Genomic DNA, 288,358 nt, shown 5'->3' with positions numbered 1-288,358 from the left:
CACCTTCTCTCAAAAGTAGCTGTCAATTTACTCCTTCAGGCCACCCGGGTATGGGATTGAGCAATAGCAAGGCTGCCAGGACTTGTGAACTGCTTTTGGAGCGGCTGTCACCTGCTGTGACTTGTCAAGATAATAGACACAATTGCCCTTGAAATCCAAGTTGGTTCTGCAGCTAAAGCTTTTCACAAGTGTCAACACTGAAAACACAAGCACAGGTTTCTGGTCTTTGCCTCCAGGACACTGGTCAAGACATGTGGATAGGCTTGCTCAGAAATAAAAAACAAGCTTGAACTTGAATTGTAGTGAATCCCTGCACCTCCAGTTAAAGTTTCTGTTCTCAAGAGAGAGAAGCAATCACAGCACATGCTGGCGAATAGTTAGAGTTGAACTGAGCTTTGCAGAAGTGTACCCTCGCTCAGGACATTGTGATCCAAGAGGCTCACTGGTATTCTTAGAACAGAAAAATCTTGCAATTGTGTGCATGGCCAGGTTCCCCAGAGATATCCTGCAGTTAACACAGAATAGAGACCCTGCAAGGAAAATCTTGCTTACCAAAAATTAAGGATGCAGAGCCCACCTACAGGATGATGAGCTGTAGCAGCACTGAGCAGTTAATGCAGATCGTGGAAAGTCATCAAAGGGCTCTGATGAGATAAAACTCAACAGAAAGGATAAATTATTCATCTTGAGTCTTTTGGGAAGTTGGAAATAAAGACTGTCTGATCAGCTAGGAGATTATATGTCCAGGAAATAAAAAATCTTGACTTGATGGAAGAAACAGAATAAATGAGGTCAGGTGTTCTGGAAATGGCTCCTGGAGCTTATGCATTCTTCCTAGACAAGGCAGCCCGTCAGCTTTTTCCAGACTCCATGTCCCCATTAATAGAAAGGGAATGATTCTGCCACACAGAATTGTTGGAAGAGCAAAAGCAATCATTTGTAAGGAAGTGCCTGGATAAGGGATTCATTTGTGTGTGGAGAATTAAATCTCTGAATCCTTAGAATTATTTTTGGATGGGAAATAAATCAAAAATAACTACTACCAATCTCCAGCAAACGAGGCTGTGAGGCACACAATTTATTATTGTTGCTTTCAGAACAGCCAGCTGTGCTCCCCAGGTTTGTGCATTATTGGTTTCTGGAATCTTTTATGAGATTTTAAAATGCTTTCATTTTTGTTGATTTGCTATTACTTAACTATTTCCAAGAGAACCATAGAGCTGACTGTTAAAATCTGTCATGTTCTAACCCAAGGAGGATTTTTATAGAGAAGTGGATTACTCTCCACACCATTCAGTAGTTTCTATTTCTAAAGAGTTTGCTATCAAGGTGCTTCAAGTCTAAGGCTCAAGAAAGCCAAGACTCTTGGCCAGTAGCTGTTGATATTGATCTCTAATGTTTTTGTTAAAGTAAAACCATTAGCTGGTGTTGACAGTTTTAGGTGCTACTCTTCCTTTTGCTCCTCCTGGGTCTGGACCTATGAAGCAAATACACAAGAATACTCCAAGGAGTATTTATCAAGCAACCACATGCTAGGTAAAGAGATGGTTCACCATGGAAGATCTAGGCAGGCTTAGAAGCCTTGGTTTAGACCCGTTTTCTTTTGCTTGTTCTCCTTTGACCTTGGGCAGCTTTCTGTCCCTCTCTGAGCTTCCACTTCCCTGTTTGCATGATGTGGTGCACAAACCTGATAGTGAGAGTAACATCCTGTTTGCTTTTGAAACTACTCACTCGAGTCCCACCCACCTTTCAAGCAAGAAATCCAGTGTGTGTCTTATCTCCCTCATTGTCCAAAAATCAGGATTTCCTCAGCCCACATGTGGGGCAGGCCTGACTCCAGTCTCAGGGTGCTTTTACTTCTCATGGCCACACGGTGTCACCATTGGAACTTCATCCTGCCCAGCCACCCTTCACAGAAGGCCTTGCTATTTTCTAGTAGTGCCTTGGGTAAAGGGGTGAAGGGGTGGCTTGAACCTCAGAATTAAATCCCTCTTGGTTCACACTCATATCCTCTGCAATGGCTCATAAAAGCACAGCATGTCATGGTTGGTTTTTGACCACACAGTGTGCCAGAACTAACTCAACTAATTGGTACTATGTGGCAGGTACTACTTTAGAGTTTTGGGATATATCATTGAACAAAAAGACCTCTTATCCCCTCAAGGAGCTTAAGGTGATGGCACTTACCACATGCCTGAGCCCAGGTCACCAACAAAGACATCCCCTTCTCTCTTGATGAGTTTTGCTTTGGTAGGTTACCCGTTCCATCATGGCTTGGACCAAATCTCCTTCTCCTCATGCACCATCAGTGTACATGTCTGATAGGATGGCTGATTTTACTAACCCTAACCCTATACACACACACACACATACACATTCACACAATATGACGGAATGAACCCAACCCGCACAGTGTCATTGCAGTAAACATCAGGGCTGAAATTCTCATTCAGCTGGTCAAGGGCAGGCCCGAGATCACATTTTAACAGGTTGAGATTTCTGCTTGGGAGAATGCTTAAAGGGCCAGGCAGCAAGGCACTTTCTTGCTCCCTGAAAGCAAATTGGTGACCTTTCCTTTCTACTGTGCTTATGAGAAAGAGGGGGAGGTAGAATGTTGGGATGCTGTACTTCATAGGATCCCAGATGCCTCTGATAGTAAGACAGTCTGAGTTCAGAAATTTTAAAATGTGGGGGACAAAAAAGAGACCCACATTTTAGAATTGATGAAATCAGGCATTCTGGGTGGCAGTTGAATGTAATGGTTATGAGCACTTGGTGTGGAATCCAACAGACTCAACCCCACTACTCCACTTCTGTGGCCATGAGTGGGTTACTGCACATGTATAAAATTGAATTTACTCACCTATAATATGACCAGAACTATGAATGCTGCTTGGTGAATAGTACTGACCTGGGCAGCATGAGTGTTTACTTCTCTGCCCAGAAAAATAAAACCCATAACCTGAGCACTTTTGTATTCCCTTAAGTAGTCCATTTCTCTCTGAAGTAGAAGAATGGGGATTAAACTGCCATAAAAGTTTCAGACCCTACATTTTGCCCTGTATAATGCTTAACTTTTTATGATTTTATGAGAATGTATCATGCATTCATTGTATAAGCACAAATGAATGCATACATATATTCATTTTTGTTATTTTTATGGCAAAAAAAAGTAAGCTAAATCATTGAAGTGTGCAGTCTGTGTGTGGGGCATTTGGTGAATCTTGATAAAGCCTGTGGCCCCTTTACAGCATTAAAGAAGCCGAGAATACCAGTGTCCAGCACCAGGGGGCTCAGTGACAGCTGCACATTTGAGTGTTTGCCTTCTGAAAGTGGGCTCTCCTTTCTCATTTACTGCTGTTTCTGGAACCCAGAGCTGTGCTTAGAATATAATAGAGACTCCGTAAACATTAGATGGCTATAGAAATGGCTTTTTCTTTAACTTCAGACTACTTCTTTCAGGTGGTCAGATGGAGGGGTGGGAATGAGCTGGCAGTAACTGGCTTTCAGTACACAGAAAGTCAATGAGGCCTGCAGCATAGAAACATGATGCCTGAAGTTCCTAGTTCAATCTCTAGGCAAGTCCTAGAGCAAGGTGTATGTTTTAGGAATGTTTTCATATCTTTTCAATGGAGTTTTGTTGAGGCAGGCATTGTGACACAACAGGTTAAGCTACAGCAGGCTATCCCTGGAACTAGTGCTTGGGTAGCTGGTATTCCATGTTGGAGTGCCTGGGATCAAGTACCACCTTCATTTCCCATCCAGCTTCCTGGTAATGTGACTAGAAAGCAGCAGGTGATAGCCCAAGTGCTCAGGTTCCTGTCACTCATATGGGAGACCTAGATGGATGGAATTCCTGGCTCTCCTTCTTCTGTCTGGGCCAGTCCCAGCTTGCTGTGGGCATTTGGCAGGGTGAACCAATGGATGGAAGCACTCTCTCCCCTTTCTCTCCCTCTCTCTTCTGCCTTTCAAATAAATAAAATAAATAATTAAAAACTTTTAGAAACCAGTGTTTTGTTGCTGGTACTGATGGAGTACCATAGCAAATAAAATTATGGACTTCATGGAACTTTCTCAAACGAAGAGTATACCCTGAGCAGTGGTGTTAGCACAGCACACTCCCTAGGGAGGGAGAGGAGGAAGGAAAGGCCTTTGGCTTATTCCCCATTATCTCAGCAGCCCTTGGGTGCTCCTCATACCAGGCAGGGGTTTACTCTAGGAAAACACTAGAAGCTAACCTCCCCTGGGGAAATCCCCTGTGTATACTTGACAGCAGAAGGAAAAAGGAGAGGGAAGGAGGGAGAAAGGGTGAGCCCTCAGTTTTCCTTCTCACTGGTCAGTTCTGGATGGGACTTTACAAATTCCAAGAATGTTCTTAGAGTGTTGGGGCGGGGGGGGGGGGGGGTTGCAGAGTTGGGGGAAGGGGTTGCCTACTGCTTATCTTACCAATCCTTTGTGTTACTCAAGTTAGTTTGAAAATACTGTGCATCAAGAAGTTTCAGAAGTGAACGTCTCCAGCCCAGCTAAATTTTCCTTTCCTATTTCCTCACTTTCCAGGTAACCTTGTATAAGGACTCTGACATGGAGGACTTTGGGTTCAGTGTAGCAGATGGCTTGCTGGAGAAAGGAGTATATGTTAAAAATATTCGCCCAGCTGGGCCAGGCGATCTTGGCGGCTTAAAGCCCTATGACAGGCTCTTACAGGTAAGATGTCAGGTGGAATTTTAATTCCTTGCAGCTAATGATAATTGGAATTTCTTCCAAATCTTCCTGAACATTTGGGGTCCTGTGCTCCTTTTCCCCCTCAAACATTGTCATCTAGACTTTGGAACTGGCAATGGTGAGCAGCCAAGTATGAATGTTCAGCTATGTAAATTCTATCTCAGTCCAAAAAGTTCTCTACATCCTTATCAGCTTTGGGCATTGAGTTCAAAGCCATATTTCCCACTTTAATGCTTATTGATTTCCAGAGGTGTGTTGACTGAACCAGATTCTTCATCAATTAGGTTTTTTCTTTTAGTTTAAGTCATTTGTATTTTATTTCTACATTTACATTAATTCTCTGAGGAAAAGAGCTGGTTTTTTTTTTCCTTTTAAATCACACAACTTATCTGGATTAATGCTGTAAGTACTTGGCAACCCTGATGTTATTACTTAAAATTTTGTTCATTTTTCTTTTTTATCCCAAAGGAACCTTTTATTTAATGAGTATAAATTTCATAAGTATGACTTTAGTAATATAATGATTCTTCCCATCATACCTACCTTCCCACCCCACCACCTTCTCCCTCCCCTAGTCCCACTCCTATTCTCCATTAAGGAAAAAAAAAAAAAAAAAACCCTGTCCCTTGACAGTCATAACAAGGGCTGTTCAAGTCACTGCTTCTCAAAGTGTCAATTTCACTTCTACAGATTTCCTTTTAGGTGTTGTAGTAGTTATCACAGATCAGGGAGAGCATATCGTATTTGTCCCTTTAGGACTGACTTATTTTACTAAGTATGATGTTTTCCAGATTCAACCATTTTGTTGCAAATGACTGGATTTCATTTTTTTTATACTGCTGTGTAGTATCCCATAGTGTACATATCCCATAATTTCTTTATACAGTCTTCAGTTGATGGGTATTTAGATTGATTCTATGTCTTAGCTACTGTGAATTGAGCTGCAATAAACATTGAGGTGCAGATAGCTCATTTGTTTACTGATTGCATTTCCCTAGGGGTAATTCCCAGGAATGGAATGCTTGAGTCATATGGTAGGACTATATTCAGATTTTTGAAGTATCTCCATACTGTCTTCCCCAGTGGCTTTACCAGTTTATATTCCCACCAAGAGTGGATTAGTGTACCTTTTCCCCCACATCCTTACCAGCATCTGTTTGTTGATTTATGTATGAAAGCCATTCTAACTGAGGTGAGGTGAAACCTCATTGTGGTTTTGATTTGCATTTCCCTGACAGCTAGTGATCCTGAATATTTTTTCATGTGTCTTTGGTCATTGGATTTCCTCTTTTAAAAAATGTCTGTTTAAGTCCTTTGCACATCTCTTAACTGGGTTGTTTTGTTCTTGTGGAGTTTCTTGATCTCTTTACAGATTCTAATTATTAATCCTTTATAAGTTGCGCAGTTTGCAAATAATCTCTTCCATTCCATCAGTTGTCTCTTCACTTTTCTGTTTCTTTTGCAGTACAGAAACTTCTCAATTTGAAGTAATCCCATTTGTTAATTTTGGCTTTCACTGCCTATGTTTTTGGGGTCTTTTCCAAGAACTCTTTGCTTGTGCCAATACCTTGCAGGGTTTCCCCAATCTTCTCTAATAATTTGAGATTTAGATCTTTATCCATTTTGAGTGGATTTTTGTGTAAGGTGTAAGGTAGGAATCTTGCTCCATACTCCTGCAAGTAGAAATCCAGTTTTCCTGGCACCAGTTGTTGAAGAGACTATCCTTGCTCCAGGGATTGGATTTCGCTTCTTGGTCAAATGTCAGTTGGTTGTAGATGTTTGGATTGGTTTTTGGTGTTTCTGTTCTGTTCCATTGGTCTATCCATCTTTTTTGTGCCAGTACCAGGCTGTTTTGGTTATAACTGCCTTGTAGTATATCTTGAAATCTGGTATTGTGATGCCTCTGGCTTTGTTTTCATTGTATAAGATTGCTTTAGCTATTTGAGGTCTCTTGTGCCTCCATATGAATTTCAGCATCATTTTTTTTTTCTAGATCTGAGAAGAATGTCTTTGGTATTTGATTGCTATCGCATTGAATCTGTATTGCTTTCAGAAGAATGGACATTTTGATGATATTGATTCTTCCAACCCATGAACATGGAAGATTTTTCCATTTTTTTGTATCTTCTATTATTTTCTTTAATATAATCTCATCATAGAGATCTTTGATATACTTGGTTAAGTTTATTCCAAGGTATCTGATATTTTTTGTACCTATTGTGAATGGGATTGATCTTAGAAGTTTTTCTCAGCCATGGAATTGCCTGTGTATACAAAAGCTGTTGAGTTTTGTGCACTGACTTTATATCCTGCTGCTTTACCAAACTCTTCTATGAGTTCCAGTAGTCTCCTAGTGGAGTGTTTTGGATCCCCCTACATATAGATTCATGTCATCTGCAAATAGGAAAAGTTTAACTTCCTCTTTCCCAATTTCTATCTCATTGATTTCTTTTTCTTGCCTAAGGGTTCTGGAAAAAACATCCAGGACTATACTGAATAGCAGTGGTGAGAGTGAACATCCCCGTCTGGTTCTGGTTCTCAGTGGGAATGCTTCCAGCTTTTTCCCATTCAACAGGACACTGGCCATGGGTTTGTCATAAATTGCCTTGATTGTGTTTATGAATGTTCCTTCTAAACCCAATTTGCTTAGTTTTATCATAAAAGGGTGTTGTATTTTATCAAATGCTTTCCCTGAATCAATTGATATCATATTTTTTCCAGCAGTTTGTTAATGTGATGTATCAAATTGATTGATTTGCAAATGTTGAACCATCCCTGCATACCAAGGATAAATACCACTTGGTCTGGGTGGATGATCTCTCTGATATGTTTTTGGATTTTATTGGCTAGATTTTGTTGAGGATGTTTGCACATATGTTCATTAGGGAAATTGGTCTGTGATTCTCGCTGTTACATCTTTTTCAGGTTTAGGAATTAATGTGATGCTGGCTTCATAGAAAGAAGTTGGGAGGATTCCCTCCCTTGCAGTTGTTTTGAAGAGCTTGAGAACTGGATTTAGTTTTTTGTCTGGTAGAATTCAGCAGGGAAGACATCTGGTCACGAGATTTTCTTTGGTGGGAGGGTCTTTATTACTGATTCAATTTCCATCTTATTAATGGGTATGTTTAGGTTTATTGTATCTTCATGACTTAATATAAGTAGGTTGTATGTGTTTAGGAATCTATCCATTTCTTCTAGGTTTCCGAGTTTGTTGGCATGCAGCTCTTTTGGGTAATTTCTGATGATCCTTTAAATTTCCGTGATTCTGTTGTTACATTTCCTTTTTCATCTCTAATTTTATTGATTTGGGTCTTCTCTCTCCTTCTTTTGGTTAGTTGGGCCAATGGTGTGTCAATTTTATCTTTTTCAAAAAACCAGCTCATAATTTTGCTGATCTTTTGTATTTTTTTTGTTATGTATTGTTCATTTTCAATTTTGTTGATTTCTTCTCTAATTTTAATTCTTTCTTTTCTCCTACTAGTTTTGATTTGGATTGTTGCTGTTTTTCTAGATCCTTGAAATGCATAGCTAGCTCATTTATTTGATGCCTTTCCAATTTCTTTATGTAGGCATCTATTGTTATAAACCTTCCTCTTAACACTGCTTTTGCTGTATCCTTTAAGTTTTGATATGTTATGTTGTCATCTTCATGTTTCCAGAAATAATTTTATTTCTATGACACATTGTTCATTCAGGAGCATGTTGTTCAGTCTCCCTGTGTTTGCATATGTTTTAGAGATTCCTGGGTTGCTGATTTCCAACTTCATTCCGCTGTGGTCTGAGAAGATGCGTAGTTATGAACTTGATTTTTTTTTATTGTGCTGAGACTTGCTTTATGGCCTAGTATGTGGTCAATCCTAGAGAATGTTCCATGCACTTGTGAGAAGAATGTGTATTTTACACCTTTAAGATGAAAAGTTGTGTAGATATCTGTTATGTCTATTTGGTCTATAATGTTGATTAAATCTACTGTTTCCTCGCTGATTTTCTGTCTTGTTGATCTGTTTGTTGATGAAAAGTGAAGTATTGAAATCCCCCATTAAATCCTTTAATATTTGTTTCAAATGTCCAGGTGCCCTGTATTAGGTGTATATATGTTTTCATAGTTATATCTTACTGTCGAATTGATCACTTTTCCCCCCATAACCTCCCTCCCACCCACAACCATCCCATTTCCTGCTCCCTCTCTCATCGCATTCATATCAAGATTCACTTTCAATTATCTTTATATACAGAAGATCAATTTAGTATATACTAAGTAAAGATTTCAACAGTTTGCACCCACACAGAAACACAAAGTATAAAGTACTGTTTGAGTAGTAGTTATACCGTTAATTCACATAGTACAACAACACATTAAGGACAGAGATCCTACATGGGAAGTAAGTGCACAGTAACTCCTGTTTTTGATTTAACAATTGACACTTTTATTTATGGTGTCAGTAATCACCCGAGGCTCTTGTCATGAGTTGCTAAGGCTATGGAAGCCTCTTGAGTTCGCCAACTCCAATCTTATTTAGACAAGGCCATAGTCAAAATTGAAGTTCTCTCCTCCCTTCAGAGAAAGGTACCTCCTTCTTTGATGGCCCATTCTTTCCACTGGGATCTCACTCACAGAGATCTTTCATTTAGGTCATTTTTTTTTTGCCAGAGTGTCTTGGCTTTCCATGCCTGAAATACTCTCATGGGTAGAGTATTTACCCTGTTAAATATAAGTGTGGGAATAATTGAGGGAGGAGATGTACAGTTCCGCACATGCTCTATTGGACTTACCTCTAACGGTAGAGTTAGAAACGTGCCAGGGGATTCCAATTCAATCCCATCAAGGTGGCATGTACCAATGCCATCTCAATAGTCAAAGTGATCAGTTACAGTTCATAATTGATCATAATGATAGGATTAAGAGCCAAAGGGGAAAAAAAAGAGCCAAAGGGATCACATAAACGAGACTGGTGTCTGCTAATACTAACTGATATAATTAAAAAGGAGAGAACGATCCAACATGGGAAGCCAGATACACAGCAGGCTCATAGAATGACAGATGTCCTACACAGCACTCTGGCCTCGAAATCAGCCCTTAAGGCATTCAGATCTGGCTGAATTGATCCCTTAATCATTATATACTGTCCTTTTCTCTTTTAATAGTTTTTGTGTTAATGTCTGTTTTATCTGATATTAGGATAGCTCTTTTTTCATTTGTGTTGGCATGGAACATCTTTTTCCATCCTTTCACTTTCAGTTTGCGTGCATCTTTTTTGGTGAGATGTGTTTCTTGTAGGCAGCAAATAGATGGGTTTTGTCTTTTAATCCATTCAGCCAGTTCATAGTGATGACCATGTTTCTGTGTTTTTGTGTGCAACACATCTTTAGCATCTTTTGTAGGGCTGAACTGGTGGTAACAAATCTTTCAATTTTTGTTTGTTATTGATGGTCTTTATTTCACTTTCATTCATAAATGAGGACTTTGCAGGGTATACTATTCTAGGTTGAAAGTTTTTTTCTCTTAAGACTTGAACTATATCTCACTACTTTCTCCTAGCCTGAAGGGTTTCTGATGAGAAGTGTGCTGTGAGTCTCATTCTAAATCCTTTGAAGGTAATCTAGCTTTTTTCTCGTTTACATTTTAGAATCTTCTCTTTGTTTTACTGTGGGGACTATGATTACAATGGGTATGGTGAAGATCTTTTCTGGTCATGTCTATGAGGAGTTCTGTGTGCTTCCTGTACTTGACATCCCTTTCTTTCTACAAATTAGGGAAGTTTTCTGTTATTATTTCACTAAAAGGGCCCTCTAATCCTTTCTCTTTTTCCATGCCTTTAGGAACTCCTAGAACCGTTATGTTGGTTCATTTTATAGTATCCTATAGATTTCCAACCATGTTTATTTGTTTTCTAATTTCCTTTTCTTGTCTTTGGTTTGAATGTATAATTTCCTGTGATTTGTTTTCTGATATTCTTTCTTTCATTTGCTTCACCAAATCTGTTGGTAAGGCTCTGCACTGCATTTTGATTTGTTCTATTGAATTCTTCATTTTGATTTCTCTTTAAGATCATCTCATTTTTGGGAGAAATTTTCTTTCATGTCCTGTATGAATTTCAGTAGTTCATGCATTTGCTTCTGATTACTTCTCTGATCAACTTTTTGAATTCCATTTCTTGCATTTCTTCAATCTCTTCATCTTCACAATCTAGTATTGAATTGTAGTGTTCTTTTGGGGGTGTCATTTTGTCTTCTTATTCTTTTTAATTGTATTGGTGTGTTTGTTGTTTGGCATTTGTGGAGATAGTTGGTTTCTTTTGTGTGTGTGTGTGCTGTGGTGACTTTTATTTGTACTATGATTCCATAGATAAGTGGACTGTCTGCTTCCAGTGAATATCTACAGACTTGTAGTAGGTGTGGCCAGAGAGCTCTGTTCAGGTCTCCAGGGTTAAGAGTGTGCCTAAGGTGACACCCAGGATTTGGAATGGTAAATCTTGTCTTTTTTAAAATCAGAAATGAAATTTATTCTGCTCATCTGAGCTCCTCTCCTCAAAGGAGACCAGCCCCAGTGGGTATAATATTCACCCTCTCTTTCCCAAGGACAACACAAAGGATCTGTGCAGTCCTCAGTGTAATCTCAGATTCCCCAACAATGTCTCTCACCAGGTAACCAGTAAGCCCTGAGCTTGTGGAGTCTTCCACTGTGACTGCCCAAAGTCACAGCCACACCTTGAGTCTTCCCACACACCCTCAATTTTTTTTTCACAGTCTCAGTACAGAAGCCTCACAGAATCACAAGCTCCTAGCCCCTGTTAGTTCTCCCCACCACAGCCAGGAGTCTCCACTCAGCTGGTTGTTGAGCATGGACATGAGCTGGCACAGCTGTTATATATGTCCAAAATGGTGCCCGCTCTATTGGCTTGTTACAGGATGCTGTTGTAAAGTAATCAGAGAGAGAGAAATATGTCCATCCCATCCTTTTTTTTTTCTCCTCTGGTTTGGCAGATACACTATCCCCAGTGGGGCTCCAAGCCGGGATCCCTCTAGGCTCTTCCTGCAGCTTTTTTGCCAGTTACTTGGGCTGCTGCAGTCTGGTCTCTCCTCATTTTCTTTCTTTTTTTTTTTTTTTATTTTTGACAGGCAGAGTTAGAGAGAGAGAGAGAGAGAGAGAGAGAGAGAAAGGTCTTCCTTTGTTGGTTCACCCCCCCAAATGGCCGCTACGGCCTGCATGCTGCGGCTGGTGCACTGCACCAATCCAAAGCCAGGAGCCAGGCACTTCCTCCTGATCTCCCATGCGGGTGCAGGGCCCAAGCACTTGGGCCATCCTCCACTGCCTTCCTGGGCTACAGCAGAGAGCTGGACTGGAAAAGGAGCAACCAGGACAGAATCCAGCGCCCCAACCGGGACTAAAACCCAGGGTGCCGGCGCTGCAGGCAAACAATTAGCCAATCGAGCTGCAGCGCCAGCCCTCGACTGTTGGAGTCCCAAGTTGTGGGACTATCTATCCCTTTCTCCTAGGTTTCCCCATGTTTTGGCACACAGCTCTTTGCAGTAAATGCTAATGTTTTTTGTTTGTTTGTTTATGTGCTATCTGGTGTTACATTTCTTTTTCATCTCTGATTTTATTGATTTGGGTCTTCTCCATCTTTTTAACCTAGAAACCTTTTATTTAAGATGTACAATCCATGCAATTCATATACACAATATTAGGAACACTGATTTTTCTTTTTTTTTTTTTATTTTAACTTTTTTTGACAGTGAGAGAGAGACAGAGAGAAAGGTCTTCCTTTGCTGTTGGTTCACCCTCCAATGGCCGCCACGGCTGGCGCGCTGCGGCCGGTGCACCGTGCTGATCCGATGGCAGGAGCCAGGTACTTATCCTGGTCTCCCATGGGGTGCAGGGCCCAAGCACTTGGGCCATCCTCCACTGCACTCCCTGGCCACAGCAGAGAGCTGGACTGGAAGAGGGGCAACCGGGACAGAATCAGGTGCCCTGACTGGGACTAGAACCCAGTGTGCTGGCGCCGCAAGGCGGAGGATTAGCCTAGTGAGCCGTGGCACCGGCCAAGGAACACTGATTTTTCAAATCAGGCCTCCCTCTTCCCTCTCCTATTCCCATTCTTATTTTTCACTAAGGTCTATTTTCAGTTAATTTTCTATACAAAAGTATAACCCTACACTAAGTAAAGAGTTCAACAACATGAAAAAAGCCTGTTTCTCAACAGTAAAGATGAGGGCTGTCAAAATCATTGGAAAGCAAAGTGTCAGTTTCACTTCTATAGATTGCCTTTCAGGTACTCTATTATTACTACAGATCAGGGAGAACATATGATGTTTGTCTTATGGGGATGGCTTCTTTCACTAAGTACAGTGTTTTCCTGTTGTATCCATTTTGTTGCAAATGACGTGCTTTCATTTTTTTAACTTCTGTGTAGTATTCCATAGTGTACATATACCATAATTTCTATAACCAGTCTTCAGTGGGCAGAAATATGGATTCCATGTTTTAGCTATTGTGAGTTGAGGTACAATAAATATGGGGGTACAGATCGCTCTTTCATATTCTGATTTCATTTCCTTTGGGTAAATTTCCAGTAGTGGGATTGCTAGATCATATGGACGGTCTATATTCTGATATCTGACATAACTCCATCTTGTCTTCCACAATGGCTGTACCAGTTTACATTCTCACCAACAGTGGATTAGGTTACCTTTCCCCCATATCCTCACCAGCATTTGTTGTTTGTTGATTTCTGTAGGAAAGCCATTTTACACAGAGTGGAATGAAACCTGAATGTGGTTTTGTGTTTTTTAATTAAAGATTTATTTTATTTGAAAGTCAGAGTTACAAAGAGGCAGAGACTTAGAGAAAGAGAGGGGGCCTTCTATCCACTGGTTCACTCCCCAGATGGGCACAACAGCTGGAACTGTACTGATCCAAAGCTTCTTCTGGGCTTCCCATACAGGTGCAGGGTCACAAGGATTTGGGCAACCTTCCACTGCTTTTCTAGGCCATAACAGAGAGCTGAATCAAAAGTGGAGGAGCTGGGACTTGAACTGGTGACACTATGGGATGCTGGTACAGCAGGCAGCAGCTTTACCTGCTGTGCCACAGCACCAGCCCCCCTCAATGTCATTTTGATTTGTATTTCTCTGCTGGACAGTGATGCTGAGCATTTTTTCATTTGGCTCTTGTTCATTTGGAATTCTTTTGAAAAATTCCTGTTCAAGACCTTTGCCCATTTTTAACTGGATTGTTTGGTTTTCTATTGAGTTGCTTGATCTTTTTATGTATTCTAGTTATTAATCCTTTATCAGTAGCATTGTTGCAAATAATTTCTCACATTCTGTCTGTTGCCTCTTCACTTTCCTGAGCATTTCCCTTGCAGTACAGAAGCTTCTCAATTTGATGTAATCTCATTTGTGAGTTTTGTCTTTGATTGCTTGTGCCTCTGGGGTCTTTTCTAAGAACTCTTTGCCTTTACCAATATTTTTCGGGGTTTCCCCAATGTTCTCTAATAATTTGATGGTATCAGGTCATAGATTTAGATCTTCAATCCATTTTGAATGGATTTTTGTCTAAGGTATAATGTAGGGGTCCTGCTTCATAGTTCTTCATGTGAAAATCCAGTTTTCCCAACACCATTTGAGGAGACTGTCCTTGCTCCAGGGATTGGTTTTAGCTCCTTGGTCAAATATAAATTGTTTGTAGATGCTTGGATTGATTTCTGGTGTTTCTATTCTGTTCCATTGCTCTAACTACCTGTTCTTATACCAGTACTGGCTGTTTTGATTATAACTGCCTTCTAGTATGTCTTGAAATCTGGTATTGTGATGCCACTGGCTTTGTTTTTGTAGTATAAAATTGCTTTAGCTATTCGAGTCTCCTGTGCCTCCATATGAATTCCAGCATCATTTTTTTTTCTAGATCTGAGAAGAATGTCTCTGGTATTTGATTGGTATCACATTGAATCTGTAAATTGCTTTCAGAAAAATGGACATTTTCATGATATTGATTCTTCCAATCCATGAGCATGGAAGATTTTTCCATTTTTCTTTCTTTAATGTTTGTAATTCTCATCATAAGAGGTCTTTGATATCCTTGGTTAAATTTATTCCAAGGAATTTGATTTTTTGGTAGCTATTGTGAATGGAATTGATCTTAGAATTTCTTTTTCAGTCATGGGATTGTGTACACAAATGTGTGTTGATTTTATATTCTGCTACTTTACCAAACTTCTCTATGAGTTCCAACAGCCTCTTGTTAGAATCTTTTGTTTCCCGTATATATAGAATCATGTCATCTGCAAATAGGGGTAGTTTGACTTCCTCCTTCACAATTTATTTTCCTTTGATTTCTTTTCCTTGCCTAATGGCTCTGGCTAAAACTTCGTGGACTTTATTGAAATAGTAATCATAAGGGTGAGCATTGTTGTCTGGGTCTGGATCTTAGTGGGGATGCTTTCAACTTTTCCTCATTCAGTAAGATTGTGGCCATAGGTTTCTTATAAATTGTCTTGTCTTGAGGAACTATCCTTCTATATGCAGTTTGCTTAAGGTTTTCATCATGAAAGGATGTTGTAATTTATCAAATGATTACCTCAACAGATGCAGAGACAGCATGTTTTTTGTTCTTCAGTTCCTTAATGTGATGTATCTAACTTCAGTAAATCAATTTTGCAAATGCATATGAGGAATAAATCCCACTTGGTCCGGGTGAATGATCTGATTTATCTTCAGATTTGATTGGCAAGTGTTTTGCTGAGGATGTCTGCATCTGTATTCATCAGGGAAATTAGTCTATAGTTCTCTTTCTCTGGTGTAATTTTTTCTGGCTTAGGAATTAAGGTGATGCTGGCTTCCTAGATGGAGTTAGGAAGGATTCCCTTCCTTGCAATTGCTTTGAATAGCTTGAGAACTGTATTTAGTTCTTCGTCTGGTAGAATTCAGCAGTGAAGCCATCTAGTCCTGGGCTTTTCTTTGTTGAGATGGTCTTTATTACTAATTTAATCTCCGTCTTGGTTATTGGTCTGTGTAGGTTTTCTGGTTCCTCATGGCTTAGTTTTGGTAGGTTTTATGTGTCCAGGAATCTATCCATGTCTCTTAGGTTTCCCCATGTCTTGGCATGCAGCTCTCTGTAGTAATTCCTGATGATTCTTTTTGTTTCTGTGGTTTCTGTTTTTACATTTCCTTTTTCATCTCTGATTCTATTGATATGGTCTACTCCCTCTTTTTTTGTAACCTAGAAACCTTTAGTTTAAGTATACAAGCCATGCATTTTACATATACAAATTTAGGAACATAGTGATTCTTCTCATCCAGGCTTCCCTCCCATCTGTAATCCCCCCTTTCTTCCTCCCTCTCCTATTCTAATTCTTATTTTTTACTAAGATCTGTTTTCAGGTAACTTTATATACATGAGAGTAACCCAACACTAAGTACAGAGTTCAACAAATATTAAAAAAAAAAAAAAACTGTTCATCAAGACAAGGGCTATTCAAAGTCAATCATTGCATCACAAAGTGTCAATTTGATTTCTGTAGATTACCTTTCAGGTACTTTATTAGTTACCACAGATCAGGGGGGATATGATATTTGCCATTTGGGACTGGCTTCTTTCACTAAGTACAATGTTTTCCTCTTGCATCCATGTTGTTACAACAACATGATTTCATTTTTTAAACCTCTGTTCAGTATTCCATAGTGTACCTATACAATAATTTCTCTAGACAGTCTTTAGTGGATGGACATGTGGATTAATTCCATATCTTATCTGTTCATTGGGGTACAGATCACTCATATTCTGATTTCATTTCCTTTGGGTAAATTTCCAGAAGTGGGATAGCTGGATCATATGGAAGGTGTATATTCTGATATCTGACATAACTCCATCTTGTCTTCCACAGTGGCTGTACCCATTTACATTCTCACCAACAGTGGATTAGGTTACCTTTTCCTCCACAACTTCCCAGAATATATTGATCGTTGATTTCTGTAGGAAAGTCGTTCTGCCTGAGATGAGGTGAAAACTCATTGTGGTGTTGATTTGCATTTTCCTGATGGCTACTGATGCCAAGCATCATCTGGATTTCTTCTATTGAAAAAAGTCTATTCAAGTTCTTTGTCTATTGACTCAATTGAATCAACCATGATTCAATCTCCATTTTGGTTATTGGTCTGTTTTGGTTTTCTAGTTCTTCATGGCTCAATTTTGGTAGGTTGTATGGGTCCAGGAATCTATACATTTCTTCTAGGCTTCTCCATGCATTAACATATAGCTCTTTGTAATAATTCCTGATTATTCTTTTTGGTTCTGTGGTATCTTTTGCTACATTTCCCTTTTCATGTCTGATTTTATTGATTGGTGTCTTGTTCCTCTTTTTTTGTTGGGCAAATGGTGCATCCATTGTTTTTTTTTTTTTCAATTTTATTTCTTCTCTATTTTTAATTATTTCTTTCCTCTTACTAATTTTGGGTTCCTTGTTGTTTTTCTAGGTCCTTGAGATGCATTGATAGTTCATTTATTATGTGGCTTTCCAATTTCTTAATGTAGACCCCCAATTGCTATAAATGTCCCTCTTAGCAATGCTTTTGCTGTGTACATAAGTTTTGTATTGTTATATTGTCATCTTTATTTGCTTTCAGAAATTTTTTAATTTCACTTTTGGTTTCTACTATGCTCCACCGTTCATTCAGGTGAAATTTGTTCAGTATCCCTGTATTTGCATATGTCCTAGAGATTCTTGAAAATGGAATGAAACTAGAAATCAACAGCTCATCAGAGAAGCATGGAATGGTTTCAATTTTTTTGAATTTGCTGAGACTTGCTTTATGGCCTAGCATGTGGTCTATCCTAGAGAAAGTTCAATGCACTGGTCAGAGAATGTGTATTCTGCCACTCTGGGATAAAAAGTTCTGTAGATTTCTGTTAGTCTCTAAGGTTAATTAACCCTGTTGTTTTCTTGCTGATTTTCTGTGTTGTTGATCTGTGCATTGCTGAAAATGGAGTTTTGTCTCTTTTTAGATCCATTAATATTTCTTTTAAATAACCACATGCCATATAATTGGGTGCACTCCAGTTTATGATAGTCGTATCTTCTTGTTGAATTGATCGCTTACTCATTGCATTTTCTCTTTTAACAGTTTTGAGTTAAAGTCTCTTTTGTCTGATACTAGTTTGGCTACACCAGCTCTTTTTTGGATTCTGTTAGAATGGAATATCTTTGCCCATCCTTTCACTTTCAAGTGGCAGTATCTGTTGGTGAATTAATTGTACTTCTTGTAGGCAGAAAATAGATGTGTCTTGTTTTTTAGTCCATTTGGCCAGTCTGTATCCTTTAACTAGAGTGTTCAGGTCATTTACACTCAACATGACTATTGATAAGTAACAACTTAGCCTTGCCATTTTTCCATAAATATTTGTATTGTTCACTTTGGGTTTCCTTTGTACTTTTACTGGGAGATTCCTGCCTTCACATTTTTTCATAATGATGACCATGTTTCCATGTGTACCACATCCTTAAGCATCTTTTGTAAGACCGGATGAGTAGTGCCAAATTCTTTCAATTTCTTTTTGTTATGGAAAGTCTTTATTTCATTTTCATTCACAAATGAGAGCTTTGCTGGATATGGTATTCTGGGTTGAGAGTTTTCTCTTAGGACTTAGATTATGTTGCTATTCTCTTTAGCCTGTAGGGTTCTGATGAGAAGTCAGCTGTGAGTCTAATTGGAGATCTTCCAAATGTAATCTAGTGTTTCTCTCATGCATATTTTAGAATCTTTTACAGTGGAAAGTTTGACTACAATGTGTCGTGGTGAAGATCTTTTCTGGTCATGTCTTTTAGGAGTTCTGTGTGTTTCTTGTACTTGGACATCCCTTTCTTTCTCTAAATTAGGGAAGTTTTCTGTAGTTATTTCACTAAAGAGGTCTTCTAATCCATTCTCTTTCCATGCTTTCAGGAACTCCTAAGTCTTGTATATTGGGTAATTTGATAATATCCCATAAATATCCAACACTTTATTTTTCTGGTATGATTGTAAAATTTCCAGAAATTTGTGTATTCTCAGATTTTCTTTGGCTTTATTCAGTCTATCGTTAATGCTTTCCATTGTATTTCTTATTTATCAAATTCTTCATTTCTAATATTTTCTTGGTTTCTCTTTAAAGTCTCAATTTCATGGGAAATATTTTCATTCAAGTAATATGAAATTAATTTGTGGATTTGCTTCTGATTACTTCTGAGTAATTCTATGATTAACTTATTGATTTCTGTTTCCACCATTTTATCAATCTATTCTTCACATTCTAGTATTCAAGTGTTGTGTTCCTTTGGGGGTGTCATGTTGTCTTCATTACTCTTGTTTCTTGAATTTCTGTGATTATTTTAAGGCATTTTTGTGGATACTTGTTGGTTTTTTTTCCTCCTCTGATGGTTTTTATCTTTCAGTGAATACGCAGAGATATGTGCTAGGTGTGGCCAGGGAGCTCTGTTCAGAGCTCCAGGGTGAGGGGAGTATCCACGGTGACACTGAAATTAGGTGTGGTAAATCTTTTTATCAGCTCTGTTGACATAGTTTCATCCTCACCTGCACTCCCTAAGGTGACCTAAGCCTGGGAGCTAGCCCCAGTGGGTACAATATTCATTCACATTGCCACAAGAATGACACAAAGGATCCATGCAGGCCTTAGTGTGAACATGGATCCCACAGCAATGAACCACCCCAGTGAATCAGGGAATCCCAAGTGTGTGGAGCAACTACCCAGAGACCCAGCCACACGCTCCCATGCAGCCAGTGTTTCCATACAAGGCCCCCACAGTCACAGGGTGCTGAGAATCTACTCTGCCCTGCCATTCTATCCTGTCCACAGAGAGGTGGAGATGCTCCCAGAGCTAGCCTAAACCCCATAGCCTGTGACTTGCTGCAAGGCTGGGGAACCTCACAGGCCAAAATAGGCACCCAGCCCCCTATCAATCCCCTCTACCAGACCTGGGCATTTCCTTTCAGTTGGTTTCTGGGCACACAGACTCAAGCTGGGGCAGCTGTTATGTATGTCCAAAATTGTGCCTGCCCTGTCTCAGGTATTTGCAGGGCACTGTTCTCAGGGGTTGGGGAGAAAGAAACATGCCCCTTTTCCCCTCTAGGTTGGTAGGTACACTGTCACCCACAGAGCTCCAGTCTGGTCCCACTTCACTCTCCAAAGCTTGTGCTAAAGCTTTCAGCTGCTGCGGTCCTGTGTTGTGTGCATGTCCATACCTTTCATGTGGACCCACAGTGTTCCTCTAACTGCTCTGGTATTTCCACTGGAGTTTTCTTCCTAAGTGCAACCTCAGGGGTTGCACTCTTCCATTTTTTTTAAACTATCTTCCTTTAGACTAGAGCAGTAAGCTCCCTCCGTAGTCTGCCATCTTGGAATCTCTTCTAGAATCAGACTTTATTCTGAAGACATCAGTTTCTTAAGCAGAATAATTACCTAAAGAAAGACAATTCATTATTGTGGGCAGACAAGGGTAAGGTGGGAAAGAGGATGATCATAAGCAAGGAGACAGGATAGGTAGATGTGTGCAAGGTACTCTGTCTCAGACCTAATGAGTTTTAATGCCTTCTACGTATCATGGTAGAGCAGTCTGGGTAGTAGCTGGCACCTTGGATCTGTTGCATAGGAGAAATGTTAGAGGTATACATAAAGATTTAGGATACTGAAGGCATGAGTTTGGATAAAGTTGCCTGTGGTGGGCTTATAGAAAGAAAAAGGGAACAACAACAACAACAAAAAGAACCACTAAGGCTAGAATTCTAATATTAAAATTTAAAGGACAGGAAGCAAGTAAGGCAAGAAAGAACTGAAAGCAACTAATTAAACTGGTTACAGGGTCAAAACAAAGTGATGTCACAGAAACCAAGTGTTTTGAGAGCCCCCAACTTCACTGAGATTCCAGCACCATCTGGCCAGCACCCCTGCTCTTGAAGGAAATGAAGGGGAGCTGGGTATGGCTGTTCACAGTGTGCCTTTCACAGATTTTTTTTAAACCAGGAAGATGGCTTAAAGTCAGTTCTCCAATCTCAACCAGCAGGTCCTTCACATAAGAAACCTGTAACTGGCAGACAACTTTGTGGCTGTTGTCTGACCATTGCTCTGTGCTGGCAGCCTGTTCTTGTGTTTTTCCTGGCTCCCAGGGAAAATGGGCCTTGGGGTAGCCCCTGGTTCTTCAGATGGAAAATGCTTATTCAGCACACTATAATAAAAAAAAAAAAAACACAATTTCAAAGGAAATGGGATGTGGGTCACTTTAACTTCAAGCACAAATGTCTGCATGGAGCATCTGCTTGTTCCCTGCTGTGGAGGACCTTACCATTTAGTAGTAGCTAATAAGTGAGCCACTAGCTGCATTTTATTATTGTCAGAGCAGGGGTAGATTTCTCTGTACAGGCTGTGTGTTTAAGCACTTTCAAGGCTCCAAACAGCTTGTTACACATGAAGTGTTACTCTGGGCTTTGGGAATTAGGACTACAACAATAATACAACCTGATTCTTCTTGACTTTTCAGGTTAACCATGTCCGAACGAGAGATTTTGACTGCTGCCTTGTTGTGCCCCTCATAGCAGAATCTGGTAATAAGCTGGACCTGGTAATCAGTAGAAATCCACTGGCTTCCCAGAAGTCCATGGACCAACAGACTCTTCCAGGAGACTGGTGTGACCAGAACACTGCTTTTTCCCAGCAGCTGAGCCATGGTGGTAATCTGGAGACACGAGAACCCACTAATACATTATAGCAGCACTTTTTATAAAGCAGGACAAAAGACGTTATCTACATGGTGCTAAAAATCCCTTTAAGATTTCTGTGACATTTGAAGCACAGATAATCATGTGGCATTAACTGCAAGCACAGGGGTTTTTTAAATCTCTCTCATGGCTCATGTTCACGTCCCTTTTCAGGTTGAAGAGGTTTCTTTTTTTGGTGACCACTATGGTATAGGGCAGGTAATTCCCTGCCAAGCCCAATGGTAGAGAAAAATAGGCAGGCTGCCCCTCCCCATGATTAACATCAGAGGAAAATTTTTTACTACAAGTTCATTTCACTATCACTTTTTAAAAACAGAAATGTCTATTTGAAAAAATTCTCTATGATAATTTCCTTACTTCACTTTCAAATCAGTTTCTTACTATAAAGTCATATAATGTGAGAACTTGACCAACAATATGGCTTTTCACAAAGCTGGCTCTACTTGGGGAACTGGTATTTGGTAAACTGTTGGGCCTGCACAATGGGAGGGGTACAGGTATAAAATTAAGTTATCTTGAAATGTTTCAGCAATGATGCACGTAGAAGACCATAATAGGTGGTGGTAAATGTTTTGCCCAAATATAGGAATGATTTTAACTAAGATGTATGCTATTCCCTATGCAACAAATGATCAAACAGGATATGTCTTGTGACCTGTTTTTTTTTTAAGGACACATTTTTAATAGCTGAAAAGCACTGATAATGAATTAAAGTATGTAGTAACACTAATTAGTTACCGTATTTTTAAAATTCAGGACTAAGAACTTAAGAGGGAATGAAAAGTCCATTAAAATGAAGTTCACATTAATGATAGGCAAATCAAACTCATAATGCTTGACATGTTTTGCAAACTGGTAATATTGAGGGGTGCACAGCACATATACTTAAAAATGACACTGGACTATCTTTTGTTCTGAGCCATGCCACTTACTGAAATTGTAAATACATTTTTCACAAAATGCATTGCCAATTATTATCATCCCTCAAAGCAATAAATTGTGACAGTTGCTTTAAATGTTTGGTGGCAACTGTTTTCATTTGTTCAGATATTTTGAATAGCTACACTAATAACTGTTATTTGGTAAATATAAAAAATAGATCTGTATATTGATGGTAGAATCTCCATACTAAAATGATTACTTTGCAAACATTTTCATTTTGGTAAGTAATTCAAACAATCACTTAGGCAAAGCATTCAAACACTGTCCTTCATTTAAGGAAAAAACTCACCTTTCTTTTTGTGCAAAGAAACAGATTACTTCAGTCACATTTCAGAACCACCAGGGCAAGAAAGTATAAAACAGAATCATGTTAAGAAAAAAATAAAAGATCATGAGTCACTTAAATATGTATTTTTATTTGTAACAAACAAGTATTAAGCTGTAAAGTATTTTTGTACAAATTTAATACTTTAATAGCATGGTATTTATCGTCTATGTATGGTTTTGGGGAATTCAAAATTGTTGCAAATATTTGTATGGAAAAAACCCTCTACTAAATGGAATAAACAGTGATTTTAAAAAGCAAAAAAATGTGATATTTGTTTTAGTTCTTTGAATACAACTATTTTTCAATGTTTGGACCTGGGTCCTACATGATGATCATGTTTGCATAATTTTCTAAAGGGGGGCAGCTTCACCACAGCTGGAAACACATACGAAAGCACATTTTTTTCCACAGGAAAGTGGGAAGAGCCTAAGTTTGAAATCAGATCTGGGGGGCAGTGGATAAAACAGCCACCCGTGGTACCAGCATCCCCTATGGGTTCTGGTTCAAGTCCTGGCTGCTCTACTTCTGATCCAGCTCCCTGCTAATGCACCTAGGAAAGCAACAGAAAATGGCCCAAGTGTTTGGGCCCCTGCACCCACATAGGAGACCTGGAAGAAGTTCCTGGCTCCTGGCTTTGGACCAGCACAGCCCCTACCATTGTGGCCTTTTGGGGAATGAACCAATAGATGGAAGACCTCTCTCTCTCTCTCTCTCTCCCCCCCTCCCTCCCTCCCTTCCTCTCCCCCTCTCCCCCTCCCTCCCCCCTCCCCCTCCCTCCCTTCCTACCCCTCTCTCTGTTACTCTGCCTTTCAAATAAATCTTTCAGAGAAATCCAACCTAGGCTTGAACAATGGTATGAAATTCACTCACCCTAACTGTGATAGGGAAGGTCTTGTCTGCACCACAGGATGTGAGGAGCAGGGGTGACATCTATAGGCAAGGGCTAAAAACGCCTGCCATGCAGGGATTGCTCCAAGACCAACAGTACACTTGCCTTAGGTGACCAAGTCAGATCTGAAGGAGTACAACATCTGCCTTTGGAGAACACTACATGTATTCTGTGAAACACAGTTACACCAAGTGTTACAATATATACTTTTAGTAGGTTATCTTTAAGAGAGAAAGTGAACACATCTACATACCTATAACCCCAACATAGGCCTTGTGAGTTTACATTCATTTTTACACAATTGCATTCACTGTGTCCAGGGTTATATTCCAAAAAAAAAAAAAAAGTATTTTCTAGCATGCGGGAATCACATGGTTCCAACTGAAGGATCTATTATCAGAAAAAAGGCAACTGTGCACATTCTAATTTTCATTTTCACTTTAAAATTTTTGATTATTTTCATCTACTTGAAAGGCAGAACGACAGAGATGATATATCTATCTGATCTATCAACTCTATCAAGGTAGAGGGATCTTTCATCTGCTGGTTCCTCCCCAAATGCCTGCAACATCCAGGACTGGGCCAGGCCAAATACAGGAATCAGGAACTCTATCCAGGACTCCCAAGTGAGTAGTAGGGGCCCAAGCACTTGAACCATCATTCACTGCCTCCCAGGATGCATCAGCAAGAAAGTGGATCAGAAGCAGAGTAGCCGACACCAACTGGCACTTCAATATGGGATATGGGTTTCCCAAGAAGTGGCATAAAGCATTCCTCCTCAATACACACCCCATTTGTTCACATTTTTATTGCATTGTATAGTTAATATATTGTGGCATAATTTCTGCATTAAGAATCAAGCTGAAGCTGTAGCAAATAAAATGAAGCATGGTTAGAACTGATTATGTGAAAAAAGGCAAACGAGAAGCTGTATCTCTTATGAAAGGTTCAGCTGTAACCAAAACTAAAATCAACAGGAGAGATAAAGGGGCTACAAGATGGTGGAATAGGGAGGGAGCTCACTGATAGTCTGGGAAAAGATAGTTTAATAAAAGTGGAGATAGTGAAGTCTCAGGGAAGAGTTAGGGCAAAAACTACAGAGGAAACTCTTCCGGAATTAGAGGGACATGGTGGATCTACGTGGAGGACACAGGTGCCCACAGCTTGGGAAACCAGCTGCCGAGAGTCTTCTCCTCCTCACCAGCGCTGGAAAGAGAGGTGAGATGAAACCGCAGTAGCCTGAGACACTGGCAGAAAGTGGCAGGAAGAGCCTAGAGGGTACAAGGCTTGAAGCCCCGTGGGGGAAAGTACACCAGCCTAACTAGAGGAGAGAAAAAAAATAAAAGGGATGGAACAGACACAATTCTCTCTCTCCACACACCTTACAAAGGCATGTAGGACAATGGAGCAGGCGCCATTTTGGACATACGTTGACAGCTGCACTAGCTTGGGGCTGCACCTGTCCTCAGCCAAGCAGAAAAACCTGACTCTGGTTGGGAGTAATAACAGGAAACTAAGACCTAGTGAAAGTGTGGAGCTTATGAACTGAGACTGTGGAAAAAAAAAAAAAAACTGAGGGTGTGTAGAACTCATGGTGTGGCTGAAACGTGAGTAGTCTAGATGGGGGACGCCACAAACTTGGGCGGCCTTGGTTACTTGGTGAGAGACATTGCAGGGGAAGCTGAACTTATACTGAGGGCTGCACAGATTCTTTGTGTGGTCCTTGGGAGAGCAAATATTATACCCAATGTGGATAGGGCTCAGGCACTGATTGCCATCAAGGAGAAGAACTCAGCTAAGCAGAATTACTACCCTTCTGAATAAAAAAAAAGAGAGAGAAAATATACTATGCCAAACCCAGGTGTGTCACCTTTGGCACACCCTTAACCCTGAAAAACTGAACAAAGCTCTCTGGCCACACCCACCACAAGCCTCTAAAGATTCACCAAAAGCAGACAGTCCACTTAATCTACAATCATAGTATAACGAGAAAAGCCACCACAGCAAAAAAAAAAGAAGACAAACCAAAGAATATCTCCACAATGACAAACAACAAACACAAAAACCGAGGAAACAAGAACAAAGACAACATCACGATGCTCCCACATGAACATGACACTCCAAGGTTATGAATGTGATGAGACAGAAGAAAAGCAAGATACAGATTTCAAAAATTATTGATAACATTTAGAAGTTATCAAAAACAAATGCATGAACTACAGAAATCCATACAGCACAGGACAGAAAATCTCTGTCCTAAAAATGAAATCTTAAGGAGCAATCAAAATGAAATGAGGAATTTAGTAGAACATGAAATTGAGATATTGAAGAGAAATGAAATGAAATGAAGAATTCAAAAGAACAAATGACAAACACATTTGAGAGCCTTAAAAACAATAAACAATCAGTGAGGCAGAAGAGAGAATATCGGACTTAGAAGACAGAGCACAGGAAAGTATACAGTCAAACCAAAGAAGAGGAAATTAGAAATCTAAAAAATATTGTTGGGAATCTACAGGCTATTATTAAAAAAAAAAAAACATTTGGGTTGTAGGAGTTCCTGAAGGCATGCAGAGAGAGAAAGGATTAGAAGGCCTTTTTAGTGAGATACTAGCAGAAAACTTTCTGGGTTTGGAGAAGGACAGAGACATCCAAGTACAGGAAGCACAAAGAACCCCCAATAAACATGACCAAAAGAGATCTTCACCATGACACGCTGTAATCAAACTCACCACAGTGAAACATAAAGAAAAGATTCTAAAATCTGCAAGAGACAAAAGTCAGATTACTCTCAGAGGATCTCCAATTAGACTCACAGCAGACTTCTCATCAGAAACCCTACAGGCTAGGAGGGAAAGTTGAGATATAGCCCAGGTACTAAGAGAAAAACTGCCAGCCCAGAATATTATACCGTGCAAAGCTCTCATTTGTGAATGAAGGTGAATAAAGACCTTTCATAGCAAACAGAAATTGAAAGAATTTGTCACCACTCATCGAGCCCTGCAAAAGATACTTAAGAATGTGTTAAACACAGAAACATGGCCATCAATATGAAAGAAGGTAAAGGAAGAAAACCTCCCAGTAAAAGATCACAGGAGGTTCCAAGCATATATTAGAAATATCTTTTGAAAAATGGCAAGGCAAAGTCACTGCTTATCAATATAAATGGCCTCAACTCTCCAGTTAAAAGACACAGACTGGCTGAATGGATTAAAAAATAAAATCCATCTATTTGCTGCTTACAAGAAACATATCTTTACAACAAAGATGCATGCAGACTGAAAGTGAAAGGTTGGAAAAAGGTATTCCATGGCAACAGATACCAAAAAAGTGCTGGTGTAGCCACCTTAATATCAGACAAAATAAACTATAACACAAAAACTGTTTAGAGAGACAAAGAGGGGCACTATATAATGATTAAGGGATCAATTCAACAGGAAATTATAACTATTATAAACATATATGCACCTAAATACAGGGCACCAGTTTATTTAAAAGATATGTTAAGGGACTTAAAGGGAGAATTAGACTCCAATGCAATAGTATGTGGGACTTCAATACTCCACTTTCAGCAACAGACAGATCAACCAGACAGAAGATCAACAGGAAACAGCAGATTTAATCGACACTATAGACCAAATGGATCTAACAGATTTCTACAGAACTTTCATCCTACACTTAAAGAATACACATTATTCTCAGCAGTACATGCAACCTACTCTAGGATTAACCACATACTAGGCCATAAAGCAAGTCTCAGCAAATTCAAAAGAATCAAAATCATATGTATCTTCTCAGACCACCAATGAATGAAGCTGGAAATTAGCAACTCAGGAATCCCTAGAACATATGCAAACACATGGAAACTGAACAACATGCTACTGAATGAACAGTGGATCATAGAAGAAATCAAAAACTTTCTGGAAGTAAATGAGGATAACAACACATCAAAACTTATGGGATACAGCAAAAACAGTGTTAAGAAGAAAGTTTATAGCAACAGGTGCCTACATCAAGAAATTGGAAAGGCACCAAATAAATGAGCTACCAATACATCTCAAGAATCTAGAAAAGCTGCAGCAAACCAGACCCAAAACTAGTAAGAGAAGAGGAATAATTAAAATTAGAGAAGAAATCAATAGAATTGAATCCAAAAAAACATTACAAAGTATCAGCAAAATGAAGAGATGCATTTTTGACACCATTGACCCAACTAACAAAAAAAAGACCCAAATCAATAAAATCAGAGATGAAAAAGGGAATGTAAAACAGACACAACAGAAATAAAAAGAGTCATCAGAAATTAGTACAAAGAGTTGTATTCCAGCAAACAAGGAAACCTAGCAGATGTGGATAGATTCCTGGAAACAAAAACCTACCTAAATTGAATCACGAAGACATAGAAAACTTAAACAGACCCACAACCAGGTCAGAAATTGAATCAATAATAAAGGCCCTCTCAACAAAGAAAAGCGCAGGACCAGATGGATTCACTGCTGAATTCTACCAGACATTTAAAGCAGAACTAACTTCAATTCTTCTCAAACTATTCAGAACAATCGAAGAAGAGGGAATCCTCCCAAATTCTTTCTATGAAGCCAGCATCACTTTAATTCCTAAACCTGAAAAAGATGCAGCATTAAAAGAGAGTTACAGACCAATTTCCCTGATGAACATAGGTGCAAAAATACTCGATAAAATTCTGGCTAGTAGAATTCAACAACACATCGGAAAGATCATCCACCCACACCAAGTGGGATTTATCCCAGGTATTCAGGGATGGTTCAGCCTTCACAAATCAATCAAGGTGATACACCACATTAACAAACTGCAGTATGATTATCTCAATAAATGCAGATAAAGCATTTGATAAAATATAACACCCGTTCATGATGAAAACTCTAAGCAAACTGGGTTTGGAAGGAACATTCCTCAATACAATCAAAGCAATTTATGAAAAACCCACAGCCAGCATCCTATTGAATGGGGAAAAGTTGGAAGCATTTCCACTGAGATCTGGTACCAGACAGGGATGCCCACTCTTCACCACTGCTATTCAACATAGTTCTGGAAGTTTTAGCCAGAGCCATTAGGCAAGAAAAAGAAATTAAAGGGATACAAATTGGGAAGGAAGAAGTCAAACTATCTCTCTCTGCAGATGATATATTTCTTTATTAAGGGGATCCAAAGAACTCTACTAAGAAACTATTGGAACTCATAGAAGAGTTTGGTAAAGTAGAAGAATATAAAATTAGTGCACAAAAATCAATAGCATTTGTATACACAGACAATGCCAAGTTGAGAAAGAACTGCTAAAATCAATCCCATTTACAATAGCTACAAAAACAATCAAATACCTTGGAACAAACTTAACCAAGGACATTAAAGATCTCTACAATCAGAATTACAAAATCTTAAAGAAAGAAATAGAAGAGGATACCAAAAAATGGAAAAATCTTCCATGCTCATGGATTGGAAGAATCAATATCATCAAAATGCTCATTCTCAGAAAAGCAATTTATAGATTCAATGCAATACCAATCAAGATACCAAAGACATCCTTCTCAGGTCTGGAAAAAAAGATGCTGAAATTCATATGGAGGCACAGGAGACCTCAAATAGCAAAAGCAATCTTGTACAACAAAAACAAAGCCAGAGACATCACAATACCAGATTTCAGGACATACTACAAAGCACTTATAATAAAAACAGCATAGTACTGGTACAGAAACAGATGGACAGACATATGGAATAGAATAGAAACACCAGAAATCAATCCAAACATCTACAGCCAACTCATATTTGATCAAGGGTCCAAAACCAATCCCTGGAGTAAGGACAGTCTATTCAATAAATGGTGCTGGAAAAATTGGATTTCCACATGCAGAAGCATGAAGCAAGACCCCTGCCTTAAACCTCACACAAAAATATGCTCAACATGGATTAAAGATCTAAATATATGATCCGACACCATCAAATTATCAGGGCACATCGGAGAAACCCTACAAGATATAGGCACAGGCAAAGACTTCTTGGAAAAGACTCCAGAGGCACAGGCAGTCAAAGCCAAAATTAACAATTGGTATTACCTCAAATTGAGAAGTTTCTGTACTGCAAAAGAAACAGGAGAGTGAAGAGACAACCGACAGAATGGGAAAAAATATTTGCAATTTATGCAACAGACATAGGATTAATAACCAGAATCCATAAAAAGATCAAGAAATCCACAAGATCAAAACAAACAACCCACTTAAGAGATGGGCCAAGGACCTAAGTAGACATTTTTCAAAAGAGGAAATCCAAATATCCAACAGATACATGAAAAAATGTTCAGGATAACTAGTTATCTGGGAAATGCAAATCAAAAACACAATGAGGTTTCACCTCACCCCAGTTAGAATGATTACATACAGAAATCAACCTGGCCAGCACCACAGCTCATTAGGCTAAATCTCCGCCTGTGGCACCAGCACCCACATGGGAGACCAGGAGGAAGCACCCGGCTCCTGGCTTCGGATTGGCACAGCGCACCAGCTGCAATGCGCCACCATAGTGGCCACTTGGGGGGGTGAACCAACGGAAAAAGGAAGACCTTTCTCTCTAACTCTGCCTGTCAAAAATAAATAGGAATAAAATAAAAAATAAAAAAAGAAATCAACTAACAACAGATGCTGGTGAGGATGTGGGGGAAAAGGGACACTAACCCATTGTTGGTGGGAATGCAAACTGGTCAAGCCACTATGGAAGTCAGTCTGGAGATTCCTCAAAAACCTGAATATAACCCTACCATTCAACCCAGCCATCCTACTCCTTGGAATTTACCCAGAGGAAATTAAATTGGCAAATAAAAGAGCTGTCTGCACCTCAATGTTTATTGTGGCTCAATTCACAATAGTTAAGACATGGAATCAACCTAAATGCCCATCAACAGGAGACTGGATAAAGAAATTATGCAATATGTACTATATAGAATACTACACAGCAGTAAAAAAAATAATGAAATCCAGTCATTTGCAACAAAATGGAGGAAACTGGAAAACATCATGCTGGTGAAATAAGCCAGTCCCAAAGGGATATGTTCTCCCTGATCAGTGACAACTAACTGAACACCTAAAAGGAAACCTGTTGAAGTGAAATGGACACTGTGAGAAACAGTGACTTGATCAGCCCTTGTCCTGTCAAAGAATAATTTGCTATTTTATTCCTTTTAGTAGTTTTTTGTTCTACTTAATACTATTGGTTGAACTCTTTCATTAACACACAATTATTCTTAGGCATTTAAATTTAATTGAAAAGTGATCTCTGTTAAATGTAAGTGGGTGAATAAGAGAGGGAGAAGTACAGTTCGGCACATGCTCACTCAGACTTACCCATAATGGTGAGTTAGAAACGTGCCAGGGGATTCCAATTCAATGCTATCTCACTAGTCAAAGTGATCAGTTTCAGTTCACAATTATCATAAATGATATGATTAAATGTCAAAGGGATCACAAAAACAAGACCAGTGTCTGCTAATTTTTTTAACTTTTATTTAATGAATATAAATTTCCAAAGTATGACTTATGGATTACAATGGCTTCCCCCCCATACCATCCCTCCCACCAGTGTCTGCTAATACTAACTGATAGAATTAAAAAGGAGAGAACGATCCAACATGGGAAGCATGATACACAGCAGACTCATAGAATGGCAGATGTCCTAAATAGCACTCTGGCCTCAGAACCAGCCCTTAAGGCATTCAAATCTGGCTAAAAAGCCCATGAGAGTATTTCGGGCATGGAAAGCCAAGACATTGTAGAGAAAAGAGAAGAGAAGAGAAGAGAAGAGAAGAGAAGAGAAGAGGAGAGGAGAGGAGAGGAGAGGAGAGGAGAGGAGAGGAGAGGAGAGGAGAGGAGAGGAGAGGAGAGGAGAGGAGAGGAGGGGAGGGGAGGGGAGGGGAGGGGAGGGGAGGGGAGGGGAGGGGAGGGGAGGGGGAGAGGAGAGGAGGGAGGGGGAGAGGAGAGGAGGGAGGGGGAGAGGAGAGGAGAGGAGGGAGGGGAGGGGAGGAGAGGGGAGGGGAGAAGAGGAGAGGGGAGGGGAGGAGAGGGGAGGAGAGGGGAGGGGAGGAGAGGGGAGGGGAGGAGAGGAGAGGAGAGGGAGGAGAGGAGAGGAGAGGAGAGGAGAGGAGAGGAGAGGAGAGGGAGGAGAGGAGAGGAGGGGAGAGGGGAGGGGAGGGGAGGAGAGGGGAGGGGAGGGGAGGGGAGGGGAGGAGAGGGGAGGGGAGGGGAGGGGAGGGGAGGAGAGGGGAGGAGAGGAGAGGAGAGGAGAGGAGGGGAGAGGGGAGGGGAGGGGAGGAGAGGAGAGGGGAGGGGAGGGGAGGGGAGGGGAGGAGAGGGGAGGAGAGGAGAGGAGAGGGAGGAGAGGAGAGGAGAGGAGAGGAGAGGAGAGGAGGGGAGAGGGGAGGGGAGGGGAGGAGAGGAGAGGGGAGGGGAGGGGAGGAGAGGGGAGGGGAGGAGAGGGGAGGGGAGGGGAGGGGAGGGGAGGAGAGGAGAGGAGAGGGGAGGGGAGGGGAGGAGAGGAGAGGAGAGGGGAGGGGAGGGGAGGAGAGGGAGGAGGGGAGAGGAGAGGGGAGGGGAGGAGAGGAGGAGAGGAGAGGGGAGGTGAGGGGAGGGGAGGGGAGGAGAGGAGAGGGGAGGGGAGGAGAGGGGAGGGGAGGGGAGGGGAGGAGAGGGAGGAGAGGGGAGGGGAGGGGAGGGGAGGGGAGGGGGGAGGAGAGGAGAGGAGAGGAGAGGGGAGGGGAGGAGAGGAGGGGGGAGGAGAGGAGAGGGGAGGGGAGGAGAGGGGAGGGGAGGGGAGGAGAGGAGAGGGGAGGGGAGAAGAGAAGAAAAAGAGAAAAGAAGGGGAAAGAAAAGAAGGGGAAAGGGAGAGGGAGAGGGAGAGGGAGAGGGAGAGGGAGAGGGAAGGAAGACCTAAATGAAAGATCTCTGTGAGTGAGATCCCAGTAGAAAGAATGGGCCATCAAAGAAGGAGGTACCTTTCTCTGAAGGGAGGAGAGAACTTCAACTATGACTATGGCCTTGTCTAAATAAGATAGGAGTTGGTGAACTCAAGAGGCTTCCATAGCCTTGGCAGCTCATGACAAGAGCCTTGGGTGATTACTGATATCATAAATATAGAGTGTCAATTGTTAAATCAACAATAGGAGTCACTGTGCACTTACTCCCCATTTAGGATCTCTGTCCTTAATGTGTTGTACTATGTGAATTAATGGTAAAACTACTACTAAAACAGTACTTTATACTTTGTGTGTCTGTGTGGGTACAAACTGTTTAAATCTTTACTTAGTAAATACTAAGTAGATCTTCTGTATATAAAGATAATTGAAAATGAATCTTGATGGAGAATGGGATGGGAGAGGGAGTGGGAGATGGGATGGTTGTGGGTGGAAGGGAGGTTATGGGGGAAAAAGCCACAATAATCCAAAAGTTGTACTTTGAAAATTTATATTTATTAAATAAAAGTTAAAAAAGAACAAATCAACAGCAGAAAATGGCTGTTAAAAGCCTACAGGTAGCACTTTTCAAATACAGTGACTGGGAACAAGGATGAGTCCCTCTCTGCGATGGTTAGCCCACAAGTTTTGAACACTTTATTGCTCTAGAAAGGGCTTGGGGCTACACCACTGAATGACTGGCAAAGGAAACAGGATAAATGGCAAGTAGGGTCCAAGGGCAAGTTCTGCTTTTATAATACTGGGTCAGAATCAGGACCTATAGATAGAGGGTCCAATGAGGCAGATTTCGGCTTAAAATAAGGAAGTAATTTCTTTTTTTTTTATCTTTTAATTAATGAATATAAATTTCCAAAGTACGACTCATGGGTTACAATGGCTTTCCCCCCCATACCGTCCCTCCCACCCACAACCCTCCCCTTTCCCACTCCCTCTCCCCTTCCATTCACATCAAGATTCATTTTCGATTATCTTAATATACAGAAGATCAGCTTAGTATACCTTAAGTAAGGATTTCAACAGTTTGTTCCCACACAGAAACATAAAGTGAAAAATAATAGATGATTTTTTTTAAATGATGATGAAATCAGATCAGACCTATTGTCATGTTTAATCCCAGTGAGAGTCAAGTTGGGAATTGATAATTTCTTTTTTTTTTTTTTTTTACAGAAGATCAGTTTAGTGTACATTAAGTAAAGATTTCAATCGTTTGCACCCCCATAGAAACACTAAGTGAAATATACTGTTTGAGTACTCGTTATAGCATTAAGCCTCAGTGTACAGCACATTAAGGACAGAGATCCTACATGAGGAGTAAGTGCACAGTGACTCCTGTTGTTGACTTTACAAATTGACACTCCTGTTTATGGCATCAGTAATCTCCCTATGCACCAGTCATGAGTTTCCAAGGCTATGGAAGCCCCTTGAGTTCTCCGACTCTTATCTTGTTTAGACAAGGTCATAGTCAAAGTGGAGGTTCTCTCCTCCCTTCAGAGAAAGGCACCTCCCTCTTTGAAGACCTGTTCTAGGAAGTAATTTCTAACACTAGTGTTTTGTGATAGTTCTGCCCATCAAAACCTTTTAACACTGGTGGCTGATACCATCTGGCAAAGCAGTAAACTGGATAGAGGACCCTTGTAATTTTAATATGCTATGATTGGGCAGTGTTTAAGTCCAAATCATAGGCCCACTGAAGTGTCATCTTTTAATTAAACCTGATAGAATGTGAGTAGGGTAAGTTATTTGTATTTTGACCACCAGTATATCCATACAATAAGGACTAGTGCTTTAGAATATTCAGTTACTGTTGATGGGCATTTGGGTTGGTTCCAGGTCTTAGCTATTGTGAATTGAGCTGCAATAAACATTAGGGTGCAGACCGCTTTTTTGTTTGCCAATTTAAATTCCTTTGGGTAAATTCCAAGGAGTGGGATGGCTGGGTCGAACGGTAGGGTTATCTTCAGGTTTCTGAGGAATCTCCAGACTGACTTCCATAGTGGCTTGACCAGTTTGCATTCCCACCAACAGTGGGTTAGTGTCCCTTATTCTCCACATCCTCTCCAGCATCTATTGTTGGTAGATTTCTGAATGTGAGCCATTCTAACCAGGGTGAGGTGGAACCTCATTGTGGTTTTGATTTGCATTTCCCTGATTGCTAGTGATCTTGAACATTTTTTCATGTGTCTGTTGGCCATTTGGATTTCCTCTTTTGAAAAATGTCTATTGAGGTCCTTGGCCCATCTCTTAAGTGGGTTGTTTGTTTTGATCTTGTGGAGTTTCTTGATTTCTTTGTAGATTCTGGTTATCAACCCTTTATCAGTTGCATAGTTTGCAAATATATTTTCCCATTCTGTCTGTTGTCTCTTCACTCTCCTGACTGTTTCTTTTGCAGTACAGAAACTTCTCAATTTGATGCAATCCCAAATGTTAATTTTGGCTTTGACTGCCTGTGCTTCTGGGGTGTTTTCCAAGAAGTCATTGCCGGTACCTATATCTTGCAGGGTTTTTTCCAATGCTCTCTAATAATTTGATGGTGTAAGGTTGTAGATTTACGTCTTTAATCCATGTTGAGTGGATTTTTGTGTAAGGTGTAAGGTAGGGGTCTTGCTTCATGCTTCTGCATGTGGAAATCCAATTTTCCCAGCACCATTTATTGAATAGACTGTCCTTACTCCAGGGATTGGTTTTGGACCCTTGATCAAATATGAGTTGGCTGTAGATGTTTGGATTGATTTCTGGTGTTTCAATTCTGTTCCATTGGTCTGTCCATCTGTTTCTGTACCAGTACCATGCCGTTTTGATTACAACTGTCCTGTAGTATGTCCTGAAATCTGGTATTGTGATGCCTCCGGCTTTGTTTTTGTTGTACAAGAATGCTTTAGCTATTCGAGGTCTCCTGTGTCTCCATATAAATTTCAGCATCATTTTTTCCAGATCTGAGAGGAAGGTCTTCGGTATCTTGATTGGTATTGCATTGAATCTATAAATTGCTTTTGGGAGAATGGACATTTTGATGATATTGATTCTTCCAATCCATTAGCATGGAAGATTTTTCCATTTCTTGGTATCCTTTTCTATTTCTTTCTTTAAGGTTTTGTAATTTTCATCGTAGAGATCTTTAACGTCCTTGGTTAAGTTTATTCCAAGGTATTTGATTGTTTTTGTAGCTATTGTGAATGGGATTGGTCTTAGAAGTTCTTCCTCAGCCATGGCATTGTCTGTGTATACAAAGGCTGTTGATTTTTGTGCATTGATTTTATACCCTGCTACTTTACCAAAATCTTCTATGAGTTCCAGTAGTCTCTTAGTAGAGTTCTTTGGGTCCCCTAAATAAAGAATCATATCATCTGCAAAGAGGGATAGTTTGACTTCTTCCTTCCCAATTTGTATCCCTTTAATTTCTTTTTCTTGCCTAACAGCTCTGGCTAGAACCTCCAGAACTATATTGAATAGCAGTGGTGAGAGTGGGCATCCCTGTCTGGTACCAGATCTCAGTGGAAATGCTTCCAACTTTTCCCCATTCAATAGGTTGTTGGCTGTGGGTTTTTCATAGATTGCTTTGATTGTATTGAGGAATGTTCCTTCCAAACCCAGTTTGCTTAGAGTTTTCATCATGAATGGGTGTTGCATTTTATCAAATGCTTTCTCGGCATCTATTGAGATAATCATATGGGTTTTCTTCTGCAGTCTGTTAATGTGGTGTATCACATTGATTGTCTTGTGCACATTAAACCATCCCTGCATACCAGGGATAAATCCCACTTGGTCTGGGTGGATGATCTTTCTGATGTGTTGTTGCATTCTATTGGCCAGAATTTTATTGAGGATTTTTGCATCTATGTTCATCAGGGATATTGGTCTGTAATTCTCTTTCAATGCTGCATCTTTTTCTGGCTTAGGAATTAAGGTGATGCTGGCTTCATAGAAAGAATTTGGGAGGATTCCCTCTTCTTCGATTGTTCTGAATAGTTTGAGAAGAATTGAAGTTAGTTCTTCTTTAAATGTCTGGTAGAATTCAGCAGTGAATCCATCTGGTCCTGGGCTTTTCTTTGTTGGGAGGGCCTTTATTACTGTTTCAATTTCTGTCTCAGTTATGGGTCTGTTTAGGTTTTCGATGTCTTCCTGGTTCAATTTAGGTAGGTTGCATGTGTCCAGGAATCTATCCATTTCTGATAGGTTTCCCTGTTTGCTGGCATACAAGTCCTTGTAGTAATTTCTGATGATTCTTTTTATTTCTGTGGTGTCTGTTGTTATGTTTCCTTTTTCATCTCTGATTTTATTGATTTGGGTCTTTTCTTTAGTTAGTTGGGCCAATGGGGTGTCAATTTTGTTTATTTTTTCAAAAAACCAGCTCCTCATTTGGCTGATTTTTTGTAATTTTTTTTTTGATTCAATCCTGTTGATTTCTTCTCTGATTTTAATTATTTCTCTTCTCCTACTAGATTTGGGTCTGGTTTGCTGCAGTTTTTCTAGATCCTTGAGATGCATTGAAAGCTCATCTATTTGGTGCCTTTCCAATTTCTTGATGTAGGCACCTATTGATATAAATTTTCCTCTTAACACTGCTTTTGCTGTGTCCCATAAGTCTTGGTATGTTGTGCTGTTATCCTCATTTACTTCCAGAAAGTTTTTGATTTCTCTTTTAATTTCTTCTATGACCCATTGTTCATTCAGGAGCATGTTGTTCAATCTCCATGTGTTTGCGTATGCTCTAGGGATTCCTGAGTTGCTAATTTCCAACTTCATTCCTTTATGGTCTGAGAAGCTGCATGGTATGATTCTAATTCTTTTGAATTTGCTGAGACTTGCTTTATGGTCTAGTATGTGGTCAATCCTGGAGAAGGTTCCATGTACTGCTGAGAAGAATGTAAAATCTTTAGCTGTAGGATTGAAAGTTCTGTATATATCTGTTAGATCCATTTGGGCTATAGTGTCGTTTAAATCTACTGTATCCTTGTTGATCTTCTGTCCTGTTGATCTATTTCTGAGAGTGGAGTATTGAATTCCCCCAGTACTATTGTATTGGGGTCTAAGTCTCCCTTTAAGTCCGTTAACAAATCTTTTAGATAAACCGGTGCCCTGTAGTTAGGTGCATATACATTGATAATTGTTATATCTTCTTGTTGTATTGATCCCTTAATCATTATATAGTGTCCCTCTTTGTCTCTTTTAACAGTTTTTGTGGTAAAGTTTATGTTGTCCGATATTAAGATGGCTACGCCTGCTCTTTTTTCATTTCTGTTGGCATGGTATATCTTTTTCCAGCCTTTCACTTTCATTCCATATGGATCTTTGTTGGAAAGATGTGTTTCTTGTAAGCAGCAAATAGATGGGTTTTGTTCCTTAACCCAATCAGCCAATCTGTGTCTTTTAACTGGACAGTTCAGGCCATTAACGTTCAATGTGACTAATGATAAGTTAGGTAACTTTGCCCTGCCATTTGCCAAAGATAAGTTCTAATATATGCTTTAAATTCCCTGTGATCTTTTGCTGTGAGGTTTCCTTCCTTTACCTTCTTTCATATTGATGCCCGTGTTTCTGTGTTTCTGTGTGTAACACATTTTTAAGCATCTTTTGCAGGGCTGGACGAGTGGCGACAAATTCTTTCAATTTCTGTTTGCTATGAAAAGTCTTTATTTCACCTTCATTCACAAATGAGAGCTTTGCACGGTATAATATTCTGGGCTGGCAGTTGTTCTCTCTTAGTACCTGGGCTATATCTTGCCATTCCCTCCTAGCTTGTAGGGTTTCTGATGAGAAGTCAGCTGTGAGTCTGATTGGAGATCCTCTGAGAGTAATCTGACGTTTCTCTCTTGCACATTTTAGGATCTTTTCTTTATGTTTCACTGTGGAGATTTTAATTACAACGTGTCGTGGTGAGGATCTCTTTTGGTCATGTTTATTAGGGGTTCTGTGAGCTTCCTGTACTAGGATGTCTCTGTCCTTCTCCAAACCTGGGAAATTTTCTGCTAATGTCTCACTAAAAAGGCCTTCTAATCCTTTCTCCCTCTCCATGCCTTCAGGAACTCCTAGAACCCGAATGTTGGTTTTTTTAATAGTATCCTGCAGATTCTTGACAATATGTTTTAGATTTCTAATTTCCTCTTCTTTTCTTTGGTCTGACTGTATCCTTTCCTGTTCTCTGTCTTTTAAGTCCAATATTCTCTCTTCTGCTTCACCCATTCTGTTTGTAAGGCTCTCTATTGTGTTTTTCATTTGATCTATTGAATTCTTCACTTCATTATGATTTCTCGTCACTATCACAGTTTCCTGTTGTACTAGTTGTTTCGTTTCATTTTGATTCCTCCTTAATATTTCATTTTCACGAGAGAGATTTTCTATCTTGTCCATTAAGGATTTCTGTAGTTCAAGAATTTGTTTTTGAGAACTTCTTAATGTTCTTATCAATTTTTTGAGATTTGCTTCTTGCATTTCTTCTAACTCATCATCTTCATAATCTTGAATTGGGGTGTCTTTTTCATTTGGGGGCGTCATGGTGACTTCCTTGTTTTTGCGTTTGTTATTTGGCATATTGGAGATATTTGGTTTCTTCACTGTGGTGCTTTTTCTTGTTTTACTATGACTCTAGATTAAGTGGACTGTTTTTGATGGAGCCTTAGAGGCTTGAGATGGGTGTGACCTGAGAGCTCTGTTTGGCGTGCCAAAGGTGACACTCCCAGGTTAGGTGTGGTAGATCTCTTTCTTTCATTCAAAAGGGAAGTAATTCCGCACAGCTGAACAAAGTTGGAGGTAGTTAGCAGGCAAATGATATACCCACAGGAGCCAGAGATCAGAAGCTCTTTCCCAAGGACCACACAGGGAATCTGTTCTGCCCTCAGGGTGGGCTCAGATTCTCCTTCTGGAACCAACCTGTGGGGAGCAATTCGGACTAGACTAAGTTACTGGAATTAAGACTTATTCTATGCATCTGCTCTCCCACAATATGGCGCTGGGAGAGAAGAAAACAGCTTCTACACAGCTGCCTCCAGTTCAGCCAATAAACAGCAGGACCTGCTCCTGATTGGAGGAGAGCAGCGTGCTCGGCGTGTGGGCAGCCGAGTTAGGATTGGCGGAGGAGGACTATAAAGGAGGAGAGAGACGGCATGCACCAGGAACATCTAAGGGGAACATCTAAGGGGAACACCTGTGCAGCCCCCGAGAGAGCCGGCCAGCGGTGTGCCGCTCCCCCGCGGAAGTGGGGAATGTGGCCAGGGGGAACTGCCCTTCCACGGAGGTGGAAGGGATAGTAGCCAACCCGGGAAGAACCAGCAGCAAACCCGGGGAGGGCCGAGCAGATGAAAGAACAGCGCAGGGTCCTGTGTCGTTCCTCCACGAAGAGGGGGAGCGACATAATGGTGCCGTGACTCGGATATTGTGGGGAGCAAACCGGACTAGACTGAGTTACTGGAATTAAGACTTATTCTATGCATCTGCTCTCCCACAATATGGCGCTGGGAGAGAAGAAAACAGCTTCTACACAGCTGCCTCCAGTTCAGCCAATAAACAGCAGGACCTGCTCCTGATTGGAGGAGAGCAGCGTGCTCGGCGTGTGGGCAGCCGAGTTAGGATTGGCGGAGGAGGACTATAAAGGAGGAGAGAGACGGCATGCACCAGGAACATCTATGGGGAACATCTAAGGGGAACATGTAGCTGAAGGAACACCTGTGCAGCCCCCGAGAAGAGCCGGCCGGCGGTGTGCCGCTCCCCTGCGGAAGTGGGGAATGTGGCCAGGGGGAACTGCCCTTCCACGGAGGTGGAAGGGATAGTAGCCAACCCGGGAAGAACCAGCAGCAAACCCGGGGAGGGCCGAGCAGACGAAAGAACAGCGCAGGGTCCTGTGTCGTTCCTCCACGAAGAGGGGGAGCGACATAATGGTGCCGTGACTCGGATAGGAAACCTAGGACGGATAGCAAACTTAGGAGGGAAGAAACGGGAAGAACTGGGAAAATATCGGAAAGAGAGACTAGCAAACAGCCTAGGGAAAAGCCGGACGAAAAGGGTGCCGGAAGAAGCTATTGAAAGCCTAGGCATAGACTCAGATACGGACTACGGGGGGAAGCTGGGAGAAATCTCTAAGGTCGAAAGCGAAAGTGAACGCTAGAACAAACAGACTCGGACGCGGACTGTGGGGAGAGGCCAGGAGAAATGAGGGAGGAATATTGTTGGAGGAAAGCTTGGGGAAACATACCGGGTAGAGAAAAATGTTAGGGAAATTGAAGCCGTGGGGGGCAGGCCAAGGCGGACACGAAAGCCACTTTGGGATTCTCAAGTTAGCCCGGGAATAGGGGGCAAAAAGTTGAAACCAGAAGCTGAAACGTAAGCCAGATTGGGATCCGTCTGATTAGCCCGGGGAGCAAAGGACGGGAAGCCAAACCGTGGGGCGGAGACGTATGCTGGGTTGAATTCGCCAGGCTAGCCCGGGGAACTTAGATTGAATGCTAGTGGCGGACACGTAAGCTACGCTGTGTGACTCGCAGAGGCTGCCGTGCGCAGAGAGAGCGTGCGGGGCACAAGTAGATAGGGAACGGGGCTGGCGCGAGGCCGTGGTGCAGACGCGAAGGGCGTGGAGACCGCGGAGTGCGCGAAGCCAAGCCGCGCAAAGCCGGGAAGCAGCGCAGATGAGAGGGGCGCGGGCTGAAGCGGCTCAGAGCCGGCGGGGCGCCGAGAAGCAGCCTCGGGGCGGAGCTGCCAGCAGGGCGAGGCGCCGGGAAGCTGCAGGGATAAGAGAAATAGAAGTTTAGAAATAAAATGAGAGAAATAAGAATGCTGGGAGATAGAAGTAAAATGGGAGAAATAGGAATGCCCGGAGATAGAGAAATAGAGAAATAGAAAGGCCTCCCCTCAACATGGCAACGAGAAAGTTTGGATTCGGTCTGCCTGATTAAGTGAGGCGATGAGCGCCTGCGGCGGCTAGCAGCTTATGCGCCGCAGGTCACCGAAGACAGGCACGAATTAACATCAATAAGGCCTCCCCACAATAGGCACGAACCAACACTAATAAGTCTCCCCCACAATACGGCGATGAGAGGACCCGGATTCGGTTTGCCTGATTGATAGGACTTGTAAGAGCCTGTGGCAACTCTAGCAAGTAGAGCAGAGTGTGTGCTGCGGGACACCGAAGACAGGCGTGTATCAACGCCAAAAATAAAAAGAAAGGGGGATCTGTGGGGAGCAAACCGGACTAGACTGAGTTACTGGAATTAAGACTTATTCTATGCATCTGCTCTCCCACAATATGGCGCTGGGAGAGAAGTAAACAGCTTCCGCACAGCTGCCTCCAGTTCAACTAATAAACTGTAGGACTTGCTCCTGATTGGAGGAGAGCAGCGTACTCGGCGTGTGGGCAGCCGAGTTAGGATTGGCGGAGGAGGACTATAAAGGAGGAGAGAGACGGCATGCACCAGGAACATCTATGGGGAACATCTAAGGGGAACATGTAGCTGAAGGAACACCTGTGCAGCCCCCGAGAAGAGCCGGCTGGCGGTGTGCCGCTCCCCTGCGGAAGTGGGGAATGTGGCCAGGGGGAACTGCCCTTCCACGGAGGTGGAAGGGATAGTAGCCAACCCGGGAAGAACCAGCAGCAAACCCGGGGAGGGCCGAGCAGACGAAAGAACAGCGCAGGGTCCTGTGTCGTTCCTCCACGAAGAGGGGGAGCGACAGGATATGAAGCCTAGGCAGGGTTTGGTGTCGTTCCTCCATGAAGAGGGGGAGCGACACCAACCCAAATGCCCATCAACAGTAGACTGGATAAAGAAATTATGGGACATGTACTCTATGGAATACTATACAGCAGTCAAAAACAATGAAACCCAGTCATTTGCAACAAGATGGAGGAATCTGGAAAACATTATGCTGAGTGAATTAAGCCAGTCCCAAAGGGACAGATATCATATGTTCTCCCTGATTGGCGACAACTAACTGAGCACCAAAGGGGAAACTTGTTGAAGTGAAATGGACACTATGAGAAACAGTGACTTGATCAGCTCTTGTCCTGATGGTTGATGTACAATGTACTACTTTATCCATTTTAGTATTTTTTTTTTTGTTCTAGTACCATTGGTTGAACTCTGTAATTAACACACAATTATTCTTAGGTGTTTAAATTTTAATGGAAAAGTGATCCCTGTTAGGAATTTGGAAAACATTATGTTGAGTGAAATAAGCCAATCCCAAAGGGACAAATACCACTTGTTCTCCTTGATAGGTGACAACTGAGCACCAAAAAGGAAACCTGTTAAAGTGAAATGAACACTAGGAGAAACGGTGACTTGATCAGCCCTCACCCTGACTGTTGATGAGCAGCTTAATATGTTATCCCTCTTAGTATTTTTTTTTGTTTGTTCTACTTAATACTTTTGGTTGAATACTGTAATCAATACACAATTCTTCTTAAGTGCTGAAACTTAACTGAAAAGTGATCACTGTTAAATATAAGAGTGGGAATAAGAGAGGGAAGAGATGTGCAATTCGGGACATGCTCAAGCTGACTTACCTCAAACAGTAGAGTTAGAAACATACCAGGGGATTCAAATTCAATCCCATCGAGGTGGCATGTACCAATGCCATCTCACTAGTCCCAGTGATCAATTTCTGTTCACAATTGATCGTAATGATAGGACTAAGAACCAAAGGGATCACATAAACAAGAATAGTGTCTGCAAATACTAGCTGATAGAATCAAAAAGGGAGAGAATGATCCAACATGGGAAGTGAGATACACAGCAGACCCATAGAATGGCAAATGTCCTAACAGCACTCTGGCCTCATAATCAGCCCTTAAGGCATGCGGATCCAGCTGAAATGCCCATGAGAGTATTTCAGGCATGGAAAGCCAAGACACTCTGGGGGGGGGGGGGGGAACCTAAATGAAAGATCTCCACGAGTGAGATCCCAGTGGAAAGAATGGGTCATCAAAGAAGGAGGTACCTTTCTCTGAAGGGAGAACTTCCACTTTGACCATGGCCTTGTCTAAAAATGATCAGAGTCAGTGAACTCAGGGGGCTTCCATAGCCTTGGCAGCTCATGACAAGAGCCTAGGGTGATTACTGATGCCATAAACAAGAGTGTCAAATTGTTAAGCCAACAACGGGAGTCACTGTGCACTTACTCCTCATGTAGGATCTCTGTCCTTAGTGTGCTGTACATTGAGATTTAATGCTATAACTAGTACTCAAACAGTATTTTTTACTTTATGTTTCTGTGTGGGAGCAAACTGCTGAAATCTTTACTTAATGTATGCTAAACTGATCTTCTGTATATAAAGAGAATCAAAAATGAATCTTGATGTGAATGGAAGGGGAGAGGGAGTGGATAAGGGGAGGGTTGCCGGTGGGAGGGACGTTATGGGGGGGAAGCCATTGTAATCAATATTCTGTACTTTGGAAATTTATATTCATTAAATAAAAGTTAAAAATGAATAAATAAAAAAGAATATTCAGTTACATCATTCTAGTTTCATTGTGTTTTAAGTGAAAAAAAGGGGCTATTTTCAAGTTCATCTTGATAATGTTGAACTCTACCTGAGCTCATTGCTCTAAAACACCACTATAATTAAAGCAATTTTATTTCTGTAAAGTCCTCTCCCTGCCCACCAGAACAGAAAACCTTCTTTCCTCAGACTCAGACAAGATTCTTGGGTGCTCCCACCCCCATTCAGCAATAACAAAATCAGATACAGACTGCCCCCAAGTTCCCATTCTTTGCTTCCTAAATGATTACATAAATGGCTGAAAAAATCTACAGAAAATATTAAGCGTCCTTTCCCAAGGCCCTGAACTGTGACCAACCTTCAACCTGAACCACATACAGCTCCTCCTCAGTAGCTTCTTATGAGAGTAATAATGATGAGTTAAAATTAATGAAATATAAAACAGAAAGACAATACAGAAGTCAAAGAAACAAAGTCCTTTAAAAACATTAACAAGGCCGGAGCCGCAGCTCACTTGGCTAATCCTCCGCCTGCAGTGCTGGCACCCTGGGTTCTAGTCCCAGTCGGGGCACCGGATTCTTTCTCGGTTGCTCCTCTTCCAGTCCAGCTAGCTCTCTGCTGTGGCCCGGAAGGCAGTGGAGAATGGACCAAGTGCGTGGGCCCCTGCACCTGCAGAGGAGACCAGGAGGAAGCACCTGGCTCCTGGCTTTGGATCGGTGCAGCACACCGGCTGCAGTGCACCAGCCGTAGCGGCCATTTGGGGGGTGAACCAACAGAAAAGGAAGACCTTTCTGACTCTCTCGCTCACTAACTCTGTCCAAAAAAAGAAAAAAAAAAAGGATTAACAAAATACATAAACTTTTAGGTAAAGAATGAAAGGAATAAGGTTCAGATTATTAAATTAGGAATGAACACAGCAGGGGGTGGAGGAAGGCTTTACTACAACCATTACAAAATAAAAAGAACTGTAGAGAAATACTGTGATCATCTGTAGGGCCAACAAATTAAATAGCATATGAAATGACCAAATTCCTAGAGAAACACAAACTATCAAAACTGACTCAGAAAGAGAGTCTAGACAGACCTGTAACAAGTAAACAGATTTAATTAGTAATTTTAAAAGTTTTCATGAAAATTTCAGACCCACATGACTTCACCAGTGAATTCTACCAAGTGTTTAAAGAATTAGCAACAACTATTCAAAACCTTTATGAAAACAGAGGAAGAGGGGACACTTTTCAACTCATCCTATGTGCTAGGTATTACCCTCATACTTAAACCAGACAAAAACAACCTAAGAAAAGCAAACTACACACTGGCATCTCTTATGAATACCTATATAAAAATTCAACAGAAGACTAGCAAACAAAATCCAGGAGCACATAAAAAGGCTTATATATTATGACTAGGTGGGATTTACTCCAGGGTTGTAAGGTTGGTTTAATATCTAAAAATCAGCATAATATGTATAGTAAAGCACAAAATTACATGATCATTTCAATAAATATAGAAACGGCATCTGACAAAGTTCAATGTCCCATCATGATTAGAGTGTACAAGCTAGGAACAACAGGGGATTTCCTCATGTCCTTCAAAGAAAAACTCATGGATAACATCACAGTTACTGGTGAAAGGTTTAACGCTGTTCAGCAAATATCAGGAACAACATATGGATGCTCCCTCTTGCCACTCTGTTCAACAGTGTAGCAGGGGTTCCAACAAGGTCATTAGAGCAAAAAGATGAAATTAAAGGCATACACATTGGAAAGGACTAATTAAAATCATCTCTGTTTGCAGATGATATGATTTCTTCTATAGAAAATCCTAAGGGAAGGAGAGAAGGGAAGGAGAGGAGGGGAGGGGAGGGGAAGGAGAGGGGAAGGGGAAAGGGGAGGGGAAGGGAAGGGGAAAGGGAAAGGGAGGAGAAGGGGAGGGGAAGGGGAGGGGAAGGGGAAAGGGAAGGGGAGGGAAGGGGGGAGGGGAGGGAAGGGGAAGGGAAGGGAAGGAGGGAGGGAAGGGGGGAGGGGAGGGAAGGGGAAGGGAAGGGAAGGAGGGAGGGAAGGGAAGGGAAGGGGGGAAGGGAAGGGGGGAAGGGAGGGGAGAGGAGGGGAGGAAATGTAGCCAGAAAACTGGATACCCACAAGCAAATGAATGAAGCAGGGCCCATCCCAAAATAATATATAAAAATTAACTCAAGGGCCGGCGCCGCGGCTCAATAGGCTAATCCTCCGCCTAGCGGCGCCGGCACACCGGGTTCTAGTCCCGGTCGGGGCGCCGGATTCTGTCCCGGTTGCCCCTCTTCCAGGCCAGCCCTCTGCTGTGGCCAGGGAGTGCAGTGGAGGATGGCCCAGGTGCTTGGGCCCTGCACCCCATGGGAGACCAGGAAAAGCACCTGGCTCCTGGCTCCTGCCATCGGATCAGCGTGGTGCGCCGGCCGCAGCGCGCCAGCCGCGGCGGCCATTGGAGGGTGAACCAACGGCAAAGGAAGACCTTTCTCTCTGTCTCTCTCTCTCACTGTCCACTCTGCCTGTAAAAAAAAAAAAAAAAAAAATTAACTCAAAATGAATCGAAGCTCTAAATTGTAGGAAATAAACTATGAAACTCCAAGAAGGAAAAATATTCATGATTTCTTTGATTTAACACCAAAAGACACAAGCAAAACCAGTAACAAAAATAGATCTACTGGACATCAGAATTCAAAACTTGTGCTTCAAAGGACACTATATTACTAGCTTGTTGTTACCAACTTAAAATGGGTTTCTTTTGTCACAGTTTTGGCAGTTAAGTCCACAATCAGTTGGCCCCACTGGTTCAGTCCTCGGGGGAAGATGGCAGATGGCAGGCAAAGCACATGCAGAGGAAGGCTTACACAGCAAGCCAGGAAGCAGGGAGAGAGCTGGCTCAGCGCAGGCTTTTAGAAAAACCCTCTCACCAGGAGAAGCACCTGGCTCCTGGCTTTGGATCAGTGCAATGCGCCGGCCACAGTGCACCGGCCACGGCGGCCATTGGAGGGTGAACCAACGGCAAAGGAAGACCTTTCTCTCTGTCTCTCTCTCACTGTCCACTCTGCCTGTCAAAAATTAAAAAAACAAAAACAAACAAACAAACAAACAAAAACCCTCTCATGCAAACTGCCTCCTGAGGGCAGACCCGCAGCCACCTAAGGAGCTTCGCTAGGCTCTCCTCCTAAAGGCAGTGCCTCCTCCCAAAACTCTGCCCTGGGGATCAAGCTTTCAGTACATGGGCCTCTGGAGGACGGATACCATCAAGAAAGCAAAAATAAAATGCGCAGAATGGGAAACAGATTTTGCAGATCACATTTCTGACAAAGGACATATCTGTAGGATATATAAAGAATGCCCACATTTTGATAATGAAATGAAAAATAATCCAACTTAAAAGTCGGGGAAAAGATCTACAAAAGCATATGTCTGAACAGGACATACAAATGACCAATAACTACATGAAAGATGTTCAACATCATCAGCCATAGCAAATAAAAGCAAATCAAAACCACAATTAAATATTATTTCACACCAACAAAAAGCAGGCATTTAGCCTAGCAGTTCAAAGGTCAGTTTCCCATATCAGAGTACCTGAGTTGGATTCCTGGTGTTGGATTCTGACTACAAATTCCTGCTAATGCCGACTCTGAGGCAGCAGTGATGGCTCAAGTAATTGGGTCCCTGTCACCCATGAGTGACCTGGATAGCATTTCCAGCTCCCAGTTTCAGCCCTGGCTCAGCCCTGACCCCTGCAGGTACTTGGGGGAATGACCAGCAGATGGGAGCTCTGTTAGTGTCTCTCTGCCTCTCAGACAGATAAACAACAAAAATAATAGTATTAATTTTTAAAGAGGTCAGTAATAATTACTGAGGAGAATATGGAGAAGCTGGAGCTGTCATACAATACCAGTGAGAACATAAAATGGTACAGCGGATTTGGAAAATCATCTGGCAATTCCTCAAAAGGTTAAACATATGACACAGCAATTCCACTCCTAGTTATACACCCAAAATAAAGCATATGTCTACACAAAAACTTAAACATGGATGTTCAGAGCAGCATTCCGTAGTCATAATAGCCAAAAAGTAGAAACAACCCAAATGTCCATCCATTAATGAGCACGTAAATTCTATGTGTGAGATTCATACAATGGAATACTATTAGGCAAAAAAGAAAAAAAAATAGAAGCACTGAAATATTACCGATATAATATGAATGAACTCTGGAAACATTATACTACTCAAATCAGTAACAAAGAACCACAAGTTGTGGATTCCATTTACAGGAATGTCCAGAACAGTTTAACCTATGCAAAAAAAATTAGCTTGTCTACAGTTGGTGGGCATCAGGGGGTTATGGTTAAAGGATGCAGGTTTCTTGGGGATATGAAAATATTCTAAAATTGATTATGATGAAGGTTGCACAGCTCTGAATATACTAAAAAGCCATTGGGTTAAACATTTTGAATAAATTATATGTGAATTATATCTCAATAAAGCTATTACAAAACACTAGGGTAACAGGTCCATTTTTTCTGTTTCTTTTTAAAATATGTATTTATTTATTCAAAAGGCAGAGTGAAAGAGAGAGACAGAGAGACAGACACACACACCAAGAGATTCCATCTCAGAGTTTACATCCCAAATGCCTGTTACAGCCAGGGTTGGGCCAGGCGGAAGCCAGGAGTCAAGAACTCCATCCAGGTCTTCCATGGAAGGGACAGGAACCTGAGGACATGGGCCATGACCTACTGCCTTACAGGCACCACAGCAGGAAGTTGGGTTGGACTTGAACTAGGCACTACTAGATGGCATGTGGGTATCCCAAATGGTGTCTTAACTCACTGCATCCCAATGCTCACTCCTCTAAATTTTTCTCATTTTTTGTGTTGTCATAATGGATTATCACATTCTAGGTAAATTAAAAGCAAATAAATTTGTGTCTCAGACTTCTGGAGGCTGGAAGTCCAGTGTCAGGGTGCTGACACTGACAAGGGCCTTCTTGCTGCTTCATCACATGGCAGAAAGGGGAAGGTTCAAGGTTTGTGAGTTGGCAAGAGGCACCAAAGCTGCTTGTCTCTGTCAGGAACCGACTCCACAATAACCACCCTAATTGTGCAATAACAGCGTTAACCCTCTCTTGAGAGCAAAGCCCTCGTGACCTAATTTACCTCCTGTTAGGCCCCACCACCCAACAGGACTGTAATGGGGATTAAGTTTTCAACCTGTGAACTCTGGGAGACACATTCAAGCCATAACACCAATTAACAATAAATACAAATTTAAAAATCAAATCACTCCTAGAGAAATCTTCTCAAAGTGGGATATATTGAAAACAACTCAATTCAGAGTGCATTTTCAGAGATGAAGCCCCGGGAGTGCTGGGCCTGGGCAGCAGTGATGGACTTGAGCGGCAGCCTTGCAAAATGACTACTTTACATATGTACTGGAAGGTGCCCCAACACTGTCAACAGAGGCAATTACAGTTCATCTTTGCCCTTGCTTCCACTCACTGGCAAAGACAACCCACAGTGATCACTGAAGTTAAAAGGCATTAGTAACTCTAAAAAATCAATACTTTAAAAAATACAGTTATAACATCTCTTTCTCTAACTTGTGTCAGGTCTCATGATAACAGATGTTAAAATCATTAAGGTTTTCTTTGATCAAATGCATTTAAAATATCTAATACAAATGCCTTAAGACAAAACTCCAGCATAGGCATCCTCTTTTATCTTGAAACTTTGAAATCATAATGTTCACTTTTGTCTTGAATGGAAAATTATTTTGAGCAATCTGAAGTAGAAATTATGTTTCTTGATTATCTCTGGGTTTGAAAAGTTGCCTGGGGTTTAAATTATTTAGTTTCAAATTCTGAAGTCTGGAAGACACTTGTGGAGATGATTGATCCACCTGTTGGGACAAAATAAAAATAAAGTTAATTATCTAACCATGAAGTCAGTTTATCCTGTGTACTTCTGTTCCTGCTGACTGCTTCTAAAGCAGTAACACATTTTTCACAACCCCGGGAAGAGCTGAGGAACCGGAGCCAGCGACTGTCAGCCCCTTGTAGGACTATGTCCTCTTCTGCTCACCATGGTATTCCCGGCATCCAACCATGGGCATAGTATGCAGAATGAGCTATTAACCGAGTAAGTGCCTCCACAACCCCTAAAAGAACAAAAAGGGCCCACTACAAAATTCTGTTGTGTGTCCTCTGACCAAAAATTAGGAATTTCAAGATGGTAACTATAGAGTAAGTGAGGCTTTAAGCACAGAGCCCTGTATGAATGCCCAGTTGTCTGCCTGTGGAAATGCACTGCATACAGTAAGAGAAACCCTGCCATGCCACCATCCTACCTTTCATACTATTAGTGATTCCCAAGTACCAATCCATGGGCCAGTATGATCATGAAGTTTCTTCACCATTAGGAAATGGGAAAAATAAACTTAACTCATCTTTCAGTTTAAATTCTGTTCACTTTAGAGGATTAAAATGGTTAATCTTATGTGTCCACTTGGCCAAAGCCACAGAACACAATTTAGTCAAATATTATTCTAGATGTTTCTGTGAAGATATGTTTTAGGTAAGACAAACATTTAAATCAGATGCTGAGTGAAGCAGATGACCCTCTGCAACACAGAACACAGTACCTGCAGGAGACCCTTTGTCCTCCTCGACTACTCCTGTGTCCTCAGCCCCAGCTCTGATCTGGCCCCTGTGCTCTAAGCCATTCTTGTAGTTCCTTCAGATGCCAACGCTTCATACCATACCCTGAGCCCTCTCTCAAGCAAACTCCTGGAGATCCTTCTAATGGCTCCCTAACCATTCAAGGACAGAGGATGTAAGTATTTCCATCCTAGAACCCAGCCTGGTATAGGCAGCTAACATCAGCACTTTCTCATCTGGGCTTCTACCAAAGCCTCTTATATTTACCACAGCCTTTGGAGCCTAAAGACTCAGCCTAACAAGTCTGTTGCATGCACATACAGCCAGTTTCAAGCATCTGGTGGAAATGCATTTTGAAATAACTTATAATCCCATCTGCGTTTTAGACACAAAATGGTATTACTCGAATTGGATCATCCAATTCATTAAACCAGAAATCAAATGACTGGATTATTTCTAAAAATCAAAATATGGCTCAGTAAATGTTTGTTTCTCATACAAAGATTCAAAAGGATCATTTATTGTCTCTGAAAACGATTTCAAAAGGAATCCTCAGAGCAATAGGGGCAGTGCAAGAATAAGCATGATTTTGAGCATGGCCTGAAAAAACAATACTCTGGGGCTGGCACTGTGGCGTAGCGGGTAAAGCCACTTTCTGCAGTGCCAGCATCCCATACGGGTGCCAGTTCAAGTCCTGGCTGCTTCACTTCTGATCCAGCTCTCTGCTGTGGTCTGGGAAAGCAGTGGGAAGATCACCCAAGTCCTTGGGTCACTGCACCTGTGTGGGAGACCTGGAGGAATCTCCTGGCTCTTGGCTTTGAATCAGCCCAGCTCTAGCCTTTGCGGCCATTTGAGGAGTGAACCAGCGGATGGAAGATCTCTCTGTCTCTCTCTCTCTCTCTCTGTGCCTCTGCCTCTTACTCTGCCTTTCAAATAAATAAATAAATCTTAAAAAAAAAGAAAAAAAAGAAAAAAGAAAACTCCAGGGGCCGGCACCATGGCTCACTTGGCTAATCCTCTGCCTGGGGTGCCAGCATCCCAAATGGGAGCCAGGTTCTAGTCCCAGTTGCTCCTTCCAGTCCAGCTCTCTGCTGTGGCCCGGGAGGGCAGTGGAGGATGGCCCAAGTGTTTGGGCCCCTACACCCGCATGGGAGACCAGGAAGAAGCACCTGGCACCTGGCTTCAGATGGGTGCAGTGCCTGCCGTGGCGGCCATTTGGGGAGTGAACCAACGGAAGGAAGACCTTTCTCTCTGTCTCTCTCTCTCTCTCTCACTGTCTGTAACTCTACCTGTCAAATTAAAAAAAAAAAATACTCCGAAGGTCTGATTTTTTTAAAAGCTCCACTGCTTTATATTCATAACTCGTATTTTAATGACTATTTTTGAAATAGTGCCAGCTGTTCCAGCAGATCAACAATGATACAACACTGTCCTCAAGAGGTTTTATTTACAGAGTTAAACAAGATAGTTCCTGCTTGTGCAGTAGAGGCAAGGTATGCTGCCTTCCCACAGGAGTTCAGAGAAAGGGAAGACTTCCTGCACAAAACAAAAACTGAGCTGGACTTGAAATGGAAGAGACGCAATGGGAGGAGGGATACTAAAATAGACTGCATCAATCCCTTCTGACCAGAGGGGAAGAAAGGTCCTCTGTCCCACTCACACTCTTGATTTCTTGGGCCCCTGCATCTGTGTGGGAGACCCAGAAGAAGATCCTGACGTTGGATCAGTGCAGCTCTGGCCGTTGTGGCCAAATGGGGAGTGAACCAACGGATAGATGACCTCTCTCTCTCTCTCTCTCTCTGTAACTCTTTCAAATAAATAATAAATCTTAAAAAAAAAAAAAGAAAATGTGAATCATGTTAGTGAATGAAGACACTGGATTGACTAAAACAGAAAGAAGCAGCATGGGAGATGAAATGATGTTGGGAAAGCTGGAATCAAACTAAGACGTCTCAAATACCAAGCTGAACACACTAGAATTTATGTGTAGGCAAAAGGGAGCAACTGAAGGTTTTTGAATACAGGAATATACTGAGCACCCAAGGAAGGGTGCTCTCATAACAACATGAATTATAAATCAGGAGAATGGGGACTAGAGAGAGGAAGGGAACCAGGTCATCAACTGTCTGCAATGAGATAAGGACCTAAACTGGGCAGACTAGATGGAATGGAAGCGATCTGTGAGAGAGACATTGTGCAATAAAGCTAACAACTAACTGGAGGTGGAAAGTGAAAGCCGCGGCTCACTAGGCTAATCCTCCGCCTGTGGTGCCAGCACACCGGGTTCTAGTCCTGGTTGGGGTGCCAGATTCTGTCCCGGTTGCCCCTCTTCCAGGCCAGCTCTCTGCTGTGGCCCGGGAGTGCAGAGGAGGATGGCCCAAGTGCTTGGGCCCTGCACCCGCATGGGAGACCAGGAAGAAGCACCTGGCTCCTGGCTTCAGATCGCCACAGCGGGCCGGCCGTAGCAGCCATTTGGGGGGTGAAGCAACAAAAGGAAGACCTTTCTCCCTCTCTCTAACTCTGCCTGTCAAAAAAAAAAAAAAAAAGTGAAAGCAAGGTCAGTCTAAGATGACTCTGAGATGTTAGGTTGTGTAAACAGGAGAAAGGTGACTTAAATGGGGAAATCATAAGACAGAGTAAGATGTTGGTCCATGAGTCCAGAAAGTCAATCCCTAGGGAAAAAGTCACAGATTGGGGAGTTGGTTAACTGACCCCTCTCCAGTGTAGGAGCACGCAGAGAATCACCACATCACTTGCACTCTGTCTCCATCATGAGTGCAAGAGTGAGAACTGTCACTTACCTCTGAATTCCCAGAACCTGAAATGTAACAGACAGTTGACACTTAGTTGAAAAAAGGACCTGTGCTAATGGGATGGCTGAAACGATGAAAAGAGAGCCATATCTCCAAGAAAGAAAAGGAGTAAGCCTTTGGGAAATATCCTCAGAGAGAATGTAGGAGAAAAGGAGTGAGGAGTTGGAAGGGAGATGGCAGAGGGAGACAGGAAGTGTTAGAGAGGGTCACACTGAATCCCAGGGAAAGAAACGCTGACACCGCAGCAGCACTTAAAACTGTCACACGTCAGGGGTTCATCAAGAAGAGCAAGACGCGAAAAAAGGCCCTTGAATTTGGCAAGAAAAAGAATGGAATAAAAGGGGACCAGCACTATGGCATAGCCTGTAAAACTGCCACCTGCAGCACCAGCATCTCATATAGGTGCCAGTTTGAGTCCTGAATGTTCCACTTCCATTCCAGCTCCCTCTAATGCACCTGGGAAAACAGAGGAAGATGGCCCACCTTGCACCCACGTTGGAGACCCCGATGAAGCTCCTGGCTACTGCCTGGCCCAGCCCTGGCAGATGCAGCCATTTGGGGAGTGAACCAGTGGGTGGAAGTTATCTCTCTCTCTCTTTCTGCCTTTGCCTCTGCCTCTGTAATTTTGCCTTTCAAATAAATAAAAACAATACATATATAAAAAAAGAAAGAACAAAAGGTTTAAATGGAGCTGTGGGCATAAAGGTGAAATTATAGTCTGTAAAGCAGGGGGAAGGAGTACTGACAAGGAAGATATCCAGAAAGAAGGTGTAGGATGACAAAGAGGTTTTATGATTTATTTTATTTTATTTTATTTGAAAGACAAGGAGAGCTCCCATTTGCTGGTTCACTCCCCAAACGCCTGTGAGGGCTGGAGCCAGGAACTCAATCCAGGTCTCCCATGTGGGGTCTCCCCATTAATTGAGTCATCACCTATTACCTGCTGGGGGTCTACATTAGCAGGAAGCTGGAGTCAGGAGCCAGATCTGGATACTGAACCCAGGCACTGTACTGCAGGACGTGAGCATCTTAACCTCTTAATCTCAAGACCAAGTTCCTATCCCAACAAAGAGATATCTTCTGGCACATCGCTTGCCAACAACCAGCTGAGGGTGCCTAGAGTGGCAGCCTCAGCCAGAGTGAGAAAGAATGCTGGGATCAACTGGGCAAAGGAGAGGAGAAATTTGACAGAAATGACAAACCAGCTGCTTTTAAGTCCTATGGCACAAGGCAACAGTAACAGTACATAGTCACTCATAGTCATGCTACAGTTAACAATCTTTAAGGAAAACTTGAGCATGCCTACCATAAGAACTTTGCTTGGGCTTTCGTCACCATTTACACCACAGCTTCTTTTGGATCCCCGTGACTGTAATAAATGCTCATCTGTATCTGCTTCCTCAAATGAAGGTAATTCTCTTCTTCCATCAAAGGCAAACATCCTGTAGTCAGCCAAAGAGGCCCTGCTCCTGGTGATATCACTTGTCTCCCCATTGGCCCTGTGCAGAGGGAGGCGAGATGCTGCCGGCTGTGTCTTGCAACCTCCATGACCTCCAGAGCTCTTCCAATGGGGTGGAGAACCTGCTGGAGTCTCAGGGCTACTGGAGAGCTCATTTTGCAAGAAATGTTTCAAACGTGTTTTCCTGACAACGTTGTTTCTCCTGATGGCACCCTGGAGCTGTGACTCTTCTGCGATGACGTACACTCGGCAACGGCCCCTCGTCACCGCAGTGTAGACATGCTGCCAGTGCTGACGGCCCGCCTTCCCCACTACATACACAACCGTGTGCTCCTCAGACCCCTGCGAGGCAAGAACATGGTGTGAAGGCTTGGAACTGCGGAAGGGGTTCAGGACAGAAACAAGGCACACTCACATGGCACTCCCAATACCTTCTGCCAGGTAGAGTAGTCACACAAACCCCAAATCCCTATTACAGATTCCATTTTATTCATTTTGTAAGACCTCAAGTTTGTTAAGTATGATGCCATGTTCAGGCTGTATATGTCCCCACTGCCTTGGAGAAAAACAGTCACAAAAAAAGACTGCATACAGTGCTGAATCTTCCCTAAGAAAAGATTTCAAGAGGTGGGCATTTAGCCTAGTGATTAAGAGGCCGGTTAAGACACCCATGTCCCATACTGGACTACCTGGGTTTGATGCCCAGCTCTGACTCCTGACTCCAGCTTCCTGTGAATGCAGACACTGGGAGGAAGTGGTGATGGCTCAAAATTGGGTTCTGTCTCTCACTTGGGAGACTTGGATTGAGTTCCAGCTCCTAACTCTGGCCCCAAGCAGGGGCCATCACATCTGGAGAGTGAATCAGTGATGGTACCTTGTTTCCTTTTTCTCTCATGCATATATAGATACATAGAATTTTACATCATGATTTAATTCTATAACTAGTACTCAAACAGTATTTTTCACTTTGTGTTTCTGTGTGGGTGCAAATTGTTGAAAGCTTTACTTAATATATGCTAAATTGATCTTCTGTATATAAAGATCATTGAAAATGAATCTTGATGTGAATGGAAGGGGAGAGGGAGTGGGAGAGGGGAGGGTTGCAGGTGGGAGGGAAGTTATGGGGGGGAAAAAGCCACTGTAATACATAAGCTATACTTTGGAAATTTATATTCATTAAATAAAAGTTAAAAAAAGAATTTTAAAAAGAAAATTCTGAAATGATTGTACAGGCTTACCTTGTAAATATGCTATCATACTGCTACTGATGATGGCAAAAAAGGGTACTTTAAACATTCAATAGGAGGAATCCAAATATTTGAGCCATCACCTGCTTTCCTATGAAGTACATTAGCAGCTAGAATCTGAAAGCTGTACCAACTCACATCCATGCACCCAGCAATAAGCCAAGAGGAGACCCTGAGTCTGGCTGGGAGAAGTGACAGGGAGCTAGGTGCTCATGACTGTGAGAACCTTGTGTGCTGGGACTGTGAAAACACTGTGGCTGTGTGGGAGGGTGCAGGGCGTGGATGGGTTTTTGGCTGTTACTGTGTGCAGTTCCACATGCTCAAGGCTCCCTGATCCTGGGTGAGGGTCATTGCTGCGGGATCCGTGCTCACAGTGAAGATTGCATGGATCCTTTGTGTGGTTCTTGTGGCAACACGGGCGAATATTGTACCCACTGGGACTTGTACCCAGGCATTAGTCTACTTGAAGGAGGGGAGGTGAGTGTGAGACTACATGAACAGGGCTGAACAAACCTCCTCTTTGATTAAAAAAAAAGGAGTTTTATCACATCCAAAGTGGTTGTCACCTTGGACACTCCCCTCACCCTGGAACACTGAACAGAGCACCCTGACCACATCGAACACACGCTTCTGGGGACTCAGTGAAATAGCAGACACTCAACTAAGCCATAGGGGCATAGTCCAAATGTAAGAGTCATCACAGGGAAAGAAAAAAAACAAAAAGTAGCTCCACAAATGCCTAATAATAAACACAGTAATTCAAGAAACAAGAATAAGGAAGACAACATGATGCCCACAAAAGAACACATTAACACTACATGCTAGAACATGAAGATAAAAACACTGAAAAAATACCAGGAAACCAGGAACGGAATTTAAAAATTGATCATAGGATTAGTAGAAGTAATCAGAAGCAAATCCATAAACTAAATAAATCCATACATGACATGAATGAAAACTTTTCCCATAAAATTGAGATTTTAGAGATAAAACAAAGCAAAATATTGGAAATGAATAATTCAATAGACCAAACAAAAAATGTGGTGGAAAGCCTAAATAGGAGACTGGGTGAGGCAGAAGAAAGAATATCTGAGTTAGAAGATAAATCTCTGGAAATTTTACAGTAAGATCAAAAAAAAAAAAAAAAAAGAAAAAGAAGAAATTACAAAACTAAAAAACACTGTGGAGATTTGTGGTCTACTACCAAACAACACAACATTCAGGCCTTATGAGTTCCTGAAGATGTGGAAAAGAGAGTGGTTTAGAAGACCTATTTAGTGAAATAATTACAGAAAACATCCCTAAAATTGAGAAAGAAAGGGACATCCAAGTACAGGAAGCACACAGAATGCCTAACAGACATGACCAAGAAAACTTTTCACCCTGACACAGTAGACAAAAACTCTACAGTAAAACATAAAGAAAATATTCACTAATGGGCACGAGAGAAATTCCAGATTACATTCAGAGGATCTCCAATTAGCATTACAGCTGAATTCTCATCATAAATACTATAGGCTAGGAAAGAATGGCAAGATATATTCAAAGTCTTAAGGCAAAAAATAAATAAATAAATAAATAAATAAAACCAAACCTGTCAACCCAGAATACTGTATCCTGCAAAGCTCTTATTTATGAATGAAGGTGAAATAAAGACCTTCCATAACAAAGAGAAATTGAAAGAATTTGTCACTACTCAATCGGCATTATAAAAGATACTTAAGGAAGTGCTATGTACAGAAACACAAACATGGTCATCAATATGAAAGAAGATGAGGGCAGAAAATCTCCCAGTAGAAGTACAAAATAAACAATAAGAATATTAATGAAAAATGGGAAGGTCAAGTTGTTACTTATTAATAGTCACCTTGAATGTAAATGGCCTCAACTCTCCAGTTAAAATACACAGATTGGCTCAATGGGAAAAAAAATCTATTTGCTGCCTACAAGAAACACATCTTACCAATAAAGATACATGCAGACTGGAAGTAAAAGGTTGGAAAACGATATTTCATGCTAACAGAAACCAAAAAAGAGCTGGTGTAGCCATCCTAATATCAGACAAAATAGGCTTTAATATAAAAGCTTTTAAAAGAGACAAAGATGAGCACTAAGTAATGATTAAGGGATCAATTCAACAGGAATATATAACTATTTTTTTTTTTGACAGGCAGAGTTAGACAGTGAGAGAGACAGAGAGAAAGGTCTTCCTTCTGTTGGTTCACCCCCCAAATGGCCGCTACAGCCGACGCGATGGCTGGAAGAGGAGCAACCAGGACAGAATCAGCAGCCCAACCAGGACTAAAACCCGGAATACCGGCGCCGCAGGCGGAGGATTAGCCTAGTGAGCCACGGCGCTAGCCAGGAATATGTAACTATTATAAACATAAATGTACATAATTACAGGGAACCTGTAACCAGAAATGTTAATGGATCTAAAAGGAGACATAGACTCCAATACAACAGTAATGGGAGACATCAATACCCTACATTCATCAGTGGACAGATCTACAACAGATATCAGCAAGGAAACAAGAGGTAATCAATACTGAAGACCAAAAGGACCTAAGGGATATTTACAAAACTTTTCATTCTCGGGCCAGCACTGTGGCTCAGGTTAACGCCCTGGCCTGAAGCACCGGCATCCCATATGGGCGCCAGTTCAAGACCCAGCTGCTCCTCTTCCAATCCAGCTCTCTGCTATGGCCTGGGAAAGCAGTAGAAGATGGCCCTGCACTCACATGGGAGACCTAGAAGAAGCTCCTGGCTCCTGGCTTTGGAATGGCCCAGCTCTGGCCGTTGCAGCCAACTTGGGAGTGAACCATCGGACGGAAGACCTCTCTATCTCTCTCTGCCTCTCCTCTCTGTGTAACTCTGACTTTCAAATAAACAAATAAATCTTTATTAAAAAAAAAAAAACTTTTCATCCTACAGATACAGAATACACATTCTCACCAGTGCATAGACCTTTCTCTAGGATAGAATGCATGCTAGGCCATAAAGCAAATCTCAGCAAATTCAAAGAAAATTGAAGTATTACCACACATCCTCTCAGATCACAATAGAATGAAGCTGGAAACCAACAACTCAAGAATCTATAGAACATATGCAATCACATGGAGACTGAATAACATGTTCATGAATAAACAGTGGGACATAGAAGAAATAAAATTACTGGAAACAAATGAAAATGAAAATACAACATATCAAAACTTACAGTATTCAGCAAAAGCAGTGTTAAGTGGAAAGTTTATAGCAGTTGGTGCCTACATCAAGAAATTAGAAAGTCACCAAATAAATGAGCTATCAGTGCATCTCAAGAACTTAGAAAACGACAGCGAACCAAACCCAAAACTAGTAGGAGAAAAGAAATAATTAAAATTAGAGAATAAACAAAATTGAATCAACCACCAAAAAAAATACAAAAGATCAGCAAAACAAAAAGCAGGTTTAAAAAAAAAAAAAAAAAAAGAAATTGATCATAGGATTAGTAGAAGTAATCAGAAGCAAATCCATGAACAAAATCCATACATGATATGAATGAAAACATCATAGTTAATGAAATAATCTAGTCCCAAAATGAGAAATACCATATATTTTCTCTGATCTGTGAAAACTAATAGAGAATTTAAAACGTTATCTCTACAGGAGCCAGCGCTGTGGTGAGTAGGTTAATCTTCTGTCTGCGTTGCCATCCCATATGGGCACCAGTTCAAGTCCTGGCTGCTCCATTTCCGATCCAGCTCTCTGCTGTGGCCTGGGAAAGCAGTAAAAGATGGCCTAAGTCCTTGGGCCACTGCCCCAACGTGGGAGACCCAGAGGAGGCTCCTGGTTCCTGGCTTTGGATCTGCTCAGCTCTGGCCATTGCGACCAACTGGGGAGTGAACCAGTGGACGGAAGACCTTTCTCTCTCTCTCTCTCTTTCTGTCTGTAACTCTACCTCTAAAATAAACAAAATCTTTAAAAAAAAAAAAAAAAAAAGGTTATCTATACGAGTGAAAGTGACACTTTGAAATGTGATAGCTTTGAATAGCCCTTGTCTCAACTGCTTAGGAATAGTTTTTTTTTTTTTTTTTCCATACTATTTGTTGAACTCTTAGTGTAGAGTTAATCTTATGTGTAAAAATTAGTTGAAAATAGATCTTAGTACAAAATAAGAATGGGAATAGGAGTGGGTGGAGGAAGAAGTGTGGGAGGGCAGGTAGAGTAGCAAGAATCACTATGTTTCTAAAGTTGTGTTTATGAAATGCATGAAGTTTGTCTTCCTTAAATAAAAGTTTTCTGGGGAAAAAAATAGCAGTAACAAAAAGTGAAAACACTGCAAAGTGCTATGTAGTTTGGCAAGATATTTAAATCACTTTACAAAAATTCATTCTTACCTGAAAAGTGTGAATAGTTCTTGCCCATGCATGTTTTATGTGACAATATTTCATTAATTTTTTAAAATCCACAGTTACTTCCAAGCCAGCCATATTATTAATGGTTAAAAATCTCCTCTTCACCATAGTCACATCAGTTACATCCTGTCACCAAAACAAAACAAACTATGTTTTCAAATATGCACACAAGGAAGATATTCCATCTTGGGGTTGAACATAAAACATACGCACACACTTATTTTATAAGTAAAATAAAGTGTGTATTCCTACAAAGTTAAAAGTTCAAAAGGTGGAAGAGCCATGCTATATGCACATTCAAATGTTTTAATGTATACAAGGAGGAGAAGTTTTTAGTACTTGACATTTATCTTTCATTTGATTCCCTGAAGAATAGTCTGTGCTGTCCTATTGAGAAGTCTAGGCATTTCATTTTTTCCTTGGAACACATACATTTGCATAGACTCTGTAAAGTTCATTTTTCCACACAGCTTTTCAATTAGCTAATAAAATTTAGGAGAGTATCTACACAGTAAGAAGGAACACAAAGCATCACTTCCGTAGTTTCCATACTTAAGTCACAATCAAGGAAATGATGCTGTGTAAAATATAAGTGTCTCATCTGCACCTTGTTATTTGTTACTCAAACATTTCAAACTAATTAACGATGTTTGTAAATAAAGTGTACTAGAAAATAAAAGGGCAATTCCCAACTCATTTTAGGGAGCCAGCATTAATTTGATACCAAAACTAAATGAGATGATCCTAGAAATTCACAAACCAGTATAATCATGGATGTAAAAATCCTTGACAATAAATTATGAATAAGAATGTCAACTCAAATAACAGAAATAAGCAAATGGGGTAAGCATTTGGCTAGCAGTCAAATGTCAGTTGGGAAACCTGCATCACTTATTAGAGTCCCAGCTCCACTCTCGATTCTGCTTTGCTGAAGCACAACCTGGGAGGTGGCAGGTGAGAGCTCAGTAGAAGAGTCCCTGCCATCTGAGAGATGCAGAGCTCCAGCTTCAGCCTGGCCCACCCCCAGCTGTTGTGAGCACTTGGGGGTGAACCAGTGGATAGGAGGCTTGTCTTTGTTTCTCTGCCCTTCAAGTAAACAATAAAACATTTTAAAAAAAGAAATCTAAAATAAATAAATACACTTGCAACTGGTAAAACAGTATTATTTTCTGTTGTCACTTACATTTGTTATGAAAAATATTTCTCCATTACAGAGCCGAATACCACTGTCAAAGTCATTCTTATTTTTAGCACCATCATGAGGAGTACCACAAAATTCTTCATCCTTGGGCTCCAAATCACTATTTTTTTGACTTTTAGAGGTATTTTCTGGGAGTAAGTCTGAGAGATATGCATTCCTGGTACAACAAATTTTATCACCAACTCCAAATATGAGTCTATTCTGATGGTCTCTGGATTAGAAAGTGATAATACATTATCAAAAGTTTAGAAAATTTTAATTTCATTTCATTTAAACATTATTCCCACTGAGACCCAATCCAATTACCAAAATAATTTCCACACTCCCTATACATCACTTTTATTCTCCAAAGGTCAACAAGAAATCAGGCTCCCTCAGTTATTTTCTGATTATTTACATTTTCTGTGCACCACCTCAAAAACAATGACATTTCCTAAGCACATTTTTTTTGGTCAAGCTAGAAAATGTTGTAATAAATGTTACTGTATATCATTCTGATGTTCTGTTACCAAAAAAAACCTTTACTTTTTAAAATATTTATTTATTCATTCATTCACTCATTCATTTATTTGAAAGGCAGAGTTATAGAGAGATCTTCCATCTACTGATTCACTCCCCAAATGTCCACAACGGCCAGTGGTGAGCCAGGCTAAAGCCAGGATCCAGGAACTCTATCCAGGTCTCTCATGTGGGTGACAGGGGCCCAAGTAACTGGACTGAACTTTGCTGCTTGCCTAGGCACATTAGCAGGGAGCTGGATTGGAAGCAGAATAGCCAGAAATTGAACCAGCACTGACCAGATGCCAGCATCGCAAGTGGCTACTTAATCCGCCATACCACAATGCCAGCTCACCAAAACTCTTATCAATTTTTCCTTTAAAATCCATCCTCTCCTGTCACTGCCCTATTTCAGGGCTTATAACACTTATTCTTATTTCTTTAATAATAATTACAACACCGTATCAGGCAAATAAATGGTAGTGATATACGAGTTTCTGTGGAAGATGTTTTTGGTATATTATTCATTCTTACTACAACTCTGAGGGCAATTCTGTATGAACATCTTTTTCAAATGTGGAAAGGTGAAATTATCTCCCAAGATTCCACTGGGACCCTGAAAGGCCCTAACCCTGTACTTTTTAACTCTTTCTCAGCCTACCAAATACAGTTTCGTGTGTAACTTCCCTCAGCAGACAGGACCTCTTCCTGCATCTCGGAGATCTTCACAAGCAGTAAAGAGCGGGTGTTGGCAAATACAAGAGAAATAAATTAATTTTCCCTAAGTGTAAGACAGTGGCTTTTCTACACTCGCTTTTCTCTGATGGAATTCATGGAGCAACTCTCTGCAGACAACCTGTTGCTCAGGTTCTTGGAAGCATCACATACACATTATAATTTTAGACCCTCTCCTGAACTCCCCACACTCATCTTGGAGAAGCTCGAAGTTGCCAACCTGGGAACCAGCAGGAAAATTTCGTTTTCTTCTTATTACACTAATTAAAAGTCAATTCCTAAGATGTATATAAAATTTAATTGAAGAGCTCATTATACTTCACCAATGAGATTTAAAAAAAATGTGGCAAAGGGGAAACAACCAAAAGAACAAGAGAATCCAAGAAGAACTGGGCTCAAAAGGGTCAGTTTTTCAAGATGCTCACTTGGTCAGGTGGCCAGTGTAGTGCTTGCAGCAGCAATCGTTGACAAGGTCACAGTCTTGCCTGGAACAGATGGAAATACAAGGGTCATCTTAATGATATCTGTTGTGTGCTTATTTATAGTAGCAGTAATCATGGTATACTGGACTCCATAAAATATTTCCAGGACTGACTCCAAGAAAAAGTATTTTGTAACTTTTACATTGTTCCATTCAGATTCTTTGAGTTTCTGAACATAATAGTTGGCAGAAAGAACATTATTTAGAAGTGGCCCTTCGCCATGTCTAATAAAAAGGTACTGCAAGATAAGAGAATTAATCATGATCAACCACAAGTCTTTATCTAAGCAGAATCTGCAGGAATATGTTCAGAAATTTTAAAACTAAAGTAAAAAAGTTAAAAATATTATAAATCTTTTACCTTCTAAATGCAATAAATTGTGATGTCTGTGCACTTTTAAAGTCACTTTCTTGCAATAAGGTTCTAACTGCAGAATATAAATCTGAAAATTCAAGAGGAAAACATCAACATAGAAAAATCACCAAATAATAATCATTTTCAATAGAAAAATTAATTCTCCCAAAGAAACATCTCACCAAATGGAATACAAGTTCATTCCTTCCATCAGTTACAGCAGTCAGATGAGGAATGGCCAGATGGGTTCAGATATCCCATCCTCAACGAAGAGGTCAACCTTGGCCCGGACAGCTCCTAATTTGTAACTCCACTGTATATTCACTGATGAATTATGAGTGCTGAATTTAGGAATGAGCAAGAGTGTGATATGCATAACACAACTGCTGATGTACAACTCCTGTTTCTAGCCCTTGAGATAATCGTAGTGGTAATGAGTTTGAATCTCAGCATCCAGTCTTTACGTTTTCTCACTTAACAGAATACTCCCAACACCCACAGGAGGCAGGGATCCAGAGGTGCTACTTAGCTGGTATCCTCAGCCTAAAATATTAAGATACTCTGTATTAGCTGGAAAATGGCCACTTCCTTATCACCACAAAGTCTCCCCTCTTACCCAAACCCTCACTTTCCCTCCCCTAGACTTCCCTGTGACCTGACTAAATGGCTGGCTCTGGCACAGCAGGAGCACTCATTCCACCACTGCTCATGCCTTCTTGGCTGTGCATAGTTTCACCACGTATTACAAATCCTCACTATGAACATGAAAATGAAGGCTCACAGCACTAAAATGCCCTTTCTCTCTGTTGCGGAGCCCAGATGATGGACAACAATAACCATTTATAACTTCTTTCATATAAGAACACTGAGAAGCAGGATTCTGCTAACCTTTCTTGCAGCAATTAAACAAAGCAAACATTGCTCATAAGAGAGAGAAGATAGAAAAGTTGGGTAGGAATAGTCTAGGCTTTGAAGCATTTCCCTAAGAGCAGATGAATCCTGGCGGAATGAAAACTTCAGTCCTTGTGAAGCTCTCCTCTAGGAAGACCGTTAGTTGTGCTCTAAGCTCTTCATTTTTCAGATTGAGAACTATCTTGAAAAAAACGGGTAAAATCTCAGCTCACTTCCAGGCAACACCTGGCCAGCCAAGAACAGGAATTTCCAAAGGTCTTCCAGCATGTCTTCTTTTATGTGCACTGGATCACACTGTTTTACACCTGGTTTTTTTCACTGTCTATAGCTTGCAAATCAACAAGCACATTGTATTTCACTATTCTAAGATACATATTTTAGCATCTCTTAAATCACCGTGCATCTATGAATCCTATTTCAATTCTTCATATTTAGCAATAATGTGTATAATATACTCAATACCATGCTTCATTTTTATTGAAAAGATATAATATGCCTCTCTAATAAATATCTGCTAAATCTTCTTAGAGACTGCTTTTTAATTAAGATAGAAAAATTGTATCAGCTAAGCTCTGCTATCATTCTGAAATGAGTATCTTTTTTGTTCTTTTTAAAGTACGCTCTCATTAATGTAAAGAATGGGTACCAGAGGGATCAGTGGTCAAGTGGTAGATTAGGGAATGACATATTGCACCCACCGAGGGATAAACATTAAAAAAAAAAAAAAAAAAAAAAAAAAAAAAACCTGTAGGAAGTGCATTCTTGGGTAAAACTGGAAAGAAAACAGCAGTGGAAATCCTACAAGAGGAAGAGACCATGGCCCAGTGTGGGGGGTATGGATGCGCACAATTGCAGCAGCTGAGAGCCGGAGTGGGAGGCAGCTTGGAGACAGAGGTGATATAGGCTGAGGAAGAGCATGGCATGAGCCAGACTGGAGCCTTGCAGGATAGTGGTTGCTAGTGGTTGACCACGGAACCAATGGAAGTAGAAGGGGTATGTTTATCTCACCCCAACTTCCAGACAACAGCATCCACTACACAACTGGGAAACTGCGAGCACCATTTTGGGTTTGAGCAGGAGCTGTGGAAGCCTTTGTGCTCACGCACAACAACTGGCTAAGACAAGACGCCATGTTTCCGGCAGTACCAGTGGGGAGAGAGCAACATTTGGTCAGTGGCTTTGATGTATGCATGTGATCACAAGATTCTAGCATAGGGAAGAATCTGTAGTCCCCACTGACTTTGAGCCTGGCTTGGGAGGTAGCCAAGCAACTACAAAGGATAGTGAGGTACCCACAGCCTCCCAGGAACAAGACACCTAGGCAGAACTGTCTCAGGGACCATCTGCCTCTCTGTTGATGGACAGGCTGGAAGGGCAGAACAAAATCTCTACACCCAGTGACTCTGGGAGCCTTGTGTGCTGAAAACCTGAAGACCCGATGGTTACACAGGAGAGTGCAGGGTATAGCTGGGATCCACTATATAAAGAGTCATGTATATCATATTGGGCAATCACAAGCTCCACACGCCCAGACCTTCGTGGTTGCCATGGCAACCGTGCTCACAGTGAGGACTGCACAGACCGTTTGTACAGTTCATATGGTGGCACAGATGAGTGTTGAGCACACTAGGGGCTAACACCTGAGCACTGAGATCTACCATGCCCAATGTGGGTATTGCCCTGAATACTTGCCCTACTCTGGAGCACTGATCACAGCTCCCTGGCCACACCTGCCACACACCTCTTAATATTCACTGAAACTGAAGACATTCCACTAAATCACAGAGGCATAAATCAAAGACAAAAGCTATCAAGGGAAAAAAACAAAAGTCAACTACACAGATGCCTAAAAACTAACACAGAAATTCAAGAAACAAGAATAAAGACGACACCATGAACCCAGAGAGAAACACCAAAACGTTTCAATGTTAGAATATGAAGATGAAGAGATTCAGGAAATGCCAGAATTGGAATTCAAAAAATAATAGGATTATTCAAAGGCAGTCAGAAGCAAATCCATGAACTAAAGAAAACCATACATGACATGAATATTTTTCCATGAAATTGAGATTTTAAAGAGAAATCAAAATGAAATAATAGAAATGAAGACTTCAACGTATCATAAAATATGGTAGAAACTCTTACGAGCAGACTTAGCAAGACAAAAGAAAGACTATCTGAACTAGAAGACAAATCTTTGGATATCTTGCAGTCACAACAAAAAATAAAGAGGAGAAAAATATAAAACTTAAAAACAGAGTTGGCCCTTTTGTTGCCCTTGTTGCCTCAGCCTTCAGGGAACACGGCCTTCGGGCCACCCGCTCTCTGCTTCCTGCCAGCATGCCTGCTGCATGTGCCTCTTGGGCTGCTCTCTGCTTGGTATGGACCCCAACTTAGCCTCTAGACTTTTCTTTCTCCCCTGGATAAAGCCCTCACTCTCCTACTCATTTCTTTCAGTGAATAAAACCCTTAAAACTTAACAATGGTGTCTGGTCTATTTAAGCCAGTATTCACAATTCTCTGAATGCATGGCAAGAGCCCACGAGCTTATTGGTATTGAAAAAATATTAATAAGCAAGATGGTGTCAAAATGGCAACCCAGATGGGACCCTTAATAATGGAGGGTCTTCCCAAAATTCATTAGCAAAGGAAAAAACCGGCAATATGGTAAGAACTGGCTTCCCACGGTTTCTAAACTTAATTATCTTCTTGTATTCCACACCTTCCCCCATCTGCGCTCTGTACTCACACTGCATGCCCTGCCTGGGCCTTGGCTGGCTATGCTTTCTCTGCCAGTCCATCTCCAGTAGCACCTGGCTTAGGCACCATGCTGGGTACATTCCTGGAGGAGGGGCAGGAGCCAAAACAGCTGAGAAGGGATTGGAAGCCACTGATCCCTCCTGCCACCAGTATGTGGGATGTGGACTAAACTGCCCAAGTGCCTGGGGGCTGGGCCACTCCCAGAACACCCACCAACCAGCTGAGCTGCAGCCACCAGGAATGTCCAACGGCTACCCAACGGCTCAAAACTCCATGGGAGAGGGGGGCCTTGCTCACGGGAGCAGCACTGTACTGCTGCTGCTGCTGCTCGGGGCTCTAGCCAGCCTGGCCCTGCCAGAAAAACCACAGCACTGCCATGGCTCTAACCAGCATGTTTGTTCAAAACAGGCAAACAGTGATTAACTTAGATGTTTTTTCTTTGAGTCTTAGTGCTGGTAGCTTTCGGAAAAAGCACAGATTGATTTCTTTCACTGTTTCTTGCTTTAAAAATGTGGTGTTAGTGCTAATGGATGAGGATTTTCACCAAGGGCTAGTTTCAAGTTTCCAAGTTGTTAGTAATGTGTTTTAAAAACACATTGTTGTAACGTGTTTTAAAAACAACTTATGTATTTTAGAACACCTTTTCATTTTATGGACTGGTTAAAGGGGTATTAAAAATTCTGTTTTGCCTCAGGGTCTTTGATTTTCAAATCAAGCATGCTTTCAATTGTTTAATTTTGAGCTGGGGAACTGGTTGGTTGCCTAGGAACATGTTAGCATCAGGGAGGTGGAGCATTAAACATCGCAAATGCTCCATTTTCTGTCACAGAGGGCAGGACTTCCATTCCAAAGATGGAAGACCCCTCTATGGGAACTTTCGCCCTTATCAGAGGATGGGCAACAGACTCCACCCCAAGACAGCAGCCCCCATGGCCTGACACTTGCCTGATTAATAGAGTAACTTTATTATTGTTATTTTTTTGATTGTACGTTGTTGTTTGGGTTTCCACGCGGGTATTTTTTTTGTTTCAGCTTAAGCTGGCAGCTTTCACACTGGTCTTTCTTGGCTTCACGCTGGTCTTTTTTTACTTTAATTATTTATTTTGCTTTACTAAGTGGTGTTAAAAAAAAATAATAAAAAGGAAAAAAAAATTTAAAACTCTTACCAGGCTTGAGACTCTAAGGTGTCAAAATTATAACTAATGCAATGTACCCATGTCACATGCTTAAGGATAATTAAGCTCCCAAAGAGCTGAGTCTGTTTTGATCTTCTCAGGTCCTAAAAAGAAACTGTAAAGCTGTATAGTTCTGCTTGCATTCCTATGGACTTACTTCTAAGGGTACAGGGTAAAAACTTTCCATGGAATCCCAAATCTTCTTGGGCTAGATAATAACATCTTAATTGTTAAAGTGATCATATAAGATTAAGTTTTAAAGTGATCATATACATGAGGCTAATTGTTAAAGTGATCATATCAAAAGGATTAAGTGTTTACTACTAATAATAAATAGAACTAAAGAGGAGTGAATGCTCCAACATGAGAAGCAGTCCATACAGCAAACTCATAAAATGGCAATTGCTGTAAGTAATGCTCAGTGACCTCAGAGTCAGCCCTAAAAGGATTCTGGTCTGGCTGAAATGCCCATGAGAGCATTTCAGGCATGAAAAGCAAAGATACTCATACAAAAAGAGTCCCTACATGGAAAACCTTCCTGCATGAGACCCCAGTGGAAAGAAGTGGTCATCAAAAAAGGATGCACTTTTCTCCGAAGGGGGGAGAGAACTTCCAATTTGCTGATGGCCTTGTCTAAATACTGACAGAGTTTGTGGCTTCAAAAGGCTTCCATAGTCTAGGCAGCTCATGTCAAGAGCCTCAGGTGACCACTGATGTCATACTTAAGAGTGTTAATTGTTAAATTAACAACAAAAGTCACTGTGCACTAACTTCCCATACAGGAACTCTGTCCTCAATGAGTTATAATATTAAAATTAATTGTAATATTTGATCCCAAAGATTTGCCTTGTTCTATCATGATATATTCTTATGTATCATAAGTTTTAGTGATGTCTAAATGTCAAACTCCACTGCCTGTGTTCTCAGGTGTTTCTTTATTCAGTGTCTTAAACATGAACTCCTGGATCCATGTGTCTCTCTGTGATATTTCTATCTCATATGTTTTAACTTAAGGTCAAATAGAGAGTACAAAATGGTTAAAGGCCTCAGGACTACTAATGAAAGTTGTTTCAATATATCTTATTGTGTGCTAAACTTCTGCCTAAGGGATAACTTCTTCTGCATCCCACTAAACCCAGAATCCAGGAAAGCTCAGGTTTCTAAATGATAGGTAGATTATCTAGGATACATCCTAACCCCAAGAGGAAACTATTCTATATAAAAAAGCAGCTAAGGATATTTCTGGGAATGGCAAGATTCTGTGGAATATAGATTCCAAGATCTGGATTCTAGGCTTTTGTATAAAGCTTTAAATGGCTTTGACAGACACACTGTGCAGGACAAGGTAGCTACAAAAGTTGTTCCAAAGAATTAAAGAGCTTTTAACAGAAGCTCCAACATTAGGAATCACTGACAGCAGGATTCTATGGAATATGGATTCCAGGACTCGGATTGTAAGCCTTTGAATGTGCTTTAAAAGGCCCTGACACAGATACACTGCGCTGGACAGGGGAGCCACAATAGGTGTTCCAAGGAATTAAAGAGCTTTTAACAAAAGCTCCAACATTAGGAATTGCTGAACAAGCCATTCACAGAAAGATCCTCTTTAGATCAGTTGCAGCTTAAATGGAAGGGACCTTACCAGGCACTACTGAGCACCACTACCTCAGTAAAATTAGGATTAAGCTTCTACCTATTAAGTCTCCACAAGTGAACTCAGAAGACATGCCTGATTCCTGTAAGCCAATGAGAGATCTTAAGTACCTCTTCAAAAGGCAAAACGATAAGCAAAGCTTTTGCTTTCATCATGTCAAGACTGCTGCACCTTAAGGCAGACATGCTGTGCCTGCTTCCCCCTATGATTCTCTCTGGAAACTGTTACTGACATTAAAACTCTTAATGGATTCTATTATAATTCTCTATGCCCAAGCTAAATGAGTTTATAATCTACATAATGGTAGCCTATCACCACCCACTATCTAGGAGATGTGATATATGTTCTTCCCATCTTGAAGGGCACACACCACTCACAAATGGTTTCGTTCCAGTTTTGTTTATGCTAATTAACAAACTTACATGTTTCAGAACTCAACAAGTTCTAGGAATAGCTGATCACGCAAGGGACACAGCCATTGACAGTGAATTAAAGTGCTCCAACTCATAAAGCAAATTTGTTAGATAAGATAGGTAGACACTTCCAGACCCACAACAGGCGGGGCCTGCACTATGTCCCTCGTAAGCAGGAAGCAGCTATAGATGATATGATGATTCTAGGCCCTTCATCAGTCCTTAGGATTAAGGGGTGGAATCTCTCTGAGGGGGAAATGATGTAGGCAGGCAGATACAATAAAACTGATAGATTTGTGAGCTAGAAGACCTTCCCCTCCATCAAGTCCCCCATGTGATCTCATGCGCCTACCGACCCCACCTGTATGCCCATCTGCCCATCAGGCTACGTAACCACTCCCCTTTGAAAGTGGATAAAAGGCGTGGAACACGGTAGGTACCTACATTTGGTTGCCCTTGTATTCAGGGCGCAAGGCCTTTGGGCCACCCACTCCATGCTTTCCTGCCTGCATGCTTGCTGCACATTGCTCCTGGCCTGCTCTCTGCTTGGTATGGACCCTAACTTAGCCTCTAGACTTTTCTTTCTCCCCTGAATAAAGCTCTCACTCTCCTACTCATTTCTCACACTGAATAAAATCCTTAAGACTTAAAAAAAAAAACTCCTAATAGACATGACCTGAAAAGATCTTCACCACAACACATTGTACTCAAACTCTCCACAGTAAAACATAGAAGTCTAACATGTGCATGAGAGAAACACTAGATTACTTTCAGAGGATCTCCAATTAGACTCACAGCTGACTTCTCAACAGAAAACCTATAGGCTCAGAAAGAATGCCAAGATATATTCAAAGTCTTGGGAGCCAACACTGTGGTATAGTGGGTAAAGCCGCCGCCTGCAGTGCCAGCATGCCATATGGGTGCCTGTTTAAGTCCCTGCTGCTACACTTCAGATCCAGCTCTCTGCTATGGCCTGGGAAAGCAGTAGAAGATGGCCCAAGTCCTTGGGCCCCTGCACCTGAGTGGGAGACCCGGAAGAACCTCCTGGCTCCTGGCTTCAGATTGGCACAGCCCTGGCTGTTGCAGCCAGTTGAGGAGTGAACCAGCAGAAGGAAGCCCTTTCTCTCTGTCTGCCTCTCCTCTCTCTGTGTAACTCTGAGTTTCAAATAAATAAATGAATTTAAAAAAAAAAAAAGTCTTAAAAGAAAAAAACTGTCAACTGAGAATACTGTACCCTGCAAAGCTCTCATTTATGAATGAAGGTGAAATAAAGACCTTCCATAACAAAGAGAATTTGTCACCACTCATCCAGCCTAACAAAAGATCCTTAAGGATGTGCTACACACAGAAACATGATAACTATGAAAGAAGGCAGAAAATCTCCCAGTAAAAGTACAAAGGAAATCCAAAGTAAAAAATAGGAATATTTATGGAAAAGTTCCAGGGCTAAGCCATTACTTATCAATAGTCACCTTGAATGTAAATGGCCTCAACTCTCCAATTAAAAATTACAGACAGCCTACATGGAATAAAAAACAAGACACATCTATTTGCTGCCTACAAGAAAAACATCTCCCCATAGACACATGCAGACTGAAAGTGAAAGGATTGAAAAATATATGCCATGCTAACAGAAAGCAAAAATGGCAGCATTTGCCATTTTAATATCAGACAAAATAGACTAACACAAAAACTGTTAAAAGAGGCAAAGAAGGGCACTATGTAATGATTAATGGATCAATTCAACAGGAAGATGTGACTATAATAAATGGATATGCACCCAATTACAGGGCACCTGGGTATTTAAAAGAAATGTTAATGGATTTGAAGGGAGACAAGACTCTAACAGTAACAGGGGACTTCATCACCCCAGTTTCATCAATGGACAGATCAACTAGCAGAAAGTCAATAAAGAAACAACAGAGCTAATTGACAATATGGACCAAATGCACCTAATTGATATCTATAGAACTTTTCACCCCACAGTTGCAGAATACACATTCTTCTCATCGGCATTTGGAACTTTCTCAAGGATAGACCATATGCTAGACCATAAAGCAAGTCTCAGCAAATTCAAAAAAATCAAAATCATATACATCCTTTCTGACCACAATGGAAGGAAGTTGGAAATGAACAACTCAGGAATCTCTAGAACATATGCAAACACATGGAGACTGAACAACATGCTTCTGAATGAACAGAGGGCCAAAGAAGAAATCAGAAGAGAAATCAAAACATATCTGTAAACAAATGAAGACAACAATACATCATATCAAAACTTACAGGATACAGAAAGGCAGTATTAAGAGGAAAGTTTATAGCAACAGGGGCTACATGAAGAAATAGGAAAGGTACCAAATAAATGAGCTATCAATGCATCTCAAGGACGAGGAAAAACAACAAAAATCCAAACCCCAAATTAGTAAGAGGAAAGAAATAATTAGAGAAAAAACAAAACTGAAACAAATACAAAAGATCAGTTCTGAAATTGTTTGAACAAAATAAACCAAATTGATACACCATTGGCTCAACTAAACAAAAAAAAAAAAAAAAGAGGGAGAAGATTCAAATCAATAAAATCAGAAATGAAAAAGGAAATGCAACAACAGATACCACAGAAATAAAAGAATCATCAGAAATTACCTCAGGCTGGTGCCGTGGCTCACTTGGTTAATCCTCCGCCTGCGGCACTGGCAACCCATATGGGCACCAGGTTCTAGTCCCAATTGCTCCTCTTCCAGTCCAGCTCTCTGCTATGGCCCAGGAAGGCAGTGGAGGATGGCCCAAGTCCTTGGGCCCTGCACTCACATGGAGGACCAGGAGGAAGCACCTGGCTCCTGGCTTCGGATCGGCACAGCATGCCGGCCGTAGCAGCCATTTGGGGAGTGAACCAACGGAAGGAAGACCTTTCTCTCTGTCTCTCTCACTGTCAAACTCTATCTGTCAAATAAATTTAAAAAAAAAAAAAAAAAGAAAGAAATTACCTCAAGGAGCTATATGGCAACAAATTGGGAAACCTAGAAGAAATGGATAGATTCCTGGACACATACAACCTACCAAAATTGAGTCATAAAGACAGAAAAAACTTAAACAGAGCAATACTTAAGAGGAAATTGAATCAGTAATAAAGACCCTCCCAGCAAAGAAAAGCCTAGGACCGGATGGCTTCACTGCTGAATTTACAACACATTTAAATTCTTCTCAAGCTAATCAAAATAACATACAAGGAGGAAATCCTCCAAAACTCCTTCTATGAAGCATCATCATAATTCCTAACCAGAAAAAGATACAACACAGAAAGGGAACTATAGACCAGTTTCCCTGATGAGCATAGATGCAACGATCCTCAACAAAACACTCATCAATCAAATCCATCGACAGATCAGGAAGATCATTCACATGGACCAAGTGGGGTTTATCCCTGGTATGCAGGGATGGTTCAACATTCACAATCAGTAAATGTAATACAGCACATTAACAAATTAGATAACAAAAACCATATGGTTATCTCAATAAATAAAGAGAAAGCACTGGATAAAATACAACATTCTTTGGTAATGAAAACCTTTACCAAATTAAGTAAAGAAGGAACATTCTTCAACATAATCAAGGCAATTTATGGCAAACCCATGGCCAGTACACTACTGAATGAGGAAAAGCTGGAAGCATTCTGCCTATGATCTGGAACCAGATAAGAATGCCCACTCTCACTACTGCTATTTCATATAGTCCTGAAAGTTTTCAAATGAGCCATTAGGCAAGAAAAATAAATCAGCAAGATACAAATTGGAAAGGATGAAATAAAACTATCTCTATTTGCAGATGACATGACTCTATATAGTGGATCTAAGAGACTCCACTGAGAGAATCTTGGAACTCATAAGAGTTTGGTAAAGTGGCAGAATATACAATCAACATGAAAAATCAATAGCCTTTGTAGGCAGACAATATCATGGCTGAGGAAGGATTTTTTTTTTTTTTTGACAGAGTTAGACAGTGAGAGAGAGAGAAAGAGACAGAGCAAAAGGTCTTCCTTCCATTGGTTCACTCCCCAAATGGCCGCTAAGACCAGTGTGCTGTGGCCAGCGCACTGCGCCAATCCAAAGCCAGAAGCCAAGTGCTTCCTCCTGGTCTCCCATGCGGGTGCAGGGCCCAAGCACTTGGGCCATCCTCCACTGCCTTCCCTGGCCACAAAAGAGACCTGGACTGGAAGAGGAGCAACCGGTTCAGAATCCGGCGCCCCAACCGGGACTAGAACCCCGGGTGCTGGCGCCACAGGCTGAGGACTAGCCAAGTGAGCCATGCTGCTGGCCAAGGAAGGATTTTTAAGTCAATCCCATTCACAACGGTTCCAAAAAGGATTAAATACCTTGGAAAGGACATCAAAGATCTCTAGGATGAAAATTACAAAACACTAAAGAAATAGAAGACAATACCAAAGGCCGGCGCTGCAGCTCAATAGGCTAATCCTCCGCCTTGCGATGCCGGCACACAGGGTTCTAGTCCCGGTGGGGGCGCCGGATTCTGTCCTGGTTGCCCCTCTTCCAGGCCAGCTCTCTGCTGTGGCCAGGGAGTGCAGTGGAGGATGGCCCAAGTGCTTGGGCCCTGCATCCCATGGGAGACCAGGAGAAGCACCTGGCTCCTGGCTTCGGATCAGCGCGATGCACCGGCCACGGCAGCCACTGGAGGGTGAACCAATGGCAAAGGAAGACCTTTCTCTCTGTCTCTCTCTCTCACTGTCCACCCTGCCTGTCAAAAATAAAAAAAATTAAATAAATAAATTAATAAAAATAAAAAAAAGAAGACAACACCAAAAAAAGAAAAAATTTTCCATGTTCATGGAATAATCAACATCATCAATATTTCCATATTACCAAAAGCAATTTACAGATTCAATGCAATATCAATCAAAATACCAATGACATTCTTCCCAGATCTAGAAAAAATGATGCTAAAATTCACATGGAAACACAAGAGACCACAAACAGCTATGGTAATCTTATACAATAAGAACAAAGCTAGAGGCATCAACAGATGTATAGGCCAATGGAATGGAATAGAAACTCCAGAAATCAATCCATGAATCTATAATCAACTAATCCTTCAAAAAGGAGCCAAAATCAATTCCAGGAGCAAGGACAGTCTCTTCAACAAATGGTCCCGGGGAAACTGGATCTCCTCATGCAGAAGTATGAAACTAGACCCATAGCTTAACCCTTATACAAAAGTTCACTCAAAATGGGTCAAAGACCTATATCTAGGACCCAAAACCATCAAACTACTAGAGAACACTGGGGAAACTCTGCAAGACATTGGCATAGGCAAATACTTTTGTAAAAGACTCCAGAAGCACAGGCAATCAAAACCAAAATTGACAAATGGGATTACATTAAGCTGAGAAACTTCTGCACTATAAAAAAACACTCAGCAAAGCGAAGAGGCAACCGACAGAATGGGAGAAGGTATTTGCAAACTATACAACTGATAAAGGATTAACATGCAGAATCTAGAAAGAGGTCAAGAAATCTGACATCAACAAAACAAATAATCAAGTTAAGAAATAGGTGAAGGACTTGGACAGGCATTTTTCAAGAGAGGAAATTCAAATGGACAAGACACTTGAGAAAATGCTGAGGATCACTAGCCATCAGTGAAATGCAAATCAAAATCACAATGAGGTTTCTCACCTCATTGCAGTTAGAATGGCTCCTATACAGAAATCAACAAATGACAAATGCTGGTGAGGATGTGAGGAAAGGTACCCTAGTCCACTACTGGTGGGAACATAAACTGGTGCATCCACTGTGGAAGACACTGTGGAGATACCTCAGAAATCTTTATATAGACCTTCCATATGATCCAGCCATCCCACACCTGGAATTCACCCAAACCAAAAGAAACCTGTATATGAAAAAGTTGTACCCCCATATTCATTGCAGCACAATTCACAAAAGCTAACTATAGAATCAACCCAGGGCCGGCACCGCGGCTCACTAGGCTAATCCTCTGCCTTGCAGCACCGGCACACCGGGTTCTAGTCCCGGTCGGGGCGCCGGATTCTGTCCCGGTTGCCTCTCTTCCGGGCCAGCTCTCTGCTGTGGCCAGGGAGTGCAGTGGAGGATGGCCCAGGTGCTTGGGCCCTGCACCCCATGGGAGACCAGGAGAAGCACCTGGCTCCTGCCTTTGGATCAGCGCAGCGCGCCGGCCGTACCGGCCATTGGAGGGTGAACCAACGGCAAAGGAAGACCTTTCTCTCTGTCTCTCTCTCTCACTATCCACTCTGCCTGTCAAAAAAAAAAAAAAAAACTGTGGTAACTACAACAAATCCCCAGTAATAATCATCTAAATCTTTACTAATTAAATTCTAAGTCATTACACTCATTTTAAAGGTTTGCTCCGTTTATAATACAAATAAAGATTAAAGGAGTTTACTCTATTTCAATAAATTCAGCAGTAATAGCTATTTTAATAATATCAATTGTTCATAAAAAATTAATATTTACATAATGGCTCACAGTTAACGAATGGCCTCAAACTTCACAAAGCAATGTCACCATGATTCCCATTTTACAACTGAGTTAAGTGGTGTGACATGGGTCATGTACATGAGAGATTTCCTATTCCATTCCCTTCTTCTCAACCCTGCCATGTTGCCATCATAACACCCATAACTGGAAGCAATACTTGTCCATTTTATAAAACAGAACTGTTAGGAACGCTGCTTGGCAACAGTTTGACAAGCCATAATTTTTGTTTCACAGACACACTCAAAACAAAAGTACTTGGTTTTCAAACTACTCAGGAATACTTCATTAAGACTCACTTTCTTCTGAATAAATCTAGATTATTGGGGTTTTCCATTTATTCACTCAACAGATACAGAATCCTTATTATGTATATGCATTTTTTAAAAGATTTATTTTATTTATTTGAAAGAGTTAGAGAGAGAGGTAGAGACAGAGAGAGGTCCTCCACCCACCAGTTCACTCCCCAGAAGGCCACAATGGCCAGAGCTGTGCCGAGAAGCCAGGAGCTTCTTCCGGGTCTCCCACGCAGGTGCAGGGGTCCAGGGGGTTGGGCCATCTTACACTGCTATCCCAGGCCATAGCAGAGAGCTGGACTGGAAGAGGAGCAGCCGGGACTAGAACTGGCACCCATATGGGATGTCGGCGCTTCAGGCTACGGCTTTAACCCACTGCACCACAGTGCCAGCTCTGTTATGCCTGCAGCTCCAGCATCCCATATGAGCACCGGTTAGAAACCTGCCTGCTTGTCTTCTGATCCAGCTCTCTGCTTACAGCCTGGGAGATCAGTGGAGGTTGGCTCAAGTGCCTGCACTTACGTGGGAGACCTGAAAGAAGCACCTGGCTCCTGGCTTCAGATCACCCCAGCTCTGGGCACTGCAGTCATTTGGGGAGTGAACTAGATGATGAAGACCTCTCTCTGTCTTTCCCTCTCTGTCTATAACGCCACCTCTCAAATAAACAATTAAAATCTTAAAAAAAAATTCTAGGGTGATCTACTTTTGACAAAAAGTTAGTTTATTTTAGTGCCTAATTTTCACTAGCAATATTTGTCTTTGCCATCAAATAAAGTCACAACTAATCACTTAATTACTATATCACAAACCTGAAACACACCTAAGCCTACACTCACAGAGGTTTATACTTACGAGAATGATGATTATTTTTAGATAACTGAGAACTGCCATCTTCTTCTGGGAGTTTGACAAAAATAAATGTCTTGTCTTGAATTGAGATGGGGACTGCTGGATTATCAGTAATATTTACTTCTGCATCAAAATTTGGAAATTGGCGCCTTGAGATCCTTTAATAAAGATAAAAATACATACACAAAGAACATTACAATCCAAAAATTTGTCTTCATAGATGATCAGAGCTAAAGTTCTTACAATAATTAACATGTTAATAGATAATAAATAGTAGGAAAAGGCTACCCAGGCATGCATTATAATTAGTGAGTTTTATAATAGAATTAAATACCATAAAAATTGTGGCATTATATTTAATAACCAGTCCCATACACCTAGGCAATTAAAAATGTCAGGGAAAAAAATGATCAGAGGATTTACAGAGTACCCCTCTGACAACCTGCCCTACTTATCTCCAAACCACAAAAGAACCATACAAGGCGTGTATCATCCTCCTTTCACAGATGAGAAAGAGGCTTAGTGAGTCCAGGGGGTTGCCAAAGGTCACAGAGGAGGAAAACAAGGAAGGCAGGAAGCAAACGGAACCCATTTGGCTCAATATCCCTTACTACTATTAATTTTAACTAGTTGGGGCCTTTGCCATACATTGACACCGTACTCTTTTCTTTAATATACATCATACATATGCTCCAATTTTCCAAAATGGAGTCAACTAAACACATCTACTTCTATTTATTTCTATTCCCTTTTCATCCTTCTTTTGTGCTTGTATTTTCCAAGACTAGCAAATCATATTGAAAACAGATAACAGAGCCTCTCCTTGGTTATTTGGAAGAAGACTAATGCCCCCAAACAGACCTAAGACATGCCTGGTTACCAGAGGTGGTGGTACCCTACTGTGTCACCTCCAATATTTCCCAAGCAAGAGTTAAAAGAAGAATTAGAACAGGGAATAAAACTGCCCTTGCTATAAATATCTTAGATTTAATTTTTGAGTTTAAGGTTTATCACATTAAGCTTTATCTTAGGATTCATTCAATTCCTGTTTTGCTTCTGACCGCAGATATTAGCATATTCTCTAGAAATCTTCCATGGTGGATCACAGGGAATCTGCACAGTCAGCAACTAAATATTACTCCTGTACTCCCACTATCCAGTCTTGGGTAGACAGGGGCATAAAAAAAAGTAGGTTTTGAATGTTCTAGTTTCTGCTGACATCCAATCAAGGGGATGTTCAAGCAATAAAAACATTTGTTTAAAAAGAGTTAAAAACAAAGGTAAATTTTGGCCCAATGAATGAAACAGTCTCTTAGTATTACAATGTCCCATTACATCCAGATTTTAATATTAGAATAAATGTCACAAAATAGAATTGCAGTTTGCCGATACATGGATTATGGAGAAGGCAAATGCCTGTATACATCAAGGATCACTCCAAAAGCTGACCCTCCAAAAGGACTAAGGAATGACGATTCTTTTGCATTTTAAGGGAAATAAACTTGCCAAGTATACCACCACCTAGAAGTGAAATACCACATTTAGCTTTTGTGCATTAGGCTTTTTCTCAGAAATATTAGGGGGAATTTCTTACCAAATTCTCCCTTGAACTCAAACTCATGTCTATATTCTGCTTATGAATGCTACTGCAGTTTCTAAATTTAATGCACCATTAATCCATGCCCTGTCCCTCAGTATTTGCTGGGGTGTAGGCCCAGGACCAACCCCCCAACTACCAAAATTCATGGATGTTCAAGTCTCTTATGTAAAATGACAGTCTTTGCCTATAATGCATGCACATCCTCCTTACACCTGAAATCATCTCTAGGTTACATAGAATTCCTAATACAATATATAAGCTTAGTGAATAGTTGTTATACTATATTGCTTAGGGAATGATGGCAAGAAAAAAATGTCTACAATGTTCAACACAGACATAATTTTTTTTTAAATATTTTCAACCTGAGGTTGATGCAGAACCTGTTGATACAAAAGGCTGATTGCATGAGCTTTTTAAGTTAGGAAAATGCATCCATTCTTAACTTTCAATAATACTATATGCTTAGCCAGGCATAAAAATATTAATTTTGTTCTTCTAGCCATGGGCAAAGGTATATACTTTAAGGACAGAATGTGTTTAATAAAAGATATAATAAAAATTCTAATTTAAAAGCTAATACAATATTTTCTTACTTTTATTTCTAATACAATAGAGAGGAATGTAAATTTTAGTTACAATTTACCTTGTAGCATTATCCACAATTAGCTGAGATTCTGCTCTGTGGTTTGTTTTTAGCTCAATAGCACAATGTCTTGACTTAAGAGTCTCAAAAAGATCTTTCAGCAAGTTACCAGGTTCAATACTGGGTAATTGTCTAATATCACCTGAAAGGAAAAAGATAGGAATGGGGGTGGAAGCGTGGGTACAGTGGAAGAATCACTATCACTATGTTGCTAAAGTTGTATTTATAAAGTGCATGAAGTTTGCATACCTTAAATAAAAGGTTTCCGGAGGGGGGTGGATAGCAATAGCACAATGAAGTAACAAAATCTGAACTGAACTGTTTTTATACCCTTCTCCACAGGCATACTATGCAGGGGGATATATTTTAGACAATATATTTTAAAAAAGGTCTTAGCTAACATTTGGCCACATATTCAATCTGGTTCAATACTTATTGAACATGGAAGAATTTATAGCATCAAATACATAAAATAAATTTTTCAAATATAAAACTAATTAAATGTATTTGGTAACAAATTCTGGTAATCTAATCACAATGCTTTGCTCCATTAAAATTTTTTTCTTCAGATATCATTTAGCAGTTGTTAATTTTCTACTTTGGACATACTCATCCCATATCAGAGTGCCTGGGTACAAGTTCTAGTTCTGCTTTCAACGTGTACTCTGAGAGGCAGCAGGAGATGGCTCCATGCCATGCACATGGGAAACTGAGACTGACGTCCTAGCTCCTGACTTCAGCATAGGCTGGCCCTGGCTGCTGCAGAAATTTGGGGAGTGAACCAGCAGATGAATGATCTTTGTCTCTCTTGTTCAAATAAAATGAAAACCAATTTTTTTTTAAATTTTGCTTGAAATAAACAAAAATGCAAACAGAGATAAGATAAATCCGTGGGGGTAAAAACGAGGAGAATGTTTAAGCCATTAATATAATCAACTGCTTATAAAATGTCCTCTCAAAGATGTAGAAAGTAATATATATGTATATATATAAATATAAAATTTCACTCAATTTTATTTTTTCTCTATTACATCTAATCATCTATAGACTACAACCCAATAGAACCTACCTGAATCTCAACAAAATTTGAAGGACTTCAGAGGCAGGTAACAACTAATTTGAGTTACTGGTTTAGAATCACAAAATTATTTCTAAGTGGTCCATAATTTAGACATTTTACTATTCCTAAATGATCTACATCCTGATTTACTCTGTCTCTGACAGTAACACTCTTTGAATAGCCTTTTGCTGATTAGCACTGACCTTTCCAAGATGATACTACCCACATCCTAGCATGCTGAAATCCTGTTGCAAACCAAGAACCATCCACAAGGATTAGGAAAGTGACTGTACTCAAGTTACTGTAGCCTCCACAAAGTCTCTTAGAAATGGTTTTCCACCTTTAGAAATGATACCGTGAAATGGAATAAACAATCTATTATCCGCAGTGCTGTGAACTAAACATCAGAATTACAACAATATTTTCACTTACCAAGGATTATAAGCTTAGCAAGTTTGGAGTGCTCACACAATAATTTCAAAACTGATTTGAAGATTCCTACAGATACCAAACTCCCTTCATCCACAACAAGAACTCTAACAGAAGAAAATTTCCAAGGCTCATTCTTGGACACAATCTTTTTGTCCCATAAATAGAAGCTATAATTGACCTATAAGCAAGGTATGACATTTATAAAGTCAGGTTAAAAAATTTCAACAACAAATTTTAATACAAAACTTGTAAATGGGGGATCAAGGGGAGGAGAGAGAAAAAAATAGGGGGAAAAAAGCTAAAGAAACAGAGAACAAAGATGAATACAGAGAAGAGACAGATTAAATAAACAGTTCAAAACACTGCTTTCCAATGGAAATGTGCTTAATTTAATAAGCTTCATGCACAACACTGTTCCACTACAAAAATCTCAACACTTCTCTTATTTTTTTTTAAAGATTTATTTATTTGAAAGGCAGAGCCAGAGAGAAAAGGCTTCCATTTCCTGGTTCATTCCCCCAAATGACAGCAACAGCTAGGGCTGGTCCAGACCAAAGCCAGGAGACAGGAGCTTGATCGGAGACTCCCATGTGGGTACAAGTACTTGGGCCATCTTTCATTGCTTTCCTAGGGACATTAGCAGGGAGCTGGATGGGAAATGGAGCAACCAGGACTCAAACTGGCACCCAGATGGGAAGCCAGCACTGCAGACAGGGGCTTAACTGGCTATGCCACAGCACCAGTTCCTCTCAACATTCTTGACCAGAGAAAGCTCCCTATGCTTTACCGTTTCCAAACAAACATTCTCTTGGCCTTCTGACATATTCCAAACCCTTTTCCCAGCTATGTGGCTCCATTTAGGAAATAAAAGTTTCCTCAACCTAACTGGGAAAAATACTACTTTTCTTTCAAATGTTCTAAACTTCCTTGCCTCCTCAACATCTGAAAAATCACCACCAGAAGTGGTTGTGCCTGCATCTAATATCAGTGTGCTAGAGTTCAAGTCCTGAAAGCTCCCAATTCCAGCATACTGCTAATGTGCACCCTGAAGACAACAGGGGATGGCTCAAGTTGTTGGGTTGCTCTCACTCACATGGAAGACCCAGACTGAGTCCTAGTTCTCGCTTTGGCCTGGCCCAGCCTTACCTTTTGTAGGCATTTGGGGAGTGAACCAGCAAATGGGAGCTCTCTGTGTTTGTGTATATATCTTTCTTCCTCTGTCTCTGTCTCTCTCAAACAAAATTTTAAAACAAATAAAAATCACACCAAAATAACAACACAACTCTTCATTACGGAGATAATACAATTTGTTATTTTTTAAATTTAGATGAAGAAAAGAATTAGTTGTAAAACTTCAACTAGAGAATAGTAAACATTTGCATGTGCATCACTGCAGAAATGCTTCTATGTCATAGTGGGGACATATATATATATACAGATTTTTTAAATGGTTGGTATTACTTTATCTTACTTTTTTCTACTAAAACTAGTTGAAAAACCCAAATAAGTAAAGCTAATTAAGTAAAGCCATCATATTTCCCACCCAAATGTATCAATTCCCTTCAACAAAACCTCCCATTCTCTCAGTGGTCTTGTCTTAAATAGAACATTTGGAATTACCCGATCCTTTTGTTTATATAATACATTTAATCAGTTATCTTAGAAATGCCTGATTGAAAATTTCCAGTTTTTCTAGTGCTACCAGCTTAATAAAGGCCCCATCTATGAGCACCTCAATCACTCCAATAGCCTTTTAGTCAGGTTCTCCTACACATTAACTCAAGATGGGAATGCATACAGGCTCTTCAATCACATTTGAACTTCAGATGCACATTAAATTACTTAATATGGACTGCAATATCTGGTGCATAACTAAGCTAAAATAGTATTTATATTTGTATCTGCTACATCTTGCAACCCTAGTCCAAGTAAGAGAAGCAAGTAGCAAAAATCTCTCTCCAATGCTCTTCTTGAACTCTTAAATTCTCTCCTGAACCAAATTGGGCTTCAGAAATGTTCTTTGAACATTTATACCCCAGTATCCCAGCAGATACTAAGATATAACCAAATGGTCAGTATTGACATGTTAGAGGAAACTTAGTGATGGCCCCTCCATACCCCTCCCCTTGTGGTTTCCCCCTTCAGACTAACCAGACATGAAGGGACAGGGTAAAAAGGCATTAAACTGATCAGAAGACTCTCTCACCCATGAGCTACACTGAACTTCTCTAGGTTCCCATTCATTCATGGATAAATAAAGGTAACAAGCAAAATAAATTTTGAGATAGTCAGTGGCTCTACAGCTCTATGTAATCTTCCTTGAAATGGTTTTTACTTCATTCTTTTGTTTAGAAACCTAGAAGGCTCCCTACTAAACCAAAATCAAGTTTCCCTGTTAGGTGCCAAAAAATCCACAACAAATGATGAAAGTGCAGCAAGCACTGTGGCAAGAGCAACAAGCTGGGGGTCAGGATCTCAATTCAAATCCTAGTTGGAGGCCAGGGTTGTGACACAGTGGATTATGTTGCAGCTTGAGACTCCCATGTCAGAGCATCAGTTCAAGTTGAGACTGCTCTGCTTTTGAACCAGCTTCCTGCTAGTGTGCCTTGGAAAGCAGAGGAAGACAACCAAAGTACTTGGGCTCCTGCCACCCATGTGTGTGACCCAGATGGAGTTCCAGAATCATGGTTTCCACCTGGCCCAGCCCCAGCCATTATGGCCATTGGGCAGTGAACCAGTGGATGGTAGATTCTCTCTCTCTCTCTCTCTTTCCCCCTCTCAGTCATTCTACTTTTCAATTAAATAAAATCTTTAAAAACTAAATCCTAGGTCTAGCCCTTAGGTCAGTTGTTTAAAGAGCTCAAATTTCAAATGTTTCTCCTGTAAAAGTGTCGATAATCCCACTTCACTTAATCAAAGATTTAATGACACAATATCAAAACACTAACTTTGAAGTTCAAAATCCCTGTATAAACCAAGTTAATTCTGCAATGCCAATCATCCCTAAACCCTCTCCACACAGCTATGATCATTTTATTCAATGCCTTTGGAGAGGCCTTTCCCCTAAATCAAATGTCCTTCTCCTAACCTGAGCCTCCACATTCTTTAGAGTCCAATTCAATTACTATCTTCCTAGAAATTTTCTGACAGTTCTCTATGTCCAAAATGGTAGGCCAGGGATAGATAGTTTAAATTTACAAATTTAAACTCCACAACTGTTAATTATAGCCAAGACTATTTTTTCAAGGATATTAACTGATCTGAAATTTTCACCATATAATTATAATTTGCCAGTCACTATTGTAGATGGAGGACATGAAGAACTACACCAGATGACCCAAGTCCTCACTCTCATGGAGTTTCATTCTAAAAAGAATAAAAAACATGGGGCTGGCTCTGTGGCATGGCAGTAAAGCTGCTGCCTCTGACACTAGCATCCCATGTGGACACAGGTTTGAGTCCCAGCTATTCTACTTCCAATTCAGCTCCCTACTAATGGCCTGAGAAAAGCAGCAGAGCATGGCCCAAGTGTAAGGAAAAGGCAAGCAAAACAGAGAGGAGACAGGATACAAACTCATAACCAAAATTAATTTATTCAAGGGAAAATAAATCCACAACAATGACCCAACTGCTGGCATGTACACAGAGTGAACATGTGGCAGACAGCACAGCCTTCCAGCAGGCTGGGTCTTTTATACCTTAGGGTGGCCTAAGGGTCTGGTGGGGAGGGCAGTGTGGGGAGCTGGGCTAGGTTGTATAGGGTTTTTGCAGGCTTTCAAACTTGGAAAACAATGCAGAGGATGGGGTGGGGAAGAGTACAGGCCATGGGACTAAACTTGTCTCTTGAAAGAATGCAGGAATAAAAGAATCCATAGGGGAATTTGATTTAGTTTCAGGCAAGGAACTAAAATGGCTGAGGCCTATGTCCTTATTCCACCACCAAGTGCTTGGGCCTCTGTAACTCAAATGGGAGACCTAGAAGAAGGTCCTGGCTCCTGGCTTCAGCCTGGCCATTGAGACCATCTGGAGATGAACCAGAGAATGGAAGATCTCTCTCTCTTTCAAGTAAATAAATCTTTAAAAAAGTTTTTAAAAAAACTTCTTCCTCCATCTCCAGTGCTATGCAAAATATGGTCTATGGACTACGGTACATGCGCCACCAGTTTCCACGGAAAATATCTACTGTGTGAGGATCTTGGCGAGGCCAAGGCAACTTCAGCTGGCTGACAAGGTCTCAGAAGAAGGACAGCTGCAGTCCTCTTGGTGGTTTTAGGTTTTTTGGGAACTACACTCTGCAAAAGAAAGCCAGAGCTTCCTGGCGGACCCGCTAATGATTGCTGTATTCCTAATTTTAGGGAAGAGCGCTTAGTTTCAAAATCCTCAAAATGTCCATTGCCTTGTAGAATTTTAATCAAGCAGAATGTTAGTGTAGGAGAAGGTGTTAATGCTTTACGCAAGGTTGAGCTATTTGTGGAAAAGAATTAATAGGCTCCTTGGTATATACTTCCCACTAAACAAAGATAAATGTTATTAAAGCTTTTATTCAATATATGCTACAAATACAACAATAGTTAGGATATCAAAACTGTAGAATAGATCTAAGTGAACCTTTAAAAAGTACAATAAAGAAATTAAAGTTACAGAAAGAACTGCAAAGAGGGGATACATTTTTAAAAGGGCCTGCTTTGAACTTGGGGCTTCTAGTAAAGATTGGATTAGGAAGGTACTATTCTAGCTTGGGTAGCCAATTTCTCCATAGCTCAACAGCACTCCAAGCCTTGGCTTGTGTGGGCAGCCCATTATCTCACACCTGTCTTTGATAGTAACCCATGCTCAGAACATGCCTTTGAAAATCATTGTCTCACACCTGTGACTGTAACCCATGCTCTGAATACGCCCTTGAAAATCAAAGAAATTGTAACTAGATGAAAGTGGACAAAAAACTTGTTATCGTGAGAAAAAAGAATCATTATGTGACTTATGATATAAAAATAAAGTCTGGTGCTCGAGAGCCAGAGCCATACCATCAGCCTTGCTGTGAGTGTGTCTCTCATCTCTTTGAGCGCCAACACCCCTCACTCCTTGGGGCCTCTGGACTGGCTGGAGCTGGTCTCTGGCAGGATCTAAACTAACTATATCATTAAACACACACTTTAGTACACTTGACATTCCTTTTGCAGTAAGATTTTCTCAGGGCTGGCACTGTGGTTCACTAGGTTAATCCTCTGCCTGCGGCGCCGGCATCCCATATGGGCACTGGGTTCTAGTCCCAGTCGCTCCTCTTCCACTCCAGCTCTCTGCTGTGGCCTGGGAGGGCAGTGGAGGGTGGCCCAAGTGCTTGGGTGCCTGCACCCGCATGGGAGACCAGGAAGAAGCACCTGGCTCCTGGCTTCGGATCGGTGTAGTTTCAGCCGTAGCGGCCATTTAGGGGGTGAACCAACGGAAGGAAGATCTTTCTGTCTCTCTCTCTCTCTCTCTGACTCTGTCAAATAAAAAAAATAACAAAAATTAAAATTTTTTTTTTCAGTGAAGGAAGCAATGCACTGATTTGATTGCTGGCACTAATTCATTTCTCACTGCAAACCAAGAACAGATTACAGATGGGCAGTTTTGAATAGTGCTGGTCTAAATGATCAGCTACCACAGGCAATAGCCCAGGAGCTATTCAATGGATACCATCATCTTCCCTTTTCCTTGAGGAATACATTCCACGATCCCTAGTGGATGCTGAAGTCACAGATGGTGATTTCTCTGGCCCTCTATACTGGCACTGCATGACAGCCAATCTAACAACCCCGATGGCTATAAATGACCAACAGGTGGTAAGCATATACTGCATGAACATATAGGGAAAAGGGATAATTTCTTATCCTGGGCAGGATGGGACAGCACAAGATTTCATAATGCTACTCAGAACAGCAGGCAATTTAAAACTTATGAAATGCTTGTTTCTAGAATTTTCCATGTAAAATTTTCAGACCTCAGTTAACTGCAACAACTGAAACCTCAGAAAACAAAACTGGACAAGGAGGATACTGATTATGCAAGTAAGAGGTAAGTTTGTTTTCAAGAGAAGTGTTTTATCTACAGACAAAACGTCAAAGGTTTTTACCTGATACAGGGTATAAGCAGGAAGACCAGTTTTCTGTCTGAGTAAGCCAGTTGCTTTTCCTGTAGGTGCTGTGAGCAAAACTTCTATAGCCTTGTCTGCCTCTCGCTGACTTTCCTTAGTAAACGTAATCCACTCTTCTGGGACATCCTGATCTTGCTCAAAATCTTCACAAGCATTTTTTATTTCTCTTTCTTCCAACTGCTCTATATACTTAAAAAGACGGCTGACAATTGTGGTCTTCCCACAGCCACCTTTCCCACTTATGACTGTCACAGCTTTGGAGCAAATCATTTCCAAAGCAGCCACCTGATCCTGATCCAGACGCATGTCCCTTATGTCTGCATTAGTTTCATCTTCACCATTATTCCCAATACGGTCCTCACTGTCCTGTGTATCGAGCACATCCACAGAACTTTCTAGTCTTGTGTCATCAGGTTTGCTTTCGTTCACTGCATCTTCACTGCCTGAATCCTCAGACTTCGTGTTCTGAATAGACGCAAGCACCTTCTTGACATCAACACGTAAATGCCACGGGGGTCTCTCCATCAGGTCACACACTGAAGAGGCAATGCCCCTTTCGGCCTGGTAAAGGTCATAAAGAAAGACACAGCCCTTCTCATAGGTCACCACATGAATATCCTTCAAAAACTTCAGAGACTGCCAAACATCATGGAAAGACATGTGCTCTGACAATTCCAAAGTCAAGTCAGCTTCTTCAACACATGTGTGCCCATGTTCTCGACATATCTGCTTCAGCTTAGAATATATTATCAATGCATTCTTCTCCAAATCAGTCATCAACTGGAGAAGAGGCTTACACTGACAAAACGCCGTCCAACTTGCCTCACATTGCAGAAGTCTCAATTCTCTGTAGGTTACCTTTAAAAAAATTAAATTCAAGTTGATTTACAAAACTTATAAATGTTGATGGATATTAGAACAGTTAAAGCTACCTTATTTGATGACAATCTTAAGTTCCACAAGATAAGTATTCCAACTAAAGGAGGGGGGAGGCAACTATATACTTAACACATTTCTAAATTTTTAACTGATGGCACTGTGATGCCAAAGTGACATACAGAGAGAGGGAGACATACAGAAAAAAAGATGCTCCATTTACTCATACACTCCTCAAATATCCACAACTGCCAAGGATGGAACAAGCCGAAGCCAGGAGCAAAGAACTCCATTTTGGTCTCCAACATTGGTGGCAGGTGCCCAAGTACTTGGGCCATCTTCTACTGCTTTCCACTGCTTTCTCAGGTACATTAGCAGGGAGCTGGATTAGAAGTGAAGCAGTTGAGGACTAGAAACAAACTGAGGCCGGTGCCGCGGTCCACTAGGCTAATCCTCCGCCTTGCGGCGCCAGCACACCGGGTTCTAGTCCTGGTCGGGGCGCCAGATTCTGTCTCGGTTGCCCCTCTTCTAGGCCAGCTCTCTGCTGTGGCCAGGGAGTGCAGTGGAGGATGGCCCAAGTACCTGGGCCCTGCACCCCAAGGGAGACCAGGAGAAGTACCTGGCTCCTGCCATCGGATCAGCGCGGTGCGCCCGCCGCAGTGCACCGGCCGCGGCGGCCATTGGAGGCTGCACCAACAGCAAAGGAACAAAGGAAGACCTTTCTCTCTGTCTCTCTCTCTCACTGTCCACTCTGCCTGTCAAAAAAAAAAAAAAAAAAAGAATCAAACTGGTGCTCTAATACAGGATGCCGTCATCCCAAGTATCACATGACACTGCTGTCACAATTAGTGTTAATGGTCAAATAACAGGTGGGCATTTGGCCTAGCAGTTAAGACACTAGTTGGGAAGACCACATCCTGCACTGAAGTACCTGGATTTGAATACCAACTCCACTCCAGATTCTAGCTTCCTGCTAATGCAGACCCTGAGATGAGATAGGTGATGACTTCAGTGGTTGGGTCCCTACCACTCACATATGACATGTGGATTGGGTTCCTAGCTCACGGCATTAGCCTAGCCCAGCGCCAGCTGCTGTTGGCATTCAAGGGATGGGAGTCTTGCTCTGTTTGTCTCTGTCTGCCTCTCTCTCAAAAAAAATAAATAAATAAAAAGGGAGATAGCAGATAATGCTATAAGGCTTACCACAAAAAATAGAAATTCCATGCTTTATCCTTTTCTAGCTTTTCTAAAGGCACCATCTCCAACACTTCAGTTACATCTTTCACAATTCATCTCATATCAAAATATTATTTACGCTTCAATTTTTTTTTTTTTTTTTTGACAGGCAGAGTGGACGGTGAGAGAGAGACAGAGAGAAAGGTCTTCCTTTGCCGTTGGTTTACCCTCCAATGGCTGACGCGGCCAGTGCACTGCGGCCAGCGCACTACGCTGATCCGATGGCAGGAGCCAGGCACTTATCCTGGTCTCCCATGGGGTGCAGGGCCCAAGGACTTGGGCCATCCTCCACTGCACTCCCTGGCCACAGCAGAGAGCTGGCCTGGAAGAGGAGCGACCAGGACAGAATCCGGCACCCCAACCGGGACTAGAACCCGGGGTGCCGGCGCCGCAAGGTGGAGGATTAGCCTAGTGAGCCGCGGCACCGGCCTACACTTCAATTTTTTTAATTTAAATCTTTAGTATCTTCTGAACTATGGAAAAGTCTCTCCCTATGGAAGATCTTTACTTATCACGTCCACACATTTCTCTTCCACCCATCTTTTAAAAAAAGATATAGTATATATTTTGCTATTCAATTGTGGCTAGACAGGTGCTTATTATGCTTATATAAACAGGATACATAGCCAAGTGACATAATGAACAATGTGATTTTTTTTGTGCAGAACTTGGTATGCACTACGAAGTTAATGTCTGCCTGTCTTCCTGGCTTGTTTAGCTTTTTAGTGTCCAAATGCTACAGAACAGACACAGAACTCCCCCAGCCATGATCCTCTCAGAGGTCATTTACCAGTTCCATTTTTACTTCATGGAGACATATTTCTGAGCCCTCTATACCATGTACGTCTGAATTGAATCCCCTCAAAATTTGTATGTTGAAATGCTAAACATCAGTACCTCGAATATGACAATATTTGTTAACTACAGTTTCTAAAGAGGTAATTAAGGTTAGATGAGATCATAACCTTACTAACAAGGTCCCTAGAGTGGGCCTTTATCCAATACAACTAGCATCCTCATAAGAAGAGGTTAGGACATAGTGAAGTACAAAAGGAAGACCACCTGAAGACACAGAGAGAAGACAATCATTTACAGTCAAGGAGAGAAGCCTCAACAGAAGCCAGCCCTACCCACACATTGGTCTCAGATTTGTAGCCTGCAGAAACATGAGGCAATAAATTTCTGTTTTGGAAGGCATTTAGCATGTGGTATTTATTACAGCCACCCAGACAAATTAATATAATACCTGGAGAGTGGTTCACCTGCTAAATAGGGAGACCTGAAGCCCCCTTTTCTTATTTTAGGCCAGAACATTGCAACCAGGTTGAAACTCCCCCGTAGTCAGGCACCACTTAATGACAGGGATATATTCTGAAAAGTGTACTATTAAGATGAGCCCATCACTGTACAAACATTAGAATACACTTACACAGTTTTGCTGTCAACAAGCAGTATCATCACATGGGGCCACCACGGTATATGCAGTCCACTTCTGAATAAAATTCATTATACAGTGCATAACTAATTTTTCCCTCAGAATAGTGACTATATAGAAGACAAGACTTCCACACACTGACATGCGGGTAAGGAGGAGCCTATTCCCTAGCAAAAACTCTTTGAGCCACAAGACAATCCCTACCTTATGCTCACCCAGTGTCCCTAAGTTTGGAACCTCTCAGTTGAATGTCATCAGAGTGAACCTCTATTTTCTTGCTAGCATGGGAAGCAGTATCACTTAATGATCACACTAGGAGGAGAATATGGGACTCCTCCATCTTCAGACACAAGTTCACAGGTTCTCACTCAAGTACTTGCATTCATGCCACCAACATAGAAGACCTGAATTGTATTCCCTGCTCCCACTTTCATCCCTGGCTCAGCCTGGCCATTGCAGGCATTTGGGGAATGAACCAGGAAACAGGACCTCTGTCTGCTTCTCAAATAAACAAAGACATGAAAAATACACAGAAATTTTAAAAACAGGAGACAGACAAGAAGGGAGAGAAAGAGGAAGGGAAGAAGGCTGGCTCTAGGATCTTTATTGACATGATCTCAAATTCAACTAACCAGAAAGAAAAATGTGAGGTCCACTCCTCACCTGGAAGATGCTGAGCTCAGCGAGCCCATGAGAGGGCCTGATCACATCCTGCTCTACACCAGTAGGGCCTCAAGATGCTTGCTGAAATGCATGGGTCTCACACAATGCATATTTTTAATAACAATTGATATAATGAATTCCTGAAATGTGGACAGGCTAACTTTTTTAGCTCTCTAAAGTTCTCTTAGTATCTTCTAGTTAGAAAGAACATTAGATTTTAAAATATTTTTAAAAGAAAATGAGGGAGTATTATTATCTGCCCCCTACAGCTCATTGCTCCACCTCCCTTCTCTATTAGGCATATTAATTTTCTACTGAATAAGTATTTATACTAATCTGATATTCTAGTATGATATCTTTCAAAGCACACTGAATTTATAGTCACTTTACAGAAGGAACAAATTAATTATTACAATAATTCTCAAACCGGGGAGGAGGGGTCAGCAAACATTCTTGAATGTCTAAGAATTAACTCAGAATTTCTTAAATGCATTCTCATTTGGAAAATCACCTTATAACAAAGTATTATCAAGATTTAAGTACCATATTTGATTTCAGCATTGGAATCTCAGAGTTGTATTTCTGTACTCTTAGACACATAATAAACAAAAAAGTAAATTCATTTATAAATGCTATTATTATACAAATAAAAATCAGATGATTCTATGACTATATCATATAAATAATGAAAGCTTTCAACAGTTCATACTGGAAAATAGAAAAGTGCATTGCAGAGAAGGGAGGGACTGGCCAAACATAACTTAATATCTATAATCTTGTTACAAATGAAGATTTCATTACAGAAAAATACTTGTCAAATTATATAATTAAATTAATAGTGATAATTTGTCATCCATTTTGTTGTTTCAGTTCTTACTTATAAATTTATTGACTTCATACTTGCATAAGAACTATAAGCACAGAAGTTTGTATTTAATTGTAACACACAAAGAAAAATAAAACACTGAAGTCTACATAATAATTTTTCCTCTAAAGGAAATGAAAAATTGTCTAATTTCAAAAGTTTGCTTTATGCAAGGTTACTAGATGTTGAGCATTTACTTACTTACTTTACTAAATCCAAGCTTCCACGGATGTGTACCTAAAATACCTTCTATCTTAGCCAACACTTCGTCAGAACGTGAGCTTATGAGCTGTTTAAAATGACGAGGCAGGAGAACTGGAAGGAATTCCATTATTTTTGGAAACTGCAAAGCTGTCGTTACATATATAAAGTGATCTACAAAATATTAGAAAAGAACAAATTAAAACATACAAATGAGCACACAGACTGAATGATTATAAGATTTTCCCACTTAGGACAACCATTTCAAGAAATCCAAAGAGAAACAAATCTATTAGAACCAGCAAAAAAGCTGATCATGGGAGGGAACCCAAGATGGCAGTTTAGGAAATGACATACTGCACTAGGCTATGGATAAACAGTTAAAAAAAAAGTAGGAAGTTCACTCCCCGGAGAATTGGAGAGAAAACTGCACTAGAAATCCTACAAGAGGAAGATGAATGCCGTGGACCTCTGTGGAGGGTGTGGACATGCAACACAAACACAAGCACAACTGCAGGAGCTGAGCGCCAGAGCAGGCAGCAGCTTGGAGATGGAGGCAAGATCGGACTTCCGCGACCCATGGTGATGCAGCGGGAGGGAGAGTGTGGAGCACTGGGGGCTAGCAGTTGCTAGTGGTTGCCAGCAGATGCAGTGGATACAGAGGAGGCATGCTTATCTCACCCTAACTTCCCCACAACCGGGCCTGCTGCCCAGCCAAGAATGGACAGGAGCCATTTTGGGTTTGGGTGGGAGCTGTGGAAGACTTTGTGCATGCACACAGAAACTGGTTGAAACAGGACACCATATTTTCGGCAGTATTGGTGGCAATGGCAGGAAGAGGGAAACATTCAGCCAGTAGCTCTTGCCTATGTGTGTGATCCAGCAGAGGGAAAAATCTGCAGTCCCGACTGACTTGGAGCTTGGCTGCAAGGTGGCTAGGGAACCACTTAGGATGAAGAGGCACCCACAGCCTCCCAGGATCAAGACATCTAGGAGCAGCTGTCTAGGGAACATCTGTCTCTCTGTTGATGGAGAGGAGGGTAGGGCAGAGAGAAATCTCTGACCCCAGTGATGTGGGAGCCTCATGTGCTAAGACCATGGGGACTCAGTGGTTACATGAGAAGATGTAGGATATAGCTAGATCTCTGTGCAATCACCAGGTGTGGCTCCAACACTCAGAGCTCTTTGGTTGCCTAGAGCAAGTCACTGCAGGGGGAACACTGCACAGATCATTTGTGTGGTTCATATGGTGGCACAGAACACAGGGGAGGCTAACACCCAGGCACTAAGATCCACCATGCCCAACCTGGGTGCTACCCTGGATACTCGCCCCACCTTGGAGGACTGACCAGAGTTCCCCAGTCACACCCACTATGTACCGCTTGGTATTCACTGAAAGAGAAGACATTCTACTAAGCCACAGAGGGATAGCTCAAAGACAAAAGTCATCATCGGTGAAAAACAAAAATCAACTCCACAAATGCCTAAAAACAAATGCAAAAACTCAAGAACTAGGAATAAGGAAAACACCATGAAGCCACTAAATGAACACATTTCAATACTATAATGCAAAGATAAAGAGACGGAAGAAATGCTGGAAGCAGAATTCAAAAAATTAATCATGGGTCTAGTGAAAAGCAATCAGAAGCAAATTCACAAATGAAAGAAAACCATACATGGCATGAATGAAAATTTTCCCATGAAATTGAGATTTAAAGAGAAATCAAAATAAAATATTAGAAATGAAAAATAAATCAAATAAAAAATGCATTAGAAAACCTTAACAGCAGACTTGGCGAGGCAGAAGAAAGAATATCTGAACTAGAAGACAAATATTTGGAAATCTTACAGCCAGGCCAGGAAAAAAAAAAAAAAAAGAATAGAAAACTGACTTTACACACAGTGTTGGAAATTTAAAGGATACTATCAAATGACCCAAGATACAGGTCTCAGAGTTCCTGAAAGTGTGGGAAGAGAGAACAGACTAGAACAACTATTTAGTGAAACAATTACAGAAAACTTCCCCAATTTGGAAAAAGAAAGGGATATTCAAGTAGAGATTTTGGAAATCTTACAGTCAGACCAAAAAAAAAAAAAAAAAAAAAGAAGAAGAAGAACAAAATAGAAAAAAACAGTGTTGTAAATCTATGGGATACTACCAAATGGCCCAACATATGGGCCTTAGGAATTCCTGCAGGAACGAAAAGAATGAAGGGAATAGGAAGCCTATTTAGTGAAATAATTACAGAAAACATCCCCAATTTGCAGAAAGAAAGGGATGTTCAAGTAGAAGAAGCACATAGAACTCCTAACAGATATGACCAGAAAAGATCTTCACCATGATACATTGTAGTCAGTAAAATATAAAGAAAAGATTCTAATATGTGCATGAGAGAAATGCCAGATTACTTTCAGAGGACCTCCAATTAGTCTCACAGCTGACTTCTCATTAGAAACCCTACAGAGGTCAGGAGGGAATGGCAAGATATAGTCCAAGTCTTAAAAGAAAAAAACTGTCAACCCAGAATACTGTACCCTGCAAAGATCTCATTTATGAATGAAGGTGAAACAAAGATCTTCCATAACAAACAGAAATAATTTGTCAACACTCATCCAGCCCCGCAGAAAATGCTTAAGGATGTGCTACACACAGAAAGACAGCCATCGTTACAAAAGAATGAGAAGGCAGAAAATCCACCAGTAGAAATACAAAAGAAATCCAATGTAAACAACAGGTATATTTATGGAAAAATGGCAGGGCCAAGTCATCAATAATCAAGTCACCTTGAATGTAAATGGTATTAATTCTCCAGTTAAAAGATACAGACTGCCTGAATGCGTTAAAAAAGAAAACCCATCTATTTGCTGCCTACAATAAGCACATCTCACTAACAAAGATGCACACAAAACTGACAGTGAAAGAATAGAAAAAGATAGTCCATGCTAACAGAAACCAAAAAAGAGCTAATGTAGCCATCATAACATCAGACAAAATAGACTAACATAACAACTGTTAAAAGAGACAGAGAAGGGCACTATGTAATGATTAAGGGATCAACCCAACAGGAAGATGTGACCATAATAAATGTACACGCACCTATACAGGGTACCTGGATACTTAAAAAAAATGTTAATAGGCAGACTCCAACACAATACTAATGGAGGACCTCAATACCCTACATTCAGCAATGGACAGAGCAACCAGACAGAAAAATCAGCAAGGAAACAACAGAGTTAATCAATACCATAGAGCAAACAGACCTCATGGATATCTACAGAACCTTTCTCCCTAGAGTGGCAGAATACACATTCTTCTCATCAGTGCATGGAACACTCTCTAGGATGGACCATATGCTAGACCACAAAACAAGTCTCAGCAATTAAAAAAAAAATCAAAATCATTACAAAATGTGTGTCTTCTCAGACCACAATGGAATAAAGTTAGAAATCAACAATTTAGCTGGTGCTGCGGCTCACTAGGCTAATCCTCTGCCTGCGGCACTGGCACCCCGAGTTCTAGTCCCAGTTGGGGTGCCGGATTCTGTCCCAGTTGCTCCTCTTCTAGTCCAGCTCTCTGCTGTGGCCCGGGAAGGCAGTGGAGGAAGGCCCAAATGCTTGGGCCCTGCACCCACATGGGAGACCAGGAGGAAGCACCTGGCTCCTGGATTTGGATCAGTGCAGTGTGCCGGCCATAGCACCCATTTGGGGAGTGAACCAATGGAAGGAAGACCTTTCTTTCTGTCTCTCTTTCACTGTCTAACTCTGCCTGTCCAAAAAAAAAAAAAAAGAAATCAACAACTCAATCTCTAGAACATATGTAAACATGTGCAGACTGAACAACATGCTACTGAATGAGAAATCAAAAAATCTCTGGAAACAAATGAAGATAACAATACATTTTATCAAGACTTTGTGGATAAAGCAAGAAAGCAAGAGCAGTGTTAAGAGGGACATTTATCACAATTGGTGCCTACATGATGAAATTGGAAAGGTACCAAATAAGGATTTCAAGGACCTAGAATATCAACGACAAACCAAACCCAAAACTAGTAGGAAGAAACAATTAAAATTAGAGAAGAAATAAATGAAACAAACAAAAAAAATACAAAAAAATAAGTGAAATGAAAAGTTGTATTTTTGAACAAATAAACAAAATTCATACACCATCAGTGCAACTAACCAAAAAGGAAAACACCCTAATCAATAAAATCAGAGATGAAAAAGGGAATGTTACAACAGAAATAAACAGAATCAGAAATTATTACAAAGAGCTGTATGCCAACAAACTAGGAAACCTATATTACTAGAAAGATACACTCTACCAAAATTAGGTCATGAAAATATAGAAAGTCTAAGCAGACCAATAATCAAGACAGAGACTGAATCAGTAATAAAGACACCCCCAATAAAGAAAACCCCAGGACCAGATGGTTTCACTGCTGAATTCTATCAGACATTTAAAAAAGAACTAATTCCAATTCTTCCCAAGCTGCTCAAAACAATTGAAAAGGAAAGACTCTTCCCAAACTCCTTCTACTAAGCCTGCATCACCTTAATACCCAAACCTAGAAAAGATGAAACAGAGAAAGGGAATCATAGACCAATATCCCTGATGAACACAGATGCAAAAATCCTCCATAAAATATTAGCTAATTGAATCCAACAACACATCAGAAAGATCATCCACCCTCACCAAATGGAATTTATCCCTGGAATGCAGGGACGGTTCTGTTAGGAAGAGAGTTGCAGATAGGTGCCTCCTCACAAGGGGCACCAAAAATGTTAGAAAAAGAGGTGCAGAATAGAGAAGAGACAATGTAAGAATTTACAGCCAGAATAAATTTATTCAGAGAAAATAAGTTCATAGAGGTGGGTGACCAATGGCCAGTGTGCACACTGATGGAACATGTGGCAGATGGCCCCGATCCCAGGGGCCTTTTTATATTTTAGGAGGGCTCAAGATGGGTGTGGGAGTAGGTGGAGGTGAATTCCTGGAACTGGTCTTTCAGGTGGCTGTGTTGGGCCTTGGAAACCTGGGAAAGAATGTGCGGGTGGGGTATGAAGACAATAGGGTATGAGACTCAACTGAGATCCAAGGACAAGGAATAAATTCCATTGTTCATCTATCTTTGGGGCAATGAGCAAGAATGACTGAGGCTTATGTCTTTGTTCCATCAATGCTGACTCTGCGTACAGATAAGGAGAAGGGGTGCCAATTTCTCTCTGGCTACTCCCTGCTGATGTGGGAATGAGTATGTTAGCTCAGAGGGGGTGGTCTATAATAGGTTTTAGACCTCTATGGCCTTCTGGGCTTAAAAGATATTGGGGAACAGCAATAGTTTTTGAAGGGTCTTTTAGAGAGATGCGAATAGGGGTATAGTGGGTGGCGATTACCGTGTGGGAGGTATCCCACACTACAGGATTAACCAAGGGAAGGGAGGAAGGCTGGGTGGATAGGTGGAGAGAGGAAAGTCCATCATATGAAGTATAAAGGTTTATGTTTTATCCCTGGTGGAAATGGAGATAGATGCCCCCGAGCAGTGGAGAAGGTCCCTGCCTAAGAGGGGGGTGGGGCAGTTAGGAAGGACAAGAAAGAAATGCAGGAGAGTAACATCTCCAAAGGAGCCATGTAAAGGAGGGGTCTTATCAGGCATTTTGATTAGGCTGTTCATGCCAACAACAGGGACTGAGGAAGGAAGGAGTGGACTGCAATATTCATTTAAAACAGATAAACTAGCCCCAGTGTCCACCAAGAAAGAAACTCGCTTGCCAAACACTGTCCAAATCACCCTCGTGTCCCTGGACTCATCTGCAACACAGGCTACAGCACCTGGGCTTCCTTATTCTGTTAGATTTAACAGAGACGAGATGTCCAGTGCTGGAGGGGTTTGAGCAGAAGGCTGTTCCATAAAGAAGGGTCTCCCAACCTGGGGGCAGCCCATCTTCCAGTGACCCCACTGTCTGCACTTGGGATACAAGGCAGGGGGAGGCCTCAGGTTAGGGCAGCTCCTGGCCCAATGTCCAGTACTGTCACACTTAATACAGCTCCTAGGGGGGCTAGAGCCTTGAATTAAGGTGGGCTTTGAGTTGGAGCAGGCCTTGGACTAGTGCCCAGCATTGCCACGGCCCGTGAGGGGTGGGACTTGGCTTGTGATTAGGGTTTTGGTGGATTACCAAGGCAAGCATCTGAGACTTTAGTTTTCTATCTATTTCCTTCTGAATCATTAATTCCTCATCTTCATTGTTAAAAACATGAAAAGCTGCATCTATGAGGTCTTTCTGGAGGGGTTTGTGGACCATCTTGTAATTTTTGGAGTTTGTGATGGATATCTGGAGTTCACTGGGACATAAAATGGGAATCTAAAAATAGCTGTCCTTCTAGGGAATTGAGGCCAATTGCCCAGAAGTGTTAATATATTTTGTCATTGCCTCTGTAAGGTGGGAAATAAGCAGAGCAGGGTTTTCACTGGGTTCCTGAGAAACCTCTTGGATCTTCTCATAATTAACCGGTTTGTTGCTATTCTTATCTAGAGCCACCAGCAGGCATGAGATCATGTGGTCTTGGACCTAAAGTCCGGGGTCCCCAGGTTGGTAAACCCAATCTGGGTTAGGATTGGCTCTGGGGACGGCTCGAGCTGGGTGTCTGTCTGGGGCCTGGTGCTGCATCTCATCTGCATGCCGCTCAGCAGCATGCCAGATATGTTCCAATTCCTATGGAGTTAGGGTAGAGGACAGAACTATACAGATCATTCCAAATTAAGCTATAGGACTGAGTCAGGTGGAGTGATCCCTTACAATATTTGGAGGGATTATCTGAGAATGAGCCTAGACATTCCTCAATCTGGCTAAGGTCTGATAGAGAGAAGGGCAGAGACCCTAACCAGATCTTCCACCCCAGCCACCTCTTTCCAGGAAAGGAAGGGTTTGGGTTGCAGGGTTTGATATTGCATGTGGGGAGGAGATAGGGTCGGGGAAGAGGCGAGGAGGGAGGGGGTAGGGTAGTGGGAGGAGACAGGGTGGGAGGGTTAGGGTGGTGGGAGGAGGCAGGGTGGGATCTGATGGAGGATTAGGGTCAGAGAGGAGTCTGGAAGTTGAGGCTCCAGAACTCCTTGGAATGGGGGATAGGACAGGGGATCACTGGCAGGATCAGGGTTACAGAACTGATGAGATGAGGGAGGGAATGGGGAAGGGAATAGTGATGGGGCAGAAGGCATATAGTGGGTTTTTTCCTACTTGGGGAAAACTAGGTGAAGAGAATGTGGGGAAGAAGAGGGCAGAATGGTGGTAACTGACCCTGCTGCCACTGATGGGGTGGAAGAGGAGGAGGGGGGAGAAAGAGATAAGGGCGAGTGAGCAACTAGACTAGGCCTGCACCCGAGATACCGGCTTCTCAGGTGAAGGGAGGGTGGGGTGGGGAGGTAGAAAGTTTGAGAGAAGGATCCAAGCCTTCTTCCTCTATGAGAACTTGGAGTGAGGAAAACTGACTCCGATTGAGGAAGAAAGCTTGAACATAAGAGATCTCTGACCATTTGCCATTTCTCTGTGAAAAAAATATTAGGGTTGCAGAGAATTTGGAGATCAAAAGCGCTGAATTCTTGTCATTTTGAGCCATTGTCTAATTCATATTGAGGCCAAATTTGTACAGAGCTTAAATAATTGCTTCCATTTTTTCTCTCTCTTTAGGCCTAGTTTGCGCAAGCTTTTTAAGAGGCAAGCCAGGGGCCAGTGCCGTGGCTCACTTGGTTAATCCTCCACCTGTAGGGCTGGCATCCCATATGGGCACCAGTTCTAGTCCCGGCTGCTCCTCTTCCAGTCCAGCTCTCTGCTGTGGCCCGGGAGTGCAGTGGAGGATGGCCCAAGTCCTTGGGCCACTGCACCCATGTGGGAGACCAGGAGGAAGCATCTGGCTCCTGGCTTTAGATCAGCAGAGTTCCAGCCGTAGCACCCATTTGGGGGGTGAACCAACGGAAGGAAGACCTTTGTGTCTCTCTCACTGTAACTCTGTCAATAAAAAAAAAAAAAAATTAAAAAAAAAAAAGAGGCAGCAAAGGGGAGTTGGATGAAATGCAAGAAACTGGAACTCGTGGATTAGGCAAAATATGGGCTGAGGGAAGGGGGTCCTTTCACATGGCATTCCCTGGGAATTCTCACTGAGAATGAAAGTTCTGAGTCCTCCTAAGAGGAGAGAGGGTGAACTGCCAAGCTTAGATTAATGTCCCGGTTCTAAACAAGGGAAACCAACCAAACACCCCAGGCGCTACAAAGGGGGGATGAACTGTCCTTATCAAATGTCCCAGGCCCTCAAAGGGGGGATGAATCCATCATAAGCATTGCTCTAGCACACCTGAGGTGACAGAGACCTCTCTTACCAATCCGATGAGTTGAGAACGAGATATGATGTTGTGTGCAGCAATGAGATCTAGCAAAGGGCCCTGGCCAAAAGTTGGATTCTTCACTCCCTTCCTCATGCAGTGCACCAAAAATGTTAGGAAAAGAGGCACAGAATAGAGAGGAGGCAGAGTGCGAATTAACAGACACACTGAATTTAATCAGAGAAAGTAAATTCATAGAAGTGGGTGACCAACTGCTGTTGTGCACATTGATGGAACACATGCAGAAGGACCCAATCCTATGGGCTGGGCCTTTTTATATTTTAGGAAGGCTTCAGAGATTGGGGGGGGGGGGGTAGGGGGCAGCAGGGGGAGGTGAATTCCTGGGACCAGTCTTTCAGGTGGCTGTGTTAGACCTTGGAAACCTGGGAAAGAATGCAGGAGTGGGGGGAATTCCAAGATGGTGGAGTAGGGAGGGAGCTTACTGCTGTAGTCTAGGAGAAGATAGTTTAAAAAAAGGAGAGAGACTGCAATCTCAGGGAAGAGTTAGGGAGAAAATGGCAGAGGGACATGGTGTACCTACGAGGAGGGCGTGGACACCCACAACTCAGGACTCCAGCAGCCAATACCCTAAGTACTGGTGTTGGAAAGTGAGGTGAGACCAGACCGCAGCCGCCCAAGCCACTGATGATAAAATGATAAAGCTGCAGGAATGGCCTAGAGGGAACCTGGCTTGGAGCCCCATGAGGGATATTGTAAATGCCAAAGTAGAGGGGAAAAAAAAAAGATGGAACAGACATGTTTCTTTTTCTCCAATCACTTTACAATGGCGTTCTGTAACAAGTCAATACAGCGTGCACTATTTTGGACATGTGTAACAATTGTGCCAGCTTATGTCCATGCCCAGCCACCAGCCACTCTGGTATGGAGAACTAATAGGAGCTAGGTGTTCGTGACAGTGAAAAAAACAGACTGCGTGGGAGTACTCACAATGTGGCTGAGACTTTGGGTACTCACTGTGGGAGACTCCACATGCTCAAAGCTTGCTGGTTACCTGGTGAGGGACACAACTGGGGAATCTGAGCTTACACTGAGGACTGAACAGATTCTTTGTGTGGTCCTTAGGGCAGAGCGGATGAATATTATACACACTGGGGCTAGCGCTCAGGCACTGGTCTACTTTGAGGAGAGCTCAGCTGAGCAGAATAAACTTCCCTTCTGATTAAAAAAATTTACCACGATAGATAAACTTGGGTGTTATCACCTTAGACACACCATTCACTCTGGAGAACTGAACAGAGCTCCCTGGCCACACCCACTACAAGTCTCAAGATATTCACTGAATGCAGACACACCACTTATCCACAGAGGCAGAGTACAAAGATAAAAGCCACCACAGAGAGAAAAAACAAAAACAAAAACAAAAACAAAAACAAAAACAAACAACAAAGAAGAAATAGACAAGTGTCTCAACATATAGAGAATACTAAATGTACCAACTCAAGAAACAGAATAAAGAAGACAACATGATGCCCCTCAAAGAATACAACCCTTCAATACTAGATTGTGAAGATGATGAGATTAAAGAAATGCAAGAAATGGAATTCAAAAAATTGATCATAAGACTACAGAGAAGTAATCAGAAGCAAATGCAAGGCTGGCGCGGCTCACTAGGCCAATCCTCCGCCTGCGGCACCAGTACCCCGGGTTCTAGTCCCGGTTGAGGCGCCGGTTCTGTCCCAGTTGCTCTTCCTCCAGTCCAGCTCTCTGCTGTGGCCCTGGAAGGCAGTGGAGGGTGGCCCAAGTGCTTGGGCCCTGCACCTGCATGGGAGACCAGGAGAAGCACCTGGCTCCTGGCTTCGGATCGGCGCAGCGCGTCAGCCATAGCAGCCATTAGGGGTGAACCAACGGCAAAGGAAGACTTTTCTCTCTGTCTCTCTCTAACTCTGCCTACAAAAAAAAAAAAAAGGAGCAGCAAATGCATGAACTACTAAAATCTGTACAGGACATGAAAGAAAATTTCTCCCTTGAAATTGAGATCTTAAAGAGAAATCAAAATGAAATGAAGAATATAATAGAAGAAAAAATGCAGTGGAAAGCTCTAACAGAACCGGTGAAGCAGAAGAATCTGCATCTTAGAAGACCAAGCACAGAAAATAATATAGTTAAACCAAAAACAAGAGGAAATTAGAAAACTAAAAAACACTGTTGGGAATCTAGAGGACACTATCAAAAGGCCCAACATACGGGTTCTAAGAGTTCCTGAAGGCAAGGAAAGAAACAAAGGATTAAAAGGCCTTTTTAGTGAAATAAGAACAGAAAACTTCCCTAATTTGGAGAAAGAAAGAAAGTACAGGAAGCACACAGAACTCCTATTTAGACATGAACACAGAAGATCTTCACCACAACACATTGTAATCAAACTGAAAAAGATGCATGGACTGAAAGTGAAAGAATGCAAACAATATTCCATGGCAACAGAAACCAAAAAAGAGCCGGTGCAGTCATCCTAATATTAGAAAAAATACACTTTAACACAAAAACTGTTAAAAGAGACAAAGAAGGGCACTATTTAATGATTAAGGCATCAATTCAACCGGAAGATATAACTACTATAAATGTATATGCAGCTAATTACAGGGCACCTAGCTATTTAAAAGAAATATTGAGGGACCTAAAAGGAGACAAATTCCAAAACAATAGTAATGGGGGACTTCAATATCCCACTTTTAGCAATGAACAGATCAACCAGACAGAAAATCAGCAAGGAAACAGAAGAGTTAATTAACACTATAGACCAAATGGACCTAACAGATATCTACAGAACTTTCCATTGTACAGCTACAGAATACACATTCTTACCACAAGTGCATTGAGCTTTTTCTAGAACTGACCACATACAAATTGGGAAGGAGGAAGTCAAACTATCCCTATTTGCAGATGACATTATTTTATATATAGGAGATGCAAAAGACCACTAAGACCTACTGCAAATCATAGAATAATTTGGTAAAGTAGCAGGATATAAAGTCAATATATAAAACAAAACAGCCTTTGTATACACAGACCATGCCAAGGCTGAGATTGAGCTTCTAAGGTAAATCCCATTCATAATGGCTACCAAAAAAAAAAAAAAAAATCAAATATCTCAGAATAAATTTAACCAAGGAGGTCAAAGATCTCTACAATGATAATTACAAAATATTAAAGATAATTACAAAATATTAAAGAAGGAAATAGAAGATACCAAAAAAATGGAAAACTCTTCCATGTTCATGGATTGAAAGAATCAATATCATCAAAATGTCCATTCTTTTTTTAAAGCAACCTACAGATTTAATGCGATAACCAATCAAAATACCAAAGACATTCTGAGATATAGGAAAAAACAATGCTGAAATTCATATGGAGACACAGGAGACTGTGGTAAAAATACTATTTTAAGTGTTAAAGTGATCATATGGATAGGAATGAATGTCTCATAATAATAATAAATAGAATTAAAAAGGAGTGAATGCTCCAACAAAGGAAGCAGTCCACACAGCAGACTCATAGAATGACAATCACTTTAAATAGCACTTTGACCTCAGAATCAGCCCTTAAGACATTCTGGTCTGGCTGGAAAGCCCACAGGGGCATTTCATGCATGGAAAGCCAAGACACTGTGGCAAAAAATGTCCTACATTAAGGCCCTAGGTGGGTGAGACCCCAGTGGAAAGAAGTGGTCATCAAAGGAGATACTTTTCCCTGAAAGGAAGAGAGAACTTCCACTTTGCTTATGGCGCTATCTAAATCCTGATGGAGTTTTTGGATTCAAAAGGCTCCGCAGCCTAGGCAGCTCATGTCAAGAGCCTCAGGTGGTCACTGACATCATACATAAGAGTGTTAATTGTTAAATTAACAACAGGAGTCACTGCACTAATTCCCCATGCAGGACCACTGTCCTCAGTGAGTTGTAAAATGACAGTTAATTGTAAAACAACCTTTCAGGTTTTTTTTTTTTTTTTTGGGGGGGGGGGATATGCGAATTGTTGAAATCTTTACTTAGTATAAAGTTGTCTTCTGTGTACAAAGTTAATTGACAATGAATCTTAATGGAGAATGGGGCTGGGAAGGGGAGAAGGAGGAGGAGGAGTGGTGGGTGCGTGGGTGGGAGGGTGGGTACAGTGAGAAGAATAACTAATTGTAAAGTTATACTTACAAAATTTGTATTCCTTAAAAAATAAAAAAAATTAAACTAAATAATATTAAAAGAATGTGGGAGTTAGGTATGAAGGCAAGAAATAAATTCCAATGTTTATCTTTTGGGCAATGTTCAAGAATGGCTGTATGTCTTTGTTCCACCAGGTTCAACATTTGCAAATCAATCAATGTGATACACCACATTAACAAACTGAAGAACAAAAATCATATGAATACCTCAATAGATGCAGAGAAAGCATTTGATAAAATACAACATCCTTTCATGATGAAAACCTTAAGGATAATGAGTATAGAAGGAACATTCTTGTACACAACCGAGGCAATATAAGACAAATCCACAGCAAGCATCCTATTGAATGGGCAAAAGCTGGCAGCATTGCCCCCAAGATCCAGAACCAGACAAGGATGCCTACTCTCACCACTGCTATTTAATACAGTCCTGGAAGTTTTATCTAGAGCCATTAGGCAAGAAAAAAACCAAAGGGGTACAAATTAGAAAAGAGGAACTCAAACTATCCTTACTGAAAATGACATGATCCTATCCGGCACCGCGGCTCAATAGGCTAATCCTCCACCTTGCGGCGCCGGCACACCAGGTTCTAGTCCCGGTCGGGACACCAGATTCTGTCCTGGTTGCCCCTCTTCCAGGCCAGCTCTCTGCTGTGGCCCGGGAAGGCAGTGGAGGATGGCCCAAGTGCTTGGGCCCTGCACCCCACGGGAGACCAGGATAAGTACCTGGCTCCCACCATCAGATCAGCGCGGTGCGCCGGCCACAGCAGCCATTGGAGGGTGAACCAACGGCAAAGGAAGACCTTTTTCTCTGTCTCTCTCTCTCTCACTGTCCACTCTGCCTGTCAAAAAATAAAAAAATTAAAAAAAAAAAGAACATGGGGAAAACTCTATAAGACATTGGCATAGGCAAAGACTTCTTGGAAAAGACCCCAGAAGCACAGGCAATCAAAGCCAAAATCAACAAATGGGATTACATCAACCTGAGCTTTTGTACTGCAAAAAAACCTCATCAAAACAAAGAGGCAACCAACAGAATGGGAGAAAATATTTGCAAACTGCACAACTGATAAATGGTTAATATTCAAAACAAACAAAGAGCTCAAAAAAATTCAGCAACAAAACAAAAAAATCCAGTAAAGAAATGGGCTAACGATTTAAACAGGCATTTCCCAAGAAAGGATATTCAAATGGCCAATAACACTTGCGAAAATGCCAGGGTTCACTAGCCATCGGGGAAATGCAAATCAAAACCACAACAAGATTCCACATCACTCCAGTTAGAATGGCTAGCATACAGAATTCAACAAACAAGAAATGCTGGCAAGGAAGTAGGAGAAAAGGTACCCTAATACACTGCTGGTGGGAATGTAAACTGGTACAACCACTGTGGAAGACAGGATGAAGATATCTCAGAAACCTTAATACAGACCTGCCATATGATCCAGTCATCCCACTCCTGGGAATTTACCCAAACTAAAAGAGGTAAGTACATGAAAGAGATATACTCCCATGTTTATTGCAGCTCAATTCACAATAGCAAAGATATGCAATTAACCCAGATGTCCATTAACCAGTGACTGGATAAAGAAATTATGGTATATCTACACTACGTAGTACTACTCAGCTAACAACAACAACAAAAAAATCCTATCTTTTGCAACAAGATAGTCACAACTGGAAACCATTATACTTAGTGAAATAAACCAGCCTCACAAAGACAAACATCATATGTTTTCCATGATCCAATGCAATTAATACCTGAAACGTAATGTATTTGAGCAAAATAGTCATTTGCAGAATGGATGATTGTTTATAGCCCTTCTGTCTTCCACTGAGGAACAATCTTTTGTTTTGTTTTATTTTCTTTCTCTTCATACTATTTGCTGAACTCCTCTACTTAGAGTAATGCTAACTATAAGATCACTAAGTAAACTGATAAAAGCTCATCACAGGGCCAGTGCCATGGCTCACTTGGTTAATCCTCCGCCTGCGGCACCAGCATCCCATATGGGCACTGGTTCTAGTCCCGGTTGCTCCTCTTCCAGTCTAGCTCTCTACTGTGGCCCGGGAGGGCAGTGGAAGATGGCCCAAGTCCTTGGGCCCTGTACCCTCATGGGAAGAAGCACCTGGCTCCTGGCTTCAGATTGACACAGGCCATAGCGGCCACTTGGGGAGTGAACCAATGGAAGAACTTTGTCTCTCTCTGTGTCTATAACTCTGTCAATTAAAAAAAAAAAAAAAAAGCCCATCATAAAAATTAAGAATGGAATCAAAGGGGTGGAGGGTTGGAAGGTGGGTGGGTGGGTGGGAGGGAGGGGAAGCCCTTCTTTGTTCCTAAATCTATATATATGAAATACATGAAGCTTGAATAACTTAAATTTAAAAAATTAGAGAATAAATAAAATTGAAACCAAAAAATATACTAAAGGTCAGTGAAATAAAAAGCTGGTTTTTGGGCCGGCACCGCGGCTCACTAGGCTAATCCTCCGCCTTGCGGCGCCAGCACACCGGGTTCTAGTCCTGGTCGGGGCGCCGGATTCTGTCCCAGTTGCCCCTCTTCCAGGCCAGCTCTCTGCTGTGGCCAGGGAGTGCAGTGGAGGATGGCCCAAGTGCTTGGGCCCTGCACCCCATGGGAGACCAGGAGAAGCACTTGGCTCCTGGCTTCAGATCAGCACAGCGCGCCAGCCATAGCAGCCATTTGGAGGGTAAACCAACGGCAAAGGAAGATCTTTCTCTCTCTCTAACTCTGCCTGTCCAAAAAAAAAAAAATGAAAAAATAAACAAAATTGATATACCATTGGCCCAACTAACCTCCCCCTAAAAAAGGGGAGAGAAGACTCAAATCAATAAAATCAAAGAAAATATATAATATATACCAGATAAACAAAAAGAAATCATCAGAAACTACTACAAAGAGCTGTATGCCAACAAATTGGGAAACCTAGAAGAAATGGATAGATTCCTGGACACATACAACCTACCAAAACTGAGTCAGTCATGAAGACACAGAAAACCTAAACAGACCAATAATGAAGATGGAAACTGAATCAGAAATAAAGACCACTCCAATAAAGAAAAGCTCAGGACCATAGAGCATCATTGCTGAATTATACCAGACACTTAAAGAACAAATTCCAATTCTTCTCAAGGTATTCAAAACAACTGAAAAGGAGGGAATCCTTCCAAATTCCTTCTATGAAGCCTGAATCATTCTAATCTCTAAGCCAGAAAAAGATACAACAGAGAAAGAGAACTATAGACCACTTTCTCTGATGAATATAGATACAAAAATTCTAACAAAATATTTGCTAACTGAATCCAATAATCAGAAATATCATCCTACTGGACCAAGTGGGAATTGTCCCTGGTATGCAGGGACAACATTTGCAAATCAATATGATCCATCATATTAACAAACTGATGAAAGCATTTGGTTAAATATATCATCCTTCCATGATAAAAACCTTAAGCAAATTGGGCATAAAGGGAGCATTCCTCAACATAATCAATGCAATTTATGACAACCAATGGCCAGCATCCTACTAAATGTGCAAAAGCTGGAAGCATTCCATCTAAGAGTTGGAATCTGACAAGGATGCCCACTCATCATTGCTATTTAAGATAGTCCTAGAAGTTTTAGCCAAAGTCACTAAGCAAGAAAAAAAAAATCAAAGGAAAGGAGGAACTCAAACAATCCCTCTTAGCAGATGACATGATTATATACATGGGATCCAAAAGACTCCACTGAGAACTCTACGAACTCAAAAAAGAGTTTGTTAAAGTGGCAGGATATTAAAATCAACAAAGAAAAGTCAATAACCTTTGTATAAACAGACAATGCCATGGCTGAGAAAAAACACTTTTAAGGTCAATACCATTCACAATAGCTACAGAAAGAATTAAATACCTTGGAATAAATTTAGCAAGGACATCAAAGATCTCTATGATGAAAATTACAAAACATTAAAGAAAGAAGGAAAAGAAGACATTAAAGATGGAAAATCTTCCATGTTCATGGATTGGAAGAATCAGTATCATCAAAATGTCCACACTATGGAAAGCAATTTACAGATTTAATACAATACCCATCAAAATACCAATGACATTCTTCCCAGATCTAGAAAAATGTTAAACTTCATACAGAAACACAAGAGACCCGAAATAGCTAAAGCAATCTTATACAGCAAAAACAAAGCTTGACGCATCACAACACCTAAATTCAAGACATACTACAGGGCAGTTATAATCAAAGCAGCCTGGTACTAGCACAAAAACAGATAGGTAGACCAAAGGAAGGAATAGCAATTCCAGAAATCAATCCACACATCCACAACCAACTTATTTGTCACAAAGGAGCTAAATCAATCCCTGGAGCAAGGACAGTCTTCTCAATAAGTGTTGCAGGGATAAGAGGATCCACATGCAGAACTATGAAAGTAGACCCCTACCTTACACCAAAATCCACCTGATGGCCCAGGTGCTTGCATTCCTGCCAACCACATGGGAGACCTGGATTGAGTTCCAGGCTCCTAGCTTTGGCCTGGCCCTGTACCAGCTGTTGCACGTATTTGGGGAGTAAACTGACAGAAGAAAGATCCATGTCTGTCTCTTTGCCTTCAAAATCAACAAAAAATAGCAATTTTGTAAAAAAAATTCATACATGTACTGCCAGATATAATTAAGACATGAACTATTCTATACATTTAAATGACTAAATAACAAACCACACTGAAAATTTAAGAGAGTGGAAGGGAGGGAGAGGGGAGGAAGGGAATATCAGTATAATTTTAGAATTATATCCACGGGGCTGGTGCTGTGGCGCAACAGGTTAACACCCTGGCCTGAAGTGCCAGTATCCCATCTGGGCTCCGGTTCTAGTCCCGGCTGCTCCACTTCCGATCCAGCTCACTACTATGGCCTGGGATAGCACTAGAAGATGGCCCAGGTCCTTGGGCCCCTGCACCCGCATGGGATACCCAGAGAAAGCTCCTGGCTCCTGACTTTGGCTCGGTGCATCTCTGGCTGTTGCAGCTAGTTGGGGAGTGAACCATCAGATGAAGACCTCTCTCTCTCTCTCTCTCTCTCTCTCTCCCTGCCTCTCCTCTCTCTCTGTGTAATTCTGACTTTCAAATAAATAAATCTTTAAAAAAATTATATCTGCAAACTATATTGAACCTGTTAAAACCTAATTAAAAATTATATATTAAAAAAAACAAAAGTTCAGAGGAAGAAAAGAGAAAAAAAGAAGTAAGTCCTATCACCGTTTTCTCATGATTTAGACCTTCCTTAGAGAGGACGGTATTGAAAAAAGAAACCCATTTTGTATTTAAATCTTTCCAAAATAGACTATGAACATCCTTGCCTTTCTCTTCTGTGTTCTTTTTTAAGATTTATTCCTTTATTTGAACAGCAGAGCATCAGAGAGTGAGCTCTCCCACCCACTCGTTCACTCCCCTAAATGCCCACAACAGCCAGGAACTCCATCCAGGTCTCCCACATGATGGCAGTGTGCCCAGGTGCATTAGCAGGAAGTTGACTGGAAAGTGGGGCAGCCAGGACTCAAACTGGCACTTTGATAAGGGATCTTGGTGTTGGAAGTGGCAGCTTAATCCATGTGCCAAAACACCAGCCCCCTTCTCTGCCTTCCTAACCATAATATTTAACAGCTGAACTTCTTAATGACTCAAGGAAATACCTGTGAATATTAAAGTTAGAGAAACAGAATCACATTTCAGAGCTGGGAAGGAATCAAAGGACCTTACCCAATCTTTTTGTGTTACAGATAAGGAACCTAAAATTTCTGTGACATACTCCAAAAGTATCATATTTTCATCACACTGATTTTTTTAAAAATAAAATGCATGCCAAGATACAATAGCAGTAATAGTTTAAACATTCCAGCCACTAAGTATCTCAGTGATGTTCAAATGCAATGTCAAAGAACACACTTACCTGCATTTTCCACAGGAAGACTCATCTCACAACCTGGCAATGCCTCTTCTTGTTCATTCTGTACAGACTGTTTTTTATCTTTCCTTACAGTTTCCCTTTGGAAAGTTCTTAGTTTTTCCCTAAGATTTTTGAAGTTTAGGTGTTCATAATTTGATTCTTCATTTACCCAGTTCAGAAACTTATCTATCTCATCCCTGGAGGCGTCACACTCTTTAAGAAAGAGGGAACAGATGTGTTTTTGATTTGGTGGTGACATGTCAGTCTGTAAAAAATAAGATGGGAATCCCTGAGCATGATAGTTCCTTGATTTAACAGGCTTCACCTGCACCTTCACTCGCCACCACGGGCCCGTAATCGGAAAGCGTCCAAACACTTTACATTTCTCTTGAGTGTTTTCATCAGGAATTACAACTAAAAAAATAAAAAAAGAAAAAAAGAAAGAAAGAAACAAGATAGTTTAAGAGATTTCAAAACATCTTCTTCAATGTTTTCTCAAACCCCTAATCACACTCACTTCTCTTAATCTCCCCCACAGCACCCTACGACAGTGTCTATAATACTTCATTCTGCCTGTGTTTATCTGTCGTCTTCTACCACACCATAAGCTCTCTGCAACAGGACAGCTTTTTCATTTGTCTTTAGAGTCCAAAAAGTAAGCCCAGTACACAGTAATTATCTGCTATTCCTCTACCAAAACCAGTTTTCTCTCAACCAATCTCTCTGCTACTCTGACCTCAACTAATACTTTCCTTCATGCAGGTTTTTAAAAATGCCTCGTATCTCCCAACATATGGCCTTTATACAATTTATTCCACCTGTCTTAAATGTTCTCCTCGTTTTCTACATTTTACTGTAGATCTCAGCTTAATTTTCCACTATTCAGGAGCTTCTCGTCACATACCTCTACACACTATTTACTCTTTCTTCTAAGCACCAAGTAACATTATAGCTACTTCTGATTATTTTTTAAAAATAGTTAGCACCGGCGCCGCGGCTCAATAGGCTAATCCTCCGCCTTGCGGCGCCGGCACACCGGGTTCTAGTCCCGGTTGGGGCGCCGGATTCTGTCCTGGTTGCCCCTCTTCCAGGCCAGCTCTCTGCTGTGGCCAGGGAGTGCAGTGGAGGATGGCCCAAGTGCTTGGGCCCTGCACCCATGAGAGACCAGGAGAAGCACCTGGCTCCCAGCTTCGGATCAGTGCAGTGCGCCGGCCGCAGCGGCCATTGGAGGGTGAACCAACGGCAAAAGGAAGACCTTTCTCTCTCTCACTGTCCACTCTGCCTGTTAAAAAAAAAAATGTATCAACTATAAAAATAGTTAGCTCCCCTAAGTCACCCCACAAATACTTGAAAATACTCTGTATAAACCTACACAGTTCACCTACATGTAGCTAGTTGAATTAAAATTAAACAGAACTTAAAATTCAGCTCCTCAGTTGCACCAGCTTTATTTCAAGTTCTAAACAGCCACATATAGCTAATGGCTATTGCACTGGACAGAACAGAAATACAATATTACCATCATTACAAAAACATATCCTTGACAGCACCAGTCTGCATATTATTCATAAACATCACTCACAATGTATACATAACAAGTATAGTGTATGGCACAAGCAACTATACAAGGTCAACACGAACCACGAGGTTGTTAACACAAGGTTAACGAATCAACCAAGCATTGACATCGAAGAAAAGCGCTCAATTATGAATTTTTTTGATGGCCCCGTGTATGTAAAGGGCAAGTTTAGCACACAGCATGTGTAAAGTCATGGCTATCGTTAACATTTTATGCTAAGTAGAATGAAACGGCAAGGCCAGCCCCCAGGTAAGTCCGCTAACAGCGAGGAGGCGCCGGCTCAGGAACGGAAAGTCCTCCAAACCCATCTCTCTGGGGCAGGGTGCTTCCTCACCATGGAGGCGCCCAGGCAGGCTGCCAGCCTTCAGGCCCCCGCTGCAGAGCTCCTCGGCGTCCACAAACCCTGCGTCTTCATCTTCCTGCGCGTCCTCCTGTAGAAAGTCATCGTCTTCCTCCTCCAGGTCCTTGGACGGGAGCAGAGGTCCCTGCAGTTCCCGCAGGTGCTCATCAGATCTGGCCATACTCACCTGTGCGCTCTCAACCCAAACTCCGGAACACCCCATGGAGCATGCCCAGGACCAGCCAATCAGCCCCGCCACTGTAAGATCGACAGCTTCCGGGAACGCCCAAGAGGCCGGCGCCGGGCGCGGAGAGGCGGGGAGACGCCGAAGCTCCGCCCCAAGTGTTTCCGGCAGGGCGGGGCCAGCGGTGGCGAGGGAAGCGGTAGGACAGAGCCGTGCGTGTGGGCGGTGAGTGGGACAGACGCTGGTCACTTACCAGCTCCTGGCGCTAAGAATCTGAAACTTGTGTCTGGCGAGCCACTGTGCGGCAGCTACAGAACCGCTGGCTCACGGGGTGCTCTATGAAGGCCATGTCGGCCGAATCTAAAGAACTCGTCCGCAGCTCCCGCAAAACGAAAGCGTGGCAGGTTCCCTTCGGGACCGTCGGTCACTGCCGCAAACACAGAGCAGTGAATTTCCAGTCGGAAGGCTCCCATCCTGACTGCTCTGGGCCTCCGTTTTCTTAAGGAAAAAAGAGCCTCAGAAGAACTGCATTTATGTTGTCTAAGACACTCACTCAAGGTACAGATGTCTAGGTCCTAATTCAGACCCTGCCAAATCGGATCTAGGACTGGGACCCAGGCTATAGCCAGGAGATAGGGATTCAATCAGATCTCCGTCACTTGCTGCCTCACCAGATGCATTGCCAGGAACCCATGTGGAATGCAGGCATCCCAAGCGGTGGCTTTACCTGCTATGTCACACCTATCCCAGGATTCTAACACAGGTGTCAGGTTGTCAGTTTTGATGCTCAGCCAGGGATGGAAATCACAGGGTTAGATGGCATTCAAAGTCCTTGTGTTCCTTTCCTCTGTGAGGACACATTGGTCTCCGAGACACCTTTAAATTTTTTTTTTAATTTTATTTATTTCAAAGGCAGAGTGTACCATTCATAATAGCTACAGCGATTTAATATAATATCTTGGAATAAATTTAACCAGGGAAATCAAAGATATCTACAATGAAAATTATAAAACATTAGAGAAAGAAAAAAGACACAAAAAAAATGGAAGAATCTTCCATGTTCAAAGACTGGAAGAATTTATATCATCAAAATGCAATTTTGATGGATTCAATGGCAATTTATGGATTCAATGCAATACCAATCAAAATATCAATGACATTCTTCTCAGGTCTAGAAAAATTCAAATGGAAACACAAGAGACCCCCAAATAGGTAAAGCAAACTTAAACAGCAAAAACAAAGCCAGAGACCACAATACCAGACTTCAAGACATACTACAGGGCAGTTATAATCAAAACAGCCTGGTACTGGCACAAAAATAGACATGTAGACCAGTGGAACAGAATAGAAACTCCAGAAATTAATCCATGCATCTACAACCAATTGATGTTTGACAAAGGAGCTAAAATCTACCCCTAGAGAAAGGATAGTCTCTTCAACAGAGGTGCTGGGAAAATTGGATGTCTGCATCCAGACGCATGAAACAAGACCCCTACCTTACACCTTATACAAAAGTCAACTGAAAATGGATCAAGGATCTAAACCTCCAACCTGGTACCATCAAATCACTATAGAAGAGCACTGGGGAACTCTGCAAGACACAGGCTTAGGGAAAGACTTCTTGGGAAGGACCCCAGAAGCACAATCAAAGCTAAAATAGACAAATGGGATTGCATCAAGCTGAGAAGCTTCTGCTCTGCAAAGGAAACACTCAGCAAAATGAAGAGGCAATTGACTTGTTGAATTCTTTATTTAGTGGAACATTAAGGTTGTGATTATAAAGTAAATTGAAAGTACATTATTATAAAAATTAAAAGAAAAGAAAGGAAGGGAGAGAGAGAGTGGGAAGTATTGTTACTTTCTTAAAACTTTGTATATGAGATACATAAAATCTGTAATTCACATACAGATTTAAAGTTAAGTAAATAACTTTATTTAAAACATACTTCTGAATTGGAGTGAGCATGTTGTTTATCGTTGTTTCTAGGATGATTAATGACTCATAAAATAAAAAATACAATAAAATATTATTAAAAAATAAAAAATTTTAGTGGCCATATAAAAAGAAACAAGTGACATATTAATGACACATTTTATGTAATTCAACCTATCCAAAATATTATCATTTAAATATAGTAACTACTATGAAATTATTAATGAACTATTTTACATTCTTTTTTCATCATAAGTCTTTGAAATTTAGTGAGTACTTTGCCCTTACAGCAACCCTTAATCTGAGCTAGTCACATTCCAGTGAACAGTAGCCACAGTGCCTAGTGACAGCACAGTTGTAGACCCAATTTCCAATTTGACCAAAATGAAGGAACTTAGGAACCAACTGCATTATAACATAATGAAACAGAAGCATCTGGAACAAAGTGAGAAAACCATTTGTGCAAGGAGCCAGATAGTAAATATTTTATGCTTTGCAAGATACATATGGTTTCCATTACCTACTCCTTCTCTTCCTCCTTCCTTCCTTTTCCTCTTCTTTTTTACAACACCTTAGAAAGACAAAAACTAATCTTAGTTCTACAAAAACAAGCCATAGTCTGTCTCTCCCTGATCTATAATATGGGGCATTCTATGAAACAACTGACCTGGATTTCTCAAAAAGTAAATGTTCTGGAGAATAAAAACCAGAAAGAACCAGAACCATTCCAGGGTTGCCAGAGTCCAGTCACTGGAGTCAAGAGTATAAAGAATGGGGATGAGATGAAGTGAGAAAGGAGTGAGCTAGAGCCAGAACATTGTTTGGTTCATCAGGCCATGGCAAGATCAGTGAGAAGCCACTGAAGGTTTTTTTTTAAGGTTTTAAACAAAAGTTTAACCATTCAACCATGTTTGGCACAGGGGTAGGGCACCACTGGGGGTGCCGACATCCGATATTGGAGTGCCTCAGTTCAAGTGCTGGCTCTGCTTCCAGTTCCAGCTTCCTGATAATGTGCACTCTGGGAGACAGCAGATGGTAGCTCAAGTACTTGGGTCCCTCCCACTCATGTGGGAGACCTGGATTGGGTTCAAGGCTCCTGACTTCAACCTGGCCCAGCCCAAGATAGTGAGAGCATTTGGGATAGATATTTACGTGTGTGTGTGTGTACCTTTCAAATAAGATGAAAATAAATAATAACTACTAAATCCCAGGCTGGCGCTGTGGCTCACTTGGCTAATCCTCTGCCTGCAGTGCCGACAACCCATATAGGTGCCGGGTTCTAGTCCCGGCTGTTCCTCTTCCAGTCCAGCTCTCTGCTGTGGCCCGGGAAGGCAGTGCAGAATGGCCCAAGTGCTTGGGCGCCTGCACCCACGTGGGAGACCAGGAGGAAGCACCTGGCTCCTGGCTTCGGATCGGCGTAGCTACGGCCGTAGCGGCCATTTGGGGGTTGAACCAATGGAAGGAAGCCCTTTCTCTCTGTCTCTCTCTCTCTCTCTCATTATCTAACTTTACCTGTCAAATAAATAAAATTAAAAAAAAACTAAATTCCATTTAAATCTATCCCAGGCATTAATTATTAAATAAATCAGTGAGCCTGAATCATGATGCAAAATTGTTTACTAAAGCATTTCATTTATAATACTTTCTACTTAGAAGATTTTTTTCCTGTGTTGTTACATAATGCATTTTCTGGCTATGTTTGAAATATAATTGTTTTAGGGTACCTGGATGGGAAATATGTAACACACTGATGAGATATCATTAGAAAAACCTAAACATGTTATTGGGGCAGCAAGGAAGGAATAATGTTAATAGTATACTTAGGAGGTAAAGGATGCAATTAAGATGTAGTTATGAAAATGGTGGTTTCACAGTAATGTGAAAAACACTTATTAACTTATCATAATGAATGGGTAAACTAGCATTTCATATGTTTTGTCTATTAAAGTAGGGTCCAAAGGGGAATGGTAAAGTTAAGACAAAATTGAATCAATAAGGCATTACCATATAGAATAGCAATTGTATACAGAGCAGAAATGCTTAAAAAAAAAAAACACATAGATTCCATTCAGTAAATAGATTTGCATATGTCTGGCATGCAGTAGTACTGCCTATTAATAGCTGGTTCTATTTCTATGCACTCAATAGGACTGTATGTCCCCATTGATTTGAAGTTCATCGTGGCCTTCTGCCCTGCTTTGGCCAGTGAAATGAAAGCAAAACATCACTTGAGAGAGAAGGCCCTTAGTTCCGAGTACTCAATCCACTCCAGACTATTCCGTATGTGCAATCATGAGACACTGAGTAATGGACAATTGCCCTGGAGGGTTATGTGAAACTGTAGTAACTTTTGAATAAATGAGAATAAATCTTTGCTGTGTTAGTCCTCTCAGGTTGTGGAGTTGTTTCTTATATCATCAAAACTAGCCCCATCCTTCCTGAAACAATGCTAGTCATGTACTAAATGGCTGTGTTTGGTGACCACAATTAGAGACAAAAGGAACTAGTTAAGGGCCTTGCCATAAAGTTTCTTTTTTATTTATTTATTTATTTATTTATTTATTTATTTTTTGACAGGCAGAGTGGACAGTGAGAGAGAGAGACAGAGAGAAAGGTCTTCCTTTGCCATTGGTTCACCCTCCAATGGCCGCCGCGGCCAGCACGCTGCGGCCAGTGCACCACGCTGATCCGATGGCATGAGCCAGGTACTTATCCTGGTCTCCCATGGGGTCAGGGCCCAAGCACCTGGGCCATCCTCCACTGCACTCCCTGGCCACAGCAGAGAGCTGACCTGGAAGAGGGGCAACCGGGACAGAATCCGGTGCCCCGACCGGGACTAGAACCCGTTGTGCTGGCGCCGCAAGCCTAGTGAGCCGCGGTGCCGGCTGCCATAAAGTTTCTATAATAAGTAATAACATGTGGATATTGGAAGTTAATGGAACAAGACTCAAAAAATGCACTGGTGGTGGGCCACTGCTCCAGAGGATCTTAGAATTCTGAAACACTATGATGGAATAATGAAGAGCCAAAATGGACATGCAGAGGCATAAAATCCCCACTTACAAAGAGTTGACATCCTTCTAGCTCCATAATTCTCTCTGGGAATTCAGACCCCTAGTCACTGGTGATATATGAAAAGGGAGGAAAAGATACAAGACAAAAGGTTTTCTGGTCTGTTCAGTTGATTCACATTATTTTATCCAACGCATTGTCTTTATATTAAAAATGAGGTTAAGTATAATGTACAACTGACATGAGCATTTAAGATAAAAGATAAATCTTAAAAGTAATTCTGCTTTTGAGTAGACAGCCTAGGCAATACCTCTAGTGCCCATGGGAACCGTTGACCTTTCTTGGCCACATATGGATGACTCAGAGGAAATTTTTAACTAATTAATTAATACTGACATTAATTAAGGCTTTGCCTATAAATGTTTCATGCAAAGTAAAGGCCCAATCTTCTCCATTCATAATGCATTATTACATAAGTTTTCACTCAAGCTAAATACAGTAGAGTTGAATGCAGACTCTTACATATCATTTTTGGCATGAGTCTGTAGGTTGTGAGAGAGTGTGTTGATTAAAAATTAATGCCTCATTAAAAATATTTTCTAGGAACTCCTTTCCAAGCAAATAGGCCACAATCAAGGTGAAGCACTAAAGTGAAAATATAGACTGTGCTGTCACACAGAAAGAGTACTGGAATCAATCCCTAGGTGACCTGATGATTTTCATGCATAAGGCAATTGATGGAAATTTTTCATCTCTTCTTACATGGTAAGTCAAAAAATAATAAAACATTGCAGTATTAGAAGAAGAAACAGATGATTATAATTCATTTTTTCAGTTAATCAAGTATCTCAGTTAAAGAAGTATCTCAGGACAGCCACTGTCCCATGTCATGGAGAATAGCTAAACAAAACAGCCCAAATCACTGCATCCTCGCAAGAGGAGAGATTCAAGGAACAGACAAATAGAAATATCAGGTGATGATGGGTATCAGGGTGAAAATAGAAGAGAGTAAGGGGATAGAGACTGATTAGAGTGAAGGCTTGATATTGCAGATAGACTGATCCATGGAAACAGAGACAGATATAACTTGAACTTGATGAGACAATATGTGACTACAGCTATGGAATGAATGATTGTATCGGGAGTATGTGAAAAGTTCTGTGCTATATAAAACATAAACAACATTAAGTAAAGAAGACTGATTTTGGGAAAAACAAATATACTTGAGCATTGCATAAGGTCAGTCTTTTTGTAGAAGAGAAACTCTATTTAAGGCCGCCGCCACGGCTCACTAGGCTAATCCTCCGCCTTGCAGCACCGGCACACCGGGTTCTAGTCCCGGTCGGGGCGCCGGATTCTGTCCCGGTTGCCCCTCTTCCAGGCCAGCTCTCTGCTGTGGTCCGGGGGTTCAGTGGAGGATGGCCCAAGTGCTTGGGCCCTGCACCCCATGGGAGACCAGGAGAAGCACCTGGCTCCTGCCATCGGATCAGCACGGTGTGCCGGCCACAGCGCGCTGGCCGCGGTGGCCATTGGAGGGTGAACCAAAGGCAAAGGAAGACCTTTCTCTCTGTCTCTCTCTCTCACTGTCCACTCTGCCTGTAAAAAAAAAAAAAAAGAAAAAAGAAACTGTATTTGGATGAGCAGGTGTGTTTTCTTGAGTTTATTGTAAGCAACTGGAAAAGTTCCTACATTTGTGAGAAGATTCCATAGACAACATCCACTTCTAGCCAAGAAGGAAAAAAATCATTCAGCCTAGGATGTGTTGTAGAAAAGGAAGTGATGAAGAACAAGTTTAGAATGATGAGAAGCAAAAGGGGAGGAATTATCAAAAGGGGAACACAGAAACAGTGCACTGAAGAGAAAGGAAGTGGATGCAGGGCAATTTCAAACAGAAGCAGTTGCAGGGAAATTTGAAAAGAATTTGGAAATTCTTCTTTAAAAAAAGCCTAATGTTATAGTAGGTTGTTTCTCTCAAGGACAGATTTCATTGAGAAATACAAAAATCTCTGAAATTCAGTTTTTGATGAAAGAAAACACAGAGCATTTGAAGAATGTAAAGAAAATGCTTTCACACTCAGAAAATAGAACACTTGTGTATATTTTCTTCTTCCCTTAATTATAAACAGTAATAATAAGGACTATTACTGAGTTCTCACAATGTGCTTTTATAACTCATTAACAAGGGCCTTATAAAGCAGGTGCTATTAAAATGTCAATTTTACCTATTGAGGAAACTGCTCTTGAGAAGTTATATAACTTTCTTACTACTGGAAGTAGTTCAGGCAGGATTTGAACCTAGTAAGTCTGGCTCCAGTGTCCACGTAATTTGCTATTTGCTACATTTTCAGGCACAGCTCTGGGTTCTAAGCATCTGTGCATGCACCTAGGACACTCTTGGAATGTGTAAGAAGGCATATATAGGGGTCAGCGCTGTGGCTCGCTAGGTTAATCCTCTGCTTGCGGTGCCAGCATCCTGTATGGGCACCAGTTCTAGTCCCAGTGGCTTCTCTTCCAGCCCAGCTCTCTGCTGTGGCCTGGAAAAGCAGTGGAGGACGGCCCAAGTGCTTGGGCCCCTACACCCACATGGGAGACCAGAGGAAAGCACCTGGCTGCTGGCTTTGGATCAGCGCAGTTCCAGCCATTATGGCCACTTGGGGAGTGAACCAATGGAAGGAAGACCTTTATCTCTGTCTCTCTCTCTCTCTCACTGTCTGTAACTCTGCCTGTCAAATAAATAAATAAAATCTTTTTTTAAAAAAGGCATGTATAAGGGAATGTCAAAAATCTGTAGGAAATGGAATTAAAAGCATGAATTTATTTTGTTAAAAAAGATTCATACTACGTGGCAATGTGTATTATGCAAAAACCCATACATTTCCAAAATATGTTGGCACCAAAATAAACTCTTAATTTAATTTTTATTTTCACTAACTTTGCATTGTGCTAAAAATAAACTGTCTTGAGAGACTGGTATTGTGCAGTGGGCTAAGTTGCCGCTTGTCACACTAGTATCCAATATCAGAGTGCCAGTTTGAGTCCTGGTTGCTCTGCTTCTGATCTCATTTCCTGCTAATGTACCTGGGAAAGTAGGGAACATGTGGGAGACCAGGATAGGGTACATGACTCCTGGTTTCAAACTGGCCCAGACTTAGGGAGTGAACCACTTCTCTTTCTCTCTCCCTTTCTCTCTCTCTTTCTCTCTCTCTCTCTCCCTCTCTCTCTCTCTTCCTCTCTTGTCTCTCCAACTCTGTTATTCTGACTTTCAAATAAATAAATAAATCATTTCAAAAATCTTTTTGATTTCTTGCTTTTATTTTGTTTGAGATCTATAAAACAGACACACACTTCTGTGGAACCTCAGGGTAAATTTAAAACAATTATGAAGCTACCACATCATTGGGTCAGCAATAAAGGATAAGTAACTAACTGCAAGGAGGTTACTCGATTTTCTCCCTACTGCTGAATCAGTGTACTCAGCAGTCTGTGTGTAGGAGAAGTGAATGCTGTGTCTCTCTTTCTTGCCTGACTCTGTTTTATTGAGATTATTTTTGATTGACACATTTTCCATAACCTTTGACCACGCCTTAATATTTTGAGTAAAACAACTTCCTTACAGCTCTTACATCACTCTTCAGAAAAACTGAAGAGTAACATCTATTATCCCTTTGCTAAATGATATCAGTGTCAACTGGTAGGAATAAACAGTTTTCAGGGCATTTCTGTAGTAGAGAGATTCACCTTAATAAGATATCAATATATTTAACTAATCCCTAACATATGTATGTTCTTCCTCTTCCTCTGAAATAGCTCTATGAATTGTCTCCTCATTATTACATCACATCCAGCTCCATCCCCATGGTGTGTGAGATTCCACACAATTATTACTTATAGAGTCTCTGTGTGGATAAAGAATTTAAGCCACTCCAAATCATCATATCAAAAAATGAAAAAAAAAAGACAAACAGAGAAGAAAAGCAAACTAAACCAGCATGTCAGTGCCGTTTTCAAACAACACTTAACTAAGAAACCTGCATTGCCCAGTGGGAGTGACTGGCTTGCTACTTCACATTCCCAAATTCTGAGCCTGACCCCAAGTCCCCAGGATGACTGCATGAGTCATGGAACTCCTTAGGGCATCTAGTCGACCCTGTCCATGGACCAGAATGCCAGGGAGCACCATAAAACGGAAAAACAGATACTGGAACTCATGCAGGATTCCAGTCCGAGTTTGAAACACAATACCCAGAAGACATTGCCAATCACAGCTGGTCCCAAGTGTCAAAAGAGGTCTTAGTGGCCGGTGCTGCAGCTCACTAGGCTAATCCTCCGCCTTGCGGTGCCAGCACACTGGGTTCTAGTCCCGGTCGAGGCACTGGATTCTGTCCCGGTTGCCCCTCTTCCAGGCCAGCTCTCTGCTGTGGCCTGGGAGTGCAGTGGAGGATGGCCCAAGTCCTTGGGCCCTGCACCCCGTGGGAGACCAGGATAAGTACCTGGCTCATGGCATCGGATCAGCGTGGTGCACCGACCGCAGCGCTCTGGCCGCGGCGGCCATTGGAGGGTGAACCAACGGCAAAAGGAAGACCTCTCTCTCTCTCACTGTCCGCTCTGCCTGTCAAAAAATTAAAAAAAATAAAATAAAAATAAAAAAAGAGGTCTTAGAAGGCTTGAGGATGGCACTTCATAGAATGAGGTGCCTTAAGGCCTAGTGCTAAGGTTAGGAGTTCTGCTTGCTCAAGTCTAAGAGTCACACTGATACCATAACTATACCTTTCTCATCTAACTTACCATGACTTTCTCATAGCTGAACTCACACCTTCCACCTTGTTTCCTTTTGGGTCTATCATCCTCACAGTACAAACACATGATTAATATTTTACTGTCTAAAATTGTGCCATCTTCCCTTTTATTGATTTTACTGAATAATAACTCCTCTGTATTATTCCTCATTTAGATATGGTCTAGATCCATACCTTCTCATCTACTGAGGAACGTAACCACTTCAGCAATTCTCCCCTCTCTCTGCTGACTTATTGCTATCAGCACAGCAGCGTGTCTTCAAGCACACCGTTTCTCTCTCCTAACCTTCCACACCAGCCACCTTCGCAAGTCCTTGCTCCCCTGCAGCAAAAACCACTCAAAGAGTTGCCTGCACTTACCTCCTGTTCCTCTTTTCCAGTGCTCACTTGGGCTTTACTTGGGTATGCTCTGCATAAAGGCATTTCATGGGGGGGCACAGGGAAAGGCTGTAATGTGGTCGGTTCTCTGCTTGCCAAACAGTATGCCTGACACCAGATGTGATCATTCTTAGGGAAGGAATATTTCCAAATTGGTCTATCCAGGGGTACCACTAATGCCAATGGTCAGACTGAAATGGGCACCTCTTTATAATTCTAGATAATTCTAGAAAAATCCTGTATGTGTTTAGGAGAGACTCATTCTCCTGGCGTGGTTTATTTATTTATATTTATTTATTTGAAAAGCACAGCAGCAGTAGCAGCTGGAGAGAGAGAGAGAAAGAAAGATTTCCCATCTCCCATCCAGTGATGCACTTCTCAAATGCCCACTAGGCTGGGGCTGGGCCAGACCAAAGTCAGGAGCCCAGAACTACGTCCAATTCTCCCATGTGGTTGGCAAAGACCCAAATTCTTGAGCCACCACTTTGCCTCCCAGGGCATTAGCAGGAAGCCAGATTGGAAATGAAGAACCTGGGACTCAAACCAGATACTTTGATACAGGATGTGAGAGTCCAGCTGGCATCTTAACTGCTGTGCCACACCCCACCCTCTCCTGGTTTTTAATTTACCCATCCCAGTCAGGCTTACCATTAGCTCCATGATACTCCTCTGATTCAAGGACTGCAATAACCTCCACATGTGTAAATCCAATGGTTAGTGTATTAGTTTTTATGTCTGCTATAACAAATTACCACTAACCTAATGGTTTTAAACAAGACAATTTTTATTGCATAGTTTTAGAGGTCATAAGTTGAAAATGGGTCAGCATGACTATTTTCCTTCTCTATGCTTTCAGGGACAAACCACTCCTTACTACATTGCTCTCACATCTGCTTCCATGACCACACCTCATTGTTTGACCCTGACTCTGCGCCTCTTACAAGGACACTGCTGATTATACTGACCTCAGATGGAAAATCCAAGGTCGCCTCTCCATCTTAAGATCCTTAACATAATCACAGCTCCAAAGTTCCTTTTTTTTTTTTTTTGAGATTTATTTATTTATTTGAAAGACCAAGTTACACAGAGAAAGAAAGAGAGGCGGGGCGGGGGGGGAGGGAAAGAGAGAGAGAGAGAGAGAGGTCTTCCGTCTGCTGGTTCACTCCCCAATCGGTCGCAATGGTCGGAGCTGCACCAATTCGAAGCCAGGAGCCAGGAGCTTCTTCTGGCTCTCCCACATGGGTACAGAGCCCCAAGCACTTGGGCCATCCTCCACTGCCTTCCCAGGCCATAGCAGAGAGCTGGATTAGAAGTGGAGCAGCCAGGACTAGAACCGGCATCCATATGGTATGCCAGTGCCACAGGCAGAGGATTGACCTACTGCACCATAATGCTGGCCTTGATAAATTTTTAAAAATTAACATGGTCTACCCTTTAGAAAAACAAACCAGGGACCAGCGCTGTGGCACAGTAAGATAATCCTCCATATGGGCACCATTTCTAGTCCTGGCTGCTTCTCTTCCAATCCAGCTCTCTACTATGGCCTTGGAAAGAAGCAGAAGATAGCCCAAGCGCTTGGGCCCCTTCACCCATGTGGGAGACCCAGAAGAAGCTCCTGGTTCCTAGCTTTGGATCAGCCCAGCTCTGGCCATTGCAGCCATTTGAGGAGTGAACCAATGGATGGAAGACTTTTCTCTCTGTCTCTCTTCTCACTGTCTGTAACTCTACCTCTCAAATAAAAAAATAAAATATTAAAAAAAGAATGTTATACTACTATAGTTAAAAAAGTAACCCGATTTGGGTAATCTCATCTATAGAAGTAAGAACTGCTACATAAGAATAATTATGGCACTACTTTTCAAAAAGCAAGTGAAAATGATCTGATTGTTTATCAACAGGAAATGGATGAATGTTTAATACCAAACCATATTAAAGAACATTATGCAACCATTAGAAAGAATGAAGTAATAAGCACAAGGATGTCAATGCTGTAAAATTAACTGAAACTGACACATTGTAAATTTATGTATAAATGTGTATTATTACATTTTTAAAAAGCAAAAATCCAAACAATGGTTTCAAAACCATGGGAAAAAAGTACATCCATATATACAGTTAGCAGTCAACATGTTACCAGAAGGTATGGGACCAGAGTCAGACCATAATTGACCTTTTCTTGAAATTTTTTGTATTGTTTTACTCATTAAAATCTGAACATATTTCAGTATTTGCAGTTAATTTTTAGTACATGCCAACAGCAAGACAGTAATGATTTTTTATGCATTTAAATGGTCTAGTAGTGGACTCTTTCTTCTTTTTGACATCTCAGCAGTAGCTGTGTGCAACCAAAGAAACCTACCTGATGCCAGAGGCATCATAATACCAGATTTCAAGGCATATTACAGGGCAGTTATCATCAAAATAGCCTGGTACTGGTATAAAAACACTTGGAACAGAATAGAAACTCCAAAATCCATCCATGAATCTACAATGAACTTATCTTTGACAACGGAGCTAAAATCAATACCTGGAACAAGGACAGTCTCCTCAAGAAATGGTGCTGGGAAAACTGGACCTCCACATACAGAAGTATGAAGCAAGACCCCTATCTTACAGTTTATACAAAAATCCACTCAAAATGGATCAAAGACCTAAATCTGCACCTGATATCATAAAATTATTAGAGGAAATTGAGAACACCCTGCAAGACGTGACATACGCAGAGTTCTTAGAAAAGAACCCAGAGGCACATGCCATCAAAACCAAAATTGAAAAATGGGTTTCATCAAATTGCGAAGCTTCTGCATTGCAAAAGAAAAACTCAGCATAATGAAGAGGCAACCAAGAGAATGGGAGAAATTATTTGCTAACTAGAAAACTGATAAAGAATTAATAACAGAATATATAAAGAGATCAATAGACTCAACAATAACAAAACAAACAACCCAGTCATGAAACAGCTGAGGACTTAAACAGACATTTTTCAAAGAGGAAATCCAAATGGTCCATAGACACATGAAAAAATGCTCAAGATCACTAGCCCTCAGGGAAATGCAAATCAAGACCACAATGAGATTTCACCTCACCCCAGCTAGAATAGCTTTCCTACAGAAATCAGCAAACAATAAATGCTGGCAAGGATGTGAGGAAAAAGGTACCCTAATCCACTCTTAGTGGAATGTAAACTGGTACAGCCACTGTGGAAGACAGGATGGAGAGATCTCAGAAATTTGAATATAGACCTACCTTATGACCCAGCCAACCCACTCCTGGGAATTTACTCAAGGGGCATAAAATCAGCATATGAGTTATTTGCATTCCCATGTTTATTGCAGCTCAATTCACAATAGCTAAGACATGGAATCAACCTAGATGTCCGTCAACTGAAGACTGGATAAAGAAATTATGGGGTATGTACACAATGGAATACTACACAGTGGTATAAAAAAATGAAATCCTGTCTTTTTGCAACAAAATGGATGAAACTGGAAAATATCGTACTTAGTGAAATAAGCCAGTCTCAAAGGGACAAATACCATATGTTCTCCCTGATCTGTGATAACTAATAGAGTACCTAAAAGTAATCTACAGAAGTGAAACTGATATTTTGAGATGCAATGACTTTGAACAGCACTTATCTCAACTGTTGAGGAACACTTTTTTTTTTCTATACTATTTTTTTTGAACTCTTTACTCAGTAGAGAGTTAATTGTATGTGTATAAGGTTAATTGATAATAGATAAGAAATAACAATTGGAATTCTAGGGGGAGGAGGAAGAATGGTGAGAGTGTGGGTGGAGGGCAGGTACAGTAGGAAGAATCACTATGTTCCTAAAGTTGCATTAATGAAAGGCTTGAAGTTTTATACTTTAAATAAAAAGTTTCTGCAGGAGAGAAATAGGGCATTTATACACACTCATGACTTCCCTCACTCTGAGCTTGTTTAATGTTTTAAAATTTTTACTAATATAAAGAACAGATTTCAGGGCTGGTGCCATGGCTCACTTTGTTAATCCTCCACCTGTGGGGCTGGCATCCCATTTGGGTGCCTGGTTCTATTCCCAGTTGCTCCTCTTCCAGTCCAGTTCTCTGCTGTGGCCTGGGAGTGCAGTGGAGGATGGCCCAAGTGCTTGGGCCTTGCACCCACATGGGAGACCAGGAAGAAGCAACCAGCTCCTGGCTTCTGATCGGTGTAGCGCCAGCCGTGGCAGCCATTTAGGGGGTGAACCAACAGCAGGAAGACCTTTCTCTCTGTCTCTCTCTCTCTCACTGTCTATAACTCTACCTGTCAAAATAAAATATAATAAGGAACAGATTTCATGAATTTCATAGATACAATTCTGAGAAGATAACCATATTTCCCTCCCTTCGTTTCTCTCTCCCTCCAGCTCCCTCCTTTTTTTATTTTTCTTTAATTTTTACCAAAACATAATTTCAATTTACTTTGTATCATAAGCCTAATGCATCACTAACCATATTCAACAAGCAAAAAGTAGAAAGACTGTTATTCCACAGGAGTATAGACATGGGCTAAAAACAATAATCAAATCATAAGATGTCTGTTAAAATTTATGGGAATATGATTTAGGAAAGGACCAATTGTCCTCTGGCTACTGCTCTGCTTCTTAGGCAGAGTACCTCCCCTTTGGTTTCTAATGTTTTATTTTTAACACCAATTATAAATTTTCTTAATTGAAAAACCTTTTAAATATTTAAAATTTTTAAAATTTATTTGAGAGAGACAGAGCTCCCATCCACTGGTTCACTCCCCAAATGCCCACAACAGCTGTGTTGGTCAGGCCAAAATGAGAAGCCAGGAACTCAATATATGCCCCTCATATGGGTTTCAGGAACTCAAGTACTTGAGCTATTACCACTGCCTCCCAGGGTGCAGGAATCAGAAGCAAAGCTAGGACTAGATCCATAGTACTTCATGATATAAGATGCGGGTATGCCAAGCAGCATCTTAACCAGTGTGCTAATCACCTTACCCAAGTGTATGAGTTTCTTAGTGGTAAAGCCTTTCTTCTGTAGTGTAAATATGCATTTAAATGAATGCACGTCTCAATTGTCCATGTTTATTGCTTGAATTAAAATTGGATGTGAGGGCCGGCACCGCGGCTCAGTAGGCTAATCCTCCGCCTTGCGGCGCCGGCACACCGGGTTCTAGTCCCAGTCGGGGCACTGGATTCTGTCCCAGTTACCCCTCTTCCAGTCCAGCTCTCTGCTGTGGCCAGGGAGTGCAGTGGAGGATGGCCCAAGTGTTTGGGCCCTGCACCCCATGGGAGACCAGGAGAAGCACCTGGCTCCTGCCCTCGGATCAGCGCGGTGCGCAGGTCACAGCACGCTGGCTGTGGCGGCCATTGGAGGGTGAACCAACGGCAAAGACCTTTCTCTCTGTCTCTCTCTCTCACTGTCCACTCTGTCAAAAAAAAAAAAAATGGATGTGACCTTTCAATTATAGAAAGATGTATTTGGGGAATGGAATTATAGGAGTTGTCTAAAAAGAAAATGAAACTCAGGGAACAGGAAATGCGGTAGGAAAAATTATGTAGAAGATGGAAGTTTCTGGAACATGGTAATGGGATTGTTATGCAAGTTGAAAGACCCCATGATCAAGGAAAGAGAGCTGATACAAGTTAGAACTGTTAGTGTGTTCAGTCTATGATACACCATTGAGATGTTGCATACCTTCTTTAAAGTTTTACCATCTGTTGTGTTGTATGTATGCATTGTGGACCATACCTCATAGAGGATGTAATAGAGAACAGATCTGTCACCCTGATCACTACAGATTCTATGGCAGAGTTCTTACCCTCAGGGCAGACTTTGACATCGGCTGACCTTGAGTCAGCCCATCCCCTGTGAGATGAGCACTAACATTCAATTTTGCTAAGTTTACCATACACCTCCCCCTCTCAAATGCCTTCCAATATGTTTCTGTTAAGGACCAATGCCATTTCCTGGGAGTAAGGCTTGTGTGTGATGACACTTGCTAGAACTGCAGGTAAAATATAGGATACTCAGATTATTTAAGGTAACAACAAATAATTTTTAATATAAGAATGTCCCAGAGTATCATGTATTTTTATTTCCTAACTCCGGCAACCCCACACTTTGTATCCCATGATGTTCCTGGCTTTGACTTGGCAACAATACTTCAACTATGCCCTCCAGAGCCAATGCTTTTGTATCTCTGCTGCCCTCTACCGGACATAGCTGGCCAGTGGCATGCAGGAAAAGGCCTGGTAACCTGGCCTTAAAAGGTTAAGGAATGTGAATGAAGCATCCCGGTTCAGCAAATATTCATAGGGCATAATCTTACAATGTTCCAGGCACTAGAGTGCACTAGCTGACAATTCCATATCTTCAAGGAGTTCCCTCGTTAGAAGAAGAAGAGTTTTATACAGAAAATATGCTGGACTAGAAGTGAGAAGTCTCAGAAAATCATGTTCTAATAAAATCTACACTGACAAGCTACATAACTTTTCTGCCACTTGGGTTTGGGAGCCTTCTGTGTTTTTTCCCCACAAATAGAGCATATAGAGCAGGGAGGAAAAAGCACTATTTGGAGCATGTAGAATAACTCATCTTGGAGAGATAAGAACATTTGGGAACCTCTTGGTTGTGCAAAGGCAAGACCCATAGCCCAATAAGGAAGAGGAAAAATTAAATGCAGGTAAATAAAACTGTTGCAGAACAAATGGGAAAAGGGCATTCTGCTGGGAGGACTGCTTTGAATAATAGCTGGTTTGGGAAGGAGCTGGGGACATAAGTTTGGAGTCTCAGGGAAGGAGGAAGAGAGGAGCCAGATGAAGAGCACTTTTTGCAACATAGTAGCTGGTGGGGAGGAGAAGGCTGGACAATGTTAAGTGGCATGAAGGGAAAGTCTGTCATCTGGTTCTGAAGTTTCCTATTTTCAACTTCATTTTTTAAAGTTTTATTTATTTGGGGCCGGCGCCGTGGCTCACTAGGCTAATCCTCCGCCTTGAGGTGCCAGCACACCGGGTTCTAGTCCCGGTCGGAGCGCCAGATTCTGTCCCGGTTGCCCCTCTTCCAGGCCAGCTCTCTGCTATGGCCCGGGAGTGCAGTGGAGGATGGCCCAAGTGCTTGGGCCCTGCACCCCATGGGAGACCAGGAGAAGCACCTGGCTCCTGGCTTTGGATCAACGCGGTGCGCTGGCCGCAGCATGCTGGCCGCAGCGGCCATTGGGGAATGAACCAACGACAAAAGGAAGACCTTTCTCTCTGTCTCTCTCTCTCTCACTGTCCACTCTGCCTGTCAAAAAAAAAGATTTATTTATTTGTAAGGCAGAGTTACAGAGAGGCAGAGAGAGAGAGAGAGAGAGAGAGAGAGAGATCTTCCATCTGCTGGCTCACTCCCCCGTGGCTGCAACAGCCACAGCAATGCTGATCTGAAGCCAGGAGCCAGGAGTTTCTTTCAGGTCTCCCACGCAGGTGCAGGGGCCCAAACACTTGGGCCATCTTCTGCTTTCCCAAGCCATAGCAGAGAGCTGGATTAGAAGTGGAGCAGCTGGGACTAGAACCAGCATCCATATGGGATGCCAGTGCTGCAGGCGGTTGCTTTACCTGCTATGCCACAGTGACAGCCCCTCAACTTCATTTAAAAAAAAAAAGGTTATTTATTTTCATCTACTGGAAAGGCCAAGCAAGAGAGAGAGAGAGAAACATCTTTCACCCTTTCACCTACTGGTTTACTGGTTCACCCCTCAAAGGAGCACAACAACGGGGAGTGGGCCATGCTGAAGCCAGAAGCCTGGAACTCCATCTAGGGTCCTGACAGGACCCAAGCACTTGAGCCATCAACTATTGCCTCACAGGGTGCATTAGCAGGAAGCTGTATCAGAAGCAGAGGTTCCAGGATTTGAACTGGCTCTCCAATTTGGGATGTGAGCAACTCAAGCCAGGGCTTAACCCTCTGTGCCACAACTCCTATTGCATCTTTCCAGCCTTTTTCATAATGAAAATTACAGGCAGCAGTTCTGAGTTCATAGGGTCTTAGAAGCAGAAGGTTGGGGCCGGTGCTGTGAAAGCCACCACCTGAAGTGCCAGCATCCCATATGGGCACCGGTTTGAGGCCCAGTTGCTCCACTTCCAATCCAGCTCTCTACTATGGCCTGAGAAAACAGTGGAAGATGGCCCAAGCCCTTGGGCCCCTGCACCCATGTGGGAGACCCAGAGGAAACTCCTGGCTCCTGGCTTCAGATCAGTGCAGCTCAGGCTATTGTGGCCAGTTGGGGTGTGAACCAGCAGATGGAAGACCTCTCTCTCTCTCTCTCTCTCTCTCTGCCTCTCCTTTTCTCTCTGTGTAACTCGAACCTTCAAATAAATAAGTATTTTAAAAAAGAAGTATAAGGTTGTGTCTGTGTGGCCAAATTAGAATAGTGTGGTCCCGTGAGTGCAGAAGCATTATGGAGTGGTAAGGAAGCAATGGACAGAGGGCTGAGTAGAAGACAGGAGCACCAGTGGTGACAGGTGCCAATAGGTGATGGAAGCAGCATCCTCAGCTGGAAACAGCTGGGATAAACTATCTTTCCTGCAATTAAATGTTACAGGGAGTTGAGATAAGTTACCTGTACTGAGGGACCACAGAAGGATGGAGAAGTTTGTAATTTTTGAAGGTCATATACAGTGAAGAGGAGTTGCTAATCTCTGCAATCCCAGACAGTTCCAACAGTCTAGGGTCCTAACATGGTTGAACAGAAAGGGAAATGAAATAGTAAATGAGCCAAGACAAAAGGGAGGGTTCATGACAGATATATGACACTTATCCCTCCAACTGAGTTCCCTAGCTTGTTGAACAGTAATGCCCCCAGCCAGATCACTCAAGTCAGAAACTCACAGGCATCCTCAACTCTTGCCCTTTCTCCCCACCTGCTTGCTCTGCCTACTTCTTCTAACCTCCTCTGAATCATCCCATCTGTTATCTTCTCCTGAAAGATATTGCTATCCATCCCACCCCCCTTTCTGTACTGCTCTTGTCTGTTCTCCGCAGTGAAGCCAGAGTAATTCTAAAGATGAATCCCATCAATACTCTCTCATTACCCACACCATAAACAAAATTAAAAGGTTCTTTCTGAGATCAGCATTTGGTGTAGCAAATAAGATACTGATTGGTATGTGCACATCCCACATCAGAATGCCTGGGTTCAAGGCCCAGCTCTACACCCCATTCTAAATTTCTGCCAATGCATCCTGGGAGACAGCAATGCTGGCTCCAGGACATGATCCTTGCCACCCACATGGGAGACATGAATTGAAGCTCCTATCTTTGGCCCAACCCAGCACCAGCTGTTGCAGGCATTGGAGAGTGAATGAGTGGATGGGAGCTCTCTGGCTGCCTCTGCCTCTTTCTGTACCTAAATTTATTAGTTAATTAATTAATTTTAAATTAATTTTAAAAAATACTTTTGCTGAGCTGGCTTGAGTTCAACTTCTGAGTTTATCTTTTCTCCTGCCACTTTCCCTTTCCACATCACCCTGAACTTGAGCCATATACGGTCAACTTTCTCTTACCTACAGGACTTTGGTTATAAACTCCTCTGGATAGTCTTCCTCAAGCCCCTGAAGGAAAGTCTTCCAATTCTGTGCATACATCTCTAATAAAAATGACAATGATGAAAATTACAGTGCCCATGACAAATACAGCATTTTTCTGCACTCTTTATATACAATAAAACATACATGTTCCTGTACTGTAGTTTGCCTACCTAAATATTTAAAACACTTCATTTAAATTTTTTCATAATTATCTAGTTATTTTATTAGTATGTGGATTCCAAGATGACAGAAACTTTCTATCTTGTTTTGATTTGACGTCTCAAAACCTAGTACAGATATATATCATTGAAACTGAACCTTAAAAAATGGATGACATTCGCTGGCGCCGCGGCTCACTAGGCTAATCCTCCACCTTGCGGCGCCGGCACACCGGGTTCTAGTCCTGGTCAGGGCACTGGATTCTGTCCTGGTTGCCCCTCTTACAGGCCAGCTCTCTGCTGTGGCCAGGGAGTGCAGTGGAGGATGGCCCAAGTATTTGGGCCCTGCACCCCATGGGAGACCAGGATCAGTACCTGGCTCCTGCCATCGGATCAGCGCGGTGCGCCGGCCGCAGCATGCTGGGCACGGCAGCCATTGGAGGGTGAACCAACAGCAAAAAGGAAGACCTTTCTCTCTGTCTCTCTCACTATCCACTCTGCCTGTCAAAAAAAAAAAAAAAAAAAAGATGACATTAATATGTAAAAAAAAAAAAAGTAAAGTCGTATTATAAATGGAGTCAGAATTAAAGAGTAAGATACGTGTTGAGAATGGAGACTAATTTCCAGAAATGAAACATAGCATGATTAGAGGATAGCCTAGAAAATTACATAGAAGAGATTTCAAGATGGTGGATTACGGAATGATGTGATGTGATATGCTAGACTAAGGATAAACAGTGAAATAAAGGGGTGCAGGAAACACAATTCCACAGGGGAATTGGAAAGAAAGCTGCCCTGGAAGAGTGCAGGCTCCCCTAGAAGGGAAGGAGTAACCCAATGGACCTGTTTAGAAGGTGTGGACGTTCAGCACGAACCTGAGCACAGCACATAACTACAGTGGCTGAGAGCAGGGCTGGGGGCAGCACTGAGAAAGGGTGGGCACTATTATGGGTCTGGGCAGCAGCTGTACAAGCCCTTGTGTGTGTGCACAACAGGCTGAGACAGAACACCACCTTCACAGCAGTACTGGTGCAGTGTTGGAACTACATTTGCCAGTGGCTCTTGTGTACCTTTGTGATCTAGAGATTCTAGAGGAAGGAACAATCTGCAGTCCCCACTGACTCTGAGTCTAGCTGGGAGGTGGCTGGGCAACCACAAGGGACCGTGAGGCACTGACAGCCTCCCAGGATCATGACACCTAGGCGGAGCTGTCCCAGGGAATATCTGCCTCTTTGTATACTGGGTAGGCTGGCAGGGCAAACAGAAACCTCTGCACCCAGTGATTGTGGCAGCCTTATGTGCTGAGGCTGTGGGGACTCTGTGGCTACAGGAGAAGCTGCAGGGAGTAACTGGGTCTCTGGGCAATCACATGGGGTGGCTCCACACACTCACTATGCTAATAATGAGGACTGTGTAGATCATTTGTACAGTTCATACAATGGCATGGAACACTAAGACCCCACGAACTGAGATCTACCATGCCCAACTTGGGTGTTACCCTGAATACTCTTCCCACCCTGGAGCACCTGTCAGAGCTCCTTGGCCACACCCACCACACACCTGTTGATATTCACTAAAAGTGCAGACACTCCACTAAGCCACAAAGGCATACTCAAATATAAGATCCCTCAGAGGGAAAAACCAAAAATCAACCACAAAATGCCAGAAAAAAAGTGGAAATTCAAGAAACAAGATTAAGGAAGATGCCATGACCCTCCAAAAGAAACACAACCACATTTCAACATTAGTAGGTGAAGATGAAGAGATTGAGGAAATCCCTGATATGGAACTCAAAAAAATTAATCATGTGACTACTGAAAAGCAACTAGAAGCATATCCACAAATGAAAGAAAACCATGCGTGATATGAATGAAAATTTTTTTCATAAAATTGAGATTTTAAAGAGAAATCAAATGTAGAATTCAGCGGATCAAATAAAAAAAGCAATGGAAAGCCTTAACAGTAGACTTGGCAAGGCAGAAGAAAGAATATCTGAACTAGAAGACAAATCTTTAGAAATCTTAGTCAAACCAAAAAAATTAAAAAAAAAAAACAAGAAGAAAATAGAAAACTTAAAAAACACTGTTGGAGATACAAGATACATGGATAATATGAAGTGACCCAACACACAGGTCTTAAGAGTTCCTGAAGATGTACAGAGAATGGATTACAAGGCCTATTCAATGAAATAATTATAGAACGTTCACAATTTGGAGAAAGAAAGGAACATCCAAGTACAGGAAGCACATAGAACTCCTAACACACATAACCAGAAAAGGTCTTCACCACGACAAATTGTAGTGAAACTTTCCATAGTAAAACACAAAGAAAACATTCTAATATGTGCAAAAGAAAAAAGATTACTTTCAGAGGATCTCCAATTAGACTCACAGCTGACTTCTCATTAGAAATTCTACAGGCTAGAAGGGAATGGTGAGATATAGCTCAGGTCTTGATACAAAAAACTGCCAACTCAGAATACTGTACCCTGAAAAACTCCCATTGATGAATGAAGGTGAAATAAAGACCTTCACAACATTGAAATTAAAAGACTTGTCACCACTCATCCAGCCTTACAAAATATGCTTAAAGATGTGCAACACACAAAAACACAGAAAGACAGCCATCATTATGAAAGAATGTGAAGGCAGAAAATCCCCCAGAAAAAGTACAAAAAAAAATCCAAAGTAAACAATAGGAATATTTATGGAAAAATGACAGGGCAAAGTTGCTATTTATCAATAGTCACCTAAAATGTAAATGGCTTCAGTGCTCCAGTTAAGAAATACAGAGAGGCTAAATGGATTAAAACAAGACTCATCTATTTGCTGTCTACAGGAAATACACCTCACCAACAAAAATACACATAGGCTGAAAGTGAAATGATGGAACAAGATGTTTAATGCTAATGGAAAGCAAAAAAGAGCAGGTGTTGCCATTCTAATATCTGATAAAATAGACTTTAACATAAAAACTGTTAAAACAGACAAAGAAGGGCACTTTGTAGTAACTAAGGGATCAATTCAACAGGAAGATATGACTACAATAAATATATACACATCCAATTACAGGGAGCCTGGCCTTTTAAAAGAAAATTTAATGGATCTAAAGGAAAACATACACTCCAATAAAATAGAAATGTGGCACTCCCCCATCATTTCATCAATGGACAGATTAACTAGACAGAAAATCAATAAAGAAACAACAGAGCTAATTGACACTATGAACCAAATGGACCTAACTGACATCTGCAGAACTTTTCACTCCACAATAGCAGAATATGCATTCTTCATATCAGTGCATGGGACTATCTCTAGGATATACCATATGTTAGGCCATAAAGCAAGTCTCAGTAAATTAAAAAAAATCTAAATCATACCATGCAACTTCTCTGACCACAATGGAATGAAGCTGGAAATTAACAACTCAAGAATCTCTAGAACATATATAAACAAATGAAGATTGAACAACACATTCTTGAATGAACAGTGGTTCATAGAAGAAATCAAAAGAGAAATCAAAAAGTTCTGGAAACAAACGAAGATGACAATACATCATATAAAAACTTAGTGGATACAGCAAAAGCAGTGGTAAGAGGAAAGTTTATCACAACTGGTGCCTACATGATGAAATTGGAAAGGTTCCAAATAAATGAGCTAATAATGCATCTCATGATCCTAGAAAAACACAACAAACCAAATGTCAAATTAGTAGGTAGACCTGGAATCCAGCTGAAAAGCCCATGAGAGTATTACAGGCATGGAAAGCCAAGACACTCTGGCAAAAAAAAAAAAAAACAAAAAAAAAAAACAAAAAAAAAAAACCAACAACAACAAAAAAAACAAAAACACCTAAATGAAAGATCTCCGCGAGTGAGATCCCAGTGGAAAGAACAGGTCATCAAAGAAGGAGGTACGTTTCTCTGAAGGGAGGAATAAACTTCCACTTTGACTATGACCTTCTCTAAATATGATCAGAGTCGGTGAACTCAAAAGGCTTCCATAGCCTTGGCAACTCATGACAAGAGCCTAGGGAGATTACTGATGCCATAAACAAGAGTGTCAATTTGTTAAGTCAACAACAGGAGTCACTGTGCACTTACTCCTCATGTAGGATCTCTATCCTTAATGTGCTGTACGTTGTGATTTAATGCTATAACGAGTACTCAAACAGTATTTTTCACTCTATGTTTCTGTGTGGGTGCAAACTGTTGAAATCTTTACTTAATATATGCTAAACTGATCTTCTGTATATAAAGAGAATCGAAAATGAATCTTGATGTGAATGGAAGGGGAGAGGGAACAGGAGAAGGGAGGGTTGCGGGTGGGAGGGAAGTTATGGAGGGGGGGCCATTGTAATCCATAAGCTGTACTTTGGAAATTTATATTTGCTAAATAAAAGTGAAAAAAAATAGGTCTTTGTAAAAATCAAGAGTGGTAATGTGAGAGGGAGGAGGAGGATGGGTTGAAGCATGGGTGGGAGGGAGGGTAGGGGGGACATGTCACTATATTCCTAGATTTGTATATATGAAATATATGAAACTTGTATAACTTAAATAATATTTTTTAAAAAACTAAAATTATATAGAAGACAGATAATGAAGGGTCTTTATCCAGATTTTTTGAAGTGCTATTTATTCAGTTTAATCTATTTGAAAGGTAGAGTGACAGAAATATAAATAGAGAGATCCACAACTTCCACATGTGTGGCAAGGATCCGAGTATGTTAGCCTTCACCACTGCCTCCATGGTGTGCATTAGCAGGAGGCTGGGTGGGAAGAAGAGCAGGGACTCACACCCAGGCACATCAATACGGAATTTGAGCAAATCAAGTGATCTCTTAACTGTTGTACCAAACACCCCCCTCAGAAATTCTCAACTTTAATGCACTTAAATTCATCATCTTATGACAAACAAAAGAGTGTAAAACAAGCCACAAAATAGAAGGGCATTTGCAATATATAAAACCAACATAGGCCTGTAACTAGAATAAATAAAGCATTTCTGCAACTAGATATTGATGTGGAAAAGAATGAAGTTGAACACTTCTCTCAAAACATGGATAAAAATTATCTCAAAATACATCATATACCTAGAAATAGGAGATTAGAAAAATAAAACTCTTAGAAGAAAAAAAGAGTAAATCTTCAAGACTTTGGATAGGATATTTGTTTGTTGGATATAATACAAAATACAATTATCAAAGGAAAAGTAAGAGAACTTGAACTTCATCAGAATTAAAAACTTTTGTATTTCAATGGATGTCACCAAGAAAGTGAAAAGACAACTCAGAATGGGAAACCATTTTTGTAAATAATTAACAAGGTAAGAGAGAATCCAAAGTATATAAATAATTATTTTAGCCCAACAATAGAAATACAAATAACTCAATTTAAAATTGAGCAAACGATTTGAATAGACCTTTCTCCAAAGAAAATATGCAAATAGTTAGCAAGCACATCTAAAGACACTCAACATCATTAGTTAGGGAAATATAAATCAAAACCATAATAAGATACCACTTCATGCTCATAACAGAAAAAAAATCTATTCCAAGGATATGTATAAGTTGGAACCCTCTTACACTGCCAATGGTTGGCAAAATTGTGCAACCACTTTGGAAACAGCTTGGCAGCTATTCACAATGTTGAAAAAATAGTTACCAAATGACACAGCAATTCCATTCCTAGTTGAATGAGTCTGAGGAACAGTTATTAATCAAAAATTAGCAGAAAAGCAACACAAAATGCAACCGTGCTAATTGTTGCAAAGGAGTGTTTAGAGTTATAAGAGCACTTAATACAGAGTTGTGGGGAGCAACCCGGACTAGACTAAGTTACTGGAATTAAGACTTATTCTATGCATCTGCTCTCCCACAATATGGCGCTGAGAAGGGAGAAACAGCTTCTACGCAGCTGCCTCCAGTTTAACCAATAAACTGTAGGACCTGCTCCTGATTGGAGGAGAGCAGCGTACTCGGCGTGTGGGCAGCCGAGTTGGGATTGGCGGAGGAGGACTATAAAGGAGGAGAGAGACGGCATGCACGAGGAACATCTAAGGGGAACATCTATCTGAAGGAACACCTGTGCAGCCCCCGAGAGAGCCGGCCGGCGGTGTGCCGCTCCCCTGCGGAAGTGGGGAAAGTGGCCAGGGGGAACTGCCCTTCCACAGAGGTGGAAGGGACGGCAGCCAACCCGGGAAGAACCAGCAGCAAACCCGGGGAGGGCCGAGCAGACAAAAGAACAGCGCAGGATCCTGTGTCGTTCCTCCACGAAGAGGGGGAGCGACAAGAGTCTGAGTGGTCAGAGATTTTCCCTGAGACAAGAATGGAGACCAAGCCTTTCTGTTCAGGTCCCAGGGAGAGGCTATCTTTACTCCATTGTGGGCAGGTGGACCACTCCAGGAAGAGCACACAGTCCCATATGTGAAAAAAACACATGTTTGGGGATTCAGAGTAGAGCTTAAGCATGCCAGGAGTGCTCTACAAATTCTTCCAGGAATTGATACAGGATAGGCAAGAAAAAAAAAATGAAGAAGCAAGCCCCTCCTGCAGGTCAGTGACTGTTGAGGGCTTTCCAAAATGGTGAGAACATCCCTAATACCAAAATCCCTAGGCAAAATGCTCATACACACACACATACACACACACACATTTATTTCATGTGCATACAGTTTTCCTGACATACTATGGAGAAATGGCCCACAAATATAGTCAGGAGTGAGAGGCTTCTGTTATAGAGGGAGACATTTCACGGGCTTTCCCAAAGCTTACAGGAAATACTTTCAACAGCCCATCCATCTAATAACCATATTCTAGGCACTTCTCCCATTGCTTCCACAGCACTGATTGTATGTTCTGTCAATGCACTTACTTTGGGGTCCTGACTCATTTGGGGATGTCTCCATATTTTCTAAAAGGTTTTCAGTGAGTGTGAGCTCAGTGTTTATATACTAGCTGTGTCATATATACATGCTCAATGCTGCTGAAAACAATATTTTCCTACAAAACCAGAATGCTGGTACCATGGTTAATTTGAAGGCCAGTCATGAATATTGCATTTGAAGATGTAAGGAAATTATTAAAGCTTTACATCTGTACTTTGTGTATTTGTATTACACTTAAGTGTCTATCAATTGCTAATAAAATTCAGTTTCTCAATGTTCGAGAGCTCCCCTTATTAAAATCTCTGGTATTAAGCAGATCAAGATTATCAGTGAAGACACACCATTAATTTTTCAACTGAGGTTAAATGAGAATAAATGTAGAAGAGAAATAAAGCTTAGAAGAATGGATCTTTGGGATAATCCTATACATAATCTTAAATGAGCTAATTAAATATTAGCTTTATCAAAGGATATTAACCTAGAATGAATTATATGAATTCAGTGATCTGAAATCTTAATATGCAAAATTAAATGCCATGTTCACTTTTTGTTTCACATACATAAATATTGATGCTACCTATAAAACCAGAAAGAGCTGGCAGTCTTACAGTGCCTCAAGGCTTGTACAGTATGACACAATTTGTTTCCATTAAATAAACAGAAATGACTTTAAAAATTAAACACAAAACTGAATTTTTCAGAGTTGATTTACCAAGTGCCTGCAGTTTCTGCCTAAAAATGTAGAGAAGGTGACCCCTAGTGGTATTCCGATGAAACATTTCTCCAGCGATTGTTACCTATCATAGAGATAGATGGCAAAGGTCTGCTATGTACCAGGCATTGTGCTGGATTCTGCGGACAGAAACGTCACTGAAAATGAAGCTCAGGATTATAAAGAACAACTTATTGCAGAAAAGATTGATCAGAGACATAGGAATGAAAGGGTGGAAGTAGCTAATTTGGGAATGAGATGAGAGAAGCAGTTGGAGAGGCAGCAGGGAGGGGAGCAGCAGTAGAGAAAGGACATCCACACAGAGAAGAATGATAGCTTCTGAGAATTTTCAGTAGTTTCATCTGATGGGGCATGAGCATGTACTTTAGAGTGGATATAGTTGGAAAAATAGGCAGGGACCAGGGCATAACATGCTGCAGGGCATGGACTTTATCATATTAGATCATGTCCCCAAACTGTGTTCTTGTAACCATTTATTGCATCATTCATGTGTTCAGGAGCTGTGCTTTTTCTACACCACTTTAAGCTGAACCATAAGCCCACCAGGAGTGTACTATTAGTCCCATTGCACAGGTGAGGAAACTGAACTTACAGAGTTCACTCAGCTGGAAAGTTTTGTGGATGATCAATGCTGAATCCACCATGCTCTTCTCACTGGGCCAGAGACCCAGCATTTTTGGGATCATCAGAAAATGTAAGGTGATTAAAGTCAGAAGAGTGAATGAACTAATTAAGGGAGGCCATGAGAGTAAGAATAGAGAGAAGTACAAGCTCAAAATAGAGCCATCTAATGGGGCAGCAGAGGAAAAGGTTAAGAAGGAAGCAGAGGGGAAGGGGCCAAACTGGTAGAATTTAACAAAGAGAGGGCAATGTCCTGGAGGGGTAATGGAAGGTGGGGTGGAGTGGGGTGGGGTGGGGAAAGGAGGAGAGAGAGAAAGGGAAAGAGAGAGAGAGAGAGAGAGAGAGAGAGAGAGAGAGAGACTCCAGAAGAAAATATTAAACAATGTCAAATGCAGTTAAAAGATCATTGATGGTCTGAGAGAGAAAAATTATAGGGGAGCTGGAGGAGGGCAAACCATTTATAAAAGGAGGTGAGGAACAAAGAGGATGTGAAAGAAGGATTGAACAGTACAGTTTGCTTTACTAAAGAGCCTCACTGAGTGAGAAAGAAGTTAGATGAAGATGTATGACTAAAGAATATACTAAAGAATATGGTTTTCCTCCTAAATACTGAAAAAATTAGGTTTGCAAATTGAGGAGCAGCAGCCATAGGAAGTAAGAAGTTGAAGGTAAAGCAGAAAAGATCGTTATGAAAACAAAGGATTCGGAGTGTAGAATAAAAGGTTTGGGCTGGTCAAGAAGATAGATGCAGGAAGGGAGGAAGGAAGGAGGAATGCTTGATATGTGGTTTGGTCTGAAAGCAAAGGAAAGAATAAAGAGTCAAACACAGTGTCTGCTTTTTTCCCTCTGATATTGAAAGCAAGGATCGTGACTTGGAGTCAGGAGGATGAAAAAGGCAAGCAGACTTGAAGAGAAGCCTTTCAACAACTGCTGGGTGGTGAGGGGGTGACAGATGACCTAAGATGGGCAAAGAATTCTAAATAGCATGGAGAGGGACTCATCAAAATGGAGACCGTAACTGCATGGTCTGAGCCAGCATTGGAGCTGTGGGTGACTTCACAGTGCTCAGGGCCAGGAACAAGGCCAGTAGATCATAAGGCTGGAATTTTGCTAATCAGATAAGGCAAAAAAGAAACTGAGGACATTGCCAAGATTTTTAAAAAAGATTTATGTATTAATTTATTTGAAAGTCAGAGATCCAGAGAAAGAGGGATAGAGAGATCTTCCATCTGGTTCACTTCCCAGATGGCCGCAATGGCCAGAGCTGGACCAGGCCAAAGCCAGAAGCCAGGAGCTTTATCTGGGTCTCCCGTGTAGCTGGCAGGGGCACAAACCCTTAGAGTCTTCTGATGCTATTTCTTTGCTGAATTTCTCCTAATTTTGTTGAATAGTCAGTCTATCTGTGTTATTTAAATATTAATAACTTTTCTTAAAATCATTATTTTGAATTATTTTTCAGGCAATTCAGATTTTCTTTCCTTTGGAAACCATAGTTAGAGTTCTGTTTCCTTGGAAACAAGGTGCTATCTTCTTTTTCCATGCTTCTTACATCCCTGCATTGACATTTGTGCCTCTGATGGTTCAGTGTCTTTATCTATTTTATAAAACATTGTTCATAGTAAAAGACTTTTTCCTGATGATATATTCTAGGGTATTGGAGGGATAGATTGTGTTAGCTTTTGGTACTAAGTGGTCACTTTCATGTGGGTAGTGTCAGTATATTTTCTATCCTTCTTTTATTTTTCTATTTCCTCCAACACATGCTCTTTATTCTGTATTTCCTAAATCCATTTAAAGAAATAATCTCCATTTCCTTTTTTATTTGTATGGAAGGGTTTCTTAATTTAAAGAGAACAGATTTAATGTAGTTGTGTCAGTGTATTTTCTTTATATCTAGTCATCTCTGATAATGTCCTTGGGTGTCTCAGAATGGGTTTGCAGGTACCTCGTGGCATGGTGAACCTGGCTGCAGCTATGGATCATTCATTGGTTGATGTGGGTTGTGCAGAGGTTCTCACAGTAAGCACTGGGCAGAGCATATGTGTGGGTGGTATAGTGTGAATGAGTGTTGAATACACTTGGGGCTAACACCTGGGCATTGCTCAGCTTGAAGGAGAGGAGGTGATGGGGTGATCACACCAAAGAAGTGACCATTCCTCCCTTTCTCTTAACAAGACAAGATCTACTATGATCAACTTGGGTGATACCCTAGATACTTGCCACACATTGGAGCACTGACCAGAGCTCCTTGGACAAACCCACCACACATCTATTGGTATTCACTGAATGGGTAGACATTCCACTAAGCCACAGAGGTACAGCTCAAAGATAAAAGCCATCAGAGGCAAAAACAAAATTAATTACTCATAAGACAAAAATGGTAGAAACTTAAGAAAAAGAATAAAGAAGACACCATGACCCCTTCAAAGAACACAACAATATTTTAATATTAGAATGTGAAGATGAAGAGATTGATGAAATACTGGAAACAGAATTCAAAAATTCATCATAGGATTACTCAAAAGGCATCAGAATCAAATCCAAAAAATGAAAGAAAACCATGCATGAAGTGAATGAGAAATTTTCCCATGAAATTGAGATTTTAAAGAGAAAACAAAATGAAATATTTGAAATGAAGAATTCAATATCAAATAAAAAATTTGGTGTAAAGCCTTAACAACACACTTGGCAAAACAGAAGAAAGAATATCTGAATTAGAAGACAAATCTTTGGAAATCTTATAGTCAAACCATAAAAAAAAATAGAAAACTTAAAAACACTGTTGGAGATCCATGGGACACTATCATATCATATGGGTCTTGGAGTTCCTGAAGGTAGGGAAAGAGAATTGACTAGAAGGCCTGTTTAGTGAAATAATTACAGAAAAGTTCCCAAATTTGGAGAAAGAAAGGGACATCCAAGTACAGGAAGCAATTAGAATGCCTAATAGACATGACCAGATAAGATCTTAACCATGACACATTTTAGTAAAACTCTCCACAGTAAAACATAAAAAAGATTCTAAAATGTGCATGAGAGAAATGCAAGATTACTTTCAGAGGATCTCCAATTAGACTCACAGCTGACTTCTCATTAGAATCCCTACATGTTAGAAGAGAATGGCTAGATAGTCCAAGTCTTAAGAGAAAAAAAAATTGTCAACCCAGGATACTATATCTGGAAGATTCTCATTTATGGATGGAAGTGAAACAAAACCTTCTATAACAGAGATTCAAATAATTTGTCATGGACTCATCCAGCCTTACAGAAGATGTTTAAGGATGTGCTACACAGAGAAACACAGAAAAATGGCCATCACTATGAAAGAAAGTGAATGCAGAAAAATCTCCCAGTAAAAGTACAAAGGAAATCCAAAGTAAACAATAGGAATATGTATGGAAAAATGAGAGAACCAAGTCATTACTTATCAATAGTCACCTTTAATGTAAATGGCGTCAACTGTCCAATTAAAAGACACAGACTGGCCAAGTGGATTAAAAAACATGACCCAGCTATTTGCTGCCTATAAAAACACATCACACCAATAAAGTTAGACGCAGACTGAAAGTGAAAGAATGGCCAGTGCCATGGCTCACTAGGCTAATCCTCCGCCTGTGGCACCGGCACCCCAGGTTCTAGTCTTGGTTGGGGTTCTGGATTCTGTCCCAGTTTCTCTTCTACCAGTCCAGCTCTCTGCTGTGGCCCAGAAAGGCAGTGGAGGACGGCCCGAGTGCTTGGGCCCTGCACCTGCACGGGAGACCAGGAAGAAGCACCTGGCTCCTGGCTTCAGATCAGCACAGCATGCCAGCCATAGCGGCTATTTGGGAGGTGAACCAATGGAAAAGGAAGGCCTTTGTCTCTCACTGTCTAACTCTGCCTGTCAAAAAAAAAAAAAAAAAAAAGAAAGAAAGAAAGAAAGAAAGAAAGTGAAAGTGAAAGGATGGAAACAGATACACCATGCAAATGGAAAGCAAAAAAGTGCAGTTGTTGCCATTCTAATGTCAGACAAAATCGACTTTAACACAAAAACTGTTAAGAGACAAAGAAGAGCACTAAGTAATGACTAAGGGGCAGATGTGACTATAATAAATGTATACACAACCAATTACCGGGTGCCTAGCTATTTAAAATATGTTAATGGTTCTAAAGGGAGACATAGACACCAACAAAACAGTAATGGTGGACTTCAACACCCAACATTCATCAATGGACAGATCAACTTGACAGAAAATCAACAAAGAAAAAACAGAGCTAATCGACACTATAGAGTAAATGGACCTAACAGATAGCTAGAGAACTTTTCACCCCACAGTTGCAAAATATACATTCTTAGTGCATGGAACTTACTCTAGGATAGACCGCATGCTAGGCCATAAAGCAAGTCTCAGAAAATTCAAAGCAATCAAAATCTTACAACCCATCTTCTCTGACCACAATGGAATTAAGCTTTAAAAAACAACTCAATAATCTCTAGATGATATTTAAACACATGGAAACTGAACAACATGTTCCTGAATGAACAGTGAATCATAAAAGAAATCAAGAGAGAAATTGGCAGTTCCAAGATGGCAGAGTAGGGAGGGAATTTATTGCTCTAGCTCAGGAGAAGATAATTCAAAAACAGTGGAGAGAGTGTAGTCTTAGGGAATAGTTAGGGAGAAAATGGCAGAGGAAACTCTACCAAAATTAGAAGGACACAGAGGACCTATGTGGAGCATGTGGGCGCCCACGGTTTGGGACTCCAGCATCTGAGAGCCTACACACAAACATATGAAAGTGAGGTGAGACCAGACCAAAGCAGCCCAAAACACTGATGAAAAAGCCACAGGAAGAGCCTAGAGGGAACCCAGCTTGGAGCCTTGTGGGGGATACTGTACCAGTCAAATTAGAGGAGAAAAAAATGGACATATGGACACATTTCTCTCTTCCTGATCATTTTACAAGGGCATCCAGTAACAAGCCAATAGAGTGGCCTCCATTTCGGACATATGTAACAGCTGTGCCAGCTCATGTCTGTGTCCAGCATCCAGCTGGGTGGAGACTCCAGATTCTGGTGAGGAGAACTAACAGGGACTAGGAGTTTGAGACTGTGTGAGGCTTCTGTACCAGGACTGTGAAAAAAACTGAAGGTGTGTGGGAAGACTCACCATGTGGCTGTACTTTGAGCAGTCACAGTGGGAACACATGTTCAGGATTTCCTGGTTACTTGGTGAGGGACATTGCTGGGGAAACTGAGCTTACATTGAGGATTGCAGAGATGCTTTGTGTGGTCCTTGGGACAGAGTGGATGAATATTATACCCAGTGGGGCTAGCGCTCAGGCACTGGTCTCCTTTGAGGAGAGGAGCTCAGCTGAGCAGAATAAATTTCCCTTCTGTTTAAAAAAAAAGAGAGAGACGATTTATCATGCCAAACCTGGGTGCATCACCTTAGGTATGCCCTTTATAATGGAGATTTGAACAGAGCTCTCTGGCCACATCCACTACAAGCCTCTAGATATTCACTGAAAGCAGACATTCCACTTATCTACAGAGTCATAGTACAAAGATAATATCAACCACAGCAAAAAAAAAAAAAAAAAAAAGAAAAAAAAGAAAAAAGAAAGAAAAAACCGACAAGTAATTCCACAAATGCCAAACAACAAATGCACAAGTTCAAGAAAAAAGAATAAGGAAGACAACATGAAGCCACCAAAAGAACACGACATTTCAATACTAGATTGTGAAGATGATGAAATGGAAGAAGTACAAGAAATGGAATTCAAAAAATTTATCATAACATTACATAGAAGTTATCAGAAGCAAATGCATGAATTACTGAAATTTGTACAGGACATGAAAGAAAATTTCTCCCATGAAATTGAGATCTTAAAGAGAAATCAAAATAAAATGAAGAATTCAACAGAACAAATTTAAAATGTAGTAGAGAGCCTTAATGGCAGAATCAGTGAAACAGAAAAAAGAACATCAGACTTAGAAGACAGAGCACAGGAAAGTATACAGTCAAACCAAAGACAAAAAGAGGAAATTGAAAAACTAAAAAACACAGTTGGGAATCTACAGGATACTTTAAAAAAAAAAAAAACCCAATATACAGGTTCTAGGAGTTCCTGAAGGCATGGAAAGAGAGAATGGATTAGTAGGACTTTTTAGCAAAATAATGACAGAAAGCTTCCCTAGTTTGGAGAAAAAAAGGGACATCCAAGTACAGGAAGCATATAGAACTCCTAATAGACATGACCAGAAAGATCTTCGCTGTGACACATTCTAATCAAATTCACCACAATAAAACATAAATAAAAGATTCTAAAATATGCACAAGAGAAATGCCAGATTACTTTCAGAGGATCTCCAATTAGATTCATAGCAGACTTCTCATCAGAAACTATTCAGTATTTTCTTTTTCTACCTAATACCATTGGTTGAATTATTTAATTAACACAGAATTATTCTTAGTTGTTTAAATCCAATTAAAAATTGATCCTTGTTAAAAATAAGAGTGGGAATAAGAGAGAGAGGAGATGTACAGATTGGCACATGCTCCCTTGGACTTACCCCTAAGGGTGAAGCTAAAAACTTGCGATGGGACTCCAAATCCCATTAAGTTGGCAGGGACCAATGCCACCTTACTAGTTAAAGTGATCAGTTTAAGTTCATAACTGATCATAAAGATAGGATTAAGTGTCAAAGGGATCATATAAATAAGACAGTGTCTGCTAATAGTAATTGATAGAATTAAAAAGGACAGAATGATCCAACATGGGAAGCGGGATACACATCAGACTCATAGAATGGCAGATGCCCTAAACAGCACTCTGGCCTCAGAATCAGCCATTAATGCATTCGGATCTAGCTAAATAGCCCAGGAGAGTATTTCATGCATGGGAAGCCAATACACTATGGCAAAAAAATGACCTAAATGAAAGATCTCTGTGAGTGAGATGCCGGTGGAAAGAAGGGACTGTCAAAGAAGGAGGTACCTTTCTCTGAAGGGAGGAGAGAACTTCTACTTTGGTTATGGCCTTGTCTAAATAAGGACAGAGTCTGTGAACTCAGGGGGCTTCCATAGCCTTGGCAGCTCATGACAAGAGCCTCAGATGATCACTGATGTCATAAATAAGAGTGTCAATTGTTAAATCAACAACAGGAATCACTGTGCACTTGCTTCCCAAGTAGGACTTCTGTCCTTAATGTGGTGTACTATGCTAAATAATGGTAAAACTAGTCTTCAAACAATACTTTATACTTTGTGTGTCTGTGTGCGTACAAACTGTGGAGATCTTTACTTAGTATAGAGTTGATCTTCTGTATATAAAGATAATTAAAAATGAATCTTAATGAAGAATGGGATGGGAGAGGGAGTAGGAGATGTGATGGTTTGTGTGTGGGAGGGTGGTTGTTGGGAGGAAAGCACTATAATCCAAAAGTTGTACTTTTGAAATTTATATTTATTGAATAAAAGTTTTCCATATATATAAAAAAGACTACTGGAACTCATAGAAGAGTTTGGTAAAGTAGCAGGATATAAAGTCAATACACAAAAATTAACAGATTTTGTATATATAAACAATGTCATGATTGAGAAAGAACTTCTAAGATCAATCCCATTCACACTAACTAAAAAAGTCAAATACCTTGGAATAAACTTAACCAAGGATATCAAAGATCTCTACGATGAGAATTATAAAACATTAAAGAAAGAAATAGAAGAAGATACAAAAAATGGAAAATTCTTCCATGTTTATGGACTGGAAGAATCAATATCATCAAAATGTCCATTCTTCCAAAATAATTTATAAATTCAATGCAATACCAAGAAAAATACCAAAGACATTATTCTCAGATTGAGAAAAATTTATGCTGAAATTCATATGGAAACACAGAAGACCTCAGATAGCTAAAGCAATTTTATACAACAAAAACAAAGCCGGAGGCATCACAATAGCAGATTTCAAGACATACTACAAGGCAGTTATAAACCAAACAGCCTGATAGTGGTACAAAAATAGATAGAACAATGGAACAGAATAGAAACACCAGAAATCAATCCATATATCTACAAATAACTTATATTTGATCAAGGAGTTATAAGCAATCCCTGGAGTAGGGACAGTCTCTTCAAGAAATGGTGCTGGGAAAACTGGATTTCCACATGCAGAAGTATAACACAAGACCTCTACCTTACACCTTACACACACACACACACAAAACACTCAACATGGGTTAAAGATATAATCTATGACTCAACACCATCAAATTATTAGAGAACATTGGGGAAACCCTGCAAGACATTGGCATAGAAAAAGAGTTCTTGGAAAAGACCCCAGAGGTACAGGCAGCTAAAGCCAAAATTCACAAATGGGATTACTTCAAACTGAGAAGTTTCTGTATAGCAAAAGAAATAGTCAGGAAAGTGAAGAGGCAACTGACAGAATAGGAGCAATTATTTGCAAACTACACAACTGATACAGTATTAATAACCAGAATCTACAATACACTAGGCAGTACTACTCAACTATGACAAACAATGAAATCCTGTCTTTTGCAAAAAGATGGACACAACTGGAAACCATTACTCTTAGTGAAATAATGCAGTCCAAAAAGACAGATATCGTATGTTTTCCCTGATCTGGAGTACCTAAAATGTAATGTATTGGAGTGAAATAGACATTTTGAGATTTGATGATTGTTTATAGCCCTTGTCTCTTCCATTGAGTAACAGTGGGGTTTTTTCTTCATATTATTTGTTGAGTTCTTTTACTTAGTGTAGGGTTAACTTTATGGTCATTAAGTAAACTGAAAATAGATCTTTGTAAAAATTAAAAGTGGGAATGGAGGAGGGAGGAGGGAGAAGGGTTGAAGCCTGGGAGGGAGGGAGGGAGGGTAAGGTGGGAAGTATCACTGTGTACCTAAATCTATATATATGAAATACATGAAACTTGTATAACTTAAGTAAAATTTAAAAACATCTTAGATGCTCTATTTTCTTCTCATTTTTTTTCTATTATGTATCCATATGATTCTTCTTGGCAAAATGTAGGATCTTATTTTATGTAGTGTTTAGCAGTATGCTTTGGCTACTTCTCTCAAGTGAGAAATGATTCCATGTGAACAAAACAGTGGTTTCACAGCCTGGAGGTTAATAGAATGTAATTTTGAGGTATGATTGCCACTAAACTAAGGGAGAACAATGCTATTATGTGCTCTTGGTATTGATCACAATTATTGAGGTGGAATCAGACTCATGAGCACAGTGCAGGCGTGGAAGTATAAGCTTATAATCTATAGGGAATTCTGAGTACTATCAGTTCCATACCCAGTAGTGAAAGTTAATGCAAAAATAATAGCCATTCAAGAAAAACAGGACCACTATGGATTCAGACCCTTCAGAATGAGGGTTTGGTGCCCACCAAGAGGGGAAGGAGCCCTAACAACTGTGATGATTAACTCTGTGTTGGTTTTCCTGGGGTTTCTTATGAAACATTGTATCTAAGTGTGTCTCTGAGGATATCTCTGGAAGAAGCTAGTATTCAGGTTGGTATACTGAGTGGAGATTGCCCTCGGCAATACTCGAGTGCCATCCAGCCATTGAGGTCCCAGACAGAACAAAAAGGTGAAGAAAGGGTGAATTTGCTCTCTCTTCTTGGGCTGTAACATTCATATTCCCCTGCCTTCAGCCATCAGAGGTCCTGGTTCTCTGGTCTTTGGACTTGGACTCTAGGGGCACTGGCCCCACCTCCCTGCTCAGGCTTTCAGCCACAGACTGGACTACACCTGAGTGGTGTGATTTCTCAACCTCTAGCTTTGTGGACTTGATTCCCATGATAAACATCCCCTTACATAACAACAATATCCCATTGTTTCTGTTTCTCTGGAGAACTCTGACTAATACCAATGTGCCAAACTAAGGCATAGAAAACATCAAAGGGTAGTGGAAAAAACATGGTATAAATACAAATTTAAGCCTTACAACAAATCATAGAAACAAATCTATAGCAGTCATGCATGTATCCTCTTTTTTGGTATTCATTTGTAAATATTAACTACCTATTTTTATCTCTCCTTACCTCTATATTATATAAGAAATGTTGGTGATGATTACTGTGTTCTTAGGAGATTCAGTTGTAATGTAATTAAACTGGGAAAAAATATTAAGGTGACCTAGAGATAGAAATGATGATTGATGAGAAATTGTATCAACTCTTAAAAATTGATTAATTAATTTATTTGAAAAGTAGGTTGATAGAGAGAGAAAGAAACACAGAGAGTGATCTTCCTACTGCAGGTCATTCCCCAAATAGCTACTATGGCCAGGGCTGGTCCAGGCCAAAGCCAAGAACGAGGAACTCCATCTGGGTTTCCCAGGTGGTGGCAGGAGACAAGTACTTAGGCCATCTTCTACTGCTTTCCCAGGCACATTAGCAGGGAACTGGATTGGAAGTGGAACAGCAAGGACTTCAACTGGTGCTCCAATACAAGATGCCAGCATTGCAGTTGGCAGCTTAACCTACTGCACCACAATGGCAGCCCTTCTGTTCCCTCTTTCAGGAACATGACAGCATCTTCCATTATTTGAAGGATATTTGTATAATACTGGTAGTGTTACGGGAAGTTTATATAGATGGTGGAAGAGGATGGTCATTGTGGTACAGTAGTTTAAGTCACTGTTTGGGACGTCTACAACCTATATCAGAGTGCCTTTGAATCTCAACTCCTCTGCTTTCAATCAAGCTTCATGTTTCCGAGTCTGGGAAGGAAGTGGATTATAGTTCAAGTACTAGAGTCCCTGCCATTCACAGAGGAGACCCCGATGGAGTTCCAGACTCTTGGAGAAGATCAGGCCAAACCCTAACTGTTGCAGGCATTTGGAGAGTGAATCAGCATATGGAAATTCTCTCTATCCTGTTACTCTGCCTTTCAAACAAATACTTTAAAAGACAGGTGGTAGAAGGGTGAGGATAAATTCAGAATAGCCAAAGGATAGGACTTGTCTGTTGGCTCTTAGCCTCATTCTTGCCCCGCCCCCTGTACTTTGCTCTGTGATTCAGACAAAGTGGTATTTCATTTTTCTCGTTATGGAACACGGAAGGGCTGGAAAAGTTTATCCCCTCTCTGTTTCTTCCTGGGTCTCTGGCAGTGACAGTGGCAAAGCCCTGGTGGTCAGTTCTTGCCTTCCCGTTTGGCTCCCCTTTCTCAGGAGCCGTAGCAGCAAGCACAGTGGTCATGAGCTCTTAGTTACACAGGTTTCCCTTTCTCCTCTTTATCTGTAAGAGTGAGAATGGCTTCCTGTGATTACCTTTCTCTACATATTCATATTTTCCTTTTTGTCTTCCCCTCTACTTTTTCAATAGATTGATCATCAATTCCCAATATTAAATTCATTCTGTTAGAAATACTTATTAGGGAATCTGTTTCCCCCTTAGGACAATTATTGATACAGACAAACTAATGGCCTAACCTAGGCAAAGAAAAACATGGAGTAGAAAGGTAAAGAAGAGGATGGTTGTTCAGAGTCCGGGGAAAAAATTGAAAGATCAAATTACAGCATGTCTTTTTAAGGTCAATGTTTTCTGTTGTGTAGCAATTGCAAGTGGTGGTAGGATCTAGAATGTGAACTCAGGATAGGGGTCAATGTGAAATGGAAGTGTAGTTTCACTATCATGGAGGAAGTTTACTAATTATGAATCAATGCTGCTACTTGGTTCATTCAAATTACTATTGAAATCAGAAATGATAATATCAGGAAGTGAAATAAGGAGAAAGATAGGGACATGTTAGAGTAGTCTTCAAAAATAAGGTTATAATTTTTATTAGGTCAATACATTTTAATGGCCAAGTTAGGGTAGTACATAATTTTACCCTCTTCAAACTATTAGACTAATGCATAATGAAAATGTCACAGATGCTTTGCCTGCTGTCTCAAGCAATAGCTTTGGAGCTGCCAGCAGTGAGATAATATAAACATGAGTACCAGAATCTCAAAACTCCCTCCAGGGTATACAAAATAAAAACAATAAAAGGTCATGGATTAATATTTACCATTGGCTGATCATTGCAGCTCTTTTTAAAAAATCCTGTGTTATGATTGTAAAATAGAATTATCACAAAATTCAGTTTTTAATGGTCCAGCAATTACACTATAATCAGCTTATACACTTCAACAATGGAATAAAATTATTAGTGAATGATGGTATTAAGAAGATTAACAATACCATCAGAGGTTACTTATACCTCATTTCAATGTGCTGTTTAGCAATGGTTCCATTTTATATTGTATTATCAGGTTCCCTACTATCTTTCTTGTTGAAATCTTTGCAGTGATAGTACCATTGGCATTACCTGGCATTTCCCTTCCAGGAAGTAGAAAACAGTTCCAACACATTAATCTGTTATCAAAAGAATAAAATCTCTGGCTCTGTTATGCTCTTTTTATTATTTTTTATTTTTTTAAATTTTTTGACAGGCAGAGTGGACAGTGAGAGAGAGAGACAGAGAAAGGTCTTCCTTTGCCGTTGGTTCACCCTCCAATGGCCGCCACGGCTGGCGTGCTGCGGCCAGTGCACCGCGCTGATCCAATGGCAGGAGCCAGGTACTTATCCTGGTCTCCCATGGGGTGCAGGGCCCAAATACTTGGGCCATCCTCCACTGCACTCCCTGGCCACAGCAGAGAGCTGGCCTGGAAGAGGGGCAACCGGGACAGAATCTGGCGCCCCGACCGGGACTAGAACCCGTTGTGCTGGTGCCGCAAGGTGGAGGATTAGCCTAGTGAGCTGCGGCGCCGGCCTCTGTTATGCTCTTAAAAACATCTTTCAGTTGAATTTTCCTAGAAGGCATTTTTATCATTTTTTAAAAGATTTATTTATGTACTTGAGAGGCAGAGTTACAGAAAGAGGGAGAGACAGAGAGAAAGGTCTTCTGTCTACTAATTTACTCTTCAAATGGCCACAAGAGCCATACATAGCTGGGCCAATCTGAAGCCAAGAGCAAGGAGCATTCTCTGGGTCTCCCATGTGGGTGCAAGAGGCCCAAACACTTGGGCCATCTTCCACTGCTTTCCCGGGTCATTAGCAGGGAGCTGGATGGGAAGTGGAGCAGCCGGGACCTGAACAAGTGCCAATATAGAATGTTGGTGCTGCAGGTGGAGGTTTAACCTACTATGTCAAAGCACTGACCCCCATTTGTATATGTACACATTGTTACTTAGTTATATCCACAAAACAGTCCCTCCAGATAGAACTCACTAGTATTGGTATTTTACTCTGGAGTATACTTTGATATTTCCCTTCATAATTAATGCATTATTGTGGCTCCCATTAACATGGTTACATAGGTTCCAACTCTATGTGCTGTGTTTAGTCACTATGTTCAGTCACACCTTCCCTGAACCATTGCAATTTTTATTTTCAACTGATAACTACAGCCTATAGTCTACTAAATTCATAAACTTAAAAAATTATACATGGGCTAAAAATGGAGAGTGGGGAATCAATACCTGATGGTGAAAATTTATCTCCCCAAAGTCTTTTCACTTAGCTGTAGGTAACTCCTTGAAGCACTGATTTGAAAGTATCAAAGGGTAATTTTTTAAAGACTTTACCAAAATCAACTACTATTTAGTTATAGAACACTCTGTTTTGTAATGTGATCTGTTCTCTACTATTCTATATTCAGCTTATCTGGCTTTTGCTTCTTAATTGCTTTTTGCACATGGGCTCTCAAAGCTTATGACTCAGAGGATACTAGAAACATTCATTTTGTAGCTTCTGTCACTAATGCAGGAAGATGAAGATAATAAAAGGCAATGCAACAGAAGTATTTTTATTAGTTGTCAGTTGTTGCCATGGGCACATCTAAGCAAAGAGCCAAGCAAATGTAGAAATGTAAGGAATTTTTTTTCCAAACTATACGTTTTTTTTCTTTTCTGATAATAAAAATGACACAGGCTCATTATAAATTGTTCATATACATAAAAGTCTAAAGAAAGTAAAGAGCATCCAAATATCATAGCTCAGAAAAAAAGCCCACATAATTAATATTTGGCAAAGATCTCTAAGCAAACCATACTATTTTGAAATATTCAATGTTATAAATGAGTTCTCATTAAACTTGCTATACTGCAGTCTGCTTTTTTGCTCAAGAATATTTCAGAGACAAATATACATAGCAATAAAAACAGGTCCAAATTCTTAATGACAGTTGCATAAAACTCGATTGTATATACATACTACAATTTAACCCATATTCTACTAAAGGTTTTTCAGTTATTCCCAACGTTTTAATGTTGTGAAATGTCACAAAGTGTATCTTTAAGCTCCTCCTTAAAAATATATGCAATTTTTATTCATTAGGATAAATTCCTAAATAAACTGCTGGGTGAAAGTACATCCACTTAAATTTTTTATACATACTACCAAATTGCCTTCCAGAAAGGTTGTATCAATTTTCATCCCTGCCAGCAGTAAGCAAAATGCTCATGTGCCCATATATATTCTTACCAATTACTTTAAAATTGCCAACCCTGGAAGACAAAATTAATAGCAATAATAAATAATAAATACAGATAAATTTATTAGCTGTTTTCATTTCCAAATAGTAGATATATCTAAGTTTCATGTTATCCCTTTTCAGAAAAGATATCTGCTGGACATGGTTTTTAGTTTATATTTTTACTCCATGCTGGACATGACTCAGGGCAAGAGTCACCTCCTTTGAGCTTTATTTTTTTTCAACTTATGGTAACACAACCCAGCTCAATAGGTTGTCTAAAGCTTAAATCATGTGTGGATGTATCTAGCACACTGTAAGACGCAACAGTGGTGAGCGAGTCTGTATCTCCTACAAGTAAGCTCATTCTACTTTCTTACTTGTCATTTCAGTGAAATTTGGTCTATGATACTAGTTTAAAATTAAGGAGCCAATGACAGACTCTGTAAATATTCTCTTTCTATTTTTTTTTTTTCGAGAAAAGCACAAAAATTGCAAGGAAGAAAATGACATCTATAAGAAGGTTCTTAAGTTTGGTAGGCAGCATAGATCTTGGGAATAAAAATGCCTCCCAGGAAAATATTGCAACTCAATTCCATGAATCATAAAAAATATGTAACTAACTTGGGATAAGAAGACAGGAACAAAGTATAACAAACATCAGCTTATTCTCTACCAAAACATCATTGCTTTACACATGGTTATGGATAATCTTCTACCATAGTACAGATTTATAAACAACTTATATCATATCTAATTTCTCTTTCTAAAGACATCTCAGATATTAATATTTGAAATTAATAACTTCTACCCACGAATGGCCAAATGTGACCATTTAAGCAAATGATTGATGATATTCTGGATAATAGAAAAACAAATTTTATTTGCAATCCAGATGACAGTCTTTTTTTTTTTTTTTAGTTTTAGTTTTAATTATTTAAAAGGTAGAGTTCCACAGAGAAAGAGGAAGGGAGATATTCTATCCACTGACTCACCCCCCAAAAAAGGCCAAAGCCAAGAACCGGAACTCCATCCAGGTCCTCCACATGGAAAGCAGAGGTGGCGGGAGTCCAAGCACTTGGGCCATCTTCCATTGCTTTTACAGATACGTTAGCATGCAATTGGATCAGTAGTGGAGCAGCTGGGATGCAAACTGGTGCTCTTATGGGATGCCAGTGCTGCAGGCAGCAGCTTAACCTGCTGTACCACAATTCTGGCCCCTACATGGGCCAGCGTTGTGGCTCATTTGGTTAATCCTCCACTTGTGGTGCCAGCATCCCATATGGGCACCAGGTTCTAGTCCCGGTTGCTCCTCTTCCAGTCCAGCTCTCTGCTGTGGTCCCGGAGGGCAGTGGAGGATGGCCCAAGTGCTTGGGTCCCTGCACCCGCTTGGGAGACCAGGAAGAAGCACCTGGCTCCTGGCTTCGGATCGGCGCAGCGTGACAGCCGCAGCATGCCAGCCGTAGCAGGCATTTGGGGGATGAACCAACGGAAGGAAGACCTTTCTCTCTGTCTCTCTCTCCCACTGTCTATAACTCTGTCAAATAAAAAAAAGAAAGTCTTGATACAATAGATACTAATGATTTTGAAGATGTTTTGAAGGAATATTTGTTCATTATTTTTACAAATATTTGTTGGGCCATACTGTGTGTTAGATACTGTGATATCAATTAGGCATACAAAAATGAGCGGACACAGCCCCTTCCTCCAGGAGCTTCAGTTTGGTGGAGAAGGAAAGACAACTCCACAGGAAATTGTGCTGTTGCATGTGATAGTAAAGTGAGGTTTGTATATGCACTTTCAATGAATGAATGATGGATAATTGAATTAATTTAATTCACATGTAATGACTACTGAGGTGTTTGGATGCCTATAGCACAAAAACAGGTTAGTGTAGAGAGCAGAAGATATGGTGAGCCTACTAAACTTTGTGGAATCAATTCATGATGTTCACACACATCTCTTATTATAGGAACTTGAACTTGCAGTGGCTCCTTTGTTGAACGTGGAGTAGAAGAAAGATCACAGGTTTTGAAATCAGACAGGTATGTGTTCAAATCCTGGCTATTCCAAATCTGGGAGGACCCTATGCAAATTATGTAACTTCCCTGAGCGAGTTTCCTCTCCTGCGTGATGGGATTCATACCCTCAGGGTGGCTGTGAGGACTAAAAAAGAAAAAATCAAGCAAAGCTCCAGACTCAGTTCCCTTTACCCTCACCCCAGCTTTCAGGCCCTAGAGATCTAGCAGAACTGTGGGCCACAATTCCTTGGATAATTCTCCTGGAGTAGTGCTTCAGTTATCTTTTCTGCTTCTTTTAATCCATTCCACAAGAAGTTTCTCCAATAAGCCTTCTTCACCTGTTCAAAAGACACCAGTAATCTCTTCTCTCTCAACTTTCAGCATTTTCTTACAGTTCCATTAGTGTGTGGTTCAAATAACAGATGTCATGGAACTTAAATTGGGTTTCTTTCTTACTAAACTGTTTGTTCATTACTTAGAACCCTAGTGGCTAACACAGTGCCTTGATTTAACAAGTGACTACTAAATGTGAGTCTTGATGGAGTGGGCATCTGGTATAGAGGTTACAACAACTTTGTCCCATATTGGAGTACCTGGATTCGATTTTCAGCTCCAGCTCCTGACTCCAGCTTCCTGCTAATGTGAACCCAGGGAGGCAGCAGTGATGATTCTAATGGTTAGATTTATGGGGCCCATGTGGGAGATCTGGATTGAAATTATTGCTCCCAGCTTTGGCCTGATCTCAAGTCCTGGCTGTTGCTGATATTTGAGGACTAAACCAGTGCTTGGGAACAATCTCTTCCCCACACTCTTTTTCTGCCTCTCAATAAGTTGAAAGAGTATGTTACTGATGATAACCTCACTCCTTTACCCAGCAGACCTCAGGTCATAAGAGTTGCTCTGGGCCAGCGCCGCGGCTCACTTGGCTAATCCTCTGCCTGTGGTGCCGGCACCCCGGGTTCTAGTCCCAGTTGGGGCACCGGATTCTGTCCCAGTTGCTCCTCTTCCAGTCCAGCTCTCTGCTGTGGCCCAGAAAGGCAGTGGAGGATGGCCCAAGTGCTTGGGCCCTGCACCTGCTTGGGAGACCAGGAGGAAGCACCTGGCTCCTGGCTTCGGATCGGCACAGTGTGACAGCCGCAGCGCGCCGGCCGTAGCGGCCATTTGGGGGATGAACCAATGGAAAAGGAAGACCTTTCTCTCTTTCTGTCTCTCTCACTGTCTAACTCTGCCTGTCAAAAAAAAAAAAAAAAAAAAAAAAAAAAAGAGTTGCTCTGCAGAGGCTCATGGGCCCACCCCAGACTATTATACAGTGAGTCACAGGTCCTTGCTACTCTCAAAAATTCAACAGAATTTATTGTAAGAAATCCTTATATATATTTAAAACAACATAATATTTTCTTCATGTTTTGAGATATTGTAAGATGGGACAAAACCCTAAGGGGCACAATAAATAGAATTTTCCTCGAGGATTGCTCCATGGTACCTCATAGGATGGAGATAAGTGAGATAAGTGAAATTCTTTACTAATTCATGTTTGCTGACTAAGGGGAACACTTGGAGGCTCATTTATGGTTTCTTTGTGAAGCTTAGTCTCCATTTAATGAAACCATGAATGTATTCTCTTAGCACCCATTGAGAGATGTGATACTCCATTCCTACCAATTAACATTGATTAGCGAACCCACTTAGAAGGCAAATCAAGTCAAGAGAACTGAATCATTCAATAGAAGATTTTAGTACCTTCCAGCTATGATGGACTCTGAACCACATCATTAACCAGGTCACTTTCAGTTAATCAGACTTGGGCTTTGAGATTTCTAAAATAGCCACACCCTAGGAAGCATGTATATACAAGAGTTGCCAAACTAGGACAGGTCACAAGACTGGAAATAGATAAAGTCTAGTCCAACCCTTGCCTCAGCTAGCCTTACCACATGGCAGACTGTCAACATGGTTAACACAGATGTGATATGATGATCAGATGGGATGGCAGCACTGGCAGTCAGGTGCCACACAAACTTACCTGCTTTTGAGCATTGATGTGCCCATCTACTGATGGAAGCCTGTGTTAGGCTTGTCAACCAGACTAGGGCTTATTTTTAAACTCACTTCATGCCTTTTCAGAGAATTATACCTCTGAGGTTGGCACTGTGGTATAGTGGATAAAGTCACCACTTCAAGTCCTGGCTGCTCCACTTCTAACCCAGCTCCCTGCTAATGCACCTGGGAAAGCAGCTGAGGATAGACCAAGTCCTTGGACCCCTGCACCCATAACGTGGCCCCTGGCTTTGGACTGGCCCAGCCCAGATGTTGTGGCCATTTGTGGAGTAAACCAGAGGATGGAAGATACCTCTCTCCCTCTCTCTCTCCGTCTCCTCTCTCTTTGCTCTCTGCCTTTCAAATAAATAAATATTTTTTTTTAAATTATATCTCTATGTTCCTGACCTTGGTCTGTTAACCTGACCCTAATTCCTGAAGATTCCCTTCTTTGATTAGTTGTTCTTGATCCAGGACTCCTTCGCAAGTGCACCTATTTACTCCCCACTCCCATTCCAGAAAGCATGAGCCTAGTCCTCTGACCTTCAAAAAACTAGAGGTCTATCCCTTCATTATTCACTTCCTGGTGAAGGAAAGTCTTTCTATCCTCTAGAAATGGTTTTCTTCTAATATTTCTATCCATCACCACAAGGAGAGTCACTATCTCTACTTCATTAATTTACTGAGCAATATTTATCATAACAGTTTTTTATTATATAGGCTCACAGATAATTTAATTCAATTTAATTTTCAGGGAAACACCTGCTCCAGGTAGGATAAAATGGTAGGCCCTGAAGAAATGCTCCCTACACACTCAGGGATTGTGATAGACAGAGTAAGCCCCTCAAAATGCTTATGTCCTAATCTCAGAAGCCTGTGAACATGTTATTTTATAAGAGAAAGGGGACTCTGCTAATGTGATTAAATTAAGAATCGTGAGATGGGAATGTTTTCCTGGATTATATGAGTGGACCCAATGCAATTACAAGATGCCATTATAAAAGACAGACAAGAGGGTCAGAGTAAAAGAAAGGTATGAAGAAGAGAGGAGAGGGAGAAGGAGAGGGAGAGGGAGAGAGATTGAGATTTCAGGATGTAACATTGCTGGCTTTGCAGATGGAGGAAGAGGCAGTGAGCCAAGGTTGCAGATGGCCTGTAAAAGCTGGAAAAAGCAAGGCAGCAAATTCCCCCCACCTAGAGCCTCCAGAGGCAACAGCAAAGATTTTTTACCTCAAGACATGTAAAATCATTCATCTGTGCTACTTTAAACCATAAATGTGTGACAATCTGTTAGAGCAACAATACAACACTAATATAGGGAGGAGTTTATAATCTAGTAAAATAACATAAACAACTTCAATGGAGTTCAGAAAGTGACAGGTATGAAACAGAAATACAAAGACATTGCTATGGAAATGCTAGCAAAGTGAGGACTTCTGGGCTGGACAGATATGGGAAGCTTCCTGGAGGACATCAATTTTGCAGAGCACTAGTGATGGGGTAGGATTCCCTGAGGAGGAGATCCAGGAAACTGCAGGAGTAAAGCATAGAGGAGAGAGTGTAAAACCAAAAACAGCTTCCAAAATGGCAGATTAGAGGATGACATACTGCACTAGGCTAGGGATAAATAGTTAATAAAACAAAGTGTAGGAATTGCACTTTCAGGGGAGATTGGAGAGAAAGGAGATAAAACCACACTGGAAATCCTACAAGAGGAAGAGGAATGACGTGGACCTGTGTGGAAGGTATGGACGCGCAGCATAAACATGGACACAACACACGACTGCAGTAGCTGAGAGCCGGAGCAGGTGGCAGTTTGGGGACGGAGGTAAGACCAACTGCAGCAACCTGCAGTGATATAGCCAGAAGGAGTGTGTGGCATGAGTCTGGACCAGAGCCCTGAGTGCTAGCATTTGCTAGCAGTTGCCCATGGGCCTAGTGGAAGTAGATGGGTTCTAGGAGTTCCTGAAGGCATGGAGACAAAGAAAGGATTAGAAGGCCTTTTTAGTGAAATACTAGCAGAAAACTTCCCAGGTTTGGAGAAAGAAAGAGATGTCCAAATACAGGAAGCACACAGAACTCCCAATAGACATGACCACAAAAGATCCTAGCCAGGACACATTGTAATCAAACTCACCACGGTGAAATATAAAGAAAAGATTCTAAAATGTGCAAGAGAGAAACGCCAGATTACTCTCAGAGGATCTCCAATTAGACTCACAGCAGACTTCTCATCAGAAGTCCTACAGGCTAGAAGGGAATGGCAAGATATAGTCCAGGTACTAAGAGAAAAAAACTGCCAGCCCACAATATTATATCCTGCAAAGCTCTCCTTTGTGAATGACAGTGAAATAAAGACCTTTCATAGCAAACAGAAATTGAAAGAATTTGTCACCACTCATCCATCCCTTCAAAAGATGTTTAAAGATGTGTTACACACAGAAACATGGTCATCAGTATGAAAGAAGGTAAAGGAAGAAAATCTTTCCGAAAAGATCACAGGAAGTTCAAAGTATAAATTAGAAATATCTTTGGAAAAATGGCAGGGCAAAGTCACTACTTATCCATAGTCACATTGAATGTTAATGGCCTCAACTCTCCAGATAAAAGACACAGACTGGCTGAATGGATTAAAAAACAAAACACATCTATTTGCTGCTTACAAGAAACACACCTTTCCAACAAAGATGCATGCAGACTGAAAGTGAAAGGTTGGAAAAAGATATTCCATTTCAACAGATACCAAAAAAGAGCTCCCATAGCCATCTTAATATCAGACAAATTAGGGGCCAGTGCTGTGGCACATTGGGTTAACACCCTAGCCTGAAACACCAGCATCCCATGTGGGCACCCGTTTGAGACCCGGCTGCTCCACTTCCCACTCAGCTCTCTGTGATGGCATGGGAAAGCAGAAGATGGCCCAAGTACTGGGGCCCCTGTCCCCATGTGGGAGACCCAGAGGAAGCCCCTGGTTCCTGGCTTTGGATCGGTGCAGCTCCAGTCGTTGCAGCCATTTGAGGAATGAACTATCACGTGTAAGACCTCTCTCTCTCCCTCTCCCTCTCTCGTGGCCTCTCCTCGTTCTGTGTTAACTCTTTCAAATAAATAAAAAATATTTTTTTAAAAATCAGACAAATTAGACTTTAACAAAAACTGTTGAAAGAGACAAAGAAGGGCACTATATAATTATTATGGGGTCAATTCAACAGGAAGATGTAACTATTATAAACATATATGCACCTAATTACAGGGCACTAGGCTATTGAAAAGAAATGTTAAGGGATTTAAAGAGAGACATAGACTGCAATACAATATCGAGGTCTCAATACTCCACTTTCAGCATTGGACAGATCAACCAGACAGAAAATCAACAAGGAAACAGCAGATTAAATCGACACTACAGACCAAAAGGAACTAATAGATATTGACAGAACATTTCATCCTACAGTTGCAGAATACACATTCTTCTTAGCAGTGCATGGAACTTTCTTTAGGATTGACCACATACTAGTCCATAAAGCAAATCTCAGCAAATTAAAAAAAATCAAAACCATACCATGCATCTTCAAAGACTATAATGGAATGCAGCTGGAAATCAGCAACTCAGAAATCTCTAGAGCATATGCAAACACATGGAGATTGAACAAGATGCTCCTGAATGAACAGTAGGTCATAGAAGAAATCAAAAGAGAAATCAAAAACTTTCTGAAAGCTAACGTAGATAACAACACAACATATCAAAGCTTAAGGGATACAGCAAAAGCAGTGTTAAGAGGAAAGTTTGTAGCAATAGATGCATATATCAAGAAATTGGAGGCTGGCATCATGGCTCACTAGGCTAATCCTCTGCCTGCAGCTACAGAACCCTGGGTTCTAGTCCTGGTTGGGGTGCTGGATTCTGTCCCAGTTCCCCTCTTCCATTCCAGCTCTCTGCTGTGGCCTGGGAAGGCAGTGGAGGATGGCCCAAGTTCTTGGGCCCTGCACCCACATGGGAGACCAGGAGGAAGCACCTGGCTCCTGGCTTCGGATTGGTGCAGTGCGCCGGCCGCAGTGCGCTGGCCGTAGCGGCCATTTTGGGGTTGAGCCAACGGAAAAGGAAGACCTTTCTCTCTCTAACTCTGCCTGTCAAAAAAAAAAAAAAGAAAAAAAAGAAAAGAAATTGGAAAGGTGGAAGGGCTCCAAGATGGCGCAATAGGGAGGGAGTGCACTGATAGTCCAGGAAAAGATAGTATAATAAAAGTGGAGCTACTGTAGTTTCAGGGAAGAGTTAGGGGAAAAACTGCAGAGGAAACTCTTCTAGAACTAGTGGGATATGGTGGACCTACATAGAAGGCACGGGTGCCCATGGCTTGGGACCTCAGCTGCCGAGTCTATGCACCAGCGCTGGGAAGGAAGGTGAGGTGAAACTACAGTAGCCTGAGACACTGGTGGAAAAGCAGCAGGAAGAGCCTAGAGGGAATGAGGCTTGAAGCCCCATCAGGGAAAGTTCACCAGGCTAACTAGAGGAGAGAAAAAAAAATAAAAGGGACCAGTACGGACACGATTCTCTCTCTCCACTCACCTTACAAAGGCAAGCAAGACAGAGCAGGTGCCATTTTGGACATACGTAACAGATACGACAGCTCAGGGCTGCGCCCACCCTCAGCCAAACAAAAAAAACCTAACTCTGGTGGGGAGAAATAACAGGGGGTTAAGACCTAGTGAATGTGTGGAGTTTATGAACTGGGACTGTAAAAAAAAATGAGGGTGTGTGGGAGAACTCACGGAGTGCCTGAGACATACTCTCGGTGGGAGATGCCACAAATTTGGTAACCTTGGCAACCTGGTGGGAGATTGCAGGGGAATCTGAGCTTACATGAGGACTGCACAGATCCTTTGTGTGGTCCTTGGGACAGGGCAGACGAATATTATACCAACAGGCACTGATTGCCTTCAAGGAGAATAGCTCAGCTGTGTAGAATTACTTCCCTTCTGAATAAAAAAGAGAGAGAGAGAGAGATTTACCATGCCAAACCTGGTGTGTCAACTTTGGCATACTCTAAACCTGGAAGAACTGAACAGAGCTCTCTGGCCACACCCACCACAAGCCTCTAAAGATCCACCAAAAGCAGACAGTCCACTTAATCTAGAGTCACAGTATAACAAGAAAAGCCACTACAGCAAGGAAAAAATAAAAAAGAAACCAAAGAATATCTCCACAATGCCAAGCAATGAGTGCAGAAACCGAGGAAACAAGAACAAGAAAGACACTACGACACCCCCAAATGAACATGACACTCCAATACAAGATTATGAACATGATGAGATAGAAGAAATGCAAGATACGGATCTCAAAAAATTTATGTTAAGAACATTTAGAAGTTCTCAAAAACAAATTCACAAACTACAGAAATCCTTACTGGACAGGATAGAAAATCTCTCTCATGAAAATGAAATCTTAAGGAGGAATCAAAATGAAATGAAGAATATAGTAGAACATGAAATTGTGATATTGAAGTCAAAATGAAATGAAGAATTCAATAGACCAAATGACAAATGCATTTGAGAGCCTTAAAAACAGAATCAGTGGAGCAGAAGAGAGACTATCAGACTTAGAAGATAGAGCACATGAAAGTATACAGTCAAACCAAAGAAAAGAAGAGGAAATTAGAAATCTAAAAAACATTGTTCAGAATCTACAGGATATTACTAAAACACCCGACATTTGGTTTCTAGGAGTTCCTGAAGGCATGCAGAGAGAGAAAGGATTAGAAGGCCTTTTTAGTGAGATACTAGCAGAAAACTTTCTGGGTTTGGAGAAGGACAGAGACATCCAAGTAGAGGAAACACATAAGACCCCCAATAAACATGACCAAAAGAGATCCTCACCATGCCATGCTGAAATAAAACTCACCAGAGCGAAACATAAAGAAAAGATTCTAAAATATGCCAGAGAGAAACGCCAGATTACTCTCAGAGGATCTCAAATTAGACTCAAAGTACACTTCTCATCAGAAACCATACAGGCTAGGAAGGAATGGTGAGATATAGTCCAGGTATTGAGAGAAAAAAACTGCCAGTCCACAATATTATATCCTGCTAAGCTCTCCTTTGTGAATGATGGTGAAATGAAGACCTTTCATAGCAAACAGAAATTGAAAGAATTTGTCACCACTTGTCCAGCCCTACAAAAGATGCTTAAAGATGTGTTACACAGAAACATGGCCATCAATATGAAAGAAGATAAAGGAAGAAAACCTCCCAGTAAAAGATCACAGGAAGTTCAAAGCATATATTAGAAATCTTTAGAAAAATGGCAGGGCAAAGTCACTACTTATCAATAGTCACATTGAGTATATATGGCCTCAACTCTCCAGTTAAAAGACACAGACTGGCTGAATGGATTAAAATACAAAACACATCTATTTGCTGCTTACAAGAAACACATCTTTCCAACAAATATGCATGCAGATTGAAAGTGAAATGCTGGAAAAAGATATTCCATGCTAACAGAAACCAAAAAAGAGCTGGTGTAGCCATATTAATATCAGACAAAATAAATTTTAACACAAAAACTGTTAAGAGAAACAAAGAGGGGCACTATGTAATAATTAAGGGATCAATTCAACAGAAAGATGTAACTATTATAAATGTTTATGCACCTAATTACAGGGCACCGGTTTATTTAAAAGATATGTTAAGGGACTTAAAGGGAGAAATAGACTCCAATACAATAGTATTGGGGGACTTCAATACTCCACTCTCAATAGACAGATCAACCAGAAAGAAGATCAACAAGGAAACAGATTTAATCGACACTATAGCACAAATGGATCTAACGGATATCTATAGAAGTTTTAATCCTACACTTAAAGAATTTACATTCTTCTCAGCAGTTCATGGGACCTACTCTAGGATTGACCACATATTAGGCCATAAAGCAAGTCTCAGCAACTTCAAAAGAATCGAAATCATATCATGCATCTTCTCAGACCACAGTGGAATGAAGCTGGAAATTAGCAACTCAGGAAGCCCTAGAGCATATGCAAACACATGGAGATTGAACAACATGCTCCTGAGTGAACACTGGGTCACAGAAGAAAGCAAAAGAGAAATCAAAAACTTTCTGGAAGTAAATGAGGATAACACCACAACATATCAAAACTTACAGGATACAGCAAAAGCAGTGTTAAGGGAAAGTTTATAGCAATAGGTGCCTACATCAAGAAATTGGAAAGGCACCAAATAGATGAGCTACCAATGCAGAAATGTAGAAAATGTAGAAAAACTACAGCAAACCAGACCCAAAACTACTAGGAGAAGAGAAATAATTAAAATCCGAGAAGAAATCAACAGGATTTAATAAAAAAAAATATTAGAAAAGATCAGTCAAATGAAGAGCTGATTTTTTGAAAAAATAAACAAAATTGACACAATTGGCCCTACTAACTAAAAAAAAAGACCCAAATAAATAAAATCAGAGATGAAAAAGGGAATGTAACAACAGACACCACAGAAATAAAAAGAATCATCAGAAATTACTACAAAGAGTTGTATGCCAGCAAACAGAAATCTATCAGAAATGGATAGATTCCTGAACACATGCAACCTACCTAAATTGAAACATGAAGACACAGAAAACCTAAACAGACCCATAACTGAGACAGAAATTGAATCAGTAATAAAGGCCCTCCCAACAAAGAAAAGCTCAGGACCAGATGGATTCACTGCTGAATTCTACCAGACATTTAAAGAAGAACTAACTCCAATTCTTCTCAAACTATTCAGAAGTATTCTATGAAGCCAGCATCGCCTTAATCCCTAAGCCAGAGAAAGATGCAGCATTGAAAGAAAATTGGCCTGCGCCGCGGCTCACTAGGCTAATCCTCCGCCTTGCGGCACCGGCACACCAGGTTCTAGTCCCGGTCAGGGCACCGGATTCTGTCCCGGTTGCCCCTCTTCCAGGCCAGCTCTCTGCTGTGGCCAGGGAGTGCAGTGGAGGATGGCCCAAGTGCTTGAGCCCTGCACCCCATGGGAGACAAGGATAAGTACCTGGCTCCTGCCATCGGATCAGCGCAGTGTGCCGGCCGCAGCGCACCAGCCGTGGCGGCCATTGGAGGGTGAACCAAAGGCAAAGGAAGACCTTTCTCTCTGTCTCTCTCTCACTGTCCACTCTGCCTGTCAAAAAATAAAAAATAAATAAATAAAATTAAAAAAAGAAAGAAAATTACAGACCAATTTCCCTGATGAACATAGATGTAAAAATCCTCAATAAAATTCTGGCTAATAGAATGCAACAACACATCAAAGATCATCCACCCAGACTAAGTGGAATTTATCCAGGGTATGTAGGGAAGGTTCAATGTTCACAAATCAATCAATGTGATACACCACATTAACAGACTGCAGAAGAAAAACCATCTGATTGGCCTGCGCCGCGGCTCACTAGGCTAATCCTCCGCCTAGTGGCGCCGGCACTCCGGGTTCTAGTCCCAGTTGGGGCGCCGGATTCTGTCCCGGTTGCCCCTCTTCCAGGCCAGCTCTCTGCTGTGGCCAGGGAGTGCAGTGGAGGATGGCCCAGGTGCTTGGGCCCTGCACCCCATGGGAGACCAGGAAAAGCACCTGGCTCCTGGCTCCTGCCATCGGATCAGCGCGGTGCGCCGGCCACAGCGTGCCGGCCGCGTCGGCCATTGGAGAGTGAACCAACGGCAAAGGAAGACCTTTCTCTCTGTCTCTCTCTCTCACTGTCCACTCTGCCTGTCCAAAAAAAAAAAAAAAAAAAACCATCTGATTATCTCAATAGATGCAGAGAAAGCATTTGATAAAATACAACACCCTTTCATGATGAAAACCCTAAGCAAACTGGGTATAGAAGGAACATTCCTCAATACAATCAAAGCAATTTATGAAAAACCCACGGCCAACATCCTATTGAATGGGGAAAAGTTGGAAGCATTTCCACTGAGATCTGGTACCAGACAGGGATGCCCACTCTCACCAGTACTATTCAATATAGTTCTGGAAGTTTTAGCCAGAGCTATTAGGCAAGAAAAAGAAATTAAAGGGATACAAATTGGAAAAGAGGAAGTCAAACTATCCCTCTTTGCAGATAATATGATTCTCTACTTAGGGGATCCAAAGAACTCTACTAAGAGACTATTGGAACTCACAGAAGAGTTTGGCAAAGTAGCAGGATATAAAATCAATGCACAAAAATCAACAGCCTTTGTATACACAGGCAATGCCACGGCTGAGGAAGAACTTCTAAGATCAATCCCATTCACAATAGCCACAAAAAAAAAAAAGCAATGCACAAAAATCAACAGCCTTTGTATACACAGGCAAAGCCACTGTAATCCATAAACTGTACTTTGGAAATTTATATTTATTAAATAAAAGTTAAAAAAAGCAATGAAAAAAAACCACAATGAGGTTTCACCTCACCCTTGTTAGAATGGCTTACATACAGAAATCAACAAACAACAAATATTGACAAGGATGTGGGGGAAAAGGCACTCTAATTCGCTGTTGGTGGGAATGTAAACTGGTAAATCACTATGGAAGACAGTTTGGACAAACCTCAAAAATCTGAATATAGTCCTACCATATGACCCAACCATACCATTCCTTGGAATTTACCCAAGGGAAATGAAATCAGCAAATAAAAAAAAAGAGTTTGCACCCCCATTTTTAGCTAAAACATGGAATCTACCTAAATACCCATCAACTGAAGACTGAATAAACAAACTACGGGATATGTACTGCATGGAATACTACACAGCTGTTAAAAAATCTGAAAATCCAGTCATTTGCAACAAATGGAATATTCTAAAAAACATAATACTTAGTCAAATAAGTCAGTCCCAAAGGCACAAATACCATATGTTCTCCGATTGGTGAGAACTAATAGAGCACCTAAAAGGAAACCTGAAAAAGTGAAACTGACACTTTGAATACTTTGAAAATCAATGACCTGAACAGCCCTTATCATGACTATTGAGGAACAGCTCTAGTTTTTTTTTTCTTTCTGAATACCATTGGTTAGAGTCTTTACCTAACACAGAATTAATCATATGTGTATAAAGTCAATTAAAAAATAAATCTCAGGAAATAACAATGGGAATAAGAGAGGGAAGCTCTATAGATCTGCATACACGCCTGCAGACTTACTTTTAAGTGTACAGTTTAAACTTCCTTTGGTACCCCAAATCCCATTAACTTGAGTGGTAAAAATGCCAACTCAAGTATTAAAGTGACCAAATTATGTGTTAAAGTGATTATATAAATATGATCTAGTGTCAAGTAATAAGAATAGATAGAAATAAAAAGGAGAGAATGCTCCAACATGGGAAGTAGGCCACACAGTATACTCATAGAATGACAATCACTTTAAATAGCACTCTGATCTCAGAATTAGCTCTTAAGGCATTCTGGTCATGCTGAAAAGCCCATGAGAGCATTTCAGGCATGAAAAGCCAAGACACTGTGGCAAAGAAAATTTTTTTAAATATCCTACAGTGGGACCGGCGCTGTGGCGCAGTGGGTTACCACCCTAGCTTAAAGTGCAGGGATACCATATGGGCGCCTGTTCAAGACCTGGCTGCTCCATTTCCTGTCCAGCTCTCTGTTATGGCCTTGGAGGGCAGTAGAGGATGGCCCAAGTCCTTGGGACCCTGCACCCACGTGGGAGACCCGGAGGAAGGTTCTGGCTCCTGGCTTCGGGTTTGCGCAGCTCCAGCCATTGCTGCCAATTGGGGAGTGAACCATTGGATGGAAGATCTCTCTTTCTCTCTGCCTCTCCTCTTTCTGTGTAACACTGACTTTCAAATAATAAATAAAATAAATCTTAAAAAATATCCTACAGAAAGCATCTTCATGAGACCCCAGTGGAAAAGAAGGGGACATCAAAGAAAGACATACTTTTCTCTGAAGGGAGGAGAGAACCTCCACTTTGCTCCCGGTCTTGCCTAAATACTGACAGAGACTGTGATCTCAAAATGTTTCCATAGTTGGGCAACTCACGGCAAGAGCCTCGGGTGATCACTGACATAATACATAAGAGTGTTAATTATTAAATTAACAGCAAGAGTCACTGTGCACTTACTCCTCATGCAAGCCTCTTTCTTAAATGAGCTGTACTATGAAATTCAACTGTAAAACTTTTTCTCAGTTTTTTATATTTAGTGTGTGTGTATATGCAAATAGTTGAAATATTTACTTAGTACAGAGTTGGTCTTCTGTGTATAAAGTTAAGTAAAAATTAATCTTAATGGAGAATGAGACTGGGAATGGGAGAGGGAGGAAGAGTAGGGGAGGGAGTGGGAGTGGGAGGGTGGGTATGGTAGGAAGAATCACTGTATTCCTAAAGATATACTCATGAAATTTATATTCATTAAATAAAAGGTTTCTAAAAAAATAGTTATCTGTACTCCCATGTTCATTGTAGCACAATTCACACTAGCAAAGATACGGAATCAACCCAGATGTTCATCAACTGTTGACTGGATAAAGAAATTATGGCATATATACATTATGGAGTACTACTCAGCTGTAAACCAAAAGTGAAATTCTGTCTTTTGCAACAAGATGGATACAACTGGAAACCATTATACTTAGTGAAATAAGCCAGTCTCAAAAAGACAGATATCATATGTTCTTCCTGATCCAAGGTAACAGAGTACCTAAAATGTAATGTATTGGAGTGAAATGGGCACTTTGAGATTCAATGATTGTTTACAGCCCTTTTCTCTTTTGTTGAAGAACAGTGTTTTTTTCTTCACACTATTTGTTGAACTCTTTTACTTAGTATAGGGTTAACTTTTTGGTCATTAAATAAACCTAAAATAGATCTTTATAAAAATTATGAGTAGGAATGGGAAAGGGAGGTGGGAGAAGCATTGGAGAATGGGTGGGGAGTATCACTATGTTCCTAAATCCATATACATGAAATACATGAAACTTTACAACTTAATCATTTTTTTTTTTAAAAGAGCTGAGTTCAGCCCTTGTGATCAACTGTTCTCTCAGGAACAAAAATACTTGAATAAAATTTCATACATTCTATTCAATATGTAATTATTGGTCTCCAAGTTTGCAAAAAGAAGGCAACAATACAACTATAATAGGAATCCATAGTTTCATTGTATGTGATAAGTCATGCTAAGTGTTTTAACACAGAAATACAGATCTTAGGCAGAAATCCCCTCTCTACACAGAATATGTCATTGCCAATGTGAATCTGGCTCATCTCCAGAGAAGCAGGCTCAACAGGGATGAATGGAAATATACTAAGGGCCAATCAAAATACAAAGGTAATTCTTTCAAAAAGGATCTATTAACATTTACAAATTAAATACTTCCTATATCCCAGACAGGAGACCTAAACCAAACAATGGATTCCAACGGAATGTACTCAGCAGACGGAGGCTCTCAGAAGTCACTGATGATGATGGAGAATCCAGTCCCTTTCTAGTAGTTTTTGATCTGTTTGGCTGACGTCAGAACTGATGATCTCGAACAATTTTGAATGGTTCATATTTAGCCTGGGTTTGACCATGAGGCAATTATCCTGATAGAAGGGTTTTTTTAAGCCACTCTGTTGTTGGAGTGGGAAAGAAGAAATGGAATTTTTCCCAGTGTTCATTTGCATTACTCAAATTCACTGTTGATCACTCTCAGCATTATTTACAGGAGGGAGCATCTTCCCAAGCCAAAACCTATCCTTAGCTTAGGCAACGCTTGCTTTTTCTTTATCTTCTGTTGACATTTACTCATTTTTGTACTGTTCATGTTTGGTCAAGAAGACCTGAGAGGAACAGCTGGCCCCCACTGGCCTGCTCCTACAAGAATGGTCTGGAGCATCTGAAGAGGAGCTCGTGTGTATCTCAGAGGCCCCTAAGTCCTGGGAGGGAACTGCATGCTCTGGGAGCCATCTTTCTTCACAGGAAATGGGCGTGTTGAAAGTATCTTTTGCAATCTTGCTCCCTGTGTTCCTGTCCAGGCCCAAAAATGTAACCTCAGACTGGCTGCACTCAAAAGGAGTCTTCTCAGTCATTCGATCTTCCTGCAAACTTTTATCATGAGGTGGTGAATGATGATTCTGGTTTTCATCATCTTCCATGGGAATACTTGGTACATTATCCAAGAACAGAGGAGAAGGACATCTGAAGGACTTCAGGGACATGGGCGGATCTTCGGCAAAATACAAGCTGGCTTGGGCACTTTCCAGGGCATTCAGGACCTAAAGAGCAAAGAAGCAAACCAACACTGAGTTAAGCTTGAATAACCTTCCCTCTATCTGCCTATTAAAGAATCTTCTCTCATTTTCATTAAATTTTAAAGTATAAAATTTTGAATTAGAAAGGATTTTAAAGATCTGCTAAACCTCTTTATTTCTGATATGTAAATTAAGTGACTGGAGGCAAAATGTAAAAGAAATGGCAATGTATTATATATAAAATGTCCCAATTTTAGCCCTTGATTTGCCATCCAATGGCTTTGTGGCCTTAAGAAACTCTCTTTACATTTTTTACTTCAATCGCAGTATGTGGGGAATTGGAATGGTGGACCTAATTTGTAGTTCTTAAATGCCAGAACCCAGAGGACCTTTCTTCTTTCTTTTTTTTTTTTACAGGCAGAGTGGACAGTGAGAGAGAGAGACAGAGAGAAAGGTCTTCCTTTGCCTTTGGTTCACCCTCCAATGGCCGCCGCGGCTGGTGCGCTGCGGCCGGCGCACTGCACTGATCCGATGGCAGGAGCCAGGTACTTATCCTGGTCTCCCATGGGGTGCAGGGCCCAAGCACTTGGGCCATCCTCCACTGCACTCCCTGGCCACAGCAGAGAGCTGGCCTGGAAGAGGGGCAACCGGGACAGAATCCGGCGCCCCGACCGGGACTAGAACCTGGTGTGCCGGTGCCGCAAGGCGGAGGATTAGTCTAGTGAGCCGTGGTGCTGGACAAGGACCTTTCTTAAAACACAAATCCTTTGGCCCCCACCTAAAGACTGTCATTCAAAAAACAAGGAAACAAGGACTCAGGCATCAGTATTTAAAAAACTTTCCAGATATTTGGATGTGCAGCCAGATTTGGGAACCCTGCACTTAATATAATAAAACATACAATATACCATCACACACACATTACTTGAAAAATTCACGAAGGGAGCTTTACAATTTACAAAGCATGTTCATGTGTTTTATCTTCCTTAAGCTGCCCAAACGACATTATTACAGGTTGAGTATTCCTTATCCAAAATGATTAGGCCCAGCAGTGTTTCAGGTTTTGGAAGATTTGCACAGATTTTACTGGTTGAGCATGCCTAATCTAAGAATCTGAAATCCAAAATCCTCCAAATTCTTAACTTTCTGAGCACCATGCGCAGAGCCTGTGGAGACGCTGATCGGATAAGAATTACTGCTACCTAAATCCAGCTGCCTTTCAGACCAGACCTAAGCCGTCACTTCCATCCAGAAGCTTCCACAGGCTGGCATGTATTCTGACACTATGCTCCCACATAAGCTTGAGCTACATCCATCATGATGCTTATCCTACTAGACTAAAATTGCAGTTACTGGCCTGACTCCTTCTGACTGAATTTGAGAGTCACTGAGTCTTGGTCACTGTTGGGACATACTTTAAATTTTTGTTTATTCATGTAAATAAATAAATGGAACCATGATTAAATTCTGGGACAAATAAATTTTAAAAAAATAAAAGAAATTGACACACACAAAAAAAGATATTTATACTGCATTTTGAATGGGCCATATCTCTTAATAAAGACTCAGTAAAATATTCTCTATAAACTACTAATTTATAACATCATTGAATTGTTTTACAGTGCTCTGGTTCCATCCAATAGTGACCTCTCACATAGTTTCAAATTATGTGAATTTTTAAAATAGAAAAGCTAGTAAGTTTGAATTCTCCGTTGGAGAATTTGTCACATCAATAAACAATTCACTTAAATAGGGCCAGCATTGTGGCACAGTGCATCAAGCCACCACTTGCAAAGCTGGCATCTTATATTGAAATGTCACCTGCTTTACTTTTGAGCCATTTTCCTGCTAATTTTCATAAAAAAGCAGCAGTGCTTGGGCCCCTACTACCTATGTAAGAGATTTAGGTGGTGTTCCTCACTTCTGGCTTCAGCCTGGTCCAGCCTTGGTTGTTATGGCCTTTTGGGGGAGTGAACCAGTGAATGGAAGATCTCTTTTTTTTCTCTGTCTCTCCCTCTCCTTCTCTGCCTTCCAAATAAATAAATAAATCTTCAGAAACATCACTGATGTATACAACTCACTCAATTTGCATTTTTATGAGTTCTGAATAAAGCCATGCATACACGCACCTCATCCATTGACGGTCTTAACTTTGCTCGCGTCGCAGCACACTGGACTGCCAGAGAGAACAGCTTGGCAGAGAAATTCCGAGGACAGGGAGATACTTTCTTATCTAGAAGTGAGAAACATGAATCGAGGCCTCTCTTCTCCATCAATTCCATAAGGAGATCCCTCTAAGAAGAGGAGACAACCCAATCATTTAGAACCCCATCAGAAAAGTGACCAAAAGATAGATGCCAGTATGAAGGCAGCTCTTACCAGCTGAATATGTTTGGGATCATCTAACACCACTCTACAGCCTGTCAAGATTTCCATTATTACCTACAAGAAATATATAGAAAGTGAAAGCATATGTTAAATTTATAGGCACAACTTGTGACTGTTAATTATGACAAGGATGATTTTATATTACTACATGGATTATGCAAAATTAATGTGTATGACAATAACACGAAATCAGTAAGTCTAAAAGTTAAAGTTCTTTGAAAGAAAATGCATTTTTAGAATGTAGAATCCTCTTGACAATGCATTCTGCTCCTTTGTTAACTAGTTGTTGGTACTTACAATCCCAAAGCTGTAGATGTCTGTTTTCACTGAGAGTTTCCCTTGTCTGATGTACTCTTCTGGCATGTACCAGAGATGTCTAGTGCTGCTGCTGGCCACGCTTATGGTAGAACTTTGGTGTTCAAGGTGGGATCGGAAGTGTGCCATGGCAAAATCAGTTAGTTTGGGTTCACACTTATCATCCAAAAGTATGTTTGCACTAAAATTGTGATCAAAACAACAAGCAAGACATCAGAAGGTGTTTCCATGAAAGATTTTAGGGCAACCTCAACTTTTTAACTGGTTAATTAGAAATGTTGATATAATAAAGTCAAACATAGATTCCCATGAATTAAAGAACACTTTTTTCATTTTTCTTAAGATGTAAGCCCAAGTATTGCATAAAACCTAAAATGAAAACCTGACATGGTCATAATTATCATTTCAAATTTGTAGACACATAAAAGGAGATGGTGAATAAAGCCACTGATTTGTCAATAAGAAAAGCTAAAGATAAGATAACCAGTGCAGCTTTCTCCATACTTTTCTTACACTTAAGGAGAATGTGAATTAAGTGTTAAGCACCTAACAAGTGTGAAGCGCACAGAACTGCACTGTGGAATGCCTGGCACAGAGCCACTCACTTGGAATGATTTCAGGAATCTTTTGTAGGCCCTGACTTAATGAGAGCCCTGCATCATTTTTGTATCTCTTGGGCTTTTATTGTCTTTGAATCTCATTTAAAATATAAACAACTACAGAAGCAAAGACAAAATGCTTATATTCAATGATCACATGAAAACTTTAATAATCACTTGACATCTTGGTGAGGATAAGCATTAGATTTCTTTTACCTTCCTAGGGCTGTAAGAGCAGGGACAGGAAAGGGGAAGCCAAGAGAGGGATGCATGTCACATAGGGCACAGCTGGGAGTGGGTCCAACTCTGCCCTTCCCTGGCTGTGTGACCACTGGTCACACAAAATTACTTCACTCCACAAAACTCAGTGCCTTCTCTTCCCACATGTGAAAGGAGGAGAGCAACAGAATTTATAGACTTACAGGGGGAGTTAAAATGCACTGCCTAGCACATGCTAATGCTAAAAGTAGCTAAAATAACGATTATTAATCACTTAGAAGATAGAGGTTGGAATTTGATGTAACAGTTAAGATACTGCCTGGAAGATGACTGTACCCTGTATCAGAGTGCCTGGGTTCGAGTCCTGACTCTACTTCTGATTTCAGCTTCCTGCAGCTGATGGCTCAAGTAGCTGGGTCTCTGCGTCCCATATGGGATACCAGGAGCCTGGACCAGCCCCAAGATACTGCCAATGGGAGACCTCCTCTCCCCTCCCCTCCTCTCCCCTCCCCTCTCTCTCCCCCCCTCCCACCTCTGCCTTTCAGGGTTTTTTTGAGAGAGAGCAGATGGATATTGACAGAGCAGGTAGGCTATTCAAATCTTGCTTTTGGCTTCCTGAAATGAAAGTATTTACTATGGGGTAAATAAAAAATCTTTTGGAGAAAAGGATATAAAAGACAAGTTTATTGGTGAAGAGTTTTTTTTCAGAAATCATGTATCGTTTTTTTCATAATAAATATTTTCTACAAACGTTCTGAAGATCTCATGTGCCAGGCCAGCCCAGCCCAGCTAAGAAGCCAAGAAGTATATTTGTGTACTATATACTATTATTAAAAGTGGTAACAGTGGGGTGGATATCTGATACAGTGGTTAAGTGGCTGCTTGGGACACCCGTACCTCATTTTGAAGTGTTTGGTTTGAGTCCTGGATACCTGCTTTCTCTCCTGCTTTCTTCTAATGCACACCCTGGGAGGCAGCAGATGACGAATCAAGTATTTCGGTCCCTGCCATCCGTGTGGGAAACTTATATGGAGATACAGGTTCCTGGCTATTGTGGGCATTCGAGGAGTGAAGTGGGGGATGCATTATCTCTTTCCATCTGTCCTCTCTCTGTCTTTCAAATAAAATGAAGATAAATTGATAGAAATTTTTTAAAAACAAAAAATAAAGGTGGTAACAGCTACTGGGATTCTTAATTCTGAACAAATACTGGGTCATACAAGTTTCAGAAGTCTTTGCTGTCCCTATACAAATAGGCCATCAGAAAGGCCCTAATTCCACAAATTTGAATTCTCAGTGTTAGTAATATCCAGAGGATGCAGGGTCCTCCTTCTATTTAGAGGATTTAGGAGCACAGCCCAATGTTTGAAGCTGTGTCTCAAGAATTCTAATCCAGACTTTGTCTAGGACTGACAGGACAACAGACACAATGAAGGGACTCTCAAGGATCCCTTAAAGATATAGAAAGACACACTTTAAACTTCATTTCACTTCTTTCTCCTCTAAGGGTGGCAAGACAATTAAAAAATCCCAAGATCCCACCCCAGGCATGAGCCTAGGGCTCTTTATCTGTTGTGTGCTTCGTGCATTTATGGGGAGAAAGAGAGGATTGACCCCAGGACTTCTATCAATGAGAACAGTCCTTATCTTTCTCCTTGCCTGTGTTTTCTCCCCCAAAACCAAGCAGTTCCTGGAGTATGGGTCTTGCACAGCACCTTCTACTCCATCCCTCCCCAGTTTGCTCACTTTCTCATTTAGAACATGACCATCCTGACATTCCTCTGAAGACAAAATAAAGACATACTGAATTAAATGTCTAGAGTCAGATTCCACTTTCTCTCCAGCAGTAGACAAGGGCATTTAGTTCAGAATGACTTCCTCCACAGGTGTTTACAGCACTCACTCATATCAAGCCTGGGGCTTCTGACGTTGCACTGTCTCAAAGTGCTGGGGTATGAGAAAGCAAGAGTTTTCCAGACTGACCAGGACAGGGAGCTGGGCAGAAAGTTTCACCAGTTCTCATCGCCAGGACCCAAGCTGCTGCCCTCCAGTTTCTCTGCCACACGGAGGGCCACTTCCACAGCCCTCACTGTGGTGTAGAAAAGCTCTGAATTCCAGATTCTATTTCCTTTTTTAAAAAAAATTATTTTTTATTTTATTTGAAAGACACATATACACCCAGAGAGATAAAATCTCCCATCTGCTGGTTCATTCCCCCAAATGCCTACAATGGCTGGGTTGGGCCAGGCCAAAGCTGGGAACTCAATCCAGGTCTCCTATGAGGGTGTCAGGAACCAAAGTATTTGAACCATCACCTGATGCCTCTCAGTTTCTGCATTAGCAGAAAGCTGGAACTAGGATTAGAGCTGAGACTTAAGACTAGGCACTCTTATATGGGATGCAAGCTTCTCAAGTGGTGTCTTATCTGCCAGGCCAAACATACACCTCTGAATGCCAGATGTTTCAGTGTTAAACATCAAGCCCTCTTCATCCTACACCCCAGCTCCAAAGAAGCTATAAAACCCTATTAACAATCCACACTGATGAGAAGGCCAAGATGAACTTGTGAAACACCTAAAAATCCCCAAATCTTTTCTCAGTGCAATTTTTTTTAAAAAAGTAAAAGTAACAACAAAACTTGTATTCTAGTCCACTTATTGGACATTCAGTGACACCAGGAAACCACTGTCAGCAGCTGATGAGTCACATTGCTGTGAAAGTTAGTCGGGGGTGAATGGAGGAACCACAATGTGTCACACACCAGGAAAAAAAACACCACAGAGGACCTCGGGTCAGGGAGAGGTCACCAACAGGACATGAAGTTATTTCAGAGGATGCATTTACACATTGAACAGTGACATTTGGTGGAAAGACAAGTCATTTCCCAGAAGACTTCAGTGTTTACCTAAATTTTGAGCCCAGTGATTATTCTGTTGTAAATAAAGGTTAATGGTAGCTGAGGAAGAAGGATGTCCTGTTTCAGGGAGGTAAAATTTGCAAAAAGCACTTGAACAATCAATTTCTATCCTAATTAATTCCCCTGCTTCAAACTTAAATACAATGTTCGAGCATAAAGTATGTTCTACCATAGAGGTCAACTGAATAGATTTATGCTGTGGCATGAAAACAGACTAATAAAGACAACATAAAAATAATTAGAATCATAATAATACAACACACAAGGGCAGACTGCTAACTATGGTAGCCACCAAAGAAACAGGCAAGAGACAGGTGTTGGTCCACACCTTGAATTTAATATTCCTATATTCTGTATTTCCTACTATTTGCCATAAGACTATTTCCTGCAAGGGAGGCCACCACCTCTCTAGATCATTCTTTCAGCAGAAAGATTCTGGGTTGTACATTGAGGAAGTGGGGAGAATCTTTTTTTCAAAGAGTTATGTATTTTATTTGAAAGGCAGAATTAGAGAGAGAGAGAGAGAGAGAATGAGAATGAGAATGAGAATGAGAATGAGAATGAGAATGAGAATGAGAATGAGAATGAGAATGAGAATGAATATCTTCTGTCTGCTGGTTCACTCCCCAAATCTCTGCAATGGCTGGAGCTGGGAAGAAGCCAGGAGTCAGAAGCTTCTTCCAGGTCTCCTATGTGGGTGCAGAAGCCCAAGCACTTGGAACATTTTCTGCCACTTTTCCAGGAGTATTAGCAGGAGGTAGATCAGAAATGAAGCAATTGGAACACTAACTGGTACCAAATGGGATGCTGGCACTGCAGACAGTGACTTAACTCACTATGCCACAATGCTGGCCCTAGTGGGGAGAATCTTACACAGGTGGTGAGTTTGTATCCCAATTCTGGGGACATTTCTTAATCTCTCTATTAAGACAGGTTTCTAGAACAGTTATTTTGGGGAACCTGAATCATCAAAACTACTTGATAGTGAGAATTGTTTTCTTTGCTCACCAGTTTGTCTTCTCCTCTCCACCCCTTTTTAAAGATTTATTTCTTTGTTTGAGAGGCAGAGTTACAGACAGGGAGAGAGAGAGAGAAAGGTCTTCCATCTGCTGGTTCACTACTCAAATGGCCACCATGTCTGGAACTAGGCCAATCCAAAGCCAGGAGCCAGGAGCTTCTTTACGGTCTCCCACTCTTCTCTCATTCAAACTCTTGGGCCTTAAACCTAACCAAAGGTACATACTTATAGATGGTCCCCAACTTACGATGGCTCAGTTTATTATTTTTTAACTATATAAAGGCACAAAGAGTTTTTTCTACCCAGCTCCCTGCTAATGCACCTGGGAAGGCAGCAGATGATGGCCCGGGTGCCTGGATCCCTGCCAACCACGTGGGAGACCTGGATGGAGTTCCACATTCCTGGTTTTGGTCTGGACCAGACCTGGCTCTTGCATCTATTTGGGGGAGTGAACAGCAGATGGAAGATATCTCCCTATCTGACTTTCTGCTCCATCTATCACTCTGCCTTTCACATAAATAAATAAATCTCTTCAAAAAATAATGGTGCAAAAGTGATATGCATTCAGTAGAAATCGCACTTCCAGTTTTGAAGTTTGTTCTCTTCCCATGCTGGCAATATCTGAGGCTCCCTCATGATGCCAGGCAGCAGCAGTGAGCGTAGTTCCCAGAGGTCCCATGTTCATAAGGGAAAACCACCAGTGCTCCACAGTGTTCTCGGCTGTCAGCAGTTTTTGGATTCTGGTATTCCATACATTATGATGCATTCAACACTTTATTATAGAACATACTTTGTGTTAGATGATTTTGCCCAGTTGTAGGCTAATGTAAGTGTTCCAAGCAAGGTTTAAGTAGGCAAGGTTAAGCTACGATGTTCGGTAGGTTAGATATAGTAAATGCATTTTTTTTTGACAGGCAGAGTGGACAGTGAGAGAGAGAGAGACAGAGAGAAAGGTCTTCCTTTGCCGTTGGTTCACCCTCCAATGGCCACCGCGGCTGGTGCACCGTGCTGATCCGATGGCAGGAGCCAGGTACTTATCCTGGTCTCCCATAGGGTGCAGGGCCCAAGCACTTGGGCCATCCTCCACTGCACTCCCTGGCCACAGCAGAGAGCTGGCCTGGAAGAGGGGCAACTGGGACAGAATCCGGTGCCCCGACCGGGACTAGAACCTAGTGTGCCGGCACCACAAGGCGGAGGATTAGCCTAGTGGGCCGCAGCACCGGCCGTAAATGCATTTTTGATTCATGGTAGTTTCAACTTCACAGTGGGTTTACCAGGACATAAATCAAAGAGAATCTGTAGAATATAATGCAGGATTTGAATTTAAGTGAAAATAACATTTTAACATGTCAGAGCACTATTGTGTATATATACATATATGTGTGTGTGTATTTTTCCTCCATTTGGAAAGACAGTGAGAGACAGACAAAAAGAGATACCATCTTCTGGCTCACTCCTCAAATGCCCACAATGGATGTGCTGTGCTGGGGCCAGAGCCAGGAGCCAGGAATTCAATCTAGGTATCCCATGTTGGTGCATGAGTCCAGTTTGTTGAGCCATCACCTGCTGGCTCCAAGAGTCTGCATTAGCAGGAAGCCAGAGTCAGGGGCAGGAGCTGGTGATACAACCCAGGCACACAAATGTAGTATACAGGCATCTTAACAGGCTAAATACATGCTACCTAAAGAGAAAAAAAAATTTTTTTGACAGGCAGAGTGGACAGTGAGAGAGAGAGACAGAGAGAAAGGTCTTCCTTTTCCGTTGGTTCACCCCTCAATGGCCGCTGTGGCCGGCGTGCTGTGGCCGATTTGCTGCGGCCGGCGCACCGTGCTGATCCGAAGGCAGGAGCCAGGTGCTCCTCCTGGTCTCCCATGCGGGTGCAGGGCCCAAGCACTTGGGCCATCCTCCACTGCACTCTCGGGCCACAGCAGAGAGCTGGATTGGAAGAGGAGCAACTGGGACAGAATCCGGCGCCCTGACCAGGACTAGAACTCAGGGTGCCAGTGCCACAGGCGGAGGATTCGCCTATTGAGCCATGATGCCAGCCAGAGAAATTATTTTTACAGGGAGTTATTGGTACACAGTAGCATAGCTCCAGAGTGCCTGGAAACTCTTGGGAAAAGGCAGGACTCCACCCAATTTATCCCTCACTTACCCCTCTGGGATACCCTGAGGCAACAGGACACACAATGCTGTATGTATCATGGCTGCTGCAACACCAAGGTACCCCTCACCAGATATTGTGCCTCTCCTCACTACATAAAGCAAGTTCCAGTTTCCCCAAGGCCCACAAGTTACAGGAAAAGTCACACACACACACACACACACACAACACTCCTGCACTTCTGTGTACACTGCATCCTGCCAGGATTGATAAGAACTAAAACTCTTGATTCCCTTGGTGGATTATGAAACTTTGTCTTTCTTCCCCCATTAAACCTAGGCAGGACCTAGCGATAGTAGTAAAACTTGTGTTAGCCTCATTGGTGCCTGATGAGCCTGAGCTTGCTGTGTAAAGGACCAGTCACTAGAGGTGTTCCCTTTTTAAGAAGGACCTCAACCTTAAATAACTTAATGTTTCTCCTAATGGCCCAAAGGAAACCTAAGGTCACGACCACTATTAATTTCTAATATTAGGAAGCTGAAAATAAATATGTTGTTACTATTTCACATTTTTAGTGCCTTGAACTCATTTGATTCTACATTTTCAAATATACCATCTTGTGTAGATTTTAGCATGACATTGTTTTCTGCTAACATAGTTTAACATACATTTATATATACATACTTTCTCTGATTACTTAAATTTGTTAAAGCAGCATGTCAGGCAGACTGTTGAGAAGATGTAAATATCCACCCAATCGTATTTTATCCAGATATCCTCTTTGCAGGTTACTGGACTGATTCCACCAGATGGAGATCAGTGGGATGGAGCTAGGCACTGAGAATTAATTAGGGCAGCAAATCCTCCTAAACACAGTTCAGAATGGGACAGATCAGGAGTGGTGATGACAAGCGGGTGTTTTTAGAGGGAAATTAACAGTGCGTAACGGATGGTTTGAGGGCTTTAAATGACTATCAATCCTTTAAAAACTCCACGTTTTCCAATGATTGACACCTACTATGTAGTCAATAAACATTTACTAATGAAGGAATCCATGAATGAACTCTAAATTCAAATAATAGTAAGTGAAGGAACTTGAAGGCAAGAGTCATGATCTAAACACAGAATCAAATCAGAAAGGGTTGCAGAGACTTCTCTGAGAGCCAGGGGACTAGGTTCATATTACTCATCTGTGTATTGTTATCACTGTGCTTAAAGGAACAGGATCAATGCAACTACATTATACTTGTTTTCCCTACTCTTTTCTTGGTATATTAAATTGTTTCAATTCAGAGACTATGAAAGATGCTTTGTGATATTACTGAGACATTTTCAAATAGATTGGCCTACCAAGTAGTTTAGTACTATAAAACCAAATGTTCATTAAAGCATAAATGCTATGAATTCAGAAATTCATTCCTTCAAAGGATTACCAAAAAAAAAAAAAGAGGTGCTCCTTTTTAAACGTAGAACTTCAGCTCTAACCACACTATCACAATACCACCCTAAGCCTCAGTTTCCACATTAGTAAACAGATGATAATGTGTACCTCCTTGTGTCCTTTTTATTTTAAATCTTTATTTATTTGAAAGGTAAAGAGACAGAGAGATCTATTTCTATCTGCTCATTCACTGCCAAAATACCTAAAATAGCCAAGACTGGGCCATGTCAAAGCAGGGAACCTGGAACTCCACTGGGCTAGCAGTGACCCAGGGACTTGAGCCTTCACCTGCTGCCTCCCAGGGTGTGCATTAGCAGGAAGCTGGAATTTGAAGCAGAGCCAGTAATCCATCCCAGGCACTCAGATATGGGATGTGGGTGTCAACCTCTGCACCAAACCCCTGCTCCCTCCCCTTCAGCTTCCTACAAGCACTAAATAAGATGAGTAAGTAGGGTTTATGACACATATAAAGGTCCCTAAAATGGGCTTTAAAGGATGTGGGTGTCCATTGTTTATCCTACATTCACTACTCTACCTTTAAATCCCAAAATGCTTGTCTGGGTATCTCTATTATTATTATTATTATTTTTTGACAGAGTGGACAGTGAGAGAGAGAGAGACAGAGAGAAAGGTCTTCCTTTTTGCTGTTGGTTCACCCTCCAATGGCCACCGCGCTGCGGCCAGTGCACGGCGCTGATCTGAAGCCAGGAGCCAGGTGCTTCTCCTGGTCTCCCATGGGGTGCAGGGCCCAAGCACTTGGGCCATCCTCCACTGCACTCCCGGGCCACAGCAGAGAGCTAGACTGGAAGAGGGCCAACCGGGACAGAATCTGGTGCCCTGACCGGGACTAGAACCCGATGTGCCAGCGCCGCAAGGCGGAGGATTAGCCTATTGAGCCGCGGCGCCGGCCGTTGTCTGGGTATCTCTAAAAGAGACACCAACTTAAGTGACAGAGAGGTACAGGAAGCTGTAGGATGACCCTGGAGATCTGAAGACTCTTGGGTTAATTAGTTTCAAGGAGTCAGCTAAACGTCAAAATAGTTACAGAGATGGCCTGGACAGACCTAACTGAAGTCACATTTCTAGACAGTGTAAGCTAATGAAGGGAAAAGGAAACTATTTGGCATGGCTTCTACATGTACATAGATCTCTGTGTATATAAACAAATGCTGTGGGGGGATTTGGGTACAGTGATAGCAAACAGAACAAATAGGGGAAGTTTCAATTTACTCGTGTGTAATATTTAATTGTTTTGGCATCTCTTGGGAAAATGAGCATATTTGGATGTTTTAGAGAAGGGAAGACACTGGGGGGAAATAGGAAACTCTGAGGGGAAAGAATTGTTGACATCTAGAATGTTTCTGAAAAATAAAAATAGGTTTTTGGGGAGGAAAGAGGGAGAAAGAGGAGGTTGGTTAATGAAACTATTGATCAGTCCGAGAAACACACTGCATTCCCACAGGCTTTGATATCCTGATACCCGTGGGAGTGCGGCCTTGCCAGCATGTGGCCCACCCACAGGAGGGGCATTCCTCTTAGGTCTAGAGGGTAGAGGTAGGAGGAACTTGGGTCCTCAGGCAGTGAGTGTGTCCTGACTGCTGGAAGTCATCAGCCTGTGGCAGCTCCCCAGCCCTTCTTCCCAACCACTCCATCTATCTAGTCCTTCACAAAGGAAATTCTCCACACATTCACTCTCTCTGACCCTACATCTCTGATCAACTTTCATTTAAAAAAATCCATTTTAAATGGTTTCTTCCTTCCTTTCCTTCCTAGACCACCTCCCTTGTATGCAAGATTGTTTCACTTGGCAGGGGACAAATGGTAATACCGATTAAACAACATGATTTTATGGGAAACATCAGAAATGTTCCCCAAGATTATCTCCTTGCTTTGGAAACATCAGCAGGGATGAATGTCTGGGATAAAAAATGCTGAGGATAAAATGCCTTTCAATTTGAAATCATTCATAAATGTGAAAACAATTAAGCTTGCTAAGGCATTGGATGGGAGTAACAAGGAGGTTTACTACTTTCAGATGCTTTTATGTGATCCTGTAATTCAAAAACATCTTCGTTTCCCAAATAAAAATGTGAGGGACTCTTGCCAGGAGTACAGACTGCAACTCTTCAAGATTCTTTTCTTTAAATCCCTTCCTCCTCAAATTCCACCATCTGGAAGTGAATTTTGTTTTTATAATATTCTCTTTGAAGGGTTCAAATTACTAAGACATTTTTGGGCTAAATAAACCACCAGACTTGCTGAAAATACCTCTGAAATGTGGGATTTGCTTCCTCCGGTGGGTGTTCCTCAGCCATGCCCTCGACAATTTCTTCCTTAGAAAGCCATTTACTCTCACTGCTTGAATAAGTGAAGATTGCCAGTGCATCATCTGCCCATCAAGTGCCAACCGGCATCTCCACTTAGAGTCCATTGTCAACATGTCAAAATTTGCACACACTAATTATGCTCTCCTTTCCAATTTCCCTGTCTCTTCCGATGAAGCCAACATGATCTCATAATCCTGACCTTTAATTCTCTAGTAAGGGCACGATGGTCAGGCTCATATAAACATGTTGTTGCATCTCCCTTCTCCACTTATGGCCCTGTGACAGAGGCCAGTTACTAACCCTGTAAGCCTCAGCTTTCTCCATGTCAAATCGAGATAACAATAATTCCTAAATTTAGGGTTGCTGGGAGGATTAAAAACAGGTGATTCAGTGGGTGTGGAGGTCAGGTCTAAAATCCTTTGGTTTTCATTGAGCTCCCTGAGCTCTCTGCAGCCTATCAACTACCTGACCAATATATTAGTGCCCACCAATGCAATCAAGATAAACTTTATGTGCTTACTACTGCTGTGGAGTTTGCTTTATGCTATTCCTCTCATCTCAAAAGCATTCCCCCTCCTTTATTTTTATCCAACTTTTTCATGCAACCCTAAGATTCACTTCTCCTATGACCTTTTCATTCAATGACTCTGAATTCTGGTATTTCTCCTTTCTTAAGATCCTACTGGACACCCTGAACCATATCATTTGGCATATTCACAAAGACCATCTAGTGTTGCTTTCATAAGCATAATGTCAAGTCTACAAAAGATATTAAGTAAATATTGGTTGATATAATCAATTGGTTAAGAGGATTTGAAACCATTAGTTAGTGTTAGACCATGCAGCACAGGAGTGACAAATATGTGGCCCAAATGTTGACAAAACATTCTCCTTTATTCTTGGCAGACATCACAAGTTGAGTTCAGAAAATATCCACTGTAGCTTCCCTTTCAACATTGCCCTTGGGAAGTCATTACCAATCAATCAAAGATGGAATGTGAAACGAAACTGATTTGTCATCACTGCCACAGAATAGCGGCTTCTTTGTCACATGCAGTAAATGAGGCCCACATGGCTGACACAGCTTATTCTATGCAAAACAACTTAATGGTAGCGTCAGGACTAAAACCTAGCTCTCCCATTTCCTTGTTCAGTACTCTTTCAATTTACAGTCGGCTCTCCATATCACCAGGTCTGGCATCTGTGGATTCAGCCACACAAAGATTAAAAATATTTGAAAAAAAAATCCCAGGAAGTTCCACATCATACATGAATGAATTCACTGTGTGCCTGGCACTATGATGAATTCTCGCCCATGAAGTGATGTGTAGGCACACTCTTTGTAGCCTCTGCCGTGGCATGCATCCTCTGTTTCTCTTCAGCACACCTTTTGGAGCTCTGTCCACCTCACATGTCTTTGTGTACTATGTATTTAAACCTACAGCAGCTGGATCTGTACTGAACAGCTACAGACTTCTTCCCTTGTCATTATTTCCTAAACAATACAGTACAACAACTATTTACAAAGCATTTACATTGTATTAGGTATTATAAGTAATGTGGAGATGATCTGAAGTACAGGGAAGAATATGTACAGATTATATAGTTGGTGCTGAGTGTCCGAATGGGAAGACTGTGACCAGAGAGCATGACCTTACAGACTTGGGGACCCCTCCCACATCATCATCCGTCCTCTTCTGCAGGGACAGTGTAGACACTATTTCATTCTGCTGAGACAAAAGGTGTGGCTCACACTTTTGGGCTCCAGGCTGCTGAAGAGTAGTTGTACAAATTTTCATTTTAAAAAAGGTTTAAAAACCATAAAGGCATACAGTTATCAAGATTCAGTACATATAGACTAAATTAAAGAGAATGATGGAAATAATAACTTCAGAATTTCACTTAGTAACATGAGACTCTCTTGTAACAACTTCCAATTATTTGGCTTGAGGGAGAAATATATGATGCCAAGTTATTTTTTCTAATAGATTACATTTTATTATAAGAGAACATAGTCCTCAAATAAACTTTAAAAAACATAAAGCAGAAGTAAAAAAAATAAGGCATTAAAGTAAATAAGCCATAGTCTTTCTATCCAAATAAAGACATGACCATTTTTAAAAAAGATGTATTTATTTGACAAGCAGAGTGACAGAAAAAGAGAGACAGAAAGAGAGAGATCTTCCATCTGCTGGTTCACTCCCCACATGGCCAGATCTGGGCCAGGCAGAAGCCAGGAGGCAGGAACTCCATCTGAGTTTCCCACATGGGAAGCAGGGGCCCAAGTACTTGGGTATTTTTTGCTGTCTTCCCAGGCACATTAGCAAGGAGCTGGGTCAGAAGTGGAGCAGCTAGACTTGAAGTGGTTTTCTGATATGAGATGCCAGCATTATAAGCAGCAGGTTAACCTGCTGAGTCACAACACTGGCCCCTGATTGATATTTTTGTATGTCTTAATCTTTCTTTAATACATGAATTTGTAGCTCTACAAAGTTATATGCTGTGTAATACATCAATTTGGCTTTTTCCCTTTAGTCTCACTTCATAAACATTGTTCTATGTTATTTCATACCATTAAAAACATGATTTAATAATGGCATATGATTTTATGACACATTCTTCTGTGACTCACTGGTCTGAAGCCTGAATTTCAAAAAGAAAAGAAAGGTAAAAAAAATCTTGCATTTCTCACTCCACCAACAAAAACAAATCTTTGACTTATCCATAGAAAAGGTCACTGTTTAATAGATTTTGAGATGTTCTTTTCTGAGCCAAATATCAGAGCTGTACAATAAAACAGCATTCCCTCCCAGAAGCTGTCTTTCCTTGAAGATTCAGAAAATTAGTATGACAAAGGCAGAAGAGGCAGGATTTCATACCCTCCTAAAAGCTCTCGGCAGTACAGAAAGAGACCAAGAATCAAGGAGGCCCGGGTTTAGAGCAAAATGTAGGACTCATTTAGAAGAGATTTGGGAGGATGAACTGGGTCAGCCAATTCACATTTCACAGAGACCTCTGGGGAGTGAATGTCATTACCATCTGACAGATGTTCTGCGGCTTGAATGAACTGACTTGGTCTCACTCCAGTTTCTAGAGAACAGGTGTACACATCGCAAATAAGAGGGAGGATATCTATAGTTATACTTGGTATTAATTAACATCTTTGCTAGCAGCTCAGCAAAAGGGCGAGAGTTCAATGGCTGTGGAAGGAGCTGATGTGCTCTGGAACAGGCAGATTCACATTCATGCAGCTTTGCAAAGCCACAATTCTCAAATGGGATGCACACAACTTTGGCAGACCACACTCTGACATAGGCAGGTACATGCATGGATATGTTACATTTGAGTCTTCAAACTCTGGAGAACCCAGAAGGGCATTATGATGGTTTAAGCAGGATTTGGCTCCACACATTCACACAGATATTTCAATCTTAATGTCTTTTATTAATGGTTAATGGATTAGGGGTGAAGATTTAACCTTGTTTCAGCATCTTGGAAATGGGCACAATGGGAAGTCCTTAAGTCATTGGGTGTGCCCTTGGAAGGTAGTTCTTGAGAGAGGGTTGGTTATCTAAGTTTGGCTCAGCTTCCCTCTCTGCTTCATGACTCTCCATGTGACTGTCCCTCCACCATCTTCCCACTTCACCAGAAGCCTGAATTAATGTGGCCACTGTGAACCTCCAAACCATAAGATAAAATAACCCTTCTTTCTTCATAAGATGCTCCTCTCAGGTATTTTTGTGGCATCAATCATCAGCATCCCCTCTACCAACTGAAAAATCAAAAGCATTGGTAGCTACATTTCTTATTCAAGCCCTGTCTCTTCCATATCATACCATATTTTTATTATCCCTTGGGTGTTCTGTCCATCAGTGCTGTTTAAAGGATTTTCTAGTTTTGCATATTCAAATAAGTAACTGGGGCACTGGATTGGAAGAACTGACTGCCTTTTAGGTTATGAGATGACCAATGAGACTCTAGAATCTTTCATTGCCCACCTATATCCCAGACAATACTCAGAGTCTCTCACTAGAGCCCAGTTTATCAAACATAGTTCTTCAGCCCTTTTGGTGTTCAAGGCTCAATATGATTCCCCTACCCACCATATTCTCAAGCCTCCTCTTAGCTTTCCTCCCATCTTGTTCTTTCCTCTCTAGCCAAACATTCCTTTCTTACTTTTGTTATGTACTTGACAGATCTTAGCTCAGTTTTCTTGAAAAGATAATGGCTTCCACCAGGAATATCCCTCCCCCTCTTTCAGCCAGTCCATTGCCATGACCTGCTCTGTCCAGGACTTGGCTTGGAACTCTTTAAACAGAGAAAGCCTTCTAAGGCCAATGATGTTTTGGGCACATTTACTGTAAAGGTACACTGTTTCTGTGTGTTATCTCCCTGATCGCCAGGTTGAATCTTCAAGAACAAGACTATTACTACCAACATCTCCCCCACTATGGTCTAACACAATTTGCTGCACTTAACAGATGTTCCAAAAATATTTGTGAACTAAAATGAATGTGATTCTCAAAATATCTGATAGACATATTAATACACATGTGAGGTTTCTTAAATTAGAGCTTGGTTTTTGGGTGTACTTCCAAACATAGTAAATTGACGATGGTTGTAAGTGAAAGAGTAGAAAGTAAAATAGACTGATCAGCTACCATATTGCTTAGCCTGTCCGTGCAACTCCTACAGTTTCTTGACCAATAATGGCAGGAGTTCCCATGGGGTCAGTGTGTACTCCTTGCTAAGGATCACAAGTAACTTATGTCATTTATTCCTAATAGATGGAAGCTATCATTTACTACTAGCATTCTGTAGAGGGAAAACCGAGACTTATAGACATTAAGCAATTGGTTTAGAGTCATATTTCAAGTGGAACATCTGCTTTGTAAATTAGAGTCTCTTGTTGAAACATTAAGAAATACTCAGCTAAAAGGAAAAGATGGGAGAAGGGTGAGGAGGAAAGCACAAAAAATGAAAAATCCTTGGGTCACATTATTCAAAGCTCCATCCAGTCAAATCTTCCTCCATGACTGTGTGACTGTGTAGTGTCACTCCCTCCACTGCCATTTCCTAGTTCCCTCCTCAGGTGCCTGGGAGGCTCTTGCTCCCCTAAAAAGAAGACTGGCTGATGATGACCACAATGGAGACCAAGCCTGGGAATTGTCCTTGGTAGGAGGCTTACTTCATCCAAATTATAGCCCCACAACATGACTGGACAGACACGGGGAAGCAAAGCCCAAGCACCCTATCTTTTATTTGGGGATACCTCTGAAAGACCACTCCAGCTTCAGAACTTCCCCAGGATATCAGCAGAGACCTCTTTTATAAGAGCCCAGCTCATGCTCTCCAGCTGCCCAATTTTGTCTTACTTCCCTTCTTTACCATAAGCTCCCACTAAAAGATCTACATGCACAAGTCTTTACCCATTATCCTTAGTCTTTCCCTAAGCCTGCCCCCTCCCCATCTAGATGTTGCTCTCTGCTCTAGCTGATGGTCCTCCTTGTCCCTCTCGTCTATGTTTTAAAATTTTTTATTTATTCTGAAAGGAGAGAGAGAGAAAGAATCTTCCATCTACCAATTCACTACATCAAATGGCTGCCATGGCCAATATTGGGCCAGGATGAAATTAGGAACTAAGAACTCCATCCTTATATCCCACATGGGTGGCAGGGGCCCAAGCACTTGGACCATCTTCTAGTGCCTTCTCTGGCACAATAGCAGGGAGCTGGATCAGAAGTGGAGCAGCCAGGATTTGAACTTGCACTCCTATATGGGATGCCAGCATCGCAGGCAATGGCTTAATATGCTGCCTGACAATGCCCAGCCCAATTTCCCCATTAAAAATCAGAACCTAGAACCTTCTACCTCTCTTCTCTCTCCTTCAAACTCAGCTTCCAGAAAAGTACTTGATGGACACAGCCACTCAAAAGGAAACAATAAAATTAATATATTGATACATGGGATTTAAAATAAAATCAGGATTATTTTGAGCCAAAGGAAGAATATGGACAGCAAAATTCTGGACAGCTATTGACTCAGTAAAATGTATATCCTCAGTGATGCTTACAAGATGGAAAGAAATTGTTTAGGTTGAGAGTGGTCACCTCTGCCCTTTGGAACTGACCCTAATGAATGATTTCACCAACTGCTGGGATGTTCCCAATACCTCTATGTCCAGATTCCATAAGGGTGCATCAATTTTGTGTTGATTGGAGCCATTAAAAGTAAATAATTTTCCACACCAGAACAGGGGCATACATCTACAAGGAGCTCCCTCCGCTCATCCAAGACTAACTAAAAATCTAGAGTCTTATCAAATGGAGTTCATTTCCCCAGAGGGAAAAGAACAAATAAGGAAGCAATAAGTCCCTCTGCTACTGAAGTCAAAAGCACACTAAAAGCTTTAAGATTCTAGGAAAAGGTTCAGAGGAGCCAGCAGTCTTTTCCATCCAGTTTTCCCTGATACTCAGTGCAGGTATATTAATGTACTTCTGGATAGATTCAAGATAAAGAGTACACAGGAAACATCCACCAGAGGGCTTTTTGCTACAGGGTACTCACTCTATCTGAATGATTCTTTATGCCCACTGAAGAAGGAGAAGACAGACTGAAGATGTTGTTTATAATTTCATCATTTATCAAAAATACACACTGGGATTGCTGCATGGCTTGTCATAAATAAATACATAAAGTTATCAGGCTGAAGGCTCAGTTGAATGAACAAGGCATCAGTGACTCAAGGACAAAGAATTTTAATTGCCACTTACTGTTGTTATCTTTCTAGGAGTCCCTGTATAAGTCACCTTAACCTTTCCTTAAGCCTCAGTTAAAATTGTGAGATTAATACAGGCTCATTCCCCAGTCTGCAAATAGGTATAATTAATAAAATACACAGAACTGTCTATCTACATTGTTCATTAATAATTCCCAAAGATAATATTAACTCTCTTTGGCAACATAAATGTAGCTTTTTAAATTCAGTAGATACATTTTCATTAATGAAAAGGTCAGATGTGAAATATTCAGAAGTTTTTTAATATGCATACATACATACCAGGAAAGCTAGGGACAGAATAGTGTGAAGTGTGACTTACCTGTGACAAAGAAAGGAGTTATGTGTAAGCTAAAGTTCTGGGACCATTTACCTTGATATACTGCCACAGATGACCGAGCATGGTTGAATGTTGTGCAGGTACAGAATGGCTCTAGATATTCCTACTAATATACTGATTCGAACATCCCAAGAAAGTGGAGCTGTGTCACCCTAAAAAGATAACAACAGTTGGTTTGGTTATGCTTTATGAGTAAAAGCCACTGAGATTCATTGTATAGTAGTATCCCAAAATAGAAGATGTCTTAACTTGTCACAATCTACTTTTTTAAATTTGAGAGTTAGAGTAACAGCTAGACAAAGATCTCTCTCATCTGCTGGTTTGCTCCAAAATGCCTGTAACAGCGGGGACTGGCTGGGCTGAAGCTGAGAGCCGAGAACTCAGTGCAGATCTCCCATGTCGGGTGGCAGTGGTCAAACTAGTTGAACCATTACTGCTGCCTCTGGATTCTACATTGGCAGAAACTGGAGTCAGAAGCTAGAACCAGAGCCGGCGCCGTGGCTCAATAGGCTAATCCTCCACCTTGCGGCGCCGGCAAACCGGGTTCTAGTCCCGGTTGGGGCGCCGGATTCTGTCCCGGTTGCCCCTCTTCCAGGCCAGCTCTCTGCTATGGCCAGGGAGTGCAGTGGAGGATGGCCCAGGTGCTTGGGCCCTGCACCCCATGGGAGACCAGGAAAAGCACCTGGCTCCTGGCTCCTGCCAGGATCAGCGCGGTGCGCCGGCTGCAGCGGCGGCCATTGGAGGGTGAACCAGCGGCAAAGGAAGACCTTTCTCTCTCTGTCTCTCTCACTGTCCACTCTGCCTGTCAAAAAAAAAAAAAAAAAAAAAAAAAAAAAAAAAAAGAAGCTAGAACCAGGTAGTGAACTCAAGCACTCCAATGTACAATGTCTTAACTCAGTGTTTTAACTCCTAAGCTAAATGTCTGCCCTACCACAATCTATTTTTAATTCTAAATGGGTTTCTCTCTATCACCAATAACAGTTCTCAGTTTCTTCATAAACAATGCCTAGCATGATGACACTATTTAAAAGTTTATTAGACAGTCTATTCAACAAATGGTGCTGGGAAAGCTGGATTTCCACATGCAGAAGTAGGAAGCAAGACCCCTATCTTACACCTCACACAAAAATCCACTCAACATAGATTAAATCTATGACTTGATACCATCAAATTATTAGAGAACATCGGAGAAACTCTGCAAGATATAGGCACAGAAAAGATTTCTTGGAAAAGACTCCAGAGGCACAGGCAGCCAAAGCCAAAATTGACAACTGGAATTACATCAAGTTGAGAAGTTTCTATATGACAAAAGAAAGTCAGGAAAGTGAAGAGAAAACCAACAGAATGAGAGAAATTATTTGCAAACTATGCAACTGATAAAGGGTTAATAACCAGAGTCTACAAAGAGATCAAGAAACTCCACAACAACAAAACAAACAACACACTTAAGAGATTGGCCAAGGACTCAAACATTTTTAAAAGATGGGCCAAATGGCCAACAGACACATGAAAAAAATGTTCAGGATCACTAGTCATCAGGGAAATGCAAATCAAAACCACAATGAGGTTTCACCTCATCCTGGTTAGAATGGCTTTCATACAGAAATCAAAAAAACAACAGATGCTGGCAAGGATGTGGGGAAAAAGGCACACTAACCCACTGTTGGTGAGACTCCAAACTGGTAAAACCACTATGTAAGACAGTTTGGAGATACCTCAGAAATCTGAATATAGTCCTACCATATGGCCCAGCCTCCCACTTCTCAGAATTTACTGAAGAGAAATTAAATTGGCAAATAAAAGAGCTGTCTGCACCTCAATGTTTATTGCAGCTCAATTCACAATAGCTAAGACATGAAATCAATCTAAATGCCCATCAGTGGAAGACTGGGTAAAGAAATTATGGGATATGTACTCTATGAAATACTACACAGCGGGAAAAAAAATGAAATCTGGTCATTTGCAACGAAATGGAGGAATCTGGAAAACATTATGCTGAGTGAAATAAGCCAGTCCCAAAGGGACAAATATCATATGTTCTCCCCGATCTGTGACAACTAACTGAGACCTAAAAGGAAATCTGTAGAAGTGAAATGGACACTATGAGAAACTGACTTGATCAGCCCTTGTCCTCACTGTTGAGGAACAGCTTACTATTTTATTCTTTTTTGTATATTCTTTTTCTACTTAATACCATTGGTTGAACTCTTTACTTAACACAGAAATAGGTGTTTAAATCCAGTGGAAAATCTATCCCTGTTAAAAATAAGAGTGGGAATAAGATAGGGAGGAGATACACAGTTCAGCACATGTTCCCACGGACTTACACCTAAGGGTAAAGCTAAAATATTGCCATGAGACTCCAAATTCCATTCAGTTGGCATGTACTAATGCCATCTCATATTTTAAAGTGATCATACTAAGTGTACACTGATCATACATATAGGATTAAGTGTTAAAGAGATCACATAAATAAGAACAAGTGTCTGCTAATAATAATTGATAGACTTAAAAAGGAGAGAATTACCCAACAGGGGAAGCAGGCCACACAGCAGATTCATAGAATGACAAATGCCCTAAATAGCACTCTGACCCCAGAATTAGCCCTTAAGGCATTCGGATCTGGCTTAAAAGCCCAATTGAGTTTCTCAGGCATGGGAAGCCAATACACTATGGCAAAAAAATGATCTAAATGAAAGATCTCTGTGAGTGAGATCCCAGTGGAAAGAAAGGACCATCAAAGAAGGAGGTACCTTTCTCTGAAGGGAGGAGAGAACTTCTACTTTGATTATGGCCCTGTCTAAATAATTTTAGTTTGTGGACTCAAAAGGCTTCCATAGCCTTGGCAGCTCATGACAAGAGCCGTGGGTGATCACTGACATCATAAAAGGAGTGTCAATTGTTAAATCAACAACAGGAGTAACTGTGCTCCATATGTAGGACCTCTGTCCTTAATGAGTTGTACTATGAGAATTAATGGTAAAATTTGTCTTCAAACAGTGCTTTATACTTTGTCTGTATAAGTGCAAACTTTTAAAATCTTTACTTAGTATTGAGTTGATCTTCTGTATATAAAGATAATTAAAAATGAATCTCAATGAAGAATGGGATGGGAGAGGGAGTAGGAGGTGGGACAGTTTGGGGGTGGGAAGGTGGATATGGGGGGAAGAACTGATATATTCCAGAAGCCTTACCTATGAAATTTATATTTATTAAATAAAAGCTTTCTTAAAAAACAAATAAATCATTTTACAAAGTTCATTAAATAATATTTTTAAATTATTTGTTGCACAATAGTGTGGATGATTGAGAATATCTGCTTTATTATCATCCTTAGCTCAAGGTTCACCTATTTGGAATCTCTTTTTAGATTTACCCTTCAAAAGCATCTTACAAGAAACCCTTTAGTAGACTTTTTATGTCTATCCTTTGTATTGAATTATACTTTGTATAAAGTTACACTAAATAAAGTTATCTGAAAAATAAGGACAGCCAATATAAATTCAATGGGAGAATGTAATCAACAAGGAGAAGGACCTAGCAAATCTTTTGGTAACCACGTTACACAGAACACTGTAACTCAGGTACTCATGCAGTCTTCTACTAGAAAGAATTCCTAGAGAGGTCCTCTACTTCCTTAGGAAACCCACTCATGGCCATCCCCTGATGTCCTCTCAGCTCTCTTAGAGGGGTTCAGCAGTTCCCTTGGGGGATCAGAGGGTCAAAGGACCAAGCAGAACAATGAGTATGACTTACAATACACTGTAATCTGTCCAAAAGTGTGCCATTTCTCATATATGGATAAACCAGACAGAACTGCTCAGCCTCTGCAAAATACGCAGCCAACTCCAGTATGTTTGGGTGATGAAACCTGGAAAGAGATTTTTAAAGCTATCAAATTGTTTATTCAAATAGAAAACACACAATGTTCAGGTTTAGGGGCAAGAAGATGGGATCGGGAAAAGATCTAACAGCATACAAATTTGGCCAGGGATGTGGCATTAGACATATGATGCAGTTTTGCATTTCAAACTGGCATAAAGAATATTAGCAAATACTAGTCACTCTTTTTGATTGTGATCAACACAAATAAAATACCCAAATATAAGACAAATTTATTTTTATTTTTTTATTTTTTTTATTTAGTAAATATAAATTTTCAAAGTACAGTTAATGGATTACAATGGCTCCCCCCCCATAATTTCCCTCCCACTCACACCCCTCCCATCTCCCGCTCCCTCTCTCATTCCATTCACATCAAGATTCATTTTCAATTATCTTTATATACAGAAGATCAATTCAGTATATATTAAGTAAAGATTTCATCAGTTTGCACCCACACAGAAACACAAAGTGTAAAATACTGTTTCAGTACTAGTTATAGCATTACTTCACATTGGACAACACACTAAGGACAGATCCCACATGAGAAGTAAGTACACAGTGACTCCTGTTGTTGACTTAACAATTTGACACTCATGTTTATGGCATCAGTAATCTCCGTAGGCTCTAGTCACGAGTTGCCAAGGCTATGGAAGCCTTTTGAGTTCGCCGACTTCGATCTTATTCCGACAGGGTCAGAGTCAAAGTGGAAGTTCTCTCCTCCCTTCAGAGAAAGGTACCTCCTTCTTTGATGGACCAATTCTTTCCGCTGGGATCTTACTCACAGAGATCTTCCATTTAGGTCTTCCTTTTTTTTTTCCCCAGGGTGTCTTGGCTTTCCATGCCTAAAATACTCTCATGGGCTCTTCAGCCATGTCCGAATGCCTTAAGGGCTGATTCTGAGGCCAGAGTGCTATTTAGGACATCTGCCATTCTATGAGTCTGCTGTGTATCCCGCTTCCCATGATGGATCATTCTCTCCCTTTTTGGTTCTATCAGCTAGTATTAGCAGACACTAGACTTGTTTGTGCGATCCCTTTGACTCTTAGACCTATCAGTGTGAACTGATCAATTGTGAGCTGAAATTGATCACTTGGACTAGTGAGATGGCATTCGTCCATGCCACCTTGATGGGATTGTATTGGGATCCCCTGGCATGATTCTAACTCCACCATTTGGGGCAAGTCCTCCGATTGAGCATGTCCCAAATTGTACATCTCTTCCCTCTCTTATTCCCACTCTTATATTTAACACAGATCACTTTTCAGTTAAAATTTAAACACCTAAGAATAATTGTGTGTTAATCACAGAGTTCAACCAATAGTACTAGAACAAAACAAAGAGAAAATACTAAAATGGATAAAGTATTACATTGTACATCAACATTCAGGACGAGAGCTGATCAAGTCACTGTTTTTCATAGTGTCCATTTCACTTCAACAGGCTTCCCCTTCGGTGCTGTTAGTTGTCGCCGACCAGGGAGAACATATGATATTTGTCCCTTTAGGACTGGCTTAATTCACTCAGCATAATATTTTCCAGATTCCTCCATTTTGTTGCAAATGACCGGGTTTCATTGTTTTTGACTGCTGTATAGTATTCTATAGAGTACATGTCCCATAATTTCTTTATCCAGTCTACTGTTGATGGGCATTTGGGTTGGTTCCAGGTCTTAGCTATTGTGAATTGAGCTGCAATAAACATTAATGTGCAGACAGCTTCTTTGTTTGCCAATTTCATTTCCTTTGGGTAAATTCCAAGGAGTGGGATGGCTGGGTTGTATGGTAGGGTTATATTCAGGTTTCTGAGGAATCTCCAGACTGACTTCCATAGTGGCTTAACCAATTTGCATTCCCACCAACAGTGGGTTAGTGTCCCTTTTTCCCGACATCCTCTCCAGCATCTGTTGTTGGTAGATTTCTGAATGTGAGCCATTCTAACCGGGGTGAGATGAAACCTCATTGTGGTTTTGATTTGCATTTCCCTGATTGCTAGTGATCTTGAACATTTTTTCATGTGTCTGTTGGCCATTTGGATTTCCTCTTTTGAAAAATGTCTATTGAGGTCCTTGGCCCATCTCTTAAGTGGGTTGTTTGTTTTGATCTTGTGGAGTTTCTTGATCTCTTTGTAGATTATGGTTATCAACCCTTTATCTGTTGCATAGTTTGCGAATATTTTTTCCCATTCTGTTGGTTGCCTCTTCAATTTCCTGACTGTTTCTTTTGCAGTGCAGAAACTTCTCAATTTGATGCAATCCCAAATGTTAATTTTGGCTTTGACTGCCTGTGCTTCTGGGGTCTTTTCCAAGAAGTCTTTGCCAGTACCTATATCTTGCAGAGTTTCTCCAATGCTAATAATTTGATGGTGTCAGGTCGTAGATTTAAGTCTTTAATCCATGTTGAGTGAATTTTTGTGTAAGGTGAAAGGTAGAGGTGTTGCTTCATGATTCTGCATGTGGAAATCCAGTTTTCCCAGCACCATTTATTGAATAGACTGTCCTTACTCCAGGGATTGGTTTTGGATCCTTGATCAAATATAAGTTGGCTGTAGATGTTTGCATTGATTTCTGGTGTTTCTATTCTGTTCCATTGGTCTAGCCATCTGTTTCTGTACCAGTACCATGCTGTTTTGATAACAACTGCCCTGTAGTATGTCCTGAAATCGGGTATTGTGATGCCTCCGGCTTTGTTTTAGTTGTACAAGATTGCTTTAGCTATTCAAGGTCTCCTGTGTCTCCATATGAATTTCAGCATCATTTTTTCTAGATCTGAGAATGTCTTCAGTATCTTGATTGGTATTGCATTGAATCTATAAATTGCTTTTGGGAGAATGGACATTTTGATGATATTGATTCTTCCAATCCATGAGCATGGAAGATTTTTCCATTTTTTGGTATCCTCTTCTATTTCTTTCTTTAAGGTTTTGTAATTTTCATCGTAGAGATCTTGAACGTCCTTGGTTAAGTTGATTCCAAGGTATTTGATTGTTTGTGTAGCTATTGTGAATGGGATTGATCTTAGAAGTTCTTCCTCAGCCGTGGCATTGCCCGTGTATACAAAGGCTGTTGATTTTTGTGCATTGATTTTGTATCCTGCTACTATGTCAAACTCTTCTATGAGTTCCAATAGTCTCTTAGTAGAGTTCTTTGGATCCCCTAAATAATCATATCATCTGCAAAGAGGGATAGTTTGAGTTCTTCCTTCCCAATTCGTATCCCTTTAATTTCTTTTTCTTGCCTAATAGCTCTGGCTAGAACTTCCAGAACTATGTTAAATAGCAGTGGTGAGAGTGGGCATCCCTGTCTGGTACCAGATCTCAGTGGAAATGCTTCCAACTTTTCCCCATTCAATAGGATGTTGGCTGTGGGTTTTTCATAAATTGCTTTGATTGTATTGAGGAATGTTCCTTCCATACCCAGTTTGCTTAGAGTTTTCATCATGAAATGGTGTTGTATTTTATCAAATGCTTTCACTACGTCTATTGAGATAATCATATGGTTTTTCTTCTGCAGTCTGTTAATGTGGTGTATCACATTGATTGTTTTGTGCACATTAAACCATCCCTGCATGTCAGGGATAAATTCCACTTGGTCTGGGTGGATGATCTTTCTGATGTGTTGTTGCATTCTATTGGCCAGAATTTTATTGAGGATTTTTGCATCTATGTTCATGAGGGATACTGGTCTGTAATTCTCTTTCAATGATGCATCTTTTTCTGGCTTAGGAATTAAGGTGATGCTGGCTTCATAGAAAGAATTTGGGAGGATTCCATCTTTTTCAATTGTTCTGAATAGTTTGAGAAGAATTGGAGTTAGTTCTTCTTTAAATGCCTGGTAGAATTCAGCAGTGAATCCATCTGGTCCTGGGCTTTTCTTTGTTGGGAGGGCCTTTATTACTGTTTCAATTTCTGTCTCAGTTATGGGTCTGTTTAGGTTTTCTATGTCTTCCTGGTTCAATTTAGGTAGGTTGCATGTGTTCAGGAATCTATCCATTTCTCATAGGTTTCCCTGTTTGCTGGCATACAAGTCCTTGTAGTAATTTCTGATGATTCTTTTTATTTCTGTGGTGTCTTACATTTCCTTTCCATCTCTGATTTTATTGATTTGGGCCTTTTCTCTTCTTTTTTTTTTGGTTAGTTGGGCCAATGGGGTGTCAATTTTGTTTATTTTTTCAAAAAACCAGCTCCTCATTTGGCTGATTTTTTGTAATGTTTTTTTTTGGATTCAATCCTGTTGATTTCTTCTCTGATTTTAATTATTTCTCTTCTCCTACTAGATTTGGGTCTGGTTTGCTGCAGATTTTCTAGATCCTTGAGATGCATTGAAAGCTCATCTATTTGGTGCCTTTCCAATTTCTTGATGTAGGCACCTATTGATATAAACTTTCCTCTTAACACTGCTTTTGCTGGGTCCCATAAGTTTTGGTATGTTGTGCTGTTATCCTCATTTACTTCCAGAAAATTTTTGATTTCTCTTTTAATTTCTTCTATGACCCATTGTTCATTCAGGAGCATGTTGTTCAGTCTCCATGTGTTTTTATTTTTTACAGGCAGAGTTAGACAGTGAGAGAGACAGACAGAGAGAAAGGTCTTCCTTCCATTGGTTCACCCCCCAAATGGCCACTATGGCTGGCACATTGCGCCAATTCGAAGCCAGGAGCCAGGTGCTTCCTCCTGGTCTCCCATGTGGGTGCAGGGCCCAAGCACCTGGGCCATCCTGCACTGCCTTCCCGGACCACAGCAGAGAGTTGGACTGGAAGAGGAGCAACCAGGACAGAATCCAGCACCCCAACCAAGACTAGAACCTGGGGTACTGGGGCCGCAGGCGGAGGATTAGCCTAGGAAGCTGCAGTACCGGCCAAGACGGAGAAATTTAAAAAGTACAATTTCAAAATATTTGGGCTGTTGGAAACTTTATAAAATATAGGCAATACTATTTGGTACTTACTTTTATCATTATAAAACACAATATGACTTATTTATTAAAGAAAGATAATGCAGCTGACATTGTTCATTTGACTGACGTGTACATATTTAAGTGAAATCACAAAACATGAACATACAGAAGGCTAGTTCTATTCAATCGCTACTTCCATTCAAGCACTAGTATGTTGGATACTGTAACAGGTACCAGCTGGAGAGAAACATCAATGTCTTCACAAAGCTCCAGCTTGCAGTTACAATCTATACAGTTAGTCAAGTTTGATGTGGAAAAGCATATCACTAATTTTTCTTTTAAAAAACTACATATTGGGGCTGGCATTATGGCACAGCAGGATGAGCCTTCACCTGCAACACTGGCATCCCATATGAGCACTGGTTCCTGGAACCAACCTAAATGCCCATCAACGATAGACTGGATAAAGAAATTATGGCTGCTCCACTTTCAATCCAGCTCCATTCTAATGAACCTGGTAAGTAACGGAAGATGGCCCAAATGCTCGGGTCCCTGTGGTAATAATAGTTAACAATAACATACTATACTATACATAACTGTGGGAGACCCAGATGGAGTTCCAGATTCCTGGTTTTGGCCTGGCCCAGCTCTGGCTGTTATAGCCATTTAGGAAGTAAACCAGTGGATAGAAGGTCTCTCTCTATGTCTCTCTCTAAACTCTGCCAAATAAATAAGTCTTTTTTTTTTTTTTTTGACAGGGAGAGTGGACAATGAGAGAGAGAGACAGAGAGAAAGGTCTTCCTTTGCCGTTGGTTCACCCTCCAATGGCCGCTGCGGCCAGCACACGGAGCTGATCTGAAGCCAGGAGCCAGGTGCTTCTCCTGGTCTCTCAAATAAATCTTTTTAAAAAACTATTTATATTTTATTTGGAAGTTCAAGAAGCAGAGAGAGTTCTTCCTCCTGCTGGTTCACCCTCCAACAACTGGGGCTGGCCCAAAGCCAGGAGCCTGGAACTCAATCCTACGTGGGTGGCAGAATACTTGAAACATCAACCTGCTGCCTCCCAGGGTGTACAACAGTAGGAAGCTGGAATCAAAAGCAAAGCTGAAACTCCAACACAAGCACTCCCACACAGAATGTAGGCATTCCAAACAGTATCTTAATTGCCAGGACAAACACCTGCTCTGTTATCACTGATTTTAAATAGCAGATGAATAGTGATGTCAATATAACCTACATAATTCATGTTCCTTTCCTAATTATCACTTATTAGGTTATTAATAAAAATTCTATTCCTTGAATGTACATGTCATCATGAAGATCAATGGAACCAGGGCAGCAACTATGAAGTAAAAATTGTAAAATTTGCTCATACTATGAACTCAATTGAATCCAATAATTATTTGTTGAATAATGTGTCCTGGGTGTGGTTGTGGGTATTTAAATTAATAAAGCTATCAAAATAGCTCTACTTATAAAGGTCTATTATTTACTTCCTTACTTTTTAGTAGTAGCTTCTTTAGTTTTTAGTAGTAAAACTTTCCTATAAGTATGTGTGTATACATGCCCTCTATGTGCATATGTGTGTGTGTGTGTGTGTGTGTATGTATACACACTCAAGATGGTGTCGCTCCCCCTCTTCATGGAGGAACGACACTAAACCCTGCCTAGGCTTCATATCCGAGTCACGGCACCATTATGTCGCTCCCCCTCTTCGTGGAGGAGTGACACAGGACCCTGCGCTGTTCTTTTGTCTGCTCAGCCCTCCCCGGGTTTGCTGCTGGTTCTTCCCGGGTTGGCTACCGTCCCTTCCACCTCCGTGGAAGGGCGGTTCCCCCTGCCACTTTCCCCACTTCCGCGGGGGAGCGGCACACCACCGGCCGGCTCTCTAGGGGGCTGCTCAGGTGTTCCTCAGGTGTTCCTGGTGCATGTTGTCTCTCTCCTCCTTTATAGTCCTCTTCTGCCAATCCCAACTCTGATACCCACATGCCGAGTACGCTGCTCTCCTCCAATCAGGAGCAGGTCCTGCTGCTTATTGGTTGAACTGGAGGCAGCTGTGTAGAAGCTGTTTCCTCCTCTCCCAGCGCCATATTGTGGGAGAGCAGATGCATAGAATAAGTCTTAATTCCAGTAACTTAGTCTAGTCCGAGTTGCTCCCAGTTGCTCCCCACAAGATGGTACTTCAGAAAGTTTCTTGGAAAACAAAATTAACTAGTAAGTTTTTTCTCGTAGAAAAAAGGTTCACATATACGCATATAAACATATACACTCATGCATGTGTAGGTGCATACACATAAGGATACTTCAGAATGTCTATAGGAAAATGGGACTAAAGGCTAAGCAAAAAAAATCTTTTAAAATATATGCATTATTTGTTCCATAATAAGTATTTCTGTGAACTTTCTGAAAACTCCTCATAAATACATATACAAACACGTGGACTTTTATTTTTAGGGTCAGCACTGTGGTGTAGCAGATTAAACATCCCATATGGACGCTGGTTCAAGACCCAGCTGCTCCACTTCTGATCTAGCTCCCTGCCAATGCACCTGAGAAAGCAGTAAAAGGTGGCCCAAGTGCTTGGGCCCCTGCACTCATGTGGGAGATGCAGAAAAAGGTTCTGGCTTCGGATCAGCCCAGCTCCAGCCATTGCAGCCATTTGGGAAGTGAACCAGCAGATGGAAGACCTTTCTGACTCTGCCTCTCTGTAACCCTCCTTTTAAATAAATTAATTAACCTTTTTTAAAAAAGTTAGCATGGCATGAAACACAGAAAAATTTTAAGCCTACAGACCCATACCAATTTTTCTTTAGTTATAAACTGTTAAATCAGCAGGAGTTTACGTATTATAGAGCTAAAGCTTTGCAGATTTGATATCTTTTAAAATCAGTTCAGCAAGCATTTCTTAGTGCCTACTGAAGACAAAACAATGCAAGATACGGTGTGGTAGAGCAGACAGGATGGAACACAAGCAAACTTGGGTTTGAATGTATGTTCTTTCTATCAACCATGTGAACTTGGGCAAGTTAGCTCATCTCTCTTAGCCTGTTTCTTCAACAAGAAGCAATAATTTAAAACACTTACTTTCTAAGGTTATTCATAAAAAATTAAAGAAAAGGTTAAATCCATAGTCAAATGGAAGATCCTTAGAAATCATTAGCTTCTCTTCCTTCCCCTAAGGAAGGAGGCAGAAAAAGAGAAGCCAAATTCTAAGGAGTTAATAATTCTTAAGGTAATGTCATTTTTAAAATTTTGTTATTTATTGACAAACAGTAATTGGACATATTTATGTGGTATGATGTAATATTTTGACACATACATACATTTTAATGATCATATTAGAATAATTAGCATCCCTTGCTTCATATATTCAAGGTTTCTTTGTAGTGTGCACATTCAGAAGTCTTTCTTACAGCTATTTAGAAAAGTATAGTATGTTATTGTTAACTATTATTACCCTACTGTGCAATAGAATACCAACAGGCTTGTTTTTACAATGACGCAAGAAAGTACTTTTTGATTCAATAAAAATAAACCTTTCTGAGATTTGACTTCTCTCTCTCTATTTTTTTCTCAGGGAATTAATTTTGGAGAAAAACTCAAGATGGTGCGTTTTTGTGAGCACTTGAACATTACTGTAGTTTATGATGCATGTATGATGACCTCCACTTCATACACTAAAGCAAGGTAAATCTTTACAATCAAGTTTTTCTGTTAACTCTTTGAAGAGAGAGGTCCTGCATGGAAAGTTAGTGCACAGTGACTCCTGTTGTTAATTTAACAATTAACACTTATGTTAGTGTTATGTTAGTGATCACTCGAGGCTCTTGACATGAGCTGACTAGGCTGTGGAAGCCTTTTCAATACATTGACTCCTTCCACATTTAGACAGGGCCATGGGCTAAGTGGAAGTTCTCTCCTCCCTTCAGAGTAAAGTACATCCTTCTTTGAAGGCCACTTCTTTCTGTTGGGGCCTCACTCACAGAAATCCTTCATGTGGGACATTTTTGTCACAGTGTTTTGGCTTTCCATGTCTGACATGCTTTCATAGGTTTTTCAGCCAGGCCAGAATGCCTTAAGGGCTGATTCTGAGGTCAGAGTGTTATTTGAAGTGATTGTCATTCTTTGAGTCTGCTGTATGGACTGCTTCCCATGTTGCAGCATTCATTCTTTTTTTATTCTTTCTATTATTATTTTAAAACACTTAGTCCTGCTGGTGTCATGGCTCACTTGGTTAATCCTCTGCCTACAGTGCCAGCATCCCATATGGGCGTCGGTTCTAGTCCCGGCTGCTCCTCTTCTAGTCCAGCTCTCTGCTATGGCCTGGGAAGGCAGTGCAGGATGACCCAAATGCTTGGGCCCCTGCAGCCGCATGGGAGACCAGGAGGAAGCACCTGGCTCCTGGCTTCAGATCAGCACAGTGCCGGCTGTAGCGGCCATTTGGGGGGTGAACCAATGGAAGGAAGACCTTTCTCTCTGTCTCTCACTGTCTATAACTCTACCTGTCAAATAAATAAAAATAAATAAAACAGTCCTATTTATAGGATCATTTTAGCACTTAACGTTATCTATGTGATAAACAAAAAATACCGTCCCTTGGTGTCAGCTTAGATATTACTTCTTTCAAGGAGCCCATTCTGCTGCCCAGCTCCCAAGGTATCATCTTATCATTTAATTTATTACTGAAATTGCCTGTTTATTTTTGGGCTTTTCTCCTCTCACTTCAGGCACAGTCATCAAAATGAAAATGCAACCTACAGGATGGGAAAATATATAAGTAGACTATATATTTGATAAAAGGTTAATATCTAAAATATGTAAGAAACTCACCCAACTCAACAGCAAAATAATGAATAACTTGATTTAAAAGTGGAAAAAGGTCCTGAGTATGCATGTTTCCAAAGAAGACACACAAATGGTCAGCATGTATATAATAAGTTACCCAATATCACTAATTATCAGGGAGAGGCAAATAAAAAATCACAACAGGAGTGTTAGAATATAACAAGAATTGGCCAGCGTGTGGAGAAAAGATAATGCTTACATATTATTGGTGGGAATGTAAATTGGTACAGCTATTATGAAGGTTCTTCGGGGAAAAAAGTGATTATTTATCTGTAATACACATACATATATATTCATATTTACATATATGTATGTAAGTATATATAATGGATTATTATTTCACCATATAAAGAAGGAAACCTTGCCATTTGCAACAATATGGACAAACTTGGAAGATACCACACTAAGTGAAATAAAATAGACACAGAATGACTAACAACATATGATCTCCCTTACATGTGCAAATTAAAAAGTCAAAATTACAGAATCACACAATACAAAAATGGATACCAAGCGCTGGAAGCTAAGGAAAATAGAGAGCCGTTGGCCAAGGAGTACAAACTTTCAGTGATAGGATGAGCAAATACTAAGGATGTAAGTATAGCATGAATGGCAATGGATGTGTTAATTAATTTGACTGAGATAAAGAGTACACAATGTATATGAAATCACCACAAGGTACAGAGTGAACATATACATTTTTTGTCAAGTAAATATTTTCAAAAAATTATATTTAAAAATTATTTCTACCTAACAGATTAGAAACAATTAAAAGCTGAAAAAAAAGAGGTTGCCAAGAATGTGGGAAACCAGGAACTCTTAGACATGACTGGTATAAGCATAAAACTGGCACAACTACTATCGCAATACCATTTGTTATTATGAATGCACATAAACATCTGATGGTACAGTTTCATTCATAAGAGTTTATCTTACAGATACACTCATACAGGCACAAAATAATAGACAGAGGTTTTAATCTTGTAGTATCATTTTTGAATAATGAGATTAGAAAAAATCTAATTCACCAATGGAAGAACATTCAGTAAGTAACAATAAAATATACAAAGCAAAAATGAAGAAAGTGAACAATGTTTATGCTACGCTGTGGGTAAACAGAGGAAAATCAGAAAACACAATAGACATTTGCCTATGCATAAACTATCTCTGGAAATATAGACAAGAGCCTGATAACAGTGTTCCTTTGAACAGTCAGCTCAGTGGTTGGAGGATAATAGCAGGAGAAAATCTTTTCTTGGTTTACCTTTTGTAGTTTTGGAATTTTGAAATATGTGAATTTTACTTTTGTAAGCAAAAATAACACCTTAAATATAAAACTCTTCTATTACAATTTTGGATTTAGTGTTTAATTGAGTGATATAAAGTTTTTATAATTAACCTCTAATATTTTTATTTCTGGTTCTGCATATATAAGCAAAGGAATTCAGCAAAATGATATAATACCTCCTCACCTCACCTCACTCCTCTCTCTTACATCTCAGTCCAGAAGACATCTGAAAAGAACATTTTCTGTTTGTAAAGGGTGATGAGTGAACTCTATTGGGTTAGTGACCTTCAATAAGGAAGGCTGCACAGCTGCAGATATGAATATATATGAAAATGAAGTCATTTTATTTGTCTCCATGGGCTCTCAGACTCATGAATGAATTCCCAGAAAATAATATACACATCAAAAGCATTTGATTTCTTTGAATAAAACTCTCTTCCTGAGGAGAGTTAAACTGATGAAACAGTTTCTAGACTGGAATGTCTCTAGGGAAGGGTGGAAACAGCGAAATATATACAATTCGAATGTTCTAAGAACTATTATTCAGCTGTGTTAGTCACACCCGATTTAACCCACTTCCTTGTGACAGTTTCTTGTTAAAATATGTTCTAGTGAATTATGTAAATGGTCTACATTAAAATATACTTTAAAGAATACACTGAAGCAGATGTCAAAAATTACCCAGTGTTCTAACTTCCAACCCACATTTATTAAATACCAGCCATGCCAAGCACTGTGTCATAAAATCAAAGATGGTCAGAGATGAAATCAGAGCACAAGGCAGGGAAAATTCTGGATAAGATATACTCACAGTAGTAAGACTTCAAGCTCTGATAAAAATTTCTTCCATTGTTTTTTCTCCTAAATACACAGAAAAAAAAATTAAGAGAAGGGCCTGTATATCTGGGATTCCTAACACAGTCTGTATAGTCCCTGAAATTAAATGAAATCTTTGGTAGAAACGCATATGAACATTTTCCTGGGGGGAGGATCTTCAGCTTTCAAAAGAGTTTTTAAAAATCCATTAACTTCAAAACAGATTTAGAACGAGTGCTTTTGAGTTAAAAGTTTTTCATGCTATACATCACACTGCCAAATTTCATATTCAGACTTTCATCATATTTTACATACATTTGCACAAATTCAAAAATATTACATATATTAATGAAAACCCCTTGACAGTTTAAAAAAAAAAAAACTCCCTGCTTGATCTCACAGAGAATCCAATTTGTGTTTCCTTATTTTCCATCAAAATTTCACTAATTTGTCATTTACTAGAGTCATGTTGAGATGTTTGCAGTTCACCTTTGCATTAAGTTTGGAAAGATGGGCTTCCTCAGCAAATGAACTATAACTCTTCACTTCAAAGAAGCTTCAGAAGCTGGTCCAGAGCCTGACACATGAATACTGGGTGAATGACTGAACTCAGTGACATACTAAGCACCTACACTATTCCTGGCACTGTTCTTGATGGTTGCACACATTTTATGTCATTGCATGTCTCTGGATCTCAAGTTCCTAACTTCAACCAGGAAGGGGTTAAAGTATGCTCCTCAGTCCCACCAGCTGTAAGCTTCTGGCATTGGCTCTGAGGGCAGAGTATTTAGAGCTGTGTCCTCAGGAATAAAAGGAGAGAAATCCAAGAGGAATTCTGGAAGTTATTTTCCAAGTTAAGCCAGGAAGTCAGTAACAATAAACCAGGCTAACAAATCATTTCCAAGAGCCACTCCATCAGAATTTACATTTCACAGGACCATGGTCCTAGCAGCCAAGTAAACTGGGTCTCAGGCCCATTCTAAACACTTGCTATTTGTGACTTGCTATCAGTCAGTCAATCTCCCTGAAGTCACAGTTTTCTTAATGTGAAAAATGAAGGGGCTAGTTTATGCTAACTTGGTGCTCTAATACCAGGTGCTTAAAAGTGTGGTCTATGCACAAACAAGTGCAGCTCTACCGGGAGCTGGTGAGAAACGCTGCACCTTCTGCTGAGCTCCTGCTCAGAGCTGATGAGTCATAATCTGCATTGCGAAAAGACTGCCAGATGATTAAGCACACACTAAACTTCCAGAGGCACAAGCTCTCCAGTACCATTTCTCACATTAGTCCCTTCAAGGAAGGTCACTGAAGAGAATGTCCCAGTGTTACAAAACTGTATTTATTTTTAAAAATGTTGACCAAGGTTCTACTAAATGATCTCATCTTTCCTTAAAAGTGTGCATGTCTTTGCATGTTTATGTATGTATATGAGTATGTGTGTACATCTATGTCTCTGCATGGCTGGAGAAGGGGAAGGAGATAGAATCAGAGAGCACAAATCCAAGCACACTTCTACTCATCACCCAAAAAGAGAGTTAAAATGTAGAGTAGGACCAGGTACAGTACTTTTCCATTCCTTTGCAGTTTCTGGGTGTTTTTATGCCTAGTGAATGCAACCAAATTCCTGAAAAACGTATGTATGCTTCATTCAAGTCATCTAACAAACAGGAACTGAACAACAACTATGGACCCAGCTCTAAATAAGACACTAGAAAACAAAGATAAGTCAGAGCTTTTCAAAGAAAGCCATCCAGTCTGTTGGTAGAGGCAGCTGAAGAAACTAAGGCTTTGAGATAATTCTATGATGCTATGGCTATACATAGGAAGGTCACCAAAGTTACATTGGAAGGGTCAGAGGTAATCAGAGAAGTAATATTTGCCTTAGGACAGGAAGGGAAGGGGACCAAGAAGCAATGACCTCATTCTAAAGCCAGAACCATGGAAAGAAAATTCCAAAAGGGATGGTGATGTAGGGGCAGCTTCAGAGAGAAGTAGAAATTAGATTACACGGACCCTCTTGAGAGTTGACTCTGGGCCTCCATAATAAGACAGTGTACAAAAAAGCCCAGGGACAGGTGAGCACAGGTTTCAGTTGGGTCACCTCTACAGCAACCACGGTCCATTTGTTGAATGATTTTGCCAGTATATTGCTTTGTTATTAGACTGTTCTTCTTCTCAGGAATCTTCAAGTGATATAAAATGCAATATGGGGAAATGGAGACATCACGCTAATAATTTTTTAAAGGCTCTGTTAAATAAGCTGTCAACTAGGAATCACTTTAGATCCCTTTTCTCCTCCACTTCCTGGTCTTATCCAACAGATCACTAGATTTTGTTCCTTTCACTTCTTTTTAGTTCCCCTCACTAAACCCATTAACCTTTTCCTGGCTTACAGCAATGGTTTCCAACACTGACTATATACATGAATTACCTGGGAAGCTTTAAAAACTACTGATGCCTGCCTTCATCATCACCATTCTGACTTAACCAACTGCTATGAAGCTAGTTTTTTGTTGTATTTTATTTGTGAGGCACTGAAGGACAACATGCACTCCTATCTGCTGGCTTACTCCTCAAATACCCATAACATCCAGGGACAGGCCAAAATTTTAAGCCAGGAACTTAATCCAGGTCTCCATGTGGATGGTAGGAACCCAATCACTTGAGCCCCCACTGTCATATTAGCAAGAATCTGGAATCAGGAATGGAGCTGGGTACTGAATCCAGGTATACTGACATGGGGTGTGGGCATCTTAACTGCTAGACCCAATGCCTGCCCCTGAAGCTAGTTTTTTAAAAGTTCCCTAGGTGATTCCAATACACAGTTAAGCATTGAAAACAATGATTTAAACTCTCTCCATTCCTTAGCTTATATAGCTGAAATATTTCTCCCCCAAGTCCTTCTGCCTGCAATCTAGTTCTTTCCCCAAAACCCTCTGCCAACTTCCAATCCACCTTTCAACCTGTATTCAAAACTGTACTTTAAAAAACAAAACCAAGCCGGTGCCACAGCTCACTAGGCTAATCCTCCACCTGTGGCGCTGGTACTTCAGGTTCTAGTCCTGGTTGGGGCGTCAGTTCTGTCCCGGTTGCTCCTCTTCCAGTCCAGCTCTCTGCTGTGGTCCAGGAAGGCAGTGGAGGATGGCCCAAGTACTTGGGCCCTGCACCCGCATGGGAGACCAGGAAGAAGCACCTGGCTCCTGGCTTCGGGATCAGCGCAGCGCGTCAGCTGTAGTAGCCATTTGAGGGGTGAACCAACGGAAGGAAGACCTTTCTCTCTGTCTCTCTCTCTCTCACTGTCTAACTCTGCCTGTCCAAAAAAAACCTAAGACTTTCACTATCCTACTTAAAAATCATATATGTCTTTTACCTACCTTCCTGCCTCCTACAATCCACTCTACTTCATTCAATGAGTAAGACCTATGTTTTCATACATGAACCTCCAGGTCTTTGCACCTGCTATTTGTTCCACCCAGAATGTACTTCCTGTCTTTTACTATCAACCAAAGTTCTCATCCATCAAAATCCAGTTGAAAGGTCACTTCCTTCCATCAATTTTTTCATTGGCTTTTGAGAGATGCTTATGAGGGGATACTTTATGCCAGATAGTCTCCTCAATGCCAGATATACCCATCCTCTGGGTGGTTAGAGTTGTTATCTTTTATGTGCTCTGAGACCTTTTGACAAACCCCTGCTAAAGCCTTCCTCTCACAACAGTTTAATCATTTGTTCACCTGACCATTTCTCCTGAAGACTGTTTGCTCCTGAGGACATAATTACGGCTTATTCATTTCACCCATGGTCAGACGTTCAGCCAACAGAAGTTTAGCAAATACTCTTTGATTGTTGACTAACAACAAGAAAATTAAGAGTAACTCTTTGTAGATATCTATCTCTTACTGATTTCTGAGTTTGATCCCTCCAGCACAATTTGACTCTCACAAGCAAAGTTTCAGAGGCCTGCAAAGCTTTTTATAAGTCTTTCTCATGTTAATACATCTATGGACCAGTAGGATTTAACTTCCACATTCTTGCAAGACAGGCATTCATGTCTCAGTTATTTTTCCAGTCACCTGAAGTTATATATCTTATTTCCATTCGTGAAATTTTACTTTCATATATACCTCTTTTCAATGGTGATGAAAAATGACACATTTTAATATGAAATATGAGCAAATAAATGGATTTGATATCCTGTGATAGTAATTCTTTCCATACCTGTTTAAATAATTTAACAGCATATGTTCGGTTTTGAATCTCCAGTCTGTATACCTTGAAAATCTCTCCTTCTCCAATTAGGAAATCTTTGTGGAAATTTTTAGTTCCTTCTACAACATTTTGAAAGCTGATGGAGGATTTAAGCAACATCCCTTAAGAAGAAGAGCAGAGGTAAGTTATCTTTTCTCTTTCTAAGCATCAACATCACTATTATAACCAGGACTTCCATACTATATTAGAAAAACATCAGAGGGGAGATCTTTGCTGCAGTGGTTAAGATGTTACATAGGATGTCTGCATCCCATATTGGAGTGCCTGAGTTTGAGTCTCAGCTCCACTCCTAGTCCTAACTTTCTGCTAATGCACAGCCTAGAAGGTGAGGGAGAAATCTCAAGTAATTGGGTCCCTGTCATCTCACATGGGAGATGCAGATTGACTTCCAGGTTCCCATATTTGGCCTGGCCCAGTCATGCTGGTTGTAGCATTTGGGGAGTGACCCAGTGGATAGAAGTTACTTATCTACCTATCTCTATTTTATCTTTCTCTCTCTCTATGCTTTAAATGAAAATAAATTGATATCAATTAAAAAGAAACACACCAGAGCTCAGCAATTCAACAGAGCCCACAGGGAAGCCCACCACATGTTTTCCGCACATTTACTTGGGCCAGGCTTCCACCATTCCACAGAGCAAATGGTTTTTTAAAAACACTTACACAATAACATGCTGATATAAAAGCTTAGCTGGGGCAATTTTCCTAAGATTCTGTTCCTTGTCATTAGGTCAACATTTACTGTTAACCCATTTTGAATCTAAAACCATGAAAAAACTATGGAAGTGGGAATCCTGATAGGACTGAACAAAATTCTCCAAGCCTGACTAATATAAATACTTTTCATTAGCCAGATCCTCTGAATGCCTAAATTGCTTCTTCAGAGTAAATTAGAAAGATGCATTAGCTTAAAAAAAAAGAAATCATCCAAAGCAGAGATTGGGAGAATACACTTAAAAGGTAACCAAATACTAACCACGAAGAGAAAGCTTGGCTAAATCATTCAGAACCCAGTTTTGGCTGTATTTCCACAGCAAATATGAAATAGTCTCTGAAGACATTTAAAGCTTGATTTAGATCTTACTGTTAAAGAACCAAAAGCTTATCTAACGTCTAATTGTCTTTTCAACCAAAGAAGCATCAGATCTAGTGACATTAGGCAAGGCAGTCTGAAATAGTCTTTAACATTTGCAGAATGATTCCCAGGTGGTAGTAAATTGTTCTTCCTTTTAAGAAGGGCGCAAAGTTGATTTGGAAAATAGCCAGATTTTTTTTTTAAAGATTTATTTGTTTATTGGAAAGGCAGAGTTCCTGAAGAGAGAGAGACAGAGAGACTTCCATCTGCTGGTTTGCTCCCTAAATGGCCGCAACAGCTAGAGCCTGGCTGATCTGAAGCCAAGAGCCAAGAGTTTTCTTCCAGGTCTCCCACGTGGGTGCAGGGGCCCAAGGACTTGGACCATCTTCTACTGCTTTCCCAGACCATAGTAGAGAGCTGGATTAGAAATGGAGCAGCCGGAACTCCAACCAGCACCTTTATGGGATGCCAGCACTGCAGGTGGTGGCTTTACCCACTAAGCCACAGCACCAGCCCCAGTAACTTGATTTTTACAATGACTCTCAGCACTACTCTATAATCATCTTGAAATATTTCTGCAGTACCATGAAAATTTCTGAGACTATATAAAAATCTGACATAATTCTAAAAATGCTTTATTATGAGACATACAAATAGCAAATTTTACTAACCACAACAAAAAATATTCCTTATGTGAAAAGATCACAATGATGATCTTCATTAACTGATAAGTTTTTTCTGAGAAGTAGAAAGAGCCAGACAGAGCTCCCATTTGTTAGTTCATTCCCCAAATCTCCACAACGGCCAGGATTGAAGCCAAGAGCTGGGAACTCAATCCAGCTCTCTCACTTGGGTAACAGAAACACAATGACCCGAGCTGTCACTGCTGACTCTCAGAGTCTGCAGTGGCAGGAAGATGGAATCAGGAGGTGAAGCCAGGAAATGAACTCAAGTATAAGAAACATCTTGGCCGGCGCCGTGGCTCACTAGGCTAATCCTCCGCCTTGCGGCGCCGGCACACAGGGTTCTAGTCCCAGTCGGGGCGCCGGATTCTGTCCCGGTTGCCCCTCTTCCAGGCCAGCTCTCTGCTGTGGCCAGGGAGTGCAGTGGAGGATGGCCCGAGTACTTGGGCCCTGCACCCCATGAGAGACCAGGATAAGTACCTGGCTCCTGCCATCGGATCAGCGCGGTGCGCCAGCCACCGCGCGCTGGCCGCGGCGGCCATTGGAGGGTGAACCAACGGCAAAGGGAGACCTTTCTCTCTGTCTCTCTCTCTCACTGTCCACTCTCCTGTCAAAAAAAAAAAATCTTAATTGGCATCTCAACCAGCTGGCCAAAAGCCCACCCCAGCCGATGGATTCTCAACAAAACAATAATATGTCATCTATCAGAACTATGAGTTTCAATCAAAACTGAAAATATTTTGACTTCTATGCAAATTTTATTCTGAGCATGAATATAAATGATTAATAAGTTAATTGGACATTTTCCCCTCTAAATTCCCTTAAATGAAAGCAAGATATAAAAAATATTTTGTTATTATGTTATTATGGTTTTTACCTTTTTTATTGTGCTCAGAAATAAGAACATCACCCACTGTGACATTGGCTGCTTCCTAAGAGAAGAAATACATACTAAAGTAATTCTATTTCATAATTCTAGAAAGAACAGAACCGCAACAGAAATTCAAAGCTCCCCCTGGGACTATACAGTACAATCGTGCAGAATCCAATTTAGAAGAAAGCTAGTAGAAAGCAAACTTATTTCACTTTATTCAATAGCATTTATTGCTATTTGTAAGTGTATACTTAAGACTTCCATATCAACTGTAAAAACTCAAGTATCAATGCCATAGTTACAAATAGCGAATTTGAAATGACTTCTAATGCTATAAAAATGATCACTGCTAATTTGCTCTAATAAAAACTAAGAGTAGCACACAAAAGGCCAACTAGAAAAGGAAAATTAAAAGTTAAGGCAAATGCATAATTCACATCAACCTTAATTCTAAGTCTCCTCTCTTGACAGGTCTGTGAAAGAGGAAGCTCTCATCTCTTTCAATGGTTACAACTCTCTAATTTCCTCAATCTTCAACTAAGTAAAAAACAATGAGAGAACGGAAACATTTTTGGTTTTTAAAAAAGTGTCTGTGAATCCAGCATCTTTTCTCTTGGATAACATTATTTCTTATGCTAAAATCCATAAGCAACAGTCATTTTTTATACACACCTGCTTTACCTTGGCTGGCATGTTTGGAAATCTCTCTTTCTGATGACTTTGCTTTGAAGGATTCAAGGCTGTGCCTGAAAGAGAAATAAAGGGAGTTAGAAACAAAAAATATTATGTTCCCAAAACCTTGATTTTTCCTCTTTCTGACACTGTGAAAATAAATACCTTACTAGTAACATTCATTTCCAAAGCTTAATTTCAATTCCCATTCCTGTGGAATGATTACAAATTTACATATGTGAAATATGCTTCTAGTGATTAAATATAAAAACATACATTTGTTCATTCAAAACATAAATAGCTACTTTAATATTTTTAATGATATGTAACAATAATATAAAGTATAAGGGAGAAAATTGAAATAAAATACAACAATGTTATCAACTGTTTGTAAATATATTTAAAATTTTTACAATTATAAGATTTTTACCTCCTTAGGTTAATTTTTTATGCCATCTTGTGCCATAGGTATTAAAGATGGTTCTGTGTGAATGCAAATGTGTGTGTATGTGTGTGTGTATCAGCCAAATGTAGACTATAAGTCCTGATTTTATAGATCTGTCTGAGCTGAGATAATCTATGTAGCTTCCCATACAAAATTAAAAGCAATTCATATTTTGTTGTCATTGCTAATATTTTGATACACCTTAAAAAATGTTTATTTCACTTGCCATGGGACTCCAAATTCCATTAAGTTGGCAAGTACCAATGCCATCTTACTAGTTAAAGTGATCAGTTTAAGTTTGAACTGATCATAAAGATAGGATTAAGAGTCAAAGGGATCACATAAACAAGACTAGTGTCTGCAAATACTAACTGATAGAATACAAAAGGGAGAGAACCATCCAACATGGGAAGCAGGACACACAGCCAACTCATAGGATGACTAATGCCCTAAACAGCACTCTGGCCTCGGGATCAGCCCTTAAGGCATTCGGACCTGGCTAAAAAGCCCAAGAGGTATTTCAGGCATGGAAAGCCAAGACACTATGGCAAAAAATGACCTAAATGAAAGATCTCTGTGAGTGAGATCCCAGTGGAAAGAATAGGCCATCAAAGAAGGAAGTACCTTTCTCTGAAGGGAGGAAAGAACTTCTACTTTGATTATGCCCTTGTCTAAATAAGGACAGAGTTTGTGAACTCAAGAGGCTTCCATAGCCTTGGCATCTCATGACAAGAGCCTCAGGTGATCACTGACGTCATAAATAAGAGTGTCAATTGTTAAATTAACAACAGGAGTCACTGTGCACTTGCTCCCAATGTAGGATCTTTGTCCTTAATGTGTTGTACTATGAAAATTAACAGGGCAATTAGGCAAGAAAAGAAATTGCAAGCCGGCGCCGTGGCTCAATAGGCTAATCCTCCACCGGGTTCTAGTCCCGGTCGGGGCGCCGGATTCTGTCCCGGTTGCCCCTCTTCCAGGCCAGCTCTCTGCTATGGCCAGGGAGTGCAGTGGAGGATGGCCCAGGTGCTTGGGCCCTGCACCCCATGGGAGACCAGGAAAAGCACCTGGCTCCTGGCTCCTGCCATCGGATCAGCGCGGTGCGCCGGCTGCAGCGGCGGCCATTGGAGGGTGAACCAACGGCAAAGGAAGACCTTTCTCTCTGTCTCTCTCTCTCACTGTCCACTCTGCCTGTCAAAAAAAAAAAAAAAAAAAAAAAACAAAACAAACAAACAAAAAAAAAAAAACAAAGAAATTGCAAACATTTTGAATCAGGTATTGCTATGTAGAAGAAGATCTGAAGTCTGGTTTCTGTAAGGGCCCTAAAAGTCAAAGACCTTAATGAAAAGAGAGAGAGAGCGTATCTCATTGTCATAAAATGGGAGATTCAAAATGGTCTTCTAACAAGACAGTAGAAAGTTGTACATGTATGTCACAACCGGGAAAGAACTGCTGATCATTGGAATATAGATGCAAAATATGACACATAAGGACAACTCAGTTCTACCCTGAAATCTGAAGGATTTTATGGATGTGAAGAAGCCTCCCAATGGTAGCTATCTGAATGGCAGAAATAATATGTGGGAGGAAACTGATGAGAAAATCTAAATCTACGAAGTGACACCTGGAGTTTGGAATGTGTAAGGTTAAAAAACTCCTCCAGGGGCCGGCGCTGTGGCATAGTGGGTAAAGCCACCACCTGCAGTGCCAGCATCCTATGGACACTTGTTCAAGTCCTGGCTGCTCCACTTCTGACCCAATTCTCTGCTATGGCCTGGGAAAGCAGTATAAAATGGCCCAAGTCCTTGGGCCCCTGCACCCAGAAGAAGCTCCAGGCTCCTGACTTTAGATCAACACAGCTCTGACCATTGCAGCCATTGGTGAGTGAACCAGTGGATGGAAGACACTCACTCTCTCTCTCTCTCTGCCTCTCTCTGCTTCTCTGTAACTCTGCCTTTCAAATAAATAAATAAATCTTTAAAAAAATTCCTCCATGATGTCATGATGGGAGTGGGGGTGGGAGGGTGGGTATGGGGGGAAGAAATGCTATATTCCTAAAGCTGTACCTATGAAATTTGTATTCATTAAATAAAAGCTTTCTTAACAAAATTCCTCCAAAATAAAACCATCCCACTAAACAATAAAATTTCAAGCAAAAATAGGCAAAAATCAATTATTTGGATAACTGGTGAATCTGTCTATGGCAACAGCAAAGAAAGACTAAATCTGTTTATGCATTTTCAGTTAGGAGCTTCAACTGCTAATTCAGCAAGTAGCTTCCACAGGACACAACCTGTTCAGTAGACTGGTATGTCCAAGGAATCCACACGTCTTACTTTAAATGATTTCCGTAATGAATCTTTTCAAAATGATAATTTAATTCAAGGCATCAACTCAATAGATTACAATTAAAGAATGCTATTTTCTTTAATAAAGGACAAAGAGTATAGTAGTATTTCCATCATCTCAGACTTACCTCTTTCTGGAGGGCACTTCAAGAAAATTTATGAAAAAATGGAATTTAAAGATGTTTATTTTGGTTCCAACAGTGTTTGAAATCCACATACTTGGCCGGCGCCACAGCTCACTTGGCTAATCCTCCGTCTGCAGCGCCAGCACCCTGGGTTCTAGTCCCAGTTGGGGCGCCGGATTCTGTCCTGGTTGCTCCTCTTCCAGTCCAGCTCTCTGCTGTGGCCCGGAAAGGCAGTGGAGGAAGGCCCAAGTGCTTGGGCCCTGCACCCCATGGGAGACCAGGAGGAAGCACCTGGCTCCTGGCTTTGGATTGGCACAACGCGCCAGCCATAGCAGCCACTTGGGGATGAACCAACAGAAAAGGAAGACCTTTCTCTCTGTCTCTGTCTCACTGTCTAGCTCTGCCTGTCAAAAAAAAAAAAAAAAAAAAGACATCCACATACTTTTTATGAAAAAATCATTCATAAATAGTTTTAAAACCCCACACATGCATGAATTTCAAAAATTTTGGCACCAAAATAAACTCATCTGTGAATTCAATTTTTCTAAAAACTTTTCGATGTGTCTTCATTCTAAGGCAGTCAATGATTATCTTCCCACCAATTAGCTAACCTCACAATGTAAAAAAAAAAAGAAATCAATCTTGCATGTGCAACAGACTAAGAGAAGAATGTGAAATTTTTGTCTATTTAAAGTACAAATCATTCTCTGCTGCATAAACAAATGGAGAGTGTAAATATACTCTGAAATATATTCCAGAACACTGAAGTATAAAACATTGCCCATGAGTCCTATTAAATTGGTGTGAGTTTATATTGTGAACAGCAAGCCCTGTGGGTGGTTCGGTGGTTGGAAAAGGCTCAGATAATAAAATAGCATTGAATATACAGTTCCCAGGGATTTGATCAGTCAGCTTTAAAGTCACACATTCTAATGCAGTAAACCAAGTCAAGAAATAATGTGCAAAAGACAAAAGGGATTAGCCAAATTATACAGTTAATATCATGATGGAAGCCTAGGAAGTAATATCCTGTTAATATGAAAAATCTACATAATAAAAATCAATCTGAAGGTACAGCTTTCTCATACAAATCTCTCAACATTTCTTCTTTATATGTGCAAAGCTTATTTGGGTGTTAGGAAGAGGCTTATGTACACTAAATATATTAACAAACAACAGGTGTGCAAATATACAGAATGGAGAATACACCTGGATTGGGATGAGCATTGGCCCAGCAGTTAAGACATCCCTTGAGACACCTGTGTTCCACACTGGAGTGCCTGTGTTCCAATTCAGTCTCTGCTCTTAATTCCAGTTTCCTGTTAATGCAGACCCATGGAGGCATCAGGTATTGGCTCAAGTACTTAGGTTCCTGCCACCTACATGGGAGACTGGGATGGAATTCCTTGCTCCTGACTTTGGCTTGGTCCAAACCTCAACTGTGGCAGACATTCAGGGAGTAAACCAGTGGATAGGAAAACATCTCTTCCTCTCAAAATAAATAAACTAAATAAATATTATATTACATATATATATATATATGGAAGAACCACAGGATAATGAATAAAAGATTTTCTATCTGAATAACCCTGAATCTACAACAAAAGGCTCACTCAAGATTATTATTGTTGAAGTGAATAAATCTCAGTGGAATAAATAGAACAGGTGATACTAAGACTTTATTTTACTGAAAAAAGAGAAGACTTTGTGAACTTTATCAGATTTTTCTAAGTAAGTGAGGACACAAAAACAAATAAGACAAATGGAAAGAATGAGCGTGCTGGGGAATGGATGGTCAGCAAGCAAGGTTGAGCTGTGGCTTAACACCAGCACTAAAAGGAAAGTCCCAGGCTTCTTCTGGAGGTATCATTTGCACCAAGATAGAGGGAAGCCAATTACAGTTTTACTTCAAATAACACAACAAGACAAAGGGTAGCATTATCTTTCTTCATTGTTTAGGACTCAAAGTGATTTAGAGTTGTGTCAGAAAGTTGATTCTATTGGTTGCCAAAAATGAAATATTTTAAAAAGTAAAGTTGTAATGAACAGTTTTAAAAAAAGAAAACAAAAGTGTAAAGTGGTAGAAAGGACTCTGTTGAATTTTAGTCAATAAGGGGGGAAAGAATCACCAAAAAATGTGAAGTTGCAAGGTCCCCTCCAGATAAAAGTGATAGGTAAGGAATCACAGACCTACCTTGACAAGTCAATGTCTTGGATATAAAGCAATATTTACATTTACAAATTACAATTCCTTGAAGATGGATTTGGAGCCACATGATAAGAATAAGTGCTTACCATGGTTTGTAATTAAGTGGATAGCTCGATGATGTCCCATCTCCTGGAGAATCTGTAAAAGGTCTCCGATGGTTTTGTTTTTCTGTGCACAGGACCAAAGTAACTCTCTTGTCCCACTTTTACCTTGGTCTACATATTTCTCAATAAGACGAACATCTAGCCAACTGTTTGAAAGCCGCTCCGCTGTGGAAATTGCAGTAGAAAGAAGCAAATATTTTATCTTTATTGGAATACTTCTTCTTGTGTGCCTTACGTTTTACTCAATTTTACTTGCAACTTTTTATTTTGAATTTATTTTTTATTTTGAATTTTCCTTCTATGTTCATTTAACTGTAACTCTTCTATAAGAAAGAACTATCATATCTCCCTCCCCCCTTATTTTATTTATTCACTTTTTCATTTATATAAGTATGGACTTTTGGTTAGTGATTTCATTCTGTAGGTTGAAGTTCAATACTAGGATTATTTGTTTTGTTGCTAAAATTGTTCTATCCTTGTCCACATTGGTTGGCTCTTGTGTTCTTTTAACAATTTTTTTTCTTAATTCTTTTTTTTAGCACTTCCTTATTTGCTTGCTGTACAAGGTACTCTGGGTTCATTTTGTGTTTCCCCTTCTGCAGCACTGTAATTATTTGTTCAAGGATTCTGGACTTTATTGGACAACGGTACTGGATGTGATAGGGTTTCATTGCCTCTAGGCCCTTTAAATAAATGCACAGACACTAACCCCCTGCATCTGTATTTCTCAATCTCTGTGTACCCATATTAAAAACCAAGAGTTTATCCTGATACCTCTGATTCCAATCCAACCATTCAGGCTGTGGTCTAGTCTTCCTTAATTTATTATTCCATTGTTGAATAGAAAGAAACTGCTCTTGCTATGGACACCATATTTACTTGTTTGATTCTACTAAACACACAGATAATTTTGAGAATTGCTAACCCACATCCCTGTGAAAAACACATGAACCAAATTAGAGCACAGTGATCCTTTTTGGCCTTAGCCCCTCAAGCATCCAGTTAAGATGCAGTTTTCTGAAGTTACTGAAATTAATGCTTTTCTTCCTCATCCCCTTATCACTCATTTGCAGTACACTTAGACTCAGCTGTTGATGCTTTCATGGAATGGTGTTTAAGATGTTTGTTTCACATTGTACTAATGTGCATTTTTGAGGAGTTAAAAGCTACTATCTGGTAAGAAATGGAAAATATTTCACTAGTATCCTAGGTTTTTAATTGCTCAAAAATGGTGCATCTGAGTTATTTATGGTCTGATATAAGTATTTTAGAGCTGTACTGAACATACAGAGGTACTTTAAAAAGTTCACAGAAAATGGAAGAAAACAGGTTTATTTTGATGCAAAAACATTTGGAAATCCTTATGCTAAGTTTCCAAAAAGTTCATGGAAATGTGTATTATGAAAAACTATGCATACATTTCAAAATTTCTTTATGCTGAAGTAAACCTATCTTTTAATTGTATTTTCCACAAAATTGTAATAACATCCTTGTTTACTAAATTTGGTTTCTCTTCCCTGGCCTGCCAACTATATGAACACTGACTTTAAAATATTTCTTAGTTTCCAAGTTAACATTGCAACGAAAGCTTCCTAAATATTAAATTTCACCAAAGGGAAAGGTTAGGTTTCAACTGTTCCTATTAGAAAATTAATGGGATAATTTATGATTATTAGGCATAACGCACCATACAGATTAGTAATAACAAGTATATGCATACTATGATAGGCTTATTTTTTTTTTCACAGGCAGAGTTAGAGAGAGACATAAAGAAAGGTCTTCCTTTTCTGTTGGTTCACCTCCCAAGTGGCCGCTACGGCCGGCGCGCTGCACCGTTCCGAAGCCAGGAGCCAGGTGCTTACTCCTGGTCTCCGTGCGGGTGCAGGGCCCAAGCACTTGGGCCATCCTCCACTGCCTTTCCGGGCCACAGCAGAGAGCTGGACTGGAAGAGGAACAACTGGGACAGAATCCAGCACCCCAACTGGGACTAGAACCCAGGGTGCCAGCGCTGCAGGCAGAGGATTAGCCAAGTGAGCTGTGGCACCGGCCGATAGGCTTATTTTTTAAATACAATAATTAATTCTATATTTTAAGAGTTCCTAAAAAATTATTTATTTACTTGTTGAGTTTATTTGAAAGGCAGAGAGAGAGAGAGACAGAGATCTCCCATCCATTGGTTCACTTCCCAAATGCCTGCAACAGCTGGGGTAAGGTCAGGCTGAAGCCAGGAGCTGAGAATTCAATCCAAGCCTCGCACACGAGTAGCAGGACCCAGCTACTTGAGCCATCACCTGCTGCCTCCTAGGGGGTGCATTAGCCAAAAGCTGGAGCCAACAGAGGAGCTGGAACTGGAGCCCAGGCACTCAAATGTGGAACATGAACTTCCCAAGTGGCATCTTAACTCCTGTGCCAAACACTGGTACCCCTCTGCACTTTGAATATTTGCAGTAAGCCACATGCATGTGATTTATCAGGAGTGAAGAGGGAAGATGCTCTGTGGGCTATCGCAGTCAGGGAAGGTAGTAAAGGTGACCAGACATCTGCTACCTCCATAACAGGGGTGGATGGGGGCAAGGTTTAACTAGGCAGAGGGAAGAGTGAAGGAAGTGGGATTGGTCCAGAAATGGGGAAAGGGAATGAGGGAACAGAGAGGAGACCAGCATGCTTAAAGCAGAAGGTTCGTGTTAAAGAAAAGGAGAAGATGCCCCATGAAGTCTCCACATTACCTCTGTGTCTCCAGGAACATGCTTAGCATATAGTAGCTATTTACTGAATAACAGACACAGGTCTTGAACTTAAACTTCCTTCTGAAAGCAATGGGACCTGACTAAGATGTCCAAGAAAGTGACATAAAAACAGAAGCTTTACATTTTGCAAGATCCATCTGGTAGCAATAGCAGCAGGAATCTTGTATATAATATTTATACATTAAAAGGTGGACACATTTTATTGTCATAATAAGAAAGGAATAGTTTATTAACAGGATCCAGAGTTAACTTTTTAAGTTTCATGCAGATGTAAGCTTTCCCACATAATTCCATTCCCCATTCTCTATTTTCCCTTTTTCTCAGTTTTGGAATTTCCCTCTCAAAAGTGCAGCAGGCGATGACCCCGTCCTTTCCCATCCCATGACTTAGCTCAGAAACCGCTAAGAGGCACTTGCCCTTAAGCACACTTCCGAGATTCGGCAGAGCAGGAAAACACAGGTGCCAAGCGAGGTGGGGCTTTTAGCTCCCTAACACTGACCAGAAGGCAAAGGCTTCTGAGTTTTCACTAAACACAAAAAAGGCAATATCAGGCAAAGTATTTTTGTAATAGTAAAAGTCCATGGTGAGAAACTAATCTGGCTAAGTTAAAATGGATATTGCCTGCACACATGGATTGCTTCCAGGACTAGAGATGAAATATGTTTTCTCTTTCTCTCACTGGTGATTCACAGTACAACCTTAATAGCTTTCCTCTAATGATGATGCATTCTGAATAGCAAAATCAGTAAGGAGCATTATTAACATCTATAAAATATATAATTCTTTTAGATCCAATTCTATAAAATAGCTCCAATTTGATGCAACAGGAATGCCAACTCTAACATGTTAATTACATTCTTTAATGTTTATAGTTTTCTCCAATTCTTGCTTACTTATTCCCTTCCAGAACACAAAACTTTGTTTACGCAAAATAGAAATCAAATAAAAATAAAAATGAAAGTACTCAATGAGTAATTGTGTTGCTAAGGTTAAGAGCGTTCTCAACAGATAAATTAAGAAAAATACACTGTGTTAAACATTGTTTAAAACATTTTTTGGAAGGTAAGCCTTTTATTGAAAGACATCATGGCATGATGTAAACCAAAAAAAAAAAAAAAAAAAAAAAAAAAAGTCTACCTGAGAAGTTCAGAAACCAGTTTATCTCAACATACTGGTTGCTTAATAATCGCTCAATGTGCACAGGTTCTTGGATGCTGTTTTGAGAGTGTAGGGCTGTCTAGTAGTGCTAACCACTGGGGAATTCAGCTACAGAAATCACATCTCTGTATGCAAATATGTACTGAAGGGGTTTTTTAGAATAATGCAACACACCCCTATTTGGACTCTGTATTTGCCTATGACCACATGCTAAAACCCCTAGAAAATGAAGACTACATTCTAGCAAAGCTTGTTTTCAGGCAGCACAATGGGGAGAACAAAGATACCCCTTTTCATTCTTTCTACAAAGCATACAAAGATACTAGGCAATTTTTCAGAAGGGTCATGGAAGGTAGTTTTGCTTCCAAAAAACTGAAATGAAATTCAAAAGTGTACATTAGCTTTACTCCTCAGACAAAATCATAAGCATTAAAACCCATTAGTTCATAAATTTTACCAGAAATAATACTTGTTCATACTTAAGTTTGTGTACTTTCTACCCCATACCCAAATAAGACTCATATTCCATATCGGGGGAGGCCTGTGCATTATTTCCCCAGTATCCTCTGTAGACCCATGTGAGGACCTACTGTCAACTAACCTCTGGGACAGACCTCAGAGTGGCTTACCCTCAACACTGGCATTGCAATCTACACCTCAAAAGCTGAGTAACGTCAGACCTAAGTGAAGATGAATACTATTTCCTCATGCATTCTTTATCCAGGCTTGTTGTCTGCCTGAAATTAGAAAATCCCTACAAGCAGAAACCACAACAGTGCCTCTAGTACAGTGCTCTATGATTCTGCCCAACAAGGTTTTGGATGTTTAACAGATGTCTGCTTGCTCACTAATGTCGCTCCCCCTCTTCATGGAGGAACGACACTAAACCCTGCCTAGGTTTCCTATCCGAGTCACGGCACCATTATGTCGCTCCCCGTCTTCGTGGAGGAACGACACAGGACCCTGCGCTGTTCTTTTGTCTGCTCGGCCCTCCCCGGGTTTGCTGCTGGTTCTTCCCGGGTTGGCTACCGACCCTTCCACCTCCGTGGAAGGGCGGTTCCCCCTGCCACCTTCCCCACTTCCGCGGGGGAGCGGCACACCACCGGCCGGCTCTCTCGGGGGCTGCTCAGATGTTCCTCAGGTGTTCCCCTTAGATGTTCCTGGTGCATGTTGTCTCTCTCCTCCTTTATAGTCCTCTTCCACCAATCCCAACTCTGCTACCCACACGCCGAGTACGCTGCTCTCCTGCAATCAGGAGCAGGATCAGCTCCTGCAGGTCATCACTCAAGTTGGCGAGAGGCAGCTGCGTAGAAGTTGTTACTCCCTTCTCAGCGCCATATTGTGGGAAAGCAGATGCATAGAATAAGTCTTAATTCCAGTAACAGTCTAGTCCGAGTTGCTCCCCACAACTAACTTACCCAAAATGCAGATATTTATCCAATTCTCTCAATGAGAACAGGAAATAAGGCAAGTAAAAATTCCTGCCCTCATTGTGAAGTGTTTTTTTTTTTTTTTTTTTTGACAGGTAGAGTTATAGACAGTGAGAGAGAAACAGAGAGAAAGGTCTTCCTTCCATTGGTTCACTACCTAAATGGCCACCATGGCCGGCACTGTGCCGAACCAAAGCCAGGAGCAAGGTGCATCTTCCCGGTCTCCCATGTGGGTACAGGCGCCCAAGCACTTGGGCCATCCTCCACTGCCCTCCCAGGTTACAGCAGAGAGCTGGACTGGAAGAGGAGCAACCAGGACTAGAACCCGGCACCCATGGGATGCCAGCGCTGCAGGTGGAGGATTAACCAAGTGAGCCATGGTGCCGGCCCAAGTTTTAAGTAATTAATTCAAACCGTAGGTTAGTTTAGATTAAGTACATTTGGAGTTAAGACTTCACAGTGTGTGATAGGTGATGTAGTATGTTAAGGTTATGTTTTAGTGATGTAGAATATGGGGTGATATATTGCAGTCAAGCTGACTCTTGGTCTCAGGAGCTTTTAGGACCTGTTGAGAGAACCGCAGTTCCTCCATGACAGGCTTCATTTTGAGCCAGAAAAAAGACAGGCCCAAGGGTATGGGTGTGAAACTATTCCTGGAATTTAGATTCTTCCACTTTCCTGTGTGACGCCTAGCCCCCGAGTTGCTCAAATGCATCAATAAAATGCATAAATTTAGGTAATTGCCATATAGAGAATAAGGAACTCGCTTACGTGTGTAGTGACGTATGTACTTGTTTACTCGAGTGTATGAAAATGCTGGGAAGGGGAGAGACAGGGCTTCTCACCTTAGCACTGCACTGCGTCATAGATGCCAGCAGGAGCCCCAGCTAGCTGCAAATAAATCCTCTTGCTGTTGCATCCAGCCTGCCTTTTGTGGGTTGTTTTGGGGAGGATCTCCGATCCGGACTCAACATCATGAAGCTTATTTCTATGTGGACAATAAACACACGCTCACACAAACAAGCATTCACACAAACAAGCATGCACACACACACAGGCACACACACTCAAATATATGAAGTATGAGAGAGTTGCTAAGTTGTATAGAGAACAAAAATAAGGATAATAAGGGAATGGGAGGGTGCCAATTTTTAAAAAGCAGTCATGGTAGATAATACTTGTAGTTAAGCAAAAACATGAAGGAAATGAAGCATACTTCAAAGTGACCTATAGAAAAATACTCCTTGCATGTTCAAGGAGGATAATGTGGCTGGAGTTGAGTAAACAAGAAGGAAAAGAAAGTGGGGGTAAAAAAATAAAAAGCCATGTAGGGGCCAGCGCTGTGGCATAATGGGCTGAAGCCTCCGCCTGTGGCATCCATTCTAGTCCCAGCTGCTTCTCTTCCAATCCAGCTCTCTGCTATGGCCTGGGAAACAGTAGAAGATGGCCCAAGTCCTTGGGCCCCTGCACCCATGTGGGAGACCCAGAAGAAACTCTTGGCTCCTGGCTTCGATCAGCCCAACCGTGGCCACTGCAGCTATCTGGGGAGTGAACCAGCAGATAGAATACCTTTCTCTCTTTCTCTCCCTGTCTGTAACTTTACCTCTCAAATTAAAAAAAAGTCATGTAAGATTTCAGTGTTCGCTTTTTTTTTTTAATTTATTTATTGGAGAGATGGGGTGGGGGAGGGAGGGAGAGAGAGAGCGTGAGCGAGCAAGAGGAGCGACAGAGCTGTCCCATCTGCTGGTCACTCCTCAATGCCTCTGATGAACCAAACTGGGCCAGGGTCAGAGCCAGAGCCAGAAACCAGGAACAGAATCTAGGTATTTGACATCAGTGGCAGGAACCAAATTACTTGGGCTACTACCACTGCCTCCCAGGGCCTGCATTGTTACAAAGCCGGAGTCAGGGGTAGGGAGTCTGGAATCAAATGAAGCACTCTGATATGGGACATAGGCTTCCCAACCATTAGGTTAATGTCTGCCTCCAGTGTCTATGTTTGAAATCAAGCTGCTATACAGCATCTCTGATGTAGATACCAGATACTATTAGGCCCTAGCCTCTCTTCTTATATTAAAATTTCTTTGCAAATCAACCTCTTAGTAAGTTAACTCGCTAAACTGAGGGGGTGGCACGGTGGGCTCCACAGGGTCCTTGATCACAAAACTTATGAAGTCCTTTATTTCCTCTGTAGCTAAAATTTTGATGTTTGATCTTGTCTTGAGGGTTTTTCCAGAAACTGCAGGCTCTGGGCATTGAGTAACTTCCACCTGACTGAATCCCAGTTCGCCATCATCAAAATCTGTCCTCTCTCCCCCAAAATGATGTAATCAACCAATCAAAGGAGGGCCACAAGCACTGTGGGCCAACCAGAGGCTGGCACGTGAGATGAACGTGCACCTCTAAATCCCAACTTCAGTTTGTTTGAGCCTTTACACCCAGCCTCTCAAGGAGCCCAGGAATTACGTGATTTGCTCTGGGCTCTGCTAATAAACACACACTTTTCTCCCAACCACCCTGATGTCAGTGTTTGGCTTGCTGTACTTCAGGCAAGCAGACCCAGGTATGGGGCCTCCACAACACCTGGGGTGAGATGGGGAGCTAGTAGAGGGTTCTAAATAGTGAAATAATATACTTAATGTGTTTAACAGACTCACTGATGGCTGTGTTGTAAAGAAACACAAAGCACAGGTGTTTGGTGTAGCAGTAAGGATGCCATTTGGGATACCCACATTCCATATCAGAGTGCTTAGATTTGAGTCCTGGCTCTGCTTCCAATTCTGGCTTCCTCCCAAGGCAGACCCAAGGAAGTAGCAGGTGATGCCTTCATTCTGACCCAATCCCAGCTGCTGCGGGCATCTGGAGTGAACCAGTGGATAGGAGATCTTGAGATCTCTCTCTCTCCCTCCCCCTCCAAATAAAGTAAATATTAGAAAGAAAGAAAGAAAGAAAGAAAGAAAGAAAGAAAGAAAGAAAGAAAGAAAGAAAGAAAGAAAGAAAGAAAGAAAGAAAGAAAGAAAGAAAGAAAGAAAGAAACTTAAGAAGGGCAAGAGCAGTAGCAGGGCATCCAGTTAGGAGACTGCTAGAATAATCCAGGTAGACTCTGATGGTGATTTGCACCAGGATGGCTGTGGTAACAGTGGTAGAAGCGGTCAGATTATGAGATAAGAACCTGAGGGCAGAGTCAGCAGCATCCTTTGCTGAGAGATGGGATGTGGTTTGTGAGAGAAGGTGAGAAATTAGAAGAGACTCATATTTTTGTCCTGAACAAAGGAAGGTGTTGCCATTAATTTCAGATGTTGTTTTGCAGAGGGTGCAATGCTGGAGATGTCTGTTCAGCAGGCAATTACATGGATGATGCTGACATTCAAGAGAGAGACTCAGGTTAGAAATTTGGGAGATATTAGCATAAAGATGGAATTTATACAAGGTAGCAACTATAGTGAATAAACAGAAGAGATGGAGTCTGTGGACTAAGCCCAGGGGCATTGCAAAAAGACAGGAATCTGTGAGCAGAAAACAAAGAGTTAATGTTTCAGAAGTAGAAGTGCTTTAAGGAAGAAGGAGTGGTCAACTGTGTCAAGAGATAAAGACTGAGTATTGATCACTGGATTTAGTCACAGTGACCTCTGACAAGAGGAATCCCCAGGGGAACACAGATACAGGGTGGTGGCTTAGAGTAGCAGTGAGAACACAGGTAGATGGGAAAAGCAGAGTGGGCACAAAAATAGGTGTTACTGCACCTTCAGGGATGGGAAACACATTTCTCTACTCCTCAAGTGGACACTGTGCAGTAATTTCCTTCCAAAGAGTAAAATATGGGTTGGTAGAGGGAATAATTGTGCAGTATAGACACCTCAGAGACACTATCTCAGCTACAGCTAATATCAACAGTGGTAATTCATGTACATGATATATACACTGATATTATAGGATGAAAATGCACTTCATGCCTATGGTCTTCCTCCACAATCCATAACCTCAGTTTGATCTCAAGAAAAACAACAGGCAAATGTCAATCAAGGAACACTCAACAACAGTCGACGAGTACTGACCAGTACTCCTCAAAACTGTCAAGGTCAACAAAAGAAGAATCTGGAAACCACCACAGTCAAGAGGAGCTGGAGTATACATGACTAGTAAATGCAGTATGAGGGTGGGTGTTTAGTCCAGTGGTTAAGATACCTACATCCCACATGGGAATACCTGGGCTCAATGCCCACTCTAGCTGCTGACTCCAGCTAATGCAGAGCCTGGGAGGCAGCAATGATGGCTCATGTGGGAGACCTGAGTTCCCAGCTTCTGGCTGTTGTGAGCATTTGGAGATTGAATCAGCAAATGAGAGTTCTCTGTGTGTCTATCTGTCTCTTCCTCTCCATCTCTCTGTTTCTCAAGCAAATAAATTTTAAAACCAAATAAAAGAAGTGCAACGTGGTATCCTGGATGAAAACTTATAATATAAAGGATGCCAGGTAAAAGACAAAGGCATGTGAATAAAGTAACGTCTCCACAACAAACACACCCTACTACTGTAAGATGTTAATCACTGGAGAACCTGGGTGCACAGCATATGGGGAGGATTTAGAGAATAGAGAGGAAATCTCTGAACTACCTTCCAATTTTTTCAGTGAATTTAAAACAGTTCTAAACAACAAAGACCACTTAAAATGTAAAATAGCAAAGAGGACATAGGCCTTAGATTCTGCTTAGACTCCTAGTCTGTCACTCAGCAGACTGACTTAAGGCAAATTACTCAAGATCTCTCAGGTCAGTTTCTCTACCTATAACATGTGAAAAGGAGGAGTAAATACGTTATTGAAATGTTGTGGTAAGTCAGTTAGATCACTCGTGCAATTCACAGTGTCTGACACACAGTGAGCACGCAAGTGGAGGCAGCCATTATTATTACTGCTATCATTTTAAATTACTGCACATTCAAATGTACATTTAGTGTGATTTTACATTTAATCTGTTTTAAATAATAATTTATATGATACTTTCCTTTGCTTTTTGAGAGGAAAAAAATAACATCTGACCTAGTGCAAAGTGTCTGTAAAAATGGTTTCTCTCTCAGTGTAAGTGTTGAGGTTTTACCATGTAAGCTACTCCAATTTAATTTAAATAAATGCCAATCTGTGTTAATTTAATGAAGTGAGTTATCATCAGAGGTTCTGTATACACCTTATCATCTCTGTAAAGTAAATAACATTTTCCAATTTGGATTCCCACTTTCACTATAAAGCCAAAAAGTCATCAAAGTCAACTGGATAGCATGCTATCTTCAGATAACACTTTTTAATAACACACCTGACACAAGTGAGCTGAAGAGTAATATGCAGAATATGCTTAAGACAAAAAGAATTAAGTACTGAAAGAATGTAATCAAAGAACTGTAATAGGCAGATGCTATAAAGAAGAGAAATCAGGCTGCACATCAGATTCACTTGGAGAGCTGAGTAAGAAAAATGAAACACACCAGACAGTGACCAAGAAGCTCCAGACCTGGGGCCTGGGCACATGTATATTTAAAAGATTGCATAGGGGTTGGTATTTGGTGCAGTTCAGATGCCAGTTGGGACACTGGCACCCCATCTCAGAGTCCTGGGTTCAAGTCCTGGCTCCACTTTTGATTTAGCTTCCTGCTAATGCTTTTACTGAGACACATCAGATGATGGCTCAAGTACTTGGGGCCCTGCCACCCATATGGTAGACCTGGATTGAATTCTCTAGCCCCTGGCTTGGGGCTGGCCTAGCCCCAGCTGTTGCAGGCATTTGGGAGTAAATCAATGGATACAAGATTTCTCTGTCTCTGTCTCTCTGTCTTCCTCTCTCTGACTTTCAAATAAATAATTTTTAAAATGGAGTAAAAGGCAATTGCACAGGTGATTCCAGTTTGGGAAGGACTGGCTTACATTATCCCCCACACACTGACCGTATAATGAAGGCTGCTATATGATCTGCCTTCGTCTGAGCTTCCTTTCTAACCGTAGCCTGATACGCAACATCATCAAGAATCATGATTGGCCTCAGACAGTTGTGCCTGTAACCATCACAGTTGTTTTCTATTTGGAGTTGTGGGCCGTATGTACCTTCAGGCGCCCAGCTGTCCTGAGCACAGAGGGGCCTGTCACTTTGGTTCAGTTCTCCATCATTCTCTCCTCCCTCGTCAAAGGTTTTCCTTCTCCTTTTCCCTTCCCTTCTTTCTCCCTTGCCTACACCCACAGGCAAACTCAGCATGTTCACCCAGGGAAGCTGACCTTTACACCCTGAACTGGACCAGCCTGCCCTTCTTGCTGAACCAACAACTTGTGAAACTGCTGGTCAGTTCCAGCTATGTGGAGCAGGCGGTCAGTAGATACAGCTCCCTGTACAATGAATACTAGCTGGAGAATCAAAGACTAAGCCTTCTGGATCCTTCCCCTAGAAGAGAATATACAAAGTGGCAATGGGCAGACTATATATAAAATAGAACTCTAGTCAGAACACACATCAACCAACCCAAAAAGCCAACCCACTATCTTATAGTAACTCATCCAAGAAGTCAAACTGCTACCTGTAACAAGTCCAGGAAGCCAAATAATCCTTGTAGCAGTTGGTTCCAATCAGGAATAACCAACAGCTTCCTTAATCTTAATCTGTCAACTTTCAATTTAGGACCAATTGGATAAAGCCAAATATGTACCCCTTAACACTTTGCCATGCCAATAACCTGCAATCAGGCATTCCCAAAGCTTTCCCATCCTCTCCCTGCCTTTTTAATCAGTCAAATGCTCAATAACAGTGGCTGGCTGACCCGCTTTGAATAGCCTGTGCTTGTTCTCATTTATGTGATCTTCTTTTATTTCCACAACCAGGAAAACAAGGTGACCAGGGGCAGCTGTACTTGAGCGAGGCTCTGAGGTGCAGCTGTAAAGAACAAAGCAGTGAGGGGATGTTTGAAGTGGCTGTGGTTAAGGGCACATGCTTGAATTGCCAGGTTCAAGTCCTGGCCCCGCCACTTCCCGCAGTGTGAACCTAGGTGAGTTACTACAGTCTCCTAACCTATTATAACATGGGGAGAATAATAGCACCTGAATCGCTAGCAGGGTGATTGATGGGGTTATACGAGATAAGCCATGTAAAGCATGAGTGTCAAGGGGCCAGCACTGTGGCGTAGAAGGTTAACCCTCTACCTGCAGTATTGGCATCCCACATGGGTGCCAGTTCAAGTTCTGGCTGCTCCACTTCAGATCCAGCTCCCTGCTAATGCAACTATGAAGGCAGCAGAAAATGGCCCAAGTGCTTAGGGCCCTGCACCAACGTGGGAGATCCAGAAGCAGCTCCTGACTCCTGGTTTCAATCTAGGCCATCCCTGGGTTCTGCAGCCATTTGGGGAGTGAGCCAGCAGACAGAAGATAACTCTGTCTCCCCTTCTATCTCTACCTTTCAAATAAATAAATCTTTTTTTAAAAAATGAGTGCCTGGGTTACATTGCCAGGAAGAGAGAGAGGGAGGTGCTGGGAGATACTGCCTATTCACTTGATCACTCCCCTCAATGCCTGCAATAGCTGGAGATAGGCCAGGCTGAAGTCAGGAGCTAGGAACTCAACCAGGTCTCCTGGACATGGTTGTCAGGAGTACTTAGGCCATGACCTGCTGCCTTCCAGGATCTGCATTAGCAGGAAGCTGGGATAGGGAGCTGGAGCAGGAACTCAAAGCCAGATATAGTAAGTGGGCTGCTTAACCACTAGACCAACTGGCTTCCTGCCCCTTTCGGATGGCATAGATGTTCTTCCATTTTCATCACCTCTAGCAGCCTGCTTCACACACTGATGACACATACCTGGGTCCAGACAAAAAAATCTTCTCCTTCCACAAAGTCAGTAACTCTTGGAAATATGTGGGTGCAAATACAGATCATGCCCTGATTTCTTCTCAGAGAGATCTGATGGGTGAGGGGTCTTCTCCTTTAAATGCATACTGGAAATCTATGTTTTTCCAGAAAGCAGAGTAAGGTACACTTCTCTAAGATTTTTACTCCAGCAGTGCTATAATTTCAAGTTACAGAACTTAAAATAGATAAACAATCTTTATAAAGCTAGAGGCCATGGTAGGTGTTGCAGCACTGTGGGTTAGGCTGGCACTTGGATTCCAGCATCTCCTATCAGAGTGCAGGCTGAGCCCCAGGTGCTCTGCTTCTGATCTAGCTCTTTGCTGATGCACCTGGGGGAAGCAGTGGATGATGGCAGAAGTACATGAGCCCCCATCACCCATGTGAGAGACCTGGATGGAGTTTCTGGCTTCTGTCTTAATCCTAGCCCAGCCCTGGGAGTGAACCAGCAGATGAAAGACCTATCCTTCTCTCTCCCTCTCTCTCCCTCTCTCCCCCTCTCTCCTCTCTTCTCTCCCTCTCTCTGTGACTCTGCCTCTCAAATAAACAGACAGGCAGAGTGGACAGTGAGAGAGAGAGAGAGAGAGAGAGAAAGGTCTTCCTTTTCCGTTGGTTCACTCCACAATGGCCGCTGCCGCCGGCGCGCTGCGGTAGGCGCATCCCGCTGATCCGAAGCCAAGAGCCAGGTGCTTCTCCTGGTCTCCCATGCGGGTGCAGGACCCAAGCACTTGGGCCATCCTCCACTGCACTCCCTGGCCACAGCAGAGAGCTGGACTGGAAGAGGAGCAACTGGGACAGAATCCAGCGCCCCGACCGGGACTAGAACCCAGGGTGCCGGCGCCGCAGGTGGAGGATTAGCCTAGTGAGCCACTGCACCGGCTAATAAATAAATCTTAAAAACAAAACCAACTTGGAGTCCTATGCCACAATTCCATAAAGTGTGGCTATATCGTTTATCAACAACAAAGAGAACTTTCTCCTAAGAAACACTATTTCAGACAACTAAGTTGTTTCGATATGATCGTATTTATTGTCAATTAACGTTAAATACGACACCATGGGTTATCCGATCTAACCCCAAACACCTGTACTTAAGAGAGACTTGTGGGGCTTCAATACCGCAGGCCGGGCAAGCTGGGAATGGCTGGTAAACCTAGGAAGCTTACAGTGGGCTTGTCCTTCTCAAGCCTCAGCTCACTGGACGATGGGCAGCGAGCCGCACAGTCTCTCTGAAAGAGAAGGGGGAGCTCATGTCTGGGTCTTCGGGAGTAACTGGGCCCTTCCCAGGCACGGGACGGGGCAGGTGTCCCTGCCTGGAGCTCCGGGGGCCGCGCCAGCCCCAGGAGTCCAGGGCGGCGCTGAGCGGGCCCCGGAGCTCCGCTCCCCCCTCGCCCCGCCGCCGCCCAGGCCGCACTCACCCAGGCCGCGCCAGCCCATCGCGCCGTCGCAGCTGTCCAGGACCGCGCACAGCTCGCCCAGCAGCGTGGGCGGCAGGTCGAAGAGCAGAGTGTGCGGCGACAGCGCGCCGCGGGCCCCGCCGCGCCCCGCCATGGCTCGGCCGCCGGAGACCCGCACGCGGCGCCCGGGCCCCTCTGCACGCCCTGCGAGGCGCCGCTAGCCAACCACGGAAGTCCCGCTCCCACCACGGCGGCCGAGCCCTTGGAACACGCCGTGCCCGGGCCCTCGAAGGGGCGGGCCCCACATGACGCAGAGCACCGCTCCCTTTAGATGCCCCTGTAGGACGCTGGGCCGCGGCCGGGTCTGCCTGCCTCTGGCTGGCCTCTTCTCGGGGGTGCTTTCGGTGCTCAGTGGTCCTTCGGTTGCCCTAGGTGTGGGAGAGGGGAGACTGAGCAGAGCTGGAGAGGGACTGTAAGTGCAGAACCCAGGGAGAGCCTGCCACCCCCGTCTGCCTGCCCTGGCAGGGACGGCTGTAGGGTGTGTGATTTCGAGTTACCCACACTTGGGAAACGCATGACGACCAGCACTCTGCACGTTTTGGTACACTTTCCTCCCAGGCTGTCCCGGAATTTAAACATGAAAAACTTGCGTAGGTGGCTTACTGACAAAGACAAGCAGAGCCACCAATAACAGCGAAACGAAAGCGAGCCCACCCACATCAGAGTAAAACCGGTCCTTTTCTCCTGGGGGCAGCCCCTCCTCCTCGAGGCTCCGGTTTATTAACTTCTCTTCCCCTGGGGCTACCCTGATGAAATGGTGTTCCACCACGTTTTCCTTCCTCAAAGTGTTTCACAGACTCTTCCGTTTGCTTTCAACAAGGCGTTTGAGTAAAAGCGGACTGTTTTGAAATCGTCTGCTGTAACCCTGGACATGATGCAACTGCTATGGACAACACGAGAGCTGCCCAGTTAGCAGTTCCCTTAAGATGCTCACACCCCACATCCTAGTGCCCGGATTCTGTTCTTGCCTCTGACTCCTCACTCCAGCTTCCTGCTTATGCAGCCCCAGGGGGGGCAACAGTCATAGGTCAGGTAATGGGATCCCTACTGTCTCCTGGAGACCTGGATTGTGTTCCCCGGGTCCTGGCTTTCACATTTATCCAGCCATGACATTTGGCTTGGAGTGGACCAGCAGTTGGGAGCTTCTCAACTTCAAAAACAAATAAAAATAGATAAAATTATAAATGGAGATGCTTCCAAAGTGGTGAGAAAAATCCCAACAACCCCCTAGACTGGAAGAGTGGATAATGGCGATCGAATTAAAAGTACCAGCGCCCCCTAGAGATAAACAATGGTGATACACCGTCCTTTCCTCCCTCTACCCAAATTGTCAGTGATTCTCAGAGAAGGTAGTCCATAAAAATATCTTTGAAAATTGGTGGAGAGGTCGCCGTTGTGGCGTAGCGAGTTAAGCCACCGCATGCAATGCTGGCATTCCACATGAGAGCTTCGGTTGGAGTCCCAACTGCTCCACTTCCGATCCAGCTCGCTGCTAATGAGCCTGGAAAAGCAGCAGATGACCCAAGGATTCGGGCCCCTGCACCCGTGTGAGTGGCCTGAATGAAGCTCCTGGCTCCTGGCTTTGCCCTGACCCAGCCCCAGCCATTGGGGTCATTTGGGGAGTGACTCCAAAGTGGATGGGAGATCTCTGTATCTCTCCCTCTCTCTCTGTAACTGCCTTTTGAATAAATGAAATAAATCTTAGGGGGAAAAAAAGAAGAAAATTGGTGGAGCCAATACTCTCAAGATGCAACGATTTTACGTGAAAGCTAGATTATGTAAAATCTCCTGTTTTCAATGCTAGCAAGTATTATCAGATCATGCTTACTCCATGTTCCTAAAACTGCCTTTGAGTTTGAATTTTATAGCATCAGATTATATCACTCGCAATCTTTTGTTATTTTCACTATATTTGAAAGAGAGAGAGACAGAGGTAACTTCCATCTGCTGGTTCACTCCCCAGGTGTCCACAACAGCTGGATGCAAGCCAGGCAAAAACTAGTAGCCCAGAACTCAACCTGGGTCGACCGTGTGAGTGGCAAGAATCCAAATACTTGAGCCATTCTGCTGCCTTCCAGAGTCCACATTAGCAGGAAGCTGTATTCAAGAGCAGAGTCGGGAATCAAATCCAGGCACTGTGATATGAGATTCAAGTGTCCCAAGCTGCATATTAACCATCATGCCACATATATGCCCCTACTACTCCTCTTCCCTGTGGCTGTCATCCACTGTTCTCTCCCACTCCAATTTCTCCTCCTCATTTTTAGCCTCTATAGCTCTTTGCTCCTTGTCACTCACTATCTCCAATACTAATCTGATCTTAAATCATGGTGATTAAAAATGCATGTAGAATGGGTGATGATTTCTCCAATACCCTGGCATCTGAGTTCCTTGACTCCTCTCCTCCAATGATCTTGTGCTCTACCCTATTCCTCATTTCAGCTACTCACTCCCATGATCATCTCCTAGAACTTAGCATTATCAATAACTGTATCCTCTCTGTTTCTATTTCATGAATCCATTCTCTGACTCCAGCAATCCTCCCTTTATCCAGATATCTAATCCAAAGTCTTTCTGCCTCTTCTCTGGCCCCACTCTCTTGACATCCTCACTTTTCTCCTCATCCACATAGGCAGTACTCAATTTTTTTTAAAAGGCAGAGGTACAGAGGGAGAGAGAGACACACACACAGATCTTCCATCCTCTGGTTCAATCCCCAAATGGCCACAATGGCTGGAGCTGGGCTGATTTTTAATTTATTTCTTTGAGAGGCAGACAAAAAGGTCTTCCTTCTGCTGGTTCACACCCCAAACGGCTGCAACAGCTGGAGCTGGACTAATACAAAGCCAGGAGCCAGGAGCTTCCTGCAGGTCTCCCACATGGGTGCAGGGGCCCAAGCAGTTGCGCCATCCTCTGCTGCCCTCCCAGGTACATTAGCAGGAAGCTGAATCAGAAGTGGAGCAGCCAGACTCCAACTGGTGCCCATATGTGATGCCGGCACCACGGGCGGCTGCTTTACTGGCTATGCCACAGCGCTGGTCCCAACACTGAATTATTGCCATCACTTCTTTGTATATGTTCTCTCCTCTATTCTCTATAGATTCTCTTTCACCTTGTTGAACTCGCTTGTGAAACATACCATCCTGATGAAATTCAATTTTCTCATTGTTAGCTCTTTACACGTGAATTATAGTGTAGCTGGAAGGGAAAAAATCCTATTAATTGGGAGCCAACCACCCGGACCATCTTCCACTGCTTTCCCAGGCCATAGCAGAGAGCTGGATCAGAAGAGGAACAGCCAGGTCTCAAACCGGTGACCATACGGGATGCTGGTGCTGCAGGTGGAGGCTTAGCCTGCTATGCCACAGTGCCGGCTCCCAATTAATAGGATTTATTTATTTATTTATTTGAAAGCCAGAGTTAGAAATTTTCAAAAAAAAATTGAAATTCACATGTAGTTTTTTTCACAATATTTTCCCAAAATTTTTGAAGATTCTTCAAATTTTGAGTAGATTCAACAGGATTACTGATGGATTGAAAATGGACTGCAGGGGCCCAGCACTATGGCATAGTAGGTAAAGTTGCCGCCTGCAGTGCCAGCATCCCACATGGGTGCTGGTTCAAGTCCCGGCCACTCCACTTCCAATCCAGCTCTCTGCTATGGCCTGGGAAAGCAGTAGAAGATGGCCCAAGTCCTTGAGACCTGCACCCATGTGGGAGACCTGGAAGAAGCTCCTGGCTTCAGATCAGCACAGCTTCAGTCATTGCAGCCATCTAGGGAGTGAACCAGCAGATGGAATATCTCTCTCTTTCTCTCTCTCTCTCTCTCATATATATATATATATATATATATATATATATATATATATTTGAAAGGCAGAGTTTTATATATATATATATATATATATATATATATCTGCCCCTGCCTCTTTGTAACTCTGCAATATCTGCCCCTGTCTCTCTGTAACTCTGCCTTTCAAATGAATAAATAAATCTTTTTAAAAATGGACTGTGAAGGAATAAAGCAATCAAGGATGAGAATACAGGTTTGGATCAAGCAACTAGAAAGATGGAGATGCTGTTAACCTAGAAGTAAAGAACAAGGGGAGAGCAGGTCCATGAGGCATGATCAAGAGGGCAATTTTGAATGTGACTCAAGTTGAATTCAGAAATCTGGGTTAGACATATAGATTTGGCAGCCTTTATACCTGGTAAGATCTTGAAACTGGCAGTGGATGTAGACAGAAGAACCAGGGATTGAATCCTAGGACACTCCAATGTGAAGAGTTCAGAGAGAAGAGGAGAAACAGTAAAGGAAGCTGGGAGTGATCCATGAGGTAAGTGAAAATTTTAAGAGAATATGGTTTCCTAGAAGTCAAATGAAGAACATGTCCAAGAAGGACTGGGAGACCAACTCTGTCTAAAACTACTGATGAGGGGGCTGGCATTGTGGTGTAGTGGGTGAGGCCACTGCCTGCAATGCTGGCATTCCATATGTGTGCCAGTTCAAGTCCCAGCTGCTCCACTTCTGACCTAGCTCCATGCAAATGTGCCTGGGAAAGCAGTGGAGGATGGTGCAGGTACATGGGAGATCTGGAAGAAGCTCCAGGATCCTGGTTTCAGACCTGCCCAGCTCTGGCCATTGTGGCCATTTGGGGAGTGAACCAGCAGATGTATGATTTCTTTCTGGCTCTTCTCTTCCTTTCTCTTTGTCACCCTGCTTTTTAAATAAAGTAAATCTTTAAAAATTAAAACAATAAAGGCTGGCGCAGCGGCTCACTAGGCTAATCCTCCACCTGCAGCGCCAGCACCCCAGGATTCTTGTCCTGGTCGGGGCGCCAGATTCTGTCCCGGTTGCTCCTCTTCCAGTCCAGCTCTCTGCTGTGGCCCAGAGGAGGATGACCCAGGTCCTTGGGCCCTGCACCCGAATGGGAGACCAGGAGGAAGCACCTGATTCCCGGCTTCGGATTGGTGCAGCGTGCCGGCCGTAGCGGCCATTTGGGGGTGAACCAATGGAAAAGGAAGACCTTTCTCTCTGTCTCTCTGTCTCTCTCTAACTCTGCCTGTCAAAAAAAATTAAAACAATAAAAAAGGAGTCTAAGTCTTAATATGATCCACATTCTCCCTCTTCTCCCCACTTTACCCTCTCCTTCTCCCTCTCCCTCTGCTATTGTCTCCTCTTCATTCTGATTTAACTACTCTGTTTCCTTGCTGGTCCTTGAACACACCAGGGAAATCCCACATTAAACCTTTTGCACTTGCCATTCCATTGACTTACATGCTCTCCCCAAATGGCTAAGTTCTACTGTGACCTCCATACTTAAAACTGCAATGATCCATGCACTCAGATTTGAGCTGAAAAGTGATGGAATTTTCCCAATAATATGTAGCTCAGTACAATCCTATCTCATTCAGATCTCTCTCGCTTATCCACACTCCTCCGATCTGAATAGAAACATGCATTCATCTATTATCTCAGGGTGGACCCTTCTCATATTTGTGTTCTCAGCCCTAACTTGTCCTACAGATTCCCTTCTCAGTTCCTCTCTACATTATTTATTGAATAATTCTACTCTGCTTTCTTCTTTCATCTCAAATCAACATGCTCCAAACTGATCTTTTCTTAGAAAATCAACTTCCTTGTTGCTGGTCACACAGGCCAAGGGAATCTGAGTCATTTTGACAAACTGACTACTATCTTCAGAAGGATTTGCTGAGCACCCACTTTATTAGCCATTGTGCTAGGTGCCTGGATCTTTTCCAATCTGTCTATATTCATTACCTTATGCTTGGATTTCTGCAGTATCTCCAACCTGGTGAACCTTACTTATCCTTTATGACTCAATTGAAAAAGTCACCATTTCTGTGCTGTGGGTTGAATTGTGTCTCTCAAAAATATGTTTAAGCCCCAACCTTCTGTACCCTAGAATATAAGCTTCATTTTCAGATGAACTAAGAGGCAATCCTAATACAATGACTAGTGAGCTTATGAAAAGAAGGAAACCTGGACATGGGGACACAGAGGAAAGTCATGTGACAGTGGAGGCAGAGACTACAGTAATCTAGCCACAGGCAAGGAGCTCCAAGGACAGCTGGCAACCCCCAGAAGCTGGTGGAGTGGTCTAGAACAGGTTTTCTTCTCAGTGCCTCTCAAAGGAACCAACCATATTGACGTCTTAGCTTCAGACTTGTGGCCTCCAGAACCAACAAGGAGGAATGTCTATTGTTTAAAGCCACCCAGTTCATAGTAATTTATTACTGCAGCCCTAGGAGAAACACTCTGTGAAGCCATTTATAATTTCCTCAAAGTCAATCATTTATTTCTTGATCCCATTATAGTACTTATTGCTATCCTAAATTTTTGTTGTTGCTGCTTCCTCTGTGGACTTGTTGAGGGTTGATGTGCAGCAGGGGAGTCATGATCATCTTTGTGTATCTTTCACAGTGCTTGGGCCAGGGAAACTACTTAATAAATGTCTAATGAGTGAAAGAAGTGATGGCTTTGCCTTTAACCAGCAACAATTAGAGTTACCATTTTCTGAGCACTCACTGCATGCCTGGTACAATGTTAGTACTTTACACATCACCTCCTGCCAATTTTCCAACATCAACTAGATAAACCTAGTTTTGAATTCTAACAAAAGTTAGGGTCAAAGTCCATAATTTCTATCACTAATTACCCAGAGTTAATGCAGACCCTGCAAGTTACAGGCTCAGTCCCACAAAACACCTTACCAGCTGCAAGTCTTAGGTATCCCTAAGCTATCTGCACTTCTGCCTGGCCAGCTACAAATGTTAAGGTCCCCATGACACACTTCAAATTTCCTGGTTCACTAGAACAGCTCATAGGACCCAGGAAAGCAGTATACTTATGATGGTAATTTTAGTGTAAATGACACAAATGAATGATGAAATGACGAGATATATAGAGTGGCAAGGTCTGCAAGTATCTTGGGCATGGAGTTTCTGTGCCTTCTCTTCTCCAGAATGCCAATGTGTTGGTATCCTAAGAAACATTTTAACCACTGCACCAAACATCAGCCCTTTCCGAATCCATTTTATCTCCAGATGAATCTACACTAAATAGTTTTCAGAGCTGAACATTGTGGCACAGCTGCTCAACCTGCTGCTTGAGATGCTCACATTCCATATTGGAGTGCCTAGGTTCCAGTCTCACCTCTGCTTGCAAACAAGCTTCCTGCTAATGTGCACCCTAGGTGGCAGCAGATGCTGGCCTAGGTACTTAGATCCCTGCCACCCATATGGTAGACCAGAATGAAGTTCCCGGCTCCTAGCACTAGCCTGGCCAGCTCTAGCTGGGGAGTGAACCAGCAGATAGATGATCTCCCCTCTCTTATTCCCTCCCCTTTTCTCCTCTCTTCTCCTCTCCCTCCTTTCCTTTCCTCTTCTGTCTCTGCCTTTCACACAAGTTGTTTTTTTTTTTAAAGAGTTTTCACAATATTGTTTCCACACTCTATCACTGTGCCTTTCTTTTCTTTTTCTTTTTTTTTCTTTTTTTACAGGCAGAGTTAGACAGTGAGAGAGAGAGACAGAGAGACAGAGAGAAACATCTTCCTTTTTCCGTTGGTTCACTCCAAGTGGCCGCTATGGCCAGCGCGGTGTGGCCGGCGCGCTGTGCCTATCCGAAGCCAGGAGCCAGGTGCTTCCTCCTGATCTCCCATGCGGGTGCAGGGCCCAAGGGCCTGGGCCATCCTCCACTGCACTCCTGGGCCACAGCAGAGAGCTGGACTGGAAGAGGAGCAACCGGGACAGAATCTGGCGCCCCGACCGGGATTAGAACCTGGGGTGCCTGCGCTGCAGGTGGAGGATTAGCCTAGTGAGCCACGGTGCCGGCCTCTGCCTTTCAAATAGCAATTTTTTTTAAAGTTTTCATCTTATCATTTCCTCTAAAAAGACTTTAGTGTCTCTCTAGTACATAATAGAGCCAGGGCTCTCTGAAGTCCACTTCATGGTAGTTGTGTACATTCCTACCTCTGGTCATTCTTCCTCCCCCTTTTCTTCCCTCCTTCTAATATTCTCCCCCATTCCTCAATAGCTGCCTGTTTTAGTTCATTTTCTGCTGCTTTAAAAAAAAAGTACTTGAGGGTGTTAAGTCATAAAGAAAAGTGGTTTATTTCTTCTAAAGTTCTGGAGGCAGAAAGTTCAAGATTGAGTGATGGCATCCATTGAGAGCATCATGCTGCATCAATATGACAGATGGCATTACATGGCAGGACTGCTCAAGGGAGTGAGGAATGGATGCATGCAAAAGAGGCCAAAGCAGCATTGGTAATCTTACTTTACAGCAACCTATGCTTTGGTGACTATTCCAGTCTCTCAAGACTCATCTCACTCCTGTAAGAGGTAATCCAGTCCCAAGGGACTTCACTCAGTCACTCAAGAAAGACACTAATCTATTCAGGACTTGGTTATCTCTATTACACTGGGACTCAAATTTCAACATGAGCTTTGATAGAGACAAAACATACCCAAACCACAGCAACATCAAATCAGACCTATCTAATAGGGTTGAGAGAGGAAGAAAAGGAAACTTTATTGAGCAAAAGAGCTGAGTGCTTTGTGTATTGCCACATTTCATCCTTCATCAATTCCACAGTTTAGATATTCTAAGTATTACTTTACAGTACAGAAATCTAGGCCTCAAGATACTTATGTATATGTGTGAAAGCCAAGTAAGTTATGATTCAGACTTAAATCTATTTGACTGTAAAGCCCATGTTCTTTTTCAATAATCAGTGAAACTTAGAAACCTCCACTGTGGGGAGCAACTGGGAGCAACTCGGACTAGACTAAGTTACTGGAATTAAGACTTATTCTATGCATCTGCTCTCCCACAATATGGCGCTGGGAGAGGAGGAAACAGCTTCTACATAGCTGCCTCCAGTTCAACCAATAAACAGCAGGACCTGCTCCTGATTGGAGGAGAGCAGCGTACTCGGCGTGTGGGTAGCAGAGTTGGGATTGGTGGAAGAGGACTATAAAGGAGGAGAGAGACAACATGCACCAGGAACATCTATCTGAAGGAACACCTGTGCAGCCCCCAAGAGAGCCGGCCGGTGGTGTGCCGCTCCCCCGCGGAAGTGGGGAAGGTGGCAGGGGGAACCGCCCTTCCACGGAGGTGGAAGGGACGGTAGCCAACCTGGGAAGAACCAGCAGCAAACCCGGGGAGGGCCGAGCAGACAAAAGAACAGCGCAGGGTCCTGTGTCGTTCCTCCACGAAGACGGGGAGCAACACTCCACTATTCATTCTGGTCCCTAAAATTGAGATGTAGATACAACTCTATAAATAAATTAAAAAGCATTTTTAAAAATAGTTGCAACTTAGATCTCTACTGCCTTTAATGTGGAATCCATGCTATTATCCAAAAACCAAAAAAGAATGTGTTTTCTAATCAATCCAGGGATAAGAACAGAACTATAGTCTGAGAATAGAAGATATTTTTTCTTGGGATTTGTAGAATGATGACATTAGATAAAAGGGAGGGGAGAAAGATGAAGAGACGGTTGGAAGAAAGAGGAAGCATACAGATAGGCCCTCAAAACCACCAACATTTCATTAACTTAGTAGCTTCATTTACAAAGCACTTTTCTTGAAATTACAGCTTTAAAAGAAATGGAGAGACAACAGGATAGGGAGTTATTAGAGTTCATGTCTGTAAGTAAACAGCCTATAACCACAAGATAGCATTCTTAACTAAACTGAGAAGCAGCATTTCTTTTTCACTTTTAAAAATTCTGAAAAATTAAATGCAGTATACAGAGCAGTACAGCAATCCTCAGTATCAACATTATACAGAGTAATGATAATGCAATCAGCAGGAAACAGTACAGTTCCAGACTCTCAGAAGTCCTTCTAAGCTTCCCCCTTCTATTATCATCCTTTTCTTCTCCCCAAATTACCATTTTCTGATGATTAATTTTATTTGATTTTCAACCTTACATGGTGTCCTATTATGTATATTTGTTTGTGTCTGGTTTCTTTGGCTTAGCATTGTTTGTGAGATTCATCCACGTTGCAGATAATAGAAATCTGTTCATTTTTTAAAGGTATTTATTTATTCATTTGCGACACAGAGAGCGTGCCTATCTGCTGGTTCCCACACCAAATATGTGCAAAAGCTGAAGCTGGCAGCTGGGAACACAGTCCAGGTTCCCCTTGTGGATGGTAGAGATCACAACTTTAGCTCTCACGATTGCCTCCCAGGGTGCACATCAGCAGAACGTGGAGCAGAATTAGGACTTGAAACCAAGTACTCAGATATGGGATGTGGGCATCCTAAGTGATGACTTAACTGCTAGGACAAACATCTGCACACTTTGTTCATCTTTATTGTATAAATCATACAATTGCATTAAAATGCCGCAATATATTTACTCATTTTCCCAATGATGCACATTTGGTTTTTTCCAGTTTGGGGCTATTATAAATAATGCTTCTATGTGTATTAATGGATGTGTCTTTTGTGAACATACATACCCATTTCTGTTGGGCATGCATTCTACCTCAGAGTAAAATTGCTGAATCATAGAATTTGTAGTGTATGTTCAGCTTTGGTAGATATTGTCATACAGTTTCCAAAAGAATTGCCCAATTTTGCATTTCCACTACCGGGTCAGTCACATAATTTGTGGGGCCCAGTACAAAATGAAAATATGGGAGCTCTTGCCCAAAATGCAGGAGAAAAGCCCAACCATAGGAACTAAAATATAAACATTTTTTCATTTATTTTACAACCACTTGACTTGCCATGCTTTTTACTTGCAATTTTAAGTCATAAAGTAAGTAAAGAAAAAAAAATACAAGCATTATGGTGCCGGTGCTGTGGTACAGCAGGTACAGCTGCCTGTAGTGCTGGCATCCTATATGGATGCCAGTTCAAGTCCCAACTACTCTGATCCAATCCAGCTCTCTACTATGACCTGGGAAAGCAGTAGAAGATGGCCCAAGTCCTTGGGTCCCTGCACCCTGGTGGGAGACCCTGAGGAAGTTCCCAGCTCATAGCTTCAGAGCAGCCCAGCTCTGGCCTTTGCAGCTATTTGAGAAGTAAACCAGTGGATGGAAGACCTTTCTCTCTCTGTCTCTGCCTCTCTGTAACTCTGCCTTTCAAATAAATAAATCTTTTTTAAAAATAATAAAAGTACAAGCATTGTTTCAAATTATTAACACAAATTGTGCCATTGATTTATACCTGTGCAATGTCAATTTTTTAAAAAATTATTGATTTTATTTATTGATTTTCACTTATTTGAAATGAACAGAGACAGGGACAGAGAGATCTTCCATCACCAGTTGACTCCCCAAATGCTTATAACAGCTAAGTCTGGGCCAGGCTGAAGTTGTGAGCTGGAAACTCAATCTGAGCTTCCCATGTGGGTAGCAGGGAGTCGTCAACTGCCCCTTCCAGAGTGAGCATTAGCAGAATGCAAAATTAACAGTGGAGCCAGGACTCAAACCTGGGTACTCTGATATGTGAAACAGGCATCTCAGGCGGGGACTTAACCACTGCAACAAGTGCCTCCCCTCGAATGCCAGTTTTGAATGCAAATATAAAGGGGACTTTAACTCACGTGCTGAATCACCAAAGATTATGCAATACTTTAATAGCTTTTATGTTCATACATATTTCATTCTTCCAGTAACTGTGGAAAAGCTGCAAAAACTAGCTCAATTATTCTATATCACTTTGTTTAAGCTTTTTTGTTGTTTACTTATTTCAAAGGCAGAGAGATGGAGACAGAAATCTTCCAATTGCTGCCTCACCTCCTAAATGGCTTGTAACAGCTGCAGCTCGGCCAGCATGAAGCCAGACGTGTGGATCATGATCCAGATCTCCCACATGAGCGGCAGGTACCCAAGTATGTAAGCCATCACCTGTGCCTCCCATGGTGCACATCAGCAGGAAGCTGGAATCTGGAGCAAAGCTAGGACTTAAACCCAGATACTCAGGTATAAGATATGGGCATCTCGGGCTAAAGCTTAGCTATTGTGCCAAATGCCCACCAGTATATCACTTCTTGATACATGCACATTACCCAGCATTTTTACCTTTAGCTTACCGATGAGGATGGACTGAAAAGAAAAGCAACTATGTTCACCCTATCTTTCCCTTTCCTTTTCTGTCTTCATGTTTGTTATAAGTGAGTGACTAATATAAGGAAGGAACACAAATAAAAGAGGATGTGATAGTACTCCTTGGTCATTCTTGTTTCTCAGGATGGCACTGCCTTGTTTTCTGCATTCACAGAAAGTTCTACTTTGTAAAAACTGCTTGGCCTCCTGGGGCTCTCCGTGTACTTTCCTACTCCCTTTCCTGAGTTGTAGATGTGACATGTTCATCTTATACTGGTTTTGAGTTTAGATTAACTCCCATGAATTATAGGTCCAACAAAATCCTGTGCTAAATGCTAATGATTAGCAGGGAACAGTGGACATCCATATTGTGTATATCTCTTCTTCTCATGGTCATGCTTCCTGATCCTGCAGAATTCATTTATAAAACACAAATCCCAAGACAAAATATGTAGTATTGAAGCAAGTGTAAGATTTTTTTCAGTACAGGGTTCTCATCAATAGCACAGGTCAAATGTCTATGAGGCCAGTTCCAATTTTAGTTCCAATTAATCCACAGTCATGATAACAGTTGATATTATCAATCTCTTTTAATCATTTGGCAGGTGCTTAGAGATATCTAAATTTGGCATTTATTTGCATTTCTCTGATTACTAACGAGAGTAAGCTTTTCTCACTTTTATTCGGCATTTGGTTCTGTGTGCTGAGGAAGGCAGTTTTCTGGTGTTTTGGCCATTTTTACTGGCTGCCTATCTTTTGTTGTTGCTGTTCTAGATTTGTAACAATTGCTTTCATATTTAGGAAAGGAACCTTATGTAGATTACATGTTGGCAAATATCTTCCCCCACTCTATTTTCCTTTCCTTTTTTTTTTTTTTTTTTTTTTTGACAGGCAGATTTAGACTGTGTGTGTGAGAGAGAGAGAGAGAGAGAGAGAGAGAGAAAGGTCTTCCTTTTCCGTTGGTTCACCCTCAAAATGGCCGCTATGGCCGGCACGATGCGCCTATCCGAAGCCAGGAGCCAGGTGCTTCTCCTGGTCTCCCATGTGGGTGCAGGGCCCAAGCACTTGGGTCATCCTCCACTGCACTCCCGGGACACAGCAGAGAGCTGGCCTGGAAGAGGAGCAACCGGGACAGAACTGGCGGGACTAGAACAGGGTGTGCTGGCACCGCAGGCAGAGGATTAGCCTAGTGAGCCGCAGCGCCGGCTCTAGTTCCTTTTCACTCTTTTACAGGGTATTTTGATTACTGGAAGTTCCCAATTTTAACATAGTTTAATTTGTCCGTCTTTTCTTTTGAGGTTAAGTGCTATTTTATATCTAATTTCAGAAATCTTTGCCTTCCTTCGAATCTTAGAGATGTTTTCTTTTATAATTTTCATCCAGTTTTACTGTTTTGCCTTTCATATTTAGATCCACAATCCATCCGGAATTTAGTTTTTGTGATTGCTAAGAGGTGGGGGATTAAAATTTATTAATTTGTAAGTTCTTTCAAAAAGAACTTCTGATAACATCAAGTTTAAGGGTTTAGTTCCAGAATAGACTGTTCCACAACTATTCTGCTTCACTTGCCAAGTTTTTTGGGTGCTGCGGTTAAAGTGAGGACTGGGTAAGGGGGGTGGATCAAAGAAAACGCACTGAAAAACTTCCATGGGCCCTGGGATGATATGACTCTGTACTTGTCTACACTTCATCTTTGCATAGGAAGGACAATATCATGAATATTCACTCTGAGACATTGTATTTGCCACCATCAGCTCTTAGATGAACTCAGTATCTCCTCTTCCATGCTTCTTTATCATGATTTCCGCGGTGTACTCTGCATTTGACATGCAGTGATCAGGCCTTTGTTCATCTTCCCAGCCTCACTCTTGGCCACATAAACTTTGCTCTGCCCCTCTATGGATGCGGGCCGCTTTGGAAAATCACTCTATTCTCCGGAGGGGCTCCTGTTTGCCTTTCAGGATTTAGTATTTCTTCATTCCTAAAGCCTGGTTTATAGAAAGTCTCAACAAATGTATGATTTTTTTAATTAATTAAAATGGTAGAATAAAAAATGCATTATTAAAGAGGTGGATGGATGAGATATTTGTTGGATGGCTGGATGAATTGGACATCACTTCCTTCACTTTTAACAACTCTCCCCTTGAGAGGATTTAAAACCTTCTTGACGAAACTCTGGGAAAAGTTTCACTTTAGATGACTTTAGCTCTTCCTCCTTGGCCTGAATTGAAGCAATCGACTAGCTCGGGGTTCGCTCCGCCGAGGCAACTCAGCTAGTTTGGGCTGGATTGCCTCATCCCGGAAGTGGGTTGAAGGCCGTTGTGGTCAGTGCGGTCTCCCAGGCCCGGCCAGGATGGGTGGAGGTTCTGTTGCCAACATGGCCGACCCGGACCCCCGCTACCCGCGCTCCTCGATCGAGGATGACTTCAACTACGGCAGCTGCGTGGCTTCTGCCAGCGTGCACATCCGGATGGGTACGCGCACCCTGGCTCCGTGCGCCCCGGCGCCCCTCGTCCGCCCTGCTGCGCCTTGGGCCTCAGGAGGCGGATTTCCAGCTCCTGAGAGTCGGCTCTCCCCTACCCGCCCCTTCCCTCCGGGCGCCCTAGGGATCGGGGAAGAGCGCCCTGCTCCGATAGCGGGGAGGACGAGCTCGCTCCCCTCCCCAGGGGTCTAGGGAGAGCGCTGTTGGGGGAGCGGTGGTGCTCCCGTTCCTCTCAGAGAACGCAGCTGGGGCCCTCGGCGCCGCGGGGCAGAGGAAAGCGTCTGCACCCTTGATTTGGCATCTTTGAGAGAAACAGTTGTATTGGAAATAAGTGGAGGACGTGATCGCCGTGTACGTCAGGAGTTGTCCGCCTGATGTTTTTGAGTTCGAAGTTGCTGTGGACGTGCCTGTCTCCCGCACTGGGCTGTTAGCTCGTGTGAGGACAGAGCCCGTATCTATCCTGTTCACTGTTTTCTCTCTTTGGGGATTGGACGTAGAATGTGCTTGAGCATTAGTGAGGAATTTGCTGGTGTTGGAAACTTCCAGTCGGAATTCCATGTTTAGATTATTGTGCAGTATCCAGTGGGCAGAAATGATTGTGAATTTAAAATACGCAGAAGAGATCATCGCACACAATTATTCCAGCCCTTTGATTACAGAAGCTTCCCCAGATTTTCAACCTCTGCAGGCATTTGGAACTCATTCTGGAAAGCTTATGAAGATAGTTCTGATGCATTATTAAGAATCCTGATGCCTACTATCAATATTATTGGAATTGAATTTTGCAATTATTTTGGCAAGTGAGCTCAGCTTCTTTATTATAAGGAAATTTTTCATTCCAATTTTAGTATATGTGCTGCCGAAACAAGCACTTACAGAAATGTTTGAGGTAAAATATATGTAACATAAAATGTACCATTTTAACAATTCTTTAAAGATTTATTTTATTCATTTGAAAGGCAGAGTTAGAGAGAGAGATCCTTCACCTGCCGATTCCCTCCCCAGATGACCACAAGAGCCAGGCCTGGGCCAGGTTGAAGCCAGGAGCTGGAAACTGGGTCTTCTATATGGGTGACAGAAACAGCAACTTGAGCCATCACCTCCCAAGTAGTACATTAGCAGGAAGTTAGAATTGAAAATGGATCTGGGAATCAAACCCATGCACTCTATGATGTAGGATGCAGGTGTCTTAACTGCTGGGCCTGGAAATGCCTGCCTCTCTCCAGAACTTTTTGATTTTGCAAAAGTCAAATTCTATACCCATTCGATAATAAATTCATTCTCTCCTCTCCCAGACCCTACTTTCTGTCTATATGAATTTGACTTCTCAAGATACAAGTGGAATCAATTATTTGTTTTCTTTTGTGACTGGTTTATTCCAATTAGTTTCAAGTTGCATCCACATTGTAGCATGTGTCAGAATTTCCTATTTAAGTCTGTATAATATCACATTCTGTGTATTTGCCAAATTTTGTTTATACATTCATCTATTGGTGGAGATTTGCATGGCTTGGGTTTCTTAGTGAATATAGGTGTGCAAATCTCTCTTCAAGATCTGCTTTTAAATTTTTTAAAGATTTTATTTATTTATTTGAGAGTAGAGTTACAGAGAGAGGGAGAGACAGAAAAATTGTCCATCTGCTGATTCACTCCCCAGATGGCCACAACAGCTGGAGCTGGGCCTGTCAAGCCTGGAGCCAGGAGCTTCCTCCCAGTCTCCCATGCAGGTATGGGGACCCAGGCACTCAGGCCATCTTCCACTGCCCTCCCAGGCCACAGCAGAGAGCTAGATTGAAAGAGGAGCAGCTGGGACTAGAACCGGCACCCACATGGGATGCTGGTGCCACAGGTGGAGGCTTTTAGCCCACTACGCCACAGTGCCAGCCCCCTGCTTTAATTCTTTGAATAGGTTTCTAGAGGTACACTTAATGGGTTGTATGATAATTCTATTTTTAATTTTATAAGAAGTTGCCATACTTTTTTTCCATCCTGGCTGTACACTTTATATTCCTTCCAGCAGTGCACAAGGGTTCAAGTTTCTCCACACCTTTGCCAACATGTTTTTTTTTTAATTAAATTAGCCATCAAAATGAGTATAAGGTGATATTTCATTACTTTATCCATTTTTAAATCAAGTTGATTTTATTGCTGGTTGAATTGTAGGATTTCCTTATTTATGCTGGATATTAATCCTTTATAAATGTATTATTTGGGGAATGGTACCTTTTATTAGTCCAATATAAATTTATTTAAAAGCAGATAAAATTTAATGAGTGTTTATTCTGTGCCATCCACTAGGCTGGGTGCCAAGTGAATAGAAATGAAAAAGACTTGCTCCCTATTGTTATCAGTGAGCATTAAGTCTTTGTCTAAGTTAAGTCTAATGGAGGTGAATACCAAGTAGGCTTATCGATCATAAAGTGACAGAGGTATGTTTAAGGTCCCTTGAGAACATGAAGGAAGAACACCTAATCCAGACTGAGGAACTGAGAAAGGCTGAGTTTTGAGAAATGACTGGCAGTTAGCTAGGAGTGTGAGGGGAAGGGAGTGTTAGTATGTGCACACAGGGAGAAAGTGGGAACTTTTTTTTTTATGAAGGTGGTGGTGAGTTCCTGGAAGGTCATTGTATTTTTTATATGAGAAAACTTTTTAATAAGTATTATCTAATTATTAAGTCTTGGTGTTGATTTCTGGATATTGGTGATAAAATATTCTGAAAGGATTGGGCCAGCTCTGTGGCGTAGAGGGTAAAGCCACTAACTGCAGTGCCAGCATCCCATATGGGCGCCAGTTCTAGTCCCAGCTGCTCCACTTCTGATCCAGCTCTCCGCTGTGGCCTGGGAAAGCAGTAGAAGATAGCCCAAGCCCTTGGGCCCCTGCACCTGTTATGGGAGACTCGGAAGAAGCTCCTGGCTTCGGATTGGCACAGCTCTGGCCATCGGGGCCAACTGGGGAAGTGAACCAGCTGATGGAAGACCTCTCTCTCTCTCTCTCTCTCTCCTTGTCTCTCTGCCTCTCCTTCTCTCTCTATGTAACTCTAACTTTCAAGTAAAATAAATAAATCTTTTAAAAAAAGATTTATTTAAAAAAATTCTGAAAGGAAAAATTTTCTATTGTATAGAAACTGGAGAGATAGGTACTATAAGTAAGAAATAAAAATACATAAGTAAAAATGTTATTTGCCTTTAAAGGATAAGTTTCATTTTGGGGGAACATTTTTACTGCTATGGAAATTAAGACTTTAAAAAATATTTAGGGGTAGGTGTTTGGCAAAGTGGTGAAGATGCATCTTATATTGGAATGCCTGGTTTGAGTTCTAGCTCCACTCCCAATTCCAGCTGCCTACTAATGTGTACCCCAGGAGGTAGCAGCTGAAGACTCAAAGACTTGGGTCCCTGCCACCCATGAGGAGATGTCAATTGGTTCCAGGCCCCCAGCTTCAGGATGCCCAGCACTGGCTGTTGCAGGCCTCTGGAGACTGAACTAGCAGTTGGGAGATCTCTCTGTGTCTGCCTATCTGTCTCTCTCAAATCAATAAAATAAAAAAAAATTAAATGTACTAAAAATTTTATATCTACTTGAATGCTTTCTATTTCTGCCTTTCAGATTGAAGATACAATAATTTCTTTAAAATGTTCTATTTTTTACCTTTTGCTTTGTTGTATGTTCTTGTGTATAAGTAGATATTTAATACTTTCCTTTTATTCTGATGAAAACATTTACCTTTTGCCCCATCAAGTTAATCTTTTTAAGCTCATGCTTTTGGAGGATTAGATTCCTTACAATGTTTTAAATTACTTTGGAAGCTTTTTTTCTGGTTTTAATGAAAATCACCTTATATGGACTAAGAAATTTCACTTTGCTGTTCTAAGATAAATGCTAAATAATATAGTCACATGTAATTTTTTCTCTTTTAGCCTTTCTAAGAAAAGTGTACAGCATCCTTTCCCTGCAAGTTCTCTTAACTACAGTGACCTCTGCAATCTTTTTATACTGTGAATCTATACGGGTATTTGTTCATGCAAGGTAAGTGTGTCATCAGAAAGGCATATTATAAAGAAAGTTCATTTTTCTATTAACTTTTGAGGTTAAAATGTAAAAATGCTTCATTATATAACTCTTACAAGTCAGATTAGTTTTGTTTTTGATGAAGAAAAATGTTTCACAACATAGTGTTTACCTTTCAACTGTTCAACTCCTGGAAAAGTATTAAGAGTTTACTCTATGAAGTTTTATAAATTATGCCCTGTCCCAAAAGCTGAAGACATCCTCAAAAAATAAATGTACTTAGAAACTGTGAGTTAATTTTAGTTTGGGTTTGTGACTAGGATAATTTCATCAAGAAATTTTCAAAATAGCTCTAATTGATTCATGTCTAATTGAAGATAATTCATGCCTCCAACATAATTATTTCCACAGCTAAAAATAATAGTTTCTTTATTCTAAAGGAAAGGAAAAGTAAAGAATGAATATTTTCTTAGATACAGAGAATTTCTCTTCTTACTCCCCCTTTCACACCTATGAAAGGGGAGTCTTAAATGAATAGTTTGCTATTTGGAGTAAGTCTTTAATTTGAAGTATAGCCATATGGTAAATACCCTAAAAATGTAGTTAAGTATTAACACTTATTATTTAATTTCTTTATTGTATTTTTATTATAAAAATAGTATGCTAATAGCAGTAGTATGCTAATTTCAAACATTACTCAAATTGGTAGAAGTTTATAAAGTAAAAAGCCTTTATTCATTGTGGGCTGCTTGCTCTGTCCTGCTGCTCTTCCTCCCTACCTCATACCAATTTTCCAGTGTAAAAGTAATTTATTTCCAGTTTGGTATGGGTCATTTTTTTCCTGTACTTTCATATTCACATAGAATAGGTAAATTTTATTAAGTTGGGTAATATGATTCATGCTATTTTTAAATTTGAAATATTTTTATTATTATGTCTTTCAGTCCTGCCTTAATTTTGGTGTTTGCTCTTGGATCTTTGGGTTTCATTTTTGCATTGACTTTGAACAGACATAAGCATCCCCTAAACCTGTACCTTCTTTTTGGATTTGTGAGTATTTTGACAAATGTCTATTCCTTTAACATTTATTTCTGAGTTTTACATGTATTTATTTAACTGAATGCATATTTAATGAAATGACAACAAAATTTACGTTTTTTTCCTATTAGAGTATTTTAGGAAATTACTTATAATTTTGTAGTCTTTTAGGATTTTAAATTGCTTGTCAGTTTCAAAGCTATTTATTTAACATTAGGATATAGTAGAAAAAAATCTTTAAGTGGAATTAGATCACCTGGCTTTCCCACTGTTTGATTATATGACATTTGGTAAGGCATTTAGCCTTACTGTATCTAAATTTTCTCACTTGTAAAATGATAATATTAAGTAGATAATCCTTGTGAAACTTTCCTTCTCTAATTTTGTTAAAATTAAAACCTACTACCTCCAAAAACTCAGTCTTAGACTATGACCAGCACGAGTGGGTAAGGCAAGTTGTGTATTTTTAAAATTATTTTGTCTCTTCTTAAATCCATTATGACTGTGCTGACCTAAAATTTTAGTTCAAAACATTTGAAACTGATAAGAATTATCTGTAATCAAATAAGTGAAAAGGCTATTGATCAGATTAAAATGCTTTTAACTAAAGAAATTTGTGAATTCTGATAATGAGTTTGTGTTAATTTTGTGAAAGAAAAGCTCATGTCTTTGGAAGTTTCAACTATTATAAAGAGTAATTATTCAATTAAATTTTAAGCTCTTTTGTTTGTAAAGTTGTCAGTACAACCCAAGTTATTTCAAATAAAGAGAGTTTAAGGTTGTACGAGCTTCAGAACCCATCCTCAAACTCATCAGGCCTCAATAAGAGGAACTGCAAGAAAGTTCTAGAAATGATGCTGTTTTAGGAAATTTAGAGGCAGGATTTGTGGTCTCCCTTCCCTTGTTCTGTTATACCTCTTTTCTACCTCACAACTGTACTTACTCATTGTGTTCTCTTTTCCAACTTTAATTTTTATGTGACCCACTGTTGGCTCCCAAGTACTCCCAAGTGAAACTGTCAAGGGCCCAGGCTTCTGCAATGGTTCAGGCATTTCAAGAGAGAGAGGAGAGGAGAGAGGGAGAGAGGGGAGAGAGGGGAGAGAGGGGAGAGAGGGGAGAGAGGGGAGAGGGGGAGAGAGGGGAGAGAGGGGAGAGAGGGGAGAGAGAGAGAGAGAGAGAGAGAGAGAAAGTGAGAGAGAGAGCTTTTTGCTTTAGAACACAGTCTGGAACATAGTACTCCTCTTTACTCACCTTAAGTTGGCTAGGATATAGTCATATGGTCAGATGTACTTCCAAGAGAGGCTAAAAAATGTAAAAATTTAATCTTAACAGTCACATGGCCAGCTAAAATTTTGTTATGGGGAAGAGAATGAATATTGGGAGACAGTTTCAAGACTCCATCACAGCAAAGTACCACCTAAATATTTTTATTCTCCCTATGTTTGTATGAGATATTGAGGTTTTTCTAAATGTGTACATGATTTATAAAATAGTATTTTTATTTATATTACAGAGAAAAATTTTTTTATATTTTTTCCATAATCTTCCTGTTACAAATCTGATTAAGGCTTAAAGAGTGATAGAATCACAATTAGGATCCACATATCCTTGCCCATTAAACTGAGGTCTTATTTTCATTATGGTGAGCTTAATAACTGTCCCATATAATTCACAGGCTTCCTCTGAATCTAAAATGAGATTGTCCATAAGGGATCACATTGGACTGCTAAAGATTAGAAAGTGTACATGTAAATTTTACATGCATTAATTTCAGATTCTGTTTCTTAGACACTGTTGGAAGCTCTGACTGTGGGCATTGCTGGTAAGCCATAATTTCACTTCTCTATGTTACAATGTAGATAAATCTTTTTAGTAAAAAAGTATTTGGGCTTAAGATTTAACACCATGCAATGTCATATTTCAAAAACAGAGTATAGGATGAAGAATTCCTAAAGTATAAGCAAAAGTCAAGTATTGTCCTCTACAGTGAGCTTAGAGTAAGTAGAAAAAGTTTAAGGGAAAGAAAAGGAAAGGAGAATAATATTTCATTTATGTTTCCCATTTATGAAAATAAGACAACCATAGCTAATCTCCCAAATGTAAAGGGATCTTACATGAGCTGTGTTTTGAGCCATGTACTTTCATCATATAAACTTAGCTCCTTTAAAAATCACCTGCATTAAACCATGCTTTCATTCTGTCTCCTCTTATTTTACTAAATGATATGACAGAAAATAGTGGTAATTTCTGTTTCTTTACTTCATGTTAAATATGTACTTGAAATATGTATTTGAAGGCCAGCTGTCTGTTATTACTTGATATGCTATGTAATGCCTCAAGTAAGAACTTCAATAAATTAACAGCAAACATTCACATTCTGATTGTCTTAAAATGGTTAAGTTTAGCTACCAAAAAAGTTAACTATGACTCTCAATAATAGCAAACTGTTAGTACTATGGTTAATATAATTATCCCTGCCTGCTTTGTCATAATGTATATTTTTTGTTGAATTTGTACATCTATGTCATTGAATCTATACCTATCTTTTTAAAAGAAAGACAATATAATTAGTAATATATACTAAAATAAATGATTAAAGCTTTTTAACATAGACAGCAGGTATTATTATTTACTTGGTGTTAATATAATCTATTAATGTTATCAAATCTATCTTATCCCTCTCCCACTCCCCTCACCATGCATAAGGAATGTAGGAGAGAAATGAATTTCAGGATTATTGGAACTGGGGCTTGAAATACATAGATAAGGTGATCTGAGAACAAAATTGATTTCATGTTTTTGTTGTTGTGTTTTTTTTTTTTTTTTTTTTTTTTTTTTTTTTTAACAGGCAGAGTGGACAGTGAGAGAGAGAGAGAGAGAAAGAGGTCTTCCTTTGCCTTTGGTTCACCCTCCAATGGCCACCGCAGCCGGCGTGCTGCACTGATCCAATGGCAGGAGCCAGGTACTTATCCTGGTCTCCCACGGGGTGCAGGGCCCAAGCACTTGAGCCATCCTCCACTGCACTCCCTGGCCACAGCAGAGAGCTGGCCTGGAAGAGGGGCAACCGGGACAGAATCCGGCCCCCCGACCGGGACTAGAACCCGGTGTGCCGGCGCCGCAAGGCGGAGGATTAGCCTAGTGAGCCGCGGCGCCGGCCGGTTTCATGTTTTATCTTTTCCATGTTCACCTTCTTAATCCCATAATGGCATAAATGCAAAAAAGCCCAACAATGTAGCATTTAGGACTACAAATAATGTGGATATTTCATCCTTGAAAATTAAAAATTACTGAACCTCCTTTAAACAGGTTAAAATTTAGCATTCTGTTAAAATGTTAAGCATTTCTATTATAATAGTTATGGTAAATCTGGTGGTTATTCTCAAATTACAGAAGAGAAACTGCTACACAGCCAGCAAAGCCCACAGTCTGTTTCTGTTCTCTGTAAAGTATGATTAGGAGGCAATCCCAGACAGCCCAAATATTTTTTTGCCCAATTGCCTTGGATTGGGGTGATGAATTGCGTACAACCTACTAGCTGATTGCTAGAATTGGTGTTCTCTAGGAATTCCCAGCCAACTGGAGGACCTAGAATCCTGCCTTCTGATTTTTTTTAAAGATTTATTTATTTATTTGAAAGGTAGAGTTATACAGAGAGAGAAGGAGAGGCAGAGAGAGAGAGAGAGAGAGAGAGAGAGAGAGAGAGAAAGGTCTTCCGTCCGTTGGTTCACTCCTTAGTTGGCCGCAACAGCTGGAGCCATGCCAATCCAAAGGCAGAAGCCAGGAGCTTCTTCCAGGTCTCCCACACGCGTGCAGGGGCCCAAGGACTTGGGCCATTTTCTACTGCTTTCCCAGGCCATAGCAGAGAGCTGGATCAGAAGTGGAGCAGCCATGTCTTGAACCGGTGTCCATATAGGATGCCGGCACTGCAGGCGGCAGCTTTACCTGTTATGCCACAGCGCAGGCCCCAATGGCTACTGATTTTTAAACTATAATGGAAAATCCCCACAGATGTCTCAACTGTAGTTGAGACAGAAATAAATTAGTCACTCTATCAGATCCCTAAAACTCCTAACCAGCTACCTCTAGCCATTTCACTAACTTCATAGTCATGCAACCCCCTTATTTTGTATGAATGAATTTTTGGAACTTGTTTATTGCATTAAAGATATGGTTTTATTCTATTACTCATATTCAAGTTAGATAAGGGCTTTTTCATAATTATTGGTATGTTATAGAGAAGAAAACAAATCATTTCTATAAACACTAGAAAAAGCTGTTTTAGAATGTTTATATGGATTTTAATCAGTGTTTTAATTTTACAGTTACTTTCTATGATGTGTATGTTGTTCTGCAAGCCTTTATACTGACTACTGCAGTATTTCTTGGTTTGACTGCATATACTCTACAATCTAAGAGAGATTTCAGCAAATTTGGAGCAGGGTAAGTTATATATTCTTGGATATAATGTAAATCTTTAATATTATGAGCAATTTTGAGAAAAGTGCTATACTGTTAGCTTTGAATACTACCTTTCCAAATAGAAGGTAAAAAGAAATCATTCTTTGAATACTAAGTCAAGGCCCTAAACTTCCAGATAATACAAGGACATGGAAAGTGGCTTGTGTCATTTGCTTCCCTTGTATAATAAAAGCAAGTGAATGTAAAAAAAATAAAAATAAGAAAGAAAAAAAACAGCTTTCTTGAGAGGCAAGACTTATATGCTTTATTAATTTACCAAAATTATTTTGGTCTTGTTACCAAGACTTAATCCACATCTTTGTAAACAATGAAAAAGGCCCAGACATTGGAAATGCCTGCATGAACTTTAAAACCTTTTGATCCATCTAGATTAATGTCTATCTTCCTTCAACAAATGTAGGGAATGGTCTTTTCATATTAGGAGAATGGCACTGTGTTGCCCTCTCTTGGTGACAATGTGGACTCTTTGCTAAGCTCACACTGGCTTCTTGCTGGCACATAATCACCCAACCATTTTCTGTTCTTCCTGTTTTAATAGTAAATATTAACAAAAGTCTACTCTTGCAACTCCCTCTCCCCATTTTTTTCCCCTTTTGATCTCTCAGGTTACAAGAAATCTCTGTTGGGATAAATATAGTTGATCAACCAACACTATTGTTGGTATTATGCTGCTTAGTTTTATTAGAGTGGAGTTTGATTTGGGAGAGACTTTTTCCCCTTTTCTTGAAGAGATTTTACCTATGTAATTGTGTGGTATGTATAGTGAAAAGTTTGCTCTGTTTCCCAGTCTCCAACTGCTCCCCTCCCATCCATTCCAGTATGTCTTTTAAAATCCTGTTCTGGTAAACAGCCTCTCCTATATTTCAGCCTCTTCATAATTAATTTATATTTATTAACACAACTGGTAATTGCAGTTACCATATATAGATCTGAATATTTCTGAGATCAATACATCTGTGTCTGTTGTTTCTGATTAATTCTTGTGATATTTTCCCTTGTATGCTTGGATATTCTTGACTATATAATTATTCTTTTAAAAAAAGATGTTTTTATTTATTTATTTGAAAGGCACAGTTAAGAGAGAGAGTGGGAGAGAGAGAGATCTTCCATCCACTTTCACTCCTCAGATGGCCTCAATGGCTAGGATGGACCAAAGCCAGGAGCCAGGTGCTTCATATAAGTCTTTCACATGAGTGCAGGGGCCCAAACACTTGGGCCATCCTCCACTGCTTTCCCAGGTGCATTAGCAAGGAGCTGGACTGGTTGTGGAGCTGCTGGGACTCCAATCAGTGCCCATATGGGATGCAGGCATCACAGGCAGCAGCTTTACCTGCTGCTATGCCACAACACTGGCCCTACAATTATTCTTTAAAAAATTACTTGTTGAATTTCTTGAGGTCTAGGTTGACGGTGCATTCTTACATTGAGTGACCAGCAGCTGGGGAAACTATTCAATTACATCCACTTAAAATACATGACCAAAGATGTTTCTCAACTGACTAGGCATTATGAATTTGGACAACAAATCTGTAGAGAGAAAGTTTGCGGTAACAATTTCCCAGGGGTGTTTTCTTCTCAGTTCTGAGTGGGTATAGGAGAAGATATATGGCTTGCCCAAACATTAAGGTGATAGGTTTTAGGCAAATCCAGCTACTACCATACCATGGTATTACTTTGGGTTCTGCTTTTATGTAGATTTTAGCTTGATGATTCTTAGCAGTTATTTGATGGTTTTAAGAAGATATTCTTGGGCCGGTGGCGCGGATCAATAGGCTAATCCTCCACCTGCTGCGCCAGCACACCGAGTTCTAGTCCTGGTCGGTGTGCCGGATTCTGTCCCAGTTGCCCCTCTTCCAGGCCAGCTCTCTGCTGTGTCCCGGGAGTGCAGTGGAGGATGGCCCAATGCACCTGCTTGGGAGACTAGGAGAAGCACCTGGCTCCTGACTTCAGATCAGCGTGGTGCGGCGGCCATTGGAGGGTGAACCAACAGCAAAGGAATACGTTTCTCTCTGTCTCTCTCTCTCACTGTCCACTCTGCCTGTCAAAAAAAAAAATTAAAAAAAGAAGATATTCTTTGGTTGGCATTGGGGTGCAGTCTACCACTTGCGATGCCAGCATGCATCCCAAATTGGAATGCTGGTTCGAGTTCTGGCTACACTGCTTTTGATCCAGCACCCTGCTAATGTGCTGGGGAGGCACTGGAGGATGGCCCAAGTCCTTGAGCCCCTGCCACCCATGTGGGAGACCCAGATGGAGTTCTGAATCCTGGCTTTGTCCTGGCCAAACCCTGGACTTTGGGGCTATTTGAGGAGTAAACCAGCAGATGGAAAATTTCTCTGTGTGTCACTCTGCCTTTCAAATAATCTTTTTTTAAAAGAAATATTATTTTCTTTTTAATCCATTATCTTAATAGGTTTTTTTTTTTTGGCTGGGGGAGGGGGGAGTGCCAGTAAATGGTCTTAATAACCTTGTTTTCTATAATACTGGAAGCAAAACCCTTTAAAATTTCTTACCTGTGTTAGTACAAACAAGTTCTCCATCTCCAGTCCTGCCAGTTTCTACTCTGTTATCCACAAAGCAACTAGGTGATATAAAATTGATCATGGCACTATTAAAACCCATAAACATCTCACTACTGCTCATTGGATATAGCCCAATTCACCATGATAATGCATTTACTACCTTAAGTTATTGAATATTGACATGTAATGATTACCTAGCAAAATATTAATAATTATATTTATCAAGATTTATTTATTTTAAAGAGTTACACAGAGAGAGGAGAGGCAGAGAGAGAGAGAGAGGTCTTCCATCTGATGGTTCACTCCCCAATTGGCCGCAACGGTCAGAGCTGCACCAATCTGAAGCCAGGAGCCAGGAGCTTCCTCCAGATCTCCCATGCAGGTGCAGGGGCTTAAGGACTTGGGCCATCTTCTACTGCTTCTCCAGGCCATAGCAGAGAGCTGGATTGGAAGTGGAGCAGCCTGGTCTTGAAGCAGCGCCCATATGGGATGCAGGTGCTTCAGGCCAGGGCGTTAACCCACTGCGCCACAGCGCCAGCCCCAATAATTATATTTTCACCAGTACACTAAATACTTAAGAGTGGGATTTTATATCATTTTAAGCAAAATTGAATGGCACTAGTTATTGTGAAGCTCCAAAACCGAAATGGTTGTGGAGACTCAGGCCAACATGAGGTATAAAGTCTGAGCAAAAACAACTGCTTCAAAAAAAATTTTTCAGAAAGTTTATTTGCTACTTATAGTAGAGACTCAGGAAGATTTGTTAGCTGTATAAATGTACCGTGGTAGCAGGCAGTGGTGGCACTGCTTCATACATTGACTAATAGCTCGCATGGTTTTGCAACATCATTATTAATACTGTATAATTCTGCCATAAAAGAAATTAAATCTCAGAACTACATATGATACTTATACAAACTTGTCACTGGTGTGCTGCAGCTGACTACGAGCTTTCAAGAATCTTGCAAGTTATGTTAAATTGTTGGAAGCTTAAATATAGGCCTGGTGGAGGTATTTACATTAAAAAAAATCAGGAATTGCTACAAACTTTGACTTATTTTTTTCCCCCAGAGAGCCAGTTTACCAGTATATTAACTATTGTGTGCTCTTTCTTATTTTGTGCTTTTTGTTGGGAGAAAAGAGGATGGAGTTTATTTTTGTCAGTCAAATCAGCACTATATCTATGGCATTTCTCACTAAATCTTACCTATATTCACAGAGAGTTTGCTCTTTGGTTTTTAAATGTTTAATGAGATATAACAACTTAGAATGTATTTGCAAGATATGACTTTTAAGTCTTTACATAGTACTGTCTTTACAGAGAATAGTTTCACAAATTATAAACCCTGAGGTTCAAGTTCTACCAGAAACTTCTAAAACAGAGCCTATGAATTTAAATAACCCATTTATTGTGTGTACACTGAGGTCCCTGGAGGAAGGTATGTCTCATATTTGATAACAGAACACTGACCTCTCATACTTGATAACCAAGGACTGACTTCTAAACAATTGAATGGTAACTTGTAAAACTGTAGCAATGGCAAATTTGCATATATAAGTTAAGTTCTTTCATATATAAGAATAGAAAGTACATTGTGAACTTTGATATATTCACAGAATAACTTGCTATTGTTTTAAAAATGCAGTTCTGTTCATTTGTTCATATAGCTTTGATAAATCTCTGAATTAGAAAGTTTTGGTAAGGAAGTATATTCTAAATTATTAAAATTTTGGTTTTATAGACTGTTTGCTGTTTTGTGGATTTTATGCTTGTCAGGAATCTTGAAGGTAAGTTGTATTAGAATGGTTAACTTGAACTATAATACTGGTCACATCATATAAATAAGATCAAAAGGGTAACAGATACTCTTATGGTAGAACACTTATTATAACTGTCTGTGACATTTTTATATAGAATATTTGTACCATAATCTTTTTAAAAACTCAAGTTCTTATGTTAATCACTGTTATGACTGAAAGAAAGATAAAGTTATATAGAAAAATGCCCTCATTTTTAAATGCCAGCCTCTAAGTAACACATTTAATTCTGAAAAAGAAATATATTTCAAAATAATTTATATTTGGAATACTACTGTTCAAATCAAATGGGTAATTTAATTGAAAGGAAACTATCTGTCCATTAATCTAGTCATCTTTCCATCCAACAGAAGCAAGCTTGGACCTGACTTGCCTTTTTGTACTTCTAGCCTGTGTATATAAAGTTGTATATATCATTATTTAATATGTATGTAACAGATCATTGGGGGAGGTAACTTAAGTGCTCTTAATACTGTTCTCAAATAAAAACATATTTCTTTAATCTCTTGCCTACAGTCATTTTTTAATAGTGAGACAATGGAGTTGGTCTTGGCTGCTGTTGGAGCCCTTCTTTTCTGTGGATTCATCATCTATGACACCCACTCTCTGATGCATAAACTATCACCTGAAGAGTATGTGTTAGCTGCCATCAGCCTCTACTTGGATATTATAAATCTATTCCTGCACCTGTTACGCTTTCTGGAAGCAGTTAATAAAAAGTAATTGAAAGCCATCTCTAGAAACTGTTTCATTAAGTAATAAAGTTCAAGATATAATAAGTATTAAGTACCTTTATGATCTTTATATTCTGTGTATTTCTTAGCTTTAAAATATTACTGTTCTTTATTGTATCTCATTTCTGAATCCTTGATCTAGATGCTCAGGTAAGAAATACCAAATTCTATTCTTTTAAATTTTTTTCAATCCCAGACTAGCATACAAAGTTAGTCATTTGAAATTTGAAAGTAATTTTATGAGCAATTAGATTAAAAATATCTATTACTTTGGTGATTTTAGCTAAACTTTTTCTAAATTAATGTGTTTTTTATTCTAATTGATGTTTTTATTCTAAAGTGTTAGTGGCACTAATACCGTTAAAAGTATAAATCTCTTTTAGAAAGGAAAAAATATAAAAGGTAAATTTCATAGGGAAGTATTCAATATTATATTAAAATTATATTAAATGTTAGTGACATTTCATTAAAAATTAATTTGCTTGAAAGCTAGATATTAAAACAAAATTTGAAACAAATTATTTGTGTTTTTTTGAAGTACAAGTTTCATTTTAAAATTATACCAAGCTTATGTGGTTAGAGGACCCCAAAGATATGGGTTCACCTGTCATTAAGTATATATAATTCAAAATAAAAATATTTGGAAATAGTGTCTTGTGGTTTTGTGTTGGTCCCCACAGCATGTTAAGTTTGTGTCAGTGACCAATGAAGCATTAGCAAATCCTGTCACTGTACAGTACTCCCTCCTTATTTACCTTTAACTTTCCCCAGTTTCAGTTACCCTCAGGCACCTGTGGTCTGAAAATATTCAATGGAAAATTTCGTAAATAATTCATAAGTTTTAATTGCAAGCTGAGTAGGGTAGTAAAATCCTGCATTATCCCATTCTATCCTATCTGGGATGTAGATCATCACTTTGTCCAGTGTATTCATGCTATATATGCAACAAATGGCTTAGTGATTCAGGATCACCAAGAGTAGATGGTCCAACTTCTGATGCGTCATTATAAGGCCAGCAGTAACCTAACTGCATGTCATAAAGCCTGTGTCATTCACCTTACTTTATGCCATCACATAGGCATTGTATCATACCAACACAAAAAGGGTGAGTACAATAGATGTATTGCAATATATTATAGTTTTTATCATTAATACCTTACTGTACATAATTTATAAATTTTTTAAGGTTTATTTATTTATTTGAAAAAGTTAAAAAAAAGCAGAGAGAGATCTTCCATCTACTGGGTCACTCCCCAGATGGCTGCCACAGGCCAGGAGCCAGGCACTTCATTTGGGTCTACCACATGGGTACAGGGGCCCAACCACTTGAGCTATCTTCCCCCTACTTTTCTCAGGCCATTAGCAGGAAGCTGGGGCAGAAGTGGAGTCACTGGGACTTGAACTGGTGCCCAAATGGGATGCCGGTGTCACAGGCAGTGACTCAACCCATTGTGCCTCAATGCCAGCCCCATAATTTATAAGTAGAACTTTATGATAAGTATGTAAGTATAGTAAAAACATAGTATATATAGGATTTGGTACTGTCTTCAATTTCTATCATACACGGGAGGAACATACACACCACAGAGCACTGCTAAATTAACTACTGTACTAGTTTGCTAGGGCTGCCAAAACAAAGTATGACAAAAATTCATTTTCTTGGCTGGCACCGTGGCTGAATAGGCTAATCCTCCACCTGCAGCGTGGGCACACCGGGTTCTAGTCCCGGTTGGTGCGCCAGATTCTGTCCCAGTTGCTCCTCTTCCAGTCCAGCTCTCTGGCCCGGGGAGTGCAGTGGAGGATGGCCCAAGTGCTTGGGCCCTGCCCCTGCATGGGAGACCAGGAGAAGGCGCCTGGCTCCTGCCATCGGATCAGCGTGGTACACTGACCGCAATGGCCATTGGGAGTGAACCAATGGAAAAGGAAGACCTTTCTCTCTGTCTCTCACTGTCCACTCTGCCTGTCAAAAAAAAAAAAAAAAATCATTTTCTCCCAGTTTTGGAGGCTGGAGGCTAGAAGACTACGACCAGAGGGTTGGCAGTTGGTTTCTTCTGAGACCTCTCTCCTTGGCTTGTATGTGGCAGTTATCCTGCAGTCTCTTCACATGATCTTCCCTGTGTATTTGTACAGATTTCCTCTTAAAAGGACATCATTCATATTTGAGGTGCAACCAGAATGGCCTTTTTCTTAATTACTTTTTTAAAGACCTCTTTCCAAATAGAGTCCCATTTTCAGATAATAGAGCTTATGAGTTCATATGAACTAGGGGTTTAGGGGGTTAGATGTCAGCCCATAATACTCACCAAGCACTATTTCTGGGCTATCAAATTGAAATAATTTGGTCACACAGATTTAGCCTCGTGCTTGAATGTAATTTTAATGCATCATTATCAATCGTTGAATACCCAATTGCATGATGCAATGCAATTAAATTATAAAGGGTATAACAAGAAAAAAATGGGTCAAGCATCTAGATTAAAATCCTTGCTGTGCATCCAACTGCTTATGTGATGCTTGGCAAGGTACTTCCTTACCAGGACTTTTGCTTCATCTTTATGATGGGGAATAATAACCCCTACTTTATTGGACTGTTATTCTGATGAAATAAGATAGATTATCATGTAAACTAAGTAATTCCAGCTGCTACTAGAATTTTCAATTCAAAGAATAGACTGAAATGTGACTTAAGACATTAAACAAGAGATTTAATATTTAAAAAGTGTAAAACAAAGCTGTTATTTTACTGAGTAATTTTTAATTCAGGAAATAGTTGTTATTTTATAAAAATAACAATATGTGCTTTGATCTGAACATGATTTGGTTCCTGAATTTCACACAGGACTTTAAACCCCAAAGTCAAATTAATGGTTACTAAACACCAATTATGGTATTTAGGAAGTGGGCCTAGTGGGAGATTCTTAGGTCACTGGAGGCATGCCCTTGACAGGTAGGTCTTGCTAGATGGTTGGTTATAAAAGCCTAAGTTGGGCCCAATCAATCTCAGCTTCGTAGTTTACTATGTGACTCTTCCTCAGTAAGCATTACACCAATACCAAACACAGTCCTCAATAGATGCCACACTAATGGGGCTTGCAGGATCTTAGACTGTGATCACCAGAACCATTAGCCAAAAGAAATCTCTTTTCTTCACAAGTACCCTGTCTCAGGTATTCCATTGTATTAATCAAAAGTGAAATAATATGTAATTAATTTATACTTTTTAAATGATTTTTTTAAACCAAAACGTTTGACAATGGGGCCGGCATGTGGCGTAGTAGGTTAAGCCTCAGCCTGTGGCACCAGCATCCCATATGGGTGCCAGTTTGAGTCCCAGCTGCTGCACTTCCAATCCAGCTCTCTGCTATGGCCTGGGAAAGCAGTGGAAGATGGCCCAAGTCTTTGGGCCCCTGCACCCATGTGGGAGACCCAGAAGAAGCTCCTGGCTTCTGGCTTTGGATTGGCCCAGCTTCGGCCATTGTGGCTGTTTGGGGAGTGAGCTAGTGGACTGAAGACCTTTCTACCTCTCCTTCTCTAACTCTACTTCTCAAATAAATAAAATCTTAAAAAAAAAAAGTTTGGGTCCCATGCCATGGCGCAGTAGGTTAATTCTCCGCCTGCAGTGCTGGCATCCTATATGGGCGCCAGTTCTAGTCCCAACTGCTCCTCTTCCAATCCAGTCCTCTGCTATGGTCTGGGAAAGCAGTAGAAGATGGCCCAAGTGCTTGGATTCCTGTACCTGCATGGGAGACCAGGAAGAAGCACCTGGCTCCTGGCTTTGGATTGGTGCAGCTCTGGCCATTGCAGCCATTTGGGGAGTGAACCAATGAAAGGAAGACCTTTTTTTTTTTTTTTTTTTTTAGATTTATTTTACTTATTTGAAAGACAGAGTTACAGAGAGAGGTAGAGAGAGATACAGAGAGGTCTTCCATCTGATGGTTCACTCTCCAGATGGCCGCAGTGGCGCCGATCCAAAGCCAGGAGCCAGGAGCTTCCTCTGGGTCTCCCACGTGGGTGCAGGGGCCCAAGGACTTGGGCCATCTTCTGCTATCCCAGGCCATAGCACGGAGCTGGATCGGAAGAGGAGCAGCCGGGATTAGAATTGGTGCCCATATGGGATGCCAGCACTTCAGGCCGGGCTTTAACCTGCTGCTCTACAGTGCTGGCCCCATTTTCTTTTTTAAAGATTTGTATTTATTTGAAAGAGTTACACAGAGAGAGGAGAAGCAGAGAGAGAGAGAGAGAGAGAGAGAGAGAGAGAGATCTTCCATCTGCTGGTTCACTCCCCAGATAGCCGCAATGGCCAGAGCTGAGACGATCTGACTCCAGGAACCAGGAAGCGTCTTCTGGGTCTCCCATGTGGGAGCAGAGGCCCAAACACTCAAACACTTGGGCCATCTTCTACTGCTTTCCCAGGTCATAGCAGAGAGCTGGATCGGAAGTAGAGGAGCCGGGTCTTGAACCAGCGCCCAAATGAGGTGCCGGTGCTTCAGGCCAGGGCGTTAACCCGCCCCACCACAGTGCCAGCCCCAGGAAGACCTTTCTCTCTGTCTCTCCCTCTCACTGTCTCTAACTATACCTCTCAAATAAATAAAATCTTTAAAAAAATAAATTTTTTTAAAAAGTTTGAAAAATACCAGTATAGAATATATTTTCTAAATGAGCCATAGTTATTCACACATTTTTTCTGTCAATGAATCTTGTATGGCTCTTCCTTTTTTATTACAATGAGTGCAGCTATGTGTTCTGTAACCCCCTGTGTATGAGAGTTTGCCTAAATAGGGAATACATCTAGAAAAGGGTTACTGGATCCAAGAGCACATACAACTTCAATTGTTTTACCTCAAATAAAGGGGAAAATATGCAAACTCAGGAAATGTTTGAAAACTTGAATAAGCAGAACATGCACAGTGCAACAAGCAGGATTCAAGGGAACAACAGGCAGAAGTAGGAGGAAAATGAGAGAAGAGCAGTATCGGAACTATCATATTTATTTATTTATTTATTTATTTATTTATTTATTTATTTTGACAGGCAGAGTGGACAGTGAGAGAGAGACAGAGAGAGAAAGGTCTTCCTTTGCCGTTGGTTCACCCTCCAATGGCCGCCGCTGCAGCCGGCGCACCGCGCTGATCCGATGACAGGAGCCAGGAGCCAGGAGCCAGGTGCTTTTCCTGGTCTCCCATGGGGTGCAGGGCCCAAGCACCTGGGCCATCCTCCACTGCACTCCCTGGCCATAGCAGAGAGCTGGCCTGGAAGAGGGGCAACCGGGACAGAATCCGGCGCCCCGACCGGGACTAGAACCCGGTGTGCCGGCGCCGCAAGGTGGAGGATTAGCCTATTGAGCCACGGCGCCGGCCTGAACTATCATATTTATTGAGTGTAGTATGGGGAAGGAGGTGCAGGGGGCTCTGTGCACACATCTTCATTGCTTCCCTGCAAACCTCAAGCATGGCTTTGGTCCTCTTAATACCGTTCTGGTAAAAGTGGCGTAAGCAGCCAGCTGCAGGCCTTTTTAAAGATGAAGTAGAACTTAACAACTCTTTTTGCATGTTTCTTTTATCTTTGTGGAGATTTGTTTGAAGTCCCCCAATGTCTAGGAATTGGACAACCAGAAGTCACCTTCTGATTCCCAGAATTCTTCCTGTTCCTCACTAAGTGATAATGCACATCAAGAATTTCATAGGAGAGGCCTGACTGCAGGGGTTCTGTTCTCTGGTGGTGCCAGTCGTATAGCACGTCTTTTAGAAGAGGAAACACCTGACTTCCTGTCAGGGATTCAGGGCTATCCAGTGTTTCTAATTCCATAAGCTCCATCCAACTATGTGAGGAGCCACAGCAATGTCCAGTTTGGACCTTAAGCCCTTTTTTTTTTTTTTTTAATCAGGAATTAAAATTTCCTGAATGTAGCACTTTCACTTATTCATCTTTGTATATAGTGTCTATACATTCTCAAATGTATGAATGAGGGATTTTTTCAATATACTAGGTCCATTTCACAATTGTACATACATACTGGTAGGAAACACAAGTTAAAAAGCTTTTTTAAAATAGTGCATTCCATGATTCAGCTTTAGTAATGTTAAATTGTGACATGTATTGTACCACCACCACATTTTCATAACAGGTAAGTTATTCTTTCTTTTCTTATTAAAAGTTTTGGCCTGAAGTCTGGCATTTTGGCATAGCAGCTTAACCTGCTGACATCGGTATCCTATATGAGCACTGGTTCAATTCCTAGCTGCTTCACTTCCAATCCCTGCTAATGTGCCTGAGAAAGTAACAAAGATAGCCCAAGTGCTTGGACACCTGAACCCACATGGGAGACCCAGATGAAGCTCCTGGCTTCCCCCTGGCCCAGCCCTGGCCATTGCAACCTTTTGGGGGAGTGAACCAGAGGATGGAAGATCTCTCTCTCTGATTCTCCTCTGTAACTGACTTCCAAATAAATCAATCAATTAAAAAACAAAGCCTTGCTATGGTAAGCAAGATACAGGCGATTTGGTCAATCTGAGTGTGAGTTTTCTCTAAAATGAAGTCACCTTTGGAGAGGTGGCTAAATTCTAATTTGAAAGACTAAGTATATATGGGGACAGCATGTGGCACAGAGGTTAAGCTGTGATGCTGGCATCCTCTATGAGCCCAGTTCAAGGCCCCACTGCTCTGCTTCTGATCCATCTCCCTGCTTCAAGGGCCTGGGAGAGTGAGGAAGAGAGCCGATGTGCTCTGGTCCCTGCCACACACGTGGGACACCAGGATGAAGTTCCACGCTCCTGGCTTCTGTCTGGCACAGCCCCAGCCATTGTAGCTATTTGGGAAGTGAGCCAGAAAGATGGACAATCTCTCTTCCCGCCTTCTCTCCCTGTAATTCTGACTTTAAATACAATAAATAAATGTCGCTCCCCCTCTTCACAGAGGAACGATACTAGACCCTGCACTGTTCTTTTGTCTGCTCGGCCCTTCCCGGGTTTGCTGCTGGTCCTTCCCGGGTTGGCTGCCGATCCTTCCACCTCCATGGAAGGGCGGCTCTCCCTGCCACTTTCCCCACTTCCGCGGGGGAGCGGCACACCGCCGGCCGGCTCTCTCGGGGGCTGCTCAGATGTTATCCGGATGTTCCCTTTAGATGTTCCTGGTGCATGTTGTCTCTCTCCTCCTTTATAGTCCTCTTCCACCAATCCCAACTCTGCTACCCACACGCCGAGTACGCTGCTCTCCTGCAATCAGGAGCAGGATCAGCTCCTGCAGGTTATTGGTTGAACTGGAGGCAGCTGCGTAGAAGCTGTTTACTCCTCTCCCAGCGCCATATTGTGGGAGAGCAGATGCATAGAATAAGTCTTAATTCCAGTAACTTAGTCTAGTCCGAGTTGCTCCCCACAAATAAATCTTAAAAAAAAACAAAACAAAAAAAAACTATGTACATGTAGATGGTTAACTTGTAAAACAGAAATTCAATTGCTCTGAGAATTTAATTTCCCATTTAAAGAAACCAGATTTCTCAGGCATGCTTTTATTTTTCATAAGACATTATGAGTTTTTCAGTCTTTCTTAAAAACTTCCTATATTCTGAATTCAGTAATTTCCATACAATGCAGTTTCTTAAAAGATAGAATTTAAAGAGATAGAATTTAAAGAAAGAAGGTAGTCACAAATTGTTTCACAAAGAACTCTCCTTTACCAGCAGCCAGTAAACCTGGGAATTAACCAGGACATCAGTAAAGACAATTCCCTTCTTGTTTTTGATAATGTTGTAGATCTTTAGAAAAATACTGCTTACAGGTAACACTGTGTATATTGGAAACTAAAATGTGAAGAGTTTATCATTTGCTAAGATCTTATCATGTACCTAGGATCAATTAGATTGTATTATCTTCACTTTAGGTACAAGAAATACAGGTTCTAAGACAACTACTCATCTGTACCATTCACAAGTGTTTGAACCAAGAACACGGCACAGATTTGTTTGGTTGCAAAGTTTATGCTACTGGAAGCTTACACAAAATAGGTGTTGTTCCTGACCTAAACAGTTAGCCTTGGTTTAGCATTCTGTCTATGGAAGTGATCAGAAAGGTAAACACTGGTTGGACTGAAGCAACATTTTTCCCATCTTCTTTGGGATGGGAACTTGTTTTTAGTTTAGGCAATAGCATTGGCACATAACTGACACACCATAGATTACACATACTTAACAGTGTAATTTGATACGTTCTGACAAGTGTGTACATCTAAGAGATCATCACTCCTGATGGGAAAATCTACAGGTTGCAAAAAAAGTTGTTAACAGGCCCTGTGAAAGAACACGTGATCTCGGAAACTCAATCTAAGACAATCCCTAAGATCCTGTGAATGGTGAGGCGGGCCTGACATCTGAAAGTGGGCGTAGGAGGTAGGGCTCCCTGCAGTGCCGCATGGCATATGTGCGCCGGTTCCTGTCCTGTCCAATCTGGCTCTCTGCTATGGCCTGGGAAAGCAGCAGAAGATGGCCCAAGTCCTTGGGCCCCTGCACCCACGTGGGAGACCTGGAAGAAGCTCCTGGCTTCAGATGGGCCCAGCTCCCGCCGTTTGCGGCCATCTGATGAGTGAACTAGTGGATGGAAGACCTCTCTCTCTGCTTCTCTGAAACTCTTTCAAATAAATAAGTAAAGCTTAAAAAAAAAAGAAAGAAAGAAAGTGGCCTTCGAACTCCCCGCCTGAGTCTCAAGTTACCCCGCCCACGTCTGTGAGGCTGACCCACTGCCGCCCCTCTCGCCCAGGACGCTACTCTGCATTCTCCAAATCCGACTTCTAAACCCGCAAGCAACCAGTCAAGCTTCTAGCTCCACCCTTACTCACCCCAAAGGCAGGAAGCGCGTCACCCCAGGCTCCCAAAGACCCGCCTCTCAACACCGTCCAGGACCAATTGGCTCCCTTCGTGCAGTGCGCCCGCCCCACGTCGGCGCAGTCCGGAAGGCGGAAGTTCAGGACTTCCGGTCGGCGTGATCAGCTTGTGGCGTGAGCGTCTGGAAGTTTTTCGGTGAGTTTGGGGGCTGCTAGATCCTGTGGGCCGTGGAACTGTGGGCCCTTAGAGAGTTTCGTGGCAAGCGTTGGCAGCTTTGGGACAAAACTTGATCTCTGGTTTGGAGTTGCGGACCTCCATCCAAGGCGAAGGGCCTCCACGATCTTGGGGCGGCCCTCTGGCCTCCCGAAATTGTGAAAAGTGCAGACCTCCGTCGTCGGTCAAGGATGCTCGGGTTCACTTGGGCCGTCTATTCTTGGCTCTTGGCAGGGTTCAGTTTATTGTAGACAAGGAAACATTTGAGTTTGTGATTGCTGGCGTTCAAAAAGTTACTAGACTAGCCATCTATTCAACAGCTTTTGTATAACTTGTACTGAATGCAAAGCGCTGTGCACTGGGGGACGAACGGCGAACAAGACTACTTCGCTGCTCCGACTTGAGCCTGAAGTGCAGTGGGAGTGACGGTGCGGCGGCGGTGGGGGGTGGGGGGGTGGGTGTGTGTGTGTGTGTGTCTCAGGGTGCAGCCTGAATTTACAAGGAGGGAACTCGGGCGTCAGAGCAAGCTTTGGGAAGAGCAGTACCCGGCGACAGCAACAGCACATGTGAAGGCACCGACGTGGACGCAGTTTGGACTTGTTTCAGATGTAATTGGAGCTTGCAGATGTGTGTGGGAATGGGGAGTTAGAGTAGATGGAATTGAAGTAGGCAGATCATAAGTGACCTTGTAGGTGTGAAATATATGAGGGAGAAGGTCACTGAAGAATTCTAAGAAAGGCTGTTAGATATGCTGTTGAGTTTTTAATGGCTGTTTGTGTCACGTTGATCCTCCCAAAACTTGCACACTAAGACCTCATAAATCCTGAAGAGCTTTACCTTCCACTGGTTCCTGTCTGGTAGTGATATCTGTTGGCCTGGTTTCCTAAGAACGTACCTTTTTTTAAAAAAATAGTCCGTATTTACTTTTGAATGTATGTTTTTGTTAACTTCTAGGTAAAACATGGCCAAAAGCTTACGGAGTAAGTGGAAAAGGAAGATGCGTGCTGAAAAGAGAAAAAAGAATGCTCCAAAGGAGCTGAGCAGACTTAAAAGTATTCTCAAACTAGACAGTGATGTTGTCATGAAAGATGTTAAAGAGATAGCAACTGTGGTAGTACCCAAACATTACCAAGAGAAAATGGAATGTGAGGTGACAGATGAAAAAGGTGAGTTTATGTGTTGCTTTTTTTTTTTTTTTTTTTTAAGATTTTTACTTATTTATGGAAAGGCATAGAGACAGTGTGAGAGAAAGATCTCTCTACTGGTTCTTTTCTCAGATGGCCACATGACATCAAGGCCGTGCCATGTACCAGGAACTCTATCCTAGTCTCCCACATGGATGGCAGGGGCCTAGGCTCTTGAGCCATCTTCCTCTGCTTTCCTAGGTGTGTTAGCAGGAAGCTGGGTTGGGAACCGAACAGCCATACCAGTGCTTGATGTGGGATGCCAGAGTTGCAAGCAGCGGCTTAGCCAACTGTACCATATTGCCAGCCCCTCTTTTTCCCTTTAAAGCTGTCCTCTACTATTCCCATACCAACTTTCCTGCAAATCTGCCATACCACATTTTTATTTTTTGAAGGCTTGGTGCTACTACAAATTGTATGCTAAACCATTCTGAAGCTAGTCCATTTGAATAGGCATGTTTTGGATTGTTCAGGGTTGGTCTTTGGTACTTATCCAATAGCCTGAGTGTCTCAGGAATAGACGAACCTCAACATGTCCTGGTTGAGACAGTTCACAATTCAGTAAGGTTGTAGACAGGATAGAAAGCACTTCATTTTACTCTTGTAAAGTTTAGTTCCCTCTGTGAGTCATAGACCCCTATATATTCTGAAAGTCACAAGGTTTCATCTTACTTGGTTTTGACAGATCCTAGGGACCTCAGTGTTGTAATCAGAGTGTGAAGTTGGAAACTGTCTGTAAAGCTGGTTTCAGCAGAAGGAAAGGGTCACTGGTTTTTACATCCTAATGGACCAATAAGGCAGCAAACTAAATTAAGCACTCCTAACATACATACTCTAAAAATGGAAGTGTATGTTAGGTATCTTATGGTCAAGGAAGATAGCAGCATTCCTGAACCTTTCAATCCTAGAAATTTCTGTTCCCATTCTTCCAAATGACCATTTTTAATTTTCTCTTCCCATTCTATCCTTCTCCCACTCCACCAAGTAAAAATTATAGGAAGCTTTTTACTTTAGCTTTTTTGAAAAATAGGGCCAATGAATCTTCATCTTCCTACTACCCAAGTCTGTAAGAATTTCAGTCTCTTCCTTCTTTTGTTAGCAGTCCCTCAAACACTTAATTTCTTGATTGATGTTTTGAATCATTTTCCGCTTTGCATTTGGCACAGCATCTTCCTTATCAATCTCCTCTGCTGGGTCAGTCCATATATGTTCTCAGAAGTCCCACTGAAAAAGGAAAGAAAAATTCTTCCTTGAGTCCACATTTCTCTCAATCTGCTGATGTATTTCATTTCTCCTTGAAACTTCCAGGCCAGCTCTCTGCTGTGGCCCGGGAGGGCAGTGGAGGATGGCCCAAGTGCTTGGGCCCTGCACCCACGTGGGAGACCAGGAGAAGCACCTGGCTCCTGGCTTCAGATCAGCACGGTGCACCGGGCCGCAGCGTGCCACCAGAACGGCCATTTGTGGGGTGAACCAACGGAAAAGGAAGACCTTTTTCTCTCTCTGTCTCTCACTGTCCACTCTGCCTGTCAGAAAAATAAAAAAATTAAAAAAAAAAAAAGGTTTTGAGAAGCAGAGAAATAAAGCTCCTTCCATTGGTTCACTCCCCCAGATGCCTGCATTGGCTTGGGCTGGACCTGTCCAAAGCCAGGAACACATGAGCGGCAGGAGCTCAGTTACTTACTCTGTCTCTCAGAATCTTCCTGGAACTGAATCCCAGCACTCTGGTGTGGATTGTAGAGGTCTTAATTACTAGTCAAGTACCTATTTCAGGTCCTTAAATTGTTGAAATACTTGCCTTCGGTTGTTACTTCCATTTCCTCACATGCATGCCATCCCTACCCATTTGTTCTCTCTCTCTCTCTCTTTTTTTTTTTTTTTTTTTTTTTTTTTTTTGCTGCTAAGGCAAAATTCATGAAACATAAAACTAACCATACAGTTCATTGGCATCTAGTAATTTTATAGTGTGCAAATATCAGTTCTAGTTGCAAAACATTTTCATCACCCTCAAAGGAAACCCTGAACTCATTAAGCAATCTCTGTTTTCCTAAGCCCCAGTCTCTATCAACTGCTAAAGTACTTTCTGTCTCAATGGATTTTTCATATAAATGAAATACAATATATGATGTGTTGTGCCTGGCTCCTTTCACTTAGCATAATGCTTTTGAAATTTATCCTCATTGTAACATTTATCAATACAGGTTAAGTATCTCTAAATGCTTGGAATCAGAAGTGTTCCAGATTTTAGTTTATTTACATAAACTTTATTGGTTAAGCATTCTTTTTTTTTTTTTTTTTTTTGACAGGCAGAGTGGACAGTGAGAGAGAGAGACAGAGAGAGAAAGGTCTTCCTTTGCCGTTGGTTCACCCTCCAATGGCCGCCGCTGCAGCCGGCGCACCGCGCTGATCCGATGACAGGAGCCAGGAGCCAGGTGCTTTTCCTGGTCTCCCATGGGGTGCAGGGCCCAAGCACCTGGGCCATCCTCCACTGCACTCCCTGGCCATAGCAGAGAGCTGGCCTGGAAGAGGGGCAACCGGGACAGAATCCGGCGCCCCGACCGGGACTAGAACCCGGTGTGCCGGCGCCGCAAGGTGGAGGATTAGCCTATTGAGCCACGGCGCCGGCCCTGGTTAAGCATTCTTAATTCAAAAATCTGAAATCTGAAATGGTCTGAAATCCAAAACCACTTGAGCTTTGTGTCAGGCAAGCACAAATGTCTGGATTTCAGATTCCCAGATTAGGGATATTCAACCTGTACACCTTCCGTTTTGAGGCTGAGTAATAGTTGATGTATATGTCTCATATATTTTTCCGTTTCATCTGTTGATAAGCATTTGGATTGCTTCTGTCTTCTGGCTGTTATGAATAGTGCTGCTGTGAACATTTGTGTACAAGTTTTTGTTTTTTCTATTCTTTTGGATATATACATGAGTGGACTTGCTAGATCATATGGTGAGTTATTGCTTACTCTCTTTTACTAGCTACACTATTTTACATTCCTGACAGCAATGTATGAGATACACATCCTCACTTATTTTTCATTTTTCTTGTTAGAGCCATCCCAGTGGATATGAAGCAGTATCTCTTTATGATTTTGATTTGCATTTTCCTAATGAATAATGCTATTGAACATATTATCATATGCTTATTGACCATTTGCATACCTTATTTGAGAATATTATATTTAAGAACTTTGCCACCACCTCCTCTTTTTAAAAATATGTTGATTGTACTTTTATTAATAGTGTGTAAGAATTCTTTATGTATTCTGGACACCAAATCTGCTTAGGGTATATCTGGATACTCTCATTCTTGCAGTGTTCCGGGAGCTAAATGAGGATCAGACTGTGGATAGAGGAGTCTTCCACATTTGGTAAACTGTTTTCCTTAGGATTCTTTTCTGCCTTCAAGTTCATGTTTCTTGTTATTTTTACTCTTTGAACTGCTTGATTTCTTTTTTTTTTTTTTTAAGATTTTTATTTACTTATTTGAAAGGTAGAATTACAGAGGCAGAGAGAGAGAGAGAGAGAGAGAGAGAGAGAGAAGGAGTTCTTCCATCCACTTGTTTACTTCCCAGGTGGCCGCAACAGCCAGAGCTGCGCCAATGCAAAGCCAGGAGCCAGGAGCTTCTTCTAGGTCTCCTGCATGGGTACAGAGGCCCAAGGACTTGGGCCATCTTCTACTGCTTTCCCAGGCCATAGCAGAGAGCTGGATGGGAAGTGGAGCAGCCAGGACCTGAACTGGCACCCATATGGGATGCTGGCAGTGCTGGCTGCAGCTTTACCCACTAAGCCACAGTGCTGGCCCTGATTTCTTTCTTTTCCTTTTTTTTTTTTTTAAGATTTATTTTATTTGAAAAGTAGAGTTACAGAGAGAATCTTCCATCTACTGGTTCACTTCCGAAATGACCACAGCAGCCAGGGTAGAGCCAGGCCAAAGCCAGGAGCTTCATCCTGGTCTCCCATGTGGGTGCAGGGACCCAAGTACTTGGGCTGTCTTCCACTTTCCCAGGTGCATTATTAGCGAGGAAATGAATCAGAGTGAAGCAGCCAGGACTTGAACCGGCCCTCATAGGATGTCAGTGTCACAAGTAGCAACTTAACCCACTAGGCCATAACACTAACCCCCAGCTGCCTGATTTCTTAGCCACAGACCTGGTCATTCTTGACCCATCTTTCCTTTATTCCCCACATCCAAACTACCAAAAATGCATTAGGAAATTTACCTATTTTCTTCCTGCTTTAATGCTTTCACCTTAATGCAAATCACCATCAACTCTTGCCCATACCAGCCCCTGCTTCCTTCTGATTCATTTTCTACATATTATCAATGTGATCTGTCTAGAATATAAGTCAGATTTATTTGTCTTTCATGCTTACAGCCTCTCATTGTCTTTCCATGTACATAATAGAATCTAGGTCTTACTTGATCTGGTCCTGCTAGCCTTCTTAAAAAAATCACTTACCACTAGATGAAATTCTCTTTTTGCTTTTTATTCTCCCCTCAGCAGAACAGTGTAAACTCCATGAAGGCAAGGAGCTTATATGGACTGCTGCATGCCCAGAACCTAGTACATCATCTAAAATCATCATCTACCTGTTAGTTATTGAGTGACTGTTATACTCCAGGCACAATTCTAGGCACTGTGGGAACAGTGATAAATATCTAATATAATAAAAGACCTTGTGTCATGGAACAGTCCCAGGGAGGACATTCTGGACCTGTCCTTTACAGCAGTTCAGGGTGATGACAGTGCACCACAGCATAGCTGCACTGAGCTTTCTGCCAAGCCTCTTAGCAGCAGAACTGGATCTCTAGTATAATCTGGATAGGAAACATGGAGCAGCCTCTGGTTGTGACCAAGTCTTCCTCCTTTGTTGTCTGTCTGCCTCTTTCATCTCAACTATGCTGCTGAGTGCTCCATTGAGTCCGTTAGAAATGATCATTGATTAGGGCCTATATGGGCACCAAGGACTTGGGCCATCTTCTACTGCTTTCCCAGGCTGTAGCAGAGCTGGATTGGAAGTGGAGCAGCCTTGACATGAGCCCCTATGGGATGCCAGCAGCTTTACCTGCTATGCCACAGCGCCAGCCCCACTATCACTTCTGATGATGTTCTCAGTTTATTAATATGCTTTCATAGGGATTTTTTTATGCATGAGTATTAATAGTTATTTTTTTTTAATTCAGATGACATGAAAATGGAGACTGAAATTAAGAGAAACAGAAAGACTCTTCTAGATCAACATGGACAGTACCCCATATGGATGAACCAGAGACAAAGAAAAAGGCTGAAGGCAAAGAGAGAGAAAGGAAAGGGAAAGAGCAAAGCAAAAGCAGTGAAGGCAGCGAAGGGCCTGGCGTGGTAGAGAGACTCTCATTCTAAACTTGAAAAAGGCCCCACAGGACAGTTGTTTGGCAAGAATGTGTGCTTTGCTTTCAACTCTCACCAAATGAAGACTATTTCTTTTTGTGTTTTAAGTTGGCCTTTTCCCCCTTCAATTCAGACCCAGTGTTACTCCTCAGGTTTTTTAGGAGAACTAAAATAAAATATTTTCTGTGGTGAATGAAAGCTGTATTTGTATTTTAATTGGATGCTGCCTTAATATCTAGGTATTATCAGACATCAAAATGCTGTCAAGTAATAATATGGTTATGGTTGTTCTTAAAACTTGGTAATTATAATCAGTAAAGGTAAAATGAATTATTACTGACAAATTTGTATAAACTCAGATTTAAAGAAAGCTGTTATATAAGCATATTTAAAAATAAAACAGTGGGGGCTGGTGCCTTCAGGGCCAACATCCCATATGGATGCTGCTTCTAGTCCTGGCTACTCCACTTCCTGTCCAGCTCTGCTATGCCCTGGGAAAGCAGTGGAGGATGGCCCAAGTCCTTGGGCCCCTGTACCCACGTGGGAGGCCTGGAGGAAGCTCCTGGGTCCTGCATTCAGATCAGCCTACCTCTGGCCATTGCAGCCATTTGTGGAGTGAATCAACGGATGGAAGACTCTGTCTGCCCTTGCCTCTCTCTCTAACTCTGTCTTTCAAATAAATAAATCTTTAAAAAAAAAAAACTATTTTATGAATATTACTTCTTTGGAGTTTTGGTTTTGTATAATTCAGAATAAAAATACTTTGGGTATAGATCTTGGAGTTTGATCTTTTCCTTATATGGTTAAGATACTTTACTAGTAGAGAAGACCAAATTTTTCAGTTATTTTCAGAAATCTTAATTTTAGGTAGAATTAGCATGTACAAGTCAGCATGCTTTTTAGATTAGAGTATCTGATTCATTTAATATTTTGATATTATATGGCCTAATATACAGTATTTCCCAGAGTATTTTTTTCTGAATCAAGTTTCTCCAGATGCATGGTTAAAAAAAATTATCAATGTGAGAAATACTACATACTTGAAGATTCACAAGATTTTAGGTTAGTATAGTCCCATACAGATTTAGCAGTAGAGAAACCTGTTCAGCCTTGACTGAACTAGTTTTCCAAAAAGTAAAGATACAAGAAAGCCCAGTATAATGAAATGATTTTTAGTTAAATCTGTCTTGCTATTTTGCTAATTGCACTCTGACTAAATTTACTTTTAGTTAAGCAGAATTGTGTTCCCTCAAATTTCACTATAATCTCATTTTCATTGGAACAAATATTTATTGAGTGTCTCCTATGTGCTGGAGACTTCCAAGTGCTAGGGATGAGAGAACAAGACAAGGTTATCAACTTTCTAGGGGCAGAAACTGCATCTGCCCAGAAAAAGATGCTAACTTCACAGGAAAACAACGGTGCAATGTATTACAATAAGGTCACTTGGATGTGAGATCACAAACTGCCAAGCGTACCAGTAGGCTGGAGGGTCACAACATGGAGATGAATAGGACATGACCCACATCTTTCAGGAGGTCAGGATCCGTAACATTGCCAGTAATATGTTGGAATTAGAGTCATGCATTGTTTTAGGACAGGGATCCATTCTGAGAAATACGTTAGGCAATTTTGTCATAAGAACATCAGTGTACTTACACAGATGGCTGTGATGTCACCAGATGACACTATCTTATAGAACCGCCAGTGCAAAGTTGACCAAAATATCTTATATATAACTATTTTAATATAGTAAGGTTTATCTTAGTTTACTCAAAAATTCATTAAAAACTTGTGGGTAAGTTTAAAATATTTAAAGTCAGTTTTAAGCTAAGAAAGATGAGATGAAAGGTGGATATCATTGGTTCATGGCCTTTGTTGCATTTTGGTAGAATTGTGAATAACAACAGTTTGTGAGGAGAAAGTGGATATGTAAATGTTTATTCACGAAATGAAAAGCTGCAAATGTTACACCACTGACAAAATCATTGTAAGTATACTTGTTGACTTATTTCATCCCAGGAATTGTCTGTATCAGTGATAACCAAATCTGTATCAGTGATGCACCAAATGTTTATATAACTTTTCCCAGCATTGTCATGTTTTTTAACCAGATTTCCTTTAAGAGACTATTTGCAGGAATTTGTTCGCATTTTTATTACTCAATCTCTAATTCCACTCCAATGGTAGTAGCTCATCCAGGGCCTCTCTGATAGAATGTTCATTTGCTTGTTTGTCATGAAATTTGTTTATGATTTAACTTGATAACAAAAAATCAAGCACTGCTACCAAAAAACTTCTCAAGTGTCAGATGGCCTTTGGAAAGATGGCAATTAAAGGGAAATTCCTTTGCACTCTATTGTGAGTAGCCTCTAACACACTTGAATTCTCAAGTTATACCTCCTGCAAGATTCTTCCCACCTCTGAATTTTGGCAGGAAATTTAAATTGGCATTTCTAAAGCTGGTACAGGGGTATTATGATCACTTCTCTGTCATTTTATTCTTCAAAATTATAAATTAAGTATAACATAGTCCTTTAGTTTTCTAAATAATTAGCTTATCTTTTTGAAATTTGTCATTTTGACTAATATTTTCCAGAGGATTGCTAAAAAAACCACCAGATGGAGCTCAAGCTAAGCACCAAATCATTTTGAAATTCGATTGAACTACATCATATTAGGAATTAAATGTAATGTTTTAGTTTTGCTTTTTAAAAATGTCAAATTTATTATTAGAATAAGGATGATCAAAATTACTTAAACTATTAATTCATTTAGTCCACCCAAGAATCCTATGAGTTTGGTACTAGTATTTCTATTTGCATTTGGGGAAATTGACGCGCACAGACGTCGTAACTAAATCTAGGAAGGCTGGGATTCACTTCAGGCAGTGTGATCCAGAGCCTGTTCTTGTCATGCCATCCTCCTCCTCAAGGATGTATAGACTTGCTAAGAGAGAAAGGTAATTTTAGGGTAGAATGCCTATTTTTTTGGTTCAACTTGTGACGGATTGATGATGATCAGCTAAAAAACAAGTTTTAGAAGAGCAATCATTTATAAAGCCTCAAATCAATTTTTTGGTTGTTTCCAAAAGTTATATCTAGGATATAAGTTTTTTTTTTTTTTTTTTTTTGACAGGCAGAGTGGACAGTGAGAGAGAGAGAAAGGTCTTCCTTTTACCGCTGGTTCACCCTCCAATGGCCGCTGCGGCCGGCGCACCGCGCTGATCCGATGGCAAGAGCCAGGTGCTTCTGGTCTCTCATGGGGTGCAGGGCCCAAGGACTTGGGCCATCCTCCACTGCACTCCCTGGCCACAGCAGAGAGCTGGCCTGGAAGAGGGGCAACCGGGACAGAATCCGGCGCCCCGACTGGGACTAGAACCCGGTGTGCCGGTACCGCAAGGTGGAGGATTAGTCTAGTGAGCCGGGGCGCCGGCCTAGAATATAAGTTTTTAGGAGTTACAGAAGGAAAAATAACTGGCTGCAAATGACTTGATTTAAATATCTGAATGGCACTGGTGGTTATGATGGACAGTGATATGTAATTTAAACTAAAGTGCTGGCCACAAAATAAAATTGGGAGTGGGGGGAGTGGGCAGGATCTAAAGAGACCTCAAAGAACTGCCAAATAAATAAATACAAAGGAAATGCAGGTATTTGGTTCTTAGCTAATCTTATTAAGTGACTCACTTCTGACACCACCTGGCAGAGTGATCCAAAATTTAACTATTTTCCCCTGTATTTGCCAGCATATTTAAAACACAAATGCAAGGAAGCATTTGAGGATGAGGAGGGGGCTGTTGTTCCCAGAGGTCCTTCAGGCAGCCAGGAGTTCCAGGGCCAGGTCTGAGCCTGCTTACCAAAAAAATTCTAAAGTTTACATAGTTGAATGTCAAGAGTCTTCTGCATGTGTTTTAGAACAGGGGAGCAATAAAACTCATTGGTAGGATGGTAGTAAAAATAACAACAGCCAACATTTAGAGAATGTTTACTCTGCTAATATTTAATCCTTAAAACAAGGCCAGGAGATCAATGCTCTTATTATCCCTATTTCCAGATCAACAGTTTAAAGACATATATAAACTTGCCCCAAATCATGCAACTGTTATGCAGTGAGTAAGGCTATCCTAAAATGTAGACTGAATACCTATGAGGGCATGCTACAGGGAGCCAGACTTTGATTCAATTTAAGAAGGAACCTTCTAACCAAGACATTCATTGGAAGATACTGGGAGGTGTTAGCAGTCTTGGGTGTACTACCCATTAAGCCAAGGCTGAGCAGCCTCTTGGGATGTAGCAGAATGAATTTAAACATTGTACTTGTTGGGATGAACTCTGTTAAAGTCCTTTCCAGCCAAAAAATGCCTCTAGGAAGCTGTCATGATGGGAATGAATTGTACACTGCATGATTGTAGACTCAAGTATCTTTTTGGTGGAAATACCAGAATCTGAAATCTCTTTTATTTTCTTAATATCGTTGTCTGTTATTTATTCCACTAAGTTCCACTTTAAAAGTACAGAAAAATGTTATAAACATCTGCTTTAAACAATGAATGGGGTAAAGTCCTTCAAATTTTAATTTAAAGGAAGGCATTGCTTTATAATACATTAAGTCTATAATATGCAGAATGTATTTTATTTCCTAAAGTGATGAATTGTATTGGCATTATGCTATCTTATGAAACACTTTCTCACTCTCACATTGTGTCTTTATAGTTTTCAATATTGGCAAAACCTTTAAATGGTCTTAGTTGGGTGTTGTGTATCATTGTACAGTAACTGCTAGTACATATGGTATTTCTGATCCATGTAATAAAGTACATTTGTCATGTATCTTGTGATCTGCATACCTTTCAGCTGTTACTTCATAAATCTGTTGCATCGGAAAACTGCTTTGTACAGCAATGGTTGAAGCTGCTTTTAATAAACTAATATTTTGTGTCTTTTATATGTAATCAACAGGGAGTATTATAGACTTGTGCCTCTGTGGAGAAGGATTCTACTCAACTTCTTTTCTCTTGACAATAATGGGAAAAAAATAGCTTGGGAAAAGCACAGATGTTCAAGAGCATATGTTGTTTGCTCCTAAAAGTCAGCTGAAGATCTTTTGTATTGCTCCAGAGTTGTCAGGTTTTTTTTTTTTCTTTTTTTAATACTTTAGAGAAGAAACTGTTTGAGATGTGTGATGGGGAGAAGACAGTTACAAATTTCATTGAGAGACCAACATTGGGCATTATTTGTCAAATTTCTAAAATGCCTTGCCATATGCATGTAAAGAGGTTATGTTCTTGCGTGGAGATGTAGGTAGGCAGTTGGCCAAAGATTGGTCATCTACGTGCTTCCCTACTCAGACACAAGCACTCTGCTCTAGTTTTAGTCTTTGTTCTGTCCCAAACTTTGAATTAGCAGTATCTTCCCAAAAAAGCTGGTATTTAATGACTCAAGTAAAAAATGATTGTTCTTAAATATTGCCCCTTTTCCCTGTCAAGTTTGTGGATAGAGGCTGTTGTCTTTCTTGAGCTGTAGAAATTTCCTCAATGAGTCAGAACTCCAAACACTAGCCAATTGCTTATCAATAAATGTATATGAAAATATTCTTGGGAAATGCTTAAATAAAGGGATCTGGATGCCTTGGGAGAGGTTGGTATAGACGTCCTTTATAAGCAGATGAATCTGTAAGCAGAGTTGCCATAAAGAGAATGGGAACCAGCTGTTCCAAATCTCCACTGAGGAAATGGGTTTAACTGTAGCAGAAAGGATTTGGGTTAAATATAAAGAAGAACTTCCTGAATGTGAGTGTTAGTTAAAGCCAGGTATGGATTGAAAAGAGACTGTTGAATTGTCTCTGGAGAAGAAAGAGGGTGAGAGAAAGAAATGGAAGGGGGCAGGGAGAGAGATCAATCCCCATTAAATCA

The 288,358-nt window shown here is 41.2% G+C and overlaps 5 protein-coding genes and 1 long non-coding RNA gene across 24 annotated transcripts in view; 4 read left to right on the top strand and 2 right to left on the bottom strand.

Annotated features, from left to right (window-relative positions):
* The window catches only part of GRIP1 (glutamate receptor interacting protein 1), a 739,429-nt gene extending 716,410 nt beyond the window's left edge, over positions 1-23,019 (top strand). For all 12 annotated transcript variants that reach the window (XM_051846415.2, XM_051846410.2, XM_051846412.2 and 9 more), the window contains 2 exons: positions 4,558-4,704; positions 21,249-23,019. In XM_051846415.2, the coding sequence (XP_051702375.2) occupies positions 4,558-4,704; positions 21,249-21,476 (375 nt within the window). In that variant the 3' untranslated portion in view covers positions 21,477-23,019. The remainder of the gene's footprint in view (positions 1-4,557; positions 4,705-21,248) is intronic.
* A 25,577-nt stretch (positions 23,020-48,596) lies between these two features.
* On the bottom strand, positions 48,597-114,303 carry HELB (DNA helicase B). Of its 3 annotated transcripts, none has more exons than XM_002711317.5 (13): positions 114,058-114,293; positions 112,148-112,558; positions 93,655-93,824; positions 88,354-89,232; positions 82,242-82,419; positions 80,750-80,891; positions 78,510-78,664; positions 63,930-64,011; positions 63,513-63,572; positions 61,837-62,065; positions 60,636-60,779; positions 54,857-55,351; positions 48,597-49,980 (listed from the first exon to the last, which is right to left on the bottom strand). In XM_002711317.5, exons 1-13 carry the CDS (start codon positions 114,284-114,286, stop codon positions 49,876-49,878), a joined length of 3,279 nt encoding a protein of 1,092 aa, XP_002711363.3. In that variant the 5' UTR covers positions 114,287-114,293; the 3' UTR covers positions 48,597-49,875. The 3 variants fall into 3 exon arrangements, 2 of the variants coding, with proteins under 2 accessions (XP_002711363.3, XP_008254977.2); XM_008256755.4 differs by having other exon boundaries at positions 49,375-49,980; positions 112,148-112,409; positions 114,058-114,284; XR_007919494.2 differs by lacking the exon at positions 48,597-49,980 and adding an exon at positions 59,903-60,013 and having other exon boundaries at positions 55,215-55,351; positions 114,058-114,303.
* A 4,916-nt stretch (positions 114,304-119,219) lies between these two features.
* On the top strand, positions 119,220-206,966 carry LOC127491037 (uncharacterized). Its single transcript, XR_007919496.2, has 4 exons — positions 119,220-119,351; positions 119,796-119,957; positions 158,777-158,849; positions 206,857-206,966. It is a non-coding gene; the product is annotated as an uncharacterized lncRNA (long non-coding RNA).
* Positions 172,964-238,181, bottom strand: IRAK3 (interleukin 1 receptor associated kinase 3). Of its 6 annotated transcripts, XM_051845651.2 has the most exons (13): positions 237,653-237,792; positions 237,401-237,463; positions 223,012-223,194; positions 217,802-217,875; positions 217,133-217,187; positions 214,447-214,598; positions 210,224-210,273; positions 198,260-198,374; positions 194,537-194,655; positions 176,743-176,941; positions 176,437-176,499; positions 176,187-176,351; positions 172,964-174,081 (listed from the first exon to the last, which is right to left on the bottom strand). In XM_051845651.2, the coding sequence occupies exons 3-13, from the start codon at positions 223,049-223,051 to the stop codon at positions 173,608-173,610; spliced, it is 1,506 nt and encodes a 501-aa protein (XP_051701611.2). In that variant the 5' UTR covers positions 223,052-223,194; positions 237,401-237,463; positions 237,653-237,792; the 3' UTR covers positions 172,964-173,607. The 6 variants fall into 6 exon arrangements, with proteins under 6 accessions (XP_051701611.2, XP_051701609.2, XP_008254973.2 ...); XM_051845649.2 differs by lacking the exon at positions 237,401-237,463 and having other exon boundaries at positions 217,811-217,875; positions 237,653-238,181; XM_008256751.4 differs by lacking the exon at positions 237,401-237,463 and having other exon boundaries at positions 237,653-238,174.
* Positions 238,182-252,053: 13,872 nt separating this feature from the next.
* On the top strand, positions 252,054-267,513 carry TMBIM4 (transmembrane BAX inhibitor motif containing 4). The gene is made up of 7 exons (XM_002711316.5): positions 252,054-252,256; positions 256,182-256,290; positions 257,217-257,322; positions 259,099-259,132; positions 261,633-261,750; positions 266,054-266,099; positions 266,646-267,513. Exons 1-7 carry the CDS (start codon positions 252,136-252,138, stop codon positions 266,850-266,852), a joined length of 741 nt encoding a protein of 246 aa, XP_002711362.2. The 5' UTR covers positions 252,054-252,135; the 3' UTR covers positions 266,853-267,513.
* An 8,304-nt stretch (positions 267,514-275,817) lies between these two features.
* Positions 275,818-282,642, top strand: LLPH (LLP homolog, long-term synaptic facilitation factor). The gene is made up of 3 exons (XM_051845647.2): positions 275,818-275,871; positions 276,843-277,054; positions 282,261-282,642. The coding sequence occupies exons 2-3, from the start codon at positions 276,850-276,852 to the stop codon at positions 282,437-282,439; spliced, it is 384 nt and encodes a 127-aa protein (XP_051701607.1). The 5' UTR covers positions 275,818-275,871; positions 276,843-276,849; the 3' UTR covers positions 282,440-282,642.
* Positions 282,643-288,358: the final 5,716 nt, after the last annotated feature.

This window comes from Oryctolagus cuniculus, chromosome 11, assembly GCF_964237555.1.
Source record: "Oryctolagus cuniculus chromosome 11, mOryCun1.1, whole genome shotgun sequence".
Taxonomy (NCBI): domain Eukaryota; kingdom Metazoa; phylum Chordata; class Mammalia; order Lagomorpha; family Leporidae; genus Oryctolagus; species Oryctolagus cuniculus.
Note: the sequence above shows the minus strand (reverse complement) of the source record. Positions and strands in the feature narration are given on the sequence as shown.

What these genes read in the sequence shown, in the direction of transcription:
- HELB (XM_002711317.5), bottom strand. Translation starts at nt 114,286, where the DNA reads ATGGGGTGTTCCGGAGTTTGGGTTGAGAGCGCACAGGTGAGTATGGCC. An exon ending in CAATTTATTGCATTTAGAAG is followed by an intron (nt 63,573 to 63,929) that starts GTAAAAGATTTA and finishes CATCTGTTCCAG; the next exon opens with GCAAGACTGTGACCTTGTCA. An exon ending in GCCCAAGCAAAGTTCTTATG is followed by an intron (nt 49,981 to 54,856) that starts GTAGGCATGCTC and finishes TTGTCCCAACAG; the next exon opens with GTGGATCAATCATCTCCACA.
- IRAK3 (XM_008256751.4), bottom strand. Translation starts at nt 237,785, where the DNA reads ATGGCGGGGCGCGGCGGGGCCCGCGGCGCGCTGTCGCCGCACACTCTG. An exon ending in GATGGGCTGGCGCGGCCTGG is followed by an intron (nt 223,195 to 237,652) that starts GTGAGTGCGGCC and finishes CAATTTCCACAG; the next exon opens with CGGAGCGGCTTTCAAACAGT. An exon ending in TTCTGAGCACAATAAAAAAG is followed by an intron (nt 214,599 to 217,132) that starts GTAAAAACCATA and finishes CTTCTTCTTAAG; the next exon opens with GGATGTTGCTTAAATCCTCC.
- LLPH (XM_051845647.2), top strand. Translation starts at nt 276,850, where the DNA reads ATGGCCAAAAGCTTACGGAGTAAGTGGAAAAGGAAGATGCGTGCTGAA. An exon ending in TGAGGTGACAGATGAAAAAG is followed by an intron (nt 277,055 to 282,260) that starts GTGAGTTTATGT and finishes TTTTTAATTCAG; the next exon opens with ATGACATGAAAATGGAGACT.
- TMBIM4 (XM_002711316.5), top strand. Translation starts at nt 252,136, where the DNA reads ATGGGTGGAGGTTCTGTTGCCAACATGGCCGACCCGGACCCCCGCTAC. An exon ending in CAGCGTGCACATCCGGATGG is followed by an intron (nt 252,257 to 256,181) that starts GTACGCGCACCC and finishes TTTCTCTTTTAG; the next exon opens with CCTTTCTAAGAAAAGTGTAC. An exon ending in CGGGTATTTGTTCATGCAAG is followed by an intron (nt 256,291 to 257,216) that starts GTAAGTGTGTCA and finishes TATGTCTTTCAG; the next exon opens with TCCTGCCTTAATTTTGGTGT.